We start from the raw sequence: 282500 nt of genomic DNA, 5'->3' as shown, positions 1-282500 counted from the left end.
AGAGAAGGAGAATGAGAGAAGGAGATAGAGAAGCACTGAGAGCCAGAGGAGCACGTGGAGGAGGAGAGACGGTATGAACAGATAATCATGACTCCTAATTTCCTTATCTCAGGCCTTGCTGTGTTGTTTTGTTTGGGAACAGCCGTTGTTTGGTTCCACCTGTGCCGTTCTGGTTGTCTGTATATGTAAATTATACATATTTAAACTGATTCTTGGTTTAATTGAGTTCTCCTTTATTTTGGTTTGTGTGTAGTTCTGATGGACCTATAGTATGTTATCCTCCTATGAGTATTTTTCATGTTGTATGTAATGACACATCTCCGTAGGTCTGCTGTGTGTGTTCTTTCAGCCATCATGGAATAATACATTTCACTGCCACCCACCCCTCTCTTAAGCTTTGCATAATAATCTTTATTACATATTAAGAAATTCATAAATCGTTTTATTGTATCAGAACAAAAAAAGTAATATTTTATCACACACAATTTAAATACATCTTTCAGGGTTACAAATGTTGTTTACAAATATCCTTTATTGAGTTTATACATTATGTAATATACAGTTTGTACATTGTGTAATTATTTCCATAAACCTTGTTTCCTTGTTTTCTTGGTAGTCATTTATTTAAGCCTTCCCTGAAAAATAATGTTGTTTTCTAAATTAAACTAAATGAAGAAGTAGCTATATTTTGCAAACTTACATTGCATTTGACATTTGTACAGTATTTCTGGTGAGGTGTGGATTGTTAGGGCCTGTGAATTGTGGATGTGAAATACATTAGAGCATTAGAAGTTTGCTAAAAACACTGCGAGTGAAACGGATTTGAACATATTATGAATGAACGCACACGGAAAGCGTCTGACATCAGAATGAATTGAAACACATTTCTGTCAATGGAGTAAAGTCATATTTCCCCCCTGGGCCGTTCAGAGCAGAGCTGATATAACTGCTGTGGATTGGGAGACGTTACAGGCTGTAAGTGAAAATAAGCACCAGTGTAATAATAGTCTAATGTCTTGTTTGTGTCAACTACTATTGATCTCTCACTTGGTGAACTCCGTTCAAGTTGCAGTCAAAAGGACAATACATTTAATCATTATTTTGATGGTCCAGTTGTTTTGTTACTTATTCATTCTATCAGGACCCCATTTAAAGTGTTGTTATTTCCTGTCCAGATTCATCTATATTTCTCCAGTACATTTTGAGTTTGAATGGGGCAGTGAACCATTATAAGAGCTTTTAGAGAGTGCGTGGCGTACATGACGAAGGCGAGGGAAGAGGAAGCCGTATTGTCGGAGGGGAGGAAAGGTAGTCAACTGTCGACAGAGGAGTGGGAGTTGAGAATCCGCTCTGAAACCGAGAGATAAGTTGGCCACCAATCATTAAAGAAAAGGGGATGACGAAGTGTTTTATTTTCTGAAAATAAAATGAACTTATTTACTACATAAACAGTTTTCAACTGTTTCCATTGTTTATAGTTTTAGTTTAATTTGTTGGTTTTAATTCACTTGAAGCATGAGGAGTGAGTCTTTCACTGTAATATAGCCTACAGTTTATACCAATTGTACAGCATATTTCAACAATAATTCTTAACATGGGTTTTAGTTACTATTATATTCATTTGTCACATTTGTTTGTCTTCACTGCTTCCTAATGTCTTTCACATTTCCACAAAGTGTTTTGTAAAGTGGTGTGCCGTTATGTCTTCTTCAACATAACAGTCTGACGACATGTTTTTCCACATACTTTCCACTTGGTTGTTTTTTCTTCCTTTTTACTTCCATTCTTGTGGGAAAAGGAGCTGTGTTTCAGATGATTTGTAGTCATTTGAATGTGTTGATTAAACACCCGTCAGTTTGGGTGGCTGTGTAATCTATAGTGCTATATGTTAGTTAAAGAGGGATCAGCAGCCAGAGATGGCTGTCCCTGACTGTTAGAACAGGGGCTGCTGAACAACTAGAAACTAGAAACAGGGTGACTAAGAGAGAGAGAGAGAAAGGACAGGGGACGAGGGGAGAAAGAGAAAAAAAAAATGTCTTACCGTCAAAGATCATTCCTACTTTTTAAGTGTGTGTGTGTGTGCGCGTGTGTGTGTGTCTCATTTACAAAGTGACTCACAGTTGTTCGATTAACAGGAATCTCTTCCCTTTTTCCGAACAACACGTATACCCTTCTGAACAACACTTACATCCCCCTTCTGAGGAATCGAAAACCACCCCTTTTTTTATTTTACACCGGAAACTAAACACTAGTATGCTCTTCATATGTCTTTATCTCTCACTCCCCCTCTTCTTCTCTGTTCACTTAATCTCTCTTTTTATCTCCTCTGATTTCTAGGAGGGGGATTCTGTTAACATTGAGTTTTCTCTTAAACAAAACCTTCTCTCAGCTGGGACAGTTGTCTTTTCTATTGGCTTATTGTTTTGTGCCTCATGACAGGTTCACACACACACACACACACACACACACACACACACACACACACACACACACACACACAGTGTTTTCGGTGGGGATTTTGACCTTTCTGGCAGCACCGTCGATGTCCTCCTCGTCTACAGCTTTTTCCAGGGCGTTGTTTTAGATGCTTACGAGCGTAGGAAACACCTCGAACAAATCTCCCTGAAATCACTTCCTACCTGCTCTGAGAGCGGCGGTGGCACAAACCCATGCCAACGTCGATAGCTTGATGCATCAAACCGAGAATGTTACATGTTAGAGTTGTTTTAGTGAACAAGCTTTCATTTGGAGAAGACTTCACAGAGTCAGTCAAAGTTGCCTTATGGATTGTTCTAATGTGACTTTATCATCATCACAGACCATCTGTAATATGGCATGTTGGTTGTTTCATCTAATACCTACCTTGATGTCTGTGGCTGGGTCTATTATGACTCACAGCACCAATATGATTTTGGTTCTTACGTTACTTCTACTTGATGTTGGCTGACTTGGCTAAATTTGCACATATTTGACAATGTTGTAGGGTATTTTTGAGCTTCTTTCAAGGTCCCTCATCAGTAATGTAGGTACATAGAGACCCTTAATTCTGTGCGTAAGTGGCTGAAGGATGAGACCACGGGCTGCTTCTCAATAGTCCAGCATGGCTTCCTTCCTCTTCTTTCTTCTTCGAGGAGAAGAAGCCACTTTAGACTATTGTACACAAGTTCCCCCCACCTGTCTAGACCGATGGACAAACATCCCTCCTACCTGTCCATCAGCCAAGGTCAGAGGTCAGATCTGTGGTCGGGGAGGGGCAGGCCAGGAAGTTGTGTATTTCGGAAACTTACGATCGCTCGTTTCAGAAAATGGACCCGCTGTATTTTGGAGAGAGGGGCGCGTGGGCGAAAAGGGGGGAGGGGTATCTCTCAATCTCTCTCTCCGCCGCCAAGCACCTTCTTTTCATAAAACAGGAAGAGAGAGAACGAGCGAGAGAGAAAGAGGTAGACATCCCCAAGGATGAACGCGTAACCCCAACTTCTCTGAACTTCGAGAGTTAAAGGTTTAAGGAGAGGTGCAGGCGGGCCTGTTTAAGGAGAGCGAGGGAGAATAGAAGGCTGTAATATAGGAAGGAAGAAGCAAGTAAGAGCGAGGAAGACTGAAGTACAAAAACACTTATGCCATGACACAGACACAGCATCGCCTCCAGTCGACGGTCCCTCTATCAGCCATGAAGGCAGGAAAGGTAGGGGTGCCGTTTGGGTTTAGACACAGCTGATGGGTTGAGGTTGGGAGGGTAAGGTTCTGTTGATACAGGTGGGATTGGGGTTTCTGTTGAAGAGCGACGATATGAACGTTAGTGTGTGGACTTTATGGGTGGGGTGTGTATGTTTTTGACATTGCATGAAGATCAACAGACCACAAACTGAACAATGGGGACTCGGGGAGCCAAGAGAGAGACACGCAACGTGTGTGCGTGTGTGTGTGTGTGTGTGTTTTAATGGGGTGTGTCTTGTAGCAGGTTAGTCAGGTGAAACAGAATGTACTGTCGTCGAGGAGAGCCCCTCCAGGGTGCTATGTGGACAGTATTATAGGATGGTTAGGGGGCTGATGGTGGTTGCTATGGGAGGGAGACAAAGGTGGGGGAGGAGGGGGGAGTTAGTCTGTTGTTTGTGGAAAATGTGGTCTGCTCAGGTGTGAGTGGTACTGTGGAACAGGAGAGGGGGTTAGGTGAGAGCCAGGGGAACAGGAGAGGAGAGCCCTTGGGTGTTTATAAATGAACCTCATCATATGGATACATAGACAGTATAGACTTCTATAGACCTGGTAACCTACCTAGAAAGTAGTCTATGGATTAGTAAAATGGAGTAAGACACAAACTTCCGCTGTAGGCCTAAATGCTCTCTCTGTTTCACACTCTCTCACTCTCTTCCTCCAGTATACACCTCCCCTGGAGGGCATGTGTGAAAGGGAGGACACGGAGTGGGTGATGAGGTCTTGAAAAGAAGGGAGGAGAAGAACAAGCTTCTGTTATCCCCACATAAACACTTCTAAACACGTCTTGTTTTACCCAACATGAACTCTTCTCTGTTTTCACTTTCCTAAAGTCAAAGTTCTGTTTCAGGAAATACCACACGCACACTGTTAAGGTTAGACTCAGTGAGCAGAATCCTGACTTGAAATACATCCATATAACTTGAATCTTCCTTTGACGATGTGACATACGCAAAATCTCTAGCACCTTGTGTGTGTGTGGACGTCGTCCCCAGTACAGTCTGACTCCTCTCTTTCACCTTCCTCTTTCTGTCTCTTCCTCTCCTACGTCTCTCTCTCTATTTTTAATCAAGGAGCTAATACTATCAACCACTGACACACACACACACACACTCTCTCTCTCTCTCTCTCTCTCTCTCTCTCTCTCTCTCTCTCTCTCTCTCTCTCTCTCTCTCTCTCTCTCTCTCTCTCTCTCTCTCCTCTCTGGCACCCCCTTCTCCTCTACCCCCTCTGATCCTCCCAGTTGTCCCCCCTTCCCACCCCCTCTGCCAAAATCACTTTTTCCTGATGTTGTAATCTGGGGTTGAGGGGGTGTTAGTTCGAGGGAGAAGGGAGGAGTGATTGAAGGAGGGATAGCACTAAGCTCTTGTTTAATATGGTCCCTCACGTGAAGGAGGGATAGCACTAAGCTCTTGTTTAATATGGTCCCTCACGTGAAGGAGGGATAGAACTAAGCTCTTGTTTAAGACGGTCCCTCACGTGAAGGAGGGATAGCACTAAGCTCTTGTTTAAGATGGTCCCTCACGTGAAGGAGGGATAGCACTAAGCTCTTGTTTAATATGGTCCCTCACGTGAAGGAGGGATAGCACTAAGCTCTTGTTTAAGACGGTCCCTCACGTGAAGGAGGGATAGCACTAAGCTCTTGTTTAAGACGGTCCCTCACGTGAAGGAGGGATAGCACTAAGCTCTTGTTTAAGATGGTCCCTCACGTGAAGGAGGGATAGCACTAAGCTCTTGTTTAATATGGTCCCTCACGTGAAGGAGGGATAGCACTAAGCTCTTGTTTAATATGGTCCCTCACGTGAAGGAGGGATAGCACTAAGCTCTTGTTTAAGACGGTCCCTCACGTGAAGGAGGGATAGCACTAAGCTCTTGTTTAATATGGTCCCTCACGTGAAGGAGGGATAGCACTAAGCTCTTGTTTAATATGGTCCCTCACGTGAAGGAGGGATAGCACTAAGCTCTTGTTTAATATGGTCCCTCACGTGAAGGAGGGATAGCACTAAGCTCTTGTTTAATATGGTCCCTCACGTGAAGGAGGGATAGCACTAAGCTCTTGTTTAATATGGTCCCTCACGTGAAGGAGGGATAGCACTAAGCTCTTGTTTAATATGGTCCCTCACGTGAAGGAGGGATAGCACTAAGCTCTTGTTTAAGATGGTCCCTCACGTGAAGGAGGGATAGCACTAAGCTCTTGTTTAATATGGTCCCTCACGTGAAGGAGGGATAGCACTAAGCTCTTGTTTAAGATGGTCCCTCACGTGAAGGAGGGATAGCACTAAGCTCTTGTTTAATATGGTCCCTCACGTGAAGGAGGGATAGCACTAAGCTCTTGTTTAAGACGGTCCCTCACGTGAAGGAGGGATAGCACTAAGCTCTTGTTTAAGACGGTCCCTCACGTGAAGGAGGGATAGCACTAAGCTCTTGTTTAAGATGGTCCCTCACGTGAAGGAGGGATAGCACTAAGCTCTTGTTTAATATGGTCCCTCACGTGAAGGAGGGATAGCACTAAGCTCTTGTTTAATATGGTCCCTCACGTGAAGGAGGGATAGCACTAAGCTCTTGTTTAAGACGGTCCCTCACGTGAAGGAGGGATAGCACTAAGCTCTTGTTTAATATGGTCCCTCACGTGAAGGAGGGATAGCACTAAGCTCTTGTTTAATATGGTCCCTCACGTGAAGGAGGGATAGCACTAAGCTCTTGTTTAATATGGTCCCTCACGTGAAGGAGGGATAGCACTAAGCTCTTGTTTAATATGGTCCCTCACGTGAAGGAGGGATAGCACTAAGCTCTTGTTTAATATGGTCCCTCACGTGAAGGAGGGATAGCACTAAGCTCTTGTTTAATATGGTCCCTCACGTGAAGGAGGGATAGCACTAAGCTCTTGTTTAATATGGTCCCTCACGTGAAGGAGGGATAGCACTAAGCTCTTGTTTAATATGGTCCCTCACGTGAAGGAGGGATAGCACTAAGCTCTTGTTTAATATGGTCCCTCACGTGAAGGAGGGATAGCACTAAGCTCTTGTTTAATATGGTCCCTCACGTGAAGGAGAGCTCTTTGTGGAAGTCACGCTAGTAATGAAAGGCTACAGTACCAACCAAAATATCTCTGCACCGTGACCGCATGAACTAACACAGTTTTACTTGACAAAGGACACGTCCATGCACTGAGGTATTCTAGGTATGTCAGCATTTGTTTCCTGGTATTCAAAGCCATGAAATGTGATCTATATCAAAAGCATACACAATATTGTTCTGATGTCATTGCTTGACATTCACCACACCAGAAGAAATGTAAAATAAACTTTGTCTGATTCTTGTTTTTTTTTTCATGTAAAAAAACAAACATCTGTGGCCACTGAATTATTTTGATTCAGCCTGAACTTCAATGTCTGTGTTATTCTAACCAAATGTTCCCTCCTGCAGGTGGCAATGTCTCCAGGAGAGGACGGTCTGATCGGGATCCCCTTCCCAGAGCACAGCAGCGAGATCCTGTTCCGCCTCAACGCCCAGCGCAGGGCGGGGCTACTCTGTGACCTCACCCTGACCTCGCGGGGTGCCCGCTACCCTACCCACCGCTCTGTCATGGCTGCCGTCAGCCTCTACTTCCGCGGGCTGTTTGGGGCGGAAGAGGGGGCCGAGGCAGGGGGTGAGGCGGGGGGAGGAGGAGGAGGAGGGTTCAGTGTGTGCCAGCTGGACTGTGTCGCGCCCGATGCCCTGGGTGCCCTGCTGGAGTTTGCCTACACGGCCACCCTGACCATCCGCAGCTCTGGCATGAGAGACGTGTTGAGAGGAGCTCAGTTACTGGGGATCCAGTGTGTGGTTGATGCCTGTAGAGACATACTGGGGGAGACGGCGGGGGAGGTAGAGTGGGAGACGGGGGAGGAGAGGGTACAGGCGGAGAGGGAGAGAAGGGTGGAGAGGGGGATGAAGAAAGGCTCCCGGAGGAAGATAGACAGACGGAGAGTCACCAAGGTGGAGTCATCGCACCACCAGCCACTACCTCATCGCCCCAACATTAACACACACCAGCACCCCTCCACTCCTCCTACACACCCCTCACCTGTTCAAGACGGGGCCCACTCTCATCCCTCCACCCGACCCCCCAGCCCTGAGCAGGATGAACACCCCCCCACCACGGGACAGAACGGGGAGCGGAAGCAGGGCAGGGATGCAGGGAGAGGGAGTACAGCAGTCAATGGAGGGGTGCACTGGCCTCAGGAGTGCCTCCTCGCCCCCCACCCCCCTCTTCCCCTCTCAGATGACAGGCTGTCAGAAGACGAGGAGGAGATGCAGGGAGTGGGGAACGGTGGGGTGCCCAGCTTTACTTCAGCCCCCCTGGTAGAGCAAGAGGTGGCCACAGGGGCAGGAGGAGGGGGTAGGAAGAGGAAGTCTCAGACCCCCCAGCAGTGTCCTGTCTGTCAGAAGATCATCCACGGAGCTGGGAAGCTGCCCAGACACATGAGAACACACACCGGGGAGAAACCATTCGAGTGCTCTACCTGCGGGGTCCGCTTTACCAGGTATGTACCTGTGTGTTTAACACTATTATCACCAGGTATGTATGTACCTGTGTGTTTTAACACTATTATCTATAACAGATTACAGAGCTAGCATTGTTCTACATATGATGCTGAGCCATTATCCTCTTTCCTTTCTCTCTCAGGAATGACAAGTTGAAGATCCACATGCGTAAACACACAGGGGAGCGTCCGTACCCTTGCCCCCACTGCCCCGCCCGCTTCCTGCATTCCTACGACCTGAAGAACCACCTGTCTCTCCATAGTGGGGCACGCCCCTTCGAGTGCCCGCTCTGCCACAAGGCCTTCGCCCGCGAGGACCACCTCCAGCGCCACCGCAAGGGCCTCAGCTGCCTGGAGGTCCGTACCCGGGCACGGCCGAGGCGCGGGCCTGGGGCTGACCACGGGGAAGAGGGCAGAAGGGTTAGAGGAGGAGGAAGAGGGTATTCTCCAGACCAACTTGAGAATCTGGCCCTGCAGCCCCACGCCTCAGCATTCCACCCCCGTGCTGGGATGGTTGGCCTGGGGGATGGGGCTGGAGGTCAAATGTTGTTCCAGAAGGAGGCTGACGGGGAGCAAGCTATAGCCCTCCTAGGGCCTCACAGGTTACCCTACCCTGGTCTGCTGTGGAGAGGCCTGGAGCTGGGGGTGAGAGGGGTGGAGGGGGAGGAGGCAGGCGGGGGCCACTCTCCTGCACTTCAGCATGCAAGATGGGAGGAGGAGGCAGAGGAGGATGAGGAAGACGAGTGAGAAGCGAGGAAGAGTAGAGCGTGTGTGCATGTGTTTGTGCGTGTGTGTGTGTGTATGTGTGTGTGTGTCACCTACAGTATGGATGGGGATCTTACTCAGGTGACTGGACCTGCTCCTTCTTACAAAGCGCTTAGAGAAAGACTAAACGATAGAGAAAGACTAAACGATAGAGAAAGACTAAACAATAGAGAAAGACTAAACGATACAAAAAGAATAATGGAAAACGGGTTTTCTGATTTGTTATTGTTGTTTCATGGCTCTCTGTTTTTATTTCAGTTGTCTTTTATTTCTATTTCCATTATTTCTATTTTATTTCATGCTGTGGTTATTCTTATTAGCTGTACATAAAAAGAGGCTTTATTGAGGGAATGTTTTGCACATAGATGTGCTGATGGGGATATGAGGTTCTTTTCTCTCACTATGCAAACTGAAGTCAGGAGCTGAGAAATGATGAAGAGAAAAGAAATCATGTATTTTTGAGCAGAGTGCTGTTAGAGTAATATAACAATCAAATGTTATTGAAGTTCAAACAATGTATGTACAACATCCATCTGGCACTACTAAACCCTATCACTCTTCATGTCACTATACTAGCACTCTCAGCGGGGTAGTAAGAAACCAGAATCATCCGGTTTTCAGTGGAAAAGAAGAGAAGACACAAAGCCTGAAAACCGGTAGCTTCCGGTTCCTTCCGACCTGCTCAGGTGTTTGTTTTACGCCTGCTAAGTTAGGTAAGTATAGTAGTAGGTGTGGAATCTGCTGTTTCACTTTGGGTGTACCCTACTACCCTCTAGTGGTTATTGGTGGAGCTAGTCGCCAAGGGCAACAAGTCACCAGGTTTCCTATTGAAGATAGCCATTATCTAACAGTAACAGTCATATTTTAAGGCTTATTATTTTGCTGTCTGTTGTAAGTAGATTTTCATGCCCTTTTATGAGGCACCGATGATACCAAAGATTTCAGTTTATTTCTTCCTAATCAATCAGTTTGATCAAGCACAGGAGCACCAGAGCTATAGATTGAGATCCCAATGGGCACGCACTGGTTGAATCATTGTTGGTTCCACGTCATTTCAATGAAATGACATTAAACCAACGTGGAATAGACATTGAATTGATGTCTGTGCCCAGTGGGATGGCTCTAAGGGTATCCTGGGATTTTAGAGCCAAGGTTTGGTTAAAAGACCTGTCTTCATTTGCCCGGTTCTCCGCTGCAGACTGCTAGAAGGGTTGGAGACTGCTTCCATTGGTTAGATTCTGTGTGGGGCTCTACTGCCCTACCAAGCAAAATGGCAGTGACTGCTCATAGAGTGGAACTGAGAAAAATGTATTTCATTTACCTTGGTTTCACAGTAACTTTATGCAGTTACTGCTAACATGACTCCCATTTTGTCCAGAATAGAATAGAAAAGAGGCAGGATACTTGTCCTCATGATTAAGCATGTATTTATTTAATGTAGCAAAAATTACATGAACCAATTTTCGACCAAATGAGCAGTTACTGCCTTTTTGCTTGGTAGGGCAGTCTAGTGCTCTGTGAAAAATGCCTGACCAAAACTAGACTACATCTGCAGGGTCATTGGTTGACTGTTAATGAGAGGTGTGTTTGTTGCTTTAGCGTTTACTTTTTGACATCGACAGGGGACAATTCCTTTCCAAAGTTTCCTTCTTTAGAATGTCTTCTGATCATGCACTCCTCTTTTTTTTTTATTGCAAAAAGAGCGAGAGAAAAGGAGAGACCAAGAGGGAAGGAGGGAGAGACCTTGATCTCTTCATTGCTCTGTATTTATTTATTTATTGTTATTTATTGTGGCTTTCCAGTTGAAACTGTGTGACCTGACCCAGGGTATCCACAGTGACCTGACCCAGGGTATCCACAGTGACCTGACCCACCTGACCCAGGGTATCCACAGTGACCTGACCCAGGGTATCCACAGTGATCTGACCCTGGGTTTGACACAGTGACCTGCAACACCACTAGGCTCGGTCCCCTTCTGGCACAGTTGAAGTGCTCTGTACCTGCTTCCTTTAGAGTCTTAAGAGAAACTGCATTGTGCTTAACGTGACGGCTAAGAAAGACCCACCCGGTGCCATGTTGGGTGAAAGGTCCTCTGTTGGCTATTCTTGCTCCTTTTGCATTTGTTTTGCACAACACATCACACCCTGAAAAGGTACTGCAATAATACTGGCACATTCCATCCTCCGGGGGAGAAGGAAGGGATCAGAAAAGAGACAGACCGAGCCTTTCTCTCTCTCTTTAGAGCACAAGACAACTGTCGCACCACCCGTAGCCATTTCACACTTTCAGTTAAAGAGATAAGCATCAACTGCACTTAGGGAGAGAACTGTGTTGTTGATTCAACATGTACTGTATGTTATTGTGTTATCTGTCAAAGCTGTGTGTATAAGTCACAGATAGGCCCTTAGGGGGCCTGACTCTAGGAGACCAGCGACCATCTTGGGTGGCCCATTGCAGGTGTAAGGCTACTTTGCTTACAGATAATCAACCATTTCTTCAAAGTCTGTCACTCTTTAGGTGATAGTGAGTTATGTTCTTTATTTACAACTATTTACGAGGGCTGTAACTCTAGCCTGAAGCTTATGTAGCTCTAGCAGACTGGACCTGTGTGTGCTATCCATTCCACGCTATGTAGAAGAACTTTCCTTGTTTCTGATTTATTTGCACTAAAATATTGAGAGCTTTTAAGTTTTTTTTGTTTCACCTCCTTATCCATTCCATGACGTCACTCAGTATCGTTTATGATTGTAAGAGAAGATATCTGTATATTGTTCCTTCAATTCTTGATAATAACATTGGTCTATATTCTTTCTACTGCGTAGTGTAATAATCATGATAAGAGATTGCTATGTAAAGGGGTGAAGCTGCCTTGGACTTTTGGTTTTGTGCTGCAACTATTCTCAGGAAATCTTGAGCAATGCACTAAGTAATTATGCAAAATTGTGGGGGAGATATGCTGTGTATATATGTAGCCTATGTATGTTCATACATGTGTCTGAAGAGGTACACCTTTCACTCAATAGTACGGTTCCAATATAACACCTTGTACCACATGACTATGAGGAAGTCAGATAAAAGCAAATTGAGGAATAGTAGATATCCATTTGTATGGTACAACATGTACAATGTAGTGTACATCAATTGAAACCAGCCAGTCACACATTGTGCTGAAAGTTTTTTTTGTGCTGAGGGGTGTTGCTACCAGCATTTAGAGAGCTTGGTGAGTGAATGAGAGGGAAACATTATGCCAGCTGTGAAGCGTGGTGTTTCTATGGAACTTTATGTAGTTTTATTTGGCTTTGGTGAAGGGATCTGGGGTCTGTTTTGAATAGAGACACCGCTATCAGGGATACATTTTTGTCTTTCCGTTTTTGGTGGACCTTCTGTCAGAGATATAAATTCATTTTCCCATCATTTGTTTCAGATCATGTAAAGAAAACAGATAAATAAACAAAGATATCTATCCCTGTCTGTTTGTTATTTATTTGTTTGACACTAGTGCATGGTTCCATATCCATAGCTGGTAGCCTAGGTAGGCCTAATGTATTAGTCTACAGCCTGTTTCCTACTGTATTACATCGTCGAAAATGAGTTGTAACTTCGATCTGTCATTTGGTATCTGAACGTTTATTTAGTGCATTTATTCATCCAATACAAGATCAGAGCCTAATTCAAATTCCCAATGCAATAGATTTCCCACAGCAAAAAGTACTAAATTATAGTAGATTGTTATTCACAACAAAAGTGTATGCACTGAGTAGGCCTAACTTCTCAGCTGCAGTCTTTCACACACTGTACCCAGATTCACTTCTGCCAATGATGCAGGGAGGAATGTCAACCAGCCTCGACACCGGTGGCTTTGGGTTGTCGCAGGCAAACGGAACGTCATAATCCAATTAGCAGCACTAGATGAGTTCGCTAACCCAGCTAGCTAGCCTGGACAACAACCGACTGCACTGCTAACTAAACTGAACGTGTGAGTGTTGTGTCATTTTTGAGACAGCAGTGAACAAGTCAAGGAGTGAAGCAACAACCCAAAGAGGGAAACCTTTCAGGTTATCAACAACATCATTGGTCATCTGATGGCAGGAAGGTGAATGGAGATTAGTTAGCTAGAACATTCTTAGCAGCACAAAATAGCAGCTAAATCAGCTCATCAAGGCTAATTTATCTGCAAGTGCGCATTTGTACATATAATAAGATGCCATATGCTGCTTAAGATATCTTAACTTTATTCAAGTATAGACTGTTAAATGAGAACTAGGGTAATAACTCTGTAGCTGGCTAACTGGACTAGCTAGTTTGCTCCAAACAAAGTTCTCTGTTCCAGGATGCTGACGCTACGTCGGATGCTAGCGAGCACAGGTGCGCACTCGGCCGCGGCGCAGCAGTGCGTCTCGCCTCATCTGGCCCAGCGCTACAGCACCGCAGCAAAGCAACAGGTAGCCTTCTATCACCTAGTGTAGTTTAAAACTATTTCTGTTTTCGAGTCTAGGCTACAGCTGCCTAGGTCTCCATCTAGCCTATTATCATTACATAAATTATTATGTTTGTGTGTTTATCTGGGTTGCTAGGAGAATCCAAAGAAGACTACATTTGGGCCCTTGAGTGATCAAGACCGAATTTTCACAAACTTGTATGGCCGTCATGACTGGAGGTAGGAACATCCCAAACGTATCATCACTGTGCACAGACACACTCTAGATACCAGCAAATCTATGCACATACAGTACTCTTCTCTTCTTCACCATCCATAAAGTGTCCTTGTCTACTTGTCCCCTTCCCTCAACCTACCCGAGAATACATGATATGTGAAAACGATACATACATCAGGTACATAGGAATTATTAGGTGATAGTGGTCTATTTAAAACGCAATCTATATTTCCCATTGTGTTCCCAGTCTGAAGGGTGCTCTGCGTCGGGGTGACTGGTATAAGACTAAAGAGATCCTCCTGAAGGGGACAGACTGGATCCTGAATGAGGTCAAGGTGTCTGGTCTGAGAGGGAGAGGAGGAGCTGGCTTCCCTACCGGCATGAAGTGGGGCTTCATGAACAAACCCAGCGACGGCAGGTAAGAAAGAGAGAGATTGTGTGTGTACAGTGGGGCAAAAAAGTATTTAGTCATCCACCAATTGTGCAAGTTCTCCCACTTAAAAAGATGATAGAGGCCTGTAATTTTCATCATAGGTACACTTCAACTATGAAACACAAAATGAGGAAAAAACATCCAGAAAATCACATTGTAGGATTTTTAATGAATTTATTTGCAAATTATGGTGGAAAATAAGTATTTGGTCAATAACAAAAGTTTATCTCAATACTTTGTTATATACCCTTTGTTGGCAATGACAGAAGTCAAACGTTTTCTGTAAGTCTTCACAAGGTTTTCACACACTGTTGCTGGTATTTTGGCCCATTCCTCCATGCAGATCTCCTCTAGAGCGGTGATGTTTTTGGGGCTGTTGCTGGGCAACATGGACTTTCAACTCCCTCCAAAGATTTTCTATGGGGTTGAGATCTGGAGACTGGCTAGGCCACACCAGGACCTTGAAATTCTTCTTACGAAGCCACTCCTTCGTTGCCTGGGCGGTGTGTTTGGGATCATTGTCATGCTGAAAGACCCAGCCACGTTTCATCTTCAATGCCCTTGCTGATGGAAGGAGGTTTTCACTCAAAATTTCACGATACATGGCCCCATTCATTCTTTCCTTTACACTGATCAGTCGTCCTGGTCCCTTTGCAGAAAAACAGCCCAAAAGCATGATGTTTCCACCCCCATGCTTCACAGTAGGTATGGTGTTCTTTGGATGCAACTCAGCATTCTTTGTCCTCCAAACATGACAAGTTGAGTTTTTACCAAAAAAGTTTTATTTTGGTTTCATCTGACATTCTCCCAATCTTCTTCTGGATCATCCAAATGCTCTCTAGCAAACTTCAGACGGGCCTGGGCATGTACTGGCTTAAGCAGGGGGACACATCTGGCACTGCAGGATTTGAGTCCCTGGCGGCGTAGTGTGTTACTGATGGTAAGCTTTGTTACTTTGGTCCCAGCTCTCTGCAGGTCATTCACTAGGTCCCCCCGTGTGGTTCAGGGATTTTTGCTCACCGTTCTTGTGATCATTTTGACCCCATGGGGTGAGATCTTGCGTGAAGTCCCAGATCGACGGAGATTATCAGTGGTCTTGTATGTCTTCCATTTCCTAATAATTGCTCCCACAGTTGATTTCTTCAAACCAAGCTGCTTACCTATTGCATATTCAGTCTTCCCAGCCTGGTGCAGGTCTACAATTTTGTTTCTGGTGTCCTTTGACAGCTCTTTGGTCTTGGCCATAGTGGAGTTTGGAGTGTGACTCTTTGAGGTTGTGGACAGGTGTCTTTTATACTGATAACAAGTTCAAACAGGTGCCATTAATACAGGTATCGAGTGGAGGACAGAGGAGCCTCTTTAGGAAGAAGTTACAGGTCTGTGAGAGCCAGAAATCTTGCTTGTTTGTAGGTGACCAAATACTTATTTTCCACCATAATTTGCAATTAAATTCATAAAAACTCCTACAATGTGATTTTCTGGATTTTTTTTCTCATTTTGTCTGTCATAGTTGAAGTGTACATATGATGAAAATTACAGGCCTCTCTCATCTTTTTAAGTGGGAGAACTTGCACAATTGGTGGCTGACTAAATACTTTTTTTGCCCCACTGTAGGTGTGTAGGTGTGTAGGTGTAGTTTATGCTTTCAGTACTAGATTAATTCAATTATCCTTTTATTGTGTGGACAACATGTCAATTCATGCTGCAAGAGCTCTTATAGGTTGGAGGATATCCTCCGGAAGTTGTCATAATTACTGTGTAAGTCTATGGAAGGGGGTGAGAACCACGAGCCTCCTATGTTTTATATTGAAGTCAATGTGCCCAGAGGATGACGGAAACTAGCTGTCCTCCAGGTATACCTTTGGCTCTACTCTACATAGTGCTGTTGAGGCTACAGTAGACCTTCATTGCAAAACATTGTGTTTTAATCAATTATTTGGTGAGGTGAATATATTTAGTATAGTATCTAAAAAGGACAACTTTTTAAATGTCTTAACTATTTACATTTTTCTAAAATTCACTCTCCTTCCTCTCCTCTCCTGAGGAGCCTCCACTGGTGTGTAACATACAGTATCTGTGTCTGTGTATCTCAGACCTAAGTACCTGGTAGTGAATGCAGATGAAGGAGAGCCAGGGACGTGTAAGGACAGAGAGATCATGCGTCACAACCCTCACAAGCTGGTGGAGGGCTGCCTGGTGGCTGGGAGGGCCATGGGAGCCCACGCCGCTTACATCTACATCAGAGGAGAGTTCTACAACGAGTCCTCCAATACACAGGTCAGTTCTACAACGAGTTCTCCAATACACAGGTCAGAGTTCTACAACGAGTCCTCCAATACACAGGTCAGTTCTACAACGAGTCCTCCAATACACAGGTCAGAGTTCTACAACGAGTCCTCCAATACACAGGTCAGAGTTCTACAACGAGTCCTCCAATACACAGGTCAGAGTTCTACAACGAGTCCTCCAATACACAGGTCAGAGTTCTACAACGAGTCCTCCAATACACAGGTCAGTTCTACAATGAGTTCTCCAATACACAGGTCAGAGTTCTACAACGAGTTCTCCAATACACAGGTCAGAGTTCTACAACGAGTCCTCCAATACACAGGTCAGAGTTCTACAACGAGTCCTCCAATACACAGGTCAGAGTTCTACAACGAGTCCTCCAATACACAGGTCAGACTACCTGCTTAGGCTGGCTGGAGTCCTGTCCTCTCCTGTCTCCTCAACAAACGAGCACACACACACACACTTACAGTATGTCCTGTCCACCAGGTGGCGATAAACGAGGCGTATGCAGCAGGGTTGATAGGCAAGAACGCGTGTGGCTCTGGGTACGACTTTGATGTGTTTGATGCGGGGGGCAGGAGCCTACATCTGTGGGGAGGAGACGGCACTCATCGAGTCCCTGGAGGGCAAGCAGGGGAAACCCAGACTCAAACCACCCTTCCCCGCTGACATAGGTGAGGAAGTTACCTACCACCTTTGGATTTACCTAAATCTCGCCAAAAAATAAACTATCAAAATAATGATAATATGGTCTACCAAAACCCTAACGGAAAAACCACATGATTTCACATGTGGAAAATGTGTAGTTTCATGTTATCACATGTTGCTTTACATGTTTTCACGTTATCACATTAACTTGGTTCATGTGGTTTTTCCGTAAGGGAAGTGTACATTACATTTCTGACAGTTCAATTGTTTTCTGTATACTGTGAAAATAAATGCTCTTCTTATTGACTTTCTCTCAATGTACCACCTTGTCTTTGGGTCTCCAGGGGTGTTCGGATGCCCAACAACGGTTGCTGATGTGGAGACGGTTGCCGTGGCGCCTGCTATCTGTCGTCGAGGTGGAGCGTGGTTTGCGAGCTTCGGGAGAGAGAGGAATGCTGGGACAAAGCTGTTCAACATCTCTGGTCACGTAAACACTCCGTGCACAGTAGAGGAAGAGATGTCCATTCCTCTCAGAGAACTCATAGACAGACACGCAGGTGTGTGTTTACGTGACCAGAGATGTTGAACAGCTTTGAGACTACTGGGGGACGGGGCTGCATGGCCTGTACAGGTGAGACTACTGGGGGACGGAGCTGCATGGCCTGAACAGGTGAGACTACTGGGGGAAGGGGCTGCATAGCCTGTACAGGTGAGACTACTGGGGGACGGGGCTGCATGGCCTGTACAGGTGAGTCTACTGGGGGACAGGGCTGCATGGCCTGTACAGGTGAGACCTCTGGGGGACGGAGCTGCATGGCCTGTACAGGTGAGACTACTGGGGGACGGAGCTGCATGGCCTGTACAGGTGAGACCTCTGGGGGACGGGGCTGCATGGCCTGTACAGGTGAGACTACTGGGGGACGGAGCTGCATGGCCTGTACAGGTGAGACTACTAGGGGATGGAGCTGCATGGCCTGAACAGGTGATACTACTGGGGGACGGAGCTGCATGGCCTGTACAGGTGAGACTACTGGGGGATGGAGCTGCATGGCCTGTACAGGTGAGACCTCTGGGGGACGGGGCTGCATGGCCTGTACAGGTGAGACCTCTGGGGGACGGGGCTGCATGGCCTGTACAGGTGAGACTACTGGGGGATGGAGCTGCATGGCCTGTACAGGTGAGACCTCTGGGGGACGGGGCTGCATGGCCTGTACAGGTGAGACCTCTGGGGGACGGGGCTGCATGGCCTGTACAGGTGAGACCTCTGGGGGACGGGGCTGCATGGCCTGGGGGACGGGTCTGCATGGCCTGTACAGGTGAGACCTCTGGGGGACGGGGCTGCATGGCCTGGGGGACGGAGCTGCATGGCCTGGGGGACGGGGCTGCATGGCCTGTACAGGTGAGACCTCTGGGGGATGGGGCTATATGGCCTGTACAGGTGAGACTACTGGGGGACGGAGCTGCATGGCCTGTACAGGTGAGACTACTGGGGGACGGGGCTGCATGGCCTGTACAGGTGAGACTACTGGGGGACGGGGCTGCATGGTCTGTACAGGTGAGACCTCTGGGGGACGGGGCTGCATGGCCTGTACAGGTGAGACCTCTGGGGGACGGGGCTGCATGGCCTGTACAGGTGAGACCTCTGGGGGACGGGGCTGCATGGCCTGTACAGGTGAGACTACTGGGGGACGGAGCTGCATGGCCTGTACAGGTGAGACCTCTGGGGGACGGGGCTGCATGGCCTGGGGGACGGGGCTGCATGGCCTGTACAGGTGAGACCTCTGGGGGACGGGGCTGCATGGCCTGTACAGGTGAGACCTCTGGGGGACGGGGCTGCATGGCCTGGGGGACGGAGCTGCATGGCCTGTACAGGTGAAACCTCTGGGGGACGGGGCTGCATGGCCTGGGGGACGGAGCTGCATGGCCTGTACAGGTGAAACCTCTGGGGGACGGGGCTGCATGGCCTGGGGGACGGAGCTGCATGGCCTGTACAGGTGAAACCTCTGGGGGACGGGGCTGCATGGCCTGGGGGACGGAGCTGCATGGCCTGTACAGGTGAAACCTCTGGGGGACGGTGCTGCATGGCCTGTGACTACTTGTGTCAGAGGTTAGATAGAAACAAGTGAGACTACTGGAGTTGGAGAAACTGTTGAAGTAACACCCTGACCTCCTCTCCCTCCTCCCTCACTCCACCCTTCTCTTCCTTGTTTAGGGTCTGGTTCGCCACTTCCGTCCGGTCATGGAGAGCCGCATCTCGGAGTACCACAAGAAGAACCCTGCCAGGGAGGCTGACATTGAGATGATCTGAGACTAAACTCCCTGCTCCTAACATGCTGATCTTATCACTCCTCACTTCAAATCATTTCCATTGCTCAATGACTGCTTCTGTTTTATTGGGTATTTACTGTATGTTAATGAACCTAGCACCTATTCAATACCAACCCACTTTGTTTGTTTTCATGTGTGTAAACAGTGCCTGTAACTGGGCTGTATTTGTGGTGACATTAGTGCAGAGTTATTTCACTATCAGAAAAAGATCCCATCCTTCTTTCTAAACCAGCATGGAATGCCACTTTTGGTCTGTCTGAACGCAGGAGTGCTGTAATAATGTAATATGCTATATAATATCAAATGTATTTATATAGCCCTTCTTACATCAGCTGATATCTCAAAGTGCTGTACAGAAACCTAGTCTAAAATCCCAACCAGCAAGCAATGCAGGTGTAGAAGCACGGTGGCTAGGAAAAACTCCCTAAACCTAGGAAGAAACCTAGAGAGGAACCGGGCTATGAGGGGTGGCCAGTCCTCTTCTGGCTGTGCCGGGTGGAGATTATAACAGAACATGGCCAAAATGTTCATAAATGACCAGCATGGTCAAATAATAATAATCACAGTAGTTGTCGAGGGTGCAACAAGTCAGCACCTCAGGAGTAAATGTCAGTTGGCTTTTCATAGCCGATCACTGAGAGTATCTATCTTATATATATATATATATATATATCTTCTATTCAGCTCCTTCAATTGGCTGTCACTCTGCCCTCTAAAGACAAAATCATATGAAAATACTTTCTGATACAGACTGATTAAAAAACAAATTATCCAAAATGTTGTAATCAGTGCGATCAATTGAACAGCCTCCATTACCTGCATTATCTGTCAGATCCTCCACCTCTGTCTCACTGGCTGTCACTCTGGCCCCCATGGCTGACAGTTCTGCTGCTTGGACTAGAATTACAGGAACTTCGTATTATTCTGTACGTATATTCGAAACCCTCCATTTAGAATATGTTAAATTCCGTATGGTATGTGTTAATCCATCATCCATTTCATATGTTATGAATTCATACAATATGTTCCGAATTGCAATTCATACAATTTGTCACAAATTTGCAAAACATACGAAATTGTAAAACTTATGAAATGTTACTAATTCCAATTTGTTGTTGCTAACGTTAGCTAGGTGGGTAGGTGGCTAAAGCTAACATTAGCTAGCACTAGGGGTTGGGTTAAAGGGTTAGGAGAAGGATTAGTTTAGGATTAGGGGAAGGTTTGGCTAACATGGTAAGTAGTTGCAAAGTAGTAAGTAGTTGCAAAGTTGCTAATTAGCTAAAATGCTAAAGTTGACCGTGATGGGATTCAAACCCGAAACCTTTCAGTTGTTAGACATTTGAGTTATACATACACCTACCCATTCACCCCAACCAACCACCCTCCTTTAATCTTTGCCTTAAGTCACCTTCTAGCTTATGTAACCATACCAAACGTAACATATACTCATTTGAGTGTCCCAGATGTACATTTACTGTGTTGCATCTACTGTCGTGGCCAAAAGTTTTGAGAATGACACAAATATTAATTTTCACAAAGTCTGCTGCCTCAGTTTGTATGATGGCAATTTGCATATACTCCAGAATGTTATGAAAAGTGATCAGATGAATTGCAAATAATTGCAAAGTCCCTCTTTGCCATGCAAATGAACTGAATCCCCCAAAAACATTTCCACTACATTTCATCCCTGCCACAAAAGGACCAGCTGACATCATGTCAGTGATTCTCTCGTTAACACAGGTGTGAGTGTTGACGAGGACAAGGCTGGAGATCACTCTGTCATGCTGATTGAATTCGAATAACAGACTGGAAGCTTCAAAGGGAGGGTGGTAGGGCAGCAGGCAGGTGTGAGTGCATCTGCACGCACAGTGAGGCGAAGTCTTTTGGAGGATGGTGTTATGGGTGGAAGATGGCACAGTGATGCCATCTGTTGGTAAATGTTCATTACTGCAACTCTTGGGTTTTACCGGGGTGCTTGAGATACCCGGATGTGTTGTGATGTACTGAACAAGACTGGTTACTCGCATCAATGCCTCTGTCTCGTCATTTAGCATTCAAACATGGTGTCGGAGTCGGATAACTAACCATGCTTTCCGCAAATTAGAATCACCTGCTCTGGTTTACAAACAAATGCTTATTTGTGTAAAATTTCGCCCGGAATTGGCCTTAAGCTAGAGTGAGTTTGCTAGTTAGCTTCAGTGTTGTTAGCACCGGTTACGTTATGAAGTTCAGTGGGGATTGGAGCACGAACTGGGATACGTTTAGAGGTGAATGGGAGGACTATGCGCTAGCAACGGGACTTCTGGAAAAGGAAGATGAGGTAGTGGCTGCCACTTTGAGGACTATAATGGGAACTGAATGCCGACACGTATACAAACACAACCTGAACCTAACAGCAGCACAGCAAGGTAACGCTATAGCTATTCTTGATGCTCTTGAACATTACTTTACGCCAGCAAAGAACGTCATCTACGAGCGTTATGTTTTCGGTCGTTGCAAACAGGAGGACGGGGAGTCCATTGACAGCTTTGTCACTAGGTTAAGGGAAAAGGCAGCTACATGTGACTATGGTGCTTTAAGAGATGAACTGATCAGAGATACGATTGTGCTTGGCATAACGGATGAGGGCACCCGCAGACGTTTGCTGAGAGAACGTGACCTGACGCTGGCCTTGGCAGTGGAGACATGCCGTGCAGCAGAGCTTACTGATGTACGGATGAGGTCCATGGAGCTAGAAAGGCAACATACGGACAATGTAAATGCTACATTCAGGCAGCCAGTAAAGAAATTCCCCTTTGCCACAGCTAATGCTAATACTACAGCCAACTCTGCAGTAGACAACCCCAATGCATGCCGATATTGTGGCATTTCTCATGGACGAGGAAAAGAACACTGCCCAGCCTATGGAAAAATATGCAAATCCTGTGGTACAGCTAATCACTTCGCAAGGGTCTGCATGAAAAGCAAGAGAAAGGAGGGTAAAGTGCACTCCATGGAAACAAACACAGATGAAGGGAACGACAGCACAGAGGATGTATATGCTAGCGAGTGCATAGGGGCAGTGAGGGCAAAAGGACAAAAGTGGTTTGTCACTCTGCTACTTAATAATAAACCACAGCAATGCCAGCTAGATTCAGGGGCCACATGCAACGTTATGAGCCTTAAAGACAAAAGGAGGCTCGCGCCCAGAGACAAACTCACACAGAGTAGCACCAAGCTGAAACTGTATTCAGGCCAGTTCATGACCTCTTTAGGCCTGTTTGTGACAGAGTGTGTTTTACGTGGCCAGAAATACACCCTTGAGTTTGAAATAGTTGAGGCTAGTCAACAGCCATTACTGTCAGGTTCTACATGCGAGCACCTTGGACTTATTAACTTCACCATCCCAGCTGATCTTAACATTATAGACAAAGTCCAGGCTGGGCCCCTGAGCAAGGAGACACTCCTAAGCAAGTACCATGATGTCTTCAACGCACCGGTCGAGTCAGTTCCTGGGGAAGTCCACTTTGAGTTGGACGCAGAAATCCAGCCTGTCCAGTGTGCACCCCGCAATGTACCAGTGGCCATGAAAGCAGCTACGAAGGCTCAGCTTGACAAATACGAAGCAGATGGCCACATCATATCCGTCACCGAGCCTACGGACTGGATAAGTAATATGGTTATCGTCAAGAAACCAGACAAGCTACGGATATGCATTGATCCTAAACACCTCAACCGGGCTCTGCGACGTTCACATTACATTATGCCCACGTTGGAGGATGTTCTTTACAAGCTCCCAAAGGCCAGAGTCTTCACGCTCGTGGATGCCAGAGATGCCTTTCTGCAGTGCAAGCTCGACGAGCCCAGCAGCTACATGACCACCTTTTGGACACCCTGGGGCAGGAAGAGGTGGTTGAAGCTTCCGTTTGGTGTCTCCGTGGCTCCAGAGGTGTATCAGCGGAAACAGCATGAGCTGTTGATGGGACTTAGTGGCGTGGAACCCATAGCAGATGACATTCTCGTAGTGGGCTGTGGGGACAGTGATGAGGAGGCAGAATGTGACCATGACGCCAAGCTGCTGGCCCTGATGGTCAGATGCAGACAGGTCAAGCTAAGGCTAAGCATAAAAAAGCTTCAGTTTAAAGTGCCAGAGGTCCGCTTTCATGGGCACATCTTGTCCTCCACCGGATTGAAGGCGGATCCTGAAAAAGTGAAGGCTGTCTTGGAAATGCCCCACCCATCTGACGTGAAGGGAGTGCAGCGCTTCGTCGGATTCGTCACCTACCTGGCCAAATTCCTACCGCGGCTCTCTGAAGTGTGTGAGCCACTGAGGAGGCTCATGGACAAGGACACCATCTGGCATTGGCTCCCAAAACATGACGCAGCGGTGAGGGAAATAAAACAACTGGTCACCCAGACACCTGTACTGCGATACTACAATGTGTCAAAACCTGTCACGATTCAGAGTGACTCAAGCCAGTATGGACTTGGCTGTTGCCTCATGCAGGAGGGCCAGCCTGTGGCATTCGCCTCTAGGGCACTCACCCCAACAGAGCAGAACTATGCCCAGATAGAGAAGGAGTGCCTCAGCATTGTGTTCCACCACTACCTGTACGGGCGCGACAATATTACCGCAGAGACCGATCACAAGCCCCTTATTGCTATATTCAGCAAGCCTCTCCTGAATGCCCCAAAACGACTGCAGAGCATGCTACTGGCCCTACAAAACTACAACCTCAAGGTGGTGTATAAGCCAGGGCCAGAGATGTATGTGAGTGACACGCTCAGCAGGGCTACTGCATCAGGCACTCACACACGCTCCATGCATGAACAACACGCAGTGTGCAGCTTGCAAACAGAGCAAGTGGATGTTGAACACATCAACCAGGCTGACTACCTTAATGTTACGGACCAGCGCTTTATACAAATCAGACAGCACACAGACAGGGACGGGCAACTCCAGGCATTGAGGTCTGTGATTCTGATGGGCTGGCCCGACTGCAGGGAAGAAACTGCTTTAGCCGTCAGAGAATATTGGCCAATCAAAGAGGAGCTCAGTGTTCAAAACGGAGTGATATTCAAGAGTCAGAGAGTCGTTATTCCCCGGTCTCTGCGCCCTGAGATGTTGGCACGCGTGCACTCAAGTCACATAGGAGGTGAGGCCTGTTACAGACAAGCACGTGACACACTGTATTGGCCAGGAATGCAGAGTGAAATTAAAGACTATGTCAGTAAATGCACAATCTGCAATGAATATGCCATTGAGCAACAGAGAGAGACGATGATGTCCCACGGAGCTACCGATGCGCCCCTGGCAGATAGTAAGTCTAGATCTCTTCCAGCACAGTGGCAAAGACTTTCTGCTGGTAGTCGATCATTACTCAGACTTTTGGGAGATCGACCTCCTCCCCGAACTCTCAGCAGAGACAACGATCAAACGCTGCAAGGCTCAGTTTGCCCGCTATGGCCAGCCAGATAGGGTAATTTCAGACAATGGACCCCAATTCTCCGGAGTTGAGTTCCGAAAATTTGCTGCAGGATGGGAATTCGAGCACGTCACTTCATCACCACGACACCCAAAAGCTAATGGGAAGGCAGAGTCCGCAGTAAAAATCGCAAAGAACCTCTGCAAAAAGGCTCTGCGAGAGGGCAAAGATGCCTGGAAAGCAATCCTGCAGTGGCGCAATACCCCGACAGAAGGCATGGACAGCAGCCCGGCACAGCGCCTCATGGCACGGCGCTTAAAAGCAGCTCTGCCAGTAGCCAGCACTCTCCTGGAGCCATGTGTGGTGACAGACGTGCTGGTGAAGCTACGTCACAGAAGACAGGTTTCCAAGTTCATCTACGACAAATCAGCAAAAGACTTACCTGAGCTCAGGGTGGGTGAAACGGTGCGAATGAAGCCACTACCAGGGGACCGGACAGGCCTCTGGAGACTCGGATCCTGTGTACAGAAAGTGGCACCACGTTCCTACTTGATCGAAGTGAATGGATCACTGTACCGCCGTAACAGGGTTGACCTTCGGATTGCTGAGCCAGCACCTACTCAGAACCCTGATGGTCAAAGGGGTCGCATGACAAAAGACAGAACCCCAGCAAGTCACATGGGGCCTGAGGCACTGGGCGAAGAGCCAGGGGATCACAGGTCGGCCGCTCCCTCGCCCATCAATTCTCCCCTTAGACATTCAGGTGACACGCCTGTGCGGGAACCCGCAGTCCTCGCAGACAAGCCCCCTGTTTTTTCACGATGCGGGCGTCTGTCCCAGCCACCAAAAAGACTTAATCTGTAGGTTTCCCATCAGGGATTGTTGACAGAGATAAAGGTGAAGAGAATATCAATGTGGCTGGGACAGAATAACAATGTGTTGTTGTTCTGGAAAAAAAAAAAAAAAAAAAATACTAAACTGTTCATGTTGGAAATTGTTACTAGGTTTGTTTTGTTAGTGAATTGACACCTCCTGTCCTATTGTATTAAAGGGAAGATGTTATGGGTGGAAGATGGCACAGTGATGCCATCTGTTGGTAAATGTTCATTACTGCAACTCTTGGGTTTTACCGGGGTGCTTGAGATACCCGGATGTGTTGTGATGTACTGAACAAGACTGGTTACTCGCATCAATGCCTCTGTCTCGTCATTTAGCATTCAAACAGATGGCCTGGTGTCAAGAAGGGCAGCAAAGAAGCCACTTCCCTCCAGGAAAAACATCAGGGACAGACTGATATTCTGCAAAAGGTACAGGGATTGGACTGCTGAGGACTGGGGTAAAGTCATTTTCTCTGATGAATCCCCTTTCCGATTGTTTGGGGCATCCGGAAAAAAAGCTTGTCCGGAGAAGACAAGGTGAGCGCTACCATCAGTCATGTGTCATGCCAACAGTAAAGCATACTGAGACCATTCATGTGTGGGGTTGCTTCTCAGCCAAGGGAGTGGGCTCACTCACAATTTTGCCTAAGAACACAGCCATGAATAAAGAATGGTACCAACACATCCTCCGAGAGCAACTTCTCCCAACCATCCAGGAACAGTTTGGTGACGAACAATGCCTTTTCCAGCATGATGGAGCACCTTGCCATAAGGCAAAAGTGATAACTAAGTGGCTCGGGGAACAAAACATCGACATTTTGGGTTTATGGCCAGGAATCTTCCCAGAGCTTAATCCCATTGAGAACTTGTGGTCAATCCTCAAGAGGTGGGTGGACAAATAACAACTCACAAACTCCAAGCATTGATTATGCAAGAATGGGATGCCATGAGTCAGGATGTGGCCCAGAAGTTAATTGACAGCATGCCAGGGCGGATTGCAGAGGTCTTGAAAAAGAAGGGTCAACACTGCAAATATTGACTCTTTGCATCAATTTCATGTAATTGTCAATAAAAGCCTTTGACACTTATGAAATGCCTGTAATTATACTTCAGTATTCCATAGTAACATCTGACAAAAATATCTAAAGACACTGAAGCAGCAAACTTTGTGGAAATTAATATTTGTGTCATTCTCAAAACTTTTGGCCACGACTGTAGTCTGAGACCAGTTTGATATTTTCTCTATATCTCTATATTACCTGCATTTTCTGTCTTCAGCTTCTCCACCTGGCTGTCACTCTGGCCTCCATTCCTAGAATATGATGTAAAAAGATACAAATAAACTGTTGATGAAAAAACACCCCTTAGTTTTTTTTTAATTACAGTAATCAAATAACATAAGTTACAGGTGTCTCAGGTTACCTGCATTTTCTCTCTCCAGTTCCTCCACCTTGTTTTTGTGGAAGTGCAGTTTAGTCTTAGTGACTCATCTCCACTCTCTGGTTCACCACCTTTCTGCAGCTCCTTCACCTCTCATTTCAGTTCCTCCACCTCTCCTTTCAGCTCCTCCACCTCTCCTTTCAGCTCCTCCACCTCTCCTTTCAGCTCCTCCAACTCTCCTTTCAGCTCCTCCAACCTCTCCTTTCAGTTCCTTCACCTCACCTTTCAGCTCCTCCACCACTCCTTTCAGCTCCTCCATCTCTCCTTTCAGCTCCTCCACCTCTCCTTTCAGCTCCTCCACCTCTCCTTTCAGCTCCTCCACCTCTCCTTTCAGTTCCTCCACCTCTCCTTTCAGTTCCTCCACCTCTCCTTTCAGTTCCTCCACCTCTCCTTTCAGTTCCTCCACCTCTCCTTTCAGCTCCACCACCTCTCCTTTCAGCTCCTCCACCTCTCCTTTCAGATCCTTCACCTCTCCTTTCAGCTCCTCCACCTCTCCTTTCAGCTCCTCCACCTCCTTTCAGCTCCTCCACCTCTCCTTTCAGCTCCTCCACCTCTCCTTTCAGCTCCTTCACCTCTCATTTCAGCCCCTCCACCTCTCCTTCAGCAGCTCCTCTACCTCTCCTTTCAGCTCCTCCACCTCTCCTTTCAGCTCCTCCACCTCTCCTTTCAGCTCCTCCACCTCTCCTTTCAGCTCCTCCACCTCTCCTTTCAGCTCCTCCACCTCTCCTTTCAGCTCCTTCACCTCTCCTTTCAGCTCCTCCACCTCTCCTTTCAGCTCCTCCACCTCTCCTTTCAGCTCCTCCACCTCTCCTTTCAGTTCCTCCACCTCTCCTTTCAGCTCCTCCACCTCTCCTTTCAGCTCCTCCACCTCTCCTTTCAGTTCCTCCACCTCTCCTTTCAGCTCCTCCACCTCTCCTTTCAGTTCCTCCACCTCTCCTTTCAGCTCCTTCACCTCTCCTTTCAGCTCCTCCACCTCTCCTTTCAGCTCCTCCACCTCTCCTTTCAGCTCCTCCACCTGGCTCTCACTGAGTCTGGCCTCCAAACCTGCAGTAACATGAAGAGAGGCTTTTTAATCCCTACTGAATTAAACATGTGCAATCCACTGCAAACATACACTGAAATTCAAATTAATATCACCTGTTTTCTCACTCTTCCGCCCCTCCACCTCTCTCTCACTAGCTGTCACTCTGGCTCCCATGGTTGACAGTTCTGCTGCTTGGACCGGAATTCTAAGAAAAATGTGTAGAGATTTTGATGGGATACAAATCCATTTATATTAACTAGATCATTTTCAGTACTGCAAATAATGCATTACCTGTATTTTCACTCTCCAGTGATCCTCCACCTGGCTCTCATTAGCTTCCCAGCTCCACTCTCTGTTTCACCACCATGTCTCTCAGCCGCTTCAGCTCAGTCCAGATGACAGGACTAGACCCAGGTTGCTGCTAAACACCACATGCAGGTAGAGGTAGAAACATAATGAGTAAGCATGATGAGATGAAGAGTTTAATTACTAAACGCTATATATCCATTTTAGGAAATGTTGGTAAAAATCAGCTTTTATTGTTTAAAGAAATTATGCAAGAGATTGGTGTGTTTTTTCACTCTTATCAGGGCATGGGTGTTCAATGACAGACATGTAATTGTTTAAAATCTTTCACATGAGGATTTCATTTGAGAGAGGCAAATAATTGTTTTTTTGCTAAATGCTATACAGTACTGTATATCCACCTCATTCTCATATAAATAAGTAGTACTGGTTTTACACAGTCAAATGTAACAAATACATATATTTTTTTATTTTATTTTATTTATTTATTTCACCTTTATTTAACCAGGTAGGCTAGTTGAGAACAAGTTCTCATTTACAACTGCGACCTGGCCAAGATAAAGCACAGCAGTTCGACACATACAACAACACAGAGTTACACATGGAATTAACAAACATACAGTCAATAATACAGTAGAAAAAAGAAACATCTATATACAGCATGTGCAAATGAGGTAGGATAAGGGAGGTAAAGGCAATAAATAGGCCATGGTGGCGAAGTAATTACAATATAGCAATTAAACACTGAAATGGTAGGATGTACAGAAGATGAATGTGCAAGTAGACATACTGGGGTGCAAAGGAGCAAGATAAATAAATAAATACAGTATGGGGATGAGGTAGTTACATGGGCTGTTTACAGATGGTCTATGTACAGGTGCAGTGATCTGTGAGCTGCTCTGACAGCTGGTGCTTAAAGCTAGTGAGGAAGATGTGAGTCTCCAGCTTCAGAGATTTTTGCAGTTCGTTCCAGTCATTGGCAGCAGAGAACTGGAAGGAGAGGCGGCCAAAGGAGGAATTGGCTTTGGGGGTGACCAGTGAGATATACCTGCTGGAGCGCGTGCTACGGGTGGGTGTTGCTATGGTGACCAGTGAGCTGAGATAAGGAGGGGCTTTACCTAGCAGAGACTTGTAGACTTTATGAAGAAATGTAAAAAGCATACATTTGTGACATCAATATTAACACAATTTTTTAATGATTCAATACAAGAGAGAGAGTATAGTAGACAGTTGCTGTCAAAAAGTGATGTATGTGTTTTTCTGGTTGACCTCTGGATGTTTTCAGGATATTTACTGTGTCATTAGGTAACCTTACCCCAGGTGGTAAGGGTAGGTAACAACACATTGCCACGCTGATCCTTAACACAGGAGCCTCTCAATGCTGCGTGCTCAGCCCCCTCCTGTACACCCTGTTCACTCATGACTGCACGGCCAGGCACGACTCCAACACCATCATTACATTTGACGATGACACTCCTATCGGGAGGAGGTCAGAGAGCTGGCGGTGTGGTGCCAGGACAACAACCTCTCCCTCAACGTGATCAAGACAAAGGAGATGATTGTGGACTACAGGAAAAGAGGACAGAGTGTAACAGTATACCTTTAGACTGTCCCTCGCCCATACCCGGACGTGAACCAGGGACCCTCTGCACAAATCAACAACAGTCACCGACGAAGCATCGTTACCCATCGCTCCACAAAAGCCGCGGCCCTTGCAGAGCAAGGGGAAACACTACTTCAAGGTCTCAGAGCAAGTGACGTCACCGAAAGATTTGGCATGGTTCCTCAGATCCTCAAAATGTTCTACAGCTGAAACATCGAGAGCATGCATCACTGCCTGGTATGGCAACTATTCGGCCTCTGACCGCAAGGCACTACAGAGGGTAGTGCGAACGGCCCAGTACATCACTGGGGCCAAGCTTCCTGCCATCCAGGACCTCTATACCAGGCGGTGTCAGAGGAAGGGCCTGAAAACTGTCAAAGACTCCAGCCACCCTAGTCATAGACTGTTCTCTCTGCTACCACACAACATGCGGTACCGGAGAGCCAAGTCTAGGTCCAAAAGGCTTCTAAACAGCTTCTACCCCCAAGCCATAAGACTCCTGAACATGTAGTCAAATGGCTACCCAGACTATCCACATTGCCCCCCACTCCCCTCTCCACACCACTGCTACTCTCTGTTGTCATCTATGCATAGTCACTTTAATTAACTCTCCCTACATTTACATACTACCTCAACTAACCGGTGCCCCCGCACACTCACTCTGTACCAGTACCCCCTGTATGTATTGTTTTTTTTACTGCTCCTCTTTTATCTCTTATTCTTATCCATATTTTTTTAAACTGCACTGTCGGTTAGGGGCTTGTAAGTAAGCAATTTCACTGTAAGGTCTACACATGTTGTATTCGGGGCATTTGACTAATACAACTTGATTTGATAGAGCAAATGTTTTTTAGAAGTAAAAATGTGTTTGAAGTTTGTACTTGTTGACCTCTATAAACCAGTACTACTTATTTATTTGAGAGTGAGGCACATAGACATTAAGAGTTTGAACTTGTTGAACTTTAAAAATGTGTTTGAAGTTAAATATGTTTTGAAGTGAAAAGTAATTTCCGGGGTGGACTTTGTTTGAACTTTTGAACAGTTTTGTAGTGAGCTTATGAACCCTTGTAGAATGAACAGGGAAAATGTATTTCCGGGTAGGTGCCCGAGTATAAATAAGTCTAATGCTTGTCCTGTGAACACTATGAGAATAAACCTCAAGAGAGTTTAACCACAGAACACTAAAGAAAACATGTTTCCTAGCAGGGCTGGGCGGAATATACCGTATGTAATGATATACCGGTATTAATGCAGGGACCGGTTTGGGTTTTTACTTTACCTTCTATACCGGTATTTGAATGTTTGGTTTGTTAAATATGATACGCCATGTGTAATGTCAATGTATATAGTTTACTTTGCTACTTGAGTCATCACTCTCTGCTCTTTAATTAAATTCAATTCAATTCAATTCAAGGGGCTTTATTGGCATGGGAAACATGTGTTAACATTGCCAAAGCAAGTGAGGTAGATAATATATAAAGTGAATATAGAAAGTGAAATAAACAATACAAATTAACAGTAAACATTACACATACAGAAGTTTCAAAACAATAAAGACATTACAAATGTCAAAATGCCAGTTCCTGAAAATGCCTGTTCCTGATTGGCTAATCAACCAGAAGAACTAATTCATGAAGAGTTTCTGTGATTTTTCTTCCGCAGTGTTTTAAAAATTTACAAATGGTTAAAGGACACAAGATAAAATAAATAAGCATAAATATGGGTTGTATATACAATGGTGTGTGTTCTTCACTGGTTGCCCTTTTCTCGTGGCAACAGTTCACAAATCTTGCTGCTGTGATGGCACACTGTGGAATTTCACCCAGTAGATATGGGAGTTTATCAACATTTGATTTGTTTTCGAATTCTTTGTGGATCTGTGTAATCTGAGGGAAATATGTCTCTCTAATATGGTCATACATTGGGCAGGAGGTTAGGAAGTGCAGCTCAGTTTCCACCTCATTTTGTGGGCAGTGAGCACATAGCCTGTCTTCTCTTGAGAGCCATGTCTGCCTACGGCGGCCTTTCTCAATAGCAAGGCTATGCTCACTGAGTCTGTACATAGTCAAAGCTTTCCTTAATTTTGGGTCAGTCACAGTGGTCAGGTATTCTGCCGCTGTGTACTCTCTGTGTAGGGCCAAATAGCATTCTAGTTTGCTCTGTTTTTTTGTTAATTCTTTCCAATGTGTCAAGTCATTATCTTTTTGTTTTCTCATGATTTGGTTGGGTCTAATTGTGCTGCTGTCCTGGGGCTCTGTAGGGTGTGTTTGTGTTTGTGAACAGAGCCCCAGGACCAGCTTGCTTAGGGGACTCTTCTCCAGGTTCATCTCTCTGTAGGTTATTGCTTTGTTATGGACGGTTTGGGAATCGCTTCCTTTTAGGTGGTTATAGAATTTAACGGCTCTTTTCTGGATTTGGATAATTAGTGGGTATCGGCCTAATTCTGCTCTGCATGCATTATTTGGTGTTCTACGTTGTACACGGAGGATATTTTTGCAGAATTCTGCGTGCAGAGTCTCAATTTGGTGTTTGTCCCATTTTGTGAAGTCTTGGTTGGTGAGCGGACCCCAGACCTCACAACCATAAAGGGCAATGGGCTCTATGACTGATTCAAGTATTTTTAGCCAAATCCTAATTGGTATGTTGAAATGTATGTTCCTTTTGATGGCATAGAATGCCCTTCTTGCCTTGTCTCTCATATCGTTCTGTGGAAGTTACCTGTGGCGCTGATGTTTAGGCCAAGGTATGTATTGCTCTAGGGCAACAGTGTCTAGATGGAATTTGTATTTGTGGTCCTGGTGACTGGACCTTTTTTGGAACACCATTCTTTTGGTCTTACTGAGATTTACTGTCAGGGCCCAGGTCTGACAGAATATGTGCATAAGATCTAGGTGCTGCTGTAGGCCATCCTTGGTTGGTGACAGAAGCACCAGATCATCAGCAAACAGTAGACATTTGACTTCGGATTCTAGTAGGGTGAGGCCGGGTGCTGCAGACATTTCTAGTGCCCGCGCCAATTTGCTGATATATATGTTGAAGAGGGTGGGGCTTGTTTTCATTGAGGAAATGTACGAGTCTGCTGTTAATGATAATGCAGAGGATTTTCCCAAGGTTACTGTTGACGCATATTCCACGGTAGTTATTGGGGTCAAATTTGTCTCCACTTTTGTGGATTGGGGTGATCAGACCTTGGTTCCAAATATTGGGGAAGATGCCAGAGCTAAGGATGATGTTAAAGAGTTTTAGAATAGCCAATTGGAATTTGTGGTCTGTATATTTCATCATTTCATTGAGGATACCATCAACACCACAGGCCTTTTTGGGTTGGAGGGTTTTTATTTTGTCCTGTAACTTATTCAATGTAATTGGAGAATCCAGTGGGTTCTGGTAGTCTTTAATAGTTGATTCTAAGATTTGTATTTGATCATGTAGACGTTTTTGCTCTTTATTATTTGTTATAGAGCCAAAAAGATTGGAGAAGTGGTTTACCCATACATCTCCATTTTGGATAGATAATTCTTCGCGTTGTTGTTTGTTTAGTGTGCTCCAATTGTCCCAGAAGTGGTTAGAGTCTATGGATTCTTCAATTACATTGAGCTGATTTCTGTAGTAGTGTATTTCTGTATTGTTTTAGTGATTCACCATAGTGAAGGCGTAGACTCAGGTTTTCCGGGTCTCTATGTTTTTGGTTGGACAGGTTTCTCAATTTCTTTCTTAGATTTTTGCATTCTTCATCAAACCATTTGTCATTATTGTTAATTTTCTTCGGTTTTCTATTTGAGATTTTTAGATTTGATAGGGAAGCTGAGAGGTCAAATATATTGTTAAGATTTTCTACTGCCAAGTTTACACCTTCACTATTACAGTGGAACGTTTTACCCAGGAAATTGTCTAAAAGGGATTGAATTTGTTGTTGCCTAATTGTTTTTTGGTAGGTTTCCAAACTGCATTCCTTCCATCTATAGCATTTCTTAATGTTACTCAGTTCCTTTGGCTTTGATGCCTCATGATTGAGTATTGCTCTGTTTAAGTAGACTGGCACAGTGGCACAGAGCTCTTTCTCTCTGTGCCACTTTCCACACAGATTTAGCCACGCCCCCTGCCACTCAAGGAGCGCATTTGACGTTCTTCAACCTCGAGACACTTGCGTTCAGTCCTGCATTGTCAGTGCTGCACTTGCAACAATGTTGATGACAACAATGCAGTTTTGCTTTGCTTCTTGATATAAATCCACAATGACACTATTAGTTGGTGTTTCTTACATCAGAAAACAACAAGTTTGTATTTTCTTAGCAAGTTACCCTAAATCTTGTGAAACGCTAATTGTTAGCCGATAATGCTAATAGCTAGCTAGCAAATAAATGTACTGAGTAAGAGAACGTAGGTAGCTAATACAGCCTGATAATACCAGTGATGGTGTAGACCTAAATCAGCATTTTTTGTGTAACAGTATCTTCTAAATCAAAGAGGAATTGTTCAAAGAAAAAATATGTTAGCTACATGAAGTAGCTAAAAGAAAACATGCAATGTAGCCAAAGTTTATATGGGTCCCCTAGGAAACACTTAACAGTACTTTAGTTCTTACCCTGGCACAATAACTCCTCCCTGGCATTTTAATTCGTTTTCATCTCAAACAACACTGTATTCAAAGTGCCCACTATTATATTCTAACTATAGAATTAGAATAGTCATTATATTTCCATGATTCCAGCAGTTTTGCTCTAATTCGCACGTCAAATCGCAATTGCCACAATAAAAAGTCCTAGATTATTTGCCCATATCGTGCAGCCCTGGGTGGCAGTGTGGAAATGATCTCAATTGAGTAGTGGTGTAAAGTACTTAAATCGTTTTTTTTTTTTGTATCTGTACTTTAATTTTTCTATTTTTATTTTTGACAACTTTTACTTTTACTTCACTACATTCCTAAAGAAAATACTACTTTTTACTCCATACATTTTCCCTGACACCTAAAAGTACTCGTTACATTTTGAACTCGTTACATTTGTGTGCCCCTGGCTACCCATACATTTAAAAAGAAACAAGAAAATGGTGCCATCTAGTTTGCTTAATATAAGTAATTCGAAATTATTTATACTTTTACTTTTGATACTTAAGTATATTTCAAACCAAATACTTTTAGACTTTTACTTGAGTCATATTCTATTAACTTGTATCTTTACTTTGACTCAAGTATGACAACTGGGAACTTTTTCCACCACTGCAATTGAGTGCAGGAAATGCAGAAATGATAAAAGAGCTCAAATTTGTTTTGGTTGAAGTTGAATTGAACAGTATAAAACAATCAGAATGGAGAAAAACTCATTTATATCACTTAGATATCACTTAGAATATAAGTGGCAAATACCATCATACTGTCCAATTTAAAAAAAATATTGTGATGTAATATTTTGGCCACATGGCCCAGCCCTATTTCCTATACCAACACTATGTGTAGAGCGTTGGACTAGTAACCAGAAGGTTGCAAGTTCAAATCCCCGAGCTGACAAGGTACATATCTGTCATTCTGCCCCTGAACAGGCAGTTGACCCACTGTTCCTAAGCTGTCATTGAAAATAAGAATTTGTTCTTAATAACTGACTTGCCTAGTTAAATGAAGGTAAAATATATATATTGTGTCCATGTCTGGGTCACAATGACAAAACCATCGATGCCATTCTTCATGATGCATGATTTTTTTAATGGTGTGATAGATATGAGTGACAGGGTTACATTTTCCAACCGGGCGATCCAACAGTGAAGATTTTCACACACAGCTGCCTAAGCACCCCTTTTCTGCCCCAAAACTGGAGTTTTTCTCCTGCGTTTCGCATGGGAGTGGCTTAAGATAAGACTTGCTCTATGACAGATAGAAGGGGCGCTGAGTGGAACCTCCCTGCCTGTGTACACGTTGTTGAATTGTATTGTATTGTTGTATGTTTTAATTCTGTAATGCATGGATTGTTGCTGCATTCTTGGCCAGGTCTCCCTTGAAAAGGATACTATAGGTCTCAATGGGCTTTGCCTGGTTAAATAAAATGTCATTTAAAAAATGCAGCATTCAAACAGCTAAACAATGGATATGTAGCGTTTTGCAAAAAAACGAACTTTCATACACATCTAAAATCTTAGAACAGTAATATTTTACACACACATGAAGGTACCCACCCATAAGCAATCATTTCTGATAAAAAAAACACAGATGTAAATTTTGGGGGGATTTATGGCGTGTTCATGTGTTAGTCGGAACTAAGAAACTCTGACATTTCCGACCTGCTAACTGGTTGAACGCAGCTAACGCAGTTAGCAAATCGGAAATGTTAGAGTTTCCTATTCCGACTAGCACGTTAACGTGACAAACTCTTCAGATATAGCTAATAAGAGGAGGCTGGTGGGAGAAGCTATAGGAAGACGGGCTCATTGTGTGGCCGATGTGAAATGGCTAGCTAGTTAGCGCTGGTGCGTGCTAATAGTGTTTCAGTCGGTGATGTCACTCGCTCTGAGACCTAGAAGTAGTTGCTCTGCAAGGGCTGTGGCTTTTGTGGCGCGATGGGTAACGACGCTTCGTGAGTGACTGTGTGCAGATGGTCCCTGGTTCGAGCCCAGGTTGGGGTGATGAGAGGAACGGAAGCTATACTATACAATTGCAATGGAATAAATTGAACTGCGACAAACATGTGGATTCAAATGTTTGATACCTTTCCATAAATTCCATTCCAGACATTACAATGAGCTCGTCCAACCAGCCATGGTAGTTTATAAATGGTTAAAACATTTCTGATGGGTTTCAAAGACCATGATTAAACTTTCTATGTATTAACAAAATTCATGATCATTTATTTTTATGAGAATGTATGGTCATGGTCTTAGGTCTATTTTCAGTTTATTGCATTTTTTGTTTTTGGTCACCTTGATCTAGGCCTAAAGATGACAGGGTCAACATTCATTGACAAGTGAAAAATAAATGCTGCTTTCCATCGTTGAATGAGATAATGCTCAAAAAAATATTTTCAGTTATTAAAAGATCAAAAAGATTTTCCTTGATGAGTCGGGGTTTGATAAATGTGGTTTAACTTCAACGTTCATATTAAACTTCAACGTTCATAATATTCACATTCATTGAAAATATGATGAGTAAAATGTGATTCCCCTAATGCCCATCACTTCAGTAGGTCAACAGGTGTCCGACCAGTCTATTGGTTAAGAGCCAGACGATGGTAAACCGTGTCTGTAAAAGGGCGAATTCGTTTTGCATGGCCCGGTGCACTTGGTAATGGGATATTTCTCTTTAGGACCAATGGAATGATCTAAAATATGCGAAATCCGCCAACCCAGGGTACCAGGCCATGCAAAACGAACAAATGTATTTCTGTCAGTTCTTTGCTGCGGTTCTCATTGGCAGCTGTGATAGTGTATATGCATCCGATACATTATTTCCCTAAATCCACTTGGTCAGATCAGTCAGTACAAATAAATGCTATTTCAGACATAGGCCTAACGGTTTGCATTCAATATTTCAATTAAAAGTTAGATTTATTTAGCTCGTTAATTTGTAAGGAACCAGTCATGTTTTTCTCCCCAAGCGTTTTGAATCGTCACACAGGGTGCTTCTCCACAATATGGTGAGTAGGCCAGTTGCTATAAGATTGCGGTTGATATTTGATATTTCGGCTAGAACCGTTTCATTTGGATGAAGGGACAATTTTAATGACGTATGGGGATAATAGATCATTCGATTCTCATTATGTTTTTGTAACTTTTTCATAATCCTACACGAGCTCCACGGCATAGCCTATTTAGCCTATTACCTGCTTATCATGTCTACCTAGCCTAGTGTATGATCAATTGCTAAATCAGCCTAGACTACTCCATGAAAGATGAATGTAGTAGGCCTATCTTGCAATGAATAAGACACAATTATAACTCTATTATAATAATGTAACACTATTATAATATTAGTTAGGCCTATCCTATTTATCTAAAATCATGTTCTGATATTTCTAATTTAGTTAAATCTAGCTGCTAGTGTCTGGGGTCATGTAAAGGAGAACAGGTGCAACAACCAGACATAACAATGATAGACCAGGTAAACACATAGGAAACATAAATAAACATTTGTGTTCTTCTCATTGTCAACAGATACACATCAATGAATGCCGCTCTAGAATTAAACTGAGACGCATGAAATGAAAAACGTTTAAACGTCTCGGTAATTATTAGAGAAGAAGGGAGAGATCTTCAGTCGGAAAGCTTGAAAGAGAAGTTTGATTTCCACGCCAGCCTCGTAGTCCGCTAGCCCTCGCTCTGCAACTTTTGTCCAGTCAGAGCCCTTCAGAGGTTTCCGGTCGACATTACTGTCCAATCACACCGCTTCCAGTGTTTTTTCCATATCAGCGCAGTGAAACAGAGTAGAATCAAGGCAGGCCAGCTATCTGATTGCTGATATCCATTTGTCTGTAATGATGGGAATGTCCATCTGTTGTGTGGTGATTTTAGGTTGGCTGCCACCAAAGGGATAAAGATCCCACAAAAAGATTTCCTGAAAGTCAATGTCCAACGAACATGGTAAGAGAGGGTTTGCCTTTGCCTGTTAGTCATTGAAAAACTTTTGCTTTCGTGTAAAGCTATCATTAGTGTTCTACAATTGAAAACATATATAAATATAGGGCACGGTTACATTTTGTTTTTAATCATTCCTTTCTGAGCCCTGTGCTATAGCAGTCTACACTGATGCCATCATGCCATTTCCCATTTGTTGTGCATCTACAGTAATGACATCATGGACTATGTGCTGGTGCGAATCCCGCCCCCTCTGCCGGGATTGCCCCGCCCCCGTTTTTCCCTCTACCTCTCCTCCCAGCTCCAATATGGTGTCATCATCGTCTACCACCGCCAGTGTGGGATGCTCCTGGGTAAGAGAGAGGGGAAAGGGGAAGGAGAGGGGGAGTGAGTAGGAAAAGAGAAGGTTGGAGAGAGGGATTATGCATGTAGGGGAGAATAGAAGGTGTGGAAAAGACAGTAGTGTGACAGTAGAGTTATGACCTCTGACCTGTAGTGTGACACGAGAGTTATGACCTCTGACCTGTAGGGTGACAGGAGAGTTATGACCTCTGACCTGTAGGGTGACAGGAGAGTTATGACCTCTGACCTGTAGTGTGACAGAAGAATTATGACCTCGGACCTGTAGTGTGACACGAGAGTTATGACCACTGACCTGTAGTGTGACAGGAGAGTTATGACCTCTGACCTGTAGTGTGACAGAATAATTATGACCTCGGACCTGTAGTGTGACACGAGAGTTAAGACCTCTGACCTGTAGTGTGACAGGAGAGTTATGACCTCTGACCTGTAGAGTGACAGGAGAGTTATGACCTCTGACCTGTAGGGTAACAGGAGAGTTATGACCCCGGACCTGTAGGGTAACAGGAGAGTTATGACCTCTGACCTGTAGTGTGTGTGTTTCCAGAGGAGATCCAGCACATTCTGGACAGACTAGCCAAGACCAGAACCGCCCAGATGATCGATGTGGATGAGTCTGATAGGTGGGTACAACAAAGCCAGTTTCTCAAGTCTCATGTTCTTCCTGGTGGAGAGAGAGGCGTCTGGCGAGTGCACTGACACAAATGGCTGCCATGAATTAGGATCTCTCTCTCTCGCTCTCTCTCACGCAGACACACTCTTTCTCTCCCTGACGTGTTGTCTCTCCTGGAGGAAAGTGAGTGGGCAGCGAACCCCTTCTTTGGAGAAATAGATTCTGGGTGCACCATGCCCAGCCCTAACACACTAATACAGGTACATCGGACAGTGTCTCAAATGACTGTGTGTGTGTGTGTGTGTGTGTGTGTGTGTGTGTGTGTGTGTGTGTGTGTGTGTGTGTGTGTGTGTGTGTGTGTGTGTGTGTGTGTGTGTGTGTGACACATCTTGTCTTTCTCTAATCTCTTGTTCCTCTTCTTGTCTGTCAGCTGGGTGGAGAGTTTAGGAGAGAATCCACTCCTGAGCGCCCCCTGCTTCTGAGTCCAGGTACTCCCCCTCAGGACGGTGAGAGAGGAGGGTGGGGGAGGAGGGGGGAGTTTACTACATTAAGGGGAGTGGAGAAAAGGAAGAGTGGTCATGAGTTAAATGGTAATCCATTGTGTTTCCTTTATTGTTGTTTATGGTCTTATCCCTCGTTCATTCCCAGGTATCACAGCGTCTCCAGACTCCATCACTCTGATAGAGACTGAACCCGTCACCATCCCCTCAGCAGAGGTATGCCTGTCAGTCAGAACAGCTGTCAAGCAAACTCACTTTCCAATCAAACCATCTCTCTCTATTCCTAACTCTCTCGCTGGCAGTTTGAAGGTGCGGAGCTCGCTGAGGTCACACATCAAAACATGGGGATGATTGACTTGCTAATGGACCAATTAGATCACTTCCCAGAGGGTGAGTGACAGGTAAATTATCCTATATATGTGTATCCCTATACACAGGGCAGAGTTAAAAATGAGTATGTGTTTCAGGAGAGATGGAGGCAGAGCGAGAGAGGGGCCCAGAGAGAGAAGAGAGGGAGAGAGAAGGAGAATCTGTGGGAGAAGGGGACTTGGAGAGAGAGGGAGAAAGTGAACAAGAAGTAGAAAGAGCAGAAGCGATAGAGAGGGGGAGAGATGTCATTGGATCCCTTATTGGGTAGGTTAATATAAACTGACACTGACACACACACTCACTCACACACACACAGTAACTTTGGTTCCCGCTGTCTCCTCTGTCAGACTGCCGTATACCACCCTATCCAGCGAGGACCCCACTGTGCTGCCTGGCGAGGAGACAGAGCTGCCCATGGAGATGCCTGCCGCACTCGCAGAGGAGAGGACACCAGTGTCTGTCCCTCTGCCCCCTTCCACACCCGGTGAACCAGAGGAGCGAGGGATGGCTAGAGAGAGAGGGAGATGGAGAGATAGCCCCACCCTACAGGATGTTACTCCCCCAGTGAAGCAACCTCGTAGGAGGCAGCTGCTCTTCATCGACCAGGAAACACAGATATCCCAGGAGGCACTGCAGCAACAGATAGACAACACTCTCATACAGACCAGGCCCCTGGTACACACACACACCCCCACACACACACACACATTTGAACTATACACTCAAAACTGTAATAATTAACAAAGTATTCATAAACAAGTCAATCAATTAGTGAAAGTGTGAGAGTAAGTAAGATGTGTGTGCGTTCCAGGTTGTAATCAGTGGTCCCTCTAAGAGAACAGTGTCTCCAGTTGATCTCCTTGGTAACCCATGCACCAGTGAGTATCAACACTCATACTCTCTCTTTCTCACTGTTTAACAGCCTTCAATCAACACTGAGATAATGTTAGGTCTCCATTCCTCCTCAGCCCTCCCTCCAGAGCTACTGTTGCAATGGAAACGGGTGGCGATTGTCACAGCGCTCACTGGCTCCGCCCTGCTGGTAGGGAGGACAGAGACAGACTCGGAGTCAGAGAGAGAGAGGGATAAAGAGAGAGTGATGAAGGCAAAGGAGGAGGGAGACAGAGAGCAGGAGGGAGAGCTCAGCTCAAAAGAGGTGAGGCGGGATCAAACTGTTTTTCAGGTGACTACACGTGTGCACCTAATAACTGGACAATGATGATATTGACAATTATCCCTGTGTGTGTGTGTGTGTGTGTGTGTGTGTGTGTGTGTGTGTGTGTGTGTGTGTGTGTGTGTGTGTGTGTGTGTGTGTGTGTGTGTGTGTGTGTGTGTGTGTGTGTGTGTGTGTGTGTGTGTGTGTGTGTGTGTGTGTGTGTAGGTACCTAGAGAGTTGGCAGAGTCTGGCCTGTCCCAGCATGATGTTTCCAGTAAGATATTACAATACTGTAGTATCATTCCATAGATCATTCATATAAGGCTAAGGGACGTGTGCTTGGTCATCTCGCCGACAGTACACCCTCTACATCTCACGATAGATGTTAACTCTGTGTGTTCCTCCAGCTCGGTCTCCGCTGTCCCTGGAGGTCTCTGATAGAGACATGTCCCGGGAGACCTCCCCCCTGGACACACCCGAGAGCAGAGGGTGAGAAAAGAGGGAGGAGAAGAGGGGAGGAAGAGAGTTGTGTATTGTGTGCAACTGGTAGTTACATACAGTTGACACCTGATAATGTCATATTGTGTTGTGTTCAGGTCTCCTGTCCCCAGGTCTGTGTCCAAACTGAAGGACATTCCAGAGGAGGGCGAGGGACCGCTGGAGAGAGAGGCAGAGGACATACCTATGGCTGACTTATCAGCAGAGCTACAAGAGTAATAATCTAGCTATTATATCATCAAATTATAGTTATTTTATATTTTGTCTTCTGTTTTATTTCTTCTTCTGTTTTATTTCTTCTTCTGTTTTATTTCTTCTTCTGTTTTTATTTCTTCTTCTGTTTTTATTTCTTCTTCTGTTTTATTTCTTCTTCTGTTTTTATTTCTTCTTCTGTTTTTATTTCTTCTTCTGTTTTTATTTCTTCTTCTGTTTTTATTTCTTCTTCTGTTTTTATTTCTTCTTCTGTTTTATTTCTTCTTCTGTTTTATTTCTTCTTCTGTTTTTATTTCTTCTTCTGTTTTTATTTCTTCTTCTGTTTTATTTCTTCTTCGGTTTTTATTTCTTCTTCTGTTTTTATTTCTTCTTCTGTTTTATTTCTTCTTCGGTTTTTATTTCTTCTTCTGTTTTTATTTCTTCTTCTGTTTTTATTTCTTCTTCTGTTTTATTTCTTCTTCTGTTTTATTTCTTCTTCTGTTTTTATTTCTTCTTCTGTTTTTATTTCTTCTTCTGTTTTATTTCTTCTTCGGTTTTTATTTCTTCTTCTGTTTTTATTTCTTCTTCTGTTTTATTTCTTCTTCGGTTTTTATTTCTTCTTCTGTTTTTATTTCTTCTTCTGTTTTTATTTCTTCTTCTGTTTTATTTCTTCTTCTGTTTTATTTCTTCTTCTGTTTTTATTTCTTCTTCTGTTTTATTTCTTCTTCTGTTTTATTTCTTCTTCTGTTTTTATTTCTTCTTCTGTTTTTATTTCTTCTTCTGTTTTTATTTCTTCTTCTGTTTTATTTCTTCTTCGGTTTTTATTTCTTCTTCTGTTTTTATTTCTTCTTCTGTTTTATTTCTTCTTCTGTTTTTATTTCTTCTTCTGTTTTTATTTCTTCTGTTTTATTTCTTCTGTTTTATTTCTTCTTCTGTTTTATTTCTTCTTCTAAAAAACTCACTCCGCCTCTTTCTGTGTGTTTCTCTAGCGCAGTGACAGAGCCTCTTGAGGATCATGAAGGGGTGCTGTTCCACTCTCTGCTGCCCCCACTGGCCCAACGCAGTAGTGTCACTCACTCATTCTGGACCCTACTGGGTAAGGGTAAGACAATGCAGATGTGTGTGTGTGTTTGTGTGTATAACAGTCAGGTGTGTGTTTGTGTTCTCTACAGAGATGGTAACTGCCAGGAGACTCTGTGTGCAGCAGGATGAACCTTATGGTGACATCATAATTTCACCTGGACCCAACTATGAGGAGGGGAATGAGAGTGTGTAACACACACACACACACACACACACACACACACACACACACACACACACACACACACACACACACACACACACACACACACACACACACACACGAGTTTATTCAAAGATGACTTTCAAATAGATCTCACAAACAGATAGTTTGAGTCGGGTAACTAGAAGAGACGACAGTTGACCTGTTCCTCTTTGCTAATCGTATTTTAGGTGCTTCATTTGTGTGTGTTATTTAGCAGACACTCTTATCCAGAGCAGCTTACAGTATTAAGTGTACACATGTCTTGTGTTTTTGATCTTGCCCCCAGTGGGAGTCCAACCCACAACCATGGTGTTGCGAATGCCATCCTCTACCAACTGAGCCACACAGAACATTTTGTAAAGCTTAAAGTTTTTAAAGTTTTAAAGCAGGTTTTGCTTTGTTGTTTTTTTATATCAGTAGTCTCTTATTATATTCTGTGACTAAAGACTGAATTTTATATTCAATATCACATTTCTCTTTTAAGCATTTTAAATGACTTTTCCACCATTTCTATTTCCACAGTATTTTAGTCTATTCTTAGCGTGTGCTGACATATAAAGGACTCAGTGTGTTTGTGTTTCAGTGGTGTTTTTTTTAGACTTGTAACAGGTGTTTGTTTCTGTGAATAAACAAGTCAAACTATTTCTCTGTGCTGTGTTTGTGTCTGACAGACCCAAGTCAAAATCTAAAGGGAGTTAAAAGTAGAATTATATGTTCAATGAAATGTACTCATGATTAACCACAATTGGAAGAAAAACATTCCATTGAATGAATAATAGCTCATACAGACTATAGCACATGAGTTTTCACAAATAATCTCTTGTACTGTACACTGAGATAGCCTACCAGTAGTTGGACATTAACTCTACACATTTCATGCACTTTAAACGTTGGTACAATGCTGGATTAAAAAGGACACGGGACACCACAGTGTTAGCTTCGGGAAGTTATTTAGTAAGATAAAACCAGATACAGTGTACAGAACATCACTGGTACTGCACTACGCCACGCTACACCTCCTTTTAGTGATAGAGAGGAAGAGACAACACACTTTAGAAATATGGTACAAATCTTAATAAATATATTTAGTGTTAGCTTTATCAATGTCTTTAGTAAGATAAGTACTGTAGTACAGCATGCTACCAACACCATAAAACCTGTACTTATCTATTGTGTACATCTGTGTAAATCACTCATAATTAATGGCTATAAAATCAAGGCGTGCTACAATCAAATATAATACTTTTATAGATGATTTACACTGTTATAAATGTATGGATTACAACACTTCCCCACAGATTCAGGGGACATAGTCCTCAGAGTAACGTAATGAATACAATAATGAAGAATGTAAAACTGTTCTATAGCATTCTGTTCAGGCTCTGACAGGACTGGTACGTTTCCCAGCCTGAGGATGCTCTCCTGGGCTGTAGCAGGGGATCTCTGACAAACTGGAGGGGGTATCAGCATATTGAGGACAGAGGGAGCTCTTCTCTGTGGCAGTGGAGAGAAGATAAGGATGGACAGAGTGATTATATAGCTGTTAGATTCTGCATGCACACTTTTGAGTTGAGAGTTAAGAGAGGAAACTGAACTGTGATATATTGGATAACAATGTTGGATAACTTTTTTTGGAGCTGTGAGAAAAGCCACCTTTCTTATACCTGCCATATGATGCATCACTAGTATCACATTATTTTGGAATATAATCAGATGAATTGAGGAGATGACATGAATTGATGTTGCAACGTTTTTAAAACATTTAAAATGTTCACAGATCCCTTGAGGACTATGGTGTTTTGCCAGGTTACAGGACACTAGTATGGAGTCCACAGAAACCCAACCCCCTGGGTAGAGGGACTTAGTGGATCTGTTTTTAAAGTCCACAGGTGGGTAAATATACCAGAGGACACTCCTAAACCACACCATTGCCTCGTTTTTTTTTTTATCACGTTCCAGTCCCCCCCTCCCCAGTGACAGTTGCGCCCCTGGTGATTCCTATAATTTCTGTCCCATGCCACTCTACCTCCCAATAACAAAAACCAATATGAAAAACCTGAGGACTACACAAAATCTTTAGCCTGCGTTGAAATCTGTCTGGGTGAACAGGATTAGGGTTGAATGGCTGGAGCCCGGTTACCGAGATTTACTGCCCCAAAACCACTCCCCTTTCCCGGGATAAATAACTGTGAGAAACCAGTAAATTATAATAAATCATTTATATGAACAGCATCGCGTGAAATGGAACTGTTAAATGATATGCAATGTCTAAATCGGTCTTCTCTACGGCGTCTGTATGATGAATCAACACTCAAGGTGGGGACAGACATCCTATCTCAGTATGGAGCGCTGTTCACAATGCATTTCGAACTATCATTTCATCATGTCAACGTGTTTTCTTGTGACAGGTAGGCGTACAGTTGTTGCAGCATAGCCTATGCTACAGTAATATAAAGAGCGAATGCCCGTCCATCTGGCTTTCGGGGGTCACCTTGTTTTTTAATTTGAAAGATTATACTTTTTTTCAATTGCAGCTGTAGTTTTAAAACATCCTATCACTCAAACACCATTGCATTGTATCAGTGCACGCGCGAGCACTCTCTCGCAGTCTTGTTCTCTCTATCAACTCCATTCAAATTGCATCCAAAATAGATCATCTTGTTCTAGATTGATATATAGCCCTATATATAGATGTCCTAGCCTACCTCTTTCAGGTAATACATTCAATGCAGTAATAGCCTTATATTTAGCTAATTAATAATGGGTTGTGCATAGTAAGAGTCTAATTTACAGTACGCACACACCTGTGCTCCGCTGACCTCTCCTTAAAAAACGTTCCGTAGCTCTTCCAATCCCATGCAGGAAAAACTAGACTAAAATACATTGCTGGGCATTATATGTTTATGATTGCTAAATACAACAGCCAATAGAACTCACGGGTAGTTTGAAAGAAGAGCAAATGGGCGCGATAGCTGTAGGCTATATCAGTTATTTATTCGGAATCATGACCATTCAATCTTCGTGAAGAGAAGTGAAAGCATTATGTTTCTAATTCTAGTCCAATATTATTAATGGATGTCATTAGAATGATGAAGATAAGGACAACGAAAAGTATTTAATTGAACTGTTGAAAGCGATGAAGGAATGAAGCAACAATAGAGAAAGAGGAAGTAGGCTAATAACATTAGGGGAATATTATGAAAGGTATATATGCGTCAGCCTACTAGGTATACAAATAGGCCCTATTATATTTCAAAATTTAAATCAAATTCTTTAGCCTATACTTGTAACTTTGTAGGCCGCATGTGCTCCGCATGTTCTCTTCTGCTTTATCGTGGTTTGAACAATGTGCGTAATTCCAGCCCATATAATACAGTATAATACAGTACAGTAATACAGTTCACACTAGTTTCATTTATTTACCAAAGAGAGCATATAGCTAGCTACATCTATGGGCTTTTATGTTTGTCTGTCATGCGTACTGTGCAGTAGCCTATATCATACATATATTGGATAACAGCAACTCTAATCTGGATATGGTTGCTCCTCTGTCTAGACAAAACCTGTGACCAGCATTGAAATCTGTCTGGGTGATCAGGATACGGTTTCTCCTCTGTCTCCCGTCTCCGTTATGTTCCCCTCAGACGGAGAGGCGTCTGTGAGCTGTGTTTGGGTCCAGTGTCAGCTCATAGGCATCTGATGGGGGAGACAGATTGACGAATTACATTACAAATAATTATATGTTTTTAGTGTAGTTTTGACAAATATGTTTGATTGATCTTGATCATGAGATCCAATTGACTATTTATTAATGAAATAACTGACAAGGGAGTTCACAAAATACCTCCTTCTAAATGTGATCTCTTAACTCACTGTGTGTGTGTTTTTGTGATGGTCAGGTCTATACAACAAACATGATTACACACCTACATTTCTTCAGGACAGATTTTAACCAGTGCTCTGCATTAGAGATTCACAGTGACACAAACAGCATGTGTTTGAAGTTCAGTGTGGAAAATACACACCTTAACAGGAGGGCTATACTGTTCTAGAACTGTCAGGAGCAATCAATGATTTGTACACGTACCTTATTTAACTAAAATACCAATTTTACATCCACACATTGTATTTCTACCTGAGTTTTACATTACAGTCTGGATGCTCCAGTGCAGCAGAGAGAATCTTCACTCCTGAGTCTCCTATGTGACTGTAGTCCAGATTTAGCTCTCTCAGGTGTGAGGGGTTTGAACTCGGAACCAAGGTCAAGGAAGCACAGCCTTCCTCTGTGATCCCATATAATAACAAACTACAGGAAGAGAACATTCAATGAAGGATTTGGACTCACCTAGTGGCATAGTTGCACACCATGTCAAATATGATCACCGGTATTCAGTTGACAAATGATTTCACAAAGTTATTAAGACATTATGACAATTAATTCACATGCAAACATACAATGTGTATTAAAAATGTCTTATGTCACCTAATACTTTACACTCCAATTGTACACACATAAGAACTTCCAGTTTACAGTGTGGACTCCTCAGTCCACCAGAGAGCAGCTTCACTCCTGAATCCTGCAGATCATTATCATTCAGGTTCAGCGTTCTCAGTTGAGAGGAGCTGAGAGAAGAGGCCAGTGCTTCACAGCATTTTTCTGTCAGGTTGTAACCCATCAGTCTGAATAAGAAATGAAGACAAAAACATGGCTTTAATTTGAGTTTTTACAGTATCAAACCATTAGGGCATGAGTGGTGCAGTGGTTTAAGGCACTGCATCTCAGTGCAAGAGGCGTCACTACAGTCCCTGATTCAAATCCAGACTGAATCACATCCGGCTGTGATTGGGAGTCCCATAGGGTGGTGCACAATTGGTCCGGGTTGGCTGGGGTAGGCCGTCATTGTAAATAAAATTAGCTACACAAGCTTCTGATTACAAATAATATGCCATTACAGTAACATAGAGTCTACCTAGGTGTGTCAGTGTCACAAACTACAGTAATTGTATCTCTGTTTTGATCTCCAAGAAAATGAATGACAAAAATAATGCTGAAGACTTAAAACTGATAGGTGGAAAGAAATCAACCATGGAGTAACGAAACTGGTAAAAAACTTTACTTCAACAGATCATTCAAATCAAAATCACATTTTATTGGTCACATACACATTTTTAGCAGATGTTAATGCGAGTGTAGGGAAATGCTTGTGCTTCTAGTTCCGACAATGCAGTAATATCCAACGAGTAATCTAACCTAACAATTCCACAACATCTACCTTATACACAGAAGTGTAAAGGAATGAATAAGAATATGTACATATAAATATATGGGTGAGCGATGGCCGAACGGCATAGGCAAGATGCAGTAGATGGTATAGAGTACAGTATATACATATTAGATGAGTAATGTAGGGTATGTAAACATTATATAAAGTGGCATTGTTTGAAGTGACTAGTGATACATTCGAAACTAGTATGGAGATATGAAATAAGACATTATAACAACGTGAGATTGCTTCTCTTACAGTACATAAATATTTTTTTATAAATACATTTGAGGTTTCACAGTACTTACAGCACTACTCTGGAGGTTTTGACCACTGGCAGCAGCCTCAGCAGACCCTCCTCCGAACCAGAGTATTTTCTCAGGTCGAAAATATCCAGCATCTCTTCTGGGGTCAGCAACACAAAGATCAGAGCTGACCACTCTGGAGGTGAACGTTTGGCCTTAGAGAGAATTCCCGATCCCAGGTGCCTTTGGATCTCCTCCACTAAAGAATGGTCATCCAGCTCATTCAGACAGTGGAACAGGCTGATGCACTTCTCTGGAGAGGGATTCTCCTTGATGTATTCTACTGTTTCCTTATGGCTCTGTGAGCTGCTTCTTGTCTGTGTTGGTAGACCTCTTAACAGAGTCTGATTGGACTCCAGAGAGAGGCTGAGAAGGAAGCTGAGGAAGAGGTCCAGGTGTCAATTCTCACTCTTCAGAGCCTTATATACTGCACTCTTATGGAGGATGGTTGTAGAGAATTCATTAGACGTCAGAGGGTCATTGGGTGTGGTTTCCTGTTCTGCCATCACATTTACATTGTTGAACATGAGAAAGACATACAGGGCAGTCAGACACTCCTGGATGCTCAGAGGCACAAAGCAGTACACCTTTCTCTGGTACAGCCCACACTCCTCTCTGAAGACCTGTGCACACATTCTGAAGTACACTGACACTTCTCCAACATCGATGCCCTACTCTCTCAGGTCTTCCTCTTAGAAGATCAGGTTGCCCTTTTCCAGCTGTTGAAAGGCTAGCTTCCCCAATCCCAGAATTATCTTTTGATTTAATGGGGGTTCCATCTCTTGTTCTACAGCATACTTCAGATTCATCTGTGTGGTCTGAAACATCAGGAAGTGTGTGCACATTTGAGTCAGCGTTTTGGGCATCTTCCCACTCTCTGCTTCAACTAACAGATTCTTCAGAACAGAGGATGAAATCCAACAGCATACTGTAATGTGGCACATGATATTCTTGATGATATTCTTCAAATATTCTTGATGACTTCATGTGTGTGAGGATTCTTCTGGCCTGGTTTGGATCAGTCATTCTCTTGATGAAGTACTCATCCTTCCGTGAGTCACTGAACCCTCGCATCTCTTTCACCTGGTCAACACACTCTAGAGGAATGCGATTGGCTGGTGCAGGTCGGGAGGTAAACCAGATGCGAGCATAGGGAAGCAGATTTCCCTGGATGAGGTTTGTAAGACAGCATATCCACTGTGGTTGGCTTTGTGACATCACACCAGGTCTTGCTCTCAAAATCTAGAGGAAGACGGCATTCACCCAAACCATCAAAGACAAACACAATATTGTACTTCTTGAGGTCTGAGATTCCAGATTTTTGATCTCAATAAAAAAAAAGTGATGAAGTTCCATCTAACTCTTTTCCTCCATCAAATTCAGCTCCTGAAAAGGGAGTGAAAAGACGAGCTGGACATCCTGGTTTGCCTTTTCTTCCACCCAGGCGAGAATAAACTTCTGCACAGACACTGTTTTTCCAATGCCAGTGGTTCCCTTTGTTAGCACAGTTCGGATATCCTTGTCTTGTCCAGGTAAGGGTTTGAAGATGTCATGACATTCAAATGACATCTTGTGTGTCTGGTCTCTTGCATGCTCTCTCAATCTGTCTCACCTCATGTTCATTGTTGACCTTGCCACTTCCACCCTCTGTGTAGAGCTCGGTATAGATCTTATGGAGAAATGTTGGGTTCCTTCAAACAAATACTCAGACCGCTTCTTCAGATGAGATTTTAGGTTATGTTGGCACAAAGCAAGCTCGCCATAGGGACCTATCAATGCATAAGGATTTCATATTAAAATGTTAACATCATGTAGGAAGTGTGGCCTAATCTACTTGTTAGCATATGAACAAGTTAAAGTGACTCCCTTATAAATATGTGAATCACGCTGTCATTCTTTTTCCATGGAGACAAACTTTAATAGTCAATTGGAAGTATTTCCACACCCTGGTTAGCAGTTGTGGAGAAGAATCTGGGGCAAATATATGCTATGAAAACTTTGGGGAAGCAGCTTCAAGGGTGGAAACATTTCTAGACCATTCAAATGAACTGGAAATCTCTGATGACATCCAACAATTCTTTGCAAACTGCAGAATACACAGATGAAGCTTCCTACAACTCTTGATTTCTAATATGCTGGTATTTCTCAGTGAATGAGAGAGTTTTGGAATTCTCTCAACTCTGTGTCGGCATAAAAATCTATATTAAAATAGATAGCTCTTACTTTTTTCCAGTGTGTCTTGCAAACTCTTTCTGGTTCATTACTCTTCAAGACATGAATTGTGATCTTCAGAGCCCCTTTGCTGGCATTGCTCTCCTGCTCTTCAGCATCCATCCCTTCCTCATCCTCCCACTGACCCTGGGTAATCTGGACACAGAATTATTCTATACTTCATCAGATGAGACTTTAGATATGAGAGGGACTTGTCTTCAAACAACTAAGGATAACACATATTATTTATTGAAATTCAACAACAATTCAAAATGCTCTCCTCTTATTTGATTTCCTTAAATAGAGAAAAGCTAGAGTCCAAAACTTCTCATCTGAGATGAGTCAAATATAATAGATACACTATTTATAAAATACACACCACAAAAGTTTCCTGTTTACACTCTGTATCATATTATTCATTAGATTAGACTAAAGAGGGCATCTATACTTCTAAAGTTCCTCTCACAAAGTCATACAGTAAAGCTTGTCCAAAATACCTTAATACAACCTGAGCCCCTCACCTCTGTTCAGTAGGAAAGACTCCCTCACTGAAATAACAATGGAATTATTATTGACTGGTCACTCTTCATGTACACACAGCTGGGAACAGGTGAGTCTGCTCTCTCCTGCTGGTCCCTATTAAAGTAATTACAGCTTACTTAATAACATTCTGTATTTGTATCCATGCTTTTTTGCAATGACGACTATCATTCTCCGTGTTATAAGGTGAACATACGGCATACACTTCACACTTTTATATTGTGCCATTTACCTCACTTATCATTGCCATTCCATACTGAGATTAAACAAGGGAAATGGGACATTAAAAGGTCTACTGTGATATTTACAGCAATTCTTGATCATTTAACTTAATTAAATATATCCACTGATTCTAGAAGAACATAATTTTTTAACACTTCATGAGTTTAGTTCAACTGTTTAGACTGTGTTGTTACAGCATTCAACAATGCATTTAATGTTTTAAAAAAAGAATGGAAACCGAAACCGAAAACTGTGATTACTTTGGAATCATTGAACCAAAACTGAGTAGCCAGTTTGAGTGAAAGCTCTGTCCGAATTAACATTTAAGTCACTCTCTAGTCTAGCATTCAAACCACTCTCTGTGATTGAACCAGGCGCTAACTACAAAAGGCCTGCTTTTCCCCACTGAACATGCGGCTCGGGTAAGTGTCAAGACAAACAGGTGCTTGTTGTGGTGGTTCCCTCGTGCTGCAGGTGCTCTTTTTGATCAGCAGGTGGTGCAGGGGATTTGCGGGTATTGCTGCTCAGCTCCTCGTGGTCTGGCTAGCAGAATGCTTGGTGAGCTCGGCATCGCTCTAGGTTTGGTGGTCCTCAGTTTTTATTCTCTTAGCTTTTTTCTTAGCATAGCCATTAACTAGCTGTAATTATTAAGCACTACCAAAACTTAACAAAGCTGGTTACTAGCTAGCATAGAATCTGTAGCTAGCTGTCTGTAAAAGTGACTGTTTTCCCTCTGTGAGAAACAAACCCGGTCAAAAACAAGGTAATGAAGGCAGTGCCAAGTCAGAATATATTGTTTTATTTTAACGTAATATTACGTTATTACATCCCCCCTTCCGCCCCCTCCTTAGATTGTGAGATTGTGCACTACTGGCAGGCCTGGAAGCTCTACATTGGCAAAACCGGGCATGGTAATTAATAATTATTTGGGGTTGCTTATATTTATCTTGTTACACACAAGTGTTTATTGAAAATGTGTTTTTTGAAAATCCCAACACCCCCTGAGACACCCGCAGGGAGTGGGGTCACGGCCAGAGTCGCCATTGTACAGCACCCCTAGAGCAATTAGAGTTAAGTAAAGTTACCTTGCTCAAGGGCACAGCAACAGATTTATATATTTATTTTTATGGGGAAACAAAACTTGGGGGACACAAATTCTATCTGGAGTGGCCATGCCCGACTTTGCCAACCCATAGCGCCGGCGCTGTTTTACACAAAGCATAACCCTGCCGTCACCAACAAACACATGGTAAGATTACTACAAAAGGACACCACAAAGCAGTTATTAACAGAATATGCCCCTAACGTCAACAATAAAACATTTTTAAAAAGATTTTAGAAAAGGATGAACTCAAAATTGATAATTTGATAATTCTAGCTGGTAAATAGTTTCTGAAATACTCAACATAATCAAGAAAGGTAGTGGACACCAGGGCCAGGTCCCCAGGTAGCCAAATTTGGCATGTGGCTTCTATCCAAATTACAACTTTCTAATTTATTTTTTGGTTTAGAACATGCCAAATAACTATACTACATAACTACCAACTGGTCTACCCCTGAAGATATCATGGAAAATAAGTACTATTTTATACATCCTTTTCTGGTTACTTAAAAGACGTGAACAAAACCTGACCATGACTTCAGAAAATATATCATAATGACGTCATTGCAACCAGTTTGCCTGCTGGGTCAGTACCAACAGACAGTCAGTGGGTTATTGTTGCGGCCCTGCATGTACGGCCCGGGGCAGAGGCATAAGGAACACGGGGAGATGAAGCTGCACCATGAGGAGTGGAGGAGAACCATGCTGTCTGCATCATAGAAGGACACCCTCTCCCTGTCACAGTCTAGGTACAGCCCCACCTTACGAGGCCTGGCCTGGGCCTCAGCTTGAGTACCTGGGTCACCTGCAGCTGCCATCAGGGGCGTCTCCACACCATCATGGCTGAACACCAGGCCCTTCTCAGGCTTCAGGTGCAACATTATCTCCCTCTCCGGAGAAAGGACAGACTCTTTGCCGGAATCTTCCTTCACCTTTAGCCCCACCCCCCAGTCCAGCTTCCCCCCCACCTCCACTTCCCAGTAGTGCTGCCCTGTTTGGACGGTTTCTGTGGAGACGACAGTGGTGGTGGCGGCGTAGTCATGGTAGTAATTGAAGCCGAAGCCGCCCTTCCGGTCTGCGTGCCTGACACTGGCCCCACCCTCTGAAACCTTTAAATAGGAATCATCACTGCTGCTAAGGGTGAGGCGCACTGGAACTGAGGGGAAGAGTTCATCAGACAGAGAGAGAGATGGAGTTAGAGACACACACTTTTCCCTGTTCTCTTCCTCACCTGGTTTCCCCAGTCAGTCCTCACTCTCACCTGGTTTCCTCAGTCAGTCCTCATTCTCACCTGGTTTCCTCAGTCAGTCCTCATTCTCACCTGGTTTCCTCAGTCAGTCCTCATTCTCACCTGGTTTGATGACCTTTAGCATCTCCTTCCACATGCAGAAGGGCAGGTGAGTCTCGTAGAGGCCGAGATTGAGAGAGTCAGGGGTCACAAACAGACCTCTAACCCTTGACCTGTAACTGAGACAGACAGGGTTGAAACTACCACAAAAAGTTTACCATTTTGGAGTTAGACTGTCTGGAACAAACATTTCCTATCAAAAAAATACTTCATCGTAGGGACACTGCTGGCCATATTGGTCTAAAAGACACAACAGGACCTATACATACAGTACCAGTCTGGATACACCTACTCATTCCATGGTTTTCCTTTATTTTTACTATTTTCTACATTATAGAATAATAGTGTAGACATGAACACGAGAAAATAACACATATGGAATCATGTAGTAACCAAAAATGTATTAAACAAAACAAAACAAATCCAAATATATTTTATATTTGAGATTCTTCAAAGTAGCCACCCTTTGCCTTGATGACAGCTTTCACACTCTTGGCATTCTCTCAACCAGCTTCATGAGATAGTCACCTGGAATGCATTTTAATTAACAGGTGTGCCTTGTTAAAAGTTAATCTGTGGAATTTCTTTCCTTCTTAATGTGTTTGTGCCAATCAGTGGCAAGGAAGGGGTGGTATACAAAACATAGCCCTATTTGGTAAAAGACCAAGTCCATATTATGGCAAGAACAGCTCAAATAAGCAAAGAGAAATGACAGTCCATTATTACTTAAAGACATGAAGGTCAGTCAATGCAGAAACTTTCAGGAACTTGCAAAGATTCTTCAAGTGCAGTCGCAAAAACCATCAAGTGCTATGATGAAACTGGCTCTCATGAGGACCGCCACAAGGGCTATAAGGGCTATTTGACCGGGAAGGTGAGTGATGGTGCTGCATCAGATGACCTGGCCTACACAATCACTCAACCACAACCCAATTGAGATGGTTTGGGATGAGTTGGACTGCAGAGGGAAGGAAAAGCAGCCAACAAGGGCTCAGCATATGTGGGATCTCCTTGGAAAAGCATTCCTCATCAAGCTGGTTGAGATAATGCCAAGAGTGTGCAAAGCTGTTATCAAGGCAAAGGGTGGCTAATTTGAAGAATCTAAAATATATTTTGATTTGTTAGGGATAGGGATAGGAGTCCCGCTAGCGATTTCAGATGAAGCTGGAGGGCGCGCAATTCAAATAAATAATCATAAATATTATGGATTTTAAACATTTATGTACATATAAGTGTTTTATATCGGCTGAAAGCTTAGATTGGTTTTAATCTATCTGCACTGTCCGATTTACAGTAGCTATTACAGCAAAAACATGCCATGCGATTGTTTGAGGACGGCGCCCCACATCAAAATATTTTTCCACCGGCACAGGTTTCATACGTTCACAAATAAAGATTAAATATTCACTTACTAAGCCTCCCGGGTGGCGCAGTGGTGGTACAGAGTCTCTGCTGTTCCACCAGAGACTCTGGGTTCGAACCCAGGCCAGGACGACTGATCCGTGTAAAGGAAAGAATGAATAGGGCCATGTATCGTGAGATTTTGAGTGAAAACCTCCTTCCATCAGCAAGGGCATTGAAGATGAAACGTGGCTGGGTCTTTCAGCATGACAATGATCCCAAACACACCGCCCGGGCAACGAAGGAGTGGCTTCGTAAGAAGCATTTCAAGGTCCTGGAGTGGCCTAGCCAGTCTCCAGATCTCAACCCCATAGAAAATCTTTGGAGGGAGTTGAAAGTCCGTGTTGCCCAGCAACAGCCCCAAAACATCACTGCTCTAGAGGAGATCTGCATGGAGGAATGGGCCAAAATACCAGCAACAGTGTGTGAAAACCTTGTGAAGACTTACAGAAAACGTTTGACCTCTGTCATTGCCAACAAAGGGTATATAAACAAAAGTATTGAGATAAACATTTGTTATTGACCACCATAATTTGCAAATAAATTCATTAAAAATCCTACAATGTGATTTTCTGGATTTTTTCTCTCATTTTGTCTGTCATAGTTTAAGTGTACCTATGATGAAAATTACAGGCCTCTCTCATCTTTTTAAGTGGGAGAACTTGCACAATTGGTGGCTGACTAAATACTTTTTTGCCCCACTGTATATGCCTATCCTGCCTTAAGGGCCTGAGCTATAGGCAGTTTAGTTTGGGCACGTCATTCAGACAGGAAGTGGAGAAAGAGGGGCCTAGCCCTAATTAACACTTTTTGGGTTATCATTATTATTCTATAATGTAGAAAATAGTAAAAATAAAGAAAAACCCTTGAATGAGTAGGTGTGTCCAAACTTTTGACTGGTACTGTATATTTGCTCATGTCATTGTATTCACATGTGTATATTTAATGTTTTTGCACTTAGGTTTGGCTGTGTCCTTCATCTTCATCCCCTCAATAACAGGAAGGCCTCTTTCACTCCACCACTGTGAACACACATACACACACACACACACACACACACACACACACACACACACACGCATTAAATCACTAATTATGAAAGGCAGACCACAAGACAACCAGTAACTAGACTCTTGTGAGACTCCTCTCACCTCTAGAAAGTAGTCAGACTCAGGTATCGCCAGAGCGGACTGCAAAGTTACTTCCATCTCCCTCCCAATCATCAGCCTGTTCTCTATTACACAATCATTCTTCAGCATGGCCGCCACAGTTTTCTTCTCTTCCCTCTCCTGCTCCTCCTTCAACTCCTCCTCCCTCCTCCTCAGGAACTGGTGCAGCTCCTCGAAACAGGAGGAGATGTGAGCCGACAGGCTTTTAGATTTCTCCTGTGATGGGATGGAAATGTTTGACTGTATGACACACCACTTTCTTCAAGCTTTACTAAAGTCACATTCACAGATTAGTAAATTATTCAATAGAATAACACATACAATACAACTTTATTGTCCATTAGTTACAGCCAACAGAAATGTGTCTTCTGCTCCATTCTCAACCCCCCCCCCCCCCCCCCCCCCCCCAAGACAACACACATCACACATACAGTTGAGACGAGCACAGGGTCAAGCTGCAGTGCAACACCACTGGATGGAGAGTATGTTGTGGCGTTAAGGGCCTTGCCGAAAGGCACAACGGTAAGGGGATGTCTTGAGGATGTGAACCCAGCAGCCCTCCAGTTGCCAGATCAATTCAGTTAGTTTTGGGCAAGATTAAATCTATTAGCGTGGTTGGGGTGATAATTTACATGTTCTATGCAGTGTTGCGTGTTTTCTGTAGTATGTGTAGGTGTGAGTGAGAGAGAAAGAGATTCCCTCACCTTGGTCTTGATGATCTCAGAGGCCTGCTGTTGGTTCAGTCCTTCCATTTCACGGTTCTCTTTCACCAGGAACCCCAGAGCTCCCCTCAGAACGTTCTAACAACACAGAGACCAGGATTCAATCAAATATCAAATACCCCCCTACCAAGCAAGCAATTTAAAAAAATAAAAAATGTCATGTAATCTACTCATTTTGCCATGGGGCAGAGATACATTTTTGCCGTTTTAAAGCTAATTTCCTGCAATTCTACTCATTTTACAGTGACTTATGCTATGTTAATGATATCTGAGTGAGAGTGACTAACAAAATCAATGGAGGCACCCTGAGGTCAGGACCCCTGGGCACGTGCCCTGCATGCCTGGTCGGTATTCTGCCGACTAACTTACCCTCATTAACCGGTCAACGAACGGTAAGAAAATGTCCAACCAGTAAAATGACGTGACCAACAGAAAATACTATCAGAGATATGTATATAATGACGAGATGCTTATGTTTCTGCCCTAACAATGGGAGTCGTCCCAAGGCAGGAAGGCAGGCGACAAGATTAGTCCCAAAATAAGCCCATGGGACTTATTTTGGCAAGAGTGAATCTCTCGCTTCGCCTATTCCTCTCTGATACTGTGCATGTGTAACAGTTTAGCTTCTGTCCATCTCCTAGCCCCTACCTGGGCTCGAACCAGGGACCCTCTGCACACATCGACCACAGCCACCCTCGAAGCATCGTTACCCATCGCGACACAAAAGCCGCGGCCTTTGCAAAGCAAGGGGAACAACTACTTCAAGGTCTCAGAGCGAGTGACGTCACAGATTGAAACGCTATTAGCGCACACCCTGCGAACTAGCTAGCCATTTCATATCGGTTACACATGCATACAAGGGTCGGACATTTTTCATTAAGAGCTTAATGGAAACATCGTTTTACAGTCAAAAGGCTATAGCCCGGCCTCCCGAGTGGCGCAGTGGTCTAACATGCTGACCAGACCGGACACGTAAACTGCTTGAGCGTTACAAAATAAATGCACACATACTGTACATGTCATTCAATCATTGCACCCACGCTGCTTGCGCGCATCAGCGAGTGTCTGCATGGCCAGGAGCTAAAATAAAACTTGGTTCTATTTGTGATGCTCAACACGCTGCAAGTCCTGCCTCTCTCATCTTCTCATTGGTTTTTAGGAGAATATACCCACATGGGTGATTGAAAGATGAACTGAGGTCCACACTCCAGTCAGTTGTTGTAATGTACCTTACATTTGGTTGCCAACCGCCATATCAATACCAAATAAGAAGAAGAAGTCTGAAGGAAGGAGGAGAGATGACTAGAAAATCATTTGGTTTACCTTTTTATCTGTGGATTAATTGTCGGAGTAGAGGACCTTGTGCATTTCAGGTAAAATAACAACCCAATGTTTATATCACAGAACAAATGAGCTAGCAACAGGAAGCTAGCTAGCTATATTGCCATAAATGTTAATTGCTTTTTGACCTGTCCCAAAATTAATATAATTGGTTCAGAGTTTGTTTTGATATTTCAACCTGCGTGTCCTGATAGCGTCTGGTGTGGGGGGACAAAATCCACATGTGCGATGGTGCACGCAGACGCACACGTGCGTGCGGTCTGGTCAGAATGTTAGGCACTGCATCGCAGTGTTGCGGCATCACTACAGCCTTGGGTTCGATCCCAGGCTGTGTCACAACCGGCCGTGACCTGGTGTCCAATAGGGCGGTGCACAATTGGCCCAGCGTTGTCCGGGTTAGGGGAGGGTTTAGCCAGGGGGGCTTTCCTTGGCTCATCGCGCTCTAGCAACTCCTTGTGGCGGGCCGGGCGCCTGCAAGCTGCCAGCAGTTGTCAGTTGAACAGTGTTTCCTCTGACACATTGGTGAAGCTGGCTTCCGGGTTAAGCAAGTGGATGTTAAGAAGAGCTGCTTGGCGGGTCATGTTTCAGAGGACGCATGATTCGATCTTCGCCTCTCCCGAGCCCGTTGGGGAGTTGCAGCGATGAGACAAGATCGTAATTGGATTGCAATTGGATTTCATGAAATTGGGGAGAAATGGGGGGGAAATAATGAAAAAAAAGTCTATAGCCTATTATTGAACATGCAATTCCTGTAATGAAGCAGCTAGTTAAACGTCATTTTTAAACATTTGACAAAATGAAATTAGCGGAAAACACAGTTCTAAACAGTGCATCTAATGTGAGCAGTTCAATATGTGAGTGAGATGAAAATCTCCATTAGAAACTTAGAAAGAGGGGGAATCTAATAGCAACTGCTAGGATGGGTTGCTAATATGACTAGGATTGTGCCTTTGGCTTCTGGACAACAAAATAAAGATGATAAAAAAAACAATAGAACAGGAGAGAAATGCTGGTTAGTGGCATCAAGAAGTCTTTATAAAATAATTGCCTCCACGTTTCTATGGATGGATTTTCGCAAAAACAACTTTGAAGCAAGACATGCCTCATTATTTACTAAAACGTTTAGGTTTCAAACTATTTTTTGGCTTCCCGAGTGGCGCAGTGGTTTAAGGCTGTGCCACTAGAGATTCTTGGTTCAAGTCCAAGCTCTGTTGCAGCTAGCCCAGCGTCGTCCAGGTTAAGGGAGGGTTTGGTCAGTAGGGATGTCCTTGTCCCATCGTGCACTAGCAACTCCTGTGGCGGGCCGGGCGCAATGCACGCTGACACGGTTGCCAGGTGTACAGGGTTTCCTCTGACACATTGGTGCGGCTGGCTTCTGGGTTAAGCAGGCATTGTGTCAAGAAGCGGCTTGGCTGGGTTGTGTTTTGGAGGACGCACTGCCCTTGATCTTCGCCTCTCCTGAGTCTGTACGGGAGTTGCAGCAATGGGACAAGACTGTAACTACCAATTAGGGAGAAGAAGGGATAAAAAAGTTTAAAACAATTATACTGGCTCAAGCTCACATTGCAAAGTAGTGGATGAAGCGCTGATTGTCAACGGTAGGCAGACTATAGCCTACGCATCCAAATGGTGAATGGCGCGCTTTACGAGTTCAGATTGAGAATTATAAATAGCTACTTTTTAATCGTCGCCACAAGTTTCTAACACACGATTACATATAGAATTGTTATTTTTTGGGCTTACAGAAGCAGGTTTCACTCCAGTAGCCTACAGGCTTTTTGAGACGCTACTCTCATGCTGTCTGACAGGTGGTAGGCTATTCCGCTCCTCAAACTAGGCTGTCTATATGTGTGATAAATAAAATGCATGACGACTAACGAAAATACAAATGAGCCAATTGAATTCCACAAAATTATGCAAATGAACCTATAGACCGATAAGCGTGACTGGTCAAATGTATTTTCGGCAGCTTTAACGGTTAACCATTAACATCCATAGTTGGGAGTACCCCTAGCGGCTGGGGGCCCTAAGTGACTGCTTATGTTGCTTATGCCTGTTTATTTATCACACATACAGAGAGCCTGGTTTGAGGAGCGGAATAGTCTACAATGCACCACCTTTGACATCTAAAGATAATTTTCGCTTGAGGCGACATCGGTAGCGTTTGTGATCTCTGTGAACATCTGGGAAATTGACTTTAAAAGATGCATTGTCGGTATGCAATCCCTTGTCTACAACTCACATTTGATTGAATGCTCTCGAACAGATACATACCACAACACTCCTTGTGACTGAGAGAATGCATGGCATGTAGCCTACTTTGGCATGGGTTTAACAGTGTTTACAGATTTAAAGATTATATTTATGACAGAGAGAGTGTGACGCTCGTCGTTGGAATGAGGTGAGGACCAAAGCGCAGCGTGGTAAGTGTTCATCATATATTTATTAAACCGAGGACACTAAACAAAATAACAAAGGAGAAACTAAACAGTTCTGAAAGGTGACAAACACATAACAGAAAAGAATCACCCACGAAACACAGGTGGGAAAAGGCTACCTAAGTATGATTCTCAATCAGAGACAACTAACAACACCTGCCTCTGATTGAGAACCATACCAGGCCAAACGCAAAACACAACATAGAAAAAGGAACATAGACAACCCACCCAACTCATGCCCTGACCATACTAAAACAAAGACATAACAAAATAACTAAGGTCAGAACGTGACAGAGAGAGAGAGCAAGATTGAAAGAGAGAGATTAAGAAAGAGATTAAGAGAGAAATTAAGAGAGAGATTAAGAGAGAGAGAGATTTAGCAAGTTTTGTCAAGTTACTTACTGTTGTATAAAACACAGATTGAGGAAATTAAATATAGACTTGGAAACCTACAGGCAAGAAAAGTTCTATAATAAACATCTCTTACCATTTAAGATGTTCACACAGCAGTATAAGTACAATTATGAGGTTTAAAAACAACTGTGCTGCCATAGACCTACACACCTTACTGATCTTTGCTGCCTCTTTCACAGGTGTGAACGTGTGTCCCCGGTGCTTTTCTCCATCTCTGCAGATCACACACACCAACCTCTGGTCTGTCTCACAGAACAACTTGAACTTCTCGTCATGCTCTGGACACACCAGCTCTGAGGCTACAGTGCGTCCCTGCGGTGCCTCTGGTCCCCTCGCTGCGATGCCACTCACCTCCTCCTCTCGGGCCACATCTGCCATATTGGTCAAGACACGGTGAGCCCGGAGATCCTTCTGGCTGAAAGGGCCGCGGCACTCTGGGCAGCGGCTCTGGCTCTTCGCTGAGCTCCGCAACAGGTGAGCGCTGATGCAGGGGCGGCAGAAGGTGTGGTCGCACGGTAGACTCACCGGGTCGGTGAAAAGGCACAAACAGACTGGGCACTGGAGCTGCTCGGACAGGACTGATGTCATATCTGTATTAAAGTTCTGGTACACCTTTACTATTATTTAAATGTTTTTCTGTCTTTGAAAAGTTCACTGTCTTGATCCTCGGTGCTCAACAGGTGAAGAAAGACATTTAAGTTTCACTGTCAATTCCCTTTGTTCAGAGTTCATACGTCCACAACACATTCTCTCGCACCTGTAAAACTAGCTGGACTGGAAATGTTCATGTTGGGGCCACCTGTTTAGGCCTAACTAGTCTTATATAAGAGGAACCACAGAGAAACCTGTTGCCACTGCCAGGTTATTGGTTCATTCCTAGGCTACCTATCAACTTTTTAAAGCAACACAATAACGTAGTGTCCTTCCAGGCTATCCTCCTGGACAAGCTTATCCCATTGAGGCCCAAGATAAAGCCAGTCAGCATACTACACCAATCCATCCACTTACTAAAAAGGCTAAAGTAGGGTAGATCAGCATTAGACAGATAAGCAATCTTTAAAGTGGAAAGGAGTGATCTTGAACAGGTTTGACTCTCCCATGGTTTTAAACACCCCAAACACCCCAAACTTTGGAGGACAACTAATCTTTTACCTGTGTTCTGTTACATCACACAGTCTTTTGATATGAACTCAAAATGTTCCACCAAGGACACCTGTTAAATTCCCAATGTATTGGTTCAACAACACCAGCGCATTCAGAAATTACTCAACCCACTTTACTTTTTCCACATTAAGTACTATAATTTGATAGTTTCCTAACAGCAAGTGTTTTACTTACTTTACAATACATGTTAGAATCACCTTTGTCAACCATTACAGCTGTGAGTGTTTCTGGGTAAATCTCTAAGAGCTTTCTAGACCTGGATTGTACAGGATTTGCCCATTGTTCTTTTCAAAACTCTTCAAGCTCTGTCAAATTGGTTGTTGATCATTGCTAGACAACCATTTTCAGGTCTTGCCATACTGTAGATTTTCTAGAAGATTTAGGACAAAACTGTAACTCGGCCACTCAAGAACATTTACTGTCTTCTTGGTAAGCAACTCCAGTGTATATTTGTCCTTGTATTTTAGTGAAAGGTGAATTAATCTCCCTTTGCCTGGTGGAAAACACACTGAACCAGGTTTTCCTACAGAATTTTGCCTGTGCTTAGCTCTATTCTGTATCTTTCGTATGCTGAAAAACACCCCAGTCCTAAATTACTGTATTACAAGCATACAAGCATGATGCAGCCACCACTATGCTTGAAAATATGTAGGGTGGTACTTAATGTGTTGCATTGGATTTGCCCCAAACATAACACTTTGTATTCAGGACAAAAAACACACCATTGTCGTGCCATTCATCTGCTGCCATTACCTCATGTTTCAGCATGTTAATGCACAGTCCCATATTGGAAGAATTTGTGCACAATTCCTGGCATCTGACAATGGCCCAGTTCTTCCATGGCCTGCATACTCACCAGAGATGTCACCCATTGAGCATGTTTGGGATGCTCTGGATCGACAGCGTGTTTCATTTCAACTAATATCGAGCAACTTCGCACAGCCATTGAAGAGGAGTGGGACAACATTCCAATCAACAGCCTGACCAACTCTATGCAAAGGAGATGTATCGCGCTGCATGAGGCAAATGTTTTTTTTTGTGCACAAATTTGTTTACATTCCTGTTCGTGAGCATTTCTCCTTTGCCAAGATAATCTATCCACCTGACAGGTGTGGCATATCAAGAAGCTGATTCAACAGAATTATCATTACACAGGTGCACCTTCTGCTGGGGACAATAAAAGGCCACTCTAAAATATGCAGTTTTGTCACACAACACAAGTTTTGAGAGAGTGTGCAATTGGCATGCTGACTGCAGGAATGTCCACCAGTGCTGTTACCAGATAATTTAATGTTAATTTCTCTACCATAAGCTGCCTCCAAAGTAGTTTTGGAGAATTTGACAGTATGTCCAACCAGCCTCACAACCGCAGACCACGTGTAACCACAGCAGCCCAAGACCTCCACATCAAATCAAATCAAAGTTTATTTGTCACGTGCGCCGAATACAACAGGTGTAGGTAGACCTTACAGTGAAATGCTGAATACAACAGGTGTAGGTAGACCTTACAGTGAAATGCCGAATACAACAGGTGTAGGTAGACCTTACAGTGAAATGCTGAATACAACAGGTGTAGGTAGACCTTACAGTGAAATGCTGAATACAACAGGTGTAGGTAGACCTTACAGTGAAATGCTGAATACAACAGGTGTAGTAGACCTTACAGTGAAATGCTGAATACAACAGGTGTAGTAGACCTTACAGTGAAATGCTGAATACAACAGGTGTAGGTAGACCTTACAGTGAAATGCTGAATACAACAGGTGTAGTAGACCTTACAGTGAAATGCTGAATACAACAGGTGTAGTAGACCTTACAGTGAAATGCTGAATACAACAGGTGTAGTAGACCTTACAGTGAAATGCTGAATACAGCAGGTGTAAACCTTACAGTGAAATGCTGAATACAACAGGTGTAGTAGACCTTACAGTGAAATGCTGAATACAACAGGTGTAGGTAGACCTTACAGTGAAATGCCGAATACAACAGGTGTAGGTAAACCTTACAGTGAAATGCTGACTTACAGGCTCTAACCAATAGTGCCAAAAAAAGGTATGTGTGTGTGTGTGTGTGTGTGTGTGTGTAGGTAAGTAAAGAAATAAAACGACAGTAAACAGACATTTGAAAACAAGAGTAGCAAGGCTACATACAGACACCGGTTAGTCAGGCTGATTGAGGTATGTACATGTAGGTATGGTTAAAGTGACTATGCATATATGATGAACAGAGAGTAGCAGTAGCGTAAAAAGAGGGGGTGGCGGGTGGTGGGACACAATGCAGATAGCCCGATTAGCCAATGTGCAGGAGCATTGGTTGGTTGGGCCAATTGAGGTAGTATGTACATGAATGTTTAGTTAAAGTGACTATGCATATAAGATAAACAGAGAGTAGCAGCAGTGTAAAAGAGGGGTTGGGGGCGGGGGGGGGCACACAATGCAAATAGTCTGGGTAACCATTTGGTTACCTGTTCAGGAGTCTTATGGCTTGGGGGTAAAAACTGTTGAAAAGCCTTTTTGTCCTAGACTTGGCACTCCGGTACCGCTTGCCATGCGGTAGTAGAGAGAACAGTCGATGACTGGGGTGGCTGGGGTCTTTGACAATTTTTAGGGCCTTCCTCTGACACCGCCTGGTGTAGAGGTCCTGGATGGCAGGCAGCTTTGCCCCAGTGATGTACTGGGCCGCACGCACTACCCTCTGAAGTGCCTTGCGGTCGGAGGCCGAGCAATTGCCGTACCAGGCAGTGACGCAACCGGTCAGGATGCTCTCTGTTGCAGCTGTAGAACCTTTTGAGGATCTCAGGACCCATGCCAAATCTTTTTAGTTTCCTGAGGGGGAATAGGCTTTGCCGTGCCCTCTTCACAACTGTCTTGGTGTGTTTGGACCATTCTAGTTTATTGGTGATGTGAACACCAAGGAACTTGAAGCTCTCAACCTGCTCCACTACAGCCCCGTCGATGAGAATGGGGGCGTGATCGGTGCTCCTTTTCCTGTAGTCCACAATCATCTCCTTAGTCTTGGTTACGTTGAGGGATAGGATGTTATTCTGGCACCACCTGGCCAGGTCTCTGACCTCCTCCCTATAGGCTGTCTCGTCATTGTTGGTCACCAGGCCTACCACTGTTGTGTCGTCTGCAAACTTAATGATGGTGTTGGAGTCATGCATGGCCGTGCAGTCGTGGTTGAACAGGAAATACAGGAGTGGACTGAGCACGCACCCCTGGGGAGCTCCAGTGGTGAGGATCAGTGTGACAGATGTGTTGCTACCTACCCTCACCACCTGGGGGCGGCCCGTCAGGAAGTCCAGGATCCAGTTGCAGAGGGAGGTGTTTAGTCCCAGGTTCCTTAGCTTAGTGATGAGCTTTGAGGGTACTATGGTGTTGAACGCTGAGCTGTAGTCAATGAATAGCATTCTCATATAGGTGTTCCTTTTGTCCAGGTGAGAAAGGGCAGTGTGGAATGCAATAGAGATTGCATCATCTGTGGATCTGTTTGGGCGGTATGCAAACTAGGGTTTCTGGGATAATGGTGTTGTGAGCCATTACCAGCCTTTCAAAGCACTTCATAGCTACGGACGTGAGTGCTACGGGTCTGTAGTCATTTAGGCAGGTTGCCTTTGTGTTCTTGGGCACAGGGACTATGGTGGTCTGCTTGAAACATGTTGGTATTACAGACTCAATCAGGGACATGTTGAAAATGTCAGTGAAGACTCCTGCCAGTTGGTCAGCACATGCCTGGAGCACACATCCTGGTAATCCATCTGGCCCCGCAGCCTTGTGTGTGTTGACCTGTTTAAAGGTCTTACTCACGTCGGCTACGGAGAGCGTGATCACACAGTCGTCCGGAACAGCTGATGCTCTCATGCATGCCTCAGTGTTGCTTGCCTCGAAACGAGCATAGAAGTGATTTAGCTTATCTGGTAGACTCGTGTCACTGGGCAGCTCGCGGCTGTGCTTCCCTTTGTAGTCTGTAATAGTTTGCAAGCCCTGCCTCATCCGACGGACGTTGGAGCCGGTGTAGTATGATTCAATCTTAGCCCTGCATTGACGCTTTGCCTGTTTGATGGTTCGTCGCAGGGCATAGCGGGATTTCTTGTAAGCTTCCGGGTTAGAGTCCCGCACCTTGAAAGCGGCAGCTCTACCCATTAGCTCAGTGCGAATGTTGCCTGTAATCCATAACTTCTGGTTGGGGTATGTACGTACAGTCACTGTGGGGACGATGTCCCCACCCACTTCTTCACCTGCTGGATGGTCTGAAATGAGCCACCTGGACAGCTGATGAAACTGTGGGTTTGCACAAACGAAGAATTTCCGTACTAACTGTCAGAAACCATCTCAGGGAAGCTCATTTGCATGCTCGTTGTCCCTACCAGGGTCTTGACCTGATTGCAGTTCCGCCTCGTAACTGTCTACAGTGTGAAAATACTCTTTTTCGATGTCCACTGGCATGCCGGAGGTGTGCTCTTCACGGATAAATCCCGATTTCAACTGTATGGCATCATGTGGGCGAGCCATTTGCTTATGTCAACGTTGTGAACAGAGAGACCCATGGTGGCGCGATGGTATGGACAGGCATAAGCTATGGACAACAAACACAATTGCTATTTTATCGATTGCAATTTGAATCCACAGCAATACCGTGATGAGATCCTGAGGCCCATTGTCTTGCCATTCATCTGCTGCCATCACCTCATGTTTCAGCATGTTAATGCAGTCTCATATTGGAAGGATTTGTGCACAATTCCTGGCATCTGACAATGGCCCAGTTCTTCCATGGCCTGCATACTCACCAGAGATGTCACCCATTGAGCATGTTTGGGATGCTCTGGATCGACAGCGTGTTTCAATTCAACTAATATCGAGCAACTTCGCACAGCCATTGAAGAGGAGTGGGACAACATTCCAATCAACAGCCTGACCAACTCTATGCAAAGGAGATGTGTCGCGCTGCATGAGGCAAATGGTGGTCCCCCAGATACCGACTGGTTTTCTGATCCATACCCCTCCCTTTTGTTTTTTAGGTATCTGTGACCAAACGATGCATATCTGTAATCCCAGTGATGTGAAATCATTCATTATGGCCTAATGAATTTATTTAAATTGACTGAATCTTATATGAACTTCAACTCAGTAGAATCTTTGAAATTGTTGCGTTTATATTTTTGCTCAGTGTACATGTATGAAGACCCATGTCCACAGGGGCTCATCTACAGACACTGAGTCCAACATCACTAACAGGCTGCTCCAGTGTCTGTCTGGTGGCTTTGAGAGACTGACTCTAGTGTCTATGAAAGTGGTTTCCTGCTTTCTTGAGGGAAACACTACTACAGCTGTAATGAGCACAAATTATATCTAGGCCTGAGGTACACTGAAATCCTTCTGCATAAAACTATGTGGAATGTGTAGAAAACAGGATTTTATTCAGTTGTGAGAAGAGCACAGTTTGTGTCTGAATTCACAGACAGTCAAATACAACTGGGCATACAGACAAAACAGTAAAGAATTACAATACATCAGCAATAGGCATCCAAACAATTCAGAAAAAAAGATAGAGGGGGAAAAACAAAAGATAAACATGGACAGAGACTCGTGGGTGCAGGTGTCCCATCTAGCATAGTATGTCCTTACAGCAGGCTTCTTCTACACTCAGAGGAGACGGAGTTAGAGGTCTCTTCCAGCAGAACTCCCTCTGCACTCCGAGATAAGATGAAGAAATAGAGGGATGAGATGGAGGTATAGAGGGTGGTCTCTTCCAGCAGAACTCCCTCTGCACTCCGAGATAAGATGAAGAAATAGAGGGATGAGATGGAGGTATAGAGGGTGGTCTCTTATAGCAGTCTTCCTCTGCACTCCGAGATAAGATGAAGAAATAGAGGGATGAGATGGAGGTATAGAGGGTGGTCTCTTATAGCAGTCTTCCTCTGCACTCCGAGATAAGATGAAGAAATAGAGGGATGAGATGGAGGTATAGAGGGTGGTCTCTTATAGCAGTCTTCCTCTGCACTCTGTTGAGCCACAGCAGCACAGTAGCTCCTTTCCCTCCACACTGCCAACCTCGTAGTTATAGTCCCATGTCAACTCTGTCCCCGCCCGGATACGCCTGTGCACACACACACACACACGTTAGTGGATGACTCAGTGGTCAACAGGCAACATTCACAAGTGCTCAGCACAAAACCACATTTCAAATAATACATGTTTCTTCATCAGAGTAACAGGCTTCTACCAAGTCTGTATGTAATGTAAATGTAACCATGTCTAATACAGAACACTCACTTGCTGGCGAAGAAGGCTACCCAGGGGAAACGCAGATCGTGTGTGTCTACAAACACATTCTGGACAAACAGGTTAGCACTGCAGCTATGCTGTAAGGGGGAGAGATGAGAGGGAAGAGAGGAGAGAGAGCTTAATTCCCTTTGTCAAAATTCATATAGTCTCCATTGCAAACTGGAATGTTGCGCGCTGATGAAGCATAGGAACTCGGAAATCTCTGACTTCAGTGAGTTCAAGATAAATGGGACCTGGAGAAAAAACTAGCTCCAACTCAGAAAAATGGTTTTGAATGGTCAACCAACACGGAATTCCAACTCGGGTCTCTTTCTAGAGCTCCGACTTTCCAACCTGAAGTTCACGGACGTCATGATTTGACCTTGTATTTTTACAAGTTCCCAGGTGTCTTGAAAGCAGCACAAGATGCTGCAGCAGCAGCTCTTCTGCTGTCTGACAGATGCTCCACTAAAAGACTATCTGTATGCTGTACGCGTGTGATAAATAAGATGCATAACCAATATACTGTACACACGAGCCAATTACATTCCACTAAATGATACAAATGTACCTATAGACCGATAAGCATGACCAGTCAACTGTATTTACATTAATGAATAGGCAAAAACTTTGCACTGGGATTTTTTCTATTGGCCAGCGGAAATTTTATTCATCAGCTTTTTTATGCATTTATTTTAAAATCAGACAAAAGCCAGCTATTACCGGCTAATGTATCACACTCACGTTGAGGTAGCGCCCCAGGTTGCCCTCCAGCTTGGCGTCGATGATGTAGCAGGACTCCTCGCCATCGAAGAACTGCCGTGTGTTTTTAGGTCCACTGTCTCCCCCGTCCCCACCCTTGCCCTGTGCCCCTCCGTGGCCCCCCGGGCCTCCCCCTGGCCCCATCCCAGCCCCTCCAGTCTTCACCATCAGGCCATGGGAGTTCTTCAGAGCAATGCCTCGTGTGGACTTCACAGCCACCTGCCTCTTCACCGCACCTGAGACAGGAGGCAAGGAGAGGGAGGAGAGGAGGATGAAGGGGAGAAGAGAAAGGTCAATTCAGGGAGAAGCACCACATGAACAGGTTTGGCAATACCTGATAAAACACAGATCTATGAACCCACAGCCCCAACTTCCCCCTCTCCTCACCTGTGTTTCCCCCTCCACCCATTCTTCTTCCCCCCTGCCCACTCATTCTCTCCCCCTTCTTCCATTCTTCCTCCCCCCTCCAATTTCCTCCTAAACCGGTGCACGTTTTCCTCCGCCTTCCCCTCTCCCCGTGTGCATTTCCCTTCTGCCTTCCTCTCCTCCCCCTTCCTCTCCTCTCCCTACCTCCCCCTTCCTCTCCTCTCCCTACCTCCACCATCTTCACCCTGTGTGCATTTCCCTTCTGCCTTCCTCTTCTCCCCCTACCTCCCCCATCCTCTCCTCTCCCTTCCTCCCCCATCCCTACCTCCCCCATCCTCTCCTCTCCCTACCTCCCCCATCCTCTCCTCTTCCTACCTCCCCCATCCTCTCCTCTCCCTTCCTCCCCATCCTCTCCTCTCCCTACCTCCCCCATCCTCTCCTCTCCCTACCTCCCCCATCCTCTCCTCTCCCTACCTCCCCCATCTTCACCCTGTGTGCATTTCCCTTCTGCCTTCCTCTTCTCCCCCTACCTCCCCCATCCTCTCCTCTCCCTACCTCCCCCATCTTCTCCCCGTGTGCATTTCCCTTCTGCTTTCCTCTTCTCCCCCTACCTCCCCCATCCTCTCCTCCCCCATCCTCTCCTCTCCCTACCTCCCCCATCCTCTCCTCTCCCTACCTCCCCCATCTTCTCCCCGTGTGCATTTCCCTTCTGCCTTCCTCTTCTCTCCCTACCTCCCCCATCCTCTCCTCTCCCTACCTCCCCCATCCTCTCCTCTCCCTACCTCCCCCATCCTCTCCTCTCCCTACCTCCCCCATCTTCACCCTGTGTGTGTTTCTCTCTCTCCTTGTTGTCATCAGATCCAGAGCTGATGGTCTGGACGTCATCACTGTCCGACAGCGTCATCACATCCTGTCTCTTCCCTCCCTCCGTCTTCACTGATTGTTGACTGCGGAGGGCGCAAAAACACACACTTACAGAGTCGCTCAACGTTATCGAATGTTATTCATATGGCACATTCTACCAGGTATATTTGATATTGTGCACCACAGGCCTAAAAGGGCCAAGCCAGAGTTAAATAGGTTGAAATTACATTTCACAATCATTCATTACGTACCTTTTCTGGTCTCCGGGCTCCTAGAACAGAGAACACAGGAGAAGGTGTATCAGTATCCAACCAGAGCACCGGAACACAAATCACTCATGAATAAACATGAGAAGGAATCAATCATTACATGAGAGGGTGCCCAATCAGAACAGCAGGAGATGAAAGCAAGAGATCGAGGCTGATCGATTTCTCATAATATATGTAATAGGATCTACACAAAATAGCTGAGATGGATATGGGCTACTCACCCCCCCCCTCCCCTACCTTCTTCTCTATCTTCAGTCCCTCCATCTTAACGGTGGCCTGGGAGGTAGAGGGTTGGTTGGTGAGCCAGGACGCTACTTTACTCTTCCCACTCTCCTCTGGCATGGGGGGCGGCTTCCTGTCCTCCTTCCCCCCCACTGACACACTCATCCCATCCTTACTGTCCTGGCTCCCTGGATGGGGGGGGGACAGATCAAATAAATATCATTTTACATCACGCTGCTACATGTAAAATGGTTCAGCTGTTTTTCTCAATATCCAATATATCTGGGTAACAATTAAGTATCTTACTGTGATTGTTTTCAATTAAAATAGTAAAAAATGTAATGAAAGTTTATAGAAAATGGCAATTTCTCAAGCATGAATCTTGCTAGGACTGTCTGAGGGTATTTGTGTATTTATTAAGGATCCCCAGTTGATCCTGGCAAGTGGGGAGGAGGAAACAGATAACTAGCTGTTATTGGCAGAGATGTTTGGAACTCTTCCTTATTAACTCATTAACTGCCTGGTGATGTCATCAGGCAGGACAAAACTCCATCCCACCACAACAGGCTGACATTTCAGGAGGTCTTTTCAAATAGCTCTTACACCAACCTCGGTGTGGAAATATATATATATATATATATATATATATATATATATATATATATATATATATATATATCACATTTTTGACTGCAGTGGGCCTTTAACATAACTTCCTACTGCAGGCCCAGCGTGACAACTGGGGGTTCAGTTAAGTGCGCACACACCTTCCATGACGCCCTTGGCCTGGCGACGGGTGGTGTAGCTCCTCCACACAGAGCTGGAGCTGTAGTAGGGGTCCTTCACAAACGTGTCGTCTGAACTTTTGTCATTGTTCGACTCTTCATCACTATCCCCATCCTTAGAGGAGTCGCCACCAGCACCCCGCGCTGACGGAGAGAAGGAAGTCGTAAAACTACAAAAGGTGTCATTTCAGACTCTATGCGAGTCCTAAATGGCATCATAATCCCTATATAGTGCACTACTTTGGCTCTGGTCAAAAGCAAAAGCCAGACTAAACTGTGACCCCTCACCTTTGCCAGCGGGGTTGGCGGCATTGGTTCTCTGGGGGGGTTTGGGAAGGGTCTTGTTCTGCATAGCCAGGGAGGACGAGGGGGGGTTCTTCAGCCTGGACATGTCCACCCCGCTCCCATCACTGTCTGAACAGTGGGCCTCACTCTCATACCCTTCCTTGAAGTTCTCCACACTCTCTATGTGGTCCAGGTTAGCAAAGTACTCATCACCCATCTCCAGACCCTCCTTGTCCGCAAAGTCATCTGTCAGAATCTTACCTGGGAGAGAGGGAGAGAGAGACGAGAGGGAGGGAGGGAGAGAGAGAAGAGAGGGAGGGAGAGAGAGAAGAGAGGGAGGGAGAGAGAGAAGAGAGGGAGGGAGAGAGAGAAGAGAGGGAGGGAGGGAGAGAGAGAAGAGATTGAGGGAGGGAGGGAGAGAGGGAGAGAGAGAAGAGAGGGAGGGAGGGAGGGAGGGAGAGAGGGAGAGAAGGAGAGAGGGAGAGAGGGACAGAAGGAGAGAAGGAGAGAGGGACAGAAGGAGAGAAAGAGAGATGAGAGGGAGGGAGGGAGAGAAGGAGAGAGAGAAGAGAGGGAGGGAGAGAGAAGAGAGGGAGGGAGAGAGAAGAGAGGGAGGGAGAGAGAAGAGAGGGAGGGAGGGAGAGAGAGGAGAGAAGGAGAGAGGGAGAGAGGGACAGAAGGAGAGAAGGAGAGAGGGACAGAAGGAGAGAAAGAGAGATGAGAGGGAGGGAGGGAGAGAAGGAGAGAGAGAAGAGAGGGAGGGAGAGAGAAGAGAGGGAGGGAGAGAGAAGAGAGGGAGGGAGAGAGAAGAGAGGGAGGGAGGGTGAGAGAGGAGGGAGGGAGGGAGGGAGAGAGGGACAAAGGGAGGGAGAGAGGGAGAGAGAGAAGAGAGTGAGGGAGAGAGGGACGAAGGGAGGGAGAGAGGGAGAGAAGGAGAGAGGGAGGGAAGGAGAGATGAGAGGGAGGGAGGGAGAGAGAGAAGAGAGGGAGGGAGAGAGAAGAGAGGGAGGGAGAGAGAGAAGAGAGGGAGGGAGAGAGAGAAGAGAGGGAGGGAGGGAGGGAGGGAGAGAGAGAGGAGGGAGGGAGGGAGAGAGGAGGGAGGGAGAGAGGGAGAGAGGGAGAGAGAGAAGAGAGGGAGGGAGAGAGGGACGAAGGGAGGGAGGGAGAGAAGGAGAGAAGGAGAGAGGGAGAGAAGGAGAGATGAGAGGGAGGGAGGGAGAGAGAGAAGAGAGGGAGAGAGAAAAGAGGGAGGGAGAGAGAAGAGAGGGAGGGAGAGAGAGAAGAGAGGGAGGGAGGGAGAGAGAGAGAGGAGGGAGGGAGGGAGAGAGGGACAAAGGGAGGGAGAGAGGGAGAGAGGGAGAGAGGGAAGAGAGAGAGGGAGAGAGGGAGAGAGAGAAGAGAGGGAGGGAGAGAGGGACGAAGGGAGGGAGGGAGAGAAGGAGAGAAGGAGAGAGGGAGAGAAGGAGAGATGAGAGGGAGGGAGGGAGAGAGAGAAGAGAGGGAGAGAGAAAAGAGGGAGGGAGAGAGAGAGGGACAAAGGGAGGGAGAGAGGGAGGGAGAGAGGGAGAGAGGGAGAGAGGGGGAGAGGGAGGGAGGGAGGGAGGTAGGGAGGGAGGGAGGGAGGGAGAAGAGACGGAGGGAGAGAGAAGAGAGGGAGGGAGAGAGAGGAGGGAGGGAGGGAGGGAGAGAGAGGAGGGAGGGAGGGAGGGACAAAGGGAGGGAGAGAGGGAGAGAGAGAAGAGAGGGAGGGAGAGAGGGAGGGACGAAGGGAGGGAGAGAAGGAGAGAGGGAGAGAAGGAGAGATGAGGGAGGGAGGGAGAGAGAGAGAAGAGAGGGAGGGAGAGAGAAGAGAGGGAGGGGGAGAGAGAAGAGAGGGAGGGAGAGAGAGAAGAGAGGGAGGGAGGGAGAGAGAGGAGGGAGGAAGGGAGGGAGAGAGGGAGAGAGAGAAGAGAGGGAGGGAGAGAGGGACGAAGGGAGGGAGAGAGGGAGAGAAGGAGAGAGGGAGAGATGAGAGGGAGGGAGGGAGAGAGAAGAGAGGGAGGGAGAGAGAAAAGAGGGAGGGAGAGAGGGACAAAGGGAGGGAGAGAGGGAGAGAGGGACAAAGGGAGGGAGAGAGGGAGAGAGGGAGAGAGGGAGAGAGGGAGAGAGGGAGAGAGGGAGAGAGGGAGAGAGGGAGGGAGGGAGGGAGAGAGGGAGGGAGGGAGGGAGGGAGGGAGGGAGGGAGGGAGGGACAAACCACATGAAAACAACACTAGACACTATGGAACACAAAGGTTTTACCATCTCATCCTGGAATATACCATGTCTGAGGTCATCTGCCTTTGGTCTAAAGAACAGGAACCCAGACTACAAATAAAGTGGAAATACAGACATTGGAATCTTCAATGGTATAGAGGAGACAAACCCGCTGGTTGCCCTCTAGGTTACAGAGAGCTGGTAGTCCCATCCACTGAACTACCAGGTGTGGAACAGGAAAGACACTCAGGGGAATGCTAACTGAGCGCTGAGCCAACGGACTCTATTAAATTAGTCAAGAGGAACAATTTACACCTGGCCAGAAATGAATAAGGAAACTATCCCAACAGAGATAAATGTCCTCATGTGTGCTACCTAAACTCCCCCCAATAGAATCCTCATACTTTAACGATGACAGCTTCTCCATCCTGGAGGGGGAGATCAACCATTCCAGGCCCAGGGACATGTACTAGTCTGTGGTGACCTGAATGCCAGAACTGGACAAGAACCAGACACTCTCAGCACACAGGGGGACAAACACCTACCTGGAAGTGACAGTATTCCCTCCCAAATATGCCCCCCTAGACACAACTATGACAAAACAACCAACAAAAATGGGTCACAGCTCCTGCAGCTCTGTCGCACGCTGGGTATGTATATAGTCAATGGTAGGCTTCGAGGGGACTCCTATGGTAGCTACACCTATAGCTCATCCCTTGGCAGTACTACTGTATACTATTTTATCACTGACCTCAACCCAGAGTCTCTCAGAGCGTTCACAGTCAGCCCACTGACACCCCTATCAGATCACAGCAAAATCACAGTCTACCTGAACAAAGCAAAACTCAATCATGAGGCATCAAAGCCAAAGGAACTGCACAATATTACAAAATGCTATAGAAAAGGGTAGTGTAGAAACCTACCAAACAACAACAAATTAAATCCCTTTTAGACAACTTCCTGGACAAAACATTTAACTGTAACAGTAGAAAGCCGAAACAGTATATTCAACCTTTCAGCTTCCCTATGAAATCTAAAAATCTCAAGCAGACACCCAAAGAAAAGTTCAAAGCAATGACAAATGGTTTGATGAAGAACGCAAAAACCTAAGAAATTGAGAAACCTGTCCAACCACAAATATAGAGACCTAGAAAACCTGAGTCTACGCCTTCACTATGGTGAATCCCTAAAACAATACAGAAAAAGGAACAGCACGTCAGAAATCAGATCAATGTAATTGAAGAATCCATAGAATGTAACCACTTCTGGGACAATTGGAACACAAAAACAAAGCATAATCTATCCCAAATGGAGATCTATGGACAAACCACTTCTCTAATCTTTTTGGCCCTATAACAAAAAGGTACAAACAGCAAAAAACATATACATGATCAATCACAAATCTTAGAATCAGCTATTAAAGACTACCAGAACTCCAATATTTGGAACCAAGGACTCATTACCCCAATCCACAAAAGTGGAGACAACTTGACCCCAATAGCTATTGTGGGATACGCATCATCAACAGCAACCGTGTGAAAATCCTAAGCAATATCATTGACAGCAGACTCGTACAATTCTTCAATGAAAACAATGTACTGAGCAAATGTCAAATAGGCTTTTTACCAAATTACTGTGCGACAGACCACGTATTCACCCTGCACATCCTAACCAAAACTCATGCTTTGTTGATTTCAAAAAAGCTTTTGACTCAATTTGGCATGAGGGTCTGCTATACAAATTGATGGCAAGCAGTGTTGAGGGAAAAAAAAAACATACAACATTATAAAATCCATGTACACAAACAAGTGTACAGTTAATATTGACAAAAAATACACACATTTCTTTCCACAGGGCTGTGGGGTGAGACAGGGATGCAGCTTGAGCCCCACCCTCTTCAACACACACACATTTATATATATATAAATAAACAAATTGGCGAGGGCAGTCTGCAGCATCCGGCCTCACCCTACCAGAATCTGACCTGGGCCCTGACAGTAAATCTCAGTAATACAAAAACGCTGTTCCAAAAAAAGTCCAGATGCCAAGAACACAAAGACAAATTCCACCTAGACACCGTAGCTCTAGAGCACACAAAAAACAATACATACCCCTGCCTAAATATCAGCACCACAGGGAACTTCCACAAAGCTGTGAACGATCTGAGAGACAAGGCAAGAAGGGCATTCTATGCCATCAAAAGGAACATAAAATTCGACATACTAATTAGGATCCGTCTAAAAATACTTGAATCAGTTATAGAACCCATTGCCCTTTATGGTTGTGAGGTCTGGGGTACGCTCACAAACCAAGAATTCAGAAAATAGGACAAACACCAAATTGAGACTCATCCAAATAATGCATGCAGAGCAGAATTAGGCCGATACCCACTAATGATCAAAATCCAGAAAAGAGCCGTTAAATTCTACAACCACCTAAAAGGAAGCGATTCCCAAACCGTCCATAACAAAGCCATCACCTACAGAGAGATGAACCTGGAGAAGAGTCCCCTAAGCAAGCTGGTCCTGGGGCTCTGTTCACAAACACAAACACACCCTACAGAGCCACAGGACAGAAGCACAATTAGACCCAACCAAATCATGAGAAAACAAAAAGATAATTACTTGACACATTGGAAAGAATTAACAAAAAAACACAGAGCAAACTAGAATGCTATTTGGCCCTAAACAGAGAGTACACAGTGGCAGAATACCTGACCACTGTGACTGACCCAAAATTAAGGAAAGCTTTGACTATGTACAAACTCAGTGAGCATAGCCTTGCTATTGAGAGAGGGCGCCGTAGGCAGACATGGCTCTCAAGAGAAGACAGGCTATGTGCTCACTGAGCTGCACTTCCTAACCTCCTGCCAAATGTATGACCATATGAGAGACACATATTTCCTTCAGATTACACAGATCCACAAAGTATTTGAAAGCAAATCAAATGTGGATAAACTCCTGTATTTATTAGGTGAAATACCAGTGAGACACCACAGCAGAAAGATGTGACCTGTTGCCACAAGAAAAGAGCAACCAGTGAAAAACAAACATCATTGTAAATACAAGCCATATTTATATTATAAAGTTCTAACAATGTAGATAGCCATAATATGATTTTTCAAATGGCTCTAATCCTCTGAAACTTAAGTTTACTGCTAATTGTTGATTGTTTATTTCACTTTTGTTTATTATCTATTTCACTTGCTTTGGCAATGTAAACATGTTTCCCATGCCATTAAAGCCCTGAATTGAATTGAGATGTGAGGAGAGGAGAGAGAGAGAGACGATAAGAAGGGAAGTAAAGGAAATAGGGCAAGACCTTCTACGTTAGTATTCATTCTGCATTCACATGTAGGCATTTAAACAATTATATACACTGACAAGGAGCCATGTGCTGTTATGAATGTTAATGACAGGTCTTATTGTGCAGTCCACTTCCTACACGTAATGCAATGTGAATACTGTTATCCATGTGTAACGCCTGCTATAACACCGCTCTGTCCCCTCCTCCACCACACCACCACCCAGCGACGTACCTGCGTAGATACAGACGAAGGACCCCTTGGCCACGTCGTCCAGACAGCGGATGCCCCAGCCTTTGTTCTGGGTCTTAAAGAGCTGCAGCCTCACCTGCAGACCGTGCTGCACCAGACGGTTAGTACACATCTGACTGCAGCACTTACAACGCTTATTACACTCATAAATCCTGAGAGGGGGAAGGACGGAGAGGGGGAGAGATTAGTAAGAGGGATGTCTGTGTTTGTGGCTGTGTGTGTTGTTTGTGTGCGTCTCTCACCCGGTGGGCAAACACTCCTCCAGTCTCTTTTGTGTGTATCCAGCCGTGTGGTTGATCTGTGCTCCAGGGGTACAGGCTGTGGCCTGCAGGGTCAGCTGGTGACATGAACACTTGGACCTGCACAACACACACACAATCTCCATTTCAACAATTTCAATTGACTAAATGAGTTATTCCCTGATTTAACAATTGGACATGTGAAATCTAAGACAGAGCCCAGATGAGGGGGTCATAGGAAGGTCAGAAGGTCAAGAGGCATAGTACTGACTTGTCCCTGCAGCCGTCGGTACAGTCACAGCCCACCAGGAACTCAGGACTGGTGTTGATGAACACTCCGTCTTCAGGGATACGCTCCTTACCTGGGAACACATAGACATCAGTCACTGACGTCTTCAGGAATTCTTCACCCTTCATCTCAATTGACTCCCTATTCCAGGTAGCCTAGTGGTTAGAGCGTTGGGTCAGTAACTGAAAGGTTGCTAGATCGAATTCCTGAGCTGACAAGGTAAACATCTGCCGTTCTACCCCTGAGCAAGGCAGTTAACCCACTGTTCCCTGGGCGCCGAAGAATGTCCAATTATGGCAGCCCCCCTGCACCTCTCTGATTCAGAGGGGTTGGGTTAAATGCAGAAGACACATTTCAGTTGAATGGATTCAGTTGTACAGCTGACTAGGTATCCCCCTTTCCTTACGTGTTGAGTAGCTAGTGCACCACCATTGGCCCGTACTATACAGGAAGACCTAGCGCTCTGATGGGTAATCATTTGATTGAGGCCTCTATAGTAACTCAAGGCCTATATATTGATTGAGAAATCCCTCTGCTCACTGTAGGCCACGTCGGGGGGTGGTGTGATGTCGATCTCGTTGACGCAGGACAGGGGAATGTCCTCGCGGCCGTTGGTGATGTCTCGAATGTAGTAGTAAGGCTTCTGGGGCTGGAAGCGCCGGTCGACCAGGACATAGGGGTCCAAGCAGAACATCTCCAGGAAGATGAAGTCACAGCGCGTCTGAAACAGGTAGCGCTGGATCTCTGCCATGCTGCGCAGACACAGCCCACAAGGAGACTTGTAGATCACATGGAACGACATCTGACGGGGGGGATGAAAGATAGGGGGACAGATTTAGGTATTAACTATTATAATCCAATCCAAAGATAATACTTCTCCAAGCTCTTGTTCTGTCTTTACCTTGCGGTTGACTCTCCTTCGGCCCGTCATGCGTCTGAACTCGTACAGTAGAGGGGTGAGCAGGGGGTTCCTGCCCCGGTGCATATCTGGTCTGGAGGGCCGGATACGGTTGAGACAAGCAGGCTGGCAGGTGTGAGGCAGGTAGAAGATGCGGTCTGTGGGGGCGCGGTACGAGGGCTCGTGGGGAATTCGGTCGTTACTGAAGGTGTATGGGGTCACTGCAGGTGCGGGGGCGGTGGGAGGGGCTTGGGGAGGAGGGGGCAGAGACTGCTGCTGGTGTTGGATAGGCTGTAGGGACGTGAGAGTCTGGATGTTGCCAGTCTGAAGGACATACATTCTGGAGGGGGGTGTGAGAGTGAAGTAGAGTTACGAATAGATTCCTATAAAACTGCATATTTGTGAGTGTGGCTCTTTAGTAAGAGATTATGTTCAATAGCAGAAGGAGAAGGGAACTAATTCATGCAGATTTGAGGATTTTTTTATGATCATACATTTCCTGTCCCCTCTCTCACCTGGATGAGTTTCCAGGAGAACCAGTTGGAGGTTGGGGCTGCATGGCTTTAGGGGCGTGGCTATTACTGGCCAATCCAGTGCGAGAGCCTCCTGGCGTGGGAATGTATGGAGAAGTACTCTTCTTAGCCATCTGATACTTAGGACTGTTGAGGGTGTGGAAGACAGAGAGAGGAACAGGAGGGAAGAAGGGGGGGGATCAGGGAGAAAAGGAGTAAATGTAGCAGCGAGAGGGGAGAGAGGATGTCCATTTTCAAGGAATGTCACAAGATTTACACTGCGTGTGTGTGATACTCACTCTGTTCGTGCAAGCTGATTGGGCTGGGAGGGTGTAGGAGGGATAGAGGAGGGTGGGGAGAGGGGATGGGGGGATTTAGTGGGGGTCCCACTGGGGGTTATGGTGTTCCCCCCACTGTGATACTGGACCACGGGGCCCTTGGTCCTTAATGCTCCTACAGAGAGAGAGCAAATGGTTAACGACATCCCAATGAAGTAGAGACTAGAGTTATCCAATGAAGGACAGGTCAAGGTTCTGTCATGTACAGTATAATATGTGATCCTGCTGGGTTATTAAAGATGGATTGATTGGTTAGGTGATTGGTTTGATTGTTCATATATTAAATGATTGATTGAATAGAGTGAGTGTTACCCATGCTGGGGCGTGTCCTCTGCTGGCCAGCCATCTTCTTCTCCTGGGTGTTGGCACAGTTGGTCTTCAGGTTGAACATGGGCTCCAGCCTGGTTGAACCGCGGTAGATCCACTCACTACGCTTGTCATCCTGAAGGAGAACAAATAACCATACAAACGGATTACCACGGAGATCACTTTTCAGTCATTTAATTGCTTTATCTTATCTATCTTATTTTCATATTTTGTTGAGTGTCTGCAGAAGTAGTATAAAAATGTGATTCAAAACCAGAAACTAAACTATCCCTGTTTATAACATGCTGCGACCGTCATGTTAAATCAGACTATAAATAAAGTTGGCTGGTAATCAAATCCCAGTGATGATGTCATCATACCAGGAAGAGGATCTTGACGAGGCTGCCGTCCACCTCCTCCACTCTGCTCCTCCACCACGTCCCCTCCCACTCTGTCTTGATGACCTGGCCTGCCTTCAGCAGCACCATGGGCCTGTTGGGGTATGATGTTATATATTCCTCTATGAAGTCTTTACACGATGCATCCTCTATGTCCTCCCATGTACGCTTCACTGGGGGAGAAAATGGTGGTGAGAGAAGAGAGAAGATGTGAAGAGGGTAAGCTGAGGTCACATCCCAAAACCAGATTGATAGGAGAAAAGAGAGCATATTGAAAGGAAAGAGAAGACATGAAGACAGAAAGGAGGGTTCTTACTTGGTCTGCAGACAGGATAGAGCTCAGGCAGGGTCACGTAGGAGGCATAACCGTCGTCAAAGAAGATCAGGAACCTGAAACACACAGAGGATATTTGAAACAGCTTCACAACCCTTCACCAGACACACAGAGGATATTTGAAACAGCTTCACAACCCTTCACCAGAAACACAGAGGATATTTGAAACAGCTTCACAACCCTTCAAACACACAGAGGATATTTGAAACAGCTTCACAACCCTTCACCAGACACACAGAGGATATTTGAAACAGCTTCACAACCCTTCACCAAACACACAGAGGATATTTGAAACAGCTTCACAACCCTTCACCAGACACACAGAGGATATTTGAAACAGCTTCACAACCCTTCACCAGAAACACAGAGGATATTTGAAACAGCTTCACAACCCTTCACCAAACACACAGAGGATATTTGAAACAGCTTCACAACCCTTCACCAGAAACACAGAGGATATTTGAAACAGCTTCACAACCCTTCACCAAACACACAGAGGATATTTGAAACATGCTCACACACACACAGCTTCTCACCTCATGCGGTTCTTGTTGTTGGGCATCTCTGCCACGATGCCAGCGTAGAGCCAGACCTGGTTGCCGTCCTTGTACTTGGCGACCACCCTGGCTCCCACGTACAGCCTCTCCAGGGTGGGGTGGTAGTGAAACGCTATGTGGTTCCCAGAGAGTAGACTCTTCCCCTTGTTCTCAAACTTCACCTTGTACTTACTGTAACCATTACCTACAAACACACATTCAATGTCAAACTTCCCCATGTGCATAGGTGTGTGTGGAGAGGTGTGTGTATGCATGTCTCACCGACAGGGTTGATGGCGATGAGCATTCCACTGTGCCAGGTCTTGGTGCGTTTCTTTCCCAGAAGACTCATCTCCAGTCTGATTTCATCATCCTTCAGGGAGGGGTTAGGCTGGGTGGGTGTGTTCCTGGGCGTGGCCTGGGACACAAACACTGCTGGCATCGGCACTGGGCCACCTACACAAAATAAAGAATGCATGTGCACGTTTGTGCAGTATGTACACACAAAGACACTGCCATCATGGACAACACTGGAGAGAGAACGCCACCTAGCGACCCGGAGGTATACCACAATCACAGACATAGAATTGCACATTGGTGCCATTACCTGTCTGTTGTATAGCAGGCCCGGAAGAAGAGTTCTTGTTGACTGTCTGGGCCAGCTTCAACACCTGCTGGGAGGAACGCTGGAGAGCTGCCGACGCCTCCTTAAACTACAGGACACACAAACAATTAACACATACATGTGGATATTGTTCAAACTTCTTTCTGAATTTTAACTACCACCTGTATTTGTTTGTATGTATGTATGTATGTATGTATGTATGTATGTATGTACGTACAGTGGGGCAAAAAAGTATTTAGTCAGCAACGAATTGTACAAGTTCTCCCACTTAAAAAGATGAGAGAGGCCTGTAATTTCTCGCTCTCTCTCTCTTCCCCATACATACATACATACAGTGGGGCAAAAAAGTATTTAGTCAGCCACCAATTGTGAAAGTTCTCACACTTAAAAAGATGAGAGGCCTGTAATTTTCATCATAGGTACACTTCAACTATGACAGACAAAATGAGGAAAAAACACCCAGAAAATCACATTGTATGATTTTTAATGAATTTATTTGCAAATTATGGTGGAAAATAAGTATTTGGTCAATAACAAAAGTTTATCTCAATACTTTGTTTATATACCCTTTGTTGGCAATGACAGAGGTCAAACGTTTTCTGTAAGTCTTCACAAAATTCACACACTGTTGCTGGTATTTTGGCCCATTCCTCCATGCAGATCTAGAGGTAGAGCAGTGATGTTTTGGGGCTGTTGCTGGGCAACCCGGACTTTCAACTCCCTCCAAAGATTTTCTATGGGGTTGAGATCTGGAGACTGGCTAGGTCACTCCAGGACCTTGAAATGCTTCTTACGAAGCCACTCCTTCGTTGCCCGGGCGGTGTGTTTGGGATCATTGTCATGCTGAAAGACCCAGCCACGTTTCATCTTCAATGCCCTTGCTGATGGAAGGAGGTTTTCACTCAAAATCTCACGATACATGGCCCCATTCATTCTTTCCTTTACATGGATCAGTCGTCCTGGTCCCTTTGCAGAAAAACAGCCCCAAAGCATGATGTTTCCACCCCCATGCTTCACAGTAGGTATGGTGTTCTTTGGATGCAACTCAGAATTCTTTGTCCTCCAAACACGACGAGTTGAGTTTTTACCAAAAATGTATATTTTGGTTTCATCTGACCATATGACATTCTTCCAATCTTCTTCTGGATCATCCAAATGCTCTCTAGCAAACTTCAGACAGGCCTGGACATGTACTGGCTTAAGCAGGGGGACACGTCTGGCACTGCAGGATTTGAGTCCCTGGCAGCGTAGTGTGTTACTGATGGTAGGCTTTGTTACTTTGGTCCCAGCTCTCTGCAGGTCATTCACTAGGTCCCCCCGTGTGGTTCTGGGATTTTTGCTCACCGTTCTTGTGATCATTTTGACCCCACGGGGTGAGATCTTGCGTGGAGCCCCAGATCGAGGGAGATTATCAGTGGTTTTGTATGTCTTCCATTTCCTAATAATTGCTCCCACAGTTGATTTCTTCAAACCAAACTGCTTACCTATTGCAGATTCAGTCTTCCCAGCCTGGTGCAGGTCTACAATTTTGTTTCTGGTGTCCTTTGACAGCTCTTTGGTCTTGGCCATAGTGGAGTTTGGAGTGTGACTGTACTGATAAGTTCAAACAGGTGCCATTAATACAGGTAACGAGTGGAGGACAGAGGACCCTCTTAAAGAAGTTACAGGTCTGTGAGAGCCAGAAATCTTGCTTGTTTGTAGGTGACCAAATACTTATTTTCCACCATAATATGCAAATAAATTCATTAAAAATCCTACAATGTGATTTTCTGGATTTTTTTTATCTCATTTTGTCTGTCATAGTTGACGTGTACCTATGATGAAAATTACAGGCCTCTCATCTTTTTAAGTGTGAGAACTTTCACAATTGGTGGCTGACTAAATACTTTTTTGCCCCACCGTATGTATGTATGTATGTATGTATGTATGTATGTATGTATGTATGTATGTATGGGGAAGAGAGAGAGAGAGAGCGAGAGAGAGGGAGAGCGTGAGAGAGAGAGCGAGACATCCTTGAACACCGGCTAGGAGGAACACTGGAAATCTGCAGATAACAGGGTCAATTAATACACATTCAATTAACACGAGTGTGTGTGTGTGTGTGACTAATTATTTGTTCTCACCATTGCATCCTGGACAGGCATCCCAGGTTTCTTGGGTGGAACCACTGAGAGGAAAGAGGTCAGAGAAGAGAGAAAAGAAACCAGGTTAGACATTCACTCCTGTGTCTTATCCTGGAGCTGCACCCCTGGACAGGTTTCCTTTGGTAAACATATTGTTTAGCTCACTGGGAGTAAGTGGCAGTACGTACGTAAGCCCACAGCGATGACATCATCATCGTCATCATCATCGTCAATTTCTATGACATCAGAGGACTGAACCCCTCCCACTCCACCCTCGTCCTCTGAAGAACTCTCCTTGTAGACCAGACCCATTTTACTGTAGGTGGACTTCACCAGCGCCTCACACTCCACTATGGACCTGCAACACACACACACACACAATGGAGAGAATCACACAGACGGTAACACACACACCAGTCCTATTTTACAGTAAGCCGGGCCTCACATTCTTCTGTAGACCTGACACAGAGACACACACCCCAAAGTCTTCCAATCTACTATGGACCTGAGAAAGAAAGAAACAAAACATCATCCCCCCACACACACACTCACTGGTTGGCATTGTTGAAGAGTTTGTCCACCACCTCCTCTTCCTTCTCTTTCTGCTCCACCCATTCTTTGAGCTCAGCCAGCTGGGCCTTCCTCTGGCGGACTGCCTCGCTCCTCTCCACCTCCTCCTCAATCCACTTACTCAGCTCCTCCAGAGACACACCCAGCTCCTCCTCCAGACCAGAGTCCCAGCCCTCCACCTCCATCCTGGGGGGAGACAGGAATGAGAGAGATGGAACGGGGGTCAGGCAGAGAACGATGGAGAGACCGGGGTTGAGACATACAGGGAGGGAGAGTAAGAAAACAACGGGAGGAGCGTAGAAGGGGAGGAGGCAGTGACAGAAAGGACGGAGTGAAGATGAGGCAAAGAAAGCGAGAGAGATTTTATAGAGTTAGCTAAAATTACATTGACTGATCAAGCTAGTGTTAGCTAACTAGCTAGCAAGCCAACTACACGGTATTCTGAACATTGTTGTAATTTCAGGGCCGATTAAACACGTTGGGACTAAAACTCACCTGTACAATGTTTTTAAAATATCACCCTAGGTAGTTTATATTGTAACAAAGGTCACGCATTGGTGTTTTCAATTTCATGTGATCGTCGCATTGTTTTGAAATGAGGGACCACTGTTCAGGGACATCGACCGTGCTCGTGGTAGTTGTAGTCTTATAAATGAACGTATTTAACTCATCTTAGAAGATCAAAATAAACCTTTGAAACTCGTTATTTGGAATGAAAGCTATTGTAATCAAAAACCTTTTACACCATTTGTATATCATACTAACATAGGGGAAAGAGCCACTTAGTGAACAATTTAAACTACAACTACCAAACGTCACATCGGCAAAAGGTAGGCACGCAGCGGTGCGCAGAGAAGACACGTTTAGCAGTCAGAAATATTGTACTGTAGTAGCTTTAAATTACATTCCTGGGGGAATGCACTTTTTAAAGTAAGTGATTTTGTGCGCGTAATCACAGTGGATCTTCATTTATCGGACAAGTTGAGTTTATTCAAACAATCTTGCCAATTCGAAAGTTACCTCGCTAGCAAGCTAACGTTACTGAGCTGGGGAGGCAGGCTATCTAGCTATGCTAACAAGCAGTTCAGTCTTTTGTAGTTGCCTTCTCTAAATCTATATCCGCTCACCGTATAATGCATCTGCAACTAAAAACTGTTTATGAATCGAGACCATTTTTATTGGAAGTTAATGAACTCACCCATCATTATTGTCCATTTATCCAGTCATTCAGCTAGACAGCTACAGACCACTCACAATAACCCGCATACAACTTCTTCTTCCTGTGGCTTTCCGGCAGACTAGACGCTGTGTTGCGAATTGCTGCCCTTAGCAGGTCGGAATGCATATTACACATTTTGATCAAAAAAGGGAAATGGGGTAAAACTTAAATTGCACCATCAAACCCTGCTATACACTATCCACAAAAACCATCAGCCCATCCCATTACTTTGGCACTAAACGATCCTACAGCATTTCAGGCTGTCAGCCTGGTCGGATGGAACCCTTCTCTCAAAACTTCCTGTCGATCTTCTGCACTAAAATCTCACACACAAATATTTGCTGCTGCAACTACCATCTATCTTTTGTGATTTCCACTCCATCAGTGCAGTTGATCACCATGGCTATTACGCAATAAATCCAACCTTTCTAAAAAACTAATCTTCTCCGACTCTCTCTTCAGGTCTACTCACTGGTGGCCTCCCAGTCGACTCACTCACCATTGGGCTATCCTCTACTCTCTTCACTGCCTCAGCATAGGAAACTTTCTGCCCCATGTGAACTCTGGCAATCTCAACCTGTCTCCCTCTCACAGTGCACTTCAGATCCACAGCTGCATGGGAACCCCCACAATTGACAGACATTGCTTTCTCTATGCCAACTGTACACTCCCTCTGACTACCCTCCTGCACATTTTTTACATTGTGGGATCTCCCTTGTGGGATCTCACTGCTGCAATGTGTCCGAATCATTGGAATATCAAATATAACCTAACCAGACCTTATGAGGTAGAAACTCTGTGTCAAAGCTCAACAAAACTGACAGGGTATTGTCAGTCTCGCCATTGCCACCAGGTCTACGTCTCACCAAACGGCAGGCGTCACAAACACTAGGATAATTCCTTTTCATTTCGTCCACCTCTATACTCAACACTACCCCACTGATCACCCCTTTTAGCGGTACCCTGCTCCGGAGAGCAAAGCACACCACCGGTTGAGCCCCGGGCCGTGTGACTCGAAGTGCCTGCTCTGTCGCTGCAGGTAATCCTGGACTGGCTCAACCTCAGAGTGCTCACCACTGCTGTCTGACTCCATTTAGAGATCGTCAAGATTCTCAAGAGTGCATGAAGACCTATAAGTAATATTACTTGGTTTGTAATCAGGAGACATAGGTATGTGCACCTCGAACGAAGGTGTATACCCAGGAGACATATCTCTGATCTTAACAGCGCAATTCTTAAGCTATCGCATCATCATACCTCCCGAAAAGAAATAAACTGGACCTCTTTCCCTCCACCAATGCTCTGCTTACAGTCAGACTGAATACATGTAGGCTCCTTCTTCAATGGTTGTGTTCTTCCCATTACCCCATCCCTTACTTTTAACTCTCATTAATTATTGGCAATTAACATGCATTGTGTTTATTCAAAATGACATGAAATCATCGACCACCCTCTGACCAGCTCCTTATGCTCAAGCCATGAATTGACCCTTTCCTTCTTCAGAAGTTGCAGCTTTCAAAGACTTGGCCTCTCTTGCTTGACCTGTCATGATATTATATTATATTGCTAGTTTGTTTTTTGCTCTTCAAGTGCTTTGAGACTCTATGGAAAGCGCTATAGAAATGTAATCAATTATTATTATTATAACCTAGACTGCATATTGTAAAAACATCACAAATTAAACAGACATTCAAGTATGCTTTTTATTGTCGTGAAACTTTCTCTCATGGCTTCGCCTATTTGTTTTAATGGAAAGCAGATGTGAGTATGACAGTGGCTGATTAGGAACACAAAAACTAAAATGGTGGTCATTCCTACGTTTATCTGACTCTGGTCCATGACATGCTGACAACTGTAGACTTTCCCAAAAGCACATTGCATAAACTGTTCTGTAACAATTTGAAATCATCATGGTCCCATTGGCTCCTGTTTTCCAGGTTATCATGGTGTGTGATGTTCATCTCCAGATCTGTGGACTGATGAATTCTCCAAACTTTTAAGTACCACTCCCTTCATGTGCTTCCTGCTCCTCTTGATTCCCACAAGTCTAACTACAAAACCAAACTTCCCACCTTCAGCACACTAGCCACAGTCGGGCTAGGGTTCTTCCACTATGCTCACATTATTTCCTGCCCAGTGTGGAGTGAGGTCACTCCTCAGGTTGTTCCTCCGTATTCTGGTATGCGGCGACAGAGATGGCACTGTAGGGGTTCAGGACCATCTGGGCACAGCGCACTATGGTGAACAGCAGGAAGGAACACAGTAGGAAGACAAAGAAGAGGGCAAAGCCCAGGTCCACATCCACCTCCATCCTGGCCACCGGCAGGAGAGGAGGGTCCATGACTTATCGTATCCAATTGAGACTGATGCAGACTGACAAAGGTCAACAAAAAAAAAATATATATATATAGGTAGAAAACCTTTTTTAAAGTGTCCTTTGCCACTTGTTGTTGGACAACACTAGAATCCAAACTTTCTCTCTCTCGTCCGTCCTTTTGTATCTATCTACTTGTTCTAACAACATAGAATCGTAGCTTGTTCTAATGAAGGGTCTTAATGCTGTCTATGCTTCTCTAGAAGACGTCTCTTTAGTCTTCTCTCTATCTACGTCGTGTTAGGATCTGTTTTCCTGTTCAGTTTAAGTTAAGTTGTGTGAATCTCCTCTCGCTTCAATGCCTTTCCCTCTGGACCATACTGCTCAGGGTCCAGCCCCCTCTCTCTCTCTCTCGTTCTCTCTCTGCTCTCTCTCTGCTCTCTCTCTCTCTCCTGCTCTGTCTCCCCTCTCTCTCTCTCTCTCTCTCTCTGCTGTCTCTCTCCTCTCTCTCCCCCCTCTCTCTCTCTCTCTCTCTCTCTCTCTCTCTCTCTCTCTCTTATTTGCATAGGGTTGATGTACTCTCCACTTGTGTGAGTGTCTCTCTAGTGGCATCAGAGTACAGGAAGCAATCTGCATCTTTTTGGTCAGGATCAGTTTCCACCACCGTCTCAAGTGAATTGCCACCAAGGCATCATATCCTTTTTCAATTCCTCTACCTTTATTTTGTCCTGATCAGCTTTTCTTACATTTTGATTGTTTTGTTGTCAAACTAAGTCTATATTCTCTCTCTCTCTCCCTTTCTCCTTCTCTCACTCTCCCTTTCTCTCTCCCTTTCTCTCTCCCTTTCTCTCTCTCTCTCTCTCTCTCTCCCTTTCTCTCTCTCTCTCTCTCTCTCCCTTTCTCCTTCTCTCGCGCTCCCTTTCTCTCTCCCTTTCTCTCTCCCTTTCTCTCCCTCTCTCTCTCTCTCTCTCTCTCTCTCTCTCTCTCTCTCTCTCTCTCTCTCTCTCTCTCTCTCCTAGCAGTCATACTCAATGGCCCCTACTTTATCCCCCAATGTCCCTACCACCATACCCAATCCACTCTACTGTAGGCCAGCTATTCTACGGGCTTCAGCATGCAGTCATGTGTTTGTTTACCCACAGATTGACAGTTGTTTGCTTTGTTTCTCCCTTCCACCCAAGTCTACATTTCCAAGTTTACGTTTCCACCACAGGGTAGGCATCATACCACGTGCTGTACCCCCTAGTCCTGCCTCCTGCCCCTCCTGCTGGTTGTTGTTGCCTCCTGGGGAGTCCCAGAGCCCGGCCTGTTGCCTCCTGGACTGAGTCCTGCTTGCTGTTCTAATCTCAGTTACGGCCTGATCGTCACCAAACCCCTCTTTAACTATTCATGGGACACAGGTGCCAAGTGTGCCTGAGTACGTCCATCTGTTTGTCCATCCCCAGGGGGGTTGGGAGTGGCGTCCAGGAGAGGTGAAGAGAGGGAGGAAAGTGAGAGACAGAGAAAATGAAGGAGTAGGGAAATAATTCTCATGTCATATTCATGTTCAGACCGCTAATGATGTCACACAGAAGAGCGTAAGATGTCAGGAACATCCAGGTACAATCCCACCAGAGTGATACTACTGACCAACCTGAGAAGGAAGGAGTAATCCTATCTGCCCGACTCCAACACCTCCAGCATTCCATCCCATTTCACCCCCAGGATGTGAACAAGAGGAGGAGGGGCGAGGGGAGAGGAAACTGATCCTTGTCCATAGATCTCTGTGTTTCTCTGACCACTGATAAAGTAGGAAGGGATGGAAATGGATACAACCCAATCAAGGCAGAGTTGGATTTTGTTTCTTTGCCAATTAAGTAACACAGACCACATGTAAAGAAGTGAATCAATGGATGACAGATGGATTGATATCACTTAATGAAGTTGCAGCAAGTTTAGAGCCTCTGCTGCATAATTGGTTAAAGTATATTATAATGGTGCGTATTTGTTTATGTGTGTGTGTACATAGGGAAGTAGAAACTAGTGCATCTTGGGTCTATCAGCTCTCTTCCTCTACCTGGTGTTCATCATGTTTTAATTTTAACCTTTATTTAACTAGGCAAGTTAACTGCCTTGTTTTGAGGCCAAACATCAGATTTTTACTTTGTCAGGTTGGGGATTCAATCCTTTTGGGTATTGGCTCAACGCTCTAACCGCTAGGCTACCTACCACCCCAGGATGTGTTGTGTACTACACCACTTGTCCTACAGCAGTGTCTAGTGTTCATTATGTGTACTACACAACTTGTCCTATAGCAGTGTCTAGTGTTCATCATGTGTACTACACCCCTTGTCCTATAGCAGTGTCTAGTGTTCATCATGTACTACACCAGTGTGAACATCACACTGACCCAAGCAACATCGTCATTCAACTCCTTTATTTCGATGCTTAATGTATTTACAGCTGAATTCAGACAAGCAACACACACACACACACACACACACACACACAAACACACATACACACACACACACACACACACACACACACACACACACACACACACACACACAGTCCTTCCACTGGCAAGGAATGTGCAGGGCTGATTTCAGAATCACATTGTTTGGACTATACAGTCTTCAATTACAAATTGTGTGACATGTTCATGGAGGTCTCTGATTGGTCTCAGACTGAGGGGGGGACAGGATCTTCTTTTTTTCCTGGTTCAGTGGTCGTGTTGAGGGCCACGTCCGGTTTCAGCTCCTTCCCTGGCTCCATAGTCCTACATGTCAGAGGGCACAGGCAGTCCGACTCATCAATGGAAGTACAAGGCATAAAAGCTCATTGATCCTGCTGTATGTCATACTCCCCCTGTTTGCACTGTATTTTGTAGCAGTTTACTCAACCATCCAGCAGAGTGATACACTAAATAACTGCATGGATTTGTTCTTGTTGGGAAACATCCCAATGGTAGGTCTATGTGTAAATGAACCAAATGACAACAATGGACTGACAGAAAGACAGACTGACAGACAGACAGACTGACAGACAGACTGACTGATTGACTGATTGACTGACTGTACAAGTCAGTAAAAGTCCAAATAAACAACAAGCGAGGAGTAATGCCTGGTGAATGTTTTGGAGGGAATGATGGAGTGAACGGATCAATGACTCAACAGAGGAGTAATGCCTGGTGAATGTTTTGGAGGGAATGATGGAGTGAACGGATCAATGATTCAACAGAGGAGTAATGCCTGGTGAATGTTTTGGAGGGAATGATGGAGTGAACGGATCAATGATTCAACAGAGGAGTAATGCCTGGTGAATGTTTTGGAGGGAATGATGGAGTGAACGGATCAATGATTCAACAGAGGAGTAATGCCTGGTGAATGTTTTGGAGGGAATGATGGAGTGAACGGATCAATGACTCAACAGAGGAGTAATGCCTGGTGAATGTTTTGGAGGGAATGATGGAGTGAACGGATCAATGACTCAACAGAGGAGTAATGCCTGGTGAATGTTTTGGAGGGAATGATGGAGTGAACGGATCAATGACTCAACAGAGGAGTAATGCCTGGTGAATGTTTTGGAGGGAATGATGGAGTGAACGGATCAATGATTCAACAGAGGAGTGTGACGTAGAAACCCACTGGGCACAGACGACAATTCAACGTCGATTCAACGTCGACGTGGAAACAACATTGATTCAACCAGTGTCTCCTGACCCCTCCTGTCTCAGCCTCCAGTATTTATGCTGCAGTAGTTTATGTGCCGGGGGGCTAGGGTCAGTCTGTTATATCTGGAGTACTTCTCCTGTCTTATCCGGGGTCCTGTGTGAATTTAAGTATGCTCTCTCTAATTCTTTCTCTCTCTCGGAGGACCTGAGCCCTAGGACCATGCCTCTGGCATGATGACTCCTTGCTGTCCCCAGTCCACTTGGCCGTGCTGCTGCTCCAGTTTCAACTATTCTGCCTGCGGCTATGGATCCCTGACCTGTTCACCGGACGTGCTACCTGTCCCAGACCTGCTGTTTTCAACTCTCTAGAGACAGCAGGAGTGGTAGAGATACTCTTAATGATCGGCTATGAAAAGCCAACTGACATTTACTCCTGAGGTGCTGACTTGTTTCACACTCGACAACTACTGTGATTATTATTATTTGACCATGCTGGTCATTTATGAACATTTGAACATCTTGGCCATGTTCTGTTATAATCTCCACACGGCACAGCCAGGTTTCTTCCTAGGTTTTGGCCTTCATAGGGAGTTTTTCCTAGCCATCGTGCTTCTACACCTGCATTGCTTGCTGTTTGATGTTTTAGGCTGGATTTCTGTACAGCACTTTGAGACATCAGCTGATGTAAGAAGGGCTATATAAATACATTTGATTTGATTTCAACCCGTGTGTGCCCAGTAGGAAGTTACAGCATTAAAAAGCTATTGAGAGGGAGAAAATGTGCTATATTAGTACAACACTGGATTTAAAGACACAACAATCTACTTTAAACAAATGAGTTGTGAAATTTCCTAGAATAACAGGATTACAGGAATGGATTAGGATTCTTTAGGATAACACGTGATGTTGGAATTTCTAGAGTCCCAGTCCAAAAAACAACTCCTAGCCCCGACCACCTTGGTGTTTGCAGATCTTAAGGAATTAGATTGGTAAGTAAAATGGCTAAAAGTAAAATTTTAACGATACATCGACACACTTTGTTCAGATCTGGAGGCTACACACCAACGTTTAGGGGTGCTAGGAGTTATCTCTAGCCAGGGACAGAAGGCAGATGATGGGGAGTAGAGTCAGGGATTTGGGTTAAAGGGGTGAAGGTCAAAGGTCATAATCTGATTGGTGACCTGGGCACGGGGGCGGGCCGGACACTGGGTAGGACGTCCCAGCTAGAGGTGGAGCTGTTGTGATGAAAACACAGTGTCATGTGACCAGGAAACACAAACGATCACATCACAGACAGACACAATCATGTTAAAAGGGCAACAATCATGCCCCGAACCGACCCTTTATCATTTTCCTCTGCACGTTTTCTAGATGTGAAATAATGAGATAGTTATTGGCAGTATGGTGTGGGCTGGGTGAACCTTTGCCATATTCCTTACACCTAGCCAATCATCTCAGCTCTTTGGTCTCATTCCTAACCATGTGTCTTTAGCATTAAGCCTGGCAAGCGAGGCTGTTGGTTCTAAATCTAAAGTGCATAATGTAGGGACAAAGGGTCGATTACGAAGTGGGCAATTATCACACAGTCAGAGCAACAATCAGATGGTAGAGGATGATGTTGCCCCTGATCACTGATCTAAGGTCTGTTTTTTTATTTTAACCTCCTGATGGTTACGGTTAGGATTGGAGTAACAAACCGATCCTAGACCTGAGCAAATAGGCCAGGGAATCTACCAATCACTGGTGGTTAACATAGTAATGTTATTTTTGATCAGGGTTGGAATTACACATTGACTCTAGGAGGTACACTGATGGGGGTGCCCACGTTGATGTTTTTTTTACAATTCAAGGGGTGCCAAAACACTTTTGGGGGAGAAACTTTTAGTATAGGCGTGTCTAGCATCTCCAGACATCCCTGTAATTAGAACCCTGTCACAGAGAACACTGGCAGTAGTATTCATTTGGTTTATGAACATGTAGTATTGGACATGGATGCAGTAGGTATCAGGTATTATGGAGGATTCCACCTGTTTACCAAGACCCTTTCATTATGCAGGTGTTTGAAAAATCTGCCAAGAGATATGTGAAGATTGAGACACCAAGAACAAAAAGAAACCCCCGGACATTTTGGATCAGGGCATACCACAGTTTCATATGATAAACACAGGTAACCAGGTAACCAGCACAACAAAATCTGGTTGACGGTACTGTTTTCTACTTCAGATAACTCTGTAGTTGGTTTAATCAGAAACAGAATAGCCCTCAGGCAGACTAGTAAGCTAAGAAACCCCATTTAACAGCTCCGTGCCTTACCGTATAGTCTTCACTATGAAGCGAATGATGACAGCCACACCAACACAGCCACACAGAGCTCCTATTACTATCGCTGCGATCTCTCCTGAGACAGACAGAGAAATATTCCAACTAGTACATCAAACATGAAAAGATAGCCATTGACCAGAGGCCTACTCTAATAATGAATCAGCTATGAAGGTCCACATCTTACCGGCAGTGTACACCTTCACTGATTCTGCAAGTGAGAAAAGGAATATGTTATTTTGAGCATTGTCTTATTACCTGTACGTCTGTCAGAAGGCCTACATAATAACAGGCTTGACATGATCGTGATGTCATGACAGAGGGTTCATGTAAAAATACTGCTGTGCTACTTCGTTTATGCAGTCGATAATTCAGTTGGAATTCAGGGAAATGATCATACGTCTACAGTGTGTTCTGTAGTCTTTGGAATGAGTGTTGTCTACCAGTAGAACTACAGGGAAATGATCATACGTCTACAGTGTGTTCTGTAGTCTTTGGAATGAGTGTTGTCTACCAGTAGAACTACAGGGAAATGATCATACGTCTACAGTGTGTTCTGTAGTCTTTGGAATGAGTGTTGTCTACCAGTAGAACTACAGGGAAATGATCATACGTCTACAGTGTGTTCTGTAGTCTTTGGAATGAGTGTTGTCTACCAGTAGAACTACAGGGAAATGATCATACGTCTACAATGTGTTCTGTAGTCTTTGGAATGAGTGTTGTCTACCAGTAGAACTACAGGGAAATGATCATACGTCTACAGTGTGTTATGTAGTCTTTGGAATGAGTGTTGTCTACCAGTAGAACTACAGGGAAATGATCATATGTCTACAGTGTGTTCTGTAGTCTTTGGAATGAGTGTTGTCTACCAGTAGAACTACAGGTACATGATCATATGTCTACAGTGTGTTCTGTAGTCTTTGGAATGAGTGTTGTCTACCAGTAGAACTACAGGGAAATGATCATACGTCTACAGTGTGTTCTGTAGTCTTTGGAATGAGTGTTGTCTACCAGTAGAACTACAGGGAAATGATCATACGTCTACAGTGTGTTCTGTAGTCTTTGGAATGAGTGTTGTCTACCAGTAGAACTACAGGGAAATGATCATACGTCTACAGTGTGTTCTGTAGTCTTTGGAATGAGTGTTGTCTACCAGTAGAACTACAGGGAAATGATCATACGTCTACAGTGTGTTCTGTAGTCTTTGGAATGAGTGTTGTCTACCAGTAGAACTACAGGGAAATGATCATACGTCTACAGTGTGTTCTGTAGTCTTTGGAATGAGTGTTGTCTACCAGTAGAACTACAGGGAAATGATCATACGTCTACAGTGTGTTCTGTAGTCTTTGGAATGAGTGTTGTCTACCAGTAGAACTACAGGGAAATGATCATACGTCTACAGTGTGTTCTGTAGTCTTTGGAATGAGTGTTGTCTACCAGTAGAACTACAGGGAAATGATCATACGTCTACAATGTGTTCTGTAGTCTTTGGAATGAGTGTTGTCTACCAGTAGAACTACAGGGAAATGATCATACGTCTACAGTGTGTTCTGTAGTCTTTGGAATGAGTGTTGTCTACCAGTAGAACTACAGGGAAATGATCATACGTCTACAGTGTGTTCTGTAGTCTTTGGAATGAGTGTTGTCTACCAGTAGAACTACAGGGAAATGATCATACGTCTACAGTGTGTTCTGTAGTCTTTGGAATGAGTGTTGTCTACCAGTAGAACTACAGGTACATGATCATATGTCTACAGTGTGTTCTGTAGTCTTTGGAATGAGTGTTGTCTACCAGTAGAACTACAGGGAAATGATCATACGTCTACAGTGTGTTCTGTTGTCTTTGGAATGAGTGTTGTCTACCAGTAGAACTACAGGGAAATGATCATACGTCTACAGTGTGTTCTGTAGTCTTTGGAATGAGTGTTGTCCACGGGAGGCTGGTGGTACCTAAATTGGGGAGGATGGGCAGAATGGAATTATATCAAACACACGGTTTTCATGAGTTTGATACCATTCCATTCACACCACCACAGCCATTATTATGAGCCGTCCTCCTCTCACCAGCCTCCTATGGTGTTGTCATAGGCCACCCTATCAGTTTTTCACAAATTCTTTCTCCTTTGTGTTCCACTCTCTCTCTCTTGCTCTCCCTTTTGCCTTCTCTCGCTCTCCCTTTCTCTCTCTCGCTCTCTCTCCCTTTCTTTCTCTATCTCTCTTCCTCTCTCTCTCACCCCCGTCTCTCTCCATTTCTCCCTTTCGTTCTCTGTCTCTCTTCCTCTCTCTCTCTCACTCCCTCTCTCTCTCTTCCTCTCTTGTCATGTGACAACAACAGTGTCAGTGTTTAGAGACGAGATTTAGCAAAAACGAATCAGCCATCTCATAAACAGACCTCCCCCTCATTTACAGCTCCTCTTTCTCTTCCCCACTACCCCTCTCTCTCTATCTCTCTCTTTCTCTCTATCACTCCCTCAATCCCCCACTCTCTCTCTTTTCCTCTGTCCGGCCCCCTCTATCCCCCTCTCTATCTCTTTCACAGTCAGTAACCCTTGACATTCCCACAGTTCTCACCACATTCTTCTCTTTAGTGTTTAACGCTAGCCTTCCTCCACATGTCCACCCGAGAGCCCCTCACCGTGTCCACTAATACTGTTTGGTGAAATGTTATTAGTGGTCACGGTACGAGGCTAGGCCACCCCATGCCCTTCCTGCTGATGCTGCTGTTAGCTACGAGGCTTGCCCGCCCCATGCCCTTCCTGCTGATGCTGCTGTTAGCTACGAGGCTAGCCCGCCCCATGCCCTTCCTGCTGATGCTGCTGTTAGCTACGAGGCTAGCCCGCCCCATGCCCTTCCTGCTGATGCTGCTGTTAGGTACGAGGCTACCCCACCCCATGCCCTTCCTGCTGATGCTGCTGTTAGGTACGAGGCTACCCCGCCCCATGCCCTTCCTGCTGATGCTGCTGTTAGGTACGAGGCTACCCCGCCCCATGCCCTTCCTGCTGATGCTGCTGTTAGGTACGAGGCTAGCTCGCCCCATGCCCTTCCTGCTGATGCTGCTGTTAGCTACGAGGCTAGCCCGCCCCATTCCCTTTCTGCTGGTGCTGCTGTTAGCTACGAGGCTGTTGGTTGAGTTAGAGAACAACCCCCCCCCCCCCCCCCCCCCCCCCCCCCCCCCCCCCCCCCCCCCCCCCCCCCCCCCCCCGACCTAATGGGAAGGATGAGAGGATGGTCCGGTCGTTAAGTGGTTGGGGTGTACGGTAGTTGTCCTGCATGACGACGCGGTCAGCGTCCTCCTTACTGGCATACAGCACTGTCTCCAGCTTCATCAGCTGAGGAAGAAGGGAGGACAGAGAGGAAGAGAAGAGGAAAGAGACAAGTAAAGAGGGGAGGAAGAGAGGAAAGATGGTGAAGAGGAGGAAGACAAGAGGGAAGACGGGGAGAAAAGAAGAGGAGGACATAGTGATGCTTTGAATTCAAGCATAAGTATATCACCATCACACACACAAACACACACACACACACACACACACACACACACACACACACACACACACACACATACACACACACACACACATACACACACATACACACACACACACCTTCCCTCACCTGTGTGTGTGAGATTTTGACGGTCTCTGTGAAGAGGGTCCAGAGGACACTCTGGAAGCAGGGAGGAGTGGTGAGAGAGCCATTGTATCGGTAGTACCGCCCCAGGTCAGAGGGCAGGAGGGACTGGACATCAAAGGCTGGGATGGACACACTCTGACCTGACCACGGAGGGAGGAATGGAGGGGTGGATGGACAGATGAAAGTTAAAGGAGATGTACAGGGTTTGACTCCTGGGGGCAAGTAGTGGTGCTGTTTGGCACTTGCATAAGAAATCAGAGAATGCCCATAAACTACTGTAGTCGTGGTAACATTGCTAGAAGGTAGCTGTAGTAATAATGCTGATTGGTTAAGGTGTACTTTGATTAAGCTACCTGGGGCAGCAGGTAGCCTAGTGGTTAGAGTGTTGGACTAGTAACCAAACGGTTGCAAGATCCAATCCCCGAGCTGACAAGGTAAATATCTGTCATTCTGCCTCTGAACAAGGCAGTTAACCCACTGTTCCTAGGCCGTCATTGAAAATAAGAATTTGTTCTCAACTGACTTGCCTAGTTAAATAAAGGTAAATAATAATTAACAGCTGTCTCACCTGCATGTCTGATGCGACCCAGGTAGTTGAGAATGTTCCAAAAGGCCTGGTTAGCCTCCTCACCTGTCTGACAGATCACACATCTTTCCTTTAGGTCAAGTGTGCAGTCTTTACTATACAATCACAAAGCCTTTCTTACTAATCTGGTGATGGGTAGATTTTACAACTGAAGAAATAAAACATAAATAAAGGGAATTTGTAACCTATTGTAAAAATACAAATACAACTCTTTTGAAGTATGTAATGTCTCCAGTGGTTGATGTGATTGTCAGTTAGTTATGATGTAACAGTCCTACCTCTATGAGGACTCCCAGGACTGCCAGTCCATCCTGCTGGGTCATAGCCACTGACATGTTAGGGTACAGCTCTGAGTTGTAGTGCACCACATGCAGCTACACAAAGAGGGAACATGGTTAGCGTGTGTGTGTGTGTGTGTGTGTGTGTGTGTGTGTGTGTGTGTGTGCGTGGCAGTGTCTAATTTTCAGAAAATCCCTCTTGAGTTTGAATGAAAAGTGCTGCTATATTCGTTTACATAAGGGTCAGATGGGAGAAAGAGAGTGAGGGAGAGGGAATGAGAGAGTGATAGAGAGAGGGAGGGGGGATATGCTGGCTCATTGAAACTCTTTGAGAGGGAGTAGGGGAGGGTGGAGAGATAAAGACTAATTGTTTGTCTTTATGTAATAGTGTGTAACCAGAACACAGAGCCTCTCCTTCATGTTTTCAAACTCTCACTCTCACAAACTCTCACTTTCTCTCTCTCTCAATGTCCCTCCCTCTCTCTTTCCTCTCTCTCTCACTGTCCCTCCCTCTCTCTTTCTTTCTCTCTCTCTCTCTCTCTCTCTCTCTCTCTGTGTCCCACCCTTTCGTTCTCTCTCTGTTGGCATACCTGTGCAGTAGCAGATGGACAGGATCTGACTTATTAGTCCAAACTCTCTCTCTCTCTGTCTCTCTCTCTCACCATCCCTCACTCCATTACCTCTCCACCCATTTTTTGCAGATCCACTGCATGTTCTACATTCCCTTCCCACAAAGAATTGGACAGTGTTTCAAATTCCAAAAGTGTGTGTGTGTGTGTGTGTGTGTGTGTGTGTGTGTGTGTGTGTGTGTGTGTGTGTGTGTGTGTGTGTGTGTGTGTGTGTGTGTGTGTGTGTGTGTGTGTGTGTGTGTGTGTGTGTGTTTGGGGTACAGTAAATACACTGCCAACCTGAGAAAGTTGGTTCCCCTTCCTATGTATACTGTAGGTGTTTGAGAGGCTTTTATTTGGCATGCTTTCTAATCCTGAAGTCTTTACAACAATTTCAATCAGATTTAATTCCACTCCCCAATTAATTAACATCATTCAAACACTTGTTCTCCAATAACCTTTCTTTCCAAGTTTGTTTTCTCCTACTATGACTAGTGTTAACCATAAGAGCTGAGTCCAGATTGCTGTTTAGTGTTTCTGTATAATATTTAATGGGATTCTAGTATGGTTTCTCAACTGAAGTGCTTAATACTGCAATCTACCTGGATATACAGCATGGCACATACGCATGTCCTTACACATGCAGGCTTCCAAACTCTCCCCCACCAACACACCCCACTCCCCTGCAAACACACACACAGTCCCTCACTTCTGCAGCGGAGCTCTGACCGTTGATGGTGTGTTCGCTGCCCCCTGCCTCCGGGGCTCCATTGCCCCAGTGTAGGTGCATCTGGACGGCCGTGAACTGCCAGGGCAGCCCCCCTAAACCCATCCAGCCTGGGAGAGGAACCACCACTGTGATGGAGAGAAAGCATGGTTGCTGTAGTTACCTGTATGTATGTTGTTAGTGATGGAGTCAGCATGGTTGCTGTAGTTACCTGTATGGCTGTTGTTAGTGATGGAGTCAGCATGGTTGCTGTAGTTACCTGTATGTATGTTGTTAGTGATGGAGTCAGCATGGTTGCTGTAATTACCTGTATGTTGTTAGTGATGGAGTCAACATGGTTGCTGTAGTTACCTGTATGTTAGTTGTTAGTGATGGAGTCATCATGGTTGCTGTAGTTACCTGTATGGCTGTTGTTAGTGATGGTGTCAGAATGGTTGCTGTAGTTACCTGTATGTATGTTGTTAGTGATGGAGTCAGCATGGTTGCTGTAGTTACCTGTATGTTGTTAGTGATGGAGTCAGCATGGTTGCTGTAGTTACCTGTATGTATGTTGTTAGTGATGGAGTCAGCATGGTTGCTGTAGTTACCTGTATGTATGTTGTTAGTGATGGAGTCAGCATGGTTGCTGTAATTACCTGTATGTATGTTGTTAGTGATGGAGTCAGAATGGTTGCTGTAGTTACCTGTATGTATGTTGTTAGTGATGGAGTCAGCATGGTTGCTGTAGTTACCTGTATGTTGTTAGTGATGGAGTCAGCATGGTTGCTGTAGTTACCTGTATGTTGTTAGTGATGGAGTCAGCATGGTTGCTGTAGTTACCTATATGTATGTTGTTAGTGATGGAGTCAGCATGGTTGCTGTAGTTACCTGTATGGCTGTTGTTAGTGATGGAGTCAGCATGGTTGCTGTAGTTACCTGCATGTATGTTGTTAGTGATGGAGTCAGCATGGTTGCTGTAGTTACCTGTATGTTGTTAGTGATGGAGTCAGCATGGTTGCTGTAGTTACCTGTATGTATGTTGTTAGTGATGGAGTCAGAATGGTTGCTGTAGTTACCTGTATGTATGTTGTTAGTGATGGAGTCAGCATGGTTGCTGTAGTTACCTGTATGTATGTTGTTAGTGATGGAGTCAGCATGGTTGCTGTAGTTACATGCATGTATGTTGTTAGTGATGGAGTCAGCATGGTTGCTGTAGTTACCTGTATGTTGTTAGTGATGGAGTCAGCATGGTTGCTGTAGTTACCTGTATGTATGTTGTTAGTGATGGAGTCAGCATGGTTGCTGTAGTTACCTGTATGTATGTTGTTAGTGATGGAGTCAGCATGGTTGCTGTAGTTACCTGTATGTTGTTAGTGATGGAGTCAGCATGGTTGCTGTAGTTACCTGGATGTCGTTAGTGATGGAGTCAGCATGGTTGCTGTAGTTACCTGTATGTATGTTGTTAGTGATGGAGTCAGCATGGTTGCTGTAGTTACCTGTAAGTATGTTGTTAGTGATGGAGTCAGCATGGTTGCTGTAGTTACCTGTATGTATGTTGTTAGTGATGGAGTCAGCATGGTTGCTGTAGTTACCTGTATGTTGTTAGTGATAGAGTCAGCATGGTTGCTGTAGTTACCTGTATGTATGTTGTTAGTGATGGTGTCAGAATGGTTGCTGTAGTTACCTGTATGTATGTTGTTAGTGATGGAGTCAGCATGGTTGCTGTAGTTACCTGTATGTTGTTAGTGATGGAGTCAGCATGGTTGCTGTAGTTACCTGTATGTATGTTGTTAGTGATGGAGTCAGCATGGTTGCTGTAGTTACCTGTATGTTGTTAGTGATAGAGTCAGCATGGTTGCTGTAGTTACCTGTATGTATGTTGTTAGTGATGGTGTCAGAATGGTTGCTGTAGTTACCTGTATGTTGTTAGTGATGGAGTCAGAATGGTTGCTGTAGTTACCTGTATGTATGTTCTTAGTGATGGAGTCAGCATGGTTGCTGTAGTTACCTGTATGTTGTTAGTGATGGAGTCAGCATGGTTGCTGTAGTTACCTGTATGTTGTTAGTGATGGAGTCAGCATGGTTGCTGTAGTTACCTGTATGTATGTGCTTAGTGATGGAGTCAGCATGGTTGCTGTAGTTACCTGTATGTATGTTGTTAGTGATGGAGTCAGCATGGTTGCTGTAGTTACCTGTATGTATGTTGTTAGTGATGGAGTCAGTATGGTTGCTGTAGTTACCTGTATGTATGTTCTTAGTGATGGAGTCAGTATGGTTGCGGTAGTTACCTGTATGTTGTTAGTGATGGAGTCAGCATGGTTGCTGTAGTTACCTGTATGTTGTTAGTGATGGAGTCAGAATGGTTGCTGTAGTTACCTGTATGTATGTTGTTAGTGATGGAGTCAGCATGGTTGCTGTAGTTACCTGTATGTATGTTGTTAGTGATGGAGTCAGCATGGTTGCTGTAGTTACCTGTATGTATGTTGTTAGTGATGGTGTCAGAATGGTTGCTGTAGTTACCTGTATGTATGTTGTTAGTGATGGAGTAAGCATGGTTGCTGTAGTTACCTGTATGTTGTTAGTGATGGTGTCAGCATGGTTGCTGTAGTTACCTGTATGGATGTTGTTAGTGATGGAGTCAGCATGGTTGCTGTAGTTACCTGTATGTTGTTAGTGATGGAGTCAGCATGGTTGCTGTAGTTACCTGTATGTATGTTGTTAGTGATGGAGTCAGCATGGTTGCTGTAGTTACCAGTATGTATGTTGTTAGTGATGGAGTCAACATGGTTGCTGTAGTTACCTGTATGTTGTTAGTGATGGAGTCAGCATGGTTGCTGTAGTTACCTGTATGTTGTTAGTGATGGAGTCAGCATGGTTGCTGTAGTTACCAGTATGTATGTTGTTAGTGATGGAGTCAGCATGGTTGCTGTAGTTACCTGTATGTATGTTGTTAGTGATGGAGTCAGCATGGTTGCTGTAGTTACCTGTGTGTATGTTGTTAGTGATGGAGTCAGCATGGTTGCTGTAGTTACCTGTATGTATGTTGTTAGTGATGGAGTCAGCATGGTTGCTGTAGTTACCTGTATGTATGTTGTTAGTGATGGAGTCATTATGGTTGCTGTAGTTACCTGTATGTTGTTAGTGATGGAGTCAGCATGGTTGCTGTAGTTACCTGTATGTATGTTGTTAGTGATGGAGTCAGTGTGGTTGCTGTAGTTACCTGTATGTTGTTAGTGATGGAGTCAGCATGGTTGCTGTAGTTACCTGTATGTATGTTGTTAGTGATGGAGTCAGCATGGTTGCTGTAGTTACCTGTATGTTGTTAGTGATAGAGTCAGCATGGTTGCTGTAGTTACCAGTATGTATGTTGTTAGTGATGGAGTCAGCATGGTTGCTGTAGTTACCTGTATGTATGTTGTTAGTGATGGAGTCAGCATGGTTGCTGTAGTTACCTGTGTGTATGTTGTTAGTGATGGAGTCAGCATGGTTGCTGTAGTTACCTGTATGTATGTTGTTAGTGATGGAGTCAGCATGGTTGCTGTAGTTACCTGTATGTATGTTGTTAGTGATGGAGTCAGTATGGTTGCTGTAGTTACCTGTATGTATGTTCTTAGTGATGGAGTCAGTATGGTTGCGGAAGTTACCTGTATGTTGTTAGTGATGGAGTCAGCATGGTTGCTGTAGTTACCTGTATGTTGTTAGTGATGGAGTCAGAATGGTTGCTGTAGTTACCTGTATGTATGTTGTTAGTGATGGAGTCAGCATGGTTGCTGTAGTTACCTGTATGTATGTTGTTAGTGATGGTGTCAGAATGGTTGCTGTAGTTACCTGTATGTATGTTGTTAGTGATGGAGTAAGCATGGTTGCTGTAGTTACCTGTATGTTGTTAGTGATGGTGTCAGCATGGTTGCTGTAGTTACCTGTATGGATGTTGTTAGTGATGGAGTCAGCATGGTTGCTGTAGTTACCTGTATGTTGTTAGTGATGGAGTCAGCATGGTTGCTGTAGTTACCTGTATGTTGTTAGTGATGGAGTCAGCATGGTTGCTGTAGTTACCAGTATGTATGTTGTTAGTGATGGAGTCAGCATGGTTGCTGTAGTTACCTGTATGTATGTTGTTAGTGATGGAGTCAGCATGGTTGCTGTAGTTACCTGTGTGTATGTTGTTAGTGATGGAGTCAGCATGGTTGCTGTAGTTACCTGTATGTATGTTGTTAGTGATGGAGTCAGCATGGTTGCTGTAGTTACCTGTATGTATGTTGTTAGTGATGGAGTCATTATGGTTGCTGTAGTTACCTGTATGTTGTTAGTGATGGAGTCAGCATGGTTGCTGTAGTTACCTGTATGTATGTTGTTAGTGATGGAGTCAGTATGGTTGCTGTAATTACCTGTATGTATGTTGTTAGTGATGGAGTCAGAATGGTTGCTGTAGTTACCTGTATGTATGTTGTTAGTGATGGAGTCAGCATGGTTGCTGTAGTTACCTGTATGTTGTTAGTGATGGAGTCAGCATGGTTGCTGTAGTTACCTGTATGTTGTTAGTGATGGAGTCAGCATGGTTGCTGTAGTTACCTATATGTATGTTGTTAGTGATGGAGTCAGCATGGTTGCTGTAGTTACCTGTATGGCTGTTGTTAGTGATGGAGTCAGCATGGTTGCTGTAGTTACCTGCATGTATGTTGTTAGTGATGGAGTCAGCATGGTTGCTGTAGTTACCTGTATGTTGTTAGTGATGGAGTCAGCATGGTTGCTGTAGTTACCTGTATGTATGTTGTTAGTGATGGAGTCAGAATGGTTGCTGTAGTTACCTGTATGTATGTTGTTAGTGATGGAGTCAGCATGGTTGCTGTAGTTACCTGTATGTATGTTGTTAGTGATGGAGTCAGCATGGTTGCTGTAGTTACATGCATGTATGTTGTTAGTGATGGAGTCAGCATGGTTGCTGTAGTTACCTGTATGTTGTTAGTGATGGAGTCAGCATGGTTGCTGTAGTTACCTGTATGTATGTTGTTAGTGATGGAGTCAGCATGGTTGCTGTAGTTACCTGTATGTATGTTGTTAGTGATGGAGTCAGCATGGTTGCTGTAGTTACCTGTATGTTGTTAGTGATGGAGTCAGCATGGTTGCTGTAGTTACCTATATGTATGTTGTTAGTGATGGAGTCAGCATGGTTGCTGTAGTTACCTGTATGGCTGTTGTTAGTGATGGAGTCAGCATGGTTGCTGTAGTTACCTGCATGTATGTTGTTAGTGATGGAGTCAGCATGGTTGCTGTAGTTACCTGTATGTTGTTAGTGATGGAGTCAGCATGGTTGCTGTAGTTACCTGTATGTATGTTGTTAGTGATGGAGTCAGAATGGTTGCTGTAGTTACCTGTATGTATGTTGTTAGTGATGGAGTCAGCATGGTTGCTGTAGTTACCTGTATGTATGTTGTTAGTGATGGAGTCAGCATGGTTGCTGTAGTTACATGCATGTATGTTGTTAGTGATGGAGTCAGCATGGTTGCTGTAGTTACCTGTATGTTGTTAGTGATGGAGTCAGCATGGTTGCTGTAGTTACCTGTATGTATGTTGTTAGTGATGGAGTCAGCATGGTTGCTGTAGTTACCTGTATGTATGTTGTTAGTGATGGAGTCAGCATGGTTGCTGTAGTTACCTGTATGTTGTTAGTGATGGAGTCAGCATGGTTGCTGTAGTTACCTGGATGTCGTTAGTGATGGAGTCAGCATGGTTGCTGTAGTTACCTGTATGTATGTTGTTAGTGATGGAGTCAGCATGGTTGCTGTAGTTACCTGTAAGTATGTTGTTAGTGATGGAGTCAGCATGGTTGCTGTAGTTACCTGTATGTATGTTGTTAGTGATGGAGTCAGCATGGTTGCTGTAGTTACCTGTATGTTGTTAGTGATAGAGTCAGCATGGTTGCTGTAGTTACCTGTATGTATGTTGTTAGTGATGGTGTCAGAATGGTTGCTGTAGTTACCTGTATGTATGTTGTTAGTGATGGAGTCAGCATGGTTGCTGTAGTTACCTGTATGTTGTTAGTGATGGAGTCAGCATGGTTGCTGTAGTTACCTGTATGTATGTTGTTAGTGATGGAGTCAGCATGGTTGCTGTAGTTACCTGTATGTTGTTAGTGATAGAGTCAGCATGGTTGCTGTAGTTACCTGTATGTATGTTGTTAGTGATGGTGTCAGAATGGTTGCTGTAGTTACCTGTATGTTGTTAGTGATGGAGTCAGAATGGTTGCTGTAGTTACCTGTATGTATGTTCTTAGTGATGGAGTCAGCATGGTTGCTGTAGTTACCTGTATGTTGTTAGTGATGGAGTCAGCATGGTTGCTGTAGTTACCTGTATGTTGTTAGTGATGGAGTCAGCATGGTTGCTGTAGTTACCTGTATGTATGTGCTTAGTGATGGAGTCAGCATGGTTGCTGTAGTTACCTGTATGTATGTTGTTAGTGATGGAGTCAGCATGGTTGCTGTAGTTACCTGTATGTATGTTGTTAGTGATGGAGTCAGTATGGTTGCTGTAGTTACCTGTATGTATGTTCTTAGTGATGGAGTCAGTATGGTTGCGGTAGTTACCTGTATGTTGTTAGTGATGGAGTCAGCATGGTTGCTGTAGTTACCTGTATGTTGTTAGTGATGGAGTCAGAATGGTTGCTGTAGTTACCTGTATGTATGTTGTTAGTGATGGAGTCAGCATGGTTGCTGTAGTTACCTGTATGTATGTTGTTAGTGATGGAGTCAGCATGGTTGCTGTAGTTACCTGTATGTATGTTGTTAGTGATGGTGTCAGAATGGTTGCTGTAGTTACCTGTATGTATGTTGTTAGTGATGGAGTAAGCATGGTTGCTGTAGTTACCTGTATGTTGTTAGTGATGGTGTCAGCATGGTTGCTGTAGTTACCTGTATGGATGTTGTTAGTGATGGAGTCAGCATGGTTGCTGTAGTTACCTGTATGTTGTTAGTGATGGAGTCAGCATGGTTGCTGTAGTTACCTGTATGTATGTTGTTAGTGATGGAGTCAGCATGGTTGCTGTAGTTACCAGTATGTATGTTGTTAGTGATGGAGTCAACATGGTTGCTGTAGTTACCTGTATGTTGTTAGTGATGGAGTCAGCATGGTTGCTGTAGTTACCTGTATGTTGTTAGTGATGGAGTCAGCATGGTTGCTGTAGTTACCAGTATGTATGTTGTTAGTGATGGAGTCAGCATGGTTGCTGTAGTTACCTGTATGTATGTTGTTAGTGATGGAGTCAGCATGGTTGCTGTAGTTACCTGTGTGTATGTTGTTAGTGATGGAGTCAGCATGGTTGCTGTAGTTACCTGTATGTATGTTGTTAGTGATGGAGTCAGCATGGTTGCTGTAGTTACCTGTATGTATGTTGTTAGTGATGGAGTCATTATGGTTGCTGTAGTTACCTGTATGTTGTTAGTGATGGAGTCAGCATGGTTGCTGTAGTTACCTGTATGTATGTTGTTAGTGATGGAGTCAGTGTGGTTGCTGTAGTTACCTGTATGTTGTTAGTGATGGAGTCAGCATGGTTGCTGTAGTTACCTGTATGTATGTTGTTAGTGATGGAGTCAGCATGGTTGCTGTAGTTACCTGTATGTTGTTAGTGATAGAGTCAGCATGGTTGCTGTAGTTACCAGTATGTATGTTGTTAGTGATGGAGTCAGCATGGTTGCTGTAGTTACCTGTATGTATGTTGTTAGTGATGGAGTCAGCATGGTTGCTGTAGTTACCTGTGTGTATGTTGTTAGTGATGGAGTCAGCATGGTTGCTGTAGTTACCTGTATGTATGTTGTTAGTGATGGAGTCAGCATGGTTGCTGTAGTTACCTGTATGTATGTTGTTAGTGATGGAGTCAGTATGGTTGCTGTAGTTACCTGTATGTATGTTCTTAGTGATGGAGTCAGTATGGTTGCGGAAGTTACCTGTATGTTGTTAGTGATGGAGTCAGCATGGTTGCTGTAGTTACCTGTATGTTGTTAGTGATGGAGTCAGAATGGTTGCTGTAGTTACCTGTATGTATGTTGTTAGTGATGGAGTCAGCATGGTTGCTGTAGTTACCTGTATGTATGTTGTTAGTGATGGTGTCAGAATGGTTGCTGTAGTTACCTGTATGTATGTTGTTAGTGATGGAGTAAGCATGGTTGCTGTAGTTACCTGTATGTTGTTAGTGATGGTGTCAGCATGGTTGCTGTAGTTACCTGTATGGATGTTGTTAGTGATGGAGTCAGCATGGTTGCTGTAGTTACCTGTATGTTGTTAGTGATGGAGTCAGCATGGTTGCTGTAGTTACCTGTATGTTGTTAGTGATGGAGTCAGCATGGTTGCTGTAGTTACCAGTATGTATGTTGTTAGTGATGGAGTCAGCATGGTTGCTGTAGTTACCTGTATGTATGTTGTTAGTGATGGAGTCAGCATGGTTGCTGTAGTTACCTGTGTGTATGTTGTTAGTGATGGAGTCAGCATGGTTGCTGTAGTTACCTGTATGTATGTTGTTAGTGATGGAGTCAGCATGGTTGCTGTAGTTACCTGTATGTATGTTGTTAGTGATGGAGTCATTATGGTTGCTGTAGTTACCTGTATGTTGTTAGTGATGGAGTCAGCATGGTTGCTGTAGTTACCTGTATGTATGTTGTTAGTGATGGAGTCAGTGTGGTTGCTGTAGTTACCTGTATGTTGTTAGTGATGGAGTCAGCATGGTTGCTGTAGTTACCTGTATGTATGTTGTTAGTGATGTAGTCAGCATGGTTGCTGTAGTTACCTGTATGTTGTTAGTGATAGAGTCAGCATGGTTGCTGTAGTTACCAGTATGTATGTTGTTAGTGATGGAGTCAGCATGGTTGCTGTAGTTACCTGTGTGTATGTTGTTAGTGATGGAGTCAGCATGGTTGCTGTAGTTACCTGTATGTATGTTGTTAGTGATGGAGTCAGCATGGTTGCTGTAGTTACCTGTATGTATGTTGTTAGTGATGGAGTCAGCATGGTTGCTGTAGTTACATGCATGTATGTTGTTAGTGATGGAGTCAGCATGGTTGCTGTAGTTACCTGTATGTTGTTAGTGATGGAGTCAGCATGGTTGCTGTAGTTACCTGTATGTATGTTGTTAGTGATGGAGTCAGCATGGTTGCTGTAGTTACCTGTATGTATGTTGTTAGTGATGGAGTCAGCATGGTTGCTGTAGTTACATGCATGTATGTTGTTAGTGATGGAGTCAGCATGGTTGCTGTAGTTACCTGTATGTTGTTAGTGATGGAGTCAGCATGGTTGCTGTAGTTACCGGTATGTATGTTGTTAGAGATGAAGTCATCATGGTTGCTGTAGTTACCTGTATGTATGTTGTTAGTGATGGAGTAAGCATGGTTGCTGTAGTTACCTGTATGTTGTTAGTGATGGTGTCAGCATGGTTGCTGTAGTTACCTGTATGGATGTTGTTAGTGATGGAGTCAGCATGGTTGCTGTAGTTACCTGTATGTTGTTAGTGATGGAGTCAGCATGGTTGCTGTAGTTACCTGTATGTATGTTGTTAGTGATGGAGTCAGCATGGTTGCTGTAGTTACCAGCATGTATGTTGTTAGTGATGGAGTCAGTATGGTTGCTGGAGTTACCTGTATGTATGTTGTTAGTGATGGAGTCAGCATGGTTGCTGTAGTTACCTGTATGTTGTTAGGGATGGAGTCAGCATGGTTGCTGTAGTTACCTGTATGTATGTTGTTAGTGATGGAGTCAGCATGGTTGCTGTAGTTACCTGTGTGTATGTTGTTAGTGATGGAGTCAGCGTTGTTATTGTAGTTATCTGTATGTTGTTAGTGATAGAGTCAGCATGGTTGCTGTAGTTACCTGTATGTATGTTGTTAGTGATGGAGTCAGCATGGTTGCTGTAGTTACCTGTGTGTATGTTGTTAGTGATGGAGTCAGCGTGGTTATTGTAGTTATCTGTATGTTGATGGAGTCAGCATGGTGCTGTAGTTACCTGTATGTCCGTTGTTGTAGAGGCTGAAGGGTTTGTTGCCGTGCTGGCTATAACCGAGGGGGGTAAGAGGGCCCAGGCTGGGGTCATACTGGGTCTGGACCGTTGCCACGTCAACCGGAGACTGGGCCTTACCACCACAGTCTGGGAAGTAATCCGCCCACTTGGACTGGCCTACTGAACCTGAGGGGGAGGAGGAGGGAAGAGAGTTACCAAAACATGACACATCTTGTGACACTCGTACGACACACATTAAGCATGGCCAGTCAGTCCGCAGGCCTTTTCTTTTGGAACATTTCATATTGACCTCTTGATTTATTACATGACGATTTTCTGTGGAAAACAGAAGAGAAGTTGGGGGTCCATCCTGCTCATCCTCTCTTTCACACTCCCCCTCTATACTTGACCTGCTCTAACTAATGACTAATGAGCATCATCACCCTGACGAACACACACCCAGACCCACAACACACACACACATATACGGTACACACACAAACACACTTACACACACGCACAGACTCACATCATTATCCCAGAAACCCTAGACCCACTCCAATTTGCATACCAACAGATCCACAGATGATGCTATCTCTATTGCACTCCACACTGCCCTTTCCCACCTGGACAAAAGGAACACCTATGTGAGAATGCTGTTCAACACCATAGTGCCCTCAAAGCTTATCACTAAGCTAAGGACCCTGGGACTAGACACCTCCCTCTGTAACTGTATCCTAGACTTACTGACTGGCCGCCCCCAGGTGGTAAGGGTAAGTAACAACACATCCGCCACGCTGATACTCAACACTGGGGCCCCTCAGGGTTGCGTGCTCAGTCCCCTCCTGTATTCCCTGTTCACTCATGACTGCACGGCCAGGCACAACTCCAACACCATCATTCAGTTTGCTGATTACACAACAGTGGTAGGCCTGATCACCGACAACGATGAGACAGCCTATCGGGAGGAGGTCACAGATCTGGCATTGTGGTGCCAGGACAACAACCTCTCCTTCAACGTGATCAAGACAAAGGAGATGATTGTGGACTACAGGAAAAAGAGGACCGAACACGCCCCCATTCTCATCGATGGGGCTGTAGTGGAGCAGGTTGAGAGCTTCAAGTTCCTTGGCGTCCACATCACCAACAAACTAACATGGTCCAAGCACATCAAGACAGTCGTGAAGAGGGCACAACAAAACCTATTACCCCTCAGGAGACTTAAAAGATTTGCATGGGTCCTCAGATCCTCAAAAGGTTTTACAGCTGCGCCATCGAGAGCATCCTGATGGGTTGCATCACTGCCTGTTATGGCAACTGCTCGGCCTCCAACCAAGGCACTGTAGAGGGTAGTGAGTACGGCCCAGTACATCACAAGGGGCCAAGCTTCCAGCCATCCAGGACCTCTATACCAGGCGGTGTCAGAGGAAGACCCTAGAAATTATCAAAGACTCCAGCCACCCTAGTCATAGACTGTTCTCTCTGCTTCCGCATGGCAGGTGGTACCGGAGTGCCAAGTCTAGGCCCAAGAGGCTTCTAAACAGCTTTTACCCTCAAGCCATAAGACTCCTGAACAGCAAATCAAATGGCTACCCAGACTATTTGCACACAACCCCCCACGCTGCTGCTACTATGTTATTATCTATGCATTTTTCAGGATAAAAAATCTACAGAATGGAGCACAGGCAAAATTCTAGAGGAAAATGTATTTTAGTCTGCTTTCCAACAGACAGTGAGAGATAATAACCTAAATAACCTAAAACACAAGGTCAAATCTACAGAATCTTAGAGTTGCTTACCAAGAAGACAGTAAATGTTCCTGAGTGGCCTAGATACCATTTTGACTTAAATCTACTTGAAAATCTATGGCAAGACCTGAGAATGGTTGTCAAGCAATGATCAACAAACAATTTGACAGAGCTTTAAGAATTTGAAAAGAATAATGGGCAAATGTTGTACAATCCAGGTGTGCAAAGCTCTTAGAGACTTACCCAGAAACACTCACAGCTGTAATCGCTGCCAAAGGTGCTCCTACAAAGTGTTGCCTCAATAATTATATAAATGAGATATTTCTGTATTTCGTTTTCAATAAATGTTCAACGATTTCTTAAAACATGTTTTCACTTTGTCGTTATGCGTTATGGGGTAATATAATGTGTAGATGGGTGAGATTTTTTTTTATTTAATCCATTTTGAATTCAGGCTGTAACACAACAAAATGTGAAATATTTCAAGAGGTATGAATACTTTCTGAAGGCAGCATTGCACTTTTATGTACTGTAACATACTTTTGTCCAGCTAATAGCCTAACCACCGGGCAAGCAATATTATGGACTAAAAGTTCAAATCTTGTTGCTGCAGGATTACTTTGCTACAACAATACTGGTCAAATTAGGATCCTACATCTGTATGGAGTATCAGAATGTTAGAATACTGGCTGGTGTGTGTGTGTGTGTGTGTGTGTGTGTGTGTGTGTGTGTGTGTGTGTGTGTGTGTGTGTGTGTGTGAGAGAGAGAGAGAGAGAGAGAGAGAGAGAGAGAGAGAGAGAGAGAGAGAGAGAGAGAGAGAGAGAGAGAGAGAGAGAGAGAGAGAGTGTGTGTGTGTGTACAGGAGTCTAAAGTCAGTGGTCAGTCATGCGTGCATGATGAGGTGGTGTATTATATTCACAGTGGTGAGCGCGCGCACACACACACACACACACACACACACACACACACACACACACACACATCCTTTCTCATTACTGATTGGAGGGGAGAGAGAAAGTGGAGCAGAGAGAGGGAGACTGATGGGTGCACAGAGAGACATTCTTGGAACAGAGAGAAAGAGAGAGACAGGGGTAGAGGGGATTCAGACTAGAGAGACTGAGGGAAAACAGGAGAATGGGTCAGAGAGAAAGAGAGAGACAGGGGTAGAGGGGATTCAGACTAGAGAGACTGAGGGAAAACAGGAGAATGGGTCAGAGAGAAAGAGAGAGACAGGGGTAGAGGGGATTCAGACTAGAGAGACTGAGGGAAAACAGGAGAATGGGTCAGAGAGAAAGAGAGAGACAGGGGTAGAGGGGATTCAGACTAGAGAGACTGAGGGAAAACAGGAGAATGGGTCAGAGAGAAAGAGAGAGACAGGGGTAGAGGGGATTCAGACTAGAGAGACTGAGGGAAAACAGGAGAATGGGTCAGAGAGAAAGAGAGAGACAAGGGTAGAGGGGATTCAGACTAGAGAGACTGAGGGAAAACAGGAGAATGGGTCAGAGAGAAAGAGAGAGACAGGGGTAGAGGGGATTCAGACTAGAGAGACTGAGGGAAAACAGGAGAATGGGTCAGAGAGAAAGAGAGAGACAGGGGTAGAGGGGATTCAGACTAGAGAGACTGAGGGAAAACAGGAGAATGGGTCAGAGAGAAAGAGAGAGACAGGGGTAGAGGGGATTCAGACTAGAGAGACTGAGGGAAAACAGGAGAATGGGTCAGAGAGAAAGAGAGAGACAAGGGTAGAGGGGATTCAGACTAGAGAGACTGAGGGAAAACAGGAGAATGGGTCAGAGAGAAAGAGAGAGACAGGGGTAGAGGGGATTCAGACTAGAGAGACTGAGGGAAAACAGGAGAATGGGTCAGAGAGAAAGAGAGAGACAGGGGTAGAGGGGATTCAGACTAGAGAGACTGAGGGAAAACAGGAGAATGGGTCAGAGAGAAAGAGAGAGACAGGGGTAGAGGGGATTCAGACTAGAGAGACTGAGGGGAAACAGGAGAATGGGTCAGAGAGAAAGAGAGAGACAGGGGTAGAGGGGATTCAGACTAGAGAGACTGAGGGAAAACAGGAGAATGGGTCAGAGAGAAAGAGAGAGACAGGGGTAGAGGGGATTCAGACTAGAGAGACTGAGGGAAAACAGGAGAATGGGTCAGAGAGAAAGAGAGAGACAGGGGTAGAGGGGATTCAGACTAGAGAGACTGAGGGAAAACAGGAGAATGGGTCAGAGAGAAAGAGAGAGACAGGGGTAGAGGGGATTCAGACTAGAGAGACTGAGGGAAAACAGGAGAATGGGTCAGAGAGAAAGAGAGAGACAGGGGTAGAGGGGATTCAGACTAGAGAGACTGAGGGAAAACAGGAGAATGGGTCAGAGAGAAAGAGAGAGACAGGGGTAGAGGGGATTCAGACTAGAGAGACTGAGGGAAAACAGGAGAATGGGTCAGAGAGAAAGAGAGAGACAGGGGTAGAGGGGATTCAGACTAGAGAGACTGAGGGAAAACAGGAGAATGGGTCAGAGAGAAAGAGAGAGACAGGGGTAGAGGGGATTCAGACTAGAGAGACTGAGGGAAAACAGGAGAATGGGTCAGAGAGAAAGTGAGAGACAGGGGTAGAGGGGATTCAGACTAGAGAGACTGAGGGAAAACAGGAGAATGGGTCAGAGAGAAAGAGAGAGACAGGGGTAGAGGGGATTCAGACTAGAGAGACTGAGGGAAAACAGGAGAATGGGTCAGAGAGGTGGATTAATAAAAGGACATGTAGAGAATGGAACATCTGAAAAAGAGAGTGACAAGCAAGAGGAAGATTTTGAATTTGAGAGTAGGCAGAACAGAGGAGAGGGGTGATGGTAGTAAAGGACAGGAGCATGAGCACAACTTAGACTCAAACCAGCACAATTACAAGCCTTTCAAGACAATCAAAAACAAGTATTCAACAATGCCATGGTATAATTAAGCAATAAGGCCCGAGGGGGCGTGGTATATGGCCAATATACCACGGCTAAGGGCTGTTCTTAGGCACGGCGCAACTATACCACAAAATCCCGAGGTGCCTTATTGCTATTATAAACTGATTACAAACATAATTAGAACAGTAAAAAAAAAATATCATACCCATGGTATACGGTCTCATATACCACAGATTTACACCAATCAGCATTCTGAGCACGAACCACCCAATTTATAACAGTTAATAATACCGAATACACAGAGGATTCATTCAGATCTCAATGTGAGGTCTCCTCCCCAACCCTCAGGGTGCTCTAGCCTGCTACGGAGGTCAGTGCTCTACTCTCCATGCTACTGTTAATCAATGTGAGGTCTCCTCTCCAACCCTCAGGGGGCTCTAGCCTGCTACGGAGGTCAGTGCTCTACTCTCCATGCTACTGTTAATCAATGTGAGGTCTCCTCTCCAACCCTCAGGGTGCTCTAGCCTGCTACGGAGGTCAGTGCTCTACTCTCCATGCTACTGTTAATCAATGTGGTCTCCTCCCCAACCCTCAGGGTGCTCTAGCCTGCTACGGAGGTCAGTGCTCTACTCTCCATGCTACTGTTAATCAATGTGAGGTCTCCTCTCCAACCCTCAGGGTGCTCTAGCCTGCTACGGAGGTCAGTGCTCTACTCTCCATGCTACTGTTAATCAATGTGAGGTTTCCTCTCCAACCCTCAGGGTGCTCTAGCCTGCTACGGAGGTCAGTGCTCTACTCTCCATGCTACTGTTAATCAATGTGAGGTCTCCTCTCCAACCCTCAGGGTGCTCTAGCCTGCTACGGAGGTCAGTGCTCTACTCTCCATGCTACTGTTAATCAATGTGAGGTCTCCTCCCCAACCCTCAGGGTGCTCTAGCCTGCTACGGAGGTCAGTGCTCTACTCTCCATGCTACTGTTAATCAATGTGAGGTCTCCTCTCCAACCCTCAGGGTGCTCTAGCCTGCTACGGAGGTCAGTGCTCTACTCTCCATGCTACTGTTAATCAATGTGAGGTCTCCTCTCCAACCCTCAGGGTGCTCTAGCCTGCTACGGAGGTCAGTGCTCTACTCTCCATGCTACTGTTAATCAATGTGAGGTCTCCTCCCCAACCCTCAGGGTGCTTTAGCCTGCTACGGAGGTCAGTGCTCTACTCTCCATGCTACTGTTAATCAATGTGAGGTCTCCTCCCCAACCCTCAGGGTGCTCTAGCCTGCTACGGAGGTCAGTGCTCTATTCTCCATGCTACTGTTAATCAATGTGAGGTCTCCTCCCCAACCCTCAGGGTGCTCTAGCCTGCTACGGAGGTCAGTGCTCTACTCTCCATGCTACTGTTAATCAATGTGAGGTTTCCTCTCCAACCCTCAGGGTGCTCTAGCCTGCTACGGAGGTCAGTGCTCTACTCTCCATGCTACTGTTAATCAATGTGAGGTTTCCTCTCCAACCCTCAGGGTGCTCTAGCCTGCTACGGAGGTCAGTGCTCTTCTCTCCATGCTACTGTTAATCCACGTGAGGTCTCCTCTCCAACCCTCAGGGTGCTCTAGCCTGCTACGGAGGTCAGTGCTCTACTCTCCATGCTACTGTTAATCAATGTGAGGTCTCCTCCCCAACCCTCAGGGTGCTCTAGCCTGCTACGGAGGTCAGTGCTCTACTCTCCATGCTACTGTTAATCAATGTGAGGTCTCCTCTCCAACCCTCAGGGTGCTCTAGCCTGCTACGGAGGTCAGTGCTCTACTCTCCATGCTACTGTTAATCAATGTGAGGTCTCCTCTCCAACCCTCAGGGTGCTCTAGCCTGCTACGGAGGTCAGTGCTCTACTCTCCATGCTACTGTTAATCAATGTGAGGTCTCCTCCCCAACCCTCAGGGTGCTTTAGCCTGCTACGGAGGTCAGTGCTCTACTCTCCATGCTACTGTTAATCAATGTGAGGTCTCCTCCCCAACCCTCAGGGTGCTCTAGCCTGCTACGGAGGTCAGTGCTCTACTCTCCATGCTATTGTTAATCAATGTGAGGTCTCCTCCCCAACCCTCAGGGTGCTCTAGCCTGCTACGGAGGTCAGTGCTCTACTCTCCATGCTACTGTTAATCAATGTGAGGTCTCCTCCCCAACCCTCAGGGTGCTCTAGCCTGCTACGGAGGTCAGTGCTCTATTCTCCATGCTACTGTTAATCAATGTGAGGTCTCCTCCCCAACCCTCAGGGTGCTCTAGCCTGCTACGGAGGTCAGTGCTCTACTCTCCATGCTACTGTTAATCAATGTGAGGTCTCCTCCCCAACCCTCAGGGTGCTCTAGCCTGCTACGGAGGTCAGTGCTCTACTCTCCATGCTACTGTTAATCAATGTGAGGTCTCCTCCCCAACCCTCAGGGTGCTCTAGCCTGCTACGGAGGTCAGTGCTCTACTCTCCATGCTACTGTTAATCAATGTGAGGTCTCCTCCCCAACCCTCAGGGTGCTCTAGCCTGCTACGGAGGTCAGTGCTCTACTCTCCATGCTACTGTTAATCAATGTGAGGTCTCCTCCCCAACCCTCAGGGTGCTCTAGCCTGCTACGGAGGTCAGTGCTCTACTCTCCATGCTACTGTTAATCAATGTGAGGTCTCCTCCCCAACCCTCAGGGTGCTTTAGCCTGCTACGGAGGTCAGTGCTCTACTCTCCATGCTACTGTTAATCAATGTGAGGTCTCCTCCCCAACCCTCAGGGTGCTCTAGCCTGCTACGGAGGTCAGTGCTCTATTCTCCATGCTACTGTTAATCAATGTGAGGTCTCCTCCCCAACCCTCAGGGTGCTCTAGCCTGCTACGGAGGTCAGTGCTCTACTCTCCATGCTACTGTTAATCAATGTGAGGTCTCCTCCCCAACCCTCAGGGTGCTCTAGCCTGCTACGGAGGTCAGTGCTCTACTCTCCATGCTACTGTTAATCAATGTGAGGTCTCCTCCCCAACCCTCAGGGTGCTCTAGCCTGCTACGGAGGTCAGTGCTCTATTCTCCATGCTACTGTTAATCAATGTGAGGTCTCCTCCCCAACCCTCAGGGTGCTCTAGCCTGCTACGGAGGTCAGTGCTCTACTCTCCATGCTACTGTTAATCAATGTGAGGTCTCCTCCCCAACCCTCAGGGTGCTCTAGCCTGCTACGGAGGTCAGTGCTCTACTCTCCATGCTACTGTTAATCAATGTGAGGTCTCCTCCCCAACCCTCAGGGTGCTCTAGCCTGCTACGGAGGTCAGTGCTCTACTCTCCATGCTACTGTTAATCAATGTGAGGTCTCCTCCCCAACCCTCAGGGTGCTCTAGCCTGCTACGGAGGTCAGTGCTCTACTCTCCATGCTACTGTTAATCAATGTGAGGTCTCCTCCCCAACCCTCAGGGTGCTCTAGCCTGCTACGGAGGTCAGTGCTCTACTCTCCATGCTACTGTTAATCAATGTGAGGTCTCCTCCCCAACCCTCAGGGTGCTTTAGCCTGCTACGGAGGTCAGTGCTCTACTCTCCATGCTACTGTTAATCAATGTGAGGTCTCCTCCCCAACCCTCAGGGTGCTCTAGCCTGCTACGGAGGTCAGTGCTCTATTCTCCATGCTACTGTTAATCAATGTGAGGTCTCCTCCCCAACCCTCAGGGTGCTCTAGCCTGCTACGGAGGTCAGTGCTCTACTCTCCATGCTACTGTTAATCAATGTGAGGTCTCCTCCCCAACCCTCAGGGTGCTCTAGCCTGCTACGGAGGTCAGTGCTCTACTCTCCATGCTACTGTTAATCAATGTGAGGTCTCCTCCCCAACCCTCAGGGTGCTCTAGCCTGCTACGGAGGTCAGTGCTCTACTCTCCATGCTACTGTTAATCAATGTGCCTGCTACGGAGGTCAGTGCTCTACAGTGATTTTACTTTCCTAGGGGGATTAGAGAGAGACTTTTTTACACCATCACTATCTCCCCAGCTACCACAAAAAAAGTTCTGTGAACCATATTTTTGTTAGAGCTTGGTGAGAGCGTGGTTGTCTTATGGTTATTTTGCGTACAATCTACCCACAACTTTCTGGGAATGGTGCAGGATAGTTGCTTAGCTTTGGATCGTTCTCAGCGTATTTAAGGAACTTCACAAAAAACATTATTTTCTTGGTATTTCATTACTTTAAAGTCACAATCAGCAGTTGCAACATCCCTTTTTGGATGTCTAGTTTTGATTTACATTTGGTTGAGTTGCCAACTAATGTGAATTAAACATGAAATCAACAAAACATTTTCATTGGATTTAGGTTAAAAGTTGGGTAAAAAAAATACGAAATGGCCTTATGTTGATGACTCAACCAGTTTTTGCCCAGTGGGAAGGAACCAGAGTAAAACTTTATCAGAACCTCCCTGCAACATAAAATAAACTTTCCCAGAACAGGCAATTTTTTTACTTACGTTTAAAAAACGTCAATTTTTCTTGTCAGAAAACATATGGCATCGTTCCCATAACCAATGTCAAACCAAAAACATACGTTCCCACAACTTCCAAGGAACCAAATGTGCTAGCTGGGTCTACACACACACACACACACACACACACACACACACACACACACACACACACACACACACACACACACACACACACACACACACATACACATACACACACTCTCCCCTCCCCCGGCCTGTACCTCTAAGCCGTCCTCTATCCCCCTCCTTGCCCACCGCCCCCAAAAAAGGAGAAAAACTTGTCCTGCAGCTCCACAGTTGGTTGTCATGGAAGTACCCATGGTTACAACGGAGAGAATATTCCGTCATTCTGACCTGCTCTACCTCTCATAGCGCTGCCACTGTCCCCAATGTGGATGGGAACAATGTCACACACACACACAGACACACAAAATGCCATACAAAGAGCCGCAGTGCCTGTGAGCGAGCCAGCCACAGAATGCTACAGATCCCCTCACACACACCAACACAACACAACTCCCACATCACCATTTACTTTAACAGTATATCGCGTCCTATAGAACACAGAGAAAAACATCACCATGTGGTGATGCCATCTAGCCCTGGACACAGGCTCTGGTTAGAGGACATACTGTACACTTCTGTACTTAATGTGAATGGAAAAGCTCTGTGTGAATTTAGTGTACACATTACCACTCTATATGCATTCACTAAGGGCCATTCAGGTCTACAGTGTCATTGTCCACATGATAGGCAGGCAGTGTGCCTCAGCCTGGACAGTACAATTAACACACAGGGTTATTGTGTGGCGTAACAATGCTGCTGAAACACGTCTTTCAAACTCTTCATCCTCCTCGTGCACCTGCCACTTCTCTCGTTTTCCTCCCCCTTTCTAGCTCTCTTTCCCTCTTCTGCACCCGTACAGTAGGTGAGCTGATGTATAAATGACAGACAGACAGAGAGTGTACTGTGGTATTTGTGTAGTGTTTAGTGGCAGGGATAATATTCCTAATGTGATCTACACCTACTTTATGAGTTATAATATCATAGTTAGAAAACAACTTGAAGGCCTTTTGGTTATTGAGAGAGATGTTCTTACCCGTGTACGTCCAGTACGTCACTGAAAGAGGGGAAATAAAATCACGTTTCTTCATTGTCATTCTCACAACAACACATTACAGCAGTTATCAACAATTATATTCAGTATTACTACATTCACCAAAGTATTCAACATATTGTCAGCAAGTGACATTTTCAATATGAACAGTTGTCATTGAAAAGTGAAATGATATCTCTGTAAAAATATATATGCTATATACAGTATATCTGAACTACTATATACAGTATATCTGAACTGCTATATACAGTATATCTGAACTACTATATACAGTATATCTGAACTACTATATACAGTATATCTGAACTGCTGTATACTGTATATCTGAACTACTATATACAGTATATCTGAACTGCTGTATACAGTATATCTGAACTACTATATACAGTATATCTGAAATAGTATATACAGTATATCTGAACTACTATATACAGTATATCTGAAATACTATATACAGAATATCTCAACTACTATATACAGTATATCTGAACTACTATATACCATTTATCTGAACTACCACTATACTGTTCCTTGTTCAACTACTGATTCTACTGCCACTATTCTACTGTTATTACTACTGCTACTAGTTTCTTCAACCACCACCTGCACCACCGGCACCACCACCTCCACCGGCACCACCACCTCCACCGGCACCACCATAACCACCACCACCATAACCACCACCACCACCTCCACCGCCACCACCACTACCCCCACCGCTGCACTCTTAGAAAAAAAGGTGCTATCTAGAACCCAAAAGGGTTCTTCGGCTGTCCCCATAGGGGAACCCTTTGAATAACACTTTTTGGTTCCACAGAGGAACCCAAAGGGGTTCTATCTGGAACCAAAATGGGTTTTACCTGAAACCAAAAAGGGGACAGCTGAAGAACCCTTGTGGAACCCTTTTTTCCAAGAGTGTACTACTACAACAACAAACAATAACCAAAACAAACCATCTTAAGGCTGATGTAGGTCTTACCGGCGGCGCCTGTGGTAGTTGTCCATTGCCAAAACACAAGTAATAGAGGCAGAGAGAGACCCACCAAGTCCATGTTAGCCCTCCTCTCCCATACACAACCACAGATGAGCGGACAGACAGAGAGATAGAGAGAGAGAGAGACAGGGGCTCCTGATCCAACCTGCTACAGCTCTCTAAATTAGCTCAGAGTGTGTGCGTTACACACTGGGTCCCCTCTATCATTCAAAATAGCCGTTTAGGTCTCAGTAAAGTAGAGATGGAGAGGGAAAGAGTGATTGAGTGAGAGAGAGAGCCAAGAGAGAAAGAAAGGAAGAATGCAAAGGGTGGACAAGTGAGTGGGCATGAGTCCAGTGTTGGTCACTGAAAAGCTTAGTGAAAAAACAGAGAGAGAGAGCGAGAGAGAGACAGACAGACAGACAGACAGACAGACAGAGAAAGAAAGAGCGAGAGGAGGAGAAAGAGGGAAGGAAAAATGAAAGAGTGAGTGAAGAGGGAGAATTAAAATAATAGTGGAGTATAGAGAATGGGGGGAGTGGAGGGGGTTGGAGAATTTGTGTGAGTGAAAGAGTGCTAGAGAAAGAGAGATAAAAAGAGAGGGAGCGTGAGTGATTGAAAGAGTGAGAGGGAGTAGCCGGACGTATTTCTAAACTCTGTCTGGGTTTGTTGATGTATGAGCTTGGAACAAAAGTAGACTAATCCATCCATTGGTAATCTAGATAACTCCTGTACATCGGTGAGAAAGTGGACATGTTGACATGCGTGTGTGTGTGTATGTCTTATTTGTTTGTTTTCAGTTTAATGCAACTCTAATTTCTCAGAACAAGCTGTCATTAGCATTTGCATGAAGCACTGGGCTGCAGGACAGATTATGACAGAGGGAGACAGAAGTAGGCAGAGGGAGAGATGGGGAGGAACAGACCTGCTTTAGGACCCAGAAGGATGGGGATGAACAGACCTGCTTTAGGACCCAGAAGGATGGGGAGGAACAGACCTGCTTTAGGACCCAGAAGGATGGGGATGAACAGACCTGCTTTAGATCCCAGAGGAATGGCTACTCTGCTCTGCTGTGTCTTCAAGTTTTTAAAAAAAAGGTCCTTTAAAGAGTAGAATGAATTTGCCCATAGGCACTGATCTAAAGTCAGTTCTGAGTTTCCCCCCTAACACTTAGGCTACTTAGGTTAGCATTTGGTGAAGATACACTGATCCTAGATCTGTGCTTAAGGCAACCCCTATCTGGTGCCAGATTGTCTTCTCCATGACCAATATACTAGTGTTTGATAAGAGAGGAATAATCCACATCCAAAGCAACGACTACAGGCCTGAACTGTTACCTTGGGAGCGGTGACACACTCACACACACACACACACACACACACACACACACATATAGATTCATGCTACACACATCACAACTGCTGCTACCATACTCTTATTTACTGTTACTAATACTGCACCATTTAAACACTTGGCCCCCAATCCCCCTTTCCCTGATGTGTAAATATTGTACTATAAATTGTGCCTTCCTGTGTACTTGTGCTAAAAATGTATTATGTTCTACTGAGCCACACCTTTTGGTGATGGATTGTCGAGAAGGAACCTGCAAGTAAGCATTTCGATGGACGGTGTATATCGATGTATATCATGTATCGTTAAATAAAGGCTAAATAACAACAAAAAATACATACAACTAATAAAACGTGAAACTTGAAAGTGAGAACAGACCCCTCAAGCGTTGGTAAGTGGCAAGAACAATAGTGTTTCGTCGTGCGCAGCATCAACAGGACATTTGTACAATGTATGCAAATCCTTGACGCATGAAAACAATTGTAGACGCCAGGGGGAGCCCTATTCACACGATATTGTGGATGGAGTTCTATCAACAATAGAAAGGTCACTTCGGGTCCTCTCTGTTTTGCCAGGAAATGTACATATTTTAAAACATATCTGCTATTTGCATATTATATTTGGCGGGAGATATCATTTCCATAAAACCACTGAATATGGCTAGCATATTGCTATATATAATGCTGACCACAAGTCTGTTGTTGTGAGATATGTACAATTGGTTTGTGACTCATGTGAATGCCTGGACCACCAAAATATTTGGACGTTTTCTATTATGTCTATGTGTTGTCTTGGTAGGCGTAAATTCAACAACTAGGCCTAGAGCTAAAGCCTATAACTTTTCATCTCTCGTATCAACGGTATTTTTCTTTTTACAACGCTCATTAAAAATAACCTACATCCTTTCCTCTTCCAATTTGCGCTCAGCACTGTGTAGTTGGCCGTTCAAACGTGCAACCATTGAGAAATGTTATGCAATTGCCATGACCTCTAACAGCTTTCTATTGGCTCGGGAACATCGTAGAGGGCGTGGCGAATACATTTCTCCCTATTCCATTGGTTACACATTTGTGAAGGGGGCGTGGCCTATTGGCTTCATTCACAAATCTCCGCTTGAGCGCCTCTTGTTCATGAGCGCGAGGAACTTAAAGGACCCGGCACATCTTCAGAGCGACACGTTTCCCGATCAGCAGTGTGTGTTTGCCCTCCATTAGTTTATTCCTGCCGTCGTTATCATATCATCAGAACACAGAGATTAAATAGATAACATTCCTGTGTGTTCTCTGCTTGCCAAACTGTTGTTATGGACTGTGGTCTCCCACAGCCAAACAATGTGCAGGTGCCAGGTGCAGACCACGTGAGAACACAGCCTGGAGAGAGAGAAGGCTAGTTAGTGTCTGATGTCCCCCTCTAGTCCTCTGGCTTGGCTGTCTAATAGGAGCCTGATACAGCACTGTTAAACTGGGATAGAGAGGGAAGGGGAGGAGATGTGCAGTTTACATAATCCTTCTGTATAGTGTTCCTCCAAGAGGTATACTACAAAGCAAATCAACTTGTCTAAATATTCTGAAATAACTTTTACATAAAAAAAAATATAAACTTGAAATGGGCATGGTCGAATTGACTTAACAACAAATAACACACATCTAAGTTTAGCTTCCTTAAAGAACCATAAAATCAACAGTACTTTCTGGCTATTTATCAAAGTTAGCTGGCTAACTGCTTTGTAGTATCTATCCTTCAGGTTTATCAGTTTACTGGTGTCTGATCTGTCACTACCCTCACTGACCTGGCCTCTAGTCCTCCCTACAGACACCCACCACACCTTTACCACACATATCCTTCAGGTTTATCAGTTTACTGGTGTCTGATCTGTCACTACCCTCACTGACCTGGCCTCTAGTCCTACCTACAGACACCCACCACACCTTTACCACACATATCCTTCAGGTTTATCAGTTTACTGGTGTCTGATCTGTCACTACCCTCACTGACCTGGCCTCTAGTCCTACCTACAGACACCCACCACACCTTTACCACACATATCCTTCAGGTTTATCAGTTTACTGGTGTCTGATCTGTCACTACCCTCACTGACCTGGCCTCTAGTCCTACCTACAGACACCCACCACACCTTTACCACACATATCCTTCAGGTTTATCAGTTTACTGGTGTCTGATCTGTCACTACCCTCACTGACCTGGCCTCTAGTCCTACCTACAGACACCCACCACACCTTTACCACACATATCCTTCAGGTTTATCAGTTTACTGGTGTCTGATCTGTCACTACCCTCACTGACCTGGCCTCTAGTTCTACCTACAGACACCCACCACACCTTTACCACACATATCCTTCAGACAGACCTTTTACAACAACAACGGACGTAAACTCATCGCACCCAAAATGTGACACCTACGTGCATCAACGTTCTACAGTCATGGCGTCTCAGCCTTTTCTAACCAAGGAAGTTTTCTAGGTTCCAGTCTTTCTAGTTTACTTCTCAAGCTCTGACCCTCTGGCGTATGTTAGTTCCCATGAGTCACAGTCAGCTTGTATTCCACCCATACCTGTGCTCTTCTCCATTACTTACACCATTAATACACATTGTATAGGGCTACAGAACCCTTTATTTACATCAACTACAGCTTTACTACACTGGAACTCTCATATCACAGGGAGAGCACCTGTCACTCAACCAGTTGTCCTGTCATCTTTCACCCTGGCTTTTCCCCTCCTGTCAGCCACCCAGTCATCTCAAAATAGAAAAAGATTAGATTATATCAAAGATTTTCATATTGACTGATCTAATATCACTGATCACTTTCTGGCATAGCACCCAGCTAAAGAACATTTATCCAAGAAACACTTCTGTAACTCGTCTCTCTACTATGTTATTGAACTTTAACACAATCAGTCATCAGCAGCTAGCGAGGCTCCGACTCAAGCTCTGTAGAGCCTATTGGAACTCACTGCCCCCGGTTGAGAATGCCTGAAAACACACAGACCCTAGATATGGGGGATGGGTAGAGAGGGGGGTGGGTAGAGAGGGGGATGGGTAGAGAGGGGGAAGGGTAGAGAGGGGGATGGGTAGAGAGGGGGAAGGGTAGAGAGGGGGATGGTAGAGAGGGGGAAGGGTAGAGAGGGGGATGGGTAGAGACGGGGAAGGGTAGAGAGGGGGATGGGTAGAGAGGGGGAAGGGTAGAGAGGGGGATAAGTAGAGAGGGGGATGGGTAGAGAGGGGGATAAGTAGAGAGGGGGAAGGGTAGAGAGGGGGATGGGTAGAGAGGGGGATAAGTAGAGAGGGGGAAGGGTAGAGAGGGGGATGGGTAGAGAGGGGGGTGGGTAGAGAGGGGGATGGGTAGAGAGGGGGATGGGTAGAGAGGGGGATAAGTAGAGAGGGGGATGGGTAGAGAGGGGGATAAGTAGAGAGGGGGAAGGGTAGAGAGGGGGATAAGTAGAGAGGGGGAAGGGTAGAGAGGGGGATGGGTAGAGAGGGGGATAAGTAGAGAGGGGGAAGGGTAGAGAGGGAGATGGGTAGAGAGGGGGGTGGGTAGAGAGGGGGATGGGTAGAGAGGGGGATAAGTAGAGAGGGGTATGGGTAGAGAGGGGGATAAGTAGAGAGGGGGAAGGGTAGAGAGGGGGATGGGTAGAGACGGGGGTGGGTAGAGAGGGGGATGGGTAGAGAGGGGGAAGGGTAGAGAGGGGGATAAGTAGAGAGGGGGATGGGTAGAGACGGGGGTGGGTAGAGAGGGGGATGGGTAGAGAGGGGGATAAGTAGAGAGGGGGATGGGTAGAGAGGGGGATAAGTAGAGAGGGGGATGGGTAGAGAGGGGGATGGGTAGAGACGGGGGTGGGTAGAGAAGGGGATGGGTAGAGAGGGGGATGGGTAGAGAGGGGGAAGGGTAGAGAGGGGTATGGGTAGAGAGGGGGATGGGTAGAGAGGGGGGTGGGTAGAGAGGGGGATGGGTAGAGAGGGGGATGGGTAGAGAGGGGGAAGGGTAGAGAGGGGGATGGTAGAGAGGGGGATGGGTAGAGAGGGGGAAGGGTAGAGAGGGGGATGGTAGAGAGGGGGATGGGTAGAGAGGGGGAAGGGTAGAGAGGGGGATGGGTAGAGAGGGGGAAGGGTAGAGAGGGGGATGGGGAGAGAGGGGGAAGGGTAGAGAGGGGGAAGGGTAGAGAGGGGGATGGGTAGAGAGGGGGATGGGTAGAGAGGGGGAAGGGTAGAGAGGGGGATGGGTAGAGAGGGGGATGGGTAGAGAGGGGGATGGGGAGAGAGGGGGAAGGGTAGAGAGGGGGAAGGGTAGAGAGGGGGATGGGGAGAGACGGGGGTGGGTAGAGAGGGGGATGGGTAGAGAGGGGGATGGGGAGAGAGGGGGTTGGGTAGAGAGGGGGATGGGTAAAGAGGGGGATGGGGAGTGAATGATAATGAGAGAGAGATTTTCCTTTTAGTACTTTATTTGCACATCGTTACAACACTGTACATATATTTGAAATGTCTCTATTCCTTTTTAACTTTTGTCAGTGTAAAGTTTACTGTTAATTTTATATTGTTTATTTCACTTTTGTTTATTATCTATTTCACTTGCTTTGGTAATGTAAACATGTTTCCCATGCCAATAAAGCCCTTTTAATTTAATTGAATTAAGAGAGAGAGAGAGAGAGAGAGAGAGAGAGATCGGGAGAGGTAGTGGGTGGTCGTACTCGTCAGCACCAGTGAACCCTGTGTAGGGGAGGATCACTGAGTTCATTCTGCTTTGGAATGTATGGAGGAGGAAAGCCCTTGTATTGACTTAGGACCTCACGTTAGCCTATATATAAACACCCAATAACCCACCATCATAAAGGACCTCACGTTAGCCTATATATAAACACCCAATAACCCACCATCATAAAGGACCTCACGTTAGCCTATATATACACACCCAATAACCCACCATCATAAATGCCAAGAGTGTGCAAAGCTGTCATCAAGGCAAAGGTTGGCTACTTTGAAGAATTTCAAATATAAAATATATTTTGATTTGTTTAACACTTTTTTGGTTACTACATGATTCCATATGTGTTATTTCATAGTTTTGATGTCTTTACTATTATTCTACAATGTAGAAAACAGTACTAATAAAGAAAAACCCTTGAATGAGTAGGTGTGTCCAGACCTTTGACTGGTACTGTAATGCCCAGAAAAACACCAGCAAATCTGAAAGTGATCCCTGTTTCACATCAAACCAATTAAGATATTATTAAATAAAAAGTAGCTCATACATTGCTGTACTATTTAAATAGTTAATGTTAACAACTCATTTTTAGAGCGATATGATGATAGATGTATACACAGTGTAACGATGGCCAGGTTTTCGCCAACAGGGACAGTGAATGGGAAATGGCCAGGTTATGCATGTCACATGTTGAAGAGGAGTGTTGCTGAGTTCATAGTGAGCTGGATGTATGGGGAGAGGAAGTAACCTAACACTACATATACTGTATGCTATACACTGTATACACACCCAGAAAACAGCAAATCTGAAATTATTTCCAGTTTCACATCAAAGCAATTAACACCTTTATTAAATCAAGAGTATCCTATACATTATTGTTGTGTGTGTGTGTGTGTGTGTGTGTGTGTGTGTGTGTGTGTGTGTGTGTGTGTGTGTGTGTGTGTGTGTGTGTGTGTGTGTGTGTGTGTGTGTGTGTGTGTGTGGGGGTGTGGGTGTGTGTGTGTGCTATTGTGTGGTCTCTGTGTGTGTTTGTCAAATCAATCAAATAAAAACTAATTGCATTTTACACATGTTCCCGAATACGCGTGAAATGCTTGCTTTTACAAGTCTTTCCCAACATTGCAGAGTAAAACAAAATCTAATAAAAAATCAGGAGGAATAAAATACACAAATACACAAGTGTGTGTGTGTGTGTGTGTGTGCGTGCGTGCGAGCGTATGTGTGTTGCATGGTGAAAAGGAGGGTCATTGGGTTAATGTTTAGCTGTATGTATAAGGGGATGGAAAGCTTTAGGTCCCTAAGCACCGTATGCTATATGCCTCTGTGACTATATTGGCTTTCCATGCCTAGAAGACCATATCAAATCCTAAAGTGTTTACTATTTGACCATAAAACACACAGTGAGTGAGGAGAATATTTGCATTGTTGGGAAGTTTGTGTTACCTGTCCACACATCTCTTTATTGAAAACACATCTACACATTTCTGACTTATTGAAAACCATTATTGCCTAACATTGTCCTTATGCAGTACAAAACAACACAAACAGCCACATTCACAAAAAAACATACTGGCATGGATTCTACAGGCTGTCACAGCCCATAATAACTGTATCAATGTGATCTTCGTTCTCCTATCTGTTCCTGAGGTAGCCTATTTCACACATTGATAATGACTTGTGGTTTCTCTAGATCAGAACGATGAGAACAGAACTCTGTTCCAGACCCGGTGTGAGGTGTGACCTTGAATGGTGCCGCGTAATCACGTGCGCACTTCTCATGTCCATGAGAGAACCTTTAGCCCACCAGAGTTATAGGTCTGCCTAATATAGCATTTAGGACTAGACCATCAGGTACAAATTAGTCAGCATATTGGCCTACGCCTCTATCCTAAATGTTTTATACAATATAACTCATTTTTATTCTAGGCATTCATTATAATAACTATACAGGCCTAAAAAAGCGTGCTTGTGTGCGTATGTTTACACCGCTCAGCCGTAGTAGACTGAGGCACGAGTAGACTACCCACTCAGCCCTAACCACGAGCCCCACATGCATGGGCGGGGCTTTGAGTGCCCCGCTGACCCACCAATCAGCAGGCAGTAAAGAATTCACTGGCTGCATGGATCCACCAATGGAGTTTGTAACTTCAGACGAACAACCAATAGGGCACGAACAAATGTGGGCACGTGTATCCGTGCACATGTTGAAGATCGTAAACCGTGGAGATAGAAAGAACTAGCAAAGAGGCACACCAATGAAGGTCCGGTGATCGCGAGAGGAAGGAGACTGCCGACCTGATGTTCCAACGAGTGTGAGACAAATATCGCCAAGTGGGTTACAGAGATAGACGTTATCAAGGCCGTTTCTGGCAACCGTGGCCTGTTCTACTGCTGTTATTTTGTTGCAATATTTCAGGTGAGTGTTCTCTTTAAAATGTTACATTGCTACATTCCTGCGCGGTTTACGGAATTTACTGTGATGGGCTATACCAAAGACATGATACAATGTTTCCTTAATTACGTTCGTTTTATTTAGTTTAGGCTACTCCTGATTTGTTACATCGTTGATGGTTGATGTAATACAGTGTTATAGAGCTGTAGGCTAGCGTTCATTCTAAAAGCATGGAACAATTGCTAGGCCTTTGTCAACGTCAGACTATAACATAATATATTACATTTGTCAGTGTCCGTTATAAGTATAATTATTGTGCTTAGTGTCATTTGTGTCAGTTGTAATGTTTGTGTTTGTCATGATCATGGGCCTCAAACACACACACACACACACACGCACGCACGCACACACACACACACAGACACACACACACACACACACACACACACACCACAGTCAAATTCCCCCGCAGCCTACATACCTACACGGGGCCGGGCCAACACACACACACCGAGAGAAAAAAGAAGCTGAGGAGTGTATGGGTTTTGGCTCATATGATGCAGTGGGTTGATCCATTGGTCCATGTTACGTCTTTGTATTACATAATATTGGCATGCATCCAGACATTCATCTTTACATTCCCACAAAGTCTATCCAAATGATAGGCGTAATTGGGAAAGCACAAGTCCCAGGAAAGAGCCACCATAGTTATAATCAATCTGTTATAATCGATTTTAGGATTGTTACAATAATGTTACCCAAGTGTACTGTGGTCCTTTTCTTGTAAAAATCCCAACTTCTGTGACAGACTATTAAACAGTGAAGTGAATTAATAAGTCTGTCTGTGTGTGTGTGTGTGTGTGTGTGTGTGGAATCAAAACAAATACAAATTGTAACGTGCTGAATATGATGTGTGTAGACTTTAACTTTACCGTGAAATGCTTACTTGTCTTTCCCAACAACGCAGAGTTAAACATATATCATTAAAATCAAGAGGAATAAAATACACAATTACACAAGTGTGTGTGTGTGTGTGTGTGGTTATAAAACTCACAACTTCTGTGACAGACTATTAAACAGTGAAGTGAGTTAATAAGTCTGTCTGTGTGTGGATGTGTGTGTGTTTGTGTGTGTGTTTGTGTGTGTGTGTTTGTGTGTGTGTTTGTGTGTGTGTGTGTGTTTGTGTGTGTGTGTGTGTTTCTGTGTGTGTGTGTGTGTGTGTGTGTGTGTGTGTGGTTATAAAACTCACAACTTCTGTGACAGACTATTAAAAAAAGAGGAGTGAGTTAATAAGTCTGTCTGTGTGTGGATGTGTGTGTGTGTGTGTACATTGCAGACGGACTATTATCACAGAGGGTTTTCTCTCTAGCAGAATGTGTGTGGCGAGACTTTATCAGTGAGTGTGTGGGGTGTGTTAAACGGTATGTTGTGTGTGTGTACATTTGTGTGCGTGGAAGGTGTATATACGAAAGTGTGTATTTTTGGGTGGTGGGCGTTAGACTCTGTGTGTGTGTGTGTGTGTGGAGATACTAGTGTGCTCTTGTTACCCCTCTTAATGTAGTCTGAGATCACAAACCAACAGGGACTCCCAGATTAGAGAGGGGGAGAGAGAGAGAGGGGGGTACTGTCTACAGAGGAGGGGGTTAGAGGGGAGGAAAAGAGAGGAAGAGATGGGAGGCAGACAGAAAAACAGAGGAGGGGGGTGGTATAGTGAGTGAATCAGAGTGAGGGGGGATGGAGAGAAAGAGCGAGTAAGAGGAGAGGAGCGAGAGAGAGCGAGAACCCCGGAGGCCGAGGAGGAGAGAGAGAGACCCAGCCTGCCTTATTGGATTCTACTACTGCTTATTCTACTCACACCCTTCCCCCTCGCGTTTCACTCTCTCTTTCCCCATCTCCTCGCCCTCAATGGGAGCCAGACATGCACTGCCATTGTGTGCCTACTGCATACCCCCAGTCACGCTCCACATCATGTTTAACTAGGCCACTGGTAGACCCACCATTTTGAATTGCTGTTATTATTTTGGGGTTGTAGGATTTTAAAAAAATGTCTCCCCTAAAGCAATTTCCACAGCAATGTCGCTCCTCCTCTTTCATTCAATTTCAATTGAAGGGATTTATTGGCATGGGAAACATATGTTTACATTGCCAAATCAGGTGAAATAGGTAATAAACAAAAGTGAAATGAACAATGAAAAAAAATTAACAGTAAACATTACACTCACAAAAGTTCCAAAATAATAAAGACATTTCAAATGTCATATTATGTCATATTAAGTGCAAAAGGGAAAATAAATAAACATAAATATGGGTTGGATTTTTCTTTCTCTCCGTTGAATATACAATGTCATTTGGCTGTTGTCATAGAGGACACATTTTGTTACTTGGCAGTTATTCTAAATCTTTTCTCTGTTTACCCCACTCCCCCCTGCTCTCTCGCCTCTCCCCCTTCCCCTCTCTCTCTCTCCAATCACACAGTGATGCAATCACAGGGCAGCACTTCCTCCCAGCCCTCTGTTGATTCACTGAGCTCCAGTGACAGCTACCTGTTCAACCACTCTGAGCAGGCGGAGGATGACACTGATGTCTTCCTGTCTGAACGCTCCCCCGCCGTCATCCTCGGCACTGGGGGCATGGTCAGGGGCAACGGGAGTGCCGGGGCAGAGAGTCCCGAGTCCCAGTGGGCGTGTGACGGCTTCACTGACCGCGAGGAGGAGGAGTCACAGGGTTCAGAGGTCACTGGAGGTCACCCCAGGGTCACAGCTGAGAGACAGAGAACAAGCGAGACGGAGAGAGAGAAGACAGAGGGAGACCTGCTCTTTGCCCAGAAGGTGAATGTCAGAGAGAGATGAAGGGATTGGGATGGAAGACAGGGATATATAACTAATCTTCCTACAGATGTTTGAGACTGAACCAACTTCAGAGACCACAGTACTGTACCCCATTAATAATCATCCCTCCTCTTTCTCTCTCTCTCTCTCTCTCTCTCTCTCTCTCTCTCTCTCTCTCTCTCCCCCTCCCTCCCAGTGTGCTGAGCTGCAGGGGTTTGTAAGGCCCCTACTGGAGCTGCTGAATGGACTGAAGGGGGGACGATTTGACCGTGGTAAGCACCATTCTCCTACACTGGTGTGTGATGCTGCAGCCGTATTGATCTAGTCTGTATTGATCTAGTCTGTATTGATCTAGTCTGTATTGATCTAGTCTGCAGCTACTGTGTCTGTAGTTTTCATCTGTAGGCGTATTGGTGTGTGTGTCTCGTGTCTGTGTGTGGATGTCTGGTGTGTGTGTTTGTGTGTGTGTGTTGACTGTAGCGTGTCAGACAGTGTTACAGTGAATGCTGACTGGAGGATTGTGTATTTGATTGACAGGTCTGAGTAGTTTCCAGCAGAGTGCAGCCATGGACCGCATCCAGAGGATCGTAGGGGTCTTACGGAGACCCAGCATCGGGTAAGGCCACACACACACACACACACACCTGTTTATGTGCATACTGGACTAAACCCTGCACTACTCAGTTTCAGCATTCTGTCACAACAGCAGAAAAAGAGAGATTTCATAATAAGTAGTCCAGTTTGAATGTTTAGAGAGAGAAGTGGATTTAGTCTGGATCTGTGTTTAGTAGATGAGAACAGGAAAGTTAATGTCCATGCTATTCTTAGAAGGGTTGTTTTCTAAGCCTTATAATCTTCCTCTCTCTATCTCTCCATTCTCTCCTCCCTCTATCTCTCCATTCTCTCCTCTCTCTCTATCTCTCCATTCTCTATCTCTCCATTCTCTCCTCATCTCTCCATCTCTCCATTCTCTCCTCCCTCTATCTCTTCATTCTCTCGTCCCTCTCTCTTCATTCTCTCCTCCCTCTATCTCTCCATTCTCTCCTCCCTCTATCTCTCCATTCTCTCCTCTATCTCTTCATTCTCTCCTCCCTCTATCTCTCCATTCTCTCCTCCCTCTATCTCTCCATTCTCTCCTCTCTCTCTATCTCTCCATTCTCTCCTCCCTCTATCGCTCCATTCTCTCCTCCCTCTATCGCTCCATTCTCTCCTCCCTCTATCTGTCTATTCTCTCCATCTCTCCATTCTCTCCTCCCTCTATTCTCTCCTCCCTCTATCTCCACAGGGAAAAGTATATGAACACTCTTCTCCAGGTGGAGACTATGCTGAAGATGTGGTTTCCACAGGTGTCCCCCTTTGCCCCACCTACCGCCCCTACCCTCTTCCCCCCTCACCTCTCCCCCCGGGACAGCCCCAGCAGCACCCCCCCACACAGGCACAGAGACCAGTCGCACATCCCTGTGAAGGTAAGAATACACAAACACTCACGCGCGCACTCACAATAATATGTTGATAAGTTGTGGCTGACAACATTCTCTCTGTCTCTCTCCAGAAGCGCAGACTGAGTTGGTCAGACACAGACTCTGACACCCCCCCTCCTGTACTCTTTAAGAGGCTCACCGCCAGTGGAGGAGAGAAGATGGGGAAGGAGGGGGGAGAGGTCACCTCTGCAACTTCAGGGGTACCCCCACACCCCCAGGACCCCACCATCGACCAAGAGAATGAGAGAAAGGAAGACGAGGACAGCAAAGAGAGAGAGGGAGAATCATCAAGCAACAAAGCAGGGCTCTATTCTGAGCCCGGTCCCACCTCGGTCCTTGTAGTGCCCATCCTTTCCCCCTGGAAACCAATGGAGGGGAAACAGCTGCTGCCTGTCATGCCACCTCCCACCACCAGGGGCAGTCCAGCCATGCAGGACAGCGTAATCTCTTCCACCACGCCCTTCAACAACCTCCAAAGCCAGCAGCAGCCAATCGGGTGCCAAAGCCAGCCTGTTGCCGGGAAGACTGGGAAAAAGACTGTAAAGACCTGTCAGGGGCGGGTCCAGGCTCATTCAATCACGGCAAAGCCTTTGAAAAGGGGGGAGTGTAAGAGCAGGGTTAACCCCGCCCCTTTATAGACCTGATGCACTGAGCACACTCCGCCCAGCAGGCTAGTGTGACTACGTCAACATGCTAAAGCTGCTGTGATAGGGAGAGTCAGGGGTAGAAATGGTCTGCAGTCCAAACACTTTATGTTTAGCCCCTCAGCCCTCGTACTAGCCACTCTCCCTTGGGGGAATCCCCTTTGAAACCGGATGCAATTTGATTGCCATCTTAAGTGGAGGTCCAATTCACTAACGTTTCCCCCTCGGCCCTCGATTTAGCTCGAGGGAGCGAGTGAAGAACTTTGATCACTTGCGGGGTTTATATGACCCACAATTCAATGCAAATTGTAGTCATGTATCATACTCCGGTGGCCGCGAATGTCACGTTCACTCATCACGGCTGCATTTTCGGCCTGTCAGACAAAATGATGATTCTAGCTTGCTATATATATATATGACATTGATTTTAGCGTTGCCAAATTGGCTTAGTCTCGTAGTGAGGAGCCTATAAAACCTAGCTAGCTTCATAAACATATTTTGGGGAATTCTGAAATGTATTGCAATAAATGACCAAACTAAAAAACTAGCTAGCCAGCTATGGAGCACTTTAGCTAGCTAGCTAGCTACGTTAGCTTGCTAGATACATGAATAGCTTTAAGTTGGTTGTTTTTAAGCTCAACTTCCAGATTTCCACTAAGGATGTTGCCTCCGATCATCACTCTCTAATTTGAATTTGGACTGCAGCCATAGGTTTAGGTGCTGATGAGTTTTCTTAATGATGGATCTTTTGCAACTACCTAAACGCAATTAGGACCATTAATGAAAATGATATCTGAGAGACTACAGTTATTACAACGAGGGCAGAATGTGTCCTTGTGAATCATAATCACAGTTCCATAACAATCAGATTTTTTTGCACAAATAGTGGTTGTAGATTGGAAGGTTGGTAAGCACCTCTTATAGCCCATCGCTTGTTTATAGAATATTGGATCTCTGATTGACCGAATGGTATACTCTCTTACTCCACTTAAGAAAAGGTAAATGCCACTATGCAAACTTAATCGAAACACTGTTGGCTTAGGAATATTTGGGTTTCAGGTGGGTGGAGGTGAGATGTGACGAGGAGAGGATGGTTAGAAGGACAGGTGGAATAAGATTTGGGGATTAAGGATAGTTATATTCCTGGAATGATATTCCTGGAATCTCCTCAGAGATGATGCTTCCAGTGAATAACAGCAGACAGACAGTTCAATAGACTGAGGCATTACGGATAGAAGTGAGGAATAATCATTAGACTACTGAATGACCTCTAGAGCTGAGTAACAGCAGACAGACAGTTCAATAGACAGGCATTCCGGATAGAAGTGAGGAATAATCCAACTAGCCAGATGCCATTAGACTACTGAATGACCTCTAGAGCTGAACAACATCTAAGAGGACGTGGCAGGGACCTCTACTGAAGTCTAAAGAGGTTTAGAATCGATTCAATGTCAATCCATCAACATGACACAATCTGTTTGTGAAGACGAATGCAAGGTGTTTTGGGTGAAGATCAATTATGACTGTGAAACGAATGAACCACAACTGGGTTTTATTCTGTGTGGAGAAATGTGAAGCGGGTTATCCGTTAAACAGTAAATCACATTTCAATGGCCTAACCGGTAGGGGATAGAATACCAAACAGACCTTAGATCAGCTTCTAGGGACAACTTAATCCTTTAAATGGCTCAGTGAGAGACTCTAAAGACCACCCTGAGAGAAGAGTCCACTCACAGACAGACAGAGACAGACATCCTGTTTATTTATTCACATGTTGACTTGACAACGCTGCATTTATTTATTACCTTTATTTATTAATTGGCAGCTGTGTTTCTCTCTTTGAACTTACAATTGGTTGACCGATTGGTTGACTGATGCTCTTGGGAAAGTTGCTGTACAGCGGTTTGTTTGTGGTTTTTACTGTTATGATGGGACAAATTTTAGGGGGATGATTGGACTTTTGTGCCTTTACCAAATAGGATGTGTACAAAAAAACAAAGCATTTTATTCTTTCAAAGCATTTTCTACTGCATTTTGATAATTTGCTTGTCTTTCTTAATAGCACAGTGCACAATCAGTCGAATAACACAGTACACAACGCCTAATTCCTGCCTTCAATCTCTTATCTGGCTTCCAGGGGTCTGTTGGGCAAAACTAGCTACCTACAGATCCCACAACAGCAAGGCAACCTCTACTCCAAGCTGTGCAGTGGTCATGTGTACAACACAATAGTATTCTATACATATACATCATAGTCTTCTATGAACTAACGACAGTGGCTAATTTATTTCAGTTTTTAGATTGACAGTTGCCTCTTCTCCTGGGTGTATTTTATAGTTGATTATGTAGGTCTGACTGGAGGATATGATCAGCGCTTGCTATCTCCTGGGTGTATTTTATAGTTGATTATGTAGGTCTGACTGGAGGATATGATCAGCGCTTGCTATCTCCTGGGTGTATTTTATAGTTGATTATATAGGTCTGACTGGAGGATATGATCAGCGCTTGCTATCTCCTGGGTGTATTTTATAGTTGATTATGTAGGTCTGACTGGAGGATATGATCAGAGCTTGCTATCTCCTGGGTGTATTTTATAGTTGATTATATAGGTCTGACTGGAGGATATGATCAGCGCTTGCTATCTCCTGGGTGTATTTTATAGTTGATTATATAGGTCTGACTGGAGGATATGATCAGCGCTTGCTATCTCCTGGGTGTATTTTATAGTTGATTATGTAGGTCTGACTGGAGGATATGATCAGCGCTTGCTATCTCCTGGGTGTATTTTATAGTTGATTATATAGGTCTGACTGGAGGATATGATCAGCGCTTGCTATCTCCTGGGTGTATTTTATAGTTGATTATGTAGGTCTGACTGGAGGATATGATCAGCGCTTGCTATCTCCTGGGTGTATTTTATAGTTGATTATATAGGTCTGACTGGAGGATATGATCAGCGCTTGCTATCTCCTGGGTGTATTTTATAGTTGATTATATAGGTCTGACTGGAGGATATGATCAGCGCTTGCTATCTCCTGTGTGTATTTTATAGTTGATTATGTAGGTCTGACTGGAGGATATGATCAGCGCTTGCTATCTCCTGGGTGTATTTTATAGTTGATTATATAGGTCTGACTGGAGGATATGATCAGCGCTTGCTATCTCCTGGGTGTATTTTATAGTTGATTATGTAGGTCTGACTGGAGGATATGATCAGCGCTTGCTATCTCCTGGGTGTATTTTATAGTTGATTATATAGGTCTGACTGGAGGATATGATCAGCGCTTGCTATCTCCTGTGTGCTTCTTGGCGCTCGTCAAACTTAAAAACGTGAGGATCAGAGCTAAAAGGGAGACAGTATGAATATTTATTTTGCACCATCATCGTAAGCTGCTATACATAATAGGACTAAAACATGATTGAAATATTCCTCATAACAAATCATTAATACACATGTATTTACTAATGACACATATGCCATTCAGCAGACGCTTTTTATCCAAAGCGACTTACAGTCGTTTGTGCATACATTTTCACATATGGGTGGTCCCTGGAATCAAACCCACTGTCCTGGCATTGCAAGCACTATGCTCTACCAACTGAGTTCCAGAGGAAATACACGATACAGGGTTTACAAAGAGTTTACTTATACTTAATCAACTGTTTATATGCAGAGCTTCCAGTAAAGCACTGCTAAAACAAGTTCATATGGTTGCATCCATACTCCCTATAGCTTTCTCCAAGGAGAGCCACAACTGAACACACAATCACTGGTAGCCTCCATGTTACCTACCTACTGTCTTTACTTGGGGCTGGGGGATGTTTTTATGCTTGAGGTATAAGTTGCTCTTAACCACAGGTCTATGATCAGATTTTTCCTACCCCCAATCCTAACTTTTACCATTAGGGGTTGAAAACACACCTGATCCCGGGCCTGTGGTTAAGGGCCACTTCTTCCTACTTGTGTTTTTTATACAGCTGTTTTGTGACAGAGAAACTGATTGCACAGATTTTTGTGATCTCTTTTCCATGTATGTTTTCTACTGCAGAGACCACCGCTGATTGGTCAGAAATAATATGTCTTGTTTATTTCAACTGCCTTTTTATATCTTAGTAGATGCTGTACTCACCCCCTCTACTCCTCCCCCTCTCTATCCTCCGCCCTCCCTTCTGCTCCTCTCTATCCTCCTCCCTCACTCCTCCCCTCTCTCTACTCCTCCCTCCAACCCTCTACTCCTCCCTCCCTCCTCCTCTCTATCATCCGCCCTCCCTCCTCACCCTCTCTCAACTCCTCCCTCCTTCTCTGCCACATTCTACTACTTTTGCCCTCCTCCCTTTCTCTCATATCTGTTCATCCCTTTCTCTCCCTCTCTTACCTTCTCTCTCACTATTTCTCTGTTTCTCACTCTTACTCTGCTGTCACTCTGTGTTACTCTTCGGAGTACTTTTTACATTGATGGCACAAAAATAAAATCTTTTAATAAATGAAACTTTTGAAGATTAATTTTTTGTGTTCTCTGTTATGTGTGTATGCATGGGTGTTGGTATGTTGGGTTAGAGTGTGTTGGGTTAGTGTGTATTGGTATGTGGGGTTAGAGTGTATTGGGTTAGTGTGTTGGTATGCTGGGTTAGAGTGTGTTGGTATGTTGGGTTAGAGTGTGTTGGGTTAGTGTGTATTGGTATGTGGGGTTAGAGTGTATTGGGTTAGTGTGTTGGTATGCTGGGTTAGAGTGTGTTGGTATGTTGGGTTAGAGTGTGTTGGAATGTTGGGTTAGAGTGTGTTGGTATGTTGGGTTAGAGTGTGTTGGGTTAGTGTGTTGGTATGCTGGGTTAGAGTGTGTTGGTATGTTGGGTTAGAGTGTTGGTATGTTGGGTTAGAGTGTGTTGGTATGTTCGGTTAGAGTGTGTTGGTATGTTGGGTTAGAGTGTGTTGGTATGCTGGGTTAGAGTGTGTTGTATGTTGGGTTAGAGTGTGTTGGTATGTTGGGTTAGAGTGTATTGGGTTAGAGTGTGTTTGTATGTTGGGTTAGAGTGTGTTGGTATGTTTGGTTAGAGTGTTGGTATGTTGGGATAGAGTGTGTTGGTATGTTGGGTTAGTGTGTGTTGTATGTTGGGTTAGTGTGTGTTATGTTGGGTTAGAGTGTGTTGGTATGTTGGGTTAGAGTATGTTGGGTTAGAGTGTGTTGTATGTTGGGTTAGAGTGTGTTGGTATGCTGGGTTAGAGTGTGTTGGCATGTTGGGTTAGAGTGTGTTGGTATGTTGGGTTAGAGTGTGTTGGTATGTTGGGTTAGAGTGTGTTGGTATGCTGGGTTAGAGTGTTGGTATGTTGGGTTAGAGTGTTGGTATGTTGGGTTAGAGTGTGCTGGGTTAGAGTGTGTTGGTATGCTGGGTTAGAGTGTGTTGGTATGTTGGGTTAGAGTGTGTTGGTATGTTGGGTTAGAGTGTGTTGGTATGTTGAGTTATAGTGTGTTGTATGTTGGGTTAGAGTATGTTGGTATGTTGTGTTGGTATGTTGGGTTAGAGTGTGTTGTATGTTGGGTTAGAGTGTGTTGGTATGTTGGGTTAGAGTGTGTTGGTATGTTGGGTTAGAGTGTTGGTATGTTGGGTTAGAGTGTGTTGGGTTAGAGTGTGTTGGTATGTTCAGTTAGAGTGTGTTGGTATGTTGGGTTACAGTGTGTTGGTATGCTGGGTTAGAGTGTGTTGGTATGTGGGTTAGAGTGTGTTGGTATGTTGGGATAGAGTGTTGGTATGTTGGGTTAGAGTGTATTGGTATGCTGGGTTAGAGTGTGTTGGTATGCTGGGTTAGAGTTTGTTGTATGTTGGGTTAGAGTGTGTTGGTATGTTGGGTTAGAGTGTGTTGGTATGTTGGGTTAGAGTGTGTTGGTATGTTGGGTTAGAGTGTGTTGGTATGCTGGGTTAGAGTGTGTTGGTATGCTGGGTTAGAGTGTGTTGGTATGTTGGGTTAGAGTGTGTTGGTATGTTGGGTTAGAGTGTGTTGGTATGCTGGGTTAGAGTGTGTTGGTATGCTGGGTTAGAGTGTGTTGGTATGCTGGGTTAGAGTGTGTTGGTATGCTGGGTTAGAGTGTGCTGTTCCATCAATTTCCATTATTGAAGTGAGCTGGAGTTAAGTCAGTATGTTGGCAGCAGCCACTCAATGTTAGTGGCGGCTGTTTAACAGTCTGATGGCCTTGAGATAGAAGCTGTTTTTCAGTCTCTTGGTCCCTGCTTTGATGCATCTGTACTGACCTCGCCTTCTGGATGATAGCGGGATGAACAAGCAGTGGCTCGGGTGGATCATGTCCTTGATGATCATTATGGACTTCCTGTGACATCGGGTGGTGTAGGTGTCCTGGAGGGAAGGTAGTTTGCCCCCGGTGATGTGTTGTGCAGACCTCACTACCCTCTGGAGAGCCTTACGGTTGTGGGCGGAGCAGTTGCCGTACCAGGCGGTGATACAGCCCGACAGGATGCTCTCGATTGTGCATCTGTAGAAGTTTGTGAGTGCTTTTGGTGACAAGCCACATTTCTTCAGCCTCCTGAGGTTGAAGAGGCACTGCTGCGCCTTTTTCACAACGCTGTCTGTGTGGGTGGACCAATTCAGTTTGTCCGTGATGTGTACGCCGAGGAACTTAAAACTTACTACCCTCTCCACTACTGTCCCGTCGATGTGGATAGGGGGGTGCTCCCACCTCTGTTTCCTGAAGTCCACGATCTTCTCCTTTGTTTTGTTGACTTTGAGTGTGAGGTTATTTTTCTGACACCACACACCGAGGGCCCTCACCTCCTCCCTGTAGGCTGTCTCGTCGTTGTTGGTAATCAAGCCTACCACTGTAGTGTCGTCCGCAAACTTGATGATTGAGTTGAAGGAGTGCATGGCCATGCAGTCGTGGGTGATCAGGGAGTACAGGAGAGGGCTCAGTACGCACCCTTGTGGGGCCCCAGTGTTGAGGATCAGCGGGGTGGAGATGTTGTTACCTACCCTCACCACCTGGGGGCGGCCCGTCAAGAAGTCCAGTACCCAGTTGCACAGGGCAGGGTCGAGACCCAGGGTCTCGAGCTTGATGATGAGTTTGTAGGGTACTATGGTGTTAAATGCTGAGCTGTAGTCGATGAACAGCATTCTCACATAGGTATTCCTCTTGTCCAGAAGGATTAGGGCAGTGTGCAGTGTGGTTGCGATTGCGTCGTCTGTGGACCTATTGGGGCGGTAAGCAAATTGGAGTGGGTCTAGGGTGTCAGGTAGGGTGGAGGTGAAATGGTCCTTGACTAGTTTCTCAAAGCACTTCATGATGACGGAAGTGAGTGCTACAGGGCGGTAGCCATTTAGCTCAGTTACCTTAGCTTTCTTGGGAACAGGAACAATGGTGGCCCTCTTGAAGCATGTGGAAACAGCAGACTGAGATAAGGATTGATTGACTATGTCCGTAAACACAGCAGCCAGCTGGTCTGCATATGCTCTGAGGACGCGGCTGGGAATGCTGTCTGGGCCTGCAGCCTTGCGAGGGTTAACACGTTTAAATGTTTTACTCACGTCGGCTGCAGTGAAGGAGAGTCCGCAGGTTTTGGTAGCAGGCCATGTCAGTGGCACTGTATTGTCCTCAAAGCAAGCAAAGAAGTGATTTAGTCTGTCTGGGAGCAAGACATCCTGGTCCGCGACGGGGCTGGTTTTCTTTTTGTAATCTGTGATTGAGTGTATTTTTTTTTTTTTAACCCCTTTTTCTCCCCAATTTCGTGGTATCCAATTGTTGTAGTAGCTACTATCTTGTCTCATTCCTACAACTCCCGTACGGGCTCGGGAGAGACGAAGGCTGAATGTCATGCGTCCTCCGATACACAACCCAACCAGCCGTACTGCTTCTTAACACAGCGCGCATCCAACCCGGAAGCCAGCCGCACCAATGTGTCGGAGGCTACACCGTGCACCTGGCAACCTTGGCTAGTGCGCACTGCGCCCGGCCCGCCACAGGGGTCGCTGGTGCGCGATGAGACAAGGAGATCCCTACCGACCAATCCCTCCCTAACCCGGACGACGCTAGGCCAATTGTGCGGCGCCCCACGTACCTCCCGGTCGCGGCCGGTTACGACAGAGCCTGGGCGCAACCCAGGGACTCTGATGGCACAGCTGGCGCTGCCCTTAACCACTGCGCCACCCGGGAGGCCTCGTGATTGACTGTAGACCCTACCACATACCTCTTGTGTCTGAGCAGTTGAATTGCAACTCTCTCACTTTGTCTCTATACTGACGCTTAGCTTGGCTTGTTTGATTGCCTTGCAGAAGGAATAGCTACACTGTTTGCATTTGGTCATGTTTCCGGTCACCTTGCCCTGGTTAAAAGCAGTGGTTCGCGCTTTCAGTTTCGCACGAATGCTGCCATCAATCCACGGTTTCTGGTTTGGGAATGTTTTAATAGAAGCTAGGGTTACGACATCGCCGATGCACTTTCTAATGAACTCGCTCACCGAATCAGCGTATTCGTCAATGTTGTTGTTGGACGCAATGCGGAACATATCCCAATCCACGTGATCGAAGCAGTCTTGAAACGTGGAATCAGATTGGTCGGACAAGCGTTGAACAGACCTGAGCGCGGGAGCATCTTATTTTAGTTTCTGTCTGTAGGCTGTTGGGTTAGAGTGTGTTGGTATGTTGGGTTAGAGTGTGTTGGGTTAGAGTGTGTTGGTATGTTGTGTTAGAGTGTGTTGGTATGTTGGGATAGAGTGTTGGTATGTTGGGTTAGAGTGTATTGGTATGCTGGGTTAGAGTGTGTTGGTTTAGAGTGTGTTGTATGTTGGGTTAGAGTGTGTTGGTATGTTGGGTTAGAGTGTGTTGTATGCTGGGTTAGAGTGTGTTGGTATGCTGGGTTAGAGTGTGTTGGTATGCTGGGTTAGAGTGTGTTGGTATGTTGGGTTAGAGTGTGTTGGTATGCTGGGATAGAGTGTGTTGGTATGCTGGGTTAGAGTGTGTTGTATGTTCGGTTAGAGTGTGTTGGTATGTTGGGTTAGAGTGTGTTGGTATGTGCGTTAGAGTGTGTTGGTATGTTGGGATAGAGTGTTGGTATGTTGGGTTAGAGTGTGTTGGTATGTTGGGTTAGAGTGTGTTGGTATGTTGGATTAGAGTGTGTTGGTATGGTGGGTTAGAGTGTGTTGGTATGTTGGGTTAGAGTGTGTTGGTATGGTGGGTTAGAGTGTGTTGGTATGGTGGGTTAGAGTGTGTTGGTATGTTGGGTTTGAGTGTGTTGGTATGTTGGGTTAGAGTGTGTTGGTGTGTTGGGATAGAGTGTGTTGGTATGTTGGATTAGAGTGTGTTGGTATGTTGGGTTAGAGTGTGTTGGTATGCTGGGTTAGAGTGTGTTGGTATGCTGGGTTAGGGTGTGTTGTATGTTGGGTTAGAGTGTGTTGGTATGTTGGGTTAGAGTGTGTTGGTATGTTGGGTTAGAGTGTGTTGGTATGCTGGGTTAGAGTGTGTTGGTATGCTGGGTTAGAGTGTGTTGTATGTTGGGTTAGAGTGTGTTGGTATGTTGGGTTAGAGTGTGTTGGTATGTGGGTTAGAGTGTGTTGGTATGTTGGGTTAGAGTGTGTTGGTATGTTGGGTTAGAGTGTGTTGGTATGTTGGATTAGAGTGTGTTGGTATGTTGGGTTAGAGTGTGTTGGTATGCTGGGTTAGAGTGTGTTGGTATGCTGGGTTAGAGTGTGTTGTATGTTGGGTTAGAGTGTGTTGTATGTTGGGTTAGAGTGTGTTGGTATGTTGGGTTAGAGTGTGTTGGTATGTTGGATTAGAGTGTGTTGGTATGCTGGGTTAGAGTGTGTTGGTATGCTGGGTTAGAGTGTGTTGTATGTTGGGTTAGAGTGTGTTGGTATGTTGGGTTAGAGTGTGCTGGGTTAGAGTGTGTTGGTATGTGGGTTAGAGTGTGTTGGTATGTTGGGATAGAGTGTGTTGGTATGTTGGGTTAGAGTGTGTTGGTATGCTGGGATAGAGTGTGTTGGTATGCTGGGTTAGAGTGTGTTGTATGTTCGGTTAGAGTGTGTTGGTATGTTGGGTTAGAGTGTGTTGGTATGTGGGTTAGAGTGTGTTGGTATGTTGGGATAGAGTGTTGGTATGTTGGGTTAGAGTGTGTTGGTATGTTGGGTTAGAGTGTGTTGGTATGTTGGATTAGAGTGTGTTGGTATGGTGGGTTAGAGTGTGTTGGTATGTTGGGTTAGAGTGTGTTGGTATGGTGGGTTAGAGTGTGTTGGTATGCTGGGTTAGAGTGTGTTGGTATGTTGGGTTTGAGTGTGTTGGTATGTTGGGTTAGAGTGTGTTGGTGTGTTGGGATAGAGTGTGTTGGTATGTTGGATTAGAGTGTGTTGGTATGTTGGGTTAGAGTGTGTTGGTATGCTGGGTTAGAGTGTGTTGGTATGCTGGGTTAGGGTGTGTTGTATGTTGGGTTAGAGTGTGTTGGTATGTTGGGTTAGAGTGTGTTGGTATGTTGGGTTAGAGTGTGTTGGTATGCTGGGTTAGAGTGTGTTGGTATGCTGGGTTAGAGTGTGTTGTATGTTGGGTTAGAGTGTGTTGGTATGTTGGGTTAGAGTGTGTTGGTATGTGGGTTAGAGTGTGTTGGTATGTTGGGTTAGAGTGTGTTGGTATGTTGGGTTAGAGTATGTTGGGTTAGAGTGTGTTGTATGTTGGGTTAGAGTGTGTTGGTATGCTGGGTTAGAGTGTGTTGGCATGTTGGGTTAGAGTGTGTTGGTATGTTGGGTTAGAGTGTGTTGGTATGTTGGGTTAGAGTGTGTTGGTATGCTGGGTTAGAGTGTTGGTATGTTGGGTTAGAGTGTTGGTATGTTGGGTTAGAGTGTGCTGGGTTAGAGTGTGTTGGTATGCTGGGTTAGAGTGTGTTGGTATGTTGGGCTAGAGTGTGTTGGTATGTTGGGTTAGAGTGTGTTGGTATGTTGAGTTAGAGTATGTTGGTATGTTGTGTTGGTATGTTGGGTTAGAGTGTGTTGTATGTTGGGTTAGAGTGTGTTGGTATGTTGGGTTAGAGTGTGTTGGTATGTTGGGTTAGAGTGTTGGTATGTTGGGTTAGAGTGTGTTGGGTTAGAGTGTGTTGGTATGTTCAGTTAGAGTGTGTTGGTATGTTGGGTTACAGTGTGTTGGTATGCTGGGTTAGAGTGTGTTGGTATGTTGGGTTAGAGTGTGTTGGTATGTGGGTTAGAGTGTGTTGGTATGTTGGGATAGAGTGTTGGTATGTTGGGTTAGAGTGTATTGGTATGCTGGGTTAGAGTGTGTTGGTATGCTGGGTTAGAGTTTGTTGTATGTTGGGTTAGAGTGTGTTGGTATGTTGGGTTAGAGTGTGTTGGTATGTTGGGTTAGAGTGTGTTGGTATGTTGGGTTAGAGTGTTGGTATGTTGGGTTAGAGTGTGTTGGGTTAGAGTGTGTTGGTATGTTGGGTTAGAGTGTGTTGGTATGTTGGGTTAGAGTGTGTTGGTATGTTGGGTTAGAGTGTGTTGGTATGCTGGGTTAGAGTGTGTTGGTATGCTGGGTTAGAGTGTGCTGGTATGTTGGGTTAGAGTGTGTTGGTATGTGGGTTAGAGTGTGTTGGTATGTTGGGATAGAGTGTTGGTATGTTGGGTTAGAGTGTATTGGTATGCTGGGTTAGAGTGTGTTGGTATGCTGGGTTAGAGTTTGTTGTATGTTGGGTTAGAGTGTGTTGGTATGTTGGGTTAGAGTGTGTTGGTATGTTGGGTTAGAGTGTGTTGGTATGTTGGGTTAGAGTGTGTTGGTATGCTGGGTTAGAGTGTGTTGGTATGCTGGGTTAGAGTGTGTTGGTATGTTGGGTTAGAGTGTGTTGGTATGTTGGGTTAGAGTGTGTTGGTATGCTGGGTTAGAGTGTGTTGGTATGCTGGGTTAGAGTGTGTTGGTATGCTGGGTTAGAGTGTGTTGGTATGCTGGGTTAGAGTGTGCTGTTCCATCAATTTCCATTATTGAAGTGAGCTGGAGTTAAGTCAGTATGTTGGCAGCAGCCACTCAATGTTAGTGGCGGCTGTTTAACAGTCTGATGGCCTTGAGATAGAAGCTGTTTTTCAGTCTCTTGGTCCCTGCTTTGATGCATCTGTACTGACCTCGCCTTCTGGATGATAGCGGGATGAACAAGCAGTGGCTCGGGTGGATCATGTCCTTGATGATCATTATGGACTTCCTGTGACATCGGGTGGTGTAGGTGTCCTGGAGGGAAGGTAGTTTGCCCCCGGTGATGTGTTGTGCAGACCTCACTACCCTCTGGAGAGCCTTACGGTTGTGGGCGGAGCAGTTGCCGTACCAGGCGGTGATACAGCCCGACAGGATGCTCTCGATTGTGCATCTGTAGAAGTTTGTGAGTGCTTTTGGTGACAAGCCACATTTCTTCAGCCTCCTGAGGTTGAAGAGGCACTGCTGCGCCTTTTTCACAACGCTGTCTGTGTGGGTGGACCAATTCAGTTTGTCCGTGATGTGTACGCCGAGGAACTTAAAACTTACTACCCTCTCCACTACTGTCCCGTCGATGTGGATAGGGGGGTGCTCCCACCTCTGTTTCCTGAAGTCCACGATCTTCTCCTTTGTTTTGTTGACTTTGAGTGTGAGGTTATTTTTCTGACACCACACACCGAGGGCCCTCACCTCCTCCCTGTAGGCTGTCTCGTCGTTGTTGGTAATCAAGCCTACCACTGTAGTGTCGTCCGCAAACTTGATGATTGAGTTGAAGGAGTGCATGGCCATGCAGTCGTGGGTGATCAGGGAGTACAGGAGAGGGCTCAGTACGCACCCTTGTGGGGCCCCAGTGTTGAGGATCAGCGGGGTGGAGATGTTGTTACCTACCCTCACCACCTGGGGGCGGCCCGTCAAGAAGTCCAGTACCCAGTTGCACAGGGCAGGGTCGAGACCCAGGGTCTCGAGCTTGATGATGAGTTTGTAGGGTACTATGGTGTTAAATGCTGAGCTGTAGTCGATGAACAGCATTCTCACATAGGTATTCCTCTTGTCCAGAAGGATTAGGGCAGTGTGCAGTGTGGTTGCGATTGCGTCGTCTGTGGACCTATTGGGGCGGTAAGCAAATTGGAGTGGGTCTAGGGTGTCAGGTAGGGTGGAGGTGAAATGGTCCTTGACTAGTTTCTCAAAGCACTTCATGATGACGGAAGTGAGTGCTACAGGGCGGTAGCCATTTAGCTCAGTTACCTTAGCTTTCTTGGGAACAGGAACAATGGTGGCCCTCTTGAAGCATGTGGAAACAGCAGACTGAGATAAGGATTGATTGACTATGTCCGTAAACACAGCAGCCAGCTGGTCTGCATATGCTCTGAGGACGCGGCTGGGAATGCTGTCTGGGCCTGCAGCCTTGCGAGGGTTAACACGTTTAAATGTTTTACTCACGTCGGCTGCAGTGAAGGAGAGTCCGCAGGTTTTGGTAGCAGGCCATGTCAGTGGCACTGTATTGTCCTCAAAGCAAGCAAAGAAGTGATTTAGTCTGTCTGGGAGCAAGACATCCTGGTCCGCGACGGGGCTGGTTTTCTTTTTGTAATCTGTGATTGAGTGTATTTTTTTTTTTTTAACCCCTTTTTCTCCCCAATTTCGTGGTATCCAATTGTTGTAGTAGCTACTATCTTGTCTCATTCCTACAACTCCCGTACGGGCTCGGGAGAGACGAAGGCTGAATGTCATGCGTCCTCCGATACACAACCCAACCAGCCGTACTGCTTCTTAACACAGCGCGCATCCAACCCGGAAGCCAGCCGCACCAATGTGTCGGAGGCTACACCGTGCACCTGGCAACCTTGGCTAGTGCGCACTGCGCCCGGCCCGCCACAGGGGTCGCTGGTGCGCGATGAGACAAGGAGATCCCTACCGACCAATCCCTCCCTAACCCGGACGACGCTAGGCCAATTGTGCGGCGCCCCACGTACCTCCCGGTCGCGGCCGGTTACGACAGAGCCTGGGCGCAACCCAGGGACTCTGATGGCACAGCTGGCGCTGCCCTTAACCACTGCGCCACCCGGGAGGCCTCGTGATTGACTGTAGACCCTACCACATACCTCTTGTGTCTGAGCAGTTGAATTGCAACTCTCTCACTTTGTCTCTATACTGACGCTTAGCTTGGCTTGTTTGATTGCCTTGCAGAAGGAATAGCTACACTGTTTGCATTTGGTCATGTTTCCGGTCACCTTGCCCTGGTTAAAAGCAGTGGTTCGCGCTTTCAGTTTCGCACGAATGCTGCCATCAATCCACGGTTTCTGGTTTGGGAATGTTTTAATAGAAGCTAGGGTTACGACATCGCCGATGCACTTTCTAATGAACTCGCTCACCGAATCAGCGTATTCGTCAATGTTGTTGTTGGACGCAATGCGGAACATATCCCAATCCACGTGATCGAAGCAGTCTTGAAACGTGGAATCAGATTGGTCGGACAAGCGTTGAACAGACCTGAGCGCGGGAGCATCTTATTTTAGTTTCTGTCTGTAGGCTGTTGGGTTAGAGTGTGTTGGTATGTTGGGTTAGAGTGTGTTGGGTTAGAGTGTGTTGGTATGTTGTGTTAGAGTGTGTTGGTATGTTGGGATAGAGTGTTGGTATGTTGGGTTAGAGTGTATTGGTATGCTGGGTTAGAGTGTGTTGGTTTAGAGTGTGTTGTATGTTGGGTTAGAGTGTGTTGGTATGTTGGGTTAGAGTGTGTTGGTATGCTGGGTTAGAGTGTGTTGGTATGTTGGGTTAGAGTGTGTTGTATGCTGGGTTAGAGTGTGTTGGTATGCTGGGTTAGAGTGTGTTGGTATGCTGGGTTAGAGTGTGTTGGTATGTTGGGTTAGAGTGTGTTGGTATGCTGGGATAGAGTGTGTTGGTATGCTGGGTTAGAGTGTGTTGTATGTTCGGTTAGAGTGTGTTGGTATGTTGGGTTAGAGTGTGTTGGTATGTGGGTTAGAGTGTGTTGGTATGTTGGGATAGAGTGTTGGTATGTTGGGTTAGAGTGTGTTGGTATGTTGGGTTAGAGTGTGTTGGTATGTTGGATTAGAGTGTGTTGGTATGGTGGGTTAGAGTGTGTTGGTATGTTGGGTTAGAGTGTGTTGGTATGGTGGGTTAGAGTGTGTTGGTATGGTGGGTTAGAGTGTGTTGGTATGTTGGGTTTGAGTGTGTTGGTATGTTGGGTTAGAGTGTGTTGGTGTGTTGGGATAGAGTGTGTTGGTATGTTGGATTAGAGTGTGTTGGTATGTTGGGTTAGAGTGTGTTGGTATGCTGGGTTAGAGTGTGTTGGTATGCTGGGTTAGGGTGTGTTGTATGTTGGGTTAGAGTGTGTTGGTATGTTGGGTTAGAGTGTGTTGGTATGTTGGGTTAGAGTGTGTTGGTATGCTGGGTTAGAGTGTGTTGGTATGCTGGGTTAGAGTGTGTTGTATGTTGGGTTAGAGTGTGTTGGTATGTTGGGTTAGAGTGTGTTGGTATGTGGGTTAGAGTGTGTTGGTATGTTGGGTTAGAGTGTGTTGGTATGTTGGGTTAGAGTGTGTTGGTATGTTGGATTAGAGTGTGTTGGTATGTTGGGTTAGAGTGTGTTGGTATGCTGGGTTAGAGTGTGTTGGTATGCTGGGTTAGAGTGTGTTGTATGTTGGGTTAGAGTGTGTTGGTATGTTGGATTAGAGTGTGTTGGTATGTTGGGTTAGAGTGTGTTGGTATGCTGGGTTAGAGTGTGTTGGTATGCTGGGTTAGAGTGTGTTGTATGTTGGGTTAGAGTGTGTTGGTATGTTGGGTTAGAGTGTGCTGGGTTAGAGTGTGTTGGTATGTGGGTTAGAGTGTGTTGGTATGTTGGGATAGAGTGTGTTGGTATGTTGGGTTAGAGTGTGTTGGTATGCTGGGATAGAGTGTGTTGGTATGCTGGGTTAGAGTGTGTTGTATGTTCGGTTAGAGTGTGTTGGTATGTTGGGTTAGAGTGTGTTGGTATGTGGGTTAGAGTGTGTTGGTATGTTGGGATAGAGTGTTGGTATGTTGGGTTAGAGTGTGTTGGTATGTTGGGTTAGAGTGTGTTGGTATGTTGGATTAGAGTGTGTTGGTATGGTGGGTTAGAGTGTGTTGGTATGTTGGGTTAGAGTGTGTTGGTATGGTGGGTTAGAGTGTGTTGGTATGGTGGGTTAGAGTGTGTTGGTATGTTGGGTTTGAGTGTGTTGGTATGTTGGGTTAGAGTGTGTTGGTGTGTTGGGATAGAGTGTGTTGGTATGTTGGATTAGAGTGTGTTGGTATGTTGGGTTAGAGTGTGTTGGTATGCTGGGTTAGAGTGTGTTGGTATGCTGGGTTAGGGTGTGTTGTATGTTGGGTTAGAGTGTGTTGGTATGTTGGGTTAGAGTGTGTTGGTATGTTGGGTTAGAGTGTGTTGGTATGCTGGGTTAGAGTGTGTTGTATGTTGGGTTAGAGTGTGTTGGTATGTTGGGTTAGAGTGTGTTGGTATGTGGGTTAGAGTGTGTTGGTATGTTGGGTTAGAGTGTGTTGGTATGTTGGGTTAGAGTGTGTTGGTATGTTGGGTTAGAGTGTGTTGGTATGCTGGGTTAGAGTGTGTTGGTATGCTGGGTTAGAGTGTGTTGTATGTTGGGTTAGAGTGTGTTGGTATGTTGGATTAGAGTGTGTTGGTATGTTGGGTTAGAGTGTGTTGGTATGCTGGGTTAGAGTGTGTTGGTATGCTGGGTTAGAGTGTGTTGTATGTTGGGTTAGAGTGTGTTGGTATGTTGGGTTAGAGTGTGCTGGGTTAGAGTGTGTTGGTATGTGGGTTAGAGTGTGTTGGTATGTTGGGATAGAGTGTGTTGGTATGTTGGGTTAGAGTGTGTTGGTATGTTGGGTTAGAGTGTGTTGGGTTAGAGTGTGTTGGTATGTTGTGTTAGAGTGTGTTGGTATGTTGGGATAGAGTGTTGGTATGTTGGGTTAGAGTGTGTTGGTATGCTGGGTTAGAGTGTATTGGTATGCTGGGTTAGAGTGTGTTGGTTTAGAGTGTGTTGTATGTTGGGTTAGAGTGTGTTGGTATGTTGGGTTAGAGTGTGTTGGTATGCTGGGTTAGAGTGTGTTGGTATGTTGGGTTAGAGTGTGTTGGTATGCTGGGTTAGAGTGTGTTGGTATGCTGGGTTAGAGTGTGTTGGTATGTTGGGTAGTCCTAAAGAGTAGTTTACAGCACTGAGGGAGCAGATGTGACTCGATGGGGTGTGGATTTAGAGTTTGTACATTTCGGAAAGGGGAAGGGAGGAAAGAGAGAGAAAGGGGGGTAACAGGGAGTGAGAAATGGGTCTGTTATTAGACTGAGCCTCGGTAATCTTAAGGGGGGGGGGGGGGGGTTATCCTCCTCCCAGCTGCTGCCTGGCCTGCCTCCTCTACTACGTAATCTATGTGCTTATTTACTACATGACATTAACATGAAATCTACTACTTTCATTGTACAGTTACATAACACTACACTGATGGATATGCTGGATGCATACATATTTCTACCTAATCTGATTGAGGTGTGTGTGTGTGTGTGTGTGTGTGTGTGTGTGTGTGTGTGTGTGTGTGTGTGTGTGTGTGTGTGTGTGTGTGTGTGTGTGTGTGTGTGTGGCGTTATCCTCTCAGAGGGGGATCGAAGGAGGCAAGTCAAAAGTGTTAATACTGTACATATACTGTACGAGTTACATCCTAGCAGTCTGGAGGAGGATACTGGATACACACACACACCTAAATCAGATGAGGTACCCCTCCAAATTAAAATATGTCTGCCTAAAGACACACATATGCTATCCCAGATGCTCTGAAGAACTGAAAATACACAAACACTCACTGTGGACACATGATCAGAGATAGTCAACTGTGAAACTGATGGAACATGACATGACTTTGGCCATGGCTGCATTTCAAACACTTAAAAGACACACCCTCTCCAATCAGGCTTCAAATTAAGTGGACACTTCTGATGATGAATCATGATGTCTGATGAGTTGACACTTGCAGGGCATGAGGAATGAATACATTTTAAATGGACCGCCCTTGCCCGGAAATTCGTCAGTCCCACGGTTGTGTTGTCAGTCATCATGGAACCACCGGTAGCTGTTGTGTTGTCAGTCATCATGGAACCACCGGTAGCTGTTGTGTTGTCAGTCATCATGGAACCACCGGTAGCTGTTGTGTTGTCAGTCATCATGAAACCACCGGTAGCTGTTGTGTTGTCAGTCATCATGGAACCACCGGTAGCTGTTGTGTTGTCAGTCATCATGGAACCACCGGTAGCTGTTGTGTTGTCAGTCATCATGGAACCACCGGTAGCTGTTGTGTTGTCAGTCATCATGGAACCACCGGTAGCTGTTGTGTTGTCAGTCATCATGGAACCACCGGTAGTTGTTGTGTTGTCAGTCATCATGGAACCACCGGTAGCTGTTGTGTTGTCAGTCATCATGAAACCACCGGTAGCTGTTGTGTTGTCAGTCATCATGGAACCACCGGTAGCTGTTGTGTTGTCAGTCATCATGGAACCACCGGTAGCTGTTGTGTTGTCAGTCATCATGGAACCACCGGTAGCTGTTGTGTTGTCAGTCATCATGGAACCACCGGTAGCTGTTGTGTTGTCAGTCATCATGGAACCGCCGGTAGCTGTTGTGTTGTCAGTCATCATGGAACCACCGGTAGCTGTTGTGTTGTCAGTCATCATGGAACCACCGGTAGCTGTTGTGTTGTCAGTCATCATGGAACCACCGGTAGCTGTTGTGTTGTCAGTCATCATGGAACCGCCGGTAGCTGTTGTGTTGTCAGTCATCATGGAACCACCGGTAGCTGTTGTGTTGTCAGTCATCATGGAACCACCGGTAGCTGTTGTGTGTGCTTTATATGCGCTACAGTCAATTATGATTACATTTCATATCTTGGCTAGAAGACAACACCTCCGCAGACATCGAATACCAGCCATCTGAAGATATCAGGTAAATCGAAAATGATTATATTGCGATGTCAGGGAAAGTTGTATGCGCTAGCTAATGTTTCTAAAAGCTAACCAAACAAAAACATCATTACTTTTACCATACGTGTTTTTGCCGTCATGTGCATTAGTAGCAAAATGTCTAACTTATTTACATTTGTTTTTACTTACACTTGTATGTTGACTTCTCCATATTAATGTTGGTTGTACGTTTTGGCTGACTTTTCTTAGCGGATGTACAATCATCGCAAATTGAATTATGGGGCATTTCAAGCCCCGGAGTGAACAGAATTGTACACTCGCACACTCAATCGCAAATGAGAGCTGAGGGTCTTACATTGCCAACTTTGCTTACTTGGCTAATTGTTTGGACCAATGGAAAAGATGGCCGCGGGGATTCCCCCAAGGGCATAAGGCAAGGGTAAGTGGAGGAGGGTGTGTCTTTTACGTGTTTGGAACACAGCCCCTGTGTTTTGGGTAATCATGTCACATGACCTAGATTTGAACCTTTATTTGAAGCCTTTCCCAGAAATTTGAATTACATCAAAAATGTAACAAATTGTCTGAGGATGGTGCTGGACCACCTGACATAAAAAGAAAAGGGGACAGTTTGATGAAAAAGCTTTAACTAAAGATGATTGTCCAAAACACAGGGCCCTAGACATGACACCTATGCTGACATTGTCACAATGGAGACTGAACATTCTGTTTAATTCAAATACACAAACATCCAATTATAAATTAAACTCTATATATTTTCTTATAACAAACTGAATACCTACTAAAGTTTACTTTTTTATTAGGTTTTTATTAAATTATTATTGCTATTGAAGTTGTAATTTGACAAAAACACTAACAACCACCCATTGAGTTACTGTGTGCCATGTCATTAACTCCGTTTTAAATTCAGTGCTGGACTCTTCCATCCCTGCTCCTCCCCAACAGGCAGCGTATCCATGGAGTTTAACGTTGAGTTAGGGAGCAGAAATCTGAGAGGGTGTGGTTCTCCAAGCTCAGACAGACAGGATAGAGCACTGCCATCCCATCCTCCACCAACCAACATTCACAAACAAATAAACTCACACGCACAGAAACACATACAAGTTACAAAACTCAGGTGTGGACTCGCACACATCCCCTGACAGTGACTGGCTGCTTCAGTACCGGACCAATCTCTTCTGACACACTGACTGATTCTAAGCTACAACAACAAAGACCGCCTCCCCCCTGCTTCCCTCCACAGCCCCCCCTTGTATCCATGCAGTTTTTAGCTAGAGAAGCAAGGGCAGGAGGAAGGGAGGAAGAGGAGGGGCAGAAAGAGGAGTGGATATGTAGAGGGCACATAGAGGAAACATGATGACATGACTGCTGAGTGGGGTTTAGGCAAGAAGTAGAATGTAGTGTTTATTTTGTGTGTGTTTAGATGTATTCCTTATTTAGAACATTTGAATTAAAGAAAGTCAAAAGATAACCTCCTCCCCCACCCACCACACAGCCTAGAATGAATTAACTCCAATGTTATGCCAGACAGAGCCTCCCAACACAGATCAGCTCAGCATTGCCTTAAAAATAAAACAGTCAGCAAAGGGTGAATATACAGAACATAGAAAATTGTTATTTCTAAAATGTTTCAGTGTGTACAACACTTCTCAGCCAAACCCCTCCCCCCAGAGTAATACTAGAGCTGTGTAGCCTCTGCCAAGTCTCCAACGACCGGATGTTCCGGTTTTCAGGGGAAATGGAGAGAGAGCCTGTGACATGACTTTTGGACGCTAACAAGGCGACACTCCATGTCAACTCCTCCTCCACAGTTACTGGATTGGTTGAACAGTGCAGAAGAGAACCTCCAGACAGTTTTTTTCCTTCTCGTCAAGACCGGTATGTAGGGCAGTGTTGACCAAACCCGGTCCTGGGTACTCCAAGGGGTAAATGTTTTGGTTTTTGCCCTAGCTGTTATGTGCCATACATAAGCATCTACCTCTGGTACCAAAAGTTACATGTTCAAATCCAGCAATAGAAAGTTATTTTTGTTTTAAGCCTATCCCAAACCTTAACCCTTACCTTAACCATTCTCAGTTAATGCCTCACCTTAAGATTTTGGAGTTAATTCGTAATTAATGCCTAAGCATCTGCCTTTGGTGCCAAAACCATTCAGAGATAATGCCTAACCTTAAGATTTCGGAGTTAATGCCTAACCTAAAAATGTGGAGTTAATGCCTACACTTAATCCTAAACACTTTGAAATTTGACATTTGGAACAACTTCAAAATTTGACATTTGAGAAACATGGCTGGTTTGGAACCCTCCACCACTCAATTCAATTCAATTCAATTCAAGGGGCTTTATTGGCATGGGAAACATGTGTTAACATTTCCAAAGCAAGTGAGGTAGATAATATACAAAAGTGAAATAAACAATAACAATTAACAGTAAACATTACACATACAGAAGTCTCAAAACAATAAAGACATTACAAATGTCATATTATATATATATATATATATATATATATATGTACACACTGTATACACTCTCTCTCTGTCTCTCAATCCCTCTCTCTGTCTCTCTCTCTTGTCTCTCTATCCCTCTCTCTGTCTCTCTCTCTTGTCTCTCTATCCCTCTCTCTGTCTCGTTCTCTTGTCTCTCTATCCCTCTCGCTGTGTCTCTCTCTGTCTCTCTCTGCGCCTGCTGTGTTCATTCACTGTGCTCCATTAGAAGTCACGCGAGGCAAGCCATGCTGTACTCTACTACTGACCACACACACACTCACACACACACACACGCACACGCACACGCACACACACACACACACACACAGACAGACAGACAGACAGACAGACAGACACACACCCGCACACACACACACCCGCACACACACACACACACGCACCCACACACACACACACACTTACTTGCACTTGCACTCACCCAAATCCTCCAGGGCTGAATGCTGACTAGTCTCAAAACAATGTTCATCTGTATTAAACATGCACACTACCAATAGGGGGCATAGAGTTAACCATCACTACACTAGTCCTGCCTATGAACTGCAATAACAAGAGAGGGAATAGAGTTAACCTCCACACTACTGAACCTACTGTTTAAGGGATATATAGATAAACATTTTAAAGGATTTAAATATTTAGATAGCAGACATATCAAATTTGTCCTTGATTGGTGGCCATTATGATGTCATCAGCAGGGGGCAGACTAAAATACATGATGTGGACCATATTTTCAAGGACACAGAAGTCTCTCATAACACAATGTGGGGATATTTAGGGAAGAGTCATGCTACGATCCTCATGGTGACACCATCTTACATGACTTCTCAATTATTGAAGCAGAGTGACTGAATGAGAGACAAAGAGAAAAAGGTGGGATGAGAGAGAGAGAAATTGTGAAAGGGTGAAAGCAGGATGGTGAAAGAGGTATAATGCTTGCTTCTGCTGAGTATGTAAATGAGGGTTATTTTGCATGTACCTTGACAACCCACACGCATGCACACGCATGCACACACACCCTGAGGACTGGTACACTCTGCCCATCTGTGTGTGTATTAGGGGCCGTGGCTCAGTGCTGTGGCATGCAGCTCAGTTTGGTGTGAAGTGAACACACACACACACACACACAGGGTTTGGAGAAGTGTATACAGCAGCGTGACCCAGAGTCCCCTGGTACCGGAACCTTCTAGAATGATTTAGAGCCACTGTCAGACACACAGGACTACAACTGGGTTAGAATGATGAAACGCCACCTGATCTGCTGGGCTGGGGAATCACATAGTTTGATGCCATTCCATTGTGTATGTGTGCCATTCAGAGGGTGAACAGGCAAGACAAAAGATTTAAGTGCCTTTGAACGGGGTATGGTAGTAGGTGCCAGGCGCACCGGTTTGTTCCAAGAACTGCAACGTTGCTGGGGTTTTCACGCTCAACAGCTTCCCGTGTGTATCAAGAATGGTCCACCACCCAAAGGACATCTAGCCAACTTGAGACAATTGTGGGAAGTATTGTAGTCAACATGGGCCAGCATCCCTGTGCAACTCAATATTAGGTAAATACTACTAATGTTTGGTATACTCAGTTTATGTGCCCTTCAAATGAAAACATTATAGAATAAAACACAACACTGACAGTAATGTTATCTGATGAATAAGGATGAAGCTTTTTCTCAAACCAGACCAAAGGATAGAGGTTGCATTCATACACAGCCCCTCCATTCAACCAGCGACCACAAAATAGTGCCATGTACTGCGGGTGCTACTGAGTACTATGAAGACACCATTGATAGTCTGTGTGTGTGTGTTTTGTGGTGGGGGGGTCGGGGTCGAGTGTGGATGGGGTGAGGGTATTTGTGATATTGTGTGCGTGAGTGAGTGTGTGGGGAGAGGGGTTGAGGGGTCTGTGTGCGGTACAGTCACATTGTGCCATGATGCTGTTATATAATGGGCTGGCTAGTGGGATGTCAGACAGACATCTCAGACAGAGTTCAGTGTGTCAAATCGGAGGGCCTGTTGTCCGGACCTCTGGCAGTCTCTATGGAGGTGCCACAGGGTTCAATTCTCAGGCTGACTCTTTTCTCTGTATACATCAATGATGTCGCTCTTTCTGCTGATGATTCTCTGATCCACTTCTATGCAGACGACACCACTCTGTATACTTCTGGCCCTTCTTTGGACAATGTGTTAACTAACCTCCAGACGAGCTTCAATGCCATACAACTCTCCTTCCGTGGCCTCCCAACTGCTCTTAAATGCAAGTAAAACTAAATGCATGCTCTTCAACCGATCGCTGCCCGCACCTGCCCGCCCGTCCAGCATCACTACTCTGGACGGTTCTGACTTAGAATATGTGGACAACTACAAATACCTAGGTGTCTGGTTAGACTGTAAACTCTCCTTCCAGACTCACATTAAGCATCTCCAATCCAACATTAAATCTAGAATCAGCTTCCTATTTCGCAAACAAAGCATCCTTCACTCATGCTGCCAAACATACCCTCGGAAAACTGACTCCTGCCGATCCTTGACTTTGGCGAAGTAATTTACAAAATAGCCTCCAACACTCTACTCAGAAAATTGGATGCAGTCTATCACAGTGCCATCAGTTTTGTCACCAAAGCCCATATACTACCCACCACTGCGACCTGTATGCTCTCGTTGGCTGGCCCTCGCTTCATATTCGTCGCCAGACCCACTGGCTCCAGGTCATCTATAAGTATTTGCTTGGTAAAGCCCTGCCTTATCTCAGCTCACTGGTCACCATAGCAGCACCCACCTGTAGCATGTGCTCCAGCAGGTATATTTCACTGGTCACCCCAAAGCCAATCCCTCCTTTGGCTGTCTTTCCTTCCAGTTCTCTGCTGCCAATGACTGGAACTAATTGCAAAAATCACTGAAGCTGGAGACCCATATCTCCCTCACTAACTTTAAGCACTAGCTGTCAGAGCAGCTCACAGATCACTGCACCTGTACATAGCCCACCTGTAAATAGCCCATCCAACTACCTCATCCCCATACTGTTATTTATTGTTTTGCTCCTTTGCACCCCAGTATCTCTACTTGCACATTCATCTTCTGCACATCTATCACTCCAGTGTTTAATTGCTAAATTGTAATTATTTTGTCACTATGGCCTATTTATTACCTTACCTCCCTTATTTTACCTAATTTGCACACACTGTATGTAGACTTTTTTTTCTCTATTGTGTTATTGACTGTATGTTTGTTTATTCCATGTGTAACTCTGTGTTGTTGTTTGTGTCACACTGCTTTGCTTAATCTTGGCCAGGTCGCAGTTGTAAATGAGAACTTGTTCTCTACTAGCCTACCTGGTTAAATAAAGGTGAAATAATTATTTTTAAAAGGTGTCATTTTTTAACCAAACTAATTTTTGCCAGGGCATTCAGTCAGTCCATCACTGCATGTGAGGAGGATGAATTGGAAAGATGTGTATGCTTTGTGTGTGAGAGAGCCCTGTCAAAGTGAGAGAAATATGGAGATATAAAAAGAGGTTGGAATGAGAATGAAAGATAGAGAGAGTAAATAATAAAAAACTGAATTCCAAAGAAAAAGAGTGGTGTTTGTACTATTTGGCTGTACAGCACAGTACAGTTACAGTAGTAGGCCTAGATCATTATAGAACAGCAGTGCAAGGGTTCTAAAACACTACTGCAGTAGTTGTACTAGGGACGGGGAGAGGTGGAGAGGGAAGGGAGGGAGTACACTAGAGGGTGGAGAGGGGCGGGAGAGCGTTGCATGTAATCCGGCAGACGGGGGATAGCCCCCGGCTCACACTGCAGCTCTCGTGCTCAAACTACTACTACTGGACTCAGATGACCTACATCACGCGCCAGGAGGAAAAGGAGAGAAAGAGTAAAAGATGGCGCGGAAAGGAAATAACCAAATAAACAAGGCGGCATCTTCAACATTAGCCAGTGTTTTCAACCAATTCTATGAATTTGTTTGTTTACGCATCACGTAGTGATTGAAAAAACGCATTAATGCAGATGTATCTATGTCTGAGTGTATATATTTTATTCGAAATGGAAGTTCAATTGACAAGGCCGACCTAGGCTGTAGCCTATAACGTCACTCTACTCCCGACTGGTGGCCGACAATCCAAATTGCAATAAAGTAGCGTTGCCTACTATTGGGCTGCGTTCAGTACGAAAAAAAGTAGAGTAACGTTCAATTAAACGGAAACGGGGGTACTGAACGACCAATTAAAATACGGGGAGGGGTTGTGGATGAAAATGCTTGGCTTCTCTTTAAATACGTCACTCATTGCTTTAAGCCAAACCCACAAAAACGGAGCAAACGTACCTCAAAGTCTGTTCAATAAAAACGGCCAAAGACCAAAAGACTGCTAAATAGTTATCAAATAGCTACCCAGACTATCTGCATTGCCCTTTTTTGCACTAACTTATTGTAACGATCCCTGGGTATTATTTTGACTTATCACATAGCCAACGCTGCTGCTACTGTTTACTATCTGTCACTTTATTCCCATTATACATTATGTACATATCTACCTCAATGACCGTATATACCCCTGAATATCGACTCGGTACTAATATAGGGGAAGAGCCCGTAAGAAAGAATGTCACTGTTAGTCCACACCTGTTGTTTCCAAAGAATGTGACACATTTGATCTGAACGTTTTGGGGGAACGTGCCGTTCAGTATACATCTATATGAAACGTAGCAAAGGTTCAATCGAACTGAACACACTCTTGTATTCAAGTGACAAACTGCTACAACAAGACAATCATCTGTGTCAAATACACGGTGAGTGGTAAAATTGTAGACTACCTCTGGAAAATCTGTATTTTGATGAAGGTACTCTGCCTGCAGCATAGGCTCTTTTTATTATCTTTGGCCTCACCCCCCTAGCTAAGAAACATATTGCAGTCCTCATCCTCCACGTACAACACCCGTTCTGCCAGTCACATTCTGTTAAAGGTCCCCAAAGCACACACCTCCCTGGGTCGCTCCTCTTTTCAGTTCGCTGCAGCTAGCGACTGGAACAAGCTGCACAAAAACCCTCAAACTGGTCCGTTATATCGCCATCTCTTCATTCAAAGACTACATTTTGGACACGCTTACTGACAGTTGTGGCTGCTTCGCGTGATGTATTGTTGTCTCTACCTTCTTGCCCTTTGTGCTGTTGTCTGTGCCCAAAAATGTTTGTACCATGTATTGTGCTGCTACCATACTATGTTGTTGTTTTATGTCTCTCTTTGTTTAGTGTTGTGGTGTCTCTCTTGTCGTGATGTGTTTTGTCATATATTTTATTGTACATTTTTAATCCCAGCCCCGTCCCCGCAGGAGGCATCTTGGTAGGCCGTCATTGTCAATTATAATGTGTTCTTAACTGACTTGCATAGTTAAATAAATAACAACTATTATTCACGTGTTGATTTTATGATTGATTCACGATAGGCGGAAACAACGAACAAGTACTAACAGTAGAAAGACGGTACCTCACGTGTTTCCGCTTCCGGGTTCTGAATTCAGAACGTCGTGTGAACGCCGCGCTAACTGAAAGTTTGTTCACAGCGGCTTGGATTTATTATGTATTTCTATCTTTTAATATTAATGTTTTAGAATATAACTGATATAAGAGGATATAATCGTCTGGTTGGTAAGTTGATCTCACCGCACGGGGGAATCAGACTTTTGTAGCTTGCTAGCTAGCTACAAGAGTTCAATGCTAGCTAATAGTTGAGACATAGCTAGCAAGTTAGCTAGTAGTTGAGCCCTAACTAGTTAAATAGCCAACACTGGCAAAAATCTGTGTTGACAGGTGAAATGTGAACAGGCAAGGGAAACAAACAGCAAGTGTTTGTTAACTTGGCAAGCAAACCAACCATAACTTTTAGTAGCTAACTTAGCTGGGCAGATACACGTGACGTTGATCTGTTTGTCAACTTTGCTGATCACCTATCCATGCCACTAAGGTTAACGTTAGCTACTTGGCTAGCTAAGAAGTTTGTCTGTTTCAGTTTGTTTGTTTACCGACTACAGTTGTGTTGTAGACGATGTCTCTTCCTAAACGGGAGGTGGAGGAGCTACGGCCCTGGGTGGAACGGACCGTGAAGAAGGTGCTGGGGTTCTCTGAGCCTACTGTCGTTACTGCGGCCCTGCACTGTGTAGGCAAGGGCCTGGACAAGAGGAAGACCACAGGTGTGTGAGAGGGGGATTATGAGGGCAGTTGGTGTGTGACATGTTACACTGAAATTGTGGCAGAAAAGCTGTGTTGTACGCTGTCTTATCTGTTTTGTTAGCATATTTTTCCAGAACGTCTGTTTTTTTGTGGGTCTGACTCAAATAGATAACTGTTCAGCAGTCTTTAAATGTTATATTTGACCCTTGACTCCTAACCTTTGACCCATCAGACCAGCTGCGTCCATTCCTGGATGAGTCTGCCAGTGGGTTCGTGGAGAGACTATTTGAGGCCCTGGAGGAGAGCCGTAATTCCCGTGGGAACAAGGGTGCTGGGGAGAGGAACCGCAAGAGAGACCTGAAGGTAGACCTCACCACACACTGCTGCTGTTGTACCACACGTTCCACGTTAACCTGTAGGTTGTAACTAGTAGCTATCTACATGTCTAGACCATGGAGATGGAACACATTAACCTGTATCCTGTAACCAGTAGCTACCGACATGTTTAGACCATGGAGATGGCACAGATATCAGAAGGGATTGAATGGGTGTAAATGATAGGCTAGGTGAGTTTCTACCATTATCAGAGATTTCAACTCAGTAACTTGGTTATCTACAGAAAGTCATTGTCTCAAGGCTTGATCTTTATTATGTTAGTGTCATACATATCTCCCCTGGGAGCAGGAAACAGTGAGTGGATATTCCCAGGAGGTTGTTTAAATTACTCATTACATTGGTTAGATTGCTTGGCTAAGCCTCAGGCCGAGCCTCAGGCCATTGCCGCCTACTGATGTTCCCCCAGGATGTGTTTGGTGATGAGGTGGAGGTGGGTGCGAGGCGGGACGTCCCCGAGGCAGGAGATGGTGTGCCGGTGAAGAGGAAACGTGTCCCCCGCTTCGAGGAGGTGGAGGAACCAGAGGTCCTACCTGCACCCCCTACTGAGAGCCCTGGCATGCTCACTAAGATACAGGTAGCCAGACACACACAGACAGAGAGACTCACATACACACTGTTTCCCATATGAAACACGCATGTACCAAGATCCTGCTTCACATACAGACATGTCACGATCCTTGTGAAATGAATCAGTGTTCATTCCCTCTCTCTCTCTGTCCTCAGATCAAACAGATGATGGAAGCTGCCACCAGACAGATAGAGGAGAGGAAGAAACAGCTGAGCTTCGTTCCAGTGTCTTCCCAGCAGGTGAGACTAAACTTCCTCTACTCTCTCCCTCTCTTGAAGGATTGGCTGTATTTTCTCCTCCTTTATAAATGAAAAGTGTAGATGTCTGACAGATATTGTGGACTTGTGTTGTTACTGTCTCATCACAATCTCCTGTCCCCCTCCAGAGGCTGCCCCTGCCCACTCCCCAGCCAGACCCCCCCTTCGCCTCTCATCTTCTCCCCGCTCCCTCTGCCCCCTCCTCGGGCTCGGCCCAGTCCATCGCTCCCTCCCAGGCAGCTACTTTCATGAACGATGCCATCGAGAAGGCTAGGAAGGCTGCAGAGCTGCAGGCCCGCATCCAGTCGCAGTTAGCCATGAAGCCTGGTATACTGGGAGCCATTGGGAACACTGGAGGACCTCATAACCTGGTGGCGCTGGCCAACCTACACGCCATGGGGATAGCACCACCGTGAGTATAGCATACACCACAGACCCAACTTTAGACACTTCCACAAATACATGTCATACTACAGGGAGGCTTAACACATGTATGTCATCTGATTTTGTGTGTGTTTTGGGTGTAGGAAGGTGGCAGAGGCCCGTGAGTCAAACAAGCCGGCCCCTCTGATTCTGGATGATATGGGTCGGACCGTGGATGCCAGCGGCAACGAGGTGGAGCTAACACACCGCATGCCCACCCTCAAAGGTACAACACTCTCCTCTACTGTCACAATCAGCATGCTCTGTTCCCCGATCTTCAGTCACCTGTCTGACTGTTCATTCATCTCCTCTCCATCCACAGCTAATATCTGACTGTGTTCATTCATCTCCTCTCCATCCACAGCTAATATCTGACTGTTCATTCATCTCCTCTCCATCCACAGCTAATATCCGTGCGGTGAAGAGGGAGCAGTTCCGACAGCAGTTGAAGGAGAAGCCTGGCGAGGACCTGGAGTCCACTATCTACTTTGACGGGCGTGTTAACATAGCACCCGCCCAGCGAGCCAAGAAGGGCTTCAAGTTCCATGAGCAGGGACGCTTTGAGAAGATCGCCCAGAGGATCAGAACTAAGGTACCAAATCTGACCCCTGACCCGTCACCTTTCACCTCTCACCATAGCCTTTTATTATTTTGAAAGTGTTTCACAACAATTGATCAATACACAGAGAGGAAAAAACTATTTGTAGAGTGTAACATTAACCTCTCTAGGGTAGGTGGGACGCTAGCGTCTCACCTGGCCAACATCCAGTGAGATTGCAGAGCTCCAAATTCAAATACAGAAATACTCATTATAAAAATTACTATTTTACATGGGTTTAAAGATTAACTTCTTGTGAATCCAACCACGGTGTCAGATTTAAAAAATGTTTTACGGTGAAAGCATACCTTACAATTATTTGAGGACATAGCCCAGCAGACAAATCATTACAAACAGTAACCAGCCAAGTAGTATAGTTACACAAGTCAGAAATAGAGAGAGAATGAATCACTTACCTTTGATGATCTTCATATGTTTGCACTCAGACATTCATTTATTCAATAAATATTCCTTTTGTTCGATAAAGTCTCTCTTTATATCTGAAAACCTCAGTTTTCTTCAGTAATCCACAGGCTCAAACACAGTCACAACAGGCAGACAAAAAAATCCAAATTGTATCCTTAAAGTTCATAGAAACATGTCAAACAATGTTTATATTCAATCCTCAGGTTGTTTTTAGCCTAAATCGATAATATTTCAACCGGACAATAACGTCAATATAGAAGGTAAACAAGAAAGGCACTCTCTCGGTCGCACGCATGAAAAAGCTCTGACACGACAGGGTCCACTCATTCAGACTGCTCTTACTCCCTCATTTTTCAGAATACAAGCCTGAAACAATTTCTAAGGACTGTTGACATCTAGTGGAAGGCATAGGAGCTGCAATTTTACTCCTAAGTCAATGGATACTGTAATGGCATTGAATAGAAAACTACACACAAAATCCTACTTTCTGAATGATTTCTGCCAAATCATTTCTGTTATACTCACAGACATTATTTTAAGTTTTGGAAACTTGAGTGTTTTCTATCCAGATCCACTAATTATATGCATATCCTATCTTCTGGGCTTGAGTAGAAGGCAGTTGAATTTGGGCATGCTTTTCATCCAAAATTCCAAATGCTGCCCCTACCCTAGAGAAGTTAACTGCAAAATGGAAATTAAACAACCAAAACCACCTCTGTCTCCTGTCCAGGCCCAGTTGGAGAAGCTGCAGACAGAGATCGCCCAGGCAGCCAAGAAGACTGGGATCCAGGCCTCCACCAAGCTGGCCCTCTTTGCCCCCAAGAAGATGCTGGGGGACGGGCAGGTGCCCATCATTGAGTGGTGGGACTCGTACATCCTCCCCTCCAACATTGACCTGTGAGTCTTTACACATTTAATCCCCACTTTACTAGCTCAATATAGTCATCCTAACACCTACATCCAAGTTGTATACCTTTTGAAGAATTGTCATGAAAGTCCTCTCTCCACCATTTTCCAGACTTCTTGTTGTGCTGATCACATCTTTTCTCTCTCAGATCCACAGAGACCAATTTTGTGGCGATGGAGTTGTTTGGAGTCACAAACCTGGTGGAGCACCCTGCTCAGATCAGCCCCCCAGGTAACCACACATATCCCTTCTTTGATGTTACTTTTATGTCAAGCTCCCAATAAGGGCTCCTGGATATTAGTCAGTGGGTTAGATTCATCTCACCCGGCTGCCTGTGTAGGCGTGTTTTGCATGGGCTGAAAGTTGACTGCGTTCTATTTGGAACGGGGCTGCCGTCCAGGTGTGACCCAGGGGACCTGTTCAAGCCCACGGCGAAGTCGGCTCAAAACAAAAGTGACCTAATTAAGCGTGTGGAGTAATGACTAGGATTCTGTTTTCACATGACAAAGGGATTGGTTTTGATAGAAACCCTTTATCTGGCTTCCAGGTGAAAACTAGTTTGAAAATTCAAACATATTTTATGGAAAAGAGCTGTATGTTTCTGAACGATGCGCCATGCCGCCTTGTTGACAACCTGACCGAGAGGAATAGATTACTGTTCAGTTTGAGAAGGCAGCTCTAAGTGTTGGTCTCCTCTCTCCAGTGGACACAGACAAGCCAGGAGTGACTCTGGGAGTGTACCTGACTAAGAAGGAACAGAAGAAGCTGAGGAGACAGACTCGCAGGGAGGGACAGAAAGAGCTTCAGGAGAAGGTCCGACTGGGGCTCATGCCCCCCCCAGAACCTAAAGGTAGGATAGAGACCAGGGCTGTTGAAGTAATGCTGCTTTTCTTTTCAATTTGAAGTTTTACTGAGTGGTAGTCCTATTTGAGGCCTGTGTTCCTCTCCTCCCCGTTTCAGTGCATCTCTGACCTTGAGTGTGTTTGTCTCGTCAGTGCGCATCTCTAACCTGATGAGAGTGCTGGGTACGGAGGCAGTACAGGATCCCACTAAGGTAGAGGCCCACGTCAGAGCACAGATGGCCAAGAGACAGAAGTAAGTCAAACCACAACACATTTCTCTCTGTATTGTCCCCTCTTTCTCTTACCTCATCTATTAACCCTTTTCTCCTCGCTCTCTCTCCCCCTCTTTTCTGCCTCCCATCTATCACTGCTCCTATTTCACCCACTTCCTGACTCACCATTTCTGTCCTCTCCCTCCATATGACATCTCTCACTACATAACCAGCTGTCTGTGTGTTTGTCCTCAGGGCCCATGAGGAGGCCAATGCAGCCCGGAAGCTCACAACCGAGCAGAGAAAAGAGAAGAAGGTGAAGAAGCTGAAAGAGGACCTGAGTCTTGGAGTTCACATCTCAGTCTATAGGTGAGCTAGGGTTTGTCTCTGGATAGCGTAAGGTTTTGTGTGCATGTTATTGTGTTTAGGTAAGTCTCTGTGCACAGGTAACTATTTACGGCTTAGTATGTCCGTGTGCCTTTCCTACTCATTCGTACTTGCTTGCTCACCCCCTCGCTTTCCCTCAGGATCCGTAACCTCCACAACCCGGCTAAGAAGTTTAAGGTGGAAGCTAACGCCAACCAGCTGTACTTGACGGGCACCGTGGTGCTACACCGAGACGTCAACATGGTGGTGGTGGAGGGAGGTGAGAGAGGGGTGGCTGGAGGGGAGGGACCATATTAGTCTCTTTAAATGGGGTCTACTTGCACTGAGTCTGAACCATTCAAGTTGCCTTTAATTACCATGAATTACTCATGATAATCTCATAACATTTCTTATGACTTGTTGCTGTAAATGGGTTCTTCTTTACCCCAGAGTTAACTACATGACTGAGCATGCATGTACTGTTCTCTCAGGTCCCAAAGCCCAGAAGAAGTTCAAGAGGCTCATGTTGAGCAGAATCAAATGGGAAGAACACAACTCCAAGAGAGATGGTGAGAATGTAATTTATATATACAGTACCAGTCAAAGTGTTGGGCACCTCCTCATTCAAGGGTTTTTCTTTCATTTGTATTATTTTCTACATTGTAGAATAATAGTGAAGACGTCACGACTATGAAATTACATATATGGAATCATGTAGTAACCAAAAAAGTGTTAAACAAATCAAAATATATTTTAAGTCTTAGATTCTTCAAAGTAGCCACCCTTTGCCTTAATGACAGCTTTGCTCACTCTTGGCATTATCTCAACCAGCTTCATGAGGTATGCTTTTCCAACAGTCTTGAAGGAGTTTCCACTGAGCACTTGTTGCCTGCTTTTCCTTCACTCTGCTGTCCAACTCATCCCAAACCATCTCAGTTGTGTTGGGGTCGGGTGATTGCGGAGGCCAGGTCATTTGATGCACTCCATCACTCTCGTTGGTCAAGTAGCCCTTACACAGCCTGGAGGTGTGTTGTGGGTCATTGTCCTGTTGAAAAACAAATGATAGTCCCACTAAGCCCAAACCAGATGGGATGACGTATGCCTGTAGAATGCGGTGGTAGCCATGCTGTGCCTTGAATTCTAAATAAATCACTGACAGTGTCACCAGCAAAGCACCATCACACCACAATCGCCATGCTTCACACATGCAGAGATCATCCGTTCACCTACTCTGCGTCTCAAAGACACAGCGGTTGGAACCAAAACACTCAAATTTGGACTCCAGACCAAAGGACATAATGGTTTAATGTCCTTTGCTCATCTTTCACGACCCAAGCAAGTCTCTTCTTAATGGTGTCCTTTAGTAGTGGTTTCTTTGCAGCAATTTGACCATGAAGGCCTGACTCATGCAGTCTCCTCTGAACAGTTGATGTTGAGATGTGTCTGTTACTTGAACTCTTTTGAAGCATTTATTTGGGCTGCAATTTCTGAGGCTGGTAACTCTAATGAACTTGTCCTCTGCAGCAGAGGTAACTCTGGGTCTTCCTTTCCTGTGGTAGTCCTCATGAGAGCCAGTTTCATCATAGCACTTGATGGTTTTTGCAACTGCACGCAAATTTTTTTTCAAAGTTGTTAATTTCCCTATTGACTGACCTTCATGTCTTCAAGTAATGATGGACTGTCATTTCTCTTTGCTTATTTGAGCTGTTCTTGTCATGACATGGACTTGGTCATTTACCAAATATGGCTATCTTCGGTATACCCCCATCAACCTTGTCACAACACAACTGATTGGCTCATAAAATACTAAAAACAGCAACAAATCAACGCCAAGTGATTGTAATTTTTGGAAATCTGTTCAAGTATTCCGAACATACAAGATGTATACAGTGGCAAAGTATTTGAACCCTTTGGAAATACCTGGATTTCTGCATAAATTGGTCATAAAATGTGATCTGATCTTCATCTAGGTCACAACAATAGACAAAGTCTTAAACTAATAACTCAAACAATTATACCTAATCATGTCTTTATTGAACACACCGTGTAAACATTCACAGTGTAGGGTGGAAGAAGTATGTGAATCCTCTGCTTTAAAAACTGGTTGACCCTCCTTTGGCAGCAATAACCTCAACCACATGTTTTCTGTAGTTGCGGATCAGACCTGCACAACGGTCAGGAGGGATTTTGTGCCATTCCTCTTTACAAAACTGTTTCAGTTCAGCAATATTCTTGGGATGCTCTCTTGAGGTCATGCCACAGCATCTCAATCGGGTTGAGGTCAGGACTCTGACTGGGCCACTCCAGAAGGCCTATTTTCTTCTGTTGAAGCCATTCTGTTGATTTACTTCTGTGTTTTGGGTCATTGTCCTGTTGCATCACCCAACGTCTGAGCTTCAATTGGTGGACAGATAGCCTAACATTGTCATGCAAAATGTTTTGATAAACTTGGGAATTCATTTTTCTGTTGATAATAGCAAGCTGTCCAGGCCCTGAAGCAGCAAAGCAGCTCCACCATACTTTACAGTTGGGACGAGGTTTTGATGTTGGTGTACTGTGCCTTTTGTGTGGCTTCCAAACAAATCAACTGTCGTTTCATCTGTCCACAGAATATTTTGCCAGTAGTGCTGTGAAACATCCAGGTGCACTTTTGCAAACTTCAGATGTGCAGCAATGGGTTTTTTGGACAGCGGTCCTCCCATGAACACCATTTGTGTTTAGTGTTTTACATATCGTCAACAGAGATGTTCCAGAGATTTCTGTAAGTCTTTAGCTGAGACTCTAGGATTCTTCTTAGCCTCATTGAGCATTCTGCGCTGTGCTCTTTGCAGGACAGCTACTCTTAGGGAGAGTAAATCCTTTCCAGCTTTGTGCAAGTCAGATCCTCTTTTGTTCGAGGCATGGTTTACATCAGACAATGCTTTTTGTGAATAGCAAACTCAAATTTTGTGAGTTTAAAAAAAAAAAAAATTATAGGGCAAGGCAGCTCTAACCAACATCTCTCATCTCATTGATTGGACTCCAGGTTTTTTTTATTTTACCTTTTATTTAACTAGTCAAGTCAGTTAAGAACAAATTCTTATTTTCAATGACGGCCTAGGAACAACTGCCTTGTCCGCTCGGGGATTTGAACTTGCAACCTTTCGATTACTAGCCCAACGCTCTAACCACTAGACTCCAATGAGCTTTTGGGGAAGTCATTAGCCTAGGAGCTCATACTTTTTCCAACCTACACTGTGAATGTTTAAATTAGGTATTTGATATAGACAAGAAAAATACAATTTGTTATTAGTTTAAGAACACTTTGTCTATTGTTGTGACTTAGATGAAGATCAGATCAAATTTGATCAATTTGTGCAGAAATCCAGGTAATTCCAAAGGGTTCACATACTTTTTCTTGCCACTATGTGATCGTATACAAATGTAAGCATGGTTTGAAAATGTTGTAGTCAAATGTTATATCTGAATGAGCTTCTTGAGGTCAATTTGCAAATGATTTGTAATTATGTTCTGACCATCTGCTTAAGAAAACATGGGCCCATAGATGAATCTAGTTCATGATCCACGCTGTATGTCTTACTGTTTATATTACATAATACTTCACTGTACTTGTGGTTCTGAATCTGTTTTCCTTTCTCTGTCTGTCAGATCCAGATGCAGACGATGAGACCAAGAAGAACAACAGATGCAGCCTGGTCTGGGAGGTGAGTGGTTAACCATTACATCTTATTTCACTAACGCTCCAGGAGTGTAATGCATGCTTCATATAATAATCATGTTCATCTTGGACAACTGGCTTCTTTAAAATGGATTGATTGTAAACACAGAATAGACTGATCTAACCTTGTATTTCTCTTTCTTCCCCTGCTGTTTTCTCTCCTGCCTCCATCTGTCCCCTCTCCTCCTCCCTCCTCCCAGGGCACGGCTAAGGAGCGTAACTACGGGGAGATGAAGTTTAAGCAGTGTCCTACAGAGAACATGGCTAGAGAACACTTTAAGAAGCATGGGACAGAACACTACTGGGACCTGGCTCTGAGCCAGAGCGTGCTGGAGAGCACTGATGACTGAAGGGAGAGCATCACTAGAGCTGAGGAGGATCCCTTACCACTGACCCAGGGTCCGATAGTTGTTCATCCTCATAATGGTTGGAAGTTATCTGATCCTGGATCAGTGGTGAAGCACATTGTTCCCTTGTGCACCAGAGACATGCAAAGGTCAGGGGTGATTCTACCCCTCTTACAGATCCATTCACAACCCCAACCCAGCCTTGTATGGCTGGCTGCCTGCCTGTTATTGTGTGTTGACTTGACTTAAGACGGAGGGGGACGGATTGGGAGTGCTGGTTAGAGAATGGTTGAGGGCGTAGATTAGGAGGGATATATGGTGTGTATAGATATCATTGAGAGAGGTGTACACTTCTGCAATCACATTTTGTGGAAGAGTTGATAACTGTGAGACCATCTTTCTAGCAGTTAGGGTGTCATTCAGGCTGTCAGTTGCTGTGTGTCAGATAAAGTATTAAATACTGACATCTCTCCACTGTGTGAGGGTTCTATAGCTTGCTATTGGCTTCTCTACCTGACTACAGTTCCTGAGTAAGCCCAGCTGGGGTCCAAATACAGTTCTGAAATATTGCCGCAATGTACTATTCCCAAGCAAAAGCCCTGTTTCTAATAAACAAAAACCAACCTATCAATGTAGAAGTAACTAAAGACTTTGAAACGTAATGAGATCGTACATTAGACTACGGTTTTTGTGTCATGTTTGTGGCTTTTTATTTTTTAAGAAAATTGACAATTGTTTTTTGTGGAATGACCACATTTAGTCAAGTATTGACTGATCCAAAATTGTTTTCTTTTCTTTAGATGTTTGTTTTGGATAAAATGTCTTCCCCTTATGTTTTGATCCTGTATATGTTGCCAATAAACACATGCAGGACAATACAATACACTTTGAATGAAAAATGAAAGCTTAATACCGTTGTGCACTTTTTTAATTATTTTCAGCTGCTGCATTGGATTTGTAACACAGTGAGAGGTGACATTTTATAATGCTTGCTATTGGATACAACCAACCTGTAACATACAACCCTTTCGGGTTGTAAATATTGGTCAAACTGTTGAAGTTGCCTGCCCCTCCAACAGTTTTCAGAATCTGACTCTAGATCTGTAGGGGGCGTGTCTGCTCTCGCCTGTCTGTCACACTTTTGCTACCTTCATGACTCATTGCGGTGTCCGTGTCTGCAGTACCAGAGAGGACTGGAAAAATGGCGGCGGGTTCTGGAGCTGTTAGCGGCCATGGTGGCCGCGGCGCTTTGGAGGCCACCCTGGACCGCAGATTCCAAGGAGTATCCAACACTATGGAGTCTATACAGGGACTGTCGACCTGGTGCATTGAAAATAAAAAGTATCACAGCCTTATCGTTCGGTACTGGATGAAGTGGCTCAAGAAATGTGAGTAGCTAACGTTAGCTTGTCATTCGTTAGCTAGCTTTCCCTGCTACTATACACACGTTAGCTAATCAATTATGTTCCTAATGTGTTACCGACAAATGTTGACGCCATAAAGTTCATGCATAGCTAAAATAAGATGGGTAATACAACTTGTGCTTTGTACTTATAGTTAGCTGCCTTGCAAGCTAATGTAACTAACTAGTTATAGTAAGGTAGTTAGTGCCTACCAGTAGCTGCAGTTCAGCATATCGTTATGTATATTAACGTTAGTTAGCGACGTGTGATACATTTATTTTGCTCGAACCTGACCTGTCTCCACATATGGTTCGACATTGCACCTGTTTTGTGCGCATCGCACGCGCTATGTTTTTGCAGATGAGATAGGAGCCAGGTAATTAGCTAGCTAGCCAAACTATCAAATGTGTTTGAATTTGAGTTAAAATGGGGGTAGTGTTGACAGCACAGGTGATACATGTTGCTGGGTAAGCAAGTGGGCTGAAAAAAACGGTCTTTATGAAGAAATCTGGGTTAGGCCTAGGGTCGATTGTATGGTTGTTTTAACGGGGTGGCAAAGAGGGGGCCAACACCAGTCGTGTGGCCATGGGAAATTAGCACATTTTATAAGAAAAAGCGTTAAATTGTCTTAAAATACGACGCATTGCATTGCATAACTGTTTCAGACCCGTCGGCAAACGGGTGGCTAGCTGGTTTAGTTTAATACAAAATATCGACAAAGGCATTCAAAAGAGGGACAAAGTACTTTTTTTTGGGGGGGGGGCATATTTTTCTCACGATTCGTCAACTCGCACACAGTTGCTGTCCTGCACATCGGATCACTGCACAGGTCTATTTATTTAGTAAATGTGAAAGCACATCATCCCCGACAGACACAAGCAAAATCTCTTTACATGAATGTTGTAGCATCCTACACCTAAACATTAGCGATCTGGTATGCTGTATGTGAAGAAAAGGAGACGATTTCTCAGGGATAATCTGTAGGCTACTAACAACACACAGCCTACTATGCGCCCTATCCCCCTGGCCAGGGTAAACTAAGCTGTAACGTTATGTATTTATGGCCCATTTGTTTGCATTAGGAGAAAATGTGATCAAGTTGGATTTATATTCAAACTTGGGCTGGCTAGGCTACCTAGACCTTTTCAATCCAAAGTGATTCGCTGGAAATAATTAGTCAACACAATAGCGATTACATAAGAGTTCGTTTTTTATTACCATCTACAGTTGCATAGGTCTACATGATACAAACCTGTATAACGCAACCTCAGCCCGGAGTTCTATTGTCCATTCATAGTGGTCTCCGTCTGTTTTAAAACATAATTCATATGAACAAGTACAAGGTTGCTGCAGTCTGACAGGGTTTTCATCCTCCCCAGGGCCAGGAGTTTTCTGACCTGATTAGAAAAACTGGTCCCAGTATAGTCCATATAATACCTTTTTTACAACTGATTAATCACTGTCATAAGGTCTGGTGTTTTACCTGGTTAGGTTATCAGATCAGGAAGAACTCCAGGCCCAGTGGAAAATATGTGCCCTACCACTCTGAGACTTGTTGCCACCTCTGCTGTTTCAACTGTTAATTTGTATCTGCCCAATGTATTAAAATAAATACATTTGAAGTGATCCATATTGATCTGTATTCAAGTTAGATACTACCACCATGTCCAGTGGTAACTCCCCCATCCAAGACATTTTTAAAAGTTTAAGATGTATGTTTCTATACAATTTAAAAGCTCTAAAATGCTATTTGGGGAATGGCAAAAATTACTCCAGCCATTATCACTTTGGCTGCTGTAGCTTCATTCACCTCAGTCAATAAGGGACATGCATAACATTCTAGAACAAACACATGCCATATTCTACAGCTACACTGGCTATACACTGGGAAGCTAGTTTAGTTTGCTGTCAAGTCAAACAGCAGTTACCTAGCAATTTTCAACCTCTGCACTGCTTTCATCAACTCAACTGAGAGAGAAGTCATGCATGCTGGGCTCTCCGTTGTCCCAAAAAAGCCAGCCAGCCAATCAAACAGCCTTCCCGCCAGAACAAACCCACGGTCCTTTCTCTCCAATCTGAGCCAGATTGACAGCGCTCTGACCCAATGAGAATGGCGGGACACTAAGGGTGGCCAATCATATTTCAGGGGTGGCACCTCGCAATGCCCCTGGGTAGGCCTAGCTAAGATCTTAACTCCATTTGTCTCCATCTGGGGTTAAATTCTTAGCTAGCTAGAGTAGGCCTAGACCTAAACTTTGACTGTCATTCATTGTGTTTTTGAGGGGTTATTTAATGAGTTGCGTGGTGTGATATGTTATGGAAATAGATATGCCAGTGTTTTGTTGTTTATGGAAACGGATGTTGTCCACTTTCCTTGCCTCCAGCTATAAAGGTTTAACTGGTTTTCAAATATTTCATTTCCCTGAGCAGTTTTTGTTAATTAAAAATGATTTGCACTGCAGTAGACTAAACATTTGCAAGGTTGCATGTGTTCCCATCTCTCTCTCTGTCCCTGTCATTGGCTCAACCACATGTATATCTGTTGTCTATGGTGCTGTGCTTTATGTATGATGTCCTCAAACATTCAAACTATATTTTGAACTCAGTCAACCAAAGATAAAGTTGGTGAGTTGTAGGCTTCGTTGTCCAGGTGAAACTTTCAATTCAAATGTTTTAATTTTCACAAAATGTTGGATGGCCGTGTTAACGGTTCCGTTCCTAGGGTTGTGTTGTAATGCAGTGTTGTAATGCAATGCAAATAAATATTCCAGAGAAAATACTGTTGTAATGTGTTGCATGACCAACTGGAAATAACTAACTGTTGGTTAATCTCGGTCACGTGTTTCTGCTATGAGATTGAGAAAATGTGTTTATTGTTTACAGTAGTAGGGGCCTATGTGATGTTCTTTTTCTGAACACATACCTTTTTTCCACTTGCAAAATGAATCCTACTGTACCTGAGCTGGTGCAGGTAGTGGTACATATTTTACCACTACAACTTGAGTTCATCGCGGTTTGGTTTGGAAGGCTTAAAGCGTGCTAATTAGGTACTCAAAATATCTGGTCCTGGCTGGCTTGTACTAGGTCAGGGAGTTCTGTGTTGGGTCAGGAGGAACCACTGGTGCCCCTGATGGTGGCACTGAAAAGCTTTTATGTGGGTCACGGAACAGAAAAGGTTTCGGAACCAATTTCTGCAAACTGGGATGTCCCTCTTAGAGGTACGCTAAGCCTAATGCTGTAATGCCAGTTGACATGCATCATTTGCCCATGATTGCTATCTGATGGTTCACGTGGCATCGCAGTCTGCCTGGCCAAATTGCTAGGTACCTCACAATACCATATTATCGCCATACTTTGGTGCTGATACTATGTGTGTTGTGATTTTGATACTAAGATTTTATTGCGATTTGAAGTTCCAAAGATATTGCTCACCATATGTCTGCTGCAGAGGCACTAGAGGACCAGGAGAACGTTTTGATCAGTCATGGAAATAAATTGGTTTCCTATTTAAAATGATTGAGAACAAGCTATGGAAAAATAGTTTTGTTGCAGGTGCAGCCAACTAGCCCAAAATAGTATTGCCACATTGTCAAAACGGTTTAGTCAGCCACCAATTGTGCAAGTTCTCCCACTTAAAAAGATGAGGCCTGTAATTTTCATCATAGGTACACTTCAACTATGACAGACAAAATGAGAAAAAAAATCCAGAAAATCACATTGTAGGATTTTAATGAATTTATTTGCAAATTATGGTGGAAAAAAACTTTTGTTATTGACCAAATACTTATCTCAATACTTTGTTATATACACTTTGTTGGCAATGACAGAGGTCAAACGTTTTCTGTAAGTCTTCACAAGGTTTTCACACACTGTTGCTGGTATTTTGGCCCATTCCTCCATGCAGATCTCCTCTAGAGCAGTGATGTTTTGGGGCTGTTGCTGGGCAACCCAAACTTTCAACTCCCTCCAAAGATTTTCTATGGGGTTGAGATCTGGAGACTGGCTAGGCCACTCCAGGACCTTGAAATGCTTCTTACGAAGCCACTCCTTCGTTGCCCGGGCGGTGTGTTTGAGATCATTGTCATGCTGAAAGACCCAGCCACGTTTCATCTTCAATGCCCTTGCTGATGGTAGGTGTTGTTACTTTGGTCCCAGCTCTCTGCAGGTCATTCACTAGGTCCCCCGTGTGGTTCTGGGATTTTTGCTCACCGTTCTTGTGATCATTTTGACCCCACGGGGTGAGATCTTGCGTGGAGCCCCAGATCAAGGGAGATTATCAGTGGTCTTGTATGTCTTTCATTTCCTAATAATTGCTCCCACAGTTGATTTCTTCAAACCAAGCTGCTTACCTATTGCATATTCAGTCTTCCCAGCCTGGTGCAGGTCTACAATTTAGTTTCTGGTGTCCTTTGACAGCTCTTTGGTCTTGGCCATAGTGGAGTTTGGAGTGTGACTATTTGAGGTTGTGGACAGGTGTCTTTTATATTGATAACAAGTTCAAACAGGTGCCATTAATACAGGTAACGAGTGGAGGACAGAGGAGCCTCTTAAAGAAGTTACAGGTCTGTGAGAGCCAGAAATACTTATTTTCCACCATAATTTGCAAATAAATTCATTAAAAAATCCTACAATGTGATTTTCTGGATTTTTTTCTTCTCATTTTGTCTGTCATAGTTGAAGTGTACCCATGATGAAAATTACAGGCCTCTCATCTTTTTAAGTAAGAGAACTTGCACAATTGGTGGCTGACTAAATACTTTTTTGCCCCACTCTATATATTCCTCCCCCCATCACTATGGCTTTGGAGGTTGAAACTTTAAACCCCCAGACGTGGCCCTGAGTGTGTCTGTGTTCGTTGGTCTGTGTCCACCTAAACTACGGTGTCCGCTGTAGTAGAACAGTGATGCTCAGTCACACACTCCTGTGTGTGCAACAGGTGTTCCATCCAAGGCTCCACATTTACACCCAATCACATGTCCAAGTCCATAATCATTCTGCAATATTCTCAACTGAAGATTTGGAAGGATCTTTACAATATAGCTTAGTCCAGGGAAGGAAGCTGGGACCCTGTTGCCATTGAAAGAGATTGTTTATTTGATATTTTGAACTGTTTCCCCTCCCCCACCACTCAGACTTAGTTAGGCCTAGACTTAGTTAGGCCTAGACTTAGTTAGGCCTAGACTTAGTTAGGCCTAGACTTAGTTAGGCCTAGACTTAGTTAGGCCTAGACTTAGTTAGGCCTAGACTTAGTTAGGCCTAGACTTAGTTAGGCCTAGACTTAGTTAGGCATAGACTTAGTTAGGCCTAGACTTAGTTAGGCCTAGACTTAGTTAGGCCTAGACTTCAGCAAGTTCTATTTTTTGACTCCAGGATCTTTTCGAAGAAGAGTCGTTTCATGTAATGAACTTAGGATATGAATTAGAACTCATTGTTACATTCATTGGATATCTTGGGGCTCGATTCAATCCACAGTGCTAGGCAAGTCAGTTAATATGTTCTTATTTACAATGACTGCCTACCCCAACCAAACCCAGACCACGCTGGGCCAATTGTGTGCTGCCCTATGGGACTCCCAATCACGGCCGGATGTGATACAGCCTGGATTCGAACCAGGGACTGTAGTGACGCCTCTTGCACTGAGATGCAGTGCCTTAAACTGCTGCGCCCCTCGGGAGCCCATGCTGTTTGGTTTGCGTACTGTAGACAGCATAGAGCTGGTTGTTTACTGTTCTGTGCTCAGTCTTCATCTCTTCTTCCCCTGGTTGAATACTTTCCAACTCGTCCTCCCTGAATGCATCTTCCCATGGGGAGTCAGGGGGGACGTTTCTCTCTCCTTTGACTTGACAACCTTTCCCCACTTAGACTCAACTGAGATGTATGAAAGGCTTCTGTATTGTTATTTTATGTTAAAGTGGTAATGCATCTGTTTATTTTGTTACCATTTACTAAGATATACCCTACTTAGTTGGTTTACACTAGTCATCACAGCTGTCCTGCACAAGATGCTGAGGCTGTAGGGCGTAGGCTAATATCACTTTCAGTTTATCAACTGGTTTCAATGACCCTAATTGATATTGTGGGACTCGTACATATCGTTTCTAGTCTTGTCTGCATCAGAACCTGATCTGTGTTTGATTTGTCTGTTTTCCCTACTCCATCAGCTGTCACTTTGAAATACCTTAACTCTGGGTTTGCAGGCTTTTGAATGTATGGCGTTCTCCAGCTTTGAGTCATTTACATTTTTTTAATTACATGAATGTCATGAACGTTGTCTTGTGTCGGAGTGTGACAACGCTGTCTGCTGAAAACAATGTGTCATGAATGAATCGGTGGCGGTGCTGAACATTATTATTGACATTGTGACTACCGTGTTGCATGCTGCATCTTTGAACATGTTCAACTGGATCTTCATATATTCAGGGAGGGAGACGTTAGAGCCTTTATATTGCTGTTCAAGCTGTGTTTTTCCCCCAACAACCAGGCTTCATTTATGTTGGACTCCATTTACCTGCATGACAAGCCTATTTGGTTTCCATGTCTTAGCCTTGCCTGTAACACAGGGCTTCAGTTGGAGAAGTTGTCAGTTGAAAAAAGTGTTCGCTGCAGTAATGATGTTTTGTCTGTGCGTTAATTATGCATTAGATAGAAAAGTGAATATCAGCTTGTCATGACATCTGTCTGTCACTTAGTAAAAGCACGGCATTGTTTATCATTTCAGTGAAGTTTCCCATCAACACTGGTTGGTTTTGCTATATTTCCAGAATTGATTAGCAAATACATGCATGAGCTAATAGGTCTTCCACAGGGCAGTCTAGGTTTAGGCTGGTCATCCACTGGGTGAGGGTGGTTTAGGCTGGGCGGTCTAGGTTTAGGCTGGTCATCCACTGGGCGGTCTAGGTTTAGGCTGGCCGGTCTAGGTTTAGGCTGGCCGGTCTAGGTTTAGGCTGGCCGGTCTAGGTTTAGGCTGGTCATCCGCTGGCCGGTTTAGGTTTAGGATTGTCATCCACTGGGCGAGGGTGGTCTAGGTTTAGGCAGGTCTTGCACTGGGCGAGGGTGGTCTAGGTTTTGGCTGGTCATCCACTGGGGGGTGTAGGATTAGGCAGGTCATCCACAGGACTAGGGTGGTCTACGCTTAGGCTGGTCAAGGTTTTTGATGACATCAGGCTTCTGAGGATCCACTAACCCTGTTCCTCCTCCACCTATTCTTCTTCTTCCCTGTCTTCCTCTCCTCCTTCTCTCCATCAGCGGACACCAACCACCGCCTGAATCTGTTCTATCTAGCCAATGATGTAATACAGAACTGCAAGAGAAAGAACGCCATCGTCTACCGCTCAGCCTTCGCTGAGGTGCTCCCCAACGCTGCACTAATGGTCAAGTGAGTGAGCTGCTCTGGATTATATCAATATTGTGAGGCACATCCTAACTTCCATTTGAGGCATGTTTTAATTGTCAATGGGGAGACTAAGTAAACATCTGATTTAGGTGGAAGTTAGGATGAGCCCTTGTATGATGACATTGACCACCAATCTCTTGCTGACTGAATCTGTGCCCTTCTAACCTCTTGCCCTTTGACCTGTTGTCTTGCCAGAGACCCGAAGGTGCGTAAGTCAGTGGAGCGAATCTTCACTATCTGGGAGGAGAGAAACGTCTATCCTGAGGAACTCATCACTCAGCTCAAAGCCAACCTGGCCAAGAAGGAGAGAGAGAGGGAGAAAGAGAAGGCTAAAGAGATGCCTCCTCCGCCAGGTCAGTCTCCTATGCTCCTATTTCTTTCTCTCCTCACCATCTTTTCCTATTGCCGTCTCTCTCTATTTCTGTAACCTCTGGGTCTGTATGAGTCAACAGGTCAGTGTGTTGTGTTGTGGTTTTGTCCTGTAGCCCCAGTCAACCCCAAAGCTGCCCTGAAGTCCAAGATTGTGGCTGATTTCATAGTAAGTGTATTTATTTCTGTCCTCTGCTAAATTGCTTTGACCCTTTTTAAAGGGGTAATCTGCAGTTGCTACATCCATTTGTGGTTTTGATAAATTAATGATTTGTACCCATTGATTCTTGAAGAATATAACTTTTATAAATTCCTCATGAGCTTAGTTCAACTGTCACACCCCATCAGAACCCCAAATATAAGCTTGTTTTACTCCAATATTTGTAAACAACAAATGTAAACAAACACTATATAGCCTCCAAACATGGTTAAAACAATAATGTTGATATCATGGATGGTCAGTCCTTGTATCCATAGCTCTGTCTATGAATTTGAGTGGTTACTTTTCTTCAGCCCTATCCCTCAGCTTTTTACCCAAACAGTGGCGGGGATGATGCTTTATTGTTTCAACTGATGATTGGCCCTTGATGGAGATGCACACAATAATACTATTTCCCTCCTTCCCCACGCCCTCCCTCTTTCCTTCCCCCTCGATCTCCAGCCCCAGTCGTTCATCGAGCAGCTGGCGGGTTTCAAACGGGTGGTGGAGGAAGAGGAGCTGAGGGAGACCCAGCTGACAGCTCTCAGAGTGGACGTCTGCAGCACGGAGGCCCTCAAGAGACTGAAAGGTCAGTGGTCAAAACAGGGTTAAGGCCAGGGTTCCTGCCTAGGGCTGTTAAGGTGACCGTATTACCGCCACACCGGCAGTCAAGAGTCGTCATGACTGCAGTCAAATTCCACGTGACCGTTGAATCACAGTAACTAGGCGTCTCCAAAACTGCGCTCTGATGTCCCCTATAGTCAGTAGTAGCCTACCAAACTTGCTAATGGCCTGGTACTCAGCGCTCTATTGACCCTCAAATCACTCTGACATCAATGCAATGGAAAATCAAATGGAACACTCCATGAGAGCCCTGGCGTTAAGAGTTTGATGGGAATAGGATCACCTGTTGTGTAGCGAGAGTCAGCTCATAGCTGGTTGATGCATAGAATAAAGTACATGTTCCTATAAGCCCATGTTGCACAACATTTCTATAGGCTACGCTTTTCAATTGCATGAGAAAACAGAGTTTTGATGGCCTCTAATAAAAAGAGGAGAATCCCATCAGCTTTCTATAGTCTAGGCCTCCTATATTTATTTCTCAACTTTGCTAATATTAAGGGCTTTGCTTTGCAATCAGAGTAGCCCCCCTGAGTGGTGCGGCGGTCTAAGACACTGATCGGTGATAGAGGCGTCACTACAGATCCGGGTTCGATCCCGGGTTGTGTCACAGCTGGTCGCGACCGGGAGACCCATGAGGCGGTGCACAATTGGCCCAGCGTTGTCTGGGTTAGGGGAGGGTTTGGCTGACTGGGATATCCTTGTTCCATCGCGCTCTAGCGACTCCTTGTGGCGGCCGGGCACATGCACGCTTACTTCGGTCGCCTGCTTTGCGGTGTTATCTCCGACATATTGGTGCGACTGGCTTCTGTGTACTCTTGTTTAAATGACTTATTTTACTCTTGTCCTCCGTCCATCTCTACCCTCTACAGACAAGGCCGGAGGGAACAAGTTTGCCAAGGACTTTGAAGAGGGCAGTCAGAAGCTGCAGGAGTTTGTCAGTTTCCTGGAGAACCAGATGCCTGTAGGGCCCCCTCTGCTGGAGGCTCTGGGAAACGCAGACGTCTTCTATGAGATGCAATACAAGGAAGTCAAGATCGTGGCCAGCGTGAGTATCAACCAATCATTCAGGCAATCAATCTGATCGTCATCTATCAAATAAATAATCTAATCAATATCTAATACATCTAATTCTATGGTTCTAATTTTCAAGGCCTACAAAACCTTTGCCAACCGCGTGGTCAACCTCAAACGTAAACTGGATGCCCTCAAGTCCTCCCTTCCCGGTCCCGAGGACTCTCCCATCCCCTCCCCCTCTGAGGACGCTCCCTCACCCACCGGCTCTGACTCCCCTTTCCTGGGGCTGGGAGGAGGCCGAGGTGGTAGGCTGGGCTTTGATCCGGACCTGGATGGGAGTGCCATGGACGAGAGGGACATGGGGGTTGTGAGAGAGGGGGACAACAGAGATGTGGAGGACATGGATCTGTCTGAGGAGGACATGGAGACAGCCAACACAGGTGAGATGGCAGTACGAAATTCTCAATGAGACTAAACCTTGTCAAAATAAACACGTTAACCCCTTGTTTCCATCAGCTGAGAAGCAGTCGTCATCAGCCACCGTTTCCAAGGTGACCAGCTCCAAGACCGCAGCGAAACCCGCCCCTGTCACACTCATTCGAACCTCCACCGAATCCCCACTCAAAAAGGCAGCCTTGTCTACCCCCACACCGGTGACCCTCAGCGCCCCTATGAGCGCGGGTGTGAGTGGTCCTAGCGGTCCGACCGCTCCTCTGGGAATGAACCTGGCGAATGTGGATCTGGGCAAGATCAGCTCCATACTGAGCAGTATCACATCAGCCATGAAGAACACAGGTGTGTGTGTGTGGATTTAAGTTAATATATGGATTCTGTGACATGCTGGTACAGAAATGTTATAACATGTTTGCATAATAAGATTGTTCTCTCTGTCTCTCTCTTTCTCTCTGTGTGTCTCTCTCTCAGCAGCCAGCCCTGTGTCTCGCCCCTCCCCTGGAACTCCCACCACCCCCTCTGGCCAATCATCTTCCTCCAAAACCCCAGTTGGCCCCACCCCTCCTAGCCCAGCCCTGGCCAGCATCCTGTCCAGAGTGAACGTCACCCCTGAAGGCATCCTCAACGCCCTGTCAAAGACCCAAACACAGAGTGAGACACACATAAGATAGTAAACCAGACAGGCAGATTTATAGGCAGACTTTGAGATGAGAAATGCAAGGCTTCTGTTGAAATTGTTTTGGGGGGCACTTTTTATGTTGAGTAACTTGTGTATCTGCTGGTGTAATTATCTCCACCCACCCCCCTTTCTCTCTCTCTCTCCCCATATCTTTGTTTCTCTCCATCTTCTCTTCTCTCTCCTCAGGTCTGTCCTCTCTGCTGAGGTCTGGTAGCTCCTCCTCCTCTGCCCCCTCCTCCCATGCCTCCCCAGACTCCTCAGCAGCCAAGGGCCCCCCCACACCCACCACTCCTAGCAACACCAAACCCCTCCTGACCAACAGTCTCAAACGAGACACACCTGAGAGGAGCAGAGGAGCCAGGGATTGGGAGAAAAACCGAGAGGCCTCCCCTCCTCCTCCTCCCTCTCTCCCTAGCCGCTCTGTCTCTCCTCCCAGCCTAGAGTCTAAGATCAACCGTTTCCTCCAGGGGAACCCAGGGTTCAGTCTGGGTCTGGGGGATGGGAGCCCTCTGCTGGGGGGAGACGGGGTAGACGGGACCCCCGTCAGGGATGAGAGCGGGGGCACCCCCACCCAGGACGAAATCATGGACACACCAGGGGGTGTCTCCTCCGACCCCCTTGGCCTCAACAGTGACTCCAAGAGCTTAGGCTCATCCATAGGTCATGATCTTTCACCCACGGCCTACCGCAGTGACCCTTGGGACGCCGTCATCACCCCAACAGGAAGCAGCAGCGACGTGGACTTCCTCTCTTCCTCTTCTCGTTTCCAAGGCTACGGAGCGGGGAAGAAGGCCGCCAAGCTGAAGGAGGAAGATTCGAAGAGGAAGATTAGCTCTTCATCACTGGGAAGCAGCAAGGTGAAGAAGGATGGACAGAACAGTCACGGGAACAACAGATCAGTTGAAGGAGAGAGGAGAGCGTCCATAGGTTCTCGCAAGACCAGCAGCGGGTCAGAGGAGGGAGGAATGAGTGGAACGAGGGATGAAAAGGGAAAGAGGAGAGGAGAGGATGGTGGGGGCTCATCTGACGGGGAGGGGGGGCAGTACCACCGTATTGAGACGCTGGTGTCGCCTTGCACAGAGGGAGCACCTTTCCAATCACTGGGGGGCTTCTCAAACCGCCAGCCAACCGGAGAGCGCATCCAGACGGTGGAAAGTATCCGCGTGATTGGACAAGGGCTGCGTCGCGGGGGTGGAGAAGGGGGGAGGCCAGGCGGAGGAATGTGGTACGATGAGGAAGGGTACCTGGATACCCAGCCCCCCTCACCTTCCCCTCAGGGCGGCTCTGACGACATGACTTCACCCCCCATGCCTCCCCCGACCTCACACCACCACCTTCCTCCTCATCCTCATTCTAATCACCCTCCCCACCCTCATCCGCACGGCCCCCCACCCCAGTTTCAGATGCCCCCCTACCATGGGGAGAACCCCCAGGGTCCCCTCCCCTCACACCTCCACCATCACCCCCCTCCTCCCTTCTTCAACTCCCCTCCTCCACCCATCCCACGCCCTCCACCCCCTCCCATGCCCCAGCTCCCTCCACCCCCGCGCAACTTCCTCCCCCCCTCGGCAGTCATGGTAGGCGGGGTTCTAGTCCCCATTGACCGCCAACTGCCCCTCCCTCCCCAGGTCCGCCCAGACGGAGGAGACCGAGGGGGGATGGGAGGGGGACCCAGGGGGGGTAAAGGTGGTCCCACTCCCCTCATGTCCTCTCTGTTAGGGGAGCCCCCTAAGATGCCTCGTCCCGGCACAGTTAAAGAGCATTTCACTCCCCGCCACGCACCCCCTCTCCACCGCCCCGGCACCCCCGGTGCCCCACCTCCCTTATTGGGCCGTGTCAAGGATGGCATCAACCTCCCTCCTCCACCCCCCTCCTCCTCCACCCCTCCCTCTCCCTCAGGCGACCCACTGCTTCCTCGCCCCCAAGCTCCTCCGCTCCAGCACCCTCCCGCTAGCCCGCCTGCCCAGCCCCGACACCCCAACCCCAACCATCCCCACCGTCCCTCGCCGTCCCTCCTGCGCCTACCCTCCCCTAATCCCTGCCCCCCCATCAACTCCACCCCCCAGAGACCTCTACTCCACCCTCGCGGCCCCCCTGTCCACCCGCACCTAAACCGAGAGCCACCCATGTTCCGCGGGGGCAAGCGTCCTGGCCCTCCATTCGGCGGGGGCCGAGGAGGTCCCTTCTACCCCCCCAAGAGACCTTTCTTACCCCCACGATATTGAAATGTTAACCATGACAAGCTGAATGAAAAGCAACCCACACACCTAGCTACCCAACACGGGGAGAAGATGTGTAGAACCCTTATGGTATGAGCCCAGTCTGTCCTCACTATGTTAATCCTAGTGGAGTCATTTGTTTTACTACATTTAGCTGATCGCACCTTGACACAAACTAGCACGTCACCTCACCACAATACAGTACCAGCTTAGCAATTATGCACAGTGTTATGGATGAAATAGGTAACCAAACCAAATCTGCCTCCTCCGATCCCCAGGAGCAACAATGTTCTCAGCTTCCCCTCACTAAAGCAGTGAGGGAGTAATGGAGGTGTGAACTAGAAGGAAGACGACAAGCACAGATCAAATAGAAACAGGTGGTTATTCTATTTCACTAAAATTCTACTTACCTCCAGTATTGTGTGAATAAGCTGATATAAACACTTTCAGAGAGAAAGAGAGCGAGGGATAGATGGGATGGGATGGATGGATGGATGTGAGGGGCTGGAGAGATGGAATGGGCTGGAGGGATGGAATGGGATGGAGAGATGGGATGGGCTGGAGAGATGGAATGGGCTGGAGGGATGGAATGGGATGGAGAGATGGGATGGGCTGGAGAGATGGAATGGGCTGGAGGGATGGAATGGGCTGGAGGGATGGAATGGGCTGGAGGGATGGAATGGGCTGGAGGGATGGGATGGGCTGGAGAGATGGGATGGGCTGGAGAGATGGGATGGGCTGGAGAGATGGGATGGGCTGGAGAGATGGGATGGGCTGGAGAGATGGGATGGGCTGGAGGGATGGGATGGGCTGGAGGGAGGTTGGGATAGATGGGAGGGGGTTTGATTGAGGAACAAAGTTGCTCCCTGAGAGTGTGTCCTAAATACAACAATTTTTCTCAATAGGATTTGGTTATCCAGATGAGTGCAGACTTTATGATCAGTGCTGTTGTGGAGTTTCTCCACCATAACCCCAACGTGCTCCCAGTGCATCCTATTCTAAATAATAACCTTGTTTCTCTCCTAGAGGTTTTCATGCTTAAGTCTCTCTTCCCTCTGTATATTTCTCAGCTTTTACATGTATAGACTGAATGAGTTGGCTGTGTTGCGACTATTAAACCTCGGTTGTTTGTGAAAAGAGCCATCACTATTCGCTAACTTGCTATTCGCTAACTTGTGATTGACGCCATTTTGAAGAAGCCTTAGCTGTAGTTACACACCGAGGCAGCGATGTTTGTGCTTCTCATTGCTCTAACAAAACACCACTGTCCATCTCCATTTCTCCAATCTGAGGGGGGAGGAGAGTGAAGAATCGTCCAGTGTAAAGATGCATTTAACAGATAATAATGAGTTGCGGAGACTCTCAGTAGTTGAGGCGGGTGCTTTAGAAGTTTGAACTATGAACCCGCTGTCTCTCTACTAGGCCATAGCTACCTGTATTGTCTTTAATAAAATCCAGTTTCAACCCAACCAAGGGGAGGGTACTACTTTCTTTGATAGTCACTGTCACGGATACCGGTAAGACCAGTCTCAGCAGTTGTCATGGATACCGGTAAGACCAGTCGCAGCTGTATGATAGATGTTATTTTGGTCTAGTTATTCAAAGCTGAATTGAAATGCTGAAACAGTACTTATAACAGTACGAACAATGTCATTTTTTCCCCCAACTGCTAATTTGTTCTGAGTTGTTTTGGATTTCTTGCTGTGATTTTTGTTGTGGCTGTAACCTCATGTCAGATGTAAAATATCTATACTTGCCTGTGCATGTGCAGTGCACTGTCTCTGTCCAGTCCAGAAGTTCTTTTCTGTTACTTTTGGCCTGTTCCCTTCGCTACCTTTCCTAGATTTAGTCTCTTCTCTTTCCTCCTTTCCTTCCTCTGACGCTGTACATTTACAACTGTACAATACCAAGTAACACCAATGAAGAAGTGATGAGTGAATTATCTGCAAACATTCATTACTCATTAAGATAATGGACACCTATGTAAATGCTCCTCTAAATTTCCCATCAGTTAGTTTATCAGTTTATAGTGTTCTGCTATACATTTCTGAATGGAAGCGATGCTGTTCTGAATCAATGGTACAGAGCAGCTACTACTCTCACTCTGACTGTATGTATGATGTGATGCTTCTCTCTGTCACTGCTGATAACGACCAGATTAACGCAGGCAAGTTGGTTTGTGCACGTTTCCCTGCTGTACAGTAGACTAATGACTTCCCTTCTATCTCGTACCTCAGTTAGACAGCGAGCCACCAGGATGGATTCAGAGATGTAATCATTTTCTTTGAGCAGTTTGTTTAAATAATATTGTCATTCAATGTACTCTTGAGTTTGAAATATGTTTGTTTTGAATAACTTTTGAGTGAAAATGCTTAAGATTTGAGGAATCTAATGGTGTGTGTGTATAGTATGCATTAACTATGTAATGATTCAGTCATGAAGGGGGTGGTTGTGTTATGTTCTCCGTGTTTCGATGCATTGCTATTCTTTTTATGATCATCAATGATGTTCTATCATTAATCTTTTGAGTGTCCAATCCTTTCCGATGCTACTGCTCTCCTCTCTCTACCACTGAGCCGTCCTGTAGTTCAGGGATTTACTATGTTTACCTATGACTGTCACAATTTAGACATACAGCCAGGCATTTACTTCATATGAAGACTTTACAGTTTAAACCACATTCCATGGAGTCCTACTGCATGTGTTTTTGTTTTAAAGACAGCCTCTGCATTTATGAATATTCAATTCATAATCAACCCCTTGGCCTTAACTTTTAGGCATTTGTCGATCTGGGAGGATTACATAGGTGTAAGCCAATCAGAGGCAAGGTGCAGCTATTACCGTATTGCACCTATCCAATCCTTTCATATACGTGAAGTGCGTAGTAGAGACTAGGGGTTGATTTGGTGACCGGAACGGGCCACAGAGCACTGACATGAAGACAGTACTGTACCATATCGGTTAAGACCAGTGGTGGCTGGTGGCACTTCAGATGGGGAGGACGGGCTCATAGTAATGGCTGGAACGGAATAAATTGAGTGGTATCAAACACCTTGTTTTCCATGTGTTTTATACCAGTCCATCCATTATTATGAGTTATCCTCTCTTCACCAGCCGCCTCTGGTTGAGTGAGGTAGTCACTGCCATGCTATTACACCCATTGTGAGTTTAGTTATATTGAGTCTGAAGATCCTAACCCAGAAGTGGGTTACCATTTATTGTTTTCTATGCACACACACACACACACACACGTGATTCCATCCAACAGCATCTACCATACCCATCTGCATTTAACCTTTTTGATTGACACTGATCTTCTTGGTTGTGTAGTTCACATCCCTGCACAGAGCTCTAGTCCACATGTCTCTGCTGTCACATCCATAGTTCCTCCCAAGCCAGTCCACTGCATGTATGACGCACCTTGACGGTCTGGCGTTGAAAGCATTGAAGCCTGTAACCCACCCACCCAATATTCAGTGCAGTCACTGCACAGTACTTTAAATGTATTACCCCTATCCCATTTAATGAAAGGCAGTTGAGATCATATTGTAATATTACCACATCTCAGTGGCTTCCTCTCATCACCTTCATATACTGTTCTGAGAAGACCGGATAGGTGAAAGCAATGTGGGGCAAGTGTGCTAAATATATTTATTTAACCGGTTTCCTTCATTCAGATCAGTGTAGATGAAGGAAAGGATGCAATGAGAGCCATTGAGATGCTCTTCATACAAACAAATAGGTTTCACCTTATGAGAGAACACACGTCTCATATCTGTGTGGTGGTGGGGTTCACAGTATGAGATATTGACGGTAAACAAGTATTTAATTGTGCTTCATAATGGTCCATATTTCAGGTAGTTGGCAATGATCTAATATCATTTTGGAGTTTTACCCCTAATGAGATTTTGGAATCAGTATTTGGGGTAACCTGTGACTTTTTAGGGCAACCTGATTTCTAGGGCTTTAACTCAATTTGTCTTTCTGTGATTCCTTGTGTCCTATCTCCTCACCCCTCAAATGTATTTGAGGAGAAGGCCCAAGGTCCCTCTAGGGCATTCTACCCGTTTCATTGTATTTTTAGTGACACTTCACAGGTGGTCCGAAATCCCCAGTTAATTTACTCTAGCGCCCCCAAGCGTTCTTTCAATGTTTTTTCTTATACGAGCCAGTCTGCGTCACTTGCAAATCCCCTTTTCTCTAAAATTATATTGCCGTTTGTTAGTACATCAACACTATGTAACTCTTTGAAGTATATTTTACTTAAATGTAAATAACTTATGTAGAATAAATTAAACCATATTTACGTGTATATCGGTAAAATAAAATGACCAAGTTATGTCTTAACTATTATACACCGACGTCTACAACCACTATAAGCTTTGAACCAATATACCTTATGTGGAAAGAAATAACGAAACCCTGATCAGACCTTGATCAGATTGCCATGCGCTCGTTACTGGTGTCTTGAATGTACGAATTGAGATGCCAGTGGCAAGGCTTCTCAAACCAATCCTAGTTATATGCTACTTTATATTAAAACAATGTAAACGAAATAGGCTATTCATACTATTGCTTCCAGAAGTCTGTTGAAAGTAGCCTAATTTCTGCCCCACGTCAGAGGCGAGTACTTTTGAGCTATGTGCGTGTAATAGCCTAATAACGGTGCTCTGAGCTACAATATTCTCTGCTCTTCCTCCATCTTTATGCGGCCAATCAATGAATGGATGTGTGTTACTTGCTGGCTCTCACAGGGACCAACCCGGTTGCCTCACCGTTGATCAATTCTCTTCAGGCGCTGCAAAGATGCAGTGATCTCCTCATATTGGGATGAGTTTCTTGGAACGCTCCACTCTTGATCTTGGGCGTAATTTGACAAAATGTAGGAATTGAGCATACCTATGTTAAATAGATTCAGGTCCTTTTCATGGACTGTCGGTTTTAGATTAATGCTGTGAAGTTAGTCTCGTGTACCTGAAAGTGATCTATCCGAATGTTAAGTACAGATTAGTGGGCGCCACTGAGGTGTATAAAATGAACGGTGAGCGCGCTTTCATTGTTGACGCTCACCAACGTGCGCGCACTTGCCAACGTCAAGTTTCCGCCCTCTTCCCTTGCTGGCCAATCACTTTTCTTCCCCATCTACTTCATTCTTCCGGTATTATGGCCGCTTGCAGTGTAAGGGACAACGAGTGTGAAATGTTATGATTATGAAAAGTTTTCGGTGAAACCGGTGGATTAAGGATGCTCGTGACCGTGATGTTACGGTTTCCCGTGTGTCGGACGTCAGTTCGGGCAGTGCTTCACTGTCAGAGGCGCTTTAGCAAGGTGTGCAAACCGTTTTCTGTTATGAAATGTAGCTGTACTGGCCTGCTCAGTACAGTATCATTGGGTTGTGTAGCCAGCCTTCTCCAAATCAGTGGTGTAGCATTGTCCTATGACCGCTCATGTACATAGGTGTGGGCGTGTCCTCTGACAAACCATTGGATGGATCTATGAATAGCCCTGAAAGTGTTCTTACGGCCAAACAAGACTGCGCTGTAAACTGTCATGTCATTTGTGTCTGTGTGACAAGGTTCTACATTTTTTTAGGGGTGTTTGGTGGGAGGGGACAGTTCTCAATGAAGCATATTATTGGGTTCTCTCTCTCTCTCTGAAATATGCAACTACTAATGTATGTATGATCATAATACCATACATTTTGTTATGAATGCCATATTGTGTGAAGATTTGATTTAAAACGATTACATGGTAATAATATGATCCCCTTGTCTGTATTGTTGTTGTTCATATTGACCCCTGTGCTCTCTTCTTTCCTATTCCCTTGTTTCCTAATTTCTTCCCCTCTGCCTTTAGATACAGGCATCCCCTGCTCTGTCTGAGCGTGTGCGGGTGTTTGAGTCTCTCAGAGAGAGGCAGGGACAGCAGAGGACAAGCGGCACCACGAAACAGGCCTTCAGCGTCCGATTGGCTGATGGCAGGACGATGGATGGCACCACAGGCGTGACCACGCCTTCAATCATCGCTCAAAACGCACGGTAAGCCTCTCAGATGTGTGTGTTATTCAGAATCCTAAAAGTCAGGGAAGGGTTATACCCAGTGCTTGACTTGGAATTCAATAGGTGCTGGTACTTATTTTGAGTTCCGGTACTGTTTTATATTTAGGTAAAGGAACACTGAAATCCTTTTGAGCTAATATTCTATAAGAGGTGCAGGAACTCAAGCAGCAGAAATGTTGAGGTGCTGGTACTCTGCTCCATTGAGCTACTGTCCAATTCAAGCACTGTGTATCCCTCAGAACACGTGTCGTGTTTAGACAGGTAGCCCAATTCTCTTATTTTTTCCCGCTATTTGGTCCATTGATTCATCAGATCTTTTCACATCAGGTCGTTTTCAGAGCTGGTCTGATTGGTCAAAAGACCAATTAGTGGAAAAAAATATCAGAATTGGGCTGCCTGTCTAAATGCAGCCTTAGTAACTCCCTGCAGAGTCCTACAGGCCTTTCTCAGTCCCTGGGACACATAGGTGTCCCATCTCTTTGCTTTCAGATTGGAATTTGGTGAAATTGGATAGGTGTAAGCGAACATATTGACATTCTCTAACCCTCCAACACTCCATGTCTGCAGTGTGAAAGGTGCTCTGGTCTGCAGGGTGAATGGAGAGCTGTGGGAGCTGCTTCGCCCCCTGGAGGCTGACTGTGAACTACAGCTGCTAGGCTTCAACACCACAGAGGGCAAACAGGTACTTAATAAGGACATTCTCATTCATCTAACCCAATAGAATATGTTACATGTAGAGCAGTCAGAGGCAGAGGTTGACCTCTTCTCTATCTTATCCACTCTCGCTCATCTCTTTCATTTTCTCAATTTCTCCCCCAGGCGGTGTGGAGGACAGGAGCATGTGTTGTGGGGTGGGTGTTAGAGAGGGTGTTTGGGGTGGATGTGTGCAGAGAGGGTGTGTCAGAGTCCGGCCTCTACTGTGACCACCTCCCGGAGAACAGGTAAGATATTTCCCTCTCTTTGTAATGTAATATAATATATGCTATTTTGCAGATGCTTTTATCCAAAGCAACTTAGTCATGACATTTTACCCCACTAACCATCCCCTCATCTTTTGGCACCCCTTTAAGACAGAAAAGCTGCTTGGAGGGAGGGAGGGAGGGAGGGAGGGAAGGATGCATTTGTTCTCTAACAGAGCCCCTGGGAGCAGCTATCATGTAAATGGGATATTTTTTTATTTATTTTAATACATTTGCTAAAATGTCTTAAACTGTTTTTGCTTTGTCATTATGGGTCTTGTGGATAGATTGAGGGGGGGGAAAGATTGAATCCATTTTAGAATAAGGCTGTAACGTAGCAAAATGTAGAAGTTGAGTGGTTTGAATACTTTCCGAATGCACTGTATACACAGAGAAACAGTACTTACCCCTGGTCTCTCTCCCAGTGCCCTGTCCCTAGCTGAGCTAGAGGAGAGATGTAAGGAGGCCGCTGGCCAGAAGCTTCCTCTCTCTAGACTGGAGCTGAACAGGCAGGAAGTTACAGAGCTCTTCCAGGTCAGAGGTCATTGGCTCTGTTTGTCTGTCATTGGCTGCATCTGAAATGGCATCCTATTTCTTATGTAGTTCCCTATATAGGGAATAGCGTGCCATTTAGGACATAGCCATTGTGGTTGGAAACAGGCATTTGGCTCAATACCAGTACTATTTTGGATCTTACCTGCACTAAATGTATTTGGCTTAGAGTGTTTGGTTAGTCGTGTAATGACGCAGGGATAGTATGAAGTTGGTACTGTCGTGGAATAATCAGAATTTGTTGGTAACATATGTAAGATGTTTTATATTCATCATATGTTTGTAAGTTACTTCTCACCAAGAATGTTATTTTTGTATAATACTGTGGCAGGGTTGCAGTATCTGTTCTATGTCAAGACTAAGTTGCATGGGCCGCAGAGAGGGGAGAGGTCAAAGTGTCATCATGTGTAAACATATCTTTTGCTCCACTGTGTCTGTGTGCCAGTCCCTACTTTCCCATCGGGGAAAGGAGGATGGCAGTGTCTGGAATCAATCTATCCTCTCCGTGAGCTTGTCCAGGATTGGTTGTATTTAGAGTTGGTTGTATCTAAATGACAATTTGATATGTCTGTTGATATGGAGGATTGGTTTATGGTTCTGGGGTTTGAGTAAGGAGACAAAGCTGAACGATGAATTATTCCGATGCTGTCTTATCCTGTGTGTGTCTTTGCTATAAAGGACCTCATTTGAAATGTGGAAGGGGCTCTCAGATAATTCATTGAGAGACACTGAATTTATCTGAGAGTCACAGGATTGTGATAGAACTGATATAATTAAAGATGGACTTTGATAACTAACTCTGACTTGTGTGTGGTTTGCTCCCATGATTTGGTAGGTAGAGGAAATTTCCACGACAGTACAGAATGAGACATTTGATGGCATTACGGTTATGGCCCACAGTATTCTAGAATGTAGGTGTGTTGCTTTGCTCCCACCTGTAGAAGCTTGTGGAATTGACTGTTTACATGTGTTGTCTTTAACCTCTGTAATGGTCATCTAGGAATGTCTGTAATTCAAGGGGTGTGGCCGTGATACACTAGTGTGTATGTGTACTAACTGACTTTGTTCTGTCATCTAGGGCAATGCTCTGAGACTCCAGTTGATTGAAGAACAGATGAGTGGTCCTACTGTCACAGTCTACAGGTTTGTTGTTGAACATCTCACAGCCTGATGCAACACACACACCACATGGTAATGCTACAGTCATGGTCTGTTTTTTAGGAGAAATGACTGTATACTAGGATGATATGTCCATCTCTTCCTGTTCCGTGTGTGGGTCAGGTGTGGAGACAGCATAGGAGTCTGCAATGGTCCTCTCCTCCCTAACACTGGTCTCCTCAAGGTCTTCAAGATGCTGCAGGTATGTGTGTGTATGTGTGTGTGTGTCAACCTGCCTGCATATCAGTTCAGTGAGGAATATATTGTTCTTGCCTTCTTCTCATGACATCTAAACTACACTGGGTGTAAAAATTGAATGTACAGGATAAAAAAACAACAGTAAAATGGGTTTCCATCGCATCTTCATCTCTACTGATGGTTTTGTCACAAACCATGTTGAGTTATGTAGCGAATGTTCTCACTCTGGTCCGGGCATGTGTGCTGTAGCCAACAGCTGGCACATAGTGTGGGTATAGCCTACATGATGAGATTATTATATTTGTTAAAAGGCAGCCAAGCATCCAGACCCTTGATACAGTATTTGGAAAGGAGCATCAAGCTCATCACCTTGTGTTTTCACCACCCTGAAGTTCATAACTAGTTTAATCTGTACTCTAATAAACTGCATGCTTTCCTGACGTGTCGTAGTGGGAGGACCACACAGACATGTCATCGCGTGACTCCAAGTTTACTTCGTTGTGCTGGTTATTATATAAATATCTGCTCATAAAAGCATTTCCACCGCCATTTTAATTTTAGACACTAAATGATCCCACCTTGTCTAGCGTATTTTGTCTACGTTTGGAAAGTTTACCGACAAATTTGCTGTTTCCATCCATCCTGTCATGACTTTTTTTAACCAACATGTACTTTACTCGCATACAAAGGTTGGATGGAAACCTGGTTACTGTTTAACTCATAACATGGGCTGTGACATTACCATGCAATATAGCCATTAACTCTGACCTCTTCCTGATACTAATGTGTACTGGGACTGCACAGGTCACACTGGAAATTCCTTACTGGTAAATGACAATCACTTGGCAGTCACTAGCCAGTTAAATGACGCACTGGAGACTAACAAGTCAGAACAACATGTCACACGGAAGACAAGCAAAACAAAACGCTTCTTGTTTTTTTCCTAGAACCATTAGAATTGTAGCTTGGTAGCCCGTGATGCCAACAATGGCCTATTTGCTGGTGCTGAGCAATTAGTGCTTGAGGTCTGTTCAGTTTCGGTTTGATCTGGTTTATCTCTAGAGAAACTGCGTATCGAGCTCACAGAAAAATTAATGAACTAAATCAAATTCTAATTATTGAACTGACGTTGGTCAATTAGTTGTTTTAAAAAACAACATTTCGGTTAATCGCTCAGCACTACTGTTTGCTTTCAAAGTGGAATTTCCATAATGGTATTGTACTGGTCAGAATGGAATTTCCACTTTCCACGCTGGGAGAGCAATAGCCACAGGATATTGTGATTGTCAGTGACCAGTTTCCTGCCCCCGCCAAGTCAAATCCTGTCAATCTTTATTGTCCCAAGGGGAAACGCAGCCCCTGCCCATTATCTGTAGAGCAGTGGTTCCAAAATGGTGGCTTGGAACCACTGCTCTACAGATAATGGTCAGGGGCTGCGTTTCCCCTTGGGACAATAAAGATTGACAGGATTTGACTCACTACCTACCGGTCAAATGTTTGGACACCTAATTCAAGTGTTTTTCTTTATTTGTACTATTTTCTACATTGTTGAATAATAGTGAAGACATCAACACTATGAAATAACACATGGAATCATGTAGTAACCAAAAAAGTGTTTAACAAATCAAAATATATTTTATATTTGAGATTCTTCAAAGTAGCCACCCTTTTGCTTTGATGACAGCTTTGCACACTCTTGGCATTATCTCAACCAGCTTCAGGAGGTAGTCACCTGGAATGCAGTTCAATTAACCTTTCTGATCTCCCCATCCCGGATCCGGGATCGTGAATACAGACTCAAGCTCATTACCATAACGCAACGTTAACTATTCATGAAAATCGCAAATGAAATGAAATAAATATGCTAGCTCTCAAGCTTAGCCTTTTGTTAACAACACTGTCATCTCAGATTTTCAAAATATGCTTCTCAACCATTGCAAAACAAGCATTTGTGTAACAGTATTGATGGCTAATGTAGAATTTAGCGTAGCATTTAGCATTAGCATTCAGCTGGCAACATTTACACAAAAAAACAGAAAAGCATTCAAATAAAATCATTTACCTTTGAAGAACTTCAGATGTTTTCAATGAGGAGACTATCAGATAGCAAATGTTCAGTTTTTCCTGAAAGATTATTTGTTTAGGACAAATCGCTCCGTTTTCTGCGTCACGTTTAGCTATGAAAAAACCCCTGCATCCAGGATTGTGTAAATCTATCAGCAAGCTCATTAGCATAACACAACGTTAACTATTCATGAAAATCACAAATGAAATGAAATAAATATGCCATCTCTCAAGCTTAGCCTTTTGTAAACAACACTGTCATCTCAGATTTTCAAAATATGCTTCTCAACCATAGGAAAACAATCATTTGTGTAAAAGTAGCTAGCTAGCGTAGCATTTAGCGTTAGCATTAGCGTTAGCATCCAGCACGCAACATTTCAACAAAAACATAAAAGCCTTCAAATAAAATCATTTACCTTTGAAGAACTTCAGATGTTTTCAATGAGGAGACTCTCAGTTAGATAGCAGATGCTCAGTTTTTCCAAAAAGATTATTTGTGTATTAGAAATAGCTCCGTTTTGTACATCACATTTGGCTACCAAAAAAAAACGAAAATTCAGTCCTCAAAACGCGAACTTTTTTCCAAATTAACTCCATAATATCGACTGAAAACATGGCAAACGTTGTTTAGAATCAATCCTCAAGGTGTTTTTCACATATCTCTTCGATGATATATCGTTCGTGGAAGCATGGTTTCCCCTCTCAATCAAATGGAAAAATACTTGCACATGGCTTTACGCACCAGTTTCGACGCAGGACACCAGGCGGACACTTGGAAAATGTAGTCTCTTATGGTCAATCTTCCAATGATATGCCTACAAATACGTCACAATGCTGCCGACATCTTGGGGAAACGGCAGAAGGTCTAAGCTTATTCCTGTCGCATTCACAGCCATATAAGGAGACATTAGAAAACAGAGCTTCAGAAATTCTGCTCATTTCCTGTTTAACGTATGATCTTGGTTTCGCCTGTAGAATGAGTTCTGGGGCACTTACAGACAAAATCTTTGCAGATTCGGAAACTTCAGAGAGTTTTCTTTCCAAAACTGTCAAGAATATGCATAGTCGAGCATATTTTTGTGACAAAATATCGCGCTTAAACGGGAACGTTTTTTATCCAAAAATGAAATAGCGCCCCTAGAGATGCAACTGGTTTTAACAGGTGTACCGCCTTAGTGCAGTCGCAAAAACCATCAAGCTCTATGATAAAACTGGCTCTCATGAGGACCCACACAAGAATGGAAGAGGATAAGTTCATTAGAGTTAACTGCACATCAGATTGCAGCCCAAATTAATGCTGGTTGGACTTACTGCCAAATTCTCTAAAATGACGGCTTATGGTAGAGATATTAACATGACATTTTCTGGCCACAGCTCTGGTGGACATTCCTGCAGTCAGCATGTCAATTGCACGCTCCCTATAAAACCTGAGACATCTGTGGCTTTGTGTTGTGCAACACAACGCACATTTTAGAGTGGCCTTTTATTGACCACAGCACAAGGTGCACCTGTGTAATGATCATGCTGTTTAATCAGTTTCCATCCACCTGCCACACCTGTCAGGTGGATAGATTATCTTGGCAAAGGAGAAATGCTCACTAACAGTGATGTAAAAAAAATTGTTCACAAAAATGGAGAGAAATAAGCTTTTTATGCGTATGGAACATTTCAGGGATCTTTTATTTCAGCTCACCTGGGCATGTTGCCTTTTATATTTTGGTTCAGTATATTTCTCTTTTCTGCTACTCTCTCTCTTTCTCTGTCACACTCTGTCTTGTCTGTCCCCCCTCTTTCTGTTCAGGTGTCTCCCGTAACGTTGACCAATCCTGTTGGCACGTCAGGCGTGATGCGTGTGATGGGTGTGGCCTTCCCAGGAGAGAGGGAGAGGGAGGAGTGGGAGAGGGAACAGGAGGAGACACGGAAGAGGGACCACAGACGCATCGGCAAGGTGAGGTGGATGAGGAGCGGGAAGAAAAAAGATCTAGGCCCAATAAGCATAGATATATAAACAACCGGAGACAGGTTGTCATTGGCATGGCAGAGCTACTGTAGCTAGCGGAGTAGTGTAGAAACTATTGCTAACAAACTAACCTATTTTAGCAGGCTAGCTTAGCATCTTGGCTAACTGAGAGGCAAGTACGACGGTGTCTCAAATGGAGCGTATACTGACATGGGGGAGGTGTGTTTTGCCTCCAGGACCAGGAGCTGTTCTTCTTTAATGACGTCAGTCCTGGAAGCTGCTTCTTCCTGCCTAAAGGAGCTCACATCTACAACACACTCGCTGACTTTATCAAGGTAACACACGCGCACACACAGACGCATCACAATTTTTATGCTTGAAATGTTAGTCTATTTTATATCAATAAAAACACACAAATGTGTGTTTACACACAAATGTACTATACTTACCAATCCTATCTTACTAGCTACTGCTTCTACAAAATAGATCAGATATTCACAGGAAGCCTATCTCTGCAGCCAACTCCAACACCCCTGGAATGGCTTGTAGTTTCTCCATCAGAAAAATGCCACTGGTCTCCTGGTCCCAGTTTTTCACAAGTTGTCTATCTGTATTTCGTCTATGGGATAGTGTTAAATGCATAGAAATAGAATGGTCAAACCATTAACTTGAATTAGGAGTCCAGTTCTATTCATTCTATTGCTATGCATTTAACACTATCTGACAGATAAACATTGTCAAATAAACATAATTTAATTGTTGCAAACAGCACAGTTAGTCACCAACACTCTGGATAACATGCAGACAGCCTAACCAGCTCTGCTAGAGTGAGTAAAATGGTCAGAGTGAGGTGTTCTCTCATTTGTGTCTGGAAGAAGCTAGCAAGTTAGCCAACTTTAGCCAGTTGGGTGATTAACTGCCGTTGTGAGGTCAGAACGCTCGATCAACCCTACTCCTCGGTCAGGGTGTCCAGTGTGTGCTCTGAAAGCTCCTAGAGCGGAGCGCTCTGAATTTACGAATGGAGAATCTGACAACACTCTGAATTTACGAATGGAGAATCTAACAACACTCTGAATTGACGAACGCCCAGAGCGCTCTCTGAGCACACTCTGGAACTCCAGAGTGAATTTATTAACACCCCCTTAGTATTTTATATGATTTTAGAATAGAATAGCCACAACAATCAGCAAAGTACCCTTCCGTGTACACACACACACACACAGCCACTAATTCAAACATCTTTACCATGACGGTGACCTCAGGACACTCCTGTTGTAGTCAGGAAATCACCCCAATTACTACACTGTGACTGTCCGTTTTCCAAATAACCCTGGATGACACACGCACAGAGAAGAAATGTGTCTGTAATAATTAAGTTGTTACATCTCTGTTCCTCCCTTTCTCTCCACCCCTCCCTTCTCGCCATCTCCCCCCCCCAGACTGAGTACAGGAGGCGTGGCTTCCATGAGGTTGTGACCCCTACTCTATACAGCACTGCACTGTGGGAGCGTTCGGGACACTGGGAACACTACAGTGAAAACATGTTTACTGTGACCGGTGACACACACACCTATGCACTCAAACCCATGAACTGTCCAGCACACTGGTGAGAACACACACACCTCTACATTCTGTCTTACTCTGCCCCACACACTGTTCAGGACTTCTCAATAACAGCTCTCTCTGTTCCAGTCTGATGTTTGAGCAGCGTGTAAGGTCATGGAAGGAGCTCCCGTTGCGTTGGGCCGATTTCGGGGCACTGCATCGGAACGAGCTGTCCGGCGCTCTGGGTGGTCTCACCCGGGTCCGCAGGTTCTGCCAGGACGACGCACACATCTTCTGCACTCCCGAACAGGTACACACACACCCGATTCCTGTCATTTGAACCTTTTGGGATATTTGTCTCACATTTTCCACCCTGGAATTCCTAGGACAGCAGACAGTGGGAGAAAGTGTGATTGTATCCCTGACTCCCCCAATGATTCCCTTATCCCATTAAACCACACGCACACTTGCGCTTATACACACACTGATTCACATGATATTGTGAGGTTTGTTTTCCACTTTGGCTAATCCAATCACTGGAGCAGTCAATACATCAACTGTTCCTCCTCACTCATCTCTGTTAACCCTTAACCCCTGGACTCATCTCTAAGTTAACCCTTAACCCCGAAAGCCCTGGACTCTCCAGTTTCACATCTGTTTATTTATACTGTCTTTTACAATGTTGCATTTACTTTCTCTATTCTGTCTCCATCACTCTGTCCTCCTTTTCTGGCTGTACTCCTGCCCCCCAATCCCTTCCTGTACCCCCCACCCCCCCACACACTCTCTCTCTGTCAGTTGGAGGAGGAGATCATAGCGTGTTTGGACTTTGTGAGGAGTGTGTATCGAGTATTTGGATTCTCCTTCCACTGTCTCCTCTCCACCCGACCTACACCCTGCCTGGGGGAGCCTGCACTGTGGGACCATGCTGAGCAGGTACACACACCACACCACACACACACACACACACACACACAACATACAGACAGATGTACACGCACAGAGCCAGCTGTGTAAATGTGTTTACTGTCCAACAAGTGATGTCTATAAATCCCAGCACATAGCCTCTATTGTAATCATAATGACATCACGTAATGAGGGACACTTATCCAATCAGTGTTGATATATGGCCATGTGGATGTGACGAACTCAAAGCCCTGTCTGTTCTGTGGCTGCTGTCTATGCCCCCTGCCTCTTCCTCTGTGGAGTAAAGCTCAGGAAATTAACACAGAGAGGAGAAGCTCAATGAAGAAATGAGATCCTTTCTTTCCATTTTACTCTTTCCTATTTTCTTTCCCTCTTTCACTCCCCTCCTTGTCCCCCCCCCCTCACTCTCCTCTCTCTCTACCTCTCTCTGTCTCTTTCTCTCTGAGCAGCAGTTGGAGAGGAGTCTGCAGCAGTTTGGAGAGCGCTGGCAGTTCAACCCAGGAGATGGAGCGTTCTACGGGCCGAAGGTCAGTTACACAAGACCCTTCTGTCTGAACGTTGTGTAACGCTGCAACCCGCCCTGAACAGAGCCTTGTTATTAACACTCACACACTTCCACATCTTCCTGTTGTCCTAGATTGACATTCAGATCAAGGACGCCATTGGTCGACAGCACCAGTGTGCCACCATCCAATTGGACTTCCAGCTACCAATCAGATTTGACCTGCAGTATGTGGGGTGAGTCACTCATCTATGTCAGTTCAACCTGTGTGTTCTGGGATGTTCCCTGATGCAGCTTCTGCTCTTATCTAACTGATGGTAGATTTAATTGGGTTGCACATGGCTGGCAACATTATTAGAATGAGGGAATTTTAAAGCTAGAATCCTAAGTTGTTGCATCTGTTTTTGGACTTATATATATATATATATATATAAAATTCATTTATATCTCAGCAAAAAAGAAACATCCCTTTTCAGGACCCTGTCTTTCAAAGATAATTAGTAAAAAACAGAATGGCCTCCCGGGTGGCGCAGTGGTTAAGGGCGCTGTACTGCAGCGCCAGCTGTGCCATCAGAGTCCCTGGGTTCGCGCCCAGGCTCTGTCGTAACCGGCCGCGACCGGGAGGTCCGTGGGGCGACGCACAATTGGCCTAGCGTCGTCCGGGTTAGGGAGGGATTGGTCGGTAGGGATCTCCTTGTCTCATCGCGCACCAGCGACTCCTGTGGCGGGCCGGGCGCAGTGCGCGCTAGCCAAGGTTGCCAGGTGCACGGTGTAGCGTCCGACACATTGGTGCGGCTGGCTTCCGGGTTGGATGCGCGCTGTGTTAAGAAGCAGTACGGCTTGGTTGGTTGTGTATCGGAGGACGCATGACATTCAGCCTTCGTCTCTCCCGAGCCCGTACGGGAGTTGTAGCAATGAGACAAGATAGTAGCTACTACAACAATTGGATACTACGAAATTGGGGAGAAAAAGGGGTAAAATTAAAAATAAAAAAAACAGAATAACTTCACAGACCACAGTTTCCCATGCTTGTTCAATGAACCATAAACAATTAATGAACATGCACCTGTGGAACGGTCATTTAGACACTAACACAATTACGGTCACAGTTATGAAAACTTAGGACACTAAAGAGGCCTTTCTACTGCAAGGAAGCATGAGGACTGTGGCCAGGGCAATAAATTGCAATGTCCGTACTGTGAGACGCCTAAGACAGCGCTACAAGGAGACAGGACGGTGGCCTCACAGTGGCAGACCACGTGTAACAACACCTGCACAGGATCGGTACACACCTGCGGGACAGGTACAGGATGGCAACAACAACTGCCCGAGTTACACCAGGAACACACAATCAGTGTCCTCAATAGGCTGAGAGAGGTTGGACTGAGGGCTTGTAGGACTGTTGTAAGGCAGACATCACCGGCAACAACATCGCCTATGGGCACAAACTCACCGTCGCTGGACCAGGAAAAAAGTGCTCTTCACTGACGAGTTGACGAGTTACGGTTTTGTCTCACCAGGGGTGATGGTCGGATTCGCGTCTAGGGCTATTCCCCCCAGAAATGTCCGGGAACTTGCAGGTGCCTTGGTGGAGGAGTGGGGTAACATCTCACAGCAAGAACTGGCAAATCTGGTACAGTCCATGAGGAGGAGATGCACTGTAGTACTTAATGCAGCTGATACTTACTGTTACTTTTGATTTTGACACCCCACTTTGTTCAGGGACACATTATTCCATTTCTGTTAGGCACATGTCTGTGGAACTTGTTCATTTTCTCTCAGTTGTTGAATCTTGTTATGTTCATACAAATATTTACACATGTTAAGTTTACTAGAGATAAACGCAGTTGACAGTGAGAGGATGTTTATTTTTTTGCTGAGTGTTTATACGTACATACATACACTTAGGTTGGAGTCATTAAAACTAGTTTTTCAACCTCTCCACAAATTTCTGGTTAACAAACTATAGTTTTGGCAAGTCGGTTAGGACATCTACTTTGTGCATGACACAAGTCATTTTTCCAACAATTGTTTACAGACAGATTATTTCACTTATAATTCACTGTATCACAATTCCAGTGGGTCAGAAGTTTACACACACTACGTTGACTGTACCTTTAAACAGCTTGGAACATTCCAGAGAATTATGTCATGGCTTTAGAAGCTTCTAATTTAAATCATTTGAGTCAATTGGAGGTGCACCTGTGGATGTATTTCAAGGCCTACCTTCAAACTCAGTACTTGACATCATGGGAAAATCAAATGAATTCAGGCAACAACTCAGATTTTTTTTTTTGTTCACCTCCACAAGTTTGATTTATCCTTGGGAGCAATTTCCAAATGCCTGAAGGTACCACATTCATCTGTACAAACAATAGTACGCAAGTATAAACACCATGGGACCACACAGCCGTCATACCGCTCAGGAAGGAGACAAGTTCTGTCTCCTAGAGATGAACGTACTTTGGTGCGAAAAGTGCAAATCAATCGCAGAACAACAGCAAAGGTCCTTGTGAAGATGCTGGAGGAAACAGGTACAAAAGTATCAGATTGTAGGATTTTTAATGAATTTATTTGCAAATTATGGTGGAAAATAAGTATTTGGTCAATAACAAAAGTTTATCTCAATACTTTGTTATATACCCTTTGTTGGCAATGACAGAGATCAAACATTTTCTGTAAGTCTTCACAAGGTTTTCACACACTGTTGCTGGTATTTTGGCCCATTCCTCCATGCAGATCTCCTCTAGAGGAGTGATGTTTTGGGGTTGTTGCTGGGCAACACGGACTTTCAACTCCCTCCAAAGATTTTCTATGGGGTTGAGATCTGGAGACTGGCTAGGCCACTCCAGGACCTTGAAATGCTTCTTACGGGCAGAACTGAAAAACCGTGTGCGAGCAAGGAGGCCTACAAACCTGACTCAGTTACACCAGCTCTGTCAGGAGGAATGGGACAAAATTTACCCAACTTACTGTGGGAAGCTTGTGGAAGGCTACCCAAAACGTTTGACCCAAGTTAAACAATTTAAAGGCAATGCTACCAACTACTAATTGAGTGGTGATCCTAACCGACCTAAGACAGGGAATTTTTACTAGGATTAAATGTCAGGAATTCAAAAAAATGAGTTTAAAAGTATTTGGCTAAGGTGTATGTAAACTTCCAACTTCAACTGTACATACACACACTACCGTTCAAAGGTTTGGGGTCACTTAGAAATGTCCTTGTTTTTGGAAGAAAATAAAAACAATTGTCCATAAAATAACATCACATTGATCAGAAATAGGGTGTAGAGAGTCATTTACAACATCAGCAATTGTAGCTGGAAACGGCTGATTAAAAAAAAATAATAATAATGGAATGTCTACATAGATGTACAGAGGCCAATCATCAGCAACCATCACTCCTGTGTTCCAATTGCAAGTTGTGTTAGCTAAGTTTATCATTTGAAAAGGCTAATTGATCATTAGAAAACCCTTTTGCAAGTATGCTAGAACAGCTGAAAACTGTTGTGCTGATTTTAAAGAAGCAATAGAACTGGCCTTCTTTAGACTAGTTGAGTATCTGGAGCATCAGCATTTATGGGTTCGATTACAGCCTCAAAATTGCCAGAAACATAGAGCTTTCTTCTAAAACTCGTCAGTCTATTCTTGTTCTGAGACATGAAGACTATTCCATGTGAGAAATTGCCAAGAAACTGAAGATCTTGTACAAAGCTGTGTACTACTCCCTTCACAGAACAGCACAAACTGGCTATAACCAGAATAGAAAGAGGAGTGGGAGGCCCCGGTGCACAACTGAGCAAAAGGACAAGTACATTAGTGTCTAGTTTGAGAAACAGACACCTCACTAGTCTTCAACTGGCAGTTTCATTAAATAGTACCCGCAAAACACCAGTCTCAATGTCAGCAGTGAAGTGGAGACTCTGCCTAGAAAGCCAGCATCCCAGAGTTGCAAAGAAAAAGCCATATCTCAGACTGGGCAAAAGAACAGACACTGGACAATGTTTGTAAACAACATAAATAAACACTGTATAGCCTCATAACAAGGTTAAACACATGATGATATCATGGATGGTCAGTCCTTGCATCCATAGCTCTGAATTTCACAGTGGTTACATTTCTCCAGGCTCATCAGCTTTTTACCAAAACAGAGGTGTGGTGTCCACTTTGTTATTGTAGCTTTAAGATTGAAGTGATCATCTCTACCCCTTTCTCCCAACATCTTTCTCTCTTCCCTCACCCTCTCTCTCCCTTGCTCTCTTTCACCCTTTGTCTCGCTCTCAGGGGGGATGGAGAGACCCACAGACCAGTGATGGTCCACAGAGCTGTTCTGGGATCACTGGAACGCATGATCGCTATATTGGCTGAGAATTTTGGGGGGAAATGGTGAGAAGTGTGTCTGTATGTCTGTGATTTGATTAATCTAAAATGATACCGTTTTGGTTCTCGCTCTCTTACCCACATTTCTCTTACTCACTCAGTTTCTCTTTCCTTTCCGTCTCTTTCAGGCCTCTGTGGTTGTCTCCAGCGCAGGTCATGATTATTCCTGTAGGGGGAGGTAGTGAGTCATATGCGCAACAGGTCAGGACTCATAATATCAGATCTGGGTCCATATGTATCAAGTGTCTCAGATTTGGAGTGCTGATTTAGGGTCAGTTTTGCATTTTGGATCTCAATTCTTAAGATTAAATGAAAAGGAGGAACCTGGTCCTAGATCAGCACTCCTGCTCTGAGACACATTATACACATGGCCCTTGTACTGCAGGCTGAAATCAAACCCCCCCCATACACGCGACCAAACACAACATGACTCAGCACACATCAAAAGCTGTACCCCTCAGTGACTCCAGAGGTCGAAGGCTAATCCAACACTGTACCCATACACGGTTCATGACTCTGAAAAGGACTTGATTTGAGGTTAATTTTGATCAGGTTTTCGTACATGCCACTACTCACATATCAATATATTCTACAAGTTCCATCTGCCACATGATGAATGAGCCAGCAGCAGGTAAGACCAAACACAGGAGATAACATGGAATATAGACATGTAATGTTTCTGAGGCCTTCATCAGGACACGGCTCCTGTTTCTGTCTTAACTTGTCTTGTAAAAAGCCTGCCAGTCACAACATTGCCAATACATCCTCCTGTATGTAATGCGCATGTAGCCCCAGGGGAGGAGAATCTATCAACACTGCTGATCTGGGGTCTGTCATGATGATACATAGACAGGTAATACAGCCACCAGTGTCTCGGCCCTCAGGGTGGATTTTAAAAGGTGCCCTCCTCTCTGTTATTCTACCGTAGCCTGGTTCCTGTCTCCTCTACCACCACTGTGAGTGATGTGTGTTTTGCTCTTGTTAAGGTGGTCCGACAGTTCCGCGAGGCTGGCTTCATGGCTGACGCGGATGATGACCAGGGTGCCACCTTAAATAAGAAGATCCGCTCTGCACAGCTGGCCCAGTACAACTACATATTTGGTAAGAGTGCGTGGGTGAACATGGATTAGATTACTGCCACAACTTGTAAACATTTTGATTCAATAATAGTTTATTTCTGTGTGTGTGTGTCCAGTGGTAGGTGAGAAGGAGTGTGTGAGTGGCACGGTGAGTGTAAGGACCAGAGGGGGGAAGCAGCTAGGGAGGAGACCGACAGAGGAGGTCCTGGGATCACTCACACACCTACGAGACGCACGGAGCAACCAGGATGACTTCTAACACACACACACCTGTTGTTGATGAAGAATTGCTCACTGTACTTTTGTAATAAAATATAACTTAAATGTTTAAACTCTGCTGGGTGTCTTTTGAACACACTTTTTCTGTGTAACTGTCATTATGGACATGGTTATGTTAATGGAGCTGGTGTGTGTAACTGTCATTATGGACATGGTCATGTTAATGGGGCTGGTGTGTGTGTGTCTGTCATTATGGACATGGTCATGTTAATGGGGCTGGTGTGTGTGTGTAACTGTCATTATGGACATTGTCATGTTAATGGGGCTGGTGTGTGTGTGTAACTGTCATTATGGACATGGTCATGTTAATGGGGCTGGTGTGTGTAACTGTCATTATGGACATGGTCATGTTAATGGGGCTGGTGTGTGTGAGTGTGTAAGTATTTCATTGTGCAGCACTGGTTGGAGAGACATCCATTTTAGGAGTCTTATCAGAGTTTTCAGGCAACAGCTGTGATTGGTTGTTAATACTCAAATCAGCTCAGCCCTGTTACGTAAGATTGTCATCACTACCTTTAAAAGACTGGAATAGGAAAAGCAGGATACGCAGGGAGCGTGGGGGGATTTGACTAAAATAGGAGAGGGAGCCCTGTGTTTAGTGGAAACAGGAAAGGCAGAACGAAGGTCGGAAGGTTTGAAGTTTTTCCCTCTTTTTTTAATTGAGAGAGGGAGCGACGGAACGGAAAGGACATGAGTCACAACAGTGACAGAACAGCTAGGAGAGACCGGGAGGGGGGGGGGGGGGTCACAGATCAAACACGGACTAGACTGGACAAAGAACCTCTTCAACAAAACGGCTATTGGCCAAAGGCGGCGGTTTCGTGTGCTTAGTTCTACGCGAGCACTTCACTGCCGAGACGGAGAGAGAGGCCGAAAGGAGTTGAATTGGGTTCAGGCCAGGGGGCTTTTGATGTGTATCGGTCCCTAGAGCCAGACACTAAGTGGGTGACCAGACTGTGAGCATTACCAGAGGAGGAGAGGTTGGACTTGGCCCCACGTTCCAATCACACAGATTAACGGTCAGGCGATTTTAAAACGGACCAAAAAATGAAGCTTATAGCCAATACGCAGGATAAATGCGTTATATTCCTTGTCCCCCTCTTGAATGACTTTCTTTCTCTGAAATGATTAAAGTTGGGGAGTTGTTTGGTGCTGTAAGTGTTCCACAGTAGTTCCAGAGTGGTGACATGGACCATTAGTATCAGTGAACATTCCCAAAACCATTAGTTACTGATAACTACAAGCTCATCAGTCGGTCACTCTACCCTCCTCACAGCATTCCTTCCCCCTATCTCTCTCGCTCTAATCTCTTTCTCCCTACTCTTTCTCTCACTGTACTCTCTTGTTGCTTTCCCTGAACACACAAAGCAATCCTTCATTTGACAGTTTGAGTCGCACAGAGTTCATTCTGAAATTATTTTTAGCCAGAGGGTTGAGAGAGAGGTGGGTTGGGGGGCAGAAAGAGAGGTGGACCTTTTGACGTTAGACAATAACAAAGGGAGGTATAGATCACTATCTCCAGTCCTAGGACTGCCTATAAGCTATAATGTAACATGTCAATAAGGCTATAGGAGGATGAAATGACAATTTGTTTAGGGGGTTGTTTATTTATTTATTTATTTTTATATATAGTAGGTAGCCTACAAGTTCAGGCAGGTACATAAATGACCCAGGATGCATTCCAAATGGCACTATATTCCCTTCTACCTGTCCCAAATGGCACCCTATTCCATTTGACCTGTCCTGAATTGCACCCTGTTCCCCATTACCTGTCCCAAATGGTACCCTGTTCCCCTTGACCTGTCCCAAATGGCACCCTGTTCCCTTTGACCTGTCCCAAATGGAACCCTATTCCATTTGACATGGCCCAATGGCACCCTATTCCGTTTTACCTGTCCCAAATGGCACCCTATTTCCTTTGTTCAGTCCCAAATGGCACTCTATTTCCTTTGACCTGTCCCAAATGGCACACTATTCCCTATGTAGTTCACAGCCCTGTGGGTTCTGGTCTAAAGTAGTAAACTATAAAGGGAATAGGTTGCCATATGAAACACACTCCAGTTTCAGGTCATCCTTTCTGTGGGAAGGGGGCCGGGAGGCAGGGTGACCGTGACCAGAGGAAGTCAAACAGAACGGTGGTGTGACGTCCTCATGGTGGTACTGTTCTGTTCTGCTGGTATCACTGAGAACCTGTCAGACAATGATTGGTGGGACGTGGACTTGAAATAGACCCCTGTGCCTGGACTCCCTTTCCCCTCCACCTCCTGTAAAAATAACCTTCCTGTATGTGTGTGTATATATGTTTAACTGTCCTTGTGAGCACCAGAAGTCCTCGCAAGGATAGTAAAACAAGGAAAATTAATTTTGCCGGTCCCCATTTTACTGGCCTCCTGAGAAAAAATACTATTTTAGGCTTAGGGGTTAGGTTTAGGGTTATAATTAGGGATAGAATTAAGGTTAATGTTAGATTTAGGGTTAGGATTTTGGATGGGAATCAATTCTTTGGTCCTCACGGAGATAGCAATGCAATAGTGTGTGTGAGAGGGAGAGAGAGAGTTTGCTGCCAGGTGGCTGAGAGTCCAGCCACTGAAAACAATAACAGGAGGTCTGTTGGCCTTTGCAGCAAACAGTGACAACAACCTAGCAGTGTAGAGCCCTCGCTCTCTCCTCTCTCTCGCTGGGCGTGTGGGTTGGCTGGTAATGTTTGGATAGGGGCAAGCCAATTAGTGAAGGAAATATTATTATTTCTGACGGGGGTGTGTGGTGGATGGAACACTTGGAGCGGTGTAGCTCACTGTTACACGCTCCAGTTGCCCAGCTTCAGTCCCTTGAAATGAATTCCTTATTGAGAAACAGACTGGGGGAATAAATCAGCTGTAAGGATTCTGCTGGATATACACCAAACCATGGGCCCACCCGCACTGATCACTAGACACACACACACACACATAGAAGCCCACTCCCCTCTACACCCCCCTCCCCCCACATTTCCCAACTTCTGTCCAGATCTGGTTGTTGAGGTTTTCTAAAGTCTTTATTTGATCCAGTCATCTCTCCCAGTCAGGTGGTCGTCTCTCCCAGTCAGGTGGTCGTCTCTCCCAGTCAGGTGGTCATCTCTCCCAGTCAGGTGGTCATCTCTCCCAGTCAGGTGGTCGTCTCTCCAATCCTCCTGTGTGGACTTCACACCTCTCACTGGAGCTGTTTACACCTGGCCCTGCATATACAGTGCCTTGCAAAAGTATTCAACCCCCTTGGCATTTTTGCTATTTTGTTGCATTACAACCTTAATTTAAATGTTTTTATTTGGATTTCATGTAATGGACATACACAAAATATTCCAAATTGGTGAAGTGAAATGAAAAAAATAACTTCTTTAAAAAAGAAAATCTAACACGGAAAAGTGGTGCGTGCATATGTATTCACCCCCTTTGCTATGAAGCCCCTAAATAAAATCTGGTGCAACCAATTACCGTCAGAAGACACATAATTAATTAAATAAAGTCCACCTGTATGCAATCTAAATGTCACATGATCTCAGTATGCATACACCTGTTCTGAAAGGCCCCAGAGTCTGCAACACCACTAAGCAAGGGGCACCACCAAGCAAGCGGCACCATTAAGACCAATGAGCTCTCCAAACAGATCAGGGACAAAGTTGTGGAGAAGTACAGATCAGGGTTGGGTTATAAATAAATATCAGAAACTTTGAACATCCCACGGAGCTCCATTCAATCTATTATTAAAAAATGGTAAGAACATGGCACCACAACAAACCTGCCAAGAGAGGGCAGCCCACCAAAACTCACAGATCAGGCAAGGAGGGCATTAATCAGAGAGGAAACAAAGAGACCGAAGATAACCCTGAAAGGAGCTGTAACGCTCCACAGCAGTGACTGGAGTAGCTGTCCATAGGACCACTTTAAGCTGTACACTCCACAGAGCTGGGCTTTACGGAAGAGTGTCCAGAAAAAAGCCATTGCTTAAAGAAAATTATAAGCAAACATGTTTGGTGTTCACCAAAAGGCAGGTGGGAGACTCCCCAAACATATGGAAGAAGGTATTCTGGTCAGATGAGACTAAAATTGAGCTTTTAGGCCATCAACGAAAACGAGCAAACCCAACACCTCTCATCGCCCCAGGAACGCCATCCCCACAGTGAATCATGGTGGTGGCAGCATCATGCTGTGAGGATGTTTTTCATCTGCAGGAACTGGGAAACTGGTCAGAATTGAAGGAATGCTGGATGGCGCTAAATACAGGGAAATTCTTTAGGGAAACCTGTCAATCTTCCAGAGATTTGAGACTGGGACGGAGGTTCACCTTCCAGCAGGACAATGACCCTAAGCATTCTGCTAAAGCAACACTCGAGTGGTTTAAGGGGAAACATTTAAATGTCTTGGAATGGCCTAGTCAAAGCCCAGACCTCAATCCAATTGAGAATATGTGGTATGACTTAAAGATTCAATCAAATAAAAAATATTTTGCATCTTCAAAGTGGTAGGCATGTTGTTTAAATCAAATGATACAAACACCCCAAAAATGTGTTTTAATTCCAGGTTGTAAGGCAATAAAATAGGAAGAATTCCAGGGGGGGGGGGGGGGCGAATACTTTCGCAAGCCACTGTAGCCAGTAATGGATGCACCCTCACACACTCTCACACACACAAACACACATGATCTGTGAAGGTTTCATGCCCGTGGAGGCATACACACACACACACATATTTACGCTTGCACACACACAAACCCAATGAAAGTGCCAGGTCTGGAGAGGCCCTGCATATAGCCAGTCATGGATGCACCCTCACACACACACAAACACACACACACACCTCGGTACAGTAAGGTACAGTTCTAGCTCTGGCTTCACTTTGCTCTCAAATATGTCTGCTATGTTCAACAACACACAGCTGACCTGATTTCCTATCCTCTTCTCAGCAGAGAGAGAGGAGGAGGAGAGAAAGAAATAATGATTTGACAGGAGCAAGGATCGGAGTTGAAAAGAGTGTGTGTGTGTCGGCCCGTCTGTCTTTTCTTTCCAACCACCCTGTGAGAGAGGCGTTTGGTTTATTTTCTCTCCCCAGCGTGGTGAGATGATGCCAAGAGGGAGAGCGAGTTCTCTTCTCAGTTCAGAGGAAGGTGAGGAGGCGAGGAGGCTTGGACTAGTTTAGGAGACGGCGAGAATAAACCTGCTTTCTGCCTCTTTATAAATATTTACTGTATGACTCCTCTCGAAGCAGCTAGCTGGAGGTAAATTCCGGCTTTATGAAAGAGACAGAAAGAGGCAAGTGGAGGGTTAAAGAGCGAGAGAGAGAATGAGAGAAAGAACTGGAGAATGAGAGAAAAGAGAGGCCATCGGTTTTGAATTCTGCTGTGTGAGCTGGTGCCAACCTGTGTGGAAAGCCCTCGTGTTCTGATATCTGATATTTCTCATGTCGCTATCCAAATCACACTCGTGGCTGGAGACACTGGAGATTTATGTGGCGATTAGAGAGACAGAATAGTGAGAGAAGACAAAATAACACAGACCTGCACAAATAACACACCTGCACACACTTGCACCTGCATATTTAACCTTTGACATAACATAACTACATTTGTTGAGGGTAAAAACAGGAGCAAGTTATCTGTGTGCTTGTATGAATGCAACAGAATATATTAGATGGAAATGTGTGACATCGACCTAAAGAGGGGGGACATTTTTGAGAAGGGGGACAGAGCAGAGAAAGAGAGAAAGTGGGGAACAGTTTTGGAGACCGATTTGACAGGTGGTCTGTCAACGCTTCACAGTGAACTTCCCACTATGTCCTTCTAGCCAACCAAACCACATCAGAATGTCCTAGCCCACCCAAACCACAACAGAATGTCCTAGCCCAACCAAACCACATCAGAATGTCCTAGCCCACCCAAACCACAACAGAATGTCCTAGCCCAACCAAACCACATCAGAATGTCCTAGCCCAACCAAACCACAACAGAATGTCCTAGCCCAACCAAACCACAACAGAATGACCTAGCCCAACCAAACCACATCAGAATGTCCTAGCCCAACCAAACCACAACAGAATGTCCTAGCCCAACCAAACCACATCAGAATGTCCTAGCCCAACCAAACCACATCAGAATGTCCTAGCCCGACCAAACCACAACAGAATGACCTAGCCCGACCAAACCACAACAGAATGACCTAGACCGACCAAACCACATCAGAATGACCTAGCCCGACCAAACCACAACAGAATGACCTAGACCGACCAAACCACAACAGAATGACCTAGCCCGACCAAACCACAACAGAATGTCCTAGCCCGACCAAACCACAACAGAATGACCTAGACCGACCAAACCACAACAGAATGACCTAGACTGAATGTCCTTCTATGCTTCATATGCTATTGTATGATGGGGGTAAAAACACGTTGGGGGTAAAAACAGGAGCAAGTTATCTGTGTGCTTGTATGAATGCAACAGAATATATTAGATGGAAATGTGTGACATCGACCTAAAGAGGGGGGACATTTTTGAGAAGGGGGACAGAGCAGAGAAAGAGAGAAAGTGGGGAACAGTTTTGGAGACCGATTTGACAGGTGGTCTGTCAACGCTTCACAGTGAACTTCCCACTATGTCCTTCTAGCCAACCAAACCACATCAGAATGTCCTAGCCCAACCAAACCACATCAGAATGTCCTAGCCCAACCAAACCACATCAGAATGTCCTAGCCCAACCAAACCACAACAGAATGTCCTAGCCCGACCAAACCACAACAGAATGACCTAGCCCAACCAAACCACAACAGAATGTCCTAGCCCAACCAAACCACAACAGAATGTCCTAGCCCAACCAAACCACATCAGAATGTCCTAGCCCGACCAAACCACATCAGAATGTCCTAGCCCAACCAAACCACAACAGAATGTCCTAGCCCGACCAAACCACAACAGAATGTCCTAGCCCAACCAAACCACATCAGAATGTCCTAGCCCGACCAAACCACATCAGAATGTCCTAGCCCAACCAAACCACATCAGAATGTCCTAGCCCGACCAAACCACATCAGAATGTCCTAGCCCAACCAAACCACATCAGAATGTCCTAGCCCAACCAAACCACATCAGAATGTCCTAGCCCAACCAAACCACATCAGAATGTCCTAGCCCAACCCGACGCGCTAACCACTAGGCTATGCAGCCGCCCCAAATGCAGATCAGCTTTGTGATTTACATAAATTCCCTGAGAGCCCACACTAACACACAGTATTGTATATATCAGTATTGAACTTTTCATGTAGTCTACATTTGGCCAGCCAATAGCCTAACCACTGATCAAGCAACATTATGCACTAAACATTCAAATCCTGTTGCTGCAGGATTATGTTTGCTGTGACAATATAGGTCAAATTAAGATCCTACACCTGTAGCTGTGTTTTGAGTCTTCCCATGCAAACTCCCCTTGTTGGGTGTGAGAGTTAATGTGGAGTTAATGTGTTAATGTGGAGACAGACAGAGAGAGTGGAACCACAGGAGGCTGCTGAGTGGAGGACAGCTCATAATAATGTCTGGAACGGAGCCAATTAAATGGTATCAAACACATGTATTTTATACCATTCCACCGATTCCGCTCCAGCCATTTAACACGAGCCCGTCCTCCCCAATTAAGATGCCACCAACTTCCTGTGATAAACACTACCTCCCCTCCTAGCCTTCTCTCACCTGCCAAAAGACCACCCATTCTATTGGCCACCTCACTTATTGTCCAACTACCCTCCCTCCCTCCCTCCCTCCCTCCCTCCCTCCCTCCCCCCTCTCCTTCTGTTCAGACTCAGCTATTCTTTCCTTTACCTCTTTTCCCACTCTGTTAAGAATACACAGTCCTCCTCTTTGATCCATCTATAAGATGCCTCTGGAATGGAACAAATATTGACTCCATCTGACCCAGACAAATCCCTCCCTCCTCCCTCCTTCCCTTTCCAGCTCTTTCAATTCAAGGGGCTTGGCATGGGAAACATATGTTAACATTGCCAAAACAAGTGAAGTAGATAATATACAAAAGTGAAATAAACTATCAAAATTAACAGTAAACATTAAACTCACAGAAGTCTCTCGCTCTCTCTCGCTCTCTCTCTCTCTCTCTTTCTCTCTCACTCTCTCTTTCTCTCTCAATTCAATTCAAGGGGCTTTATTGGCATGGGAAACATATGTTTCAAGGGAATATCAAGTGAACTGGATAAACAAAAGTGAAATAAACAATCAAAAGTGAACAGTAAATATTCCAAGAGAATAAAGACATTTCAAATATCATATTATGTCTATATACAGTGTTGTAGCAATGTGCAAATAGTTAAAGTACAAAAGGGAAAATAAATAAATATGGATTGTATTTACAATGGTGTTTGTTCTTCACTGGTTACCCTTTTCTTGTTTCAACAGGTCACAAATCTTGCTGCTGTAATGGCACACGATGGTATTTCTTTCACCCAATAGATATGGGAATTTATCAAAATTGGATTTGTAATCTGAGGGAAATATACATCTCTAATATGGTCATACATTTGGCAGGAGGTTAGGAAATGCAGCTCAGTTTCCACCTCATTTTGTGGGCAGTGTGCACATAGGCAAACCTGGCTCTCAAGAGAAGACAGGCTATGGCGACCATTCTCAATAGCAAGGCTGTGTTCACTGAGTCTGTACATAGTCAAAGCTTTCCTTAAGGTTGGGTCAGGTATTCTGCCACTGTGTACTCTCTGTTTAGGACCAAATAGCATTCTAGTTTGCTCAGTTTTTTGTTAATTCTTTCCAATGTGTCAAGTGATTATCTTTTTGTTTTCTTATGATTTGGTTGGGTCTAATTGTGTTGCTGTCCTTGGGCACTGTGGGGTCTGTTTGTGTTTCTGAACAGAGCTTCAGGACCACCTTGCTTAGGGGACTCTTCACCAGGTTCATCTCTCTGTAGGTGATGACTTTGTTAAAGAAGGTTTGGTAATGGCTTCCTTTTAGGTGGTTGTAGAATTTAACAGCTCTTTTCTGGATTTTGATAATTAGCAGGTATTGGCCTAATTCTGCTCTGCATGCATTATTTGGTGTTTTACGTTGTACACTGAGGATATTTTTGCAGAATTCTACATGCAATGTCTCAAATTGGTGTTTTTCCCATTTTGTGAAATCTTGGTTGGTGAGCGGACCCCAGACCTCGCAACTACAAAGGGCAATGGGTTCTCTAAATGATTCAAGTATTTTTTTGCCAGATCCTAGTGGTATGTCAAATTTGATTTTCCTTTTGATGGCATAGAAGGCTCTCTCTCGCTTTGTCATTCATTCTTTCTCTACCCCCTCTTTGTCACTGTCTCCCCCTCTTTTTTTTTGTTTTACCCCTTTCTGCCTCCACCCTCTCGCCCTCTAACGTTGGGCCCCTTTCTCTCTCTAATTCATTACCCCTTCTCTGTGTGTGTAGTGTAGTATTAGGTCAGCCTTCCACTGGGTAAAGGTTTATATAAGACTCTCCATGCCTGTTGATATGGCTGCCAGTCTAGACTCCGAGCCCCCCCCCCCCCCCCCCCCCCTCAATTCAACTCAAAGGGCTTTATTGACTTGGGAAACATGTTTACATTGCCAAAGCAGGTGAAATAGATAATTAACAAAAGTGAAATAAACAGTAAAAAATGTACAGTAAACATTATACTCACAAAAGTTCCAAAGGAATAGAGACATTTCAAATGTCAAATGTCTCTCTCTCTCTCTCTCTCTCTCCTGGTCCCAGAAAGCCTCATTAAACTTAGCACTCTGGCAATGAAAGGGTCAAGGGTATGTGGCCAGAGTAAGAATTCCCGAGGTGTGTAGTGTCTATGTGTGTGGGTTGGTGTGTGAGGTAGCAAAGGGGTGCAGAGGTAGTTAGGGTGGGGGGATTATTGTTCCCCTGGGGTGGAACTGCCCTGAACCACAGTGCTATTACTCACTACAGCCACCCGAGACAAATAACAGATCTACAGTTATATACCACACACACACACCCTCTTGTGTGATATGTTGATTGCTTGCTAATCAGGGCTGTGTGGTTGGCCGTGCGTGTCTAACAGGTCCCACACTCTGGTTACTGCCTCTGAGATGCAGGAAGAGGGATGGAGAGAAATAGAGAAGAGAGAGAGAATAACCAAGAGGAATATAGAAAAGGGTGTGGAGAAAGGGTCAGGAGGGTCAAGAGAGAGAGCGAGAACAAGAAAGAAAGGGGGAGCGATGGAGAAGGGCACACAGCACTGGAGAGATTACCATGGTGACCACACAAACACAACCTGTTGTTAGCTTTGATAATGGATCAGTTCTGTTGAGTATCAATACGACAGCAGGTCTTTCACACACTATATAATACAGTGTAGTACTCTCTAATACAGTGTAGTTAGTTACAGTATAGGCTACATCCTGTGATAGTGTGTGTGTGTGTGTGTGTGTGTGTGTGTGTGTGTGTTTATCCTCATCATTTCATACAACAGAATGTTAGTGTAACAGATGTAATCATAAGCCAGTTGTATAATGTGGTTCAGGCTTTAGATTGGCTTAGACCAGTGTTTGATGTAGCTAATCTCCATCACCATCTCTGTACTGTAGTCTTGTTGTGTTTCTGCTGGCCAAGAAAAGCACACTGTCCTCTGAGACCAGTAGCTCTGTGTTAGATCATACATACCCATACACACATCTCTCTCTCTCTCTCTTTCTCTCTCTCTCCCTCTCTCTCCCTCTCCCTCTCCCTCTCTCTCTCTAGTGTTTAACTCATAAACCTGTGGCAAACGCAGCCGGAGGCAGTGACTATTCACTCAGGCCAGTCTTATCGGTGTTTGCAGACAACAAATAATGTCACTAAACTTAGTGCCGCGCCAGTTCCAGTTCTGCTTTTGACCCGAACATCATCGCCACCCCTCTGCTCCTCAACCGCTCCCCAACCACTCTCTGATGTGGTACCGCGCGCTGCGCTTTGGGTCCACTTGTATTATCGCCCCTCCAGATTTGGAACGCAACGCGGTCAATGGCTTCCCTCGGGAACGCTCGCGCGCTGTACCATGTCGCTTCTATTCCTGATTGAACCGGTTATAAAAACGGGTTGGGACCGATGCATGCCAATAACAAACACATCAGAACTAAAACATCTACAAAGACGGAAATTTCAGAAGTTAATAACAATAAACTATGCGGGTGTGTCTGTTTGGTCTGTCGACTATTCTCATAAGATATTTGCATGATTGATACAGTTCTGTGGAATGATTTTTTTATATTCAATGTTGTAAAACAATACTCTTGTAATTGTTTTAATTTAATTTATTGGCTCTAAAACAATAAGGGGGTGCTACTGTCAGTGCTGCCAACTCTGAGCTCCATGAGCAGTTGTCAACAAAGACTTGATGATTATTAGTGATCAGAACAAGTCTGTACAATAGAACATTCTTATAGAGGGTTGTTGTGCAACTCAGAAAGCGGCTCTCAGTTACTCAATTATAGATTAGTCAGAGTGGTGCCCGCAGTTTGGTGTGTGCGTGTGTGATATGGAAGGGAGAGAGAGAGTTGTGTAATCTGTCCATTTTGTATCGCTCTTTTTCTCCCCTTCAGGCCCCCCGGCTGCCAGTTTAAAACAAGGACAAAAAAAGTTGTCGGGTGAACGAGAGAAAAAAAAACTGAAACCCTTCCCCGATCCGAATCCAGGGAGGAGTGAGTGAGTGTGACAGAACGAGGGGGACCGAGAGAGAGAGAGCACGCGAAGGAACCTTCTCTCACAGCCACACAGAAGACACAGCGGTTGTTCTGACTATCACCGAAAGGAGCTGATAATAACTCACCGCGGGAATCAACAAAAACACATATACGGTGGTCAGAAAGTCGTTACCGGGGGGAAATACTTCAGGGCGAGGCCACCGAGAGAATGCGTCTCAGGTTTCTGTACAGGTAAATTGGGGGGACTCTACTGACCGATAGATAACCTGCTCCACGCTTTCATGTGTGCGAAAGCTTTCTAACCAAATTTTATTTCAGTGGCGATGTAGCCTACAGTAAGTGTAGTAGTGTACAGTAAGTATATGTTATCTATACGCATTTAAAACTGTTGAAAAGTCAACTGTTGTGAATAAAGATCCTGTGTGTGCTATATAGGTGAAGCGTACACGCGCATGTGTTGCGTTGCATCGGCACGATATGTAGAAGGAATTTTCCCTCGGGCTGGGGTTGAGGTTAAAACTCACTGTGTCTGGGCAGATTTTGTAACAGTTCCCACTCTCCCTCCCTGTCCACCTTCTCTCGCTCTCCGTTTTTATTCTACAATGTGCCACTGTAAAGAGAAACGTGGACGCGGGTAGGGGGTCGTTAGTTCAGGCTGAGCGGATCTGTTGTGTCAGGCTGTGCGGGACCTTTGTCTGTGGTTTTGGGATAATTGTTTAGTCTAGTGTGGGCCTGGGGACTGTGGGGAGGGTTTCAGTCGGAGGGGAGACGGCGGCGGTACACACATTGGAGAAACTGCACCAGTCACAGCGGTCACATGTGGCCTGCGGATTTGTGATTGCGGTGATGTTATGGGATTGTGGTGTGTCTTCACAGTTCCCACAATAATTGTGTTGGTGCATCTCAAATCATCTACTTTAGCCCAGTGCTCATGCGTCTGCGTCCTGAGTTTGTAGCTATATAAAAACACTTTAAAGGAACCTATAATCATGTGGCCAATATAAACCAAAGCCGGAGGCCCCTCTCTCCAAGTCTCAAACTATTAAAACAAATGTACATGATGATTTGGGATTGCGAGTGATTGCGTTTGGATGTGGGCTTGTGTGTTTAAAAGCCACAGGGTGTGGACAGGTGGGAGGAAAAACACGGCTGATGTTTGGACGTATTAGTTTGTTTGCACCTTCTCGGCGCGGTCAGATTGATTGAGATGTATGCCGCTGAACCGCTGCTGAACCGCTAGGTCAAAGAAACAGTTATTCCTGAATTCACACGCGGCGCCGGGAAAAAACGACGCATGGTGTGCACCTCTAACATAGCAAGGTCTGGAACATTCGACAGTGTCAACTGAACTGCTGAGAGTTAGTTTTACAGTATGTCCTATAATGAAAGAAAACACATTATGCATGGTGCTTTTACTCATGATAGAACGTTTATTAAACAGCTACTAGACAGGCTCTGGACTGTTAGGGAAAGAGAAGTATGTGTTGACTATTAAATTATATCATTTATGAAGCTACTGAGGCATTTTGATAGTCTTAGGATATGAGGATACACAGTGCATCCCCATAATACATCCTCTGCAAGGAAACTCATCATATCTGGTTCTGTTTACTAAACCCCTCTTCACTCTTCCTCTCTATCCCCCTCATCGTTTTATCTCCTCTCTCTCTCTCTCTCTCCTCTCTCTCTCTCTCTCCTCTCTCTCTCTCTCTCTCTCTCTCTCCTCTCTCTCTCTCTCTCTCTCTCTCTCTCTCCTCTCTCTCTCTCTCTCTCTCTCTCTCTCCTCTCTCTCTCTCTCTCTCCTCTCTCTCTCTCTCTCTCTCTCTCTCTCCTCTCTCTCTCTCTCTCTCTCTCTCTCTCTCTCCTCTCTCTCTCTCTCTCTCTCTCTCTCCTCTCTCTCTCTCTCTCTCTCCTCTCTCTCTCCTCTCTCTCTCTCTCTCTCTCTTCACTCCCCCTCTCTCTCTTCACTCCCCCTCTCTCTCTCTTCACTCCCCCTCTCTCAGGATTTATGCCCTGTGTTGTTTTGTGGCAGTCGCATCCTCGCTGACCAAGGCTGAGAAGAAAAAGGTGAGTAGTGGTTTTACCATAGTGATGGTGATTTGAGGCGACATCTTGGCCATGTTCTGTTATAATCTCCACCCGGCACACCCCTCATAGCCTGGTTCCTCTCTAGGTTTCTTCCTAGGTTTTGGCCTTTCTAGGGAGTTTTTCCTAGCCAATGTGCTTCAACACCTGCATTACTTGCTGTTTGGGGTTTTAGGCTGGGTTTCTGTACAGCACTTTGAGATATCAGCTGATGTACGAAGGGCTATATAAATTGATTTGATTTGATTTGGTGGATCAACCCATGAAAGCCTGCAGTGAGTGGTGCACCATCTCACTGTGTGACCAGTGGTCAGATCGGGCCCGGGTCAGTGGTCGTGAGTCAGTTATGGTCTCGGCTCTGTGTCAGCTGTGTTTTTGTGATGTCACTCATTCCCGAAGTCCCTTGGTGGCGGAGTGGTCCCCTGACACAGAGACAGAGACAGAGACGAGACAGAGACAGAGACAGAGACAGGTGTGGCTGTTATTTGACCTATTGTAGCCCTGGACATGCTCAGAAATAGAACACACACACACACACACACACACACAATGTCCATACACCTACTATTACATACACATACAGGCATGTACGCTCTTTCTCTCAGAGTGGTCGTGCACAGACTCTTGTTTTGGTTTTTGCTGAATGGAAACTTTTGTTCAGGTCTCTCTCTAGCTGTTCTGCCAACAAGGCACAAACACACGCGCACACACACAGCTCTGAGTTATGAAATGAAAAACATTTTAAACAGATCCACAGAGGAACACATCAAAGCCTTGCCTGTTACACACGCACATGCACACACAGCGCACTGGGTTCAGCATGCCAGGCCAGAGCTGGCTTTGCCACAGCACTTCCACAAGGCCATCCATCCATATTCCACAAGGTTGATGATTTTATTCCTCAGTTCATAAAACTGCTTTAAAGCTACTGCCAGCATAAGTGAATTTAGTTTAGACGTCTTCTATTTCCTAGCCCGCTGAACAACATCCAGGGATTCTGGCAGTGAAACTTTGACACCAATTGAAGGCAGATTTGCTCAGGCATGGGCCAACAGAACTAGAGAGGCCTGTCTAGGAAACACTTGTTACATGTTTACTACATGTTTATCCAACCAGCACTTACAGTCTCACGTCAGAATTAGACCTTCATCCATGTTTCTCAAACGTCAAACTTCAAAGATGTTCCAAACGTCAAATTTCAAAGTGTTTCAGGGTAAGTTTAGGCATTTATCTGTATTTTTAAAATGTTTTGTTAACCCATCCTCCACCCCTCTTAGGAAGACAAACATATATATATATATATATATTTTACAGCTTTTCTGCTATGTATACATACATTTTACATATACATTATACATACACATTTTTCATACACATTTTACATACATGGTACTTTTATATAAAGCAATCATATAACAATAATACATTACCAAACAAAAAGCTCTTTAATCCCACCCCTCAGCCACTCTCAGCCCATCCCACCTATCACTATAGACCTCAGCTCTTTAATCCCACCCCTCAGCCACTCTCAGCCCATCCCACCTATCACCATAGACCTCAGCTCTTTAATCCCACCCCTCAGCCATTCTCAGCCCATCCCCCCTATCACTATAGACCTCAGCTCTTTAATCCCACCCCTCAGCCATTCTCAGCCCATCCCACCTATCACTATAGACCTCAGCTCTTTAATCCCACCCCTCAGCCACTCTCAGCCCATCCCACCTATCACCATAGACCTCAGCTCTTTAATCCCACCCCTCAGCCACACTCAGCCCATCCCACCTATCACCATAGACCTCAGCTCTTTAATCCCACCCCTCAGCCACTCTCAGCCCATCCCACCTATAACCATAGACCTCAGCTCTTTAATCCCACCCCTCAGCCACACTCAGCCCATCCCACCTATCACCATAGACCTCAGCTCTTTAATCCCACCCCTCAGCCACTCTCAGCCCATCCCACCTATCACCATAGACCTCAGCTCTTTAATCCCGCCCCTCAGCCACACTCAGCCCATCCCACCTATCACTATAGACCTCAGCTCTTTAATCCCACCCCTCAGCCACACTCAGCCCATCCCACCTATCACCATAGACCTCAGCTCTTTAATCCCGCCCCTCAGCCATTCTCAGCCCATCCCACCTATCACTATAGACCTCAGCTCTTTAATCCCACCCCTCAGCCACTCTCAGCCCATTCCACCTATCACTATAGACCTCAGCTCTTTAATCCCACCCCTCAGCCACTCTCAGCCCATTCCACCTATCACTATAGACCTCAGCTCTTTAATCCCACCCCTCAGCCACTCTCAGCCCATTCCACCTATCACTATAGACCTCAGCTCTTTAATCCCACCCCTCAGCCACTCTCAGCCCATCCCACCTATCACTATAGACCTCAGCTCTTTAATCCCACCCCTCAGCCACTCTCAGCCCATCCCACCTATCACCATAGACCTCAGCTCTTTAATCCCACCCCTCAGCCATTCTCAGCCCATCCCACCTATCACTATAGACCTCAGCTCTTTAATCCCACCCCTCAGCCACTCTCAGCCCATTCCACCTATCACTATAGACCTCAGCTCTTTAATCCCACCCCTCAGCCACTCTCAGCCCATTCCACCTATCACTATAGACCTCAGCTCTTTAATCCCACCCCTCAGCCACTCTCAGCCCATTCCACCTATCACTATAGACCTCAGCTCTTTAATCCCACCCCTCAGCCACTCTCAGCCCATCCCACCTATCACTATAGACCTCAGCTCTTTAATCCCACCCCTCAGCCACTCTCAGCCCATCCCACCTATCACCATAGACCTCAGCTCTTTAATCCCACCCCTCAGCCACTCTCAGCCCATCCCACCTATCACCCTCAGTTTGATTTCCATGTGCCATATATTTTTCAATTGAGCTGTGATGTTTTACATACATTTTGAATCTTTCTAATTCTATAGTATCCACAGATTGTGAGCTAAAGATGAAAGCCTTTCCTACGAGTATTATTATGTTATTTATTTATTCAAAATCGCCCAAAACTGCTATTTCTTCACCATTCCTGAACCTGTGACCAGAAACAAGCTACATAGGGGCAATACCAGAATAAATTATGTAGTGATTCTGTCTCATCGCAGCAAAATCTACAGAGCTGAGATTGTTGTATGCCCCATATATATAGCGTTCTGTTGGTGGCAAGAATTTTGTATAATAATTTAAATTGAAAAACTGGAAGTGTTGTTTTTTGTACCAGTTCATAAACCATGTGCCATGGAATCGGTTCATCTAAATCTCTGCCCATTTATTTTGCGACCTGTATGGCGCAGCTGTCAACATTTTGGGCCTCAAATGAAACTGGTATATTTTCTATTTATGCCAATTCCTTTCACCCAATTTGTATCTTTAATTTATGGCAAGCAAACAAGTTTCCTACCTTGTCCCTTTTCCACTTGCCTCCTCCATATTTGTGGTAATGCTGCAATCAGTTGGTTGTAAGTTTGGATTGAGCAGACATTCCCATATATTTTCAATAGCAGCTATTGAAAATAAATGGGAATGCCTGCTCATAGCTCAACCGTTTCTATTCATAATATCATTAATAAATATAATACCAATTAAATCCATAAAGAATGTGTTTTTATTAATCAGTATAATCACTAATATTTGTTCTGCCTTTTCTGGAGGATAAAACTGAAATTGTAACCAGCTTTGTATGGCTTGTTTAAGAAAGGGCAATACTTTAAACAAAATGTCATTTTCAATTACAGAAAATTACAACTTCTTGGAAATTAGAAGTTGTAATCTGTATAAAGGCAAAAAGGCCATTTTTGTAAAAAGGATGAGCCTTTCTTAATGATCTACTGGAGAACCATTTTGGGTTTTAATATAACTTATGTATGAGTGAAGCTTTTAGTGAGAGGTTTAAAGCTTTAATATTGAATCATTTTAGCCCCCCAAACTCATATTCATTATATAAATAAGCACATTTAATTTTGTCTGGTTTTTTGCTCATATGATTTAAAAAACAACTCGTCTGCAGTAGGCAGTGCCATTAGTAAGTAAGTAAGCTGTGATAGGACCAAATAGTTACTCAATGTGATTTTTTCCATAAATAGACAAGTATTTACCTCTCCATGGATGCAGAATCTTATCTATTTTTGCTAACTTTTTAGTGAAATTGATTGTGGTAAGTTCATTTATATTTTTTGAGTTGTGAATACGAAGTATGTCTAATTCACCATCCGCCCATTTTATTTGTAAACTACAAGGTAGTGTAAACACTGTGTCTTTTAACGATCCAATATGTAATATGGTACACTTGTCATAATTAAGTTTTAGTCCAGAGAGGCTAGAAAAGTGATCAAGATCTTCAATGAGACTGTGCAGGGATCCAGATTGAAACTATGCAGGGATCCAGATTGAAACTATGCAGGGATCCAGATTGAAACTATGCAGGGATCCAGATTGAAACTATGCAGGGATCCAGATTGAAACTATGCAGGGATCCAGATTGAAACTGTGCAGGGATCCAGATTGAAACTGTGCAGGGATCCAGATTGAAACTGTGCAGGGATCCAGATTGAAACTATGCAGGGATCCAGATTGAAACTATGCAGGGATCCAGATTGAAACTATGCAGGGATCCAGATTGAAACTATGCAGGGATCCAGATTGAAACTGTGCAGGGATCCAGATTGAAACTGTGCAGGGATCCAGATTGAAACTGTGCAGGGATCCAGATTGAAACTGTGCAGGGATCCAGATTGAAACTGTGCAGGGATGCAGATTGAAACTATGCAGGGATCCAGATTGCGGACTTCAGAAAAATCTTGAGTCATCGGCATACATTGACACTTGTTTTTATCCCCTGGATTTCTAACTTCTTGATGTTCTTGTTGGATCTAATTTTAATAGCTAGCATTTCAATGGACATAATAAATAGATATGGAGACAACGGACAGCCTTGTTTTACTCCTCTTAAAAGCTCAATACTCTCTGAGAAGTAACCATTATTTACTATTTTACATCTGGGGTTGCTGTACATAACTTTTAACCCATTGTATAAGAGATTCACAGAATATAAAGTAATCCAGGCATTTATATATACATTCTAGTTGTTCTTTATCAAACAGCGTTGAAAAATCTGCTATGAAGACCAGGCCTGATATCTTTGATGTTACATAATGTTCAATTGTTTCAAGTAATTGTCGTATATTATCTCCAATATATCGTCCAAACCTGTCTGATCAGGATGAACAATATCTGGTAAAACCTTTTTATTCTATGTGCTATGCATTTCGCCAGGATTTTTGGTGCCTCCAGTTTTATAAATGGACTGGATCTTTATACTTACCACCAAGGTCCTGTTTTAGTAGTAATGAAATCAGACCTTCTTGTTGAGTACCTGAACGTCTACAAATTTAAAATATGCTAATAATGGAGTAATTAAAACATGCTAATAATGGATTTTTGAGTACATCAAAAAAGGTCTGATATACAGTGGGGCAAAAAAGTATTTAGTCAGCCACCAATTGTGCAAGTTCTCCCACTTAAAAAGATGAGAGAGGCCTGTAATTTTCATCATAGGTACACTTCAACTATGACAGACAAAATGAGAAAAAAAATCCAGAAAATCACATTAGGAAATAAATCTTTACAGTTAACATCATTCAGTGGAAATGGAGGAGACTGAGAAGAAAACATTATGCTTAAAATATTTAGCTTTCAAAATATAATTTGGTGAATCATGGATGACTCCATAATTTGTAACGAGTTTCTGCAAATTATTTTTGGTAACATTTCTATGATAAAGATTCAAGAAAACACTTGTGCATTTTTCACCATTTTCCATCCAATTCGCTTTATTCTTGTTAAACATTACACTTGTTCGTTCTTATAAGTACCTCCAATTATTTTTGTTTTTCCTGTAACCAATTTTGTGCCTCTTTAGGCATTAACTCTGCATTTTTAAGGTTAGGGTTAAGTTTAGGAATTAACTCAGAAATCTTAAGGTTAGGCATGAGCTCTGAATGGTTAAGGTAAGGGTTAAGGTTTGGGATAGGCTTTAAACAAAAACTTCAAAAACAACTTTCTATCACTGGATTTCAACATGCAACCTTTTGCATCAGAGGCAGACACCCATCCACCATCCCCGTCCACAACACCCTTGAATGTAACAGCGCTCACTGTTGTCCCTAGTGGCTGGTTCCCACATCATCTCCCAACATCCTCAGACATGGATGGATGTCTAGTACTGACTTGTATCACGGGTGACCTGGCTGGTTTATCATATTGCTGATCTGTTCTTGTGTATGTGTGTGTGTTCGTGTTCGTGTTCCAGGCGACGGGCAGAAGATCTCGGCAGGTGGACAATAGTCCGGAGGGGGTGTGGTCTGCCTGGGAGGAGTGGTCAGGATGTTCTCAGAGTTGTGGAGTGGGCGTGTCACAGAGAACCAGAAAGTGTGAAGCTCCTCCCCGTCCCTTAACTCCACCCCTCTCCCACTCTCTTCCAAACTGGGGGGGTTCAACGTTCCTCCCAGGGAGGGCAGGGGGTCCCAACCATGGCTCTGTCATCTCCGCCATCCACCCCTTCTACTCCCCTCATTACTCTAGGAACCAGCAATCCCAGTACGGGGGAGGAGGTGGGGGAGGGACAGAGAGACAGCCAGACCCCTTCTATCCCCCCTCACTCCCATCATCCAATCAGAACCCAGGACTGTCTCTCTATCGGGACACTCCTATAGGAGGAGCGGCAGGAGCTGTGCCAGCGCAGTCCTCCAATCCCACATCTCCCCTCTATCGCCCGGAATTCTCATCACCCAATCAGGAGCCAGGTTCTGTTTATCGCTCCCCCTCATTTCCTGCCCCCCCATCCAGCTACAGCCAACCAGCACAGGCCGCCCGCCGGCCAACCAATCCTGGAACAGGGAGGGCGGGAGGAAGTGGCAGCAGAAGGTCAGTGTTGCCCAATAGGGGGGCTCTGCCTGCTAGTAGGTGAGTATGATTGGATGATCGTGTTGGCAAGGAAACTGTTTACTGTAGATGTTGTGTAAATGTTGTTTTAGACGTCATGTAAATGTTAAGATGTTGTTGTTAAGGCGTTAGTAGTATGAGTTGAGTCATTCAGTTGATGTGAGTCATGGGAGTGTGAGTTGCTGTGCCATTAGCCACTAGTTCTGCTCAATATCATGACCTCCATACAGATAGACTCCTTAGGGCTCTCACTCTCCTGTGCTCTGCCTCCAACTCTCACTGTAGGCTGTAAGCTGTTGGCTCCAGTTGTGGAGAATGTCAATCATTTTAAGAGCAGATAAGAGTTCTGTCATCATGTGTAATATTTCCCTGTCTAACCCCCCCCCCTCTCTCTCTCCCTCTCCCTCTCCCTCTCCCTCTCCCTCTCCCTCTCCCTCTCCCTCTCCCTCTCCCTCTCTCTCTCTATCTCTATCTCTATCTCTATCTCTCTCTCTCTCTCAGGTCCTCTTCTATCCGTCCGGGTCAGTTTGGTTACGGCAGGGTTCCCTTCTCTCTGCCATTACACCGGCAAAACCGGCAGGCCCGCCACACTGAGCACGGCAATGCTACCATAGCAACCCTGGTACTAGAGACCGAGGGGCAGGAGGGAACTGTTGTTAACATTGACCAAATGGACAGATCTGGAGAAGGAGAAGAGAAGAGGAGGGGAGAGAAGGAGAGGGAGGGAGGCAAGAACCACAAACTGAATAGGGGAGAGAGGGAGCATGAGAGGAGAGAGGAAGAAAGGAAGAGAGAGGGGGAGAGTACGGAGTCACCTGTCGCTAAGGCATTAATAATGACAACCATAGCTAAACCAGAAAGGAATGGACAGAGGGACACGGACACTCACAGACAGACGGACAGACAGAGACAAGCTGCTGCGGAGCGAGGGAGGGAGAGAGGGAGAGAAAGAGAGAGAGTGCCCTCGACCCTCCCTCACTCACACAGTCTCTCTCCCTTCCAGCCCAACCATGACAGAATCATTGATAGACGCGCCCCTCCTCCCCTCCCCCCTCTGCCTCACCCCTACTCCCCCTCTCTCTCTCACCCCTACTCCCCCCCTCTCCACCACTCTTCTTCCCAGCACAGAGAGAGAGAGTCCCCCTATGGGTTCAACCCTCAGCTCCAATCCCCTCACCCTGGACCCCCCCAACCCAACATCTACCCCCTGCAACATCAGCAGCACCCCCACCCCCTGGCCGAGGGGGAGACAGGGGGACAGAGATTACCCCCCCAGAACTACAGGTGTTCGGGAGCAGAGAATGAGTATCGTCGGTGCTTCTCCCAGGTAAGAGCCGATGCCTTGGGTCTTGAAATGCCTCAGTGGTTGGAGTGAAGAGTTAGTAACACCAGTAGTTAACTAGGAGGTGGTTCTCCCAGGTAAGAGCAGATGCCTTGGGTCTTGAAATGCCTCAGTGGTTGGAGTGAAGAGTTAGTAACACCAGTAGTTAACTAGGAGGTGGTTCTCCCAGGTAAGAGCAGATGCCTTGGGTCTTGAAATGCCTCAGTGGTTGGAGTGTAGAGTTAGTATACCAGTAGTTAACTAGGAGGTGGTTCCTGTATGAGTGTAGAGTTAGTATACCAGTAGTTAACTAGGAGGTGGTTCTCCCAGGTAAGAGCAGATGCCTTGGGTCTTGAAATGCCTCAGTGGTTGGAGTGAAGAGTTAGTATACCAGTAGTTAACTAGGAGGTGGTTCTCCCAGGTAAGAGCAGATGCCTTGGGTCTTGAAATGCCTCAGTGGTTGGAGTGTAGAGTTAGTATACCAGTAGTTAACTAGGAGGTGGTTCTCCCAGGTAAGAGCAGATGCCTTGGGTCTTGAAATGCCTCAGTGGTTGGAGTGAAGAGTTAGTATACCAGTATTAACTAGGAGGTGGTTCTCCCAGGTAAGAGCAGATGCCTTGGGTCTTGAAATGCCTCAGTGGTTGGAGTGAAGAGTTAGTATACCAGTATTAACTAGGAGGTGGTTCTCCCAGGTAAGAGCAGATGCCTTGGGTCTTGAAATGCCTCAGTGGTTGGAGTGTAGAGTTAGTATACCAGTAGTTAACTAGGAGGTGGTTCTCCCAGGTAAGAGCAGATGCCTTGGGTCTTGAAATGCCTCAGTGGTTGGAGTGAAGAGTTAGTATACCAGTAGTTAACTAGGAGGTGGTTCTCCCAGGTAAGAGCAGATGCCTTGGGTCTTGAAATGCCTCAGTGGTTGGAGTGAAGAGTTAGTAACACCAGTATTAACTAGGAGGTGCTTCTCCCGGGTAAGAGCAGATGCCTTGGGTCTTGAAATGCCTCAGTGGTTGGAGTGTAGAGTTAGTATACCAGTAGTTAACTAGGAGGTGCTTCTCCCAGGTAAGAGCAGATGCCTTGGGTCTTGAAATGCCTCAGTGGTTGGAGTGTAGAGTTAGTATACCAGTAGTTAACTAGGAGGTGCTTCTCCCAGGTAAGAGCAGATGCCTTGGGTCTTGAAATGCCTCAGTGGTTGGAGTGAAGAGTTAGTATACCAGTAGTTAACTAGGAGGTGGTTCTTGTATGAGTGTAGAGTTAGTAACACTAGTATTAACTAGGAGGTGGTTCCTGTATGAGTGGAGTTAGTAACACCAGTAGTTAACTAGGAGGTGGTTCCTGTATGAGTGGAGTTAGTAACACCAGTAGTTAACTAGGAGGTGGTTCCTGTATGAGTGGAGTTAGTAACACCAGTAGTTAACTAGGAGGTGGTTCCTGTATGAGTGGAGTTAGTAACACCAGTAGTTAACTAGGAGGTGGTTCCTGTATGAGTGGAGTTAGTAACACCAGTAGTTAACTAGGAGGTGGTTCTTGTATGAGTGTAGAGTTAGTAACACTAGTATTAACTAGGAGGTGGTTCCTGTATGAGTGTAGAGTTAGTAACACCAGTATTAACTAGGAGGTGGTTCCTGTATGAGTGTAGAGTTAGTAACACCTGTATTAACTAGGAGGTGGTTCCTGTATGAGTGTAGAGTTAGTAACACCAGTAGTTAACTAGGAGGTGGTTCCTGTATGAGTGTAGAGTTAGTAACACCTGTATTAACTAGGAGGTGGTTCTTGTATGAGTGTAGAGTTAGTAACACCAGTATTAACTAGGAGGTGGTTCCTGTATGAGTGTAGAGTTAGTAACACCAGTAGTTAACTAGGACCTGGTTCCTGTATGAGTGTAGAGTTAGTAACACCAGTAGTTAACTAGGAGGTGGTTCCTGTATGAGTGTAGAGTTAGTATACCAGTAGTTAACTAGGAGGTGGTTCTTGTATGAGTGTAGAGTTAGTAACACTAGTATTAACTAGGAGGTGGTTCCTGTATGAGTGGAGTTAGTAACACCAGTATTAACTAGGAGGTGGTTCCTGTATGAGTGTGGAGTTAGTAACACCAGTATTAACTAGGAGGTGGTTCCTGTATGAGTGTAGAGTTAGTAACACCAGTAGTTAACTAGGAGGTGGTTCCTGTATGAGTGTGGAGTTAGTAACACCAGTATTAACTAGGAGGTGGTTCCTGTATGAGTGTGGAGTTAGTAACACCAGTATTAACTAGGAGGTGGTTCCTGTATGAGTGTAGAGTTAGTAACACCAGTAGTTAACTAGGAGGTGGTTCCTGTACGAGTGTAGAGTTAGTAACACCAGTATTAACTAGGAGCTGGTTCCTGTATGAGTGTAGAGTTAGTAACACCAGTAGTTAACTAGGAGGTGGTTCCTGTATGAGTGTAGAGTTAGTAACACCAGTAGTTAACTAGGAGGTGGTTCCTGTATGAGTGTAGAGTTAGTATACCAGTAGTTAACTAGGAGGTGGTTCCTGTATGAGTGTAGAGTTAGTAACACCAGTAGTTAACTAGGAGCTGGTTTCTGTATGAGTGTAGAGTTAGTAACACCAGTAGTTAACTAGGAGGTGGTTCCTGTACGAGTGTAGAGTTAGTAACACCAGTATTAACTAGGAGCTGGTTCCTGTATGAGTGTAGAGTTGGTAACACCAGTAGTTAACTAGAAGGTGGTTCCTGTATGAGTGTAGAGTTAGTAACACCAGTATTAACTAGGAGCTGGTTCCTGTATGAGTGTAGAGTTAGTAACACCAGTATTAACTAGGAGGTGGTTCCTGTATGAGTGTAGAGTTAGTAACACCTGTATTAACTAGGAGGTGGTTCCTGTATGAGTGTAGAGTTAGTAACACCAGTAGTTAACTAGGAGGTGGTTCCTGTATGAGTGTAGAGTTAGTAACACCTGTATTAACTAGGAGGTGGTTCTTGTATGAGTGTAGAGTTAGTAACACCAGTATTAACTAGGAGGTGGTTCCTGTATGAGTGTAGAGTTAGTAACACCAGTAGTTAACTAGGAGGTGGTTCCTGTATGAGTGTAGAGTTAGTAACACCAGTATTAACTAGGAGGTGGTTCCTGTATGAGTGTAGAGTTAGTAACACCAGTATTAACTAGGAGGTGGTTCCTGTATGAGTGTAGAGTTAGTAACACCAGTATTAACTAGGAGCTGGTTCCTGTATGAGTGTAGAGTTAGTAACACCAGTATTAACTAGGAGGTGGTTCCTGTATGAGTGTAGAGTTAGTAACACCAGTATTAACTAGGAGCTGGTTCCTGTATGAGTGTAGAGTTAGTAACACCAGTATTAACTAGGAGGTGGTTCCTGTATGAGTGTAGAGTTAGTAACACCAGTAGTTAACTAGGAGGTGGTTCCTGTATGAGTGTAGAGTTAGTATACCAGTAGTTAACTAGGAGGTGGTTCCTGTATGAGTGTAGAGTTAGTAACACCAGTAGTTAACTAGGAGGTGGTTCCTGTATGAGTGTAGAGTTAGTAACACCAGTAGTTAACTAGGAGGTGGTTCCTGTATGAGTGTAGAGTTAGTAACACCAGTATTAACTAGGAGGTGGTTCCTGTATGAGTGTAGAGTTAGTAACACCAGTATTAACTAGGAGGTGGTTCCTGTATGAGTGTAGAGTTAGTAACACCAGTATTAACTAGGAGGTGGTTCCTGTATGAGTGTAGAGTTAGTAACACCAGTATTAACTAGGAGGTGGTTCTTGTATGAGTGTAGAGTTAGTAACACCAGTATTAACTTGGAGGTGGTTCCTGTATGAGTGTAGAGTTAGTAACACCAGTAGTTAACTAGGAGGTGGTTCCTGTATGAGTGTAGAGTTAGTAACACCTGTATTAACTAGGAGGTGGTTCTTGTATGAGTGTAGAGTTAGTAACACCAGTAGTTAACTAGGAGGTGGTTCCTGTATGAGTGTAGAGTTAGTAACACCTGTATTAACTAGGAGGTGGTTCTTGTATGAGTGTAGAGTTAGTAACACCAGTAGTTAACTAGGAGGTGGTTCTTGTATGAGTGTAGAGTTAGTAACACCAGTAGTTAACTAGGAGGTGGTTCCTGTATGAGTGTAGAGTTAGTAACACCAGTAGTTAACTAGGAGGTGGTTCCTGTATGAGTGTAGAGTTAGTAACACCAGTATTAACTAGGAGGTGGTTCCTGTATGAGTGTAGAGTTAGTATACCAGTAGTTAACTAGGAGGTGGTTCCTGTATGAGTGTAGAGTTAGTAACACCAGTAGTTAACTAGGAGGTGGTTCTTGTATGAGTGTAGAGTTAGTAACACCAGTATTAACTAGGAGCTGGTTCCTGTATGAGTGTAGAGTTAGTAACACCAGTAGTTAACTAGGAGCTGGTTCCTGTATGAGTGTAGAGTTAGTAACACCAGTATTAACTAGGAGGTGGTTCCTGTATGAGTGTAGAGTTAGTAACACCAGTATTAACTAGGAGCTGGTTCCTGTATGAGTGTAGAGTTAGTAACACCAGTATTAACTAGGAGGTGGTTCCTGTATGAGTGTAGAGTTAGTAACACCAGTATTAACTAGGAGCTGGTTCCTGTATGAGTGTAGAGTTAGTAACACCAGTATTAACTAGGAGGTGGTTCCTGTATGAGTGTAGAGTTAGTAACACCAGTATTAACTAGGAGGTGGTTCCTGTATGAGTGTAGAGTTAGTAACACCAGTAGTTAACTAGGAGGTGGTTCCTGTATGAGTGTAGAGTTAGTAACACCAGTATTAACTAGGAGGTGGTTCTTGTATGAGTGTAGAGTTAGTAACACCAGTATTAACTAGGAGGTGGTTCCTGTATGAGTGTAGAGTTAGTAACACCAGTATTAACTAGGAGGTGGTTCCTGTATGAGTGTAGAGTTAGTAACACCAGTATTAACTAGGAGGTGGTTCCTGTATGAGTGTAGAGTTAGTAACACCAGTATTAACTAGGAGGTGGTTCCTGTATGAGTGTAGAGTTAGTAACACCAGTATTAACTAGGAGCTGGTTCTTGTATGAGTGTAGAGTTAGTAACACCAGTAGTTAACTAGGAGGTGGTTCCTGTATGAGTGTAGAGTTAGTAACACCAGTATTAACTAGGAGGTGGTTCCTGTATGAGTGTAGAGTTAGTAACACCAGTAGTTAACTAGGAGGTGGTTCCTGTATGAGTGTAGAGTTAGTAACACCAGTATTAACTAGGAGCTGGTTCCTGTATGAGTGTAGAGTTAGTAACACCAGTATTAACTAGGAGGTGGTTCCTGTATGAGTGTAGAGTTAGTAACACCTGTATTAACTAGGAGGTGGTTCCTGTATGAGTGTAGAGTTAGTAACACCTGTATTAACTAGGAGGTGGTTCCTGTATGAGTGTAGAGTTAGTAACACCAGTATTAACTAGGAGGTGGTTCTTGTATGAGTGTAGAGTTAGTAACACCAGTATTAACTAGGAGGTGGTTCCTGTATGAGTGTAGAGTTAGTAACACCAGTATTAACTAGGAGGTGGTTCCTGTATGAGTGTAGAGTTAGTAACACCAGTAGTTAACTAGGAGGTGGTTCCTGTATGAGTGTAGAGTTAGTAACACCAGTAGTTAACTAGGAGGTGGTTCCTGTATGAGTGTAGAGTTAGTAACACCAGTAGTTAACTAGGAGGTGGTTCCTGTATGAGTGTAGAGTTAGTAACACCAGTAGTTAACTAGGAGGTGGTTCCTGTATGAGTGTAGAGTTAGTAACACCAGTAGTTAACTAGGAGGTGGTTCCTGTATGAGTGTAGAGTTAGTAACACCAGTATTAACTAGGAGGTGGTTCCTGTATGAGTGTAGAGTTAGTAACATCAGTATTAACTAGGAGGTGGTTCCTGTATGAGTGTAGAGTTAGTATACCAGTAGTTAACTAGGAGGTGGTTCCTGTATGAGTGTAGAGTTAGTATACCAGTAGTTAACTAGGAGGTGGTTCCTGTATGAGTGTAGAGTTAGTATACCAGTAGTTAACTAGGAGGTGGTTCCTGTATGAGTGTAGAGTTAGTATACCAGTAGTTAACTAGGAGGTGGTTCCTGTATGAGTGTAGAGTTAGTAACACCAGTATTAACTAGGAGGTGGTTCCTGTATGAGTGTAGAGTTAGTAACACCAGTATTAACTAGGAGGTGGTTCCTGTATGAGTGTAGAGTTAGTAACACCTGTATTAACTAGGAGGTGGTTCCTGTATGAGTGTAGAGTTAGTAACACCAGTAGTTAACTAGGAGGTGGTTCCTGTATGAGTGTAGAGTTAGTAACACCAGTATTAACTAGGAGGTGGTTCCTGTATGAGTGTAGAGTTAGTAACACCAGTATTAACTAGGAGGTGGTTCCTGTATGAGTGTAGAGTTAGTAACACCTGTATTAACTAGGAGGTGGTTCCTGTATGAGTGTAGAGTTAGTAACACCAGTATTAACTAGGAGGTGGTTCCTGTATGAGTGTAGAGTTAGTAACACCAGTATTAACTAGGAGCTGGTTCCTGTATGAGTGTAGAGTTAGTAACACCAGTATTAACTAGGAGGTGGTTCCTGTATGAGTGTAGAGTTAGTAACACCAGTATTAACTAGGAGCTGGTTCCTGTATGGCCATAGTGATACAGTATCTGTGGTAGTGATGGCTGGCTGTACAGTAGTAAGGTGTGTATGGGCAGTCATATGGAAACTGTCTGGCTGCTTGTACTCTCTGGGCTTTTACTGTTATGATCGGAATATCCTTCACGCTTATACAAGCAATGCTGTGTGTGTGTGTGTGTGTGTGTGTGTGTGTGTGTGTGTGTGTGTGTGTGGTATGTGTGTGTGTGGTGCGTGTGTGTGTGGTGCGCGTGCGTGTGTGTGTGTGTAACGCCAGATCTGGCCTTGTGGGCTTGCAGGTCTTGTGATTGTAGTGTTATCGACTGGATTACTCTCTGTATAGTAGCTGTAGTGTGTTGGTGTGTGTGGGGTGGGGTGGGGGATATGGCTGTGACCTGTATCTGTAGTGTGTTGGTGTGTGTGGGGTGGGGGATATGACTGTGACCTGTATCTGTAGTGTGTTGGTGTGGGGTGGGGGATATGACTGTGACCTGTATCTGTAGTGTGTGGGGGGGTGGGGGATATGGCTGTGACCTGTATCTGTAGTGTGTGGTACAGTCCCATAGTACCAGATGGGTTAACAATCTTTGGATGGGATTTGACCCTAGAATGTCATAAAAGAGACCAGGAAGTGTTCCCTGGAGCCAACGGTTCATGTTGTTTCACTCAGTCCCAGTCAAATCCATGGAGTTCTATTTACCGGGAGGAGGTCCATCTGGCTCCTAGTGTGGACATACTTCCTGAGGAACCTTGGAATGTATGACATCACTGTCTGATCCAGCCACATCTCATTCTACAGTCAATATGACATAATCATGATTGTCCTGTGTGATTTTAACTATCAGAGATGAGCTGTGTGTGTGTGTGTGTGTGTGTGTGTGTGTGTGTGTGTGTGTGTGTGTGTGTGTGTATTATGAGGGGGAACCCCTGGTTAGTGTTTGGTTGGCTTGCCGGAGGTCTCTCCGAGGCTCATTGAGTGACAAAGCTATCTGAGGTATCTTATCTGAGGTAGAGAGATATGAAAATACTGAGCTGGTCTGGATCTCACACACGCACACACACACACACACACACACACACAGAGAAACACGCACGCACGCACACACGCACACAAACACACACACACACAGTTATACTCCTAGTGTTAAACACATTTAGCTGTTGGCAGCTGTCCATGTGTACCAGTGGCATTAACAACAGTCCTGTGATGGTTCACTCACCAGGCTACATAATTGTGTGGGTGTACTGTGTGAATGTGTGTCACAACATTCTATGTTTAAGCCTGATCATGTGTGTGTACATGTGTTTACTCTGTTGCATAGAAGCAATAGGGGAACTGAGAGAGGGATAGAGGAAGGAGGGAGAGGAGAAAAGTAGAGGAGGGGGGGAGTGACTCATTTAAGTAGTAGTGAAAGAAGGTATTGTGTATAGAAATCTGTATGCAGAGGGAGGGTGGAGGGGAGATGGGGAGAGAAGGGCATAGCAAACACCGGGAGAGGGAGAGAGACCTGAGAGAGTGAGAGAGGTCACAGAGAGGTAGAGATAGATATAGAGGTAGAGAGAGAGATGAAGAACTCACAGAGAGATATATAGATAGATATAGAGAGAGAGATAGATAGAGAGATATAGAGAGAGCGATCACAGAGGTAGAGAAAGAGATATTACATTTTTTTATTTCACCATTATTTAACCAGGTAGGCTAGTTGAGAACAAGTTCTCATTTACAACTGTGACCTGGCCAAGATAAAGCATAGCAGTGTGAACAGACAACAACACAGAGTTACACATGGAGTAAACAATAAACAAGTCAATAACACAGTAGAAAAAAAGAGTCTATATACATTGTGTGCAAAAGGAGGAGGTGGGCGAATAATTACAATTTAGCAGATTAACACTGGAGTGATAAATGATCAGATGGTCATGTACAGGTAGAGATACTGGTGTGCAAAAGAGCAGAAAAGTAAATAAATAAAAACAGTATGGGGATGAGGTAGGTAAATTGGGTGGGCTATTTACCGATGGACTATGTACAGCTGCAGCGATCGGTTAGCTGCTCAGATAGCAGATGTTTAAAGTTGGTGAGGGAGATAAAAGTCTCCAACTTAAGCGATTTTTGCAATTCGTTCCAGTCACAGGCAGCAGAGAACTGGAAGGCAAGGCGGCCAAATGAGGTGTTGGCTTTAGGGATGATCAGTGAGATACACCTGCTGGAGCGTGTGCTACGGGTGGGTGTTGCCATCGTGACCAGTGAACTGAGAGAAGGCGGCGCTTTACCTTGCATGGACTTGTAGATGACCTGTAGCAAGTGGGTCTGGCGAAGAAAATATGTAGCGAGGGCCAGCCGACTAGAGCATACAGGTCGCAGTGGTGGGTGGTATAAGGTGCTTTAGTAACAAAAGGGATGGCACTGTGATAAACTGTATCCAGTTTGCTGAGTAGAGTATTGGAAGCTATTTTGTAGATGACATCGCCGAAGTCGAAGATCGGTAGGATAGTCAGTTTTACTAGGGTAAGTTTGGCGGCGTGAGTGAAGGAGGCTTTGTTGCGGAATAGAAAGCCGACTCTAGATTTGATTTTAGATTGGAGATGTTTGATATGAGTCTGGAAGGAGAGTTTACAGTCTAGCCAGACACCTAGGTACTTATAGATGTCCACATATTCTAGGTCGGAACCATCCAGGGTGGTGATGCTAGTCGGGCGTGCGGGTGCAGGCAGTGAACGGTTGAAAAGCATGCATTTGGTTTTACTAGCGTTTAAGAGCAGTTGGAGGCCACGGAAGGAGTGTTGTATTGTATTGAAGCTCGTTTGGAGGTTAGATAGTACAGTGTCCAAGGAAGGGCCAGAAGTATACAGAATGGTGTCGTCTGCGTAGAGGTGGATCAGGGAATCGCCCGCAGCAAGAGCAACCATTGATATATACAGAGAAAAGAGTCGGCCCGAGAATTGAACCCTGTGGCACCTCCATAGAGACTGCCAGAGGACCGGACAACATGCCCTCCGATTTGACACACTGAACTCTGTCTGCAAAGTAGTTGGTGAACCAGGCAAGGCAGTCATTAGAAAAACCGAGGCTACTGAGTCTGCCGATAAGAATATGGTGATTGACAGAGTCGAAAGCCTTGGCCAGGTCGATGAAGACGGCTGCACAGTACTGTCTTTTATCGATGGAGGTTATGATATCGTTTAGTACCTTGAGGTGCTGAAAGAAAGAGAGTGGGTAGAGAAATGCAATACACTCTTAGATTTTTTTGTTGTGGAAATGGAACCCAAAAGGGTTCTACCTGGAACCAAAAAGGGTTATTCAAAATGGTACTCCTATGGGACAGCCGAAGAATCCTTTTAGGTTCTAGATAGCCCTTTTTTTCTATGAGTGTAGAAGGTCAGAGATAGGGGTCAGAAAGTTACTGGAGTTAATGGGGAATATAGCTAGAGGCAGAGCGAGAGAGAGAGTGAGAGAGAGAGAGAGAGAGACATAGACAGAGACATACACAGAGAGATACAGAGAGACAGAGATAGATGGAGCATTCCCTCCCACATATGCCCCCCTAGGCACAACTATGACAACATAACCAACAAAAAAACGGGTCACAACTCCTGTAGCTCTGTCACACGCTGGGTATGTACATAGTCAATGGTAGGCTTCGAGGGGACTCCTATGGTAGGTACACCTATAGCTCATCTCTTGGCAGTAGTACTGTAGACTACTTTATCACTGACCTCAACCTGACCTCTCAGAGCGTTCACAGTCAGAGCGTTCACAGTCAGCCCACTGACACCCCTATCAGACCACAGCAAAATCACAGTCTACTTAAACAGAGCAATACTCAATCTTGAGGCATCAAAGCCAAAGGAACTGAGTATCATTAAGAAATGCTATAGATGGAGTATCATTAAGAAATGCTATAGATGGAAGGAATGCAGTTTGGAAACCCACCAAAAAACAATTAGGCAACAACAAATTCAATCCCTTTTAGACAATTTCCTGGGTAAAACGTTCCACTTCAATAGTGAAGGTGTAAACTTGGCAGTAGAAAATCTTAACAGTATATTTGACCTCTCAGCTTCCCTATCAAATCTAAAAATCTCAAATAGAAAACCGAAGAAAATTAACAACAATGACAAATGGTTTGATGAAGAATGCAAAAATCTAAGAAAGAAATTAAGAAACCTGTCCAACCAAAAACATAGAGACCCGGAAAACCTGAGTCTACGCCTTCACTATGGTGAATCACTAAAACAATACAGAAAACCTGAGTCTACGCCTTCACTATGGTGAATCACTAAAACAATACAGAAAACCTGAGTCTACGCCTTCACTATGGTGAATCACTAAAACAATACAGAAAACCTGAGTCTACGCCTTCACTATGGTGAATCACTAAAACAATACAGAAAACCTGAGTCTACGCCTTCACTATGGTGAATCACTAAAACAATACAGAAAACCTGAGTCTACGCCTTCACTATGGTGAATCACTAAAACAATACAGAAAACCTGAGTCTACGCCTTCACTATGGTGAATCACTAAAACAATACAGAAAACCTGAGTCTACGCCTTCACTATGGTGAATCACTAAAACAATACAGAAAACCTGAGTCTACGCCTTCACTATGGTGAATCACTAAAACAATACAGAAAACCTGAGTCTACGCCTTCACTATGGTGAATCACTAAAACAATACAGAAAACCTGAGTCTACGCCTTCACTATGGTGAATCACTAAAACAATACAGAAAACCTAAGCCAACACCTTCACTATGGTGAATCACTAAAACAATACAGAAAACCTGAGTCTACGCCTTCACTATGGTGAATCACTAAAACAATACAGAAAACCTGAGTCTACGCCTTCACTATGGTGAATCACTAAAACAATACAGAAAACCTGAGTCTACGCCTTCACTATGGTGAATCACTAAAACAATACAGAAAACCTGAGTCTACGCCTTCACTATGGTGAATCACTAAAACAATACAGAAAACCTGAGTCTACGCCTTCACTATGGTGAATCACTAAAACAATACAGAAAACCTGAGTCTACGCCTTCACTATGGTGAATCACTAAAACAATACAGAAAACCTGAGTCTACGCCTTCACTATGGTGAATCACTAAAACAATACAGAAAACCTGAGTCTACGCCTTCACTATGGTGAATCACTAAAACAATACAGAAAACCTGAGTCTACGCCTTCACTATGGTGAATCACTAAAACAATACAGAAAACCTGAGTCTACGCCTTCACTATGGTGAATCACTAAAACAATACAGAAAACCTGAGTCTACGCCTTCACTATGGTGAATCACTAAAACAATACAGAAAACCTGAGTCTACGCCTTCACTATGGTGAATCACTAAAACAATACAGAAAACCTGAGTCTACGCCTTCACTATGGTGAATCACTAAAACAATACAGAAAACCTGAGTCTACGCCTTCACTATGGTGAATCACTAAAACAATACAGAAAACCTGAGTCTACGCCTTCACTATGGTGAATCACTAAAACAATACAGAAAACCTGAGTCTACGCCTTCACTATGGTGAATCACTAAAACAATACAGAAAACCTGAGTCTACGCCTTCACTATGGTGAATCACTAAAACAATACAGAAAACCTGAGTCTACGCCTTCACTATGGTGAATCACTAAAACAATACAGAAAACCTGAGTCTACGCCTTCACTATGGTGAATCACTAAAACAATACAGAAAACCTGAGTCTACGCCTTCACTATGGTGAATCACTAAAACAATACAGAAAACCTGAGTCTACGCCTTCACTATGGTGAATCACTAAAACAATACAGAAAACCTGAGTCTACGCCTTCACTATGGTGAATCACTAAAACAATACAGAAAACCTGAGTCTACGCCTTCACTATGGTGAATCACTAAAACAATACAGAAAACCTGAGTCTACGCCTTCACTATGGTGAATCACTAAAACAATACAGAAAACCTGAGTCTACGCCTTCACTATGGTGAATCACTAAAACAATACAGAAAACCTGAGTCTACGCCTTCACTATGGTGAATCACTAAAACAATACAGAAATATGCTATGAAAAAGAAGGAACAGCACGTCAGAAATCAGCTCAATGTGATTGAAGAATCCATAGAATCTAACCTCTTCTGGGACAATTGGAAAACACTAAACAAACAACAACACAAAGAGTAATCTATCTAAAACGGAGATGTATGGGTAAACTACTTCTCCAATCTTTTTGGCTCTATAACAAAGATTAAAGAGCAAAAACATATACATGATCAAATACAGATCTTACAATCAACTATTAAAGACTACCAGAACCCACTGGATTCTCCAATTACATTGAATGAGTTACAGGACAAAATAAAAACCCTCCAACCCAAAAAGGCCTGTGGTGTTTATGGTATCCTCAATGAAATGATCAAATATACAGACAACAAATTCCAATTGGAATCCTTAGCTCTGGTATCTTCCCCAATATTTGGAACCAAGGACTGATCACCCCAATCCACAGAAGTGGAGACAAATTTGACCCCAATAACTACCGTGGAATATGCGTCAACAGTAACCTTGGGAAAATCCTCTGCATTATCATTAACAGCAGACTCGTACATTTCCTCAATGAAAACAATGTACTGAGCAAATGTCAAATTGGCTTTTTACCAAATTACCGTACAACAGACCATGTATTCACCCTGCACACCCTAATTGACAACCAAACAAACCAAAACAAAGGCAAAGTCTTCTCATGCTTTGTTGATTTCAAAAAAGCCTTCGACTCAATTTGGCATGAGGGTCTGCTATACAAACTGATGGAAAGTGGTGTTGGAGGTAAAACATACGACATTATAAAATCCATGTACACAAACAACAAGTGTGCGGTTAAAATTGGCAAAAAACACACATTTCTTCACACAGGGTCTTGGGGTGAGACAGGGATGCAGCTTAAGCCCCACCCTCTTCAACATATATATCAACGAATTGGCGCGGGCACTAGAAAAGTCTGCAGCACCCGGCCTCACCCTACTAGAATCCGAAGTCAAATGTCTGCTGTTTGCTGATGATCTGGTGCTTCTGTCACCAACCAAGGAGGGCCTACAGCAGCACCTAGATCTTATGCACAGACCTGGGCCCTGACAGACCTGGGCCCTGACAGTAAATCTCAGTAAGACCAAAATAATGGGGTTCCAAAAAAGGTCCAGTCACCAGGACCACTAATACAAATTCCATCTGTTGCCCTAGAGCACACAAAAAACTATACATACCATGGCCTAAACATCAGCGCCACACGGTAACTTCCACAAAGCTGTGAACGATCTGAGAGACAAGGCAAGATATGCCATCAAAAGGAACATAAATTTCAACATACCAATTAGGATTTGGCTAAAAATACTTGAATCAGTCATAGAGCCCATTGCCCTTTATGGTTGTGAGGTCTGGGGTCCGCTCACCAACCAAGACTTCACAAAATGGGGCAAACACCAAATTGAGACTCTGCACGCAGAATTCTGCAAAAATATCCTCCGTGTTCAACGTAGAACACCAAATAATGCATGCAGAGCAGAATTAGGCCGATACCCACTGATTATCAAAATCCAGAAAAGAGCCGTTAAATTCTATAACCACCTAAAAGGAAGCGATTCCCAAACCTTCCATAACAAAGCCATCACCTACAGAGAGATGAACCTGGAGAAGAGTCCCCTAAGCAAGCTGGTCCTGGGGCTCTGTTCACAAACACACCCTACAGAGCCCCAGGACAGCAGCACAATTAGACCCAACCAAATCATGAGAAAACAAAAAGATAATTACTTGACACATTGGAAAGAATTAACAAAAAAACAGAGCAAACTAGAATGCTATTTGGCCCTACACAGAGAGTACACAGCGGCAGAATACCTGACCACTGTGACTGACCCAAAATTAAGGAAAGCTTTGACTATGTACAGACTCAGGGAGCATAGCCTTGCTATTGAGAAAGGCCGCCGTAGGCAGACATGGCTCTCAAGAGAAGACAGGCTATGTGCTCACAGCCCACAAAATGAGGTGGAAACTGAGCTGCACTTCCTAACCTCCTGCCCAATGTATGACCATATTAGAGAGACATATTTCCCTCAGATTACACAGATCCACAAAGAATTCGAAAACAAATCCAAATTTGAAAAACTCCCAAATCTACTGGGTGAAATTCCACAGTGTGCCATCACAGCAGCAAGATTTGTGACCTGTTGCCACGAGAAAAGGGCAACCAGTGAAGAACAAACACCATTGTAAATACAACCCATATTTATGCTTATTTATTTTATCTTGTGTACTTTAACCATTTGTACATTGTTAAAACACTGTAATGACACATTTAGAATGACACATTTCCTGAACAAATTCAGTGATATCTGCTAAGCAGACGCGTCAACCTCTCATTAAGCGATGGTCACTGTTAAAACACATAAAATGACATTTGGATTGTCTTTATTGTTTTGAAACTTCTGTATGTGTAATGTTTACTGTTAATTTTAATTGTTCATTTCACTATATATATTATATATTATCTACCTCACTTGCTTTGGCAATGTTAACACATGTTTCCCATGCCAATAAAGCCCCTTGAATTGAATTGAATTGATAGACGGAGAGATAGAGACAGGGAGACAGATAGATGGAGAGAGAGAGACAGAGATAGATGGAGAGAGACAGAGAGACAGAGATAAATGGAGAGAGACAGAGAGACAGAGATAAATGGAGAGAGACAGAGAGAGATGGAGAGACAGAGATAGATGGAGAGAGAGAGAGAGAGATGGAGACAGGGAGAGAGAGACGGAGAGATAGAGACAGATGGAGAGCTAGAGACAGAGATAAATGGAGAGAGACAGAGATAGATGGAGAGAGAGAGAGAGAGAGACAGAGATAGATGGAGAGAGACAGATAAATGGAGAGAGACAGAGATAGATGGAGAGAGAGATAGAGAGAGAGACAGATATAAATGGAGAGAGACAGAGATAGATGGAGAGAGACAGAGATAGATGGAGACAGAGATAGATGGAGAGAGATAGAGAGAGAGAGACAGCAGGAAGAGAAAGGGAAGTATGTGACAAAGGAAGAAGAGAAGGATTCATGGAAAGGTACACAAGCGGAAAGAGAGAGTGTGTGCATGTGTAAGAAGAGCAGAGGTTTTAGGATGAGAGAGAAAGAGAGGAGAGGAAAGTGTGGAATGTGGAGAGAAACCGACTGAAGGAGAACAAAACGAGAGGAGTACACTTTGACCTGACTTCTGAGTGAAAGGAACTATTAAGAAAGTTTGTCTTCTCTCTCTTTCATTCTTCCCTTGCTCTCTTTCCCACATCTACTCTAGAGTCAATATTTACTCAGTGTCAAGGGAGCATGCCTCCACACAACAAGCACCTAGGCCTTATCTACTGTATCTAATATACACTATATATACGAAAGTATGTGGACACCCCTTCAAATTAGGGGATTCTGCCGCTATGTCAGGATTAACCGTTGTGTATAAAATCAAGCACACCGCCATGCAGTCTCCATAGACAAACATTGGCAGTAGAATGGCGCTTACTGAAGAGCTCCATGACTTTCAACGTGGCACCATCATAGGATGCCACCTTTCCAACAAGTCAGTTCGTCAAATTTTTGCCCTGCTAGAGTTGCCCCGGTCAACTGTAAGTGCTGTTATTGTGAAGTGGAAATGTCTAGGAGCAACAACGGCTCAGCCGCGAAGTGGTAGGTCACACAAGCTCACAGAACGGGACCGCCGAGTGCTGAAGCGTGTAGCACGTAAAAATCGTCTGTCCTTGGTTGCAACACTGGTACCGAGTTCCAAACTGCCTCTGGAAACAAAGTCAGAGCTGTTCGTCTGGAGCATAATGAAATGGGTTTCCATGGCCAAGCAGCCGCACACAAGCCTAAGATCACCATGCACAATGCCAAGCGTCCTCTGGTGTGGTATAAATCTTGCCGCCATTGCACTCTGGAGCAGTGGAAACATGTTCTCTGGAGTGAGGAATCACACTTCACGACGAAACACGACTCTGCCATGCTGCACTGCTTCTTGACACACTGCTCGCTTAACCCGGAAGCCAGCCGCACCAATGTGTCGGAGGAATCACCGTACAACTGGCAACACGAGTCAGCTTGCAGGCACCCGGCCCGCCACAAGGAGTTGCTAGAGCGCGATGAGACAAGGACATCCCAGCCGGCCAAATGATGGGCCAATTGTGCACTGCCTTACGAGTCTCCCGGTCGCGGCTGGCTGCGTCACAGCCTGTGATCGAAGCCGGGTCTGTAGTGACGCCTCTAGCACTGCGATGCAGTGCCTTAGACCGCTGTGCAACTCGGGAGGCCCCAGAAATGCTTTGTCGAGATCGGTGTAGAAGAACATGACTGGTCTGCACAGAGGCCTGACCTCAACCCCATCGAACACCTTTGGGATGAATTGGAACGCCGACATCAGTACCCAACCTCACTAATGCTCTTGTGGCTGAATGGAAGTAAGTCCCTGCAGCAATGTTCCAACATCTAGTGGAAAGCCTTCCCAGAAGAGTGGATGCTGTTATAGCAGCAAAGAGGGGACCAACTCCATATTAAGGCCCATGATTTTGGAATGAGATGTTCGACGAGCAGGTGTCCACATACTTCTGGCCATGTATATAATATACTATACGACTGCATCTATAACAGTCAGTGCTATAATGAAAGATGTATGACAGCTTCATCACAGGAGCAATATTAAGAGCAGTCCAGTTTACTGTATGGTCTAAGATAAGTACCACTTGAGTTACACTGCTGGTAGAAGTTGCTGCTAGGCACAGATCTGGGATCAGCTTACCGTTGCTAAACTACTGATCTTAGGTCAGTTTCTGGAGGTTACTTCATCCACCCTGATTTACAGCATGATCCAAGTACTGTCAAATGTATCACATGATGTAGTTGAAGCAACAATTACTCTACAAAACGGGTATGTACTGTCTGAACAGCCAGTACATAATACCATGTATTATCATGGTATTGGACTCACACACAACAGAGATGGATGTTGAGAGAGACGTATCCTGCCCTCTCTCCCAAAGTCTTGGCTAAGATAACGGCAGTATTGTTCTCTGAAAAGTTCAGCAATGACAAAATTATTATTGTTTCGAGTCGTTATGAAGTCCCGAACAGACCCAGATGTGTTGGGTAGGACACACACACACACACACACACTTTGTCGAGTGGAGTGTGTGTGCAATTATTATCAGCCATGATATCCATACTGACTAAGTTTGTTTTCTTCTGGGTCCCTTCCAAATAGCTCCAGGGGCAGCGGTGTCCTTGTGACCCAGTGCTGCATCCAAACTCCTGTGTGTGTTTATGAAGCGTTCAGAGAAGTAGAACATGTTCATTTCTCATTTGACTCTATCCTTCTAGTGAACAGACCCAATGAGTATGTCTCAGTGTACATCTGTTTCAATGTGATGACCTGATAACGTGGGTCGTCCATCTTGGGAGGTGGTGGACAGACAGACAGCTGGCTTCCTGTGCAGTGATGTATGAGAGTCTATTGTAGTGTTTATCACATGGAGGCTCGGCTTCCTCCTGGGTCAAGGCTAACTCTGAGACATGGCTGGAGACTCCTATGGCTGGAGACTGACTGACTGTGGTGTCGTTGGAGTCTACATCCATGTCCATATCTCAGGGTTATAGGTCAAGGCTACAGGCTGGAAAACATGCTTTATCATTAGCCAGGTCAGAATACAAGTCTGAACTGTTGTTCAGTTAGGAAGCTGACCAACAGATTACACATAAACCCACCTGGAAGTGTGTGAGTTGTTTGTGTGTATCTTTGTCTGTTTCTGTGTCTATGTGTTTTTGAGTCGATATGTACAGCTGTTTAGTGATGTGAGGCCCTGGACAGGCTGAGAGGACTAGGGGCCATTCCCAGGTGGGCAATCCCTGTTCCGTCACCTAGATGATCCATGTGGAAACAGCTGCAGAGGAAGGTTCCCAAGAATGTCTGTTCCCCTAAGGAGTTAACTAGGGCACACCCAGGAGGGTGTGTGTGTTTGTGTGGTCAACAACAGCTTTCACAGTGGAATGTTCTGTGTGATCAAGACTTAGCGTTTGTGTGTTTACAGAACTTCTATGTTTTGCTGTTTATGGGCATTCCAATAGTGTTTTTCTGTCTGTGTTTGTAGAAGTGCAGTTGTCTGTCAGTGTGGGCATCCCCTCTGTCCTCTGTACTGTGTGGCACAGTGGAGGTTGTTGAAGGGAGGACGGCTCATAGTAATGGCTGGAATGTAGTCAATGAAATAGTACCATTCTATTCCATTGACTCCATTCCAGCCATTCCTATGAGCCGTCCTCCCCTCAGCAGCCTCCACTGGTGTGGCAGTAAGAGTAGAGCTCAGTAGTACAAAGCCCCTGGGCCTTGGGGAGGGAGACCCTGGTTGATTCCCCTCTCACTAATGGCCCTATTCATTACAGACAGACATACCCTCCCCTCCTTCTCCTTCTCCCCCTTCGTCCCCTCCTCCCTCCCTCCTCCTCACTCCTTCTCCCCCCTCGACTCCCCTCCTCCCTATTTCTCACCCATCCCCTCCCTCCTCTCCCCTCCTCCCCTCCAGTAAAACACACCTGTAACTCCCTCCTCCCCTCCAGTAAAACACACCTGTAACTCCCTCCTCCCCTCCAGTAAAACACACCTGTAACTCCCTCCTCCCCTCCAGTAAAACACACCTGTAACTCCCTCCTCCCCTCCAGTAAAACACACCTGTAACTCCCTCCTCCCCTCCAGTAAAACACACCTATAACTCCCTCCTCCCCTCCAGTAAAACACACCTGTAACTCCCTCCTCCCCTCCAGTAAAACACACCTGTAACTGCCTCCTCCCCTCCAGTAAAACACACCTGTAACTCCCTCCTCCCCTCCAGTAAAACACACCTGTAACTCCCTCCTCCCCTCCAGTAAAACACACCTATAACTCCCTCCTCCTCTCCAGTAACTTAGCTTACTGTAACTTACTCCCTCTGTCTTTCATTTGCTCACACAACTACTGCCATGCATCGACTCTCTCTTTCCTTCTCTCTTTCTTCTACCTATTCATTACAGACCTCCCCCCTATCCTCCCCCTATCCTCCCCTTTGCCCAGCTCTAAAGCATAGCACACCTATAACTTTCTCTGGCTCTCTCACAGGTCTATTCAGTAGCTATTACTCTCTCCCCTTTACTCTTCTCACTCCTTCTCCCCCTTTCTCCTCCCCCAGTAGTAAAACATACCTCAGACTTTAACTGGTCTACTAGATTGGTCTTCACTCTCTTTGTCTTTTACCAGTCTATAGAACTACAGTGACTTGTATCTTTCACCAGTCTATAGAACTACAGTGACTTGTATCTTTCACCAGTCAAAAGAACTACAGTGACTTGTATCTTTCACCACTCTATAGAACTACAGTAACTTGTATCTTTCACCACTCTATAGCACTACAGTGACTTGTATCTTTCACCAGTCTATAGAACTACAGTGACTTGTATCTTTCACCACTCTATAGAACTACAGTGACTTGTATCTTTCACCAGTCTATAGAACTACAGTGACTTGTATCTTTCACCAGTCAAAAGAACTACAGTGACTTGTATCTTTCACCAGTCTATAGAACTACAGTGACTTGTATCTTTCACCAGTCAAAAGAACTACAGTGACTTGTATCTTTCACCACTCTATAGAACTACAGTGACTTGTATCTTTCACCAGTCAAAAGAACTACAGTGACTTGTATCTTTCACCACTCTATAGAACTACAGTGACTTGTATCTTTCACCAGTCAAAAGAACTACAGTGACTTGTATCTTTCACCACTCTATAGAACTACAGTGACTTGTATCTTTCACCAGTCAAAAGAACTACAGTGACTTGAATCTTTCACCAGTCTATAGAACTACAGTGACTTGTATCTTTCACCAGTCTATAGAACTACAGTGACTTGAATCTTTCACCAGTCTATAGAACTACAGTGACTTGTATCTTTCACCAGTCAAAAGAACTACAGTGACTTGAATCTTTCACCAGTCTATAGAACTACAGTGACTTGTATCTTCCACCAGTCTATAGAACTACAGTGACTTGTATCTTTCACCAGTCTATAGAACTACAGTGACTTGTATCTTTCACCAGTCTATAGAACTACAGTGACTTGTATCTTCCACCAGTCTATAGAACTACAGTGACTTGTATCTTTCACCAGTCTATAGAACTACAGTGACTTGAATCTTTCACCAGTCTATAGAACTACAGTGACTTGTATCTTCCACCAGTCTATAGAACTACAGTGACTTGTATCTTCCACCAGTCTATAGAACTACAGTGACTTGTATCTTTCACCAGTCTATAGAACTACAGTGACTTGTATCTTTCAGTCTATAGAACTACAGTGACTTGAATCTTTCACCACTCTATAGAACTACAGTGACTTGTATCTTTCACCAGTCTATAGAACTACAGTGACTTGAATCTTTCACCACTCTATAGAACTACAGTGACTTGTATCTTTCACCACTCTATAGAACTACAGTGACTTGTATCTTTCACCAGTCTATAGAACTACAGTGACTTGTATCTTTCACCAGTCTATAGAACTACAGTGACTTGAATCTTTCACCAGTCAAAAGAACTACAGTGACTTGAATCTTTCACCAGTCTATAGAACTACAGTGACTTGTATCTTTCACCAGTCAAAAGAACTACAGTGACTTGAATCTTTCACCAGTCTATAGAACTACAGTGACTTGTATCTTTCACCAGTCAAAAGAACTACAGTGACTTGTATCTTTCACCAGTCAAAATAACTACAGTGACTTGTATATTTCACCACTCTATAGAACTACAGTGACTTGTATCTTTCACCAGTCTATAGAACTACAGTGACTTGTATCTTTCAGTCTATAGAACTACAGTGACTTGAATCTTTCACCAGTCTATAGAACTACAGTGACTTGTATCTTTCACCAGTCTATAGAACTACAGTGACTTGTATCTTTCACCACTCTATAGAACTACAGTGACTTGTATCTTTCACCAGTCAAAAGAACTACAGTGACTTGTATCTTTCACCACTCTATAGAACTACAGTGACTTGTATCTTTCACCAGTCAAAAGAACTACAGTGACTTGTATCTTTCACCAGTCTATAGAACTACAGTGACTTGTATCTTTCACCAGTCAAAAGAACTACAGTGACTTGTATCTTTCACCACTCTATAGAACTACAGTGACTTGTATCTTTCACCAGTCAAAAGAACTACAGTGACTTGAATCTTTCACCAGTCTATAGAACTACAGTGACTTGTATCTTTCACCACTCTATAGAACTACAGTGACTTGTATCTTTCAGTCTATAGAACTACAGTGACTTGAATCTTTCACCAGTCTATAGAACTACAGTGACTTGTATCTTTCACCAGTCTATAGAACTACAGTGACTTGAATCTTTCACCACTCTATAGAACTACAGTGACTTGTATCTTTCACCAGTCAAAAGAACTACAGTGACTTGAATCTTTCACCAGTCTATAGAACTACAGTGACTTGTATCTTTCACCACTCTATAGAACTACAGTGACTTGTATCTTTCACCACTCTATAGAACTACAGTGACTTGTATCTTTCACCAGTCAAAAGAACTACAGTGACTTGAATCTTTCACCAGTCTATAGAACTACAGTGACTTGTATCTTTCACCAGTCAAAAGAACTACAGTGACTTGTATCTTTCACCAGTCAAAATAACTACAGTGACTTGTATATTTCACCACTCTATAGAACTACAGTGACTTGTATCTTTCACCACTCTATAGAACTACAGTGACTTGTATCTTTCAGTCTATAGAACTACAGTGACTTGAATCTTTCACCAGTCTATAGAACTACAGTGACTTGTATCTTTCACCAGTCTATAGAACTACAGTGACTTGTATCTTTCACCAGTCAAAAGAACTACAGTGACTTGAATCTTTCACCAGTCTATAGAACTACAGTGACTTGTATCTTTCACCAGTCTATAGAACTACAGTGACTTGTATCTTTCACCACTCTATAGAACTACAGTGACTTGTATCTTTCACCAGTCAAAAGAACTACAGTGACTTGTATCTTTCACCACTCTATAGAACTACAGTGACTTGTATCTTTCACCAGTCAAAAGAACTACAGTGACTTGTATCTTTCACCACTCTATAGAACTACAGTGACTTGTATCTTTCACCACTCTATAGAACTACAGTGACTTGTATCTTTCACCAGTCAAAAGAACTACAGTGACTTGTATCTTTCACCACTCTATAGAACTACAGTGACTTGTATCTTTCACCAGTCAAAAGAACTACAGTGACTTGAATCTTTCACCAGTCTATAGAACTACAGTGACTTGTATCTTTCACCACTCTATAGAACTACAGTGACTTGTATCTTTCAGTCTATAGAACTACAGTGACTTGAATCTTTCACCAGTCTATAGAACTACAGTGACTTGTATCTTTCACCAGTCTATAGAACTACAGTGACTTGAATCTTTCACCACTCTATAGAACTACAGTGACTTGTATCTTTCACCAGTCAAAAGAACTACAGTGACTTGAATCTTTCACCAGTCTATAGAACTACAGTGACTTGTATCTTTCACCAGTCTATAGAACTACAGTGACTTGTATCTTTCACCAGTCAAAAGAACTACAGTGACTTGAATCTTTCACCAGTCTATAGAACTACAGTGACTTGTATCTTTCACCACTCTATAGAACTACAGTGACTTGTATCTTTCACCAGTCAAAAGAACTACAGTGACTTGAATCTTTCACCAGTCTATAGAACTACAGTGACTTGTATCTTTCACCAGTCAAAAGAACTACAGTGACTTGTATCTTTCACCAGTCAAAATAACTACAGTGACTTGTATATTTCACCACTCTATAGAACTACAGTGACTTGTATCTTTCACCACTCTATAGAACTACAGTGACTTGTATCTTTCAGTCTATAGAACTACAGTGACTTGAATCTTTCACCAGTCTATAGAACTACAGTGACTTGTATCTTTCACCAGTCTATAGAACTACAGTGACTTGTATCTTTCACCAGTCAAAAGAACTACAGTGACTTGAATCTTTCACCAGTCTATAGAACTACAGTGACTTGTATCTTTCACCAGTCTATAGAACTACAGTGACTTGTATCTTTCACCACTCTATAGAACTACAGTGACTTGTATCTTTCACCACTCTATAGAACTACAGTGACTTGTATCTTTCAGTCTATAGAACTACAGTGACTTGAATCTTTCACCAGTCTATAGAACTACAGTGACTTGTATCTTTCACCAGTCTATAGAACTACAGTGACTTGTATCTTTCACCAGTCAAAAGAACTACAGTGACTTGAATCTTTCACCAGTCTATAGAACTACAGTGACTTGTATCTTTCACCAGTCTATAGAACTACAGTGACTTGTATCTTTCACCAGTCTATAGCACTACAGTGACTTGTATCTTTCACCAGTCAAAAGAACTACAGTGACTTGTATCTTTCACCAGTCTATAGAACTACAGTGACTTGTATCTTTCACCACTCTATAGAACTACAGTGACTTGTATCTTTCAGTCTATAGAACTACAGTGACTTGAATCTTTCACCAGTCAAAATAACTACAGTGACTTGTATCTTTCACCAGTCTATAGAACTACAGTGACTTGAATCTTTCACCAGTCTATAGAACTACAGTGACTTGTATCTTTCACCAGTCTATAGAACTACAGTGACTTGTATCTTTCACCAGTCTATAGAACTACAGTGACTTGTATCTTTCACCACTCTATAGAACTACAGTGACTTGTATCTTTCACCAGTCTATAGAACTACAGTGACTTGTATCTTTCACCAGTCTATAGAACTACAGTGACTTGTATCTTTCACCACTCTATAGAACTACAGTGACTTGTATCTTTCACCAGTCTATAGAACTACAGTGACTTGTATCTTTCACCACTCTATAGAACTACAGTGACTTGTATCTTTCACCACTCTATAGAACTACAGTGACTTGTATCTTTCACCACTCTATAGAACTACAGTGACTTGTATCTTTCACCAGTCTATAGAACTACAGTAACTTGTATCTTTCACCACTCTATAGAACTACAGTGACTTGTATCTTTCACCACTCTATAGAACTACAGTGACTTGTATCTTTCACCAGTCTATAGAACTACAGTGACTTGTATCTTTCACCAGTCTATAGAACTACAGTGACTTGTATCTTTCACCACTCTATAGAACTACAGTGACTTGTATCTTTCACCAGTCTATATAACTACAGTGACTTGTATCTTTCACCAGTCTATAGAACTACAGTGACTTGTATCTTTCACCACTCTATAGAACTACAGTGACTTGTAACTTTCACCAGTCAAAAGAACTACAGTGACTTGTATCTTTCACCACTCTATAGAACTATGAACTGCTCTCTTGAGGTCATGCCACAGCATCTCAAGCGGGTTGAGCTTCAATTGGCGGACAGATAGCCTTACATTCTCCTGCAAAATGTCTTGATTAACATGGGAATTCATTTTTCCGTCGATGATAGCAAGCTGTCCAGGCCCTGAGGCAGCAAAGCAGCCCCAAACCATGATGCTCCCTCCACCATACTTTACAGTGTTGTGTGTTCTTTCCAAACAACTCATCTTTAGTTTCACCCGTCCACAGAATATTTTGCCAGAAGCGCTGTGAAACATCCAGGTGCACTTTTGCAAACTTCAGACGTGCAGCAAAGTTTTTTTGGGGCAGCGGTGGCTTCTTCCATGGTGTCCTCCCATGAACACCATTATTGTTTAGTGTTTTATGTATCGTAGACTTGTCAACAGAGATGTTAGCATTTTCCAGAGATTTCTGTAAGTCTTTAGCTGAGACTCTAGGATTCTTCTTAACCTCATTGAGCATTCTGCACTGTGCTCTGTGCTCTTGCAGTTATCCTTGCAGGACAGCCACTCCTAGGGAGAGTAGCAACAGTGCTGTGTCTTACCGTGGACTGATGAACATCAAGGCTTTTAGAGATACTTTTGTAACCCTTTCCAGCTTTATGCAAGTCAACAATTCTTAAACTTAGGTCTTCTGAGATCTCTTTTGTTCGGGGCATGGTTTACATCAGGCAATGCTTCTTGTGAATAGAAAACTCAAATTTTATAAGTGTTGTTTTATAGGGAAAGGAAGCTCTAACCAACATCTCCAATCTCTTTTCATTGATTGGACTCCAGGTTAGCTGACTCCTGACTCCAATGAGCGTTTGGAGAAGTCATTAACCTAGGAGTTCACATACTTTTACCAACCTACACTGTGAATGTTTAAATTATGTATTCAATATAGACAAGAATAATACAATAATCTGTGTGTTATTAGTTAAAGCAGACTGTGTTTGTCTATTGTTGTGACCTAGATGAAGATCAGATCAAATGTGATGACCAATTGATGCAGAAATGCAGGTCACTCCAAAGGGTTCACAAACTTTTCTTGCCACTGTGGACTTGTTGTGAGACGATTCTGTAGTTCACTGAAGTTCTGTGTTATTCTAGGAATGTTTCTGTTCCATGTTTCTGACGTCTGTAACAGTTGATTTATAACAACCTTCTTCTTTCATTTCCCCATTGCCTCTCTTTCTCCTCTTTCTTCAGTTTCAATACTGTCACAAAACTCTCGCTCTCTTTCTCCTCTTTCTTCAGTTTCAATACTGTCACAAAACTCTCACTCTCTTTCTCCTCTTTCTTCAGTTTCAATACTGTCACAAAACTCTCGCTCTCTTTCTCCTCTTTCTTCAGTTTCAATACTGTCACAAAACTCTCACTCTCTTTCTCCTCTTTCTTCAGTTTCAATACTGTCACAAAACTCTCACTCTCTTTCTCCTCTTTCTTCAATTTCAATACTGTCACAAAACTCTCGCTCTCTTTCTCCTCTTTCTTCAGTTTCAATACTGTCACAAAACTCTCGCTCTCTTTCTCCTCTTTCTTCAGTTTCAATACTGTCACAAAACTCTCACTCGCTTTCTCCTCTTTCTTCAGTTTCAATACTGTCACAAAACTCTCGCTCTCTTTCTCCTCTTTCTTCAGTTTCAATACTGTCACAAAACTCTCACTCTCTTTCTCCTCTTTCTTCAGTTTCAATACTGTCACAAAACTCTCGCTCTCTTTCTCCAGTTTCAATACTGTCACAAAACTCTCACTCTCTTTCTCCTCTTTCTTCAGTTTCGATACTGTCACAAAACTCTCACTCTCTTTCTCCTCTTTCTTCAGTTTCAATACTGTCACAAAACTCTCACTCTCTTTCTCCTCTTTCTTCAGTTTCAATACTGTCACAAAACTCTCACTCTCTTTCTCATCTTTCTTCAGTTTCAATACTGTCACAACTCTCACTCTCTTTCTCCTCTTTCTTCAGTTTCAATACTGTCACAAAACTCTCACTCTCTTTCTCCTCTTTCTTCAGTTTCAATACTGTCACAAAACTCTCGCTCTCTTTCTCCTCTTTCTTCAGTTTCAATACTGTCACAAAACTCTCACTCTCTTTCTCCTCTTTCTTCAGTTTCAATACTGTCACAAAACTCTCGCTCTCTTTCTCCTCTTTCTTCAGTTTCAATACTGTCACAAAACTCTCACTCTCTTTCTCCTCTTTCTTCAGTTTCAATACTGTCACAAAACTCTCACTCTCTTTCTCCTCTTTCTTCAGTTTCAATACTGTCACAAAACTCTCACTCTTTCTCCTCTTTCTTCAGTTTCAATACTGTCACAAAACTCTCACTCTCTTTCTCCTCTTTCTTCAGTTTCAATACTGTCACAAAACTCTCACTCTCTTTCTCCTCTTTCTTCAGTTTCAATACTGTCACAAAACTCTCGCTCTCTTTCTCCTCTTTCTTCAGTTTCAATACTGTCACAAAACTCTCGCTCTCTTTCTCCTCTTTCTTCAGTTTCAATACTGTCACAAAACTCTCGCTCTCTTTCTCCTCTTTCTTCAGTTTCAATACTGTCACAAAACTCTCGCTCTCTTTCTCCTCTTTCTTCAGTTTCAATACTGTCACAAAACTCTCGCTCTCTTTCTCCTCTTTCTTCAGTTTCAATACTGTCACAAAACTCTCGCTCTCTTTCTCCTCTTTCTTCAGTTTCAATACTGTCACAAAACTCTCACTCTCTTTCTCCTCTTTCTTCAGTTTCAATACTGTCACAAAACTCTCACTCTCTTTCTCCTCTTTCTTCAGTTTCAATACTGTCACAAAACTCTCACTCTCTTTCTCCTCTTTCTTCAGTTTCAATACTGTCACAAAACTCTCACTCTCTTTCTCCTCTTTCTTCAGTTTCAATACTGTCACAAAACTCTCACTCTCTTTCTCCTCTTTCTTCAGTTTCAATACTGTCACAAAACTCTCACTCTCTTTCTCCTCTTTCTTCAGTTTCAATACTGTCACAAAACTCTCACTCTCTTTCTCCTCTTTCTTCAGTTTCAATACTGTCACAAAACTCTCACTCTCTTTCTCCTCTTTCTTCAGTTTCAATACTGTCACAAAACTCTCACTCTATTTCTCCTCTTTCTTCAGCTTCAATACTGTCACAAAACTCTCACTCTCTTTCTCCTCTTTCTTCAGTTTCAATACTGTCACAAAACTCTCACTCTCTTTCTCCTCTTTCTTCAGTTTCAATACTGTCACAAAACTCTCGCTCTCTTTCTCCTCTTTCTTCAGTTTCAATACTGTCACAAAACTCTCACTCTATTTCTCCTCTTTCTTCAGTTTCAATACTGTCACAAAACTCTCACTCTCTTTCTCCTCTTTCTTCAGTTTCAATACTGTCACAAAACTCTCACTCTCTTTCTCCTCTTTCTTCAGTTTCAATACTGTCACAAAACTCTCACTCTCTTTCTCCTCTTTCTTCAGTTTCAATACTGTCACAAAACTCTCACTCTCTTTCTCCTCTTTCTTCAGTTTCAATACTGTCACAAAACTCTCACTCTATTTCTCCTCTTTCTTCAGTTTCAATACTGTCACAAAACTCTCACTCTCTTTCTCCTCTTTCTTCAGTTTCAATACTGTCACAAAACTCTCACTCTCTTTCTCCTCTTTCTTCAGTTTCAATACTGTCACAAAACTCTCACTCTCTTTCTCCTCTTTCTTCAGTTTCAATACTGTCACAAAACTCTCACTCTCTTTCTCCTCTTTCTTCAGTTTCAATACTGTCACAAAACTCTCACTCTCTTTCTCCTCTTTCTTCAGTTTCAATACTGTCACAAAACTCTCACTCTCTTTCTCCTCTTTCTTCAGTTTCAATACTGTCACAAAACTCTCACTCTCTTTCTCCTCTTTCTTCAGTTTCAATACTGTCACAAAACTCTCACTCTCTTTCTCCTCTTTCTTCAGTTTCAATACTGTCACAAAACTCTCACTCTATTTCTCCTCTTTCTTCAGTTTCAATACTGTCACAAAACTCTCGCTCTCTTTCTCCTCTTTCTTCAGTTTCAATACTGTCACAAAACTCTCACTCTCTTTCTCCTCTTTCTTCAGTTTCAATACTGTCACAAAACTCTCACTCTCTTTCTCCTCTTTCTTCAGTTTCAATACTGTCACAAAACTCTCGCTCTCTTTCTCCTCTTTCTTCAGTTTCAATACTGTCACAAAACTCTCACTCTCTCCTCTTTCTTCAGTTTCAATACTGTCACAAAACTCTCACTCTCTTTCTCCTCTTTCTTCAGTTTCAATACTGTCACAAAACTCTCACTCTCTTTCTCCTCTTTCTTCAGTTTCAATACTGTCACAAAACTCTCACTCTCTTTCTCCTCTTTCTTCAGTTTCAATACTGTCACAAAACTCTCACTCTCTTTCTCCTCTTTCTCCAGTTTCAATACTGTCACAAAACTCTCACTCTCTTTCTCCTCTTTCTTCAGTTTCAATACTGTCACAAAACTCTCACTCTTTCTCCTCTTTCTTCAGTTTCAATACTGTCACAAAACTCTCACTCTCTTTCTCTCCTCCCCCTGTCACTTTACCCCTCCCTTTTCCATCTATTCATTCACCCCCGTAGTCAGACTCTCCCAAGCAATGTAGATATAGAGAAACGTATAACCCTGCCTACACACGCACGCAGGCAAACACACACACACACACGCACACGCACGCACACACGCACACACGCACACACATACAGTTAAAAGGAAAAAAATATGCATTCCCTTACAATTCCACAGACCCTCTCTGCTGCTCATAAAACACAGTAGTACACACACATTCTACACATTGAATGTCTGTGCTCCCTCCCCCTCCCTCACTCCCTATTCAGTCACTTAGCCTCCCTCACTCCCTATTCAGTCACTTAGCCTCCCTCTGTTTTACACACACTAAACGCTATAAGAAGAGAACCATGTAACTCCTGCCTGCAGTGCCTAGACAATAACACATACATGACAACACACCCTTTCTCTTTCTGACTGTTTCTCTAGCCTCCATCTATTCATTAGGCTCTTCTCCTCCAATCACTTTTCTTTACTGTTTTCCCTCACCTCTTGACCTTGTCCGCCTAACACAAACAGCCTCTCAGGGTGGTCTATTCACTGTTTACACACACACACACACACACACACACACACACACACACACACACACACACACACACACCACACACACTGGTCTAGTGTGTTTATGTCAAGCAGAAATATTTACAGCCATTACTAATCGCATTTCATGCACATCCTCAAGGGTTTTTAACACATGAATACGCACTGTACTGTAGACACACACACATTCGCACGCCCGCCCGCACACACAAATACACACACACACACACACACACACACACACACACACACACACACACACACACACTGAAGCACCCACAATCCATTGTGTGAACCTTCTGAATGTATTTTCCACACATTCTCTCATTGACATAAACAGTCACGGTTCTTTTTTAAAACTGGTGGTGTACGTGCGTATCTGTGTGCGTGTGTGAGTGTGTATGTTCACTTGACTCTGTCCAGATGAGTAGAGTGTCTTTTTAAACTTTCCAGCTGTTGGTGACAGCTGTGTGACTGGAAGAAGAGGAGAGAGGGCGAGAGAACAAAAGAGAGAAGAGGGAGAGGATAGAGAAAGAAAGAGTGAAGGAGAGAGAGGGTAAAAAGAGAGAAGAAGAAGATAGAGAGTAGAGAAAGAGAAAGGAAGATAGAGGAGAGAGTGAGAAAAGAAGATAAGAGAAGAGAGAGAGGAGAGAGAGAGAAGAGAGAGAGAGTAGATAGAGAGGAGAGAGAGAGAAGAAGATAGATAGGAGAGAGAGAAAGGAAGATAGAGAGAGAGAAGATAGAGAGGAGAGAGAGAGAAGATAGAGAGGAGAGAGAGAGAAGAAGATAGAGAGGAGAGAGAGAGAGAAGATAGTGAGGAGAGAGAGAGAAGATAGAGAGAGAGAAGATAGAGAAGATGATAGAGAGGAGAGAGAGAGCAGAAGAGAGAGAGAGGAGCGAGAGAGAGAAGAAGATGGAGAGAGAGAGAGAAGAAGATAGAGAGAAGATATAAATGAGAGAGAGAGAAGATAGAGAGGAGAGAGAGAGGAGATAGTGAGGAGAGAGAGAGAAGATAGTGAGGAGAGAGAGAGAAGATAGAGAGAGAGAAGATAGAGAGAAGAGAGAGAAGATAGAGAAGATGATAGAGAGGAGAGAGAGAGAGAAGAAGATAGAGAGATAAAGATGATAGAGAGGAGAGAGAGAGAAGAGAGAGAGGAGAGAGAGAGAAGATAGAGAGGAGAGAGATAGAAGATAGAGAGGAGAGAGAGAGAAGATAGAGAGAGAGAAGAAGATAGAGAGGAGAGAGAGAGAAGAAGAAAGAGAGGAGAGAGAGAAGATAGAGAGAGAGAAGAAGATAGAGAGGGGAGGGAGAGAAGAAGAAAGAGAGGAGAGAGAGAAGATAGAGAAGATGGAGAGGAGAGAGAGGAGATAGAGAGGAAAGAGAGCGAAGATAGAGAGGGGAGAGAGAAGATAGAGAGGAGAGAGAGAGAAGAAGATTGAGAGGAGATAGAGAGGAGAGAGAGACGAAGATAGAGAGAGAGAGGAGAGAGAGAGAAGAAGATAGAGAGGAGAGAGAGAAGATAGAGAGGAGAGAGAGAGAAGATAGAGAGGAGAGAGAGAGAAGTAGAGAGGAGAGAGAGAGAAGATAGAGAGGAGGGAGAGAAGAAGATAGAGAGGAGGGAGAGAAGAAGATAGAGAGGAGAGAGAGAAGAAGATAGAGAGGAGAGAGAGAAGAAGATAGAGAGGAGAGAGAGAAGCAGATAGAAAGAAGAGAGAGAGAGAAAATAGAGAGGAGAGAGAGAGAAGAAGAAGATAGAGAGGAGAGAGTGGAAGAAAGAGAAGAAGATAGAGAGGAGAGAGAGAAGAATATAGAGAGGAGAGAGAGAGAAGATAGAGAGGAGAGAGAGAAGAAGATAGAGTGGAAGAAAGAGAGAAGAAGATAGAGAGGAGGGAGAGAAGAAGAAAGAGAGGAGGGAGAGAAGAAGATAGAGAGGAGAGAGAGAAGAAGATAGAGAGGAGAGAGAGAAGAAGATAGAGAGGAGAGAGAGAAGCAGATAGAAAGAAGAGAGAGAGAGAAAATAGAGAGGAGAGAGAGAGAGAAGAAGATAGAGAGGAGAGAGTGGAAGAAAGAGAGAAGAAGATAGAGAGGAGAGAGAGAGAAGAATATAGAGAGGAGAGAGAGAGAAGATAGAGAGGAGAGAGAGAAGAAGATAGAGTGGAAGAAAGAGAGAAGAAGATAGAGAGGAGAGAGAGAGAAGAAGATAGAGAGGAGAGAGAGAGAAGAAGATAGAGAGAGAGAAGAAGATGGAGAGGAGAGAGAGAGAAGAAGATAGAGAGGAGAGAGTGGAAGAGAGGACAGAGAGAGAAGAAGATAGAGTGGAAGAAAGAGAGCGATGGAAAGGGGGAGACAGATAATAATAAGGTGTATATATATATACAGTGCATTGCGAAAGTATTCGGCCCCCTTGAACTTTGCGACCTTTTGCCACATTTCAGGCTTCAAACATAAAGATATAAAACTGTATTTTTTTGTGCAGAATCAACAACAAGTGGGACACAATCATGAAGTGGAACGACATTTATTGGATATTTCAAACTTTTTTAACAAATCAAAAACTGAAAAATTGGGCGTGCAAAATTATTCAGCCCCTTTACTTTCAGTGCAGCAAACTCTCTCCAGAAGTTCAGTGAGGATCTCTGAATGATCCAATGTTGACCTAAATGACTAATGATGATAAATACAATCCACCTGTGTGTAATCAAGTCTCCGTATAAATGCACCTGCACTGTGATAGTCTCAGGAGGTCCGTTAAAAGCGCAGAGAGCATCATGAAGAACAAGGAACACACCAGGCAGGTCCGAGATACTGTTGTGAAGAAGTTTAAAGCCGGATTTGGATACAAAAAGATTTCCCAAGCTTTAAACATCCCAAGGAGCACTGTGCAAGCGATAATATTGAAATGGAAGGAGTATCAGACCACTGCAAATCTACCAAGACCTGGCCGTCCCTCTAAACTTTCAGCTCATACAAGGAGAAGACTGATCAGAGATGCAGCCAAGAGGCCCATGATCACTCTGGATGAACTGCAGAGATCTACAGCTGAGGTGGGAGACTCTGTCCATAGGACAACAATCAGTCGTATATTACACAAATCTGGCCTTTATGGAAGAGTGGCAAAAAGAAAGCCATTTAAAGATATCCATAAAAAGTGTTGTTTAAAGTTTGCCACAAGCCACCTGGGAGACACACCAAACATGTGGAAGAAGGTGCTCTGGTCAGATGAAACCAAAATTGAACTTTTTGGCAACAATGCAAGACGTTATGTTTGGCGTAAAAGCAACACAGCTCATCACCCTGAACACACCATCCCCACTGTCAAACATGGTGGTGGCAGCATCATGGTTTGGGCCTGCTTTTCTTCAGCAGGGACAGGGAAGATGGTTAAAATTGATGGGAAGATGGATGGAGCTTAATACAGGACCATTCTGGAAGAAAACCTGATGGAGTCTGCAAAAGACCTGAGACTGGGACGGAGATTTGTCTTCCAACAAGACAATGATCCAAAACATAAAGCAAAATCTACAATGGAATGGTTCAAAAATAAACATATCCAGGTGTTAGAATGGCCAAGTCAAAGTCCAGACCTGAATCCAATCGAGAATCTGTGGAAAGAACTGAAAACTGCTGTTCACAAATGCTCTCCTTCCAACCTCACTGAGCTCGAGCTGTTTTGCAAGTAGGAATGGGAAAAAATTTCAGTCTCTCGATGTGCAAAACTGATAGAGACATACCCCAAGCGACTTACAGCTGTAATCGCAGCAAAAGGTGGCGCTACAAAGTATTAACTTAAGGGGGCTGAATAATTTTGCACGCCCAATTTTTCAGTTTTTGATATGTTAAAAAAGTTTGAAATATCCAATAAATGTCGTTCCACTTCATGATTGTGTCCCACTTGTTGTTGATTCTTCACAAAAAAATACAGTTTTATATCTTTATGTTTGAAGCCTGAAATGTGGCAAAAGGTCGCAAAGTTCAAGGGGGCCGAATACTTTCGCAATGCACTGTATATACACTACCGGTCAAAAGTTTTAGAACACCTACTTTCCTTCACTCTGCCCCAGTCAGCCCAAACCAGATGGGATGGCGTATCGCTGCAGAATGCTGTGGTAGCCATGCTGGTTAAGTGTGCCTTTAATTAAATAAATCACAGACAGTGTCACCAGCAAAGCACCATCACACCTCCTCCTCCGTTGGAAATACACATGTGGAGATTATCCGTTCACCCACACCGCGTCTCACAAAGACACTGGGGATGAAACCAAATATTTCCAATTTGGACTCCAGAACAAAGGACAAATTTGCACCGGTGTAATGTCCGTTGCTCGTGTTTCTTGGCCCAAGCAAGTCTCTTCTTATTGGTGTCCTTCAGTAGTAAATTCCACTTTTAAGAAGGCACACCTGTTAATTGAAATGCATTCCAGGTGACTACCTCATGAAGCTGGTTGAGAGAATGCCAAGAGTGTGCAAAGCTGTCATCAAGACAAAGGGTGGCTATTTGAAGAATCTCAAATAAAATATATATTTTGATTTGTTTAATGCTTTTTTGATTACTAAAGGATTCCATATGTGTTATTTCATAGTTTTGATGTCTTCACTATTATTCTACAATGTAGAAAACAGTACAAATAAAGAAAAAACATTGAATGAGTAGGTGTTCTAAAACTTTAGACCGGTAGTGTACAGTGGGGCAAAAATGTATTTAGTCAGCCACCAATTGTGCAAGTTCTCCCACTTAAAAAGATGAGAGAGGCCTGTAATTTTTATCACAGGTACACTTCAACTATGACAGACAAATTGAGGAAAAAAATCCAGAAAATCACATTGTAGGATTTTTAATGAATTTATTTGCAAATTATGGTGGAAAATAAGTATTTGGTCAATAACAAAAGTTTATCTCAATACTTTGTTATATACCCTTTGTTGGCAATGACAGAGGTCAAACGTTTTCTGTAAGTCTTCACAAGGTTTTCACACACTGTTGCTGGTATTTTGGCCCATTCCTCCATGCAGATCTCCTTGCAGATACACCCTCAGAGAGTGGGGTCACAGGAAGGGAGAGACAGATGTAGACAGACCAAAAAGAGAGAAAAACAGGGGAACTAATCCGTGAAAGGAAGGGAGGAGGGGAACCAAATGAAACGAGAGAAGAGAGTCACAAAGGCTTACAATATATACAATGTATGTGTGTGTGTGTTTGGAGAGTATTGATGAGTTAATGCGAGCTGATCACATATCAAGAGCTGTGTGTGTGTGTGTGTGTGTCTGTCGGTGTGTGTGTGTTTCTGTGTCGGTGTGTGTGTGGTAACCTCTGAATATCCCAGCAGTAGGTTTATGATGTGCTCAACACAAAACACTATGAATATCCCAGCAGTAGGTTTATGATGTGCTCAACACAAAACACTGAATATCCCAGCAGTAGGTTTATGATGTGCTCAACACAAAACACTATGAATATCCCAGCAGTAGGTTTATGATGTGCTCAACACAAAACACTGAATATCCCAGCAGTAGGTTTATGATGTGCTCAACACAAAACACTGAATATCCCAGCAGTAGGTTTATGATGTGCTCAACACAAAACACTATGAATATCCCAGCAGTAGGTTTATGATGTGTTCAACACAAAACACTGAATATCCCAGCAGTAGGTTTATGATGTGCTCAACACAAAACACTGAATATCCCAGCAGTAGTTATGTGCTCAACACAAAACACTATGAATATCCCAGCAGTAGGTTTATGATTTGTTCAACACAAAACACTGAATATCCCAGCAGTAGTTATGTGCTCAACACAAAACCCTATGAATATCCGAGCAGTAGGTTTATGATGTGCTCAACACAAAACACTATGAATATCCCAGCAGTAGGTTTATGATGTGCTCAACACAAAACACTATGAATATCCCAGCAGTAGGTTTATGATGTGCTCAACACAAAACACTACTATGAATATCTCAGCAGTAGGTTTATGATCTGTTCAACACAAAACACTGAATATCCCAGCAGTAGGTTTATGATGTGCTCAACACAAAACACTATGAATATCCCAGCAGTAGGTTTATGATGTGTTCAACACAAAACACTATGAATATCCCAGCAGTAGGTTTATGATGTGCTCAACACAAAACACTGAATATTCCAGCAGTAGGTTTATGATCTGTTCAACACAAAACACTATGAATATCCCAGCAGTAGGTTTATGATGTGCTCAACACAAAACACTGAATATCCCAGCTGTAGGTTTATGATGTGCTCAACACAAAACACTGAATATCCCAGCAGTAGGTTTATGATGTGCTCAACACAAAACACTGAATATCCCAGCAGTAGGTTTATGATGTGCTCAACACAAAACACTATGAATATCCCAGCAGTAGGTTTATGATGTGCTCAACACAAAACACTGAATATCCCAGCAGTAGGTTTATGATGTGCTCAACACAAAACACTGAATATCCCAGCAGTAGGTTTATGATGTGCTCAACACAAAACACTGAATATCCCAGCAGTAGGTTTATGATGTGCTCAACACAAAACACTGAATATCCCAGCAGTAGGTTTATGATGTGCTCAACACAAAACACTGAATATCCCAGCAGTAGGTTTATGATGTGCTCAACACAAAACACTATGAATATCCCAGCAGTAGGTTTATGATGTGCTCAACACAAAACACTGAATATCCCAGCAGTAGGTTTATGATGTGTTCAACACAAAACACTGAATATCCCAGCAGTAGGTTTATGATGTGTTCAACACAAAACACTGAATATCCCAGCAGTAGGTTTATGATGTGCTCAACACAAAACACTGAATATCCCAGCAGTAGGTTTATGATGTGCTCAACACAAAACACTATGAATATCCCAGCAGTAGGTTTATGATCTGTTCAACACAAAACACTATGAATATCCCAGCAGTAGGTTTATGATGTGTTCAACACAAAACACTGAATATTCCAGCAGTAGGTTTATGATGTGCTCAACACAAAACACTGAATATCCCAGCAGTAGGTTTATGATGTGCTCAACACAAAACACTGAATATTCCAGCAGTAGGTTTATGATGTGCTCAACACAAAACACTATGAATATCCCAGCAGTAGGTTTATGATGTGTTCAACACAAAACACTATGAATATCCCAGCAGTAGGTTTATGATGTGCTCAACACAAAACACTGAATATCCCAGCAGTAGGTTTATGATGTGTTCAACACAAAACACTATGAATATCCCAGCAGTAGGTTTATGATGTGTTCAACACAAAACACTGAATATCCCAGCAGTAGGTTTATGTGCTCAACACAAAACACTGAATATTCCAGCAGTAGGTTTATGATCTGTTCAACACAAAACACTGAATATCCCAGCAGTAGGTTTATGATGTGTTCAACACAAAACACTATGAATATCCCAGCAGTATGTTTATGATGTGTTCAACACAAAACACTGAATATCCCAGCAGTAGGTTTATGATGTGTTCAACACAAAACACTGAATATCCCAGCAGTAGGTTTATGATGTGCTCAACACAAAACACTATGAATATCCCAGCAGTAGGTTTATGATGTATTCAACACAAAACACTATGAATATCCCAGCAGTAGGTTTATGATGTGTTCAACACAAAACACTGAATATCCCAGCAGTAGGTTTATGATGTGTTCAACACAAAACACTGAATATCCCACCAGTAGGTTTATGATGTGTTCAACACAAAACACTACTATGAATATCCCAGCAGTAGGTTTATGATGTGCTCAACACAAAACACTATGAATATCCCAGCAGTAGGTTCATGATGTGTTCAACACATGGTCTTCTACCATGGCCTGGCCGTTTCTCAGTTCTGGTGTGAACAGCCGGTGTCTTCTACCATGGCCTGGCCGTCTCTCAGTTCTGGTGTGAACAGCCGGTGTCTTCTACCATGGCCTGGCCATCTCTCCTGTTCTGGTGTGAATAGACGGTGTCTTCTACCATGGCCTGGCCATCTCTCCTGTTCTGGTGTGAACAGCCGGTGTCTTCTACCATGGCCTGGCCATCTCCTGTTCTGGTGTGAACAGCCGGTGTCTTCTACCATGGCCTGGCTATCTCTCAGTTCTGGTGTGAACAGCCGGTGTCTTCTACCATGGCCTGGCCGTCTCTCAGTTCTGCAGAAGATCCACAAATATGATATGATTGGCTACAGTAAGCTAAAATAATCTAGTTTATTTCAATATCAAATGACATTACTGTAACGTTGGGAAACAATCACTGAGTAACATAGGCCTACTGGTATGTCGGACTGCAGTATACATAAAGAGCATAGTGTAGATGGTAGGTAACTTACCGGTTGTCATTTCTGAATGTACGGATGATAGATGCAACCGTGTAGCAGCTCAGGTTGAGCTGAACTCTGCCCAGCATCCCTCATACTCAATCCATGGTTGAGCACATGGTCAACCAATGTGGCCCTGATCTCATCTGAGACAACTGTCCGTCCGTGTCCTCCTCCTCCTCCTCCTCCTCCTCCTCTAGCTCTAGCTCTAGCTCTTGATTCACCATTGACTTCCATTTTCCTCCAAAACAGGAGAGCTCATCTGTGGCCTTTTATAGTGCTAAAGTTCTGATTTCTAAGTGAACCATTTAGCAGCGAGTGTTTACAGCTGTGAGGAGTGAGTGTTTCCAATTGGTGTATAGAGCTTGGCATTGTGATTGAAGTTGCTTTCCAAAGGGACTGAAGATAATTTCATTTTTAATGTTGAGCCTAACGTAGAGAAATGTGTGTAGTGTTTTGCAAAATCACTATGTGATTTAGAATTGAAAAGTGTAAAGCAGGAATTCTGCTTGCAATTTTACAGACTTGGTTTCAGTGATTGGGTACATGAGTTTCAGGTTTCGGTGATTGCGTTTCAAGTTCCAATTTTAGTGTGTAAACAATTGGGAAAAACAGTAATTCTGACTATTTTGAGGAAGTGTATACTGGCTACGGCGTCTCATGACGGACAAACAGTACTATTGCAGTTTTTTCGCAAAGGTCTTTTAAGGGGGTACGAGAGCACCTTTGTTTGGTCCTCGGCTAGGTGAAGGCTGAACCGAAGCATTTTTTATTTATTTTTATTTCACCTTTATTTAACCAGGTAGGCTAGTTGAGAACAAGTTATAATTTACAACTGCGACCTGGCCAAGATAAAGCATAGCAGTGTGAACAGACAACACAGAGTTACACATGGAGTAAACAATGAACAAGTCAATAACACAGTAGAAAAAAAGAGAGTCTATATACATTGTGTGCAAAAGGCATGAGGAGGTAGGCGAATAGTTACAATTTTGCAGATTAACACTGGAGTGATAAATTATCAGATGGTCATGTACAGGTAGAGATTTTGGTGTGCAAAAGAGCAGAAAAGTAAATAAATAAAAACAGAATGGGGATGATGTAGGTAAAATTGGGTGGGCTATTTACCGATAGACTATGTACAGCTGCAGCGATCGGTTAGCTGCTCAGATAGCAGATGTTTGAAGTTTATGAGGGAGATAAAAGTCTCCAACTTCAGCGATTTTTGCAATTCGTTCCAGTCACAGGCAGCAGAGAACTGGAAGGAAAGGCGGCCAAATGAGGTGTTGGCTTTAGGGATGATCAGTGAGATACACCTGCTGGAGCACGTGCTGTGGGTGGGTGTTGCCATCGTGACCAGTGAACTGAGAGAAGGCGGAGCTTTACCTTGCATGGACTTGTAGATGACCTGTAGCCAGTGGGTCTGGCGACGAATATGTAGCGAGGGCCAGCCGACTAGAGCATACAGGTCACAGTGGTGGGTGGTATAAGGTGCTTTAGTAACAAAACGGATGGCACTGTGATAAACTGCATCCAGTTTGCTGAGTAGAGTGTTGGAAGCTATTTTGTAGATGACATCGCCGAAGTCGAGGATCGGTAGGATAGTCAGTTTTACTAGGGTAAGTTTGGCGGCGTGAGTGAAGGAGGCTTTGTTGCGGAATAGAAAGCCGACTCTAGATTTGATTTTAGATTGGAGATGTTTGATATGAGTCTGGAAGGAGAATTTACAGTCTAGCCAGACACCTAGGTACTTATAGATGTCCACATATTCTAGGTCGGAACCATCCAGGGTGGTGATGCTAGTCGGGCGTGCGGGTGCAGGCAGTGAACGGTTGAAAAGCATGCATTTGGTTTTACTAGCGTTTAAGAGCAGTTGGAGGCCACGGAAGGAGTGTTGTATGGCATTGAAGCTCGTTTGGAGGTTAGATAGCACAGTGTCCAAGGACGGGCCGGAAGTATACAGAATGGTGTCGTCTGCGTAGAGGTGGATCAGGGAATCGCCCGCAGCAAGAGCAACATCATTGATATATACAGAGAAAAGAGTCGGCCCGAGAATTGAACCCTGTGGCACCCCCATAGAGACTGCCAAAGGACCGGACAGCATGCCCTCCGATTTGACACACTGAACTCTGTCTGCAAAGTAGTTGGTGAACCAGGCAAGGCAGTCATCAGAAAAACTGAGGCTACTGAGTCTGCCGATAAGAATATGGTGATTGACAGAGTCGAAAGCCTTGGCAAGGTCAATGAAGATGGCTGCACAGTACTGTCTTTTATCGATGGCGGTTATGATATCGTTTAGTACCTTGAGCGTGGCTGAGGTGCGCCCATGACCGGCTCGGAAACCAGATTGCACAGCGGAGAAGGTACGGTGAGATTCGAGATGGTCAGTGACCTGTTTGTTGACTTGGCTTTCGAAGACCTTAGATAGGCAGGGCAGGATGGATATAGGTCTGTAACAGTTTGGGTCCAGGGTGTCTCCCCCTTTGAAGAGGGGGATGACTGCGGCAGCTTTCCAATCCTTGGGGATCTCAGACGATATGAAAGAGAGGTTGAACAGGCTGGTAATAGGGGTTGCGATAACGGCGGCGGATAGTTTCAGAAATAGAGGGTCCAGATTGTCAAGCCCAGCTAATTTGTACGGGTCCAGGTTTTGCAGCTCTTTCAGAACATCTGCTATCTGGATTTGGGTAAAGGAGAACCTGGAGAGGCTTGGGCGAGTAGCTGCGGGGGGGGGGGGCTGTTGGCCGAGGTTGGAGTAGCCAGGAGGAATGCATGGCCAGCTGTTGAGAAATGCTTGTTGAAGTTTTCGATAATCATGGATTTATCGGTGGTGACCGTGTTACCTAGCCTCAGTGCAGTGGGCAGCTGGGAGGAGGTGCTCTTGTTCTGCATGGACTTCACAGTGCCCCAGAACTTTTTGGAGTTAGAGCTACAGGATGCCAATTTCTGCCTGAAGAAGCTGGCCTTTGCTTTCCTGACTGACTGCGTGTATTGGTTCCTGACTTCCCTGAACAGTTGCATATCGCGGGGACTCTTCGATGCTATTGCAGTCCGCCACAGGATGTCTTTGTGCTGGTCGAGGGCAGTCAGGTCTGGAGTGAACCAAGGACTATATCTGTTCTTAGTTCTGCATTTTTGTATTTGTAGGTGTATTTGGAGGGCCAGTTGGTCAGGATGACGTCTATGAGGGTGCCCTTGTTTACAGATTTAGGGTTGTACCTGGTGGGTTCCTTGATGATTTGTGTATTAAGAGTATTAAGCATATCCCAGTTTAGGTCACCTAACAGAACAAACTCTGAAGCTAGATGGGGGGCAATCAATTCACAAATGGTGTCCAGGGCACAGCTGGGAGCTGAGGGGGGTCGGTAGCAGGCAGCAACAGTGAGAGACTTATTTCTGGAGAGATTAATTTTTCAAATTAGTAGTTCGAACTGTTTGGGTATGGACCTGGAAAGTTACTTTGCAGGCTATCTCTGCAGTAGACTGCAACTCCTCCCCCTTTGGCAGTTCTATCTTGACGGAAAATGTTATAGTTGGGTATGGAAATCTCCGAATTTTTGGTGGCCTTCCTGAGCCAGGATTCAGACACGGCAAGGACATCAGGGTTAGCAGAGTGTGCTAAAGCAGTGAGTAAAACAAACTTAGGGAGGAGGCTTCTGATGTTGACATGCATGAAACCAAGGCTTTTTCGATCACAGAAGTCAACAAATGAGGGTGCCTGGGGACATGCAGGGCCTGGGTTTAACTCCACATCACCCGCGGAACAGAGGAGGAGTAGTAATGAGGGTGTGGCTAAAGGCTATCAAAACTGGTGGTCTAGAGCGTTGGGGACAAAGAATAAAAGGAGCAGATTTCTGGGCATGGTAGAATATATTCAGGGCATAATGCGCAGACAGGGGTATGGTGGGATGCGGGTACAGCGGAGTAGGACCCAGGCACTGGATCATGATAAGAGAGGTTGTATCTCTGGACATGCTGGTTGTAATGGGTGAGATCACCACATGTGTGGGAGGTGGGACAAAGGAGGTATCAGAGGTATAAAGAGTGGAACTAGGGGCTCCATTGTAAACTAAAACAATGATAACTAACCTGAACAACAGTATACAAGGCATATTGACATTTGAGAGAGACATACAGAGACATGCCGAAGGCTTCAGGCGTTTCTAGTATTAACACTGTGAGTAAGTACTGTCACTTAGTAACTGAACTCCTTCTGCCCTCTTTATTAGTGCTTTCTGGGTGTGTCCCTCTGGGGGTTAAAGTGATTTACAGGTAGTACTATGATCTGCACTGTTCCTCTATTGGAGAAATATATCAGGTCTCCAACTGTAGTTTCACTCTCCTCACTCCCTTCAGAATGATCAAACTGTCTCCAGTACTTCTCTATTGGCCTGACTCGCACGTGCATAGACACACTTACACACACACACTCAGATACACACTCAGACACACACTCAGACACACAGCTCAGTGTTGGATAGAAAAGCTGGGTGGATTTATGTGTGTGTGGCTGATCCCAGAGAGTCTATTATTTCCATATGCTGCTTAGTGCATCGGCCAAATGTCAGAGCGATCATGAGACAATAGTGTGTGTGTGTGTGTGTGTGTGTCTGACTAATACCTCTCTCCTATTTTACGCTTGCCCTCTTAATTTGTATGACTCTCTCCCATCTCTTCTTCTCTGTCGATTATAACTCTTCATTTTCCTCTCTCCCTTTTCTGTTTCTCCATCCACCGAGTGTACTGGCCAGCCTTAGGGTTAGGCATGATATTATAGCCTCAATTGTCAATACTTGGGATCTACAGTACTGACATGCATTTCTCCCTCCCTCCCTCCCTCCCTCCCTCCCTCCCTCCCTCCCTCCCTCCCTCCCTCCCTCCCTCCCTCCCTCCGTCTGTTAGGTATGTGTAGGAGGTGCAGACTCCAGAGCAGAGCAGTGTGCTTCCTACAACAACCAGGAGTTTATGGGCAGACTGTATGACTGGGAACCTTTCACTGAGGGTAAGTTACACACACACACGCACACACACATTCACACACACAGACGTACAGACACACACACATGCACACGCACTTGTTAATGTGTATGTAGTTGTTGTGTATATGATTGTTTAAGCCTGCCCAATCCACTGCAACTCACATTCTGATTGGTAGAGAGAGAGAGAGAGAACTCTATATACCCTTGTTCTCACAAAACATTCCCCCCTCTGATTTCCCTCTCATTTGTCCAACATCCCTCGTTCACTTTCTTTCTCCTCCCATCACTGACTGAGCAGAGAGATTCCTACTGAGTGAGATAAAGACGGAGAGAAGGAGGGCAGGAGGGAGAGAGGGGACAGTGAGACAAGATTAAGGGAGAGTGTGTGTGCGTGCGCATGTGTATTTGTTGGACAGAATGAGAGAATGTGAGAGAGTGTTGGAATGTGAGAGAGTGTTAGAATGTGTGTGAGTGAGAAGTTGTCTTTGTTTTAGGACCGAACTAGAGAGAGGGAGAGGGAGACAACTGTAAACAGAGATTTGGGGAAAGAGAGAAAAGAAAAGAAAGAACGAGAGATGGGGAAGAGAGAGGACAATTATAAACATACAGTGCCTTGCGAAAGTATTTGGCCCCCTTGAACTTTGCGACCTTTTGCCACATTTCAGGCTTCAAACATAAAGATATAAAACTGTATTTTTTTGTGAAGAATCAACAACAAGTGGGACACAATCATGAAGTGGAACGACATTTATTGGATATTTCAAACTTTTTTAACATATCAAAAACTGAAAAATTGGGCGTGCAAAATTATTCAGCCCCCTTAAGTTAATACTTTGTAGCGCCACCTTTTGCTGTGATTACAGCTGTAAGTCGCTTGGGGTATGTCTCTATCAGTTTTGCACATCGAGAGACTGACATTTTTTCCCATTCCTCCTTGCAAAACAGCTCGAGCTCAGTGAGGTTGGATGGAGAGCATTTGTGAACAGCAGTTTTCAGTTCTTTCCACAGATTCTCGATTGGATTCAGGTCTGGACTTTGACTTGGCCATTCTAACACCTGGATATGTTTATTTTTGAACCATTCCATTGTAGATTTTGCTTTATGTTTTGGATCATTGTCTTGTTGGAAGACAAATCTCCGTCCCAGTCTCAGGTCTTTTGCAGACTCCATCAGGTTTTCTTCCAGAATTGTCCTGTATTTGGCTCCATCCATCTTCCCATCAATTTTAACCATCTTCCCTGTCCCTGCTGAAGAAAAGCAGGCCCAAACCATGATGCTGCCACCACCATGTTTGACAGTGGGGATGGTGTGTTGCTTTTACGCCAAACATAACGTTTTGCATTGTTGCCAAAAAGTTCAATTTTGGTTTCATCTGACCAGAGCACCTTCTTCCACATGTTTGGTGTGTCTCCCAGGTGGTTTGTGGCAAACTTTAACCAACACTTTTTATGGATATTTTAAGAAATGGCTTTCTTCTTGCCACTCTTCCATAAAGGCCAGATTTGTGCAATATACGACTGATTGTTGTCCTATGGACAGAGTCTCCCACCTCAGCTGTAGATCTCTGCAGTTCATCCAGAGTGATCATGGGCCTCTTGGCTGCATCTCTGATCAGTCTTCTCCTTGTATGAGCTGAAAGTTTAGAGGGACGGCCAGGTCTTGGTAGATTTGCAGTGGTCTGATACTCCTTCCATTTCAATATTATCGCTTGCACAGTGCTCCTTGGGATGTTTAAAGCTTGGGAAATCTTTTTGTATCCAAATCCGGCTTTAAACTTCTTCACAACAGTATCTCGGACCTGCCTGGTGTGTTCCTTGTTCTTCATGATGCTCTCTGCGCTTTTAACGGACCTCTGAGACTATCACAGTGCAGGTGCATTTATACGGAGACTTGATTACACACAGGTGGATTGTATTTATCATCATTAGTCATTTAGGTCAACATTGGATCATTCAGAGATCCTCACTGAACTTCTGGAGAGAGTTTGCTGCACTGAAAGTAAAGGGGCTGAATAATTTTGCACGCCCAATTTTTCAGTTTTTAAATTTGTTAAATAAGTTTGAAATATCCAATAAATGTCGTTCCACTTCATGATTGTGTCCCACTTGTTGTTGATTCTTCACAAAAAAATACAGTTTTATATCTTTATGTTTGAAGCCTGAAATGTGGCAAAAGGTCGCAAAGTTCAAGGGGGCCGAATACTTTCGCAAGGCACTGTACATAGGGATTAAGTGAGCGAAGGGAAAAACAGGAATGGGGGGAGAGGAGGGAAAGAGAGACAGCTGTAGAATGATATCATCAAGAATTTGTCACTGTCCTGACAGATTAATGCATATGTGTGTGTTTCCGCGAGCCTGTGTGTGTGTGTGTGTGTGTGTGTGTGTGTGTGTGTGTGTGTGTGTGTGTGTGTCTGGGAAAACTACCATGTAAATTGTCCTGAGTGCTAGTGTGTGTAAATGTGACCGCTGTATCAGTTGGCAGTACAGCCCCTCTGCTGACAGAACTATGACATCATAGAGCTACATAGACCAGGAAGTGTAGAGCTATAAAACCACTGATCTATGAGACCAGAGATCTAGAACACAACACATAGCATGTTAGAGAGGCTGGAGGCAGCACAGGGCCTCAGTCTAGTGCCTGTGGACTGGAGTGTGTTGCTGCTTAACAACAACAGAAGGCTTCTGGATTTTGACCCAACAACCCACTGGCTATTGGTCCTTCTCTCTAACCTGTAGGCTATCTGGCTCTATTGTTTATCTGATTGAAGCCAGGAGTTTTTCCTCACCAAATGTTTTTATTTAACCTTTATTTAACTAGGCAAGTCAGTTAAGAACAAATTCTAATTTACAATGACGGCCTAGGAACAGTGGGTTAACTGCCTTGTTCCGGGGCAGAACGACAGATTTTTACCTTGGGGATTCGATCAAGCAACCTTTCGGTTATTGGTCCAATGCTCTAACCACTAGGCTACCTGCTGCCCCAAATAACCTGACCTGATCTGATCTACAGTATGTAGACTGAGGCTGTATAGCTGTGATGAGAGAGAGTCATGGTTAGGGTAGGGCTGATCTATGTGGACTGAGGCCGTATATCTATGCTGAGAGAGAGTCATGGTTAGGGTAGGGCTGATCTATGTGGACTGAGGCTGTATAGCTATGATGAGAGTGAGTAATGGTCAGGGTAGGGCTGATCTATGTGGACTGAGGCTGTATATCTATGATGAGAGAGAGTCATGGTCAGGGTAGGGCTGCTTTATGAGGACTAAGGCTGTATATCTATGTCGAGAGAAATCATGGTTAGGGTAGGGCTGATCTATGTGGACTGAGCTTATATCTATGTTGAAAGATTCATGGTCAGGGTAGGACTGATCTATGTGGACTGAGCTTATATCTATGTTGAAAGAGTCATGGTTAGGGTAGGGCTGATCTATGTGGACTGAGCTTATATCTATGTTGAAAGAGTCATGGTCAGGGTAGGGCTGATCTATGTGGACTGAGCTTATATCTATGTTGAAAGATTCATGGTCAGGGTAGGGCTGATCTATGTGGACTGAGCTTATATCTATGTTGAAAGAGTCATGGTCAGGGTAGGACTGGAGAGACAAGCTGTCTGCACAAACAGACAAAGCCTTTCCCTGTGTGCGTGTGTGTGTGTGTGTGTGTGTGTGTGTGTGTGTGTGTGTGTTGGGCGTGGGGGGGGTAAGTGTGTGTTGGGTATGATGTGTGTGTGTGTGCACTTGAGATGTTGTGTGGGTAATATTACTAACATTACAAGACCATTAATCTCTCTGAAGTAAACATAATTAAAGTGTTTGTCTAATAAGTGTCTAGAGTGTGTGTGTGTGTGTGTGTGTGTGTGTGTGTGTGTGTGTGTGTGTGTGTGTGTGTGTGTGTGTTGGGTAAGTGTGTGTGTGTGTGAGTGTGTGTGTGTGTGTGCGCAGCGTACATATATTTACAGGTGTATATACAGTATGTCCCTTTGCCAACAGACCACTCCACTCACTTCCTCTGTGTACATACTGGAAGTCTGTGTTTACTAACTGCTGTTCCTGCTCCACACAACTGAACTCAACATACAGGATATTAACACAGACTATATACTGTACCTGACCCTTAAACTAACTTGTAGTGTCAATCAATTCTGCTCATGTAAATAGTTATTGTTAATATCACTACATGCTAGCTACACAGTGATTTATTTAATTTCCTTCCAGAATTCAGTCATGACAACAATTCATAGCACTACTAACATGGTGTTCATTCCATGCACAAAAACATCAACAGTAGAGCATCCCATGACATGTATAGTATAACCCTGGATGCTGATTGGCTGAAACACTCCTTGTTTACTGTTCTATTTACATTGGTAACCTGTTGTTGTCGTTTATGACCAATATACCACTGCTAAGGGTAGTGGTATATTGGTAGTGGTATACTCTGCGTTGCATCGTGCATAAGAACAGCCATAAGCTGTGGTATATTGGCCATATACCGCACCTGCTTCATTATAATACAACTATGTCATACAGTAATAACTACAGTACCTATCACATTTACATAAATACTTCCCATATATTCCTTTCCTCTTACAGTATGTAAACGCAGCAAAAAAACAAACGTCCTCTCACTGTCAGCTGTGTTTATTTTCAGCAATCTTAACGTGTGAATATTTGTATGAACATAACAAGATTCAACAACTGAAGTTCACAGACATGTGACTAATAAGGTGTCCCTTAATAAAAGGGGGGTGAAAATCAAAAGTAACAGTCAGTATCTGGTGTGGCCACCAGCTGCATTAAGTACTGCAGTGCATCTCCTCCTCATGGACTGCACCAGATTTGCCCGTTCTTGCTGTGAGATGTTACCCCACTCCACCAAGGCACCTGCAAGTTCCTGGACATTTCTGGGGGGAATGGCTCAAGCCCTCACCCACCGATCCAACAGGACCCAGACATGCTCAATGGGACTGAGATCCGGGCTCTTCGCTGGCCATGGCAGAACACTGACATTCCTGTCTTGCAGGAAATCACTCATAGAACGAGCAGTATGGCTGGTGGCATTGTCATGCTGGAGGGTCATGTCAGGATGAGCATGCGGGAAGGGTAACACATGAGGGAGGAGGATGTCTTCCCTGTAACGCACAGCATTGAGATTGCCTCTAATGACAACATGTCTGATGATGCTGTGACACACCGCCCCAGACCATGACGGACCCTCCACCTCCAAATCGATCCCACTACAGAGTACAGGCCTCGGTGTAACGTTCATTCCTTCGACGATAAACGCGAATCCGACCATCACCCCTGGTGAGACAAAACCGCGACTTGTCAGTGAAGAGCACTTTTTGCCAGTCCTGTCTGGTCCAGCAACGATGGGTTTGTGCCCATAGGCAACGTTGTTGTCGGTGATGTCTGGTGAGGACCTGCCTTACATCAGGCCTACAAGCCCTCAGTCCAGCCTTTCTCAGCCTATTGAGGACAGTCTGAGCACTGATGGAGGGATTGTGCATTCCTGGTGTAACTCGGGCAGTTGTTGTTGCCATCCTATACCTGTCCCGCAGGTGTGATGTTCAGATGTACCGATCCTGTGCAGGTGTTGTTACACATGGTCTGCCACTGTGAGGACGATCAGCTGTCCGTCCTGTCTCCCTGTAGCGCTGTCTTAGGTGTCTCACAGTACGGACATTGCAATTTATTGCCCTGGCCACATCTGCAGTCCTCATGCCTCCTTGCAGCATGCCTAAGGCACTTTCACACAGATGAGCAGGGACCCTGGGCATCTTTATTTTGGTGTTTTTCAGAGTCAGTAGAAAGGCCTCTTTAGTGTCCTAAGTTTTCATAACTGTGACCTTAATTGCCTACCGCCTGTAAGCTGTGTTAGTGTCTAAATGACCGTTCCACAGGTGCATGTTCATTAATTGTTTTTGGTTCATTGAACAAGCATGGGAAACTGTGTTTAAACCCTTTACAATGAAGATCTGTGAAGTTATTTGGATTTTTACGAATTATCATTGAAAGACAGGGTCCTGAAAAAGGGATGTTTCTTTTTTTGCTGAGTTTATAAAAGTTAGCATTGTGGTATTGACGTTAGGGTGTGCAGGTGTTTGTTTTTTTTTCAGCTCTCATCCCCTCTCAGAGTACTCGTCCTCCCCACTTCCTGTCTCACTCCCTCTCTCATTCTCTCTCTCCGGAGTTTGTTTAGGACAGCGACAGCCGGAAAGTATATTTAGACTACGTATGTTCACACTGTCTGAACACTAAGCTCAGCAGAGAGGGAGGGAGGGAGGGAGGGAGGGAGAGAGAGGACAGAGTGATGGACAGAGTGATGGACAGAGGGATGGACAGAGTGATGGACAGAGTGAAGGACAGAGGGATGGACAGATGGATGGACAGAGGGATGGACAGAGGGATGGACAGAGGAATGGACAGAGGGATGGACAGATGGATGGACAGAGTGATGGACAGAGTGATGGACAGAGTGATGGACAGAGGGTTGGACAGATGGATGGAAAGAGTGATGGACAGAGGAATGGACAGAGTGATGGATGGACAGATGGATGGACAGAGGGATGGACAGAGGGATGGACAGAGGAATGGACAGAGTGATGGACAGATGGATGGGCATAGTGATAGACAGAGTGATGGACAGAGGGATGGACAGAGTGATGGACAGAGTGATGGACAGAGTGATGGACAGATGGATGGACAGAGAGATGGACAGATGGATGGACAGAGTGATGGACAGAGGGATGGACAGATGGATGGACAGAGTGATGGACAGAGTGATGGACAGAGTGATGGACAGAGGGTTGGACAGATGGATGGAAAGAGTGATGGACAGAGGAATGGACAGAGTGATGGACAGATGCATGGACATATGGATGGACAGATGCATGGACAGAAAAGGGAAAGCGGGTATAAGGGGCAGCACATCTCTCTCTCTCTCTCTCTCTCTCTCTCTCTCTCTCTCTCTCTCTCTCTCTCTCTCTCTTTCTCTCTCTCTCTCTCTCTGTCTGTGTCTGTCTGTCTGTCTGTCTGTCTCTCTCTCTCTCCCTCTTTCTCTCTCTCTCTCTCTCTCTCTCTCTCTATTTCTCTCTCTCTTTCTCTCCCTCTCTCTCTCTCTCTCTCTCTCTCTCTCTCTCTATCTCTCTCTCTAGCTATCTTTCTCTCTCTCTCTTGCTCTCTCTCCCTCTCTCTCTCCCTTTCTCTCTCTCTTCACTCTCTCATTCTGTTACTGTCTCCAGTCTAATCCTTCAAAGATAACTATGACTGATAGAGAGGACAAGAGAGGGGGGGGGGGGGGGGGGGGGGGGGAATTCTCCCTTTCCCTCTTTCTCGCTCTCTCGCTCTCTCTCCCACTCTCTCTCTTTTTATCTCTCTTTCTCTGCCAACTGTGTGGTGTAAAAGTTCCATCTGGAGAATGGAGAGAGGACAGACTGGGAGGATGAATGGGAATGATTAAAGTAGTGGTTAATAGTGATTAATGACAGTTACTCTCTCTTTCCCCTCTTTAATGTACACTTACTGCATAGTGACTGTCAGCACTGTCAGACAGATACACATACAGGATAATACAGGAGCTTCTTATAAGAATCTCATCTGTCACATTGATACATCAACATACATTTTCAGAATGTGAATATTTCCTATATCTCGTCTAAACCATTGGCTTAGCAAAGACCCTCTTTCATAAAGACCCACGGCAACATAGCTAACTAACCCCCATGGGCTCAGAACAAACCCCCCGCATGACCACACACAGACACACACACACCATATTAACCCTTGGGGCCTGGAATCCCCCCCCAACTCTTCCATCCATATCAAACAGAATGACTACAACATAACAGTTAGACCACTCAGTCCACTCCCCCTCTCTCTCTCTCTCTATCGCTCCCCCTCTCTCTCTCTCTCTCTCTCTCTCTCTCTCTCTCCTTCTCTCTCTCTCTCTCTCTCTCCTTCTCACTCTCTCTCTCTCTTCTTCTTTCTCTCTCTCGCTCCCTCTCTCGCTCCCTCTCTCTCTCTCTCTCTCTCCTTCTCTCTCTCTCTCTCTCTCTTCCTCTCTTCCTCTCTATCGCTCCCTCTCTTCCTCTCTCCCTTTCTTATTTTGCTCTCTGTCTCTCTCTCTCTCTCCCCCCTCTATTTCCCTCTCTCTCTCTCGCTCTCTTTCTCTCTCTCTTTCTTTTGCTCTCTCTCTCTCTCTCTCCCCCCTCTATCTCCCTCTTTATTTTGCTCTCTCGCTCTCTCTCTCTCTCTCTCTCTCTCTCTCTTTCTCTCTCTCTTTCTTTTGCTCTCTCTCGCTCTCTCTCCCCTCTATCTCCCTCTTTCTTTTGCTCTCTCTCTCTCTCTCGCACTCTCTCGCTCTCCCCCCTCTATCTCCCTCTTTCTTTTGCTCTCTGTCTCTCTGTCTCTCTCTCTTTCTCTCTCTCT

General features: G+C 44.6%; 12 protein-coding genes and 1 pseudogene across 25 annotated transcripts in view; 9 read left to right on the top strand and 4 right to left on the bottom strand.

Annotated features, from left to right (window-relative positions):
* LOC110536462 (zinc finger and BTB domain-containing protein 7B-like) overlaps positions 1–12462 on the top strand; it is a 25729-nt gene extending 13267 nt beyond the window's left edge. For 2 of the 4 annotated variants that reach the window (XM_036940158.1, XM_021622243.2), the window contains exons 3-4: positions 7138–8234; positions 8378–12462. In XM_036940158.1, coding sequence (XP_036796053.1) covers positions 7144–8234; positions 8378–8981 — 1695 coding nt within the window. In that variant the 5' untranslated portion in view covers positions 7138–7143 and the 3' untranslated portion in view covers positions 8982–12462. Of the gene's footprint in view, positions 1–3377; positions 3683–7137; positions 8235–8377 lie in introns of those variants that run through there. The other 2 variants (XR_005035440.1, XM_021622236.2) reach the window with 2 other exon arrangements.
* Positions 12463–12665: 203 nt separating this feature from the next.
* Positions 12666–19737, top strand: LOC110536479 (annotated as a pseudogene).
* A 17753-nt stretch (positions 19738–37490) lies between these two features.
* LOC118944060 (meiotic recombination protein REC8 homolog) lies at positions 37491–40438 on the top strand. The gene is made up of 8 exons (XM_036961696.1): positions 37491–37630; positions 38505–38573; positions 38778–38920; positions 39475–39550; positions 39680–39800; positions 39971–40028; positions 40189–40256; positions 40343–40438. Exons 1-8 carry the CDS (start codon positions 37575–37577, stop codon positions 40436–40438), a joined length of 687 nt encoding a protein of 228 aa, XP_036817591.1. The 5' UTR covers positions 37491–37574.
* Positions 40439–40601: 163 nt separating this feature from the next.
* LOC118936999 (meiotic recombination protein REC8 homolog) lies at positions 40602–44185 on the top strand. Its single transcript, XM_036934600.1, has 9 exons — positions 40602–40673; positions 40757–41084; positions 41221–41287; positions 41378–41565; positions 41791–41839; positions 41973–42054; positions 42177–42278; positions 43245–43351; positions 43428–44185. Exons 2-9 carry the CDS (start codon positions 40824–40826, stop codon positions 43529–43531), a joined length of 960 nt encoding a protein of 319 aa, XP_036790495.1. The 5' UTR covers positions 40602–40673; positions 40757–40823; the 3' UTR covers positions 43532–44185.
* A 1480-nt stretch (positions 44186–45665) lies between these two features.
* LOC110536448 (ribonuclease inhibitor-like) lies at positions 45666–49501 on the bottom strand. Its single transcript, XM_021622219.2, has 4 exons — positions 49116–49501; positions 48056–48223; positions 47679–47849; positions 45666–47239 (listed from the first exon to the last, which is right to left on the bottom strand). Exons 1-4 carry the CDS (start codon positions 49205–49207, stop codon positions 47230–47232), a joined length of 441 nt encoding a protein of 146 aa, XP_021477894.1. The 5' UTR covers positions 49208–49501; the 3' UTR covers positions 45666–47229.
* A 3369-nt stretch (positions 49502–52870) lies between these two features.
* On the bottom strand, positions 52871–62838 carry trim108 (tripartite motif containing 108). 2 transcript variants are annotated; one of them, XM_036940106.1, is made up of 6 exons: positions 62171–62838; positions 57810–57905; positions 57088–57321; positions 56894–56958; positions 54539–54648; positions 52871–54343 (listed from the first exon to the last, which is right to left on the bottom strand). In XM_036940106.1, exons 1-6 carry the CDS (start codon positions 62606–62608, stop codon positions 53775–53777), a joined length of 1512 nt encoding a protein of 503 aa, XP_036796001.1. In that variant the 5' UTR covers positions 62609–62838; the 3' UTR covers positions 52871–53774. The 2 variants fall into 2 exon arrangements, with proteins under 2 accessions (XP_036796001.1, XP_036795992.1); XM_036940097.1 differs by having other exon boundaries at positions 54539–54654; positions 62171–62835.
* Positions 62839–68576: 5738 nt separating this feature from the next.
* On the bottom strand, positions 68577–87304 carry LOC110536431 (histone-lysine N-methyltransferase SETDB1-B). 3 transcript variants are annotated; one of them, XM_036940078.1, is made up of 26 exons: positions 87158–87304; positions 85942–86145; positions 85578–85747; positions 85390–85433; positions 83249–83354; positions 82924–83097; positions 82642–82846; positions 82088–82161; positions 81754–81944; positions 81380–81509; positions 81029–81182; positions 80733–80876; positions 80221–80557; positions 79860–80121; positions 79302–79392; positions 79034–79150; positions 78774–78943; positions 73004–73261; positions 72698–72859; positions 71946–72118; positions 71691–71710; positions 71383–71522; positions 70192–70445; positions 69457–69545; positions 69177–69280; positions 68577–69099 (listed from the first exon to the last, which is right to left on the bottom strand). In XM_036940078.1, exons 1-26 carry the CDS (start codon positions 87172–87174, stop codon positions 69086–69088), a joined length of 3804 nt encoding a protein of 1267 aa, XP_036795973.1. In that variant the 5' UTR covers positions 87175–87304; the 3' UTR covers positions 68577–69085. The 3 variants fall into 3 exon arrangements, with proteins under 3 accessions (XP_036795973.1, XP_036795964.1, XP_036795983.1); XM_036940069.1 differs by having other exon boundaries at positions 68577–69280; XM_036940088.1 differs by having other exon boundaries at positions 68577–69280; positions 71398–71522.
* A 4589-nt stretch (positions 87305–91893) lies between these two features.
* On the bottom strand, positions 91894–123014 carry LOC110536418 (carbonic anhydrase 14-like). 3 transcript variants are annotated; one of them, XM_036940041.1, is made up of 12 exons: positions 122466–123010; positions 121469–121489; positions 111260–111439; positions 101278–101423; positions 99961–100056; positions 99665–99731; positions 99079–99236; positions 98672–98795; positions 95654–95677; positions 95461–95545; positions 94329–94382; positions 91894–92253 (listed from the first exon to the last, which is right to left on the bottom strand). In XM_036940041.1, exons 1-12 carry the CDS (start codon positions 122536–122538, stop codon positions 92157–92159), a joined length of 1125 nt encoding a protein of 374 aa, XP_036795936.1. In that variant the 5' UTR covers positions 122539–123010; the 3' UTR covers positions 91894–92156. The 3 variants fall into 3 exon arrangements, with proteins under 3 accessions (XP_036795936.1, XP_036795954.1, XP_036795946.1); XM_036940059.1 differs by lacking the exon at positions 94329–94382 and having other exon boundaries at positions 122466–123014; XM_036940051.1 differs by lacking the exon at positions 121469–121489 and having other exon boundaries at positions 122466–123012.
* Positions 123015–130731: 7717 nt separating this feature from the next.
* LOC110536375 (circadian-associated transcriptional repressor) lies at positions 130732–140378 on the top strand. Its single transcript, XM_036940026.1, has 6 exons — positions 130732–130945; positions 133397–133749; positions 133946–134021; positions 134287–134365; positions 135035–135215; positions 135302–140378. Exons 2-6 carry the CDS (start codon positions 133399–133401, stop codon positions 135866–135868), a joined length of 1254 nt encoding a protein of 417 aa, XP_036795921.1. The 5' UTR covers positions 130732–130945; positions 133397–133398; the 3' UTR covers positions 135869–140378.
* Positions 140379–162763: 22385 nt separating this feature from the next.
* On the top strand, positions 162764–173408 carry LOC110536367 (U4/U6 small nuclear ribonucleoprotein Prp3). Of its 3 annotated transcripts, none has more exons than XM_021622120.2 (17): positions 162764–162922; positions 163317–163464; positions 163677–163807; positions 164247–164414; positions 164564–164647; positions 164794–165077; positions 165193–165314; positions 165493–165680; positions 166843–167009; positions 167168–167250; positions 167723–167869; positions 168015–168114; positions 168329–168442; positions 168601–168719; positions 168931–169008; positions 172088–172143; positions 172358–173408. In XM_021622120.2, exons 2-17 carry the CDS (start codon positions 163320–163322, stop codon positions 172505–172507), a joined length of 2136 nt encoding a protein of 711 aa, XP_021477795.1. In that variant the 5' UTR covers positions 162764–162922; positions 163317–163319; the 3' UTR covers positions 172508–173408. The 3 variants fall into 3 exon arrangements, with proteins under 3 accessions (XP_021477795.1, XP_036795885.1, XP_036795893.1); XM_036939990.1 differs by having other exon boundaries at positions 162766–162922; positions 163306–163464; XM_036939998.1 differs by lacking the exon at positions 162764–162922 and having other exon boundaries at positions 163299–163464.
* A 219-nt stretch (positions 173409–173627) lies between these two features.
* On the top strand, positions 173628–187428 carry LOC110536358 (regulation of nuclear pre-mRNA domain-containing protein 2). Of its 3 annotated transcripts, XR_005035418.1 has the most exons (11): positions 173632–173892; positions 181153–181282; positions 181496–181653; positions 181786–181838; positions 182331–182457; positions 183362–183537; positions 183643–183946; positions 184023–184301; positions 184431–184610; positions 184825–186947; positions 187136–187428. XR_005035418.1 is itself a non-coding variant. In XM_036939971.1 (10 exons), the coding sequence occupies exons 1-10, from the start codon at positions 173706–173708 to the stop codon at positions 186861–186863; spliced, it is 3630 nt and encodes a 1209-aa protein (XP_036795866.1). In that variant the 5' UTR covers positions 173628–173705; the 3' UTR covers positions 186864–187428. The 3 variants fall into 3 exon arrangements, 2 of the variants coding, with proteins under 2 accessions (XP_036795866.1, XP_021477783.2); XM_036939971.1 differs by having other exon boundaries at positions 173628–173892; positions 184434–184610; positions 184825–187428; XM_021622108.2 differs by having other exon boundaries at positions 184825–187428.
* Positions 187429–191987: 4559 nt separating this feature from the next.
* tars2 (threonyl-tRNA synthetase 2, mitochondrial) lies at positions 191988–208577 on the top strand. Its single transcript, XM_021622078.2, has 18 exons — positions 191988–192185; positions 192714–192895; positions 193484–193598; positions 193736–193857; positions 194301–194409; positions 195506–195570; positions 195709–195787; positions 199649–199795; positions 200044–200142; positions 201247–201413; positions 201500–201662; positions 202151–202288; positions 202729–202806; positions 202917–203017; positions 207066–207167; positions 207290–207362; positions 208148–208262; positions 208357–208577. Exons 1-18 carry the CDS (start codon positions 192102–192104, stop codon positions 208497–208499), a joined length of 2082 nt encoding a protein of 693 aa, XP_021477753.2. The 5' UTR covers positions 191988–192101; the 3' UTR covers positions 208500–208577.
* An 11447-nt stretch (positions 208578–220024) lies between these two features.
* LOC118938160 (ADAMTS-like protein 4) overlaps positions 220025–282500 on the top strand; it is a 109809-nt gene continuing 47333 nt past the window's right edge. Inside the window, exons 1-5 of one of the 2 annotated variants that reach the window (XM_036939944.1) lie at positions 220025–220441; positions 222214–222277; positions 228629–229242; positions 229762–230587; positions 273996–274095. In XM_036939944.1, the coding sequence (XP_036795839.1) occupies positions 220419–220441; positions 222214–222277; positions 228629–229242; positions 229762–230587; positions 273996–274095 (1627 nt within the window). In that variant the 5' untranslated portion in view covers positions 220025–220418. Of the gene's footprint in view, positions 220442–222213; positions 222278–228628; positions 229282–229761; positions 230588–273995; positions 274096–282500 lie in introns of both variants that reach the window. The other variant, XM_036939936.1, reaches the window with a different exon arrangement.

The sequence above is a fragment of the Oncorhynchus mykiss genome, chromosome 2, assembly GCF_013265735.2.
Source record: "Oncorhynchus mykiss isolate Arlee chromosome 2, USDA_OmykA_1.1, whole genome shotgun sequence".
Taxonomy (NCBI): domain Eukaryota; kingdom Metazoa; phylum Chordata; class Actinopteri; order Salmoniformes; family Salmonidae; genus Oncorhynchus; species Oncorhynchus mykiss.
The sequence above is the reverse complement of the archived record's forward strand: the minus strand, read 5'-3'. Positions and strand labels throughout refer to the sequence as shown.

Bases quoted from the DNA above. Each gene is read 5' to 3' on its own strand.
- LOC110536418 (XM_036940041.1), bottom strand. From the start codon at position 122,538: ATGGACTTGGTGGGTCTCTCTCTGCCTCTATTACTTGTGTTTTGGCAA. The intron at 100,057-101,277 runs GTGAGGGACTGT...CTCTTTGTGTAG, and splicing joins GTCAGAGCTCCGCTGCAGAA to CTGCATGTGGTGCACTACAA. The intron at 92,254-94,328 runs GTCACCAATCAG...TCTGACATGTAG, and splicing joins CGGCCCGCCCCCGTGCCCAG to GACTATGGAGCCAGGGAAGG.
- trim108 (XM_036940097.1), bottom strand. From the start codon at position 62,608: ATGACATCAGTCCTGTCCGAGCAGCTCCAGTGCCCAGTCTGTTTGTGC. The intron at 57,906-62,170 runs GTGTGTAGGTCT...CTGTGTTGTTAG, and splicing joins AGGCAGCAAAGATCAGTAAG to AACGTTCTGAGGGGAGCTCT. The intron at 54,655-56,893 runs GTGCAAAAACAT...TGTCTGTCTCAG, and splicing joins AAGGACACAGCCAAACCTAA to TTACAGGTCAAGGGTTAGAG.
- LOC110536358 (XM_021622108.2), top strand. From the start codon at position 173,706: ATGGCGGCGGGTTCTGGAGCTGTTAGCGGCCATGGTGGCCGCGGCGCT. The intron at 173,893-181,152 runs GTGAGTAGCTAA...TCTCTCCATCAG, and splicing joins GATGAAGTGGCTCAAGAAAT to CGGACACCAACCACCGCCTG. The intron at 183,947-184,022 runs GTGAGATGGCAG...TGTTTCCATCAG, and splicing joins CATGGAGACAGCCAACACAG to CTGAGAAGCAGTCGTCATCA.
- LOC110536367 (XM_021622120.2), top strand. From the start codon at position 163,320: ATGTCTCTTCCTAAACGGGAGGTGGAGGAGCTACGGCCCTGGGTGGAA. The intron at 163,808-164,246 runs GTAGACCTCACC...ATGTTCCCCCAG, and splicing joins ACCGCAAGAGAGACCTGAAG to GATGTGTTTGGTGATGAGGT. The intron at 172,144-172,357 runs GTGAGTGGTTAA...CCCTCCTCCCAG, and splicing joins GATGCAGCCTGGTCTGGGAG to GGCACGGCTAAGGAGCGTAA.
- LOC118936999 (XM_036934600.1), top strand. From the start codon at position 40,824: ATGGAGATGCCTGCCGCACTCGCAGAGGAGAGGACACCAGTGTCTGTC. The intron at 41,288-41,377 runs GTGAGTATCAAC...ATTCCTCCTCAG, and splicing joins CCTTGGTAACCCATGCACCA to CCCTCCCTCCAGAGCTACTG. The intron at 42,279-43,244 runs GTAATAATCTAG...GTGTTTCTCTAG, and splicing joins TTATCAGCAGAGCTACAAGA to CGCAGTGACAGAGCCTCTTG.
- LOC110536448 (XM_021622219.2), bottom strand. From the start codon at position 49,207: ATGCTGGATATTTTCGACCTGAGAAAATACTCTGGTTCGGAGGAGGGT. The intron at 48,224-49,115 runs GTAAGTACTGTG...TTTCTTATTCAG, and splicing joins AAAACCTCCAGAGTAGTGCT to ACTGATGGGTTACAACCTGA. The intron at 47,850-48,055 runs GTGTGTACAATT...CTCTTCCTGTAG, and splicing joins TGTAAACTGGAAGTTCTTAT to TTTGTTATTATATGGGATCA.
- LOC110536375 (XM_036940026.1), top strand. From the start codon at position 133,399: ATGCAATCACAGGGCAGCACTTCCTCCCAGCCCTCTGTTGATTCACTG. The intron at 134,022-134,286 runs GTAAGCACCATT...TTTGATTGACAG, and splicing joins GGGGGGACGATTTGACCGTG to GTCTGAGTAGTTTCCAGCAG. The intron at 135,216-135,301 runs GTAAGAATACAC...GTCTCTCTCCAG, and splicing joins AGTCGCACATCCCTGTGAAG to AAGCGCAGACTGAGTTGGTC.
- tars2 (XM_021622078.2), top strand. From the start codon at position 192,102: ATGCTCGTGACCGTGATGTTACGGTTTCCCGTGTGTCGGACGTCAGTT. The intron at 193,858-194,300 runs GTAAGATATTTC...TCTCTCTCCCAG, and splicing joins GACCACCTCCCGGAGAACAG to TGCCCTGTCCCTAGCTGAGC. The intron at 202,289-202,728 runs GTACACACACCA...CTCTCTGAGCAG, and splicing joins TGTGGGACCATGCTGAGCAG to CAGTTGGAGAGGAGTCTGCA.
- LOC118944060 (XM_036961696.1), top strand. From the start codon at position 37,575: ATGTTTTTCTCCCCAAGCGTTTTGAATCGTCACACAGGGTGCTTCTCC. The intron at 39,551-39,679 runs GTGGGTACAACA...TCTCTCACGCAG, and splicing joins GATGTGGATGAGTCTGATAG to ACACACTCTTTCTCTCCCTG. The intron at 40,257-40,342 runs GTATGCCTGTCA...TCTCGCTGGCAG, and splicing joins TCACCATCCCCTCAGCAGAG to TTTGAAGGTGCGGAGCTCGC.
- LOC110536431 (XM_036940069.1), bottom strand. The intron at 79,393-79,859 runs GTGAGCAGAGGG...ATGTGTTCCCAG, and splicing joins ACCCCCCGACGTGGCCTACA to GTAAGGAGCGTATCCCTGAA. The intron at 73,262-78,773 runs GTACGTCGCTGG...CCTCTCTCCCAG, and splicing joins CTTCGTCTGTATCTACGCAG to GTAAGATTCTGACAGATGAC.